At 40.8% G+C, this 271,328-nt stretch overlaps 7 protein-coding genes across 15 annotated transcripts; 4 read left to right on the forward strand and 3 right to left on the reverse strand.

Annotated features, from left to right (window-relative positions):
* Window positions 1-24,405: 24,405 nt before the first annotated feature.
* gphnb (gephyrin b) lies at window positions 24,406-178,264 on the forward strand. Of its 7 annotated transcripts, none has more exons than XM_061746632.1 (25): window positions 24,406-24,533; window positions 68,192-68,270; window positions 81,358-81,415; window positions 81,520-81,612; window positions 106,429-106,523; window positions 106,983-107,049; window positions 120,921-121,193; window positions 122,370-122,504; window positions 142,528-142,569; window positions 149,661-149,735; window positions 153,536-153,592; window positions 156,445-156,487; window positions 157,816-157,953; window positions 165,807-165,899; window positions 169,647-169,702; window positions 170,621-170,740; window positions 170,929-170,987; window positions 171,115-171,268; window positions 172,861-172,982; window positions 173,162-173,249; window positions 173,402-173,475; window positions 173,675-173,742; window positions 173,863-173,966; window positions 175,109-175,205; window positions 176,948-178,264. In XM_061746632.1, exons 1-25 carry the CDS (start codon window positions 24,470-24,472, stop codon window positions 177,079-177,081), a joined length of 2,388 nt encoding a protein of 795 aa, XP_061602616.1. In that variant the 5' UTR covers window positions 24,406-24,469; the 3' UTR covers window positions 177,082-178,264. The 7 variants fall into 7 exon arrangements, with proteins under 7 accessions (XP_061602616.1, XP_061602617.1, XP_061602619.1 ...); XM_061746633.1 differs by having other exon boundaries at window positions 173,675-173,739; XM_061746635.1 differs by lacking the exon at window positions 153,536-153,592.
* A 4,336-nt stretch (window positions 178,265-182,600) lies between these two features.
* On the forward strand, window positions 182,601-201,900 carry pals1b (protein associated with LIN7 1, MAGUK p55 family member b). 2 transcript variants are annotated; one of them, XM_061707343.1, is made up of 14 exons: window positions 182,603-182,857; window positions 186,653-187,132; window positions 189,885-190,093; window positions 191,925-192,002; window positions 194,002-194,121; window positions 196,110-196,271; window positions 196,421-196,498; window positions 196,594-196,777; window positions 198,745-198,813; window positions 198,904-198,975; window positions 199,595-199,756; window positions 199,966-200,168; window positions 200,452-200,562; window positions 200,796-201,900. In XM_061707343.1, the coding sequence occupies exons 2-14, from the start codon at window positions 186,808-186,810 to the stop codon at window positions 200,970-200,972; spliced, it is 1,950 nt and encodes a 649-aa protein (XP_061563327.1). In that variant the 5' UTR covers window positions 182,603-182,857; window positions 186,653-186,807; the 3' UTR covers window positions 200,973-201,900. The 2 variants fall into 2 exon arrangements, with proteins under 2 accessions (XP_061563328.1, XP_061563327.1); XM_061707344.1 differs by lacking the exon at window positions 191,925-192,002 and having other exon boundaries at window positions 182,601-182,857.
* A 78-nt stretch (window positions 201,901-201,978) lies between these two features.
* atp6v1d (ATPase H+ transporting V1 subunit D) lies at window positions 201,979-206,166 on the reverse strand. Its single transcript, XM_061707346.1, has 10 exons — window positions 206,114-206,166; window positions 205,935-206,025; window positions 204,443-204,560; window positions 204,050-204,129; window positions 203,602-203,669; window positions 203,477-203,521; window positions 203,268-203,371; window positions 203,069-203,135; window positions 202,910-202,988; window positions 201,979-202,682 (listed from the first exon to the last, which is right to left on the reverse strand). Exons 2-10 carry the CDS (start codon window positions 205,973-205,975, stop codon window positions 202,538-202,540), a joined length of 747 nt encoding a protein of 248 aa, XP_061563330.1. The 5' UTR covers window positions 205,976-206,025; window positions 206,114-206,166; the 3' UTR covers window positions 201,979-202,537.
* Window positions 206,167-206,203: 37 nt separating this feature from the next.
* On the forward strand, window positions 206,204-214,263 carry eif2s1b (eukaryotic translation initiation factor 2, subunit 1 alpha b). The gene is made up of 8 exons (XM_061707345.1): window positions 206,204-206,382; window positions 208,852-209,094; window positions 211,274-211,353; window positions 211,518-211,669; window positions 212,237-212,343; window positions 212,430-212,527; window positions 212,726-212,869; window positions 213,652-214,263. Exons 2-8 carry the CDS (start codon window positions 208,854-208,856, stop codon window positions 213,778-213,780), a joined length of 951 nt encoding a protein of 316 aa, XP_061563329.1. The 5' UTR covers window positions 206,204-206,382; window positions 208,852-208,853; the 3' UTR covers window positions 213,781-214,263.
* Window positions 214,264-214,542: 279 nt separating this feature from the next.
* On the reverse strand, window positions 214,543-228,317 carry rbm25b (RNA binding motif protein 25b). Of its 2 annotated transcripts, none has more exons than XM_061707476.1 (17): window positions 228,184-228,317; window positions 227,228-227,324; window positions 225,765-225,979; window positions 225,149-225,206; window positions 224,766-224,926; window positions 224,363-224,545; window positions 224,147-224,230; window positions 220,620-220,921; window positions 220,399-220,510; window positions 219,846-219,935; window positions 219,617-219,690; window positions 219,136-219,286; window positions 218,496-218,907; window positions 216,650-216,942; window positions 215,829-215,927; window positions 215,686-215,733; window positions 214,543-215,417 (listed from the first exon to the last, which is right to left on the reverse strand). In XM_061707476.1, exons 2-17 carry the CDS (start codon window positions 227,304-227,306, stop codon window positions 215,325-215,327), a joined length of 2,454 nt encoding a protein of 817 aa, XP_061563460.1. In that variant the 5' UTR covers window positions 227,307-227,324; window positions 228,184-228,317; the 3' UTR covers window positions 214,543-215,324. The 2 variants fall into 2 exon arrangements, with proteins under 2 accessions (XP_061563460.1, XP_061563462.1); XM_061707478.1 differs by having other exon boundaries at window positions 228,267-228,316.
* Window positions 228,318-230,876: 2,559 nt separating this feature from the next.
* On the forward strand, window positions 230,877-236,555 carry hsp90ab1 (heat shock protein 90, alpha (cytosolic), class B member 1). The gene is made up of 12 exons (XM_061707125.1): window positions 230,877-231,007; window positions 231,678-231,821; window positions 232,408-232,614; window positions 232,699-232,858; window positions 233,147-233,280; window positions 233,377-233,691; window positions 233,788-233,953; window positions 234,040-234,230; window positions 234,683-234,830; window positions 234,915-235,183; window positions 235,598-235,931; window positions 236,010-236,555. Exons 1-12 carry the CDS (start codon window positions 230,882-230,884, stop codon window positions 236,126-236,128), a joined length of 2,313 nt encoding a protein of 770 aa, XP_061563109.1. The 5' UTR covers window positions 230,877-230,881; the 3' UTR covers window positions 236,129-236,555.
* Window positions 236,556-251,877: 15,322 nt separating this feature from the next.
* On the reverse strand, window positions 251,878-263,770 carry slc35b2 (solute carrier family 35 member B2). Its single transcript, XM_061747120.1, has 4 exons — window positions 263,586-263,770; window positions 259,914-260,101; window positions 259,637-259,797; window positions 251,878-253,820 (listed from the first exon to the last, which is right to left on the reverse strand). The coding sequence occupies exons 1-4, from the start codon at window positions 263,603-263,605 to the stop codon at window positions 252,888-252,890; spliced, it is 1,302 nt and encodes a 433-aa protein (XP_061603104.1). The 5' UTR covers window positions 263,606-263,770; the 3' UTR covers window positions 251,878-252,887.
* Between the last annotated feature and the right edge of the window lie 7,558 nt (window positions 263,771-271,328).

Consider the following 271,328-nt stretch of genomic DNA (forward strand, 5'->3'; position numbering starts at 1 on the left):
GTTTGATGCAGTGCGGCCCTGGCTGGCCAGTCCACTGCAGGCCGCTCCCTTACACACTCCACTCAAGGTTCAATGTTGCTTTCAGGCAGCTGCAGCTTCGTTTGAGGACTACACTGACATCTGCTGGTTACCTCCACGCGAAGCATTCCCCATTAACTTGACAGCAAATATCCTCAGACTGGAGCAGAGCTGGCAGTTAGGTTTTTATTTTATTTATTTATTTATGGTACCTGATTGTAAGTGACTGTCGTGATGAGAAAGTGCAAGTGACAGTAGCTGAGTAAGGAGGAGTGTCACGATGGTGAGGGATTCAATCATAATGTCTACGTGCATACCATAATATTGACCGGTTTCTTTATGCCAGATTGACCTCACTTAAAGAGCTCCTTCTCTTTAAGAGAATCACATTTTTAACCATCTCATGGTGGTGTACACATCATAGTGAGGACTTGGCCAACTGTGGTGCTCCACCTGGACCAAAGATCTCACGGCTTATTTTATTTTATTTTATTTTCCATCCATCCATCCATCCATCCATCCATCCATTATCAATACCCACTTATTCCCATTCAGGGCCACATGGATCTGCTGGAGCCTATCCCAGGTACCTTCAGGCAAAAGGCAGACCGTGCAGAGGTCATCAGTCCATCACTGGGCCATATGCAGACAAAAAAAACACACAAAGATTAACCTGACGTGCATGGTTTGTCAGGAGAAAATCCATGTAAGCATGGCGACAAGATACAAACCCCACACAGGACTGGAACCAGGAACCTTAGGGTTCATCGTGCTGACCACCAAGACACCCCGCTAACCTTTTTATTATGTTTTACTCTATTTGTTCCAGTCTAGCAAGTAAAGTTTATTTATACAGCACCTTTCACAAACAAGGGAATGTCACAAAGTGCTTAAAAAAAAAATAAAACAACATCAATAATAACACGAATAAAACACTACAAAAAAAGTAGAAATACGATAAAAACAAGACATTACCGACGAAAAATCCTATAATAAATGTACATAAAATCAACATGGTGGTCATAAAACAACCTTCTCACTACTAATGTTTAAAAGCTTGGAAAAACAGATGGGTTTTAAGTTTGTTCTTAAAAGCATCGATGGAGTCCAGAGAACGTAGAGACGGAGGGAGATCGGTCCAGAGCCTCGGTGCGACGGCCTGGAAGGAGCGATCTCCTCGTGTCTTAAAGCCGGTACGAGGGACCATGAGTAGGCTCTGGTCACATGATCTCAGCCTCCGAGATGGAGTGTAGAGGCGTAGTATGTCCTTGATGCAGGAGGGGGCCTGACCATGCAGAGCTCTAAACGTCAGCACCAAGATTTTAAAGTTAAAACGAAAAGGGACGAGGAGCCAGTGAATACTTTTTAAAATTGGGGTGATGTGAGCCCTTCTATTAGAGCAGGTCAGCAGCCTTGCTGCAGAGTTTTGGACTTGCTGAAGACAAGACAGTTCTTTCTTGTTTAAGCAAGAAAACAAACTGTTGCAGTAGTCCAAACAAGATGACACAAAAGCATGAATAATTAGCTCAAGATCATTTTTTGAAACAACTGTTCTTAGTTTAGAGGTATTCCTTAAATGGTAAAAACAGTTCCCCATCAGCTGTTTGGAGTGGTGTTCTAATGACATGTCTTTGTCAAAGACAACACCAAGATTTCTTAGGCTTGACTTTAATGAGACACTCAAATCACCTAAAAAAAGGGCTGGAATGACATCATCAGGGCCAATCACCAGCACTTCAGTTTTATCTGAGTTCAACTCCAGAGAATTTACTCCGAGCCACTGTTTTATCTGTACAAGGCACTCCATCAAGGAATACCATTTCTGAATCTCAGAGGCCTTGAAAGAGCAGTACAGCCGGATATCGTCTGCAAATAAATGGTGTGAAACATCAGCAAGCTCCTGGATTTTCTTACCCAACGGGATAACATAATAAAAAGTGGACCCAAAACAGAAGGTACTCTACACAGCAAATCAGCAGAGTCAGACAGGAACTGGTTTGCTGAAACACTAAAGCTCCTACCTGACAAAGAAGAATTGAACCAGGATAGAACCGTTCCAGACATTCCAACCAAATCCCTCAGTCTTGTTAACAAGAGTGTCAACAGTGTCAAATGCCGAGGAAAGATCCAACAGGATCAGAAAGGTGCATTTCCCAGAGTCTGCAGACATCATAATGTCACTAGATACCTTGAGCAGGGCAGTTTCTGTAGAGTGATGCTTATGGAAAACAGACTGAAAAGGGTCGAAGATGTTACACTTCTCCAAAAAGGAAGTTAATTGTTCAGAAACCACTTTCTCTAAGACTTTAGACAGGAATGGGAGCTTTGACATGGGCCTAAAACTACTTGGACCGGTGGGATCCAGACTGTATTTTGAGAAGTGCTTCCACTAAGGCATGTTTAAAGGAGCTGGGGAAAACACCAGAAGACAGTGAGGTATTTACCAGCTTAGTAACCCAGGGGCCAATGGCATCAAACACTTTTAAAAAGAGTTTACAGGGAAGAGCATCAGATAGACAAAAAGAGGGCTTCATTCTGGTTACCAAAGCTGAGGTATCATTTATTTATTTAAAGGTTTAGTTATCAGGGACAATGCACATTAATAATACATTTAAACAAATGTAAAATATGCCAGAATTAGCCAAAAAGGCTATTTTGCAGCTGCTGTCCCTGGACTGGTGTAAAATAGTCAACCTAAAAGAAAAATTATTAAGACATAATCAACTAATAATCAGCTTGGGTTACTGGATTAAAAGAAGACCAAGTTTGGGGTGCAGGCTCAACAACAACAACAACAGGACTACAAGACGAGGGGAGAGGAAGTTTAGCCTTAATATCCCGGATTTTGCTGATAAAATACATTAAAAATGCATTGCTATCAGTTTTGCAAGAAACAGGTGAAGAATGAGCAACAGGACACACAAGAGAACTAATGGTGTCAAACACAACTTGGGTCTTATTTAAAACTATCAGCTGACAAAAGAAGTCAGATCTGGCATTTTTTATTATTTCATTTAAGGAAAACATCAATTCCCTCAGATAAAATCTATGTACCTCAAGCTTGGTAGACTTCCATAGACGCTCTGTTTTCCGACAGAGGCGCTTCATGTCCTGAATACAGACATTAATCCATGGACATGGGGTTTTTCTTTCTCATCAAGCCCAGCTACTAAGACAGAAACTGTATGTGTATGTGGCCTTGATCTCTATCCTATGAACAAACCATAATTAATGTATGGCGGGGGATGTCTGAGCCTTTAATAGTTTCTTAAAATTCCCAATAAAATTAGATAACACCCTTTCTCTTTTTTTTCAGAGAAAAATCAATGCCATGAATGAATAACCAAACGGAGGGAGCCTGTTTTGCTTTTTACGATGTCTTCTTCACACTTAGGCTTAAACACAAAGAATTAATGACTGTTTTCCTTTCTCTGCTCATATGAGCATGATAACGTCCCCGTCTTTCCATTTCTAAGACACCCCTACCATTCAATCCCAGCAGCAAGTAATTAATACTGATAATTGGCAGGCTTATCGTTTGTGTTTATGTTGTTGCGCATTTGTGGGGGGTATCTGCTGGATTCCCAAACTGCTAATGTAATTACCCAGGTAGTTCAGAGCTATTTCCCCCCTGGGGCCTGTTCATCACTAAAATATATTTTTATATTATTCTCTTACAGTGCTTATTTTCTCATTTTCTGTTTCTGAACACTCACTCTCACACAGGATTCCCCGCAGGTGAATTCAAGTTATTGGCTCTGAGACAAAGTGGTAATATCTACATGTCATCATGGGTGGTTTTAATAATATCAGCGGGATTATATTGACAGAGAGGATTAACTTCTTTTACATGAAAGGTTAGAAATCCATGGATGGTATCGGGTATTGTAAATTGCTTTTAACACTTAATGCAATCTCGTTTCTCGTTAGCACATTTCTCTTCCTCAGCAGGTGTTAAAATACTGTGATGTCATTGCAGAAGTCCTCCACTTCATACACTTCAAGTATTGATCCTTTGATTGGACTGTAATGTGAGTTTACATGCTAAAACAAGAGTGTGGATTGCTATTTGTTTTATTGTTTATATATTTCTACCCTGAGTTTCTGACAATATTGTTCACCTGATTTACAGAATATAGAACAGAAATTTTAACTATTGATTAATAGTTTTGATTCCTAAAAAGATACAACTTTAATAGATGCATCAGCAGATAAAATTACTTCAAGACAGATGTTTTGTTGTTTAACTTTTGTTGTTGTTGTTTTTTTTGTCCATAAAACATTTGTTTAGATGCCACTTTTAAGATTTGAGGTTTAATAAGATTATGACGGATTATACATTTCCATGCGATTATCAACAAGGTTCTCGAGTCTGTTTTCCTCAGCCATCTGTATGCTTATTTGTGACCAGAATGCAAGCCAAGGTTGAATCTGTTTCCTTGAGGAAATTAACACCAGGTGGTGCTCTTGTCCTCTGGAAAAGCTGCTGAGGGGCTGCTGGGACTGAATGATGGGAACCGATTTTCCCCTTCAGATCCAGATGCTGCGATGGACGGCCAGCTTGTCCAGGGGTACCCCTGCCTTTTGTCAAAAAAAAGCTAGCACACTAGCACACTTTTGTGATCCTAAATGGGAATAAACAGGAATATATTGTGAATGAATGGATTTTAAATTTAAGTAATTCGTCAAGATATAAAACTTTGGCAGGAATAACACAGATCAGCACCAAGAGGGTGTGGGAAAAGATTGCAATGTAAAAATCTGAAGAAATAACACAACAAAAACCAAAAATAATCAGTTGAGTCACAGGTTGTGTATCTTATCCTCCTACAATGAGAAACAAAGCAGAGGAATCAGTTTGACATACTTGTTAGAAAGGTGTTGCACACCGTGAGCTGTAGCCTTGGTCAGAATCCTTTTGGGCTGATTTTGCAGCTCGGTGTGACACAAAAAGAAACAAAAAAGGACAAACCTTCAGGTCAAGATGCAAGAAATCAGTCAGGACACAAGAAAACATCACATTTAAGGCCATTAATGACTAAATAAATCTATTTCTACTTTCAAGGCACTCATACTGTGTAACTTCTGATAAACAGCTGTAAAGTTCATAATGATAACATTTTTTAGCTACCCTGAATATTTGAGGTTCTTCTAGTAAACTTTTTTTTTTAAACAAAAAGGCATTTCACCCTTTATACTTGTCAAAAAACTGTGTAGACAATGAATGATTACAATATATAAGCAATACATTCTCAATCCCCCAACAAGAGAACTGCTGAGTACAAGAAAAACATTAACAAAACAAAGTTCTGCCAATATTGTGAGCAGAGAAATAAGGTGTTTGCTTTCTCTTTCATTAGGCGGGCAGGGCTCAGTATTTGGAAACAGTGCGTGGTCCGTCTCAGTCGGCAAAGCTCCTGTTAAATCATTTAGGAAATTGAACACGGCCATTATAATGTGATTAAGACACAAACTGAGCACACTGCCCACCTCGTCCTCATATCTCCTCAAGTATTCGGCCAATGCAATGTTAGATATATGCATCTGGAGAACAGACAGATGGGAGATGTAGGTGGTGGACAAAGTAAAACATCTGGTGCAAAGAATAGTGGCATTAGGTGTATATGGTTCAGAAAAGGCGTGTGAGAGCTGGTTCTGTCTGTGTGTGGCTGGATTTTGGATTTTTTTTTTTTTTTTTGGGAGGGAGTTGCATCCCATAGCTGTGACTGAATCAAAGACACAACCCCGCCTCTCTCCCCTTGCCTCTCCCTTCCCTTCTGCAGCACTCTGTGGTCTCCTGGCCGTTCCCAAGTCATTTCAATCTAAATGCAAATTTCATCAACCTCCCACTAAAAAGACTGATATTAGTATCAAAGCCAGTGCGTTGCCTGTGTCGTGCGGACTGGACGTGTCACTTTCAGTTGCATCTCCTGTACGGAAACATGACAATCTCTCTTGACTACTGAGAATGGATCTACAGTCTTGCTTTTCTTTTAATCTCTATTAATGTTTTTTTTTTTCTCCCTTGCCCTATCTTCTTTTTGACTCAATCTTGGTCAGTAGCTCTCTCACTGGCTAACTTCCTTCCTTTCTGTGTACTTTTACTACTCATATTGAGAAGCCCCCAAACAGAACCTTATTAGGCCTCCATGTGTTGTATTTTGACTCCCCAAGCCTTATTCTCCCTGCTCTGCACTAAGCAGCTCACTGGGACTTTGCACATACTTCCTGACTGGAGAGCACCTCTTCTCTCTTTATCTGAGAATATCCATCCTCCATTTTCCTCTCCTTTCGGCTGCCATTTTTGCCTTTGCAGTTGGATGAGGTGAAGTGTGGGTGCAGGATGGAGTGATGGGTAGAAAAGAGGTCTACAGAGTGAAGGTGAAGGTAGGTACATGTACACAGAGAAGGAGGGAAGTGGAGAGGCAGAGAGAGGAGGCAGAGCACCCCAGGGAGGCTGCACTCCAGGGGTTGTTAACATGCAGGTTGCATATTTCTGAATTGCATTGCAGACCATTCTAATCTTGCAGGGCTGGGTCACTGAAGCAGTTCCTGCTGCGTGTACTGCTCATATATATGTGTGTGTGTGTGTGTGTGTGTGTGTGTGTGTGTGTGTGTGTGTGTGTGTGTGTGTGTGTGTGTGTGTGTGTGTGTGTGTGTGTGTGTGTGTGTGTGTGTGTGTGTGTGTGTGTGCGTGTGTTTGTGCATGTGTTTGTGCGTGCGTGCGTGCGTGCGTGCGTGCGTGTTTGCCTGCAGGTTTGCATTTTTTTGGAGAGTGTTTCTGTGCATGTATCTGCTTGCGTGTGTGCAAGCGTGCTGGCATTCGTTGCAAATGTGAGGTTCTGATGTGAGGGGATTCGCTGCCTCTCCCTCTTTCTCGCACTGCAGCAAGAAACACTCATCAAACTGCAACACGCATCTCACAGAGCCCTCAGATACAGCAGCAGCAGCAGCAGCAGCAGCAGCAGAGCCTCTGCTTCCTGTTAACACACAGACATGACATAGCGACAGCCAATAGCTTAACACTCTGCTCCCTAGCTGGCTCCACTCTCAGGTGAGCCACTCAGGTCTGCCAGATAAAAGCTTGCGCTGTAGGGTATTAGGCGTTGTAGCCTGATGGGGGTGACTATCTGTGTTGCATTTGGCTGACAAGCATGCCCCCCTCCATGCTTGTCAGCCGTGTTTTAGTCAACGATTTTGGCCTGTGTGTTCTTGGGAGGTCGGTGGTCTGTGCTTAAGCCTGCGTTGCACCTACAACATGTACTGAGCACTAAATGAGCTTTTCCTCTTTAACATCCTTGTCACGAGTTCCTCCCTTTGTCCCAGTGTAGCAAGAACTCTGTTGTCATACACTTGTTGTTATCTGAAAACACAGCACTGAATGTAAAGAGTAGCGGTGAGGGAGTTCAGACTACGGGTTGCGTGTGCAAAGAAGGCCACGTAATGCTTTGGCTAAGATGCTATTACTTTTGCTGAAGGTCCTTTATTCATTTATACATACATACATACATATATACATATATACATACATATATATATATATATATATATATATATATATATATATATATATATATATATATATATATATATATATATATATATATATATTCATACACTATATGTGTGTGTTAGAAGATAGGATTCAAGAGTTATATAAGAACCGTATTAAAAATGTATATAAAAGCATGAATTAAACATATGTTTTAGAAAAATTATATCATCCAGGAGACACCATGGATGGGGCAGCATCTGGTTTTGAAGTCACTGCAGAGAAGTAAAAGTTGCATTTGATAAAATGACCACTAGGGTCATTTCATGACCACCAGTGCTGACTCCAAACAAAGTCCATTTTCATGTACCCCCACACAAATTTTAACTTTACTGTGTAATATATATATATATACATATATATATATATATATATATATATATATATATATATATATATATATATATATATATATACATATATATATATATATATATATATATATATGTATATATATATATATATATATATATATATATATATATACATATATATATATATATATATATGTATACATATATATATATATATATATACATATATATATATATATATATATATATATATATATATATATATATATATATATATATATATATATATATATATATATATATATATATATATATATATATATATATATACTGTATACTGTATATATATGGTTATATATAAAAAATAGTTTCCATAGCTAATTTTCACATCCATGGCAACTGTGGGGAGGTTTAATTGTCGTGTACTTGATCAGGTAAAATTATATCCATCCTACGTATTCCCATTCAGGGTCACTGGGGTCTGCTGGAGCATATCTCTGCTGTCTTCAGGTGAAAAGAGGGCAGGTCGCCAGTCCATCGAAGGGTCACAGACAGCCACAAACACTCACACTTGCTCTTATGGACAATTTAAAATGACCAATTAAACTGACATAGATCTTTTTTTACTAAGCAAGAATGCTGGAGTGGTTGTGTTTTTAGCAATAACTAAACTAAGCTGAAATAGTGGGTGAAGTAACAGAAGGGCTTGTTCACTCCACCTTGTACACTCATTTACCAGCTGCTAGAGACTATGTGGAAGATTGGTGAAAGAGCTTTTCCGTACCGCTGGCTTTGCTGGATGTCCCATAATCCTTTACACTGACTGAAAGCTGCACAGATGCTCTTAACTATAATCCCAAAGAGTTGCAACACTGTATAATATGTATGAAATATAGATACAAACTGATTGCATTGATTTGCAAATCTTATAACTCATTATTTTATTAACCATGACATAAGGTCATGGAAGTTTACACAATTTCTCAAAGTCTTAAAGCTCCCTTTACAACATGTAAAGGGTATTTAGTTCTGTTCATTGACTGAAACATTCAATTTCTCAGTTTGAAATACAGTATATCTAAAGAAGCTACATTAGCAGTTACTAGCATGACAAACGTAGATCTTGGAGAGTATTATTAGAAATCCAATGGCATTGTGGGACATGTAGGCAATGGGTTTTAATGCAGAAAAAAAGAAATCCTTTCCGGTGTTATATGGCTGTTTTTTATAAACTATTAGTCTGACAATGTTGTGAAATTCTACATCGGCAAATCCAATAAAAATTGGAATTCTGCAAATCTTATAACTCTCATGAACACTGATATTCAGTATTTTGTGACCATGACCTTGAGGCCCTCATAGAGGGCTGCATTAAAAACAGTTGTGACTCTGTATTGGAACTTCTAGTAATTGTTGTCTAGGACCACAGTTCATCGTGCCGTCCACAAATCAGGTTAAAGCTGGAGAAGCTGAAGAAGAAACCATTCGTGGCAAAGCAGAATACAGTCCTGTGGTCAGAGTGAATTTTAAATTATTTTTGAAAATCATGGCATCCCTGCAGGAGTGGGAATCACTTCACCAATACTGTATATGCTAACGGCTTGGTGCCATTGGCCTTAACAAGGGATGTCATCAAACAGGAAGGAAAGCTTTGCAGATTTTCTCACCAACATGTCAGCCAACATGCCAGCATAGTAATTATCATGGTGGCGGGGTTCTGGGTGGAGCTGGACTGGTGATCTGGATACTGGACATTTGCCTGGGAGGGGTTGATTCACTGTGGGGCTGGTAGGGGTTATTTTTTTAACAACCCCCTTCTGCACCCCCAGAGGACCAAGGACTGCTGCATGTTTTTGTGCAGCATTATCTACCCAAGGGAGTACATGCAAACTCCACACAGAAAGGCCCTTTCAGCGTCCGAGAATTGAACCCAGGACCTTCTAGCTGTGAGGCGGCTACACAACCAGCTGCCCCTTTCAGGTTTTATCTGTTGACATGGTCATCATAATCCTGAGCATGTTTACTCTATTAAAATCGATGGTTATTCAATCAAACTATATAGTAAGACATCATATCATGAAATTAACACAATGAAATCAGAAATAACCTTGATAAAGATATACAAAAATTGTAAAGTACTGTAGGTCACATATGTGTACCTGCTGTGCTAAAATGTATGCCTTCAACAGGTGGATGAAGTCCAAAAGAGTTCCTCAAGAGCCTGAATATTGTATTATTACCGTGATTTATATGGTTCTGCAATGTTGCATGACATAGCAGGCAGTACCTTGGTTTGGCAGACTGATCCAGTTACAGCCGAATCATACTCATTCGCTTCCCTGGTGAGGCCTGTGCAGGGCACTGGAGAAGAGAATCCAGTCGATAGTTGAACCTCAGGATCAACTATACAACTAGAGCATCGGGTCTGGCTGTGGATCATTCAATCAGTTGTATCTAACCTCACTAGGGTTCTAGAGGGGGCATGGAAGTTTGCTCAACCGGTCCACTTGTGCTTTGTGGATGTAGAGAAGGCATCTGCCCAAAAACTGACTATTCAAGGTACCAGAAGCTTTAATAGTGACTCTTGAGGGCTTCGAAATTATGCAACTGTTGTTTGAAAATCCAATATCCCAACAACACTGGTAGTCTCCATGCCTGCAAACAGATTGACAGTTCACCCAGGCCCATTTACAAAGACAATACTTCACTCTAAGATGTGAGCTTGCTCTGTGGTTTCACCAAATAGTGAAAACCCAAAAGACAGTTCCCTTCTGTCAAAATAATTCTCCTGGTGCAATCATGCATGCCTGTCACTGTGTATTTGTTTGACTGCATGTGTTTAGAGGGTGCTGCACAGTTTGATGTATCTGCCTGAGGAAACTAGTTCAGGAGGAAAGCTTCGGCCCATCCCTAGGGTATCTCTTCATGACTGAGTGGACTTGCATTTTTCAGATTCAAATTCAAAAATGCTGCTTATAATAGCCACACTTTAGGTCTAAACAACCGGTATTGCTTTTGCTTTTGATGCAGCTGAATGAATGTAGCATCTCTGTACTAAACCCTAAAATGTGCACCATGGGTCCTTAAGGAGCACTCTACTCGAGGCAAAGCTCTCTGCTTCTTCCTCATCCGACTCCATTGTTGATCTCTGGCCTCTGCAAATGTAAATGCATTACTGAAATAAATTCACCAGGCCATTGACTTTTTGAGAGGAGTCCTTTTCAGCTGCTGATATGGCTTAGCTTTAATCCTCTGGCCCTGTGACGACACACCAACGCAAGCAGGCCAAACAGAGAAGGGTTCAGGGTTTAGGAAACTGAATACAGGGATGCTGTTAAATATCTCCTACAATTATGGATATTTTATATTTTATTGAAAACATTGACACCATAGCATTTAAAAAAAAAACATTATTCATTCATTAAAATTCTATATAGTATCAGTGATTGTAACTTGTTTGTAAGAATAAAAATTTCAAAATAAATAAACTGTTCTACCAGCACTTAACCATCAGGACCAAAAAAATTGATTTTCATTACAAACTGATAAAAGTTTTCAAATACCAGTAAACTGCTTTGATTGCGGTAAATTTCATTGGTGCATTGGTAACACAGCACTGTCAGTCCCTCCCCATTTACTTCTTCCACTAAATATAAGTTGCTTTTTGTTTAAATAAAAGATTAATTTAAATACTATGCACTCCAGAGTTTTTCATGGTTTACATGAGAAGTCAAGGACAAGTCGAAATTGAGCAGGACTCAAAAACTGTCTAGAGGAAGAAAAAAACCCAGCAAGATAATGGTAAGACTGTTCATATTGAATAAACTGAACGCTCCTCTGACGCTACACTATCTAGATTTCTATTGACGCTAATAAGTGTTAATTAGAGTTGGTGAAAACATGGATAGTAGCTGGGATGTACCTGTGTGAACCATATTGACAAGATCATGTGTTAATTAATGTTTCTAAATAGTCTTTATGCCTTTGATGTACTGTAACGTGGCATATCGATGTGTAAGTTAGAGATATTTTTTATTCAGTGGAAAAAATCAATGTGTTTGGTGGTAGCATTTAAAATGAAAATAGCTTGGGCCAACATTTTTAGTTGTTCTATAATGCTCTAAATATGCCTCAGTGTGCAAGAGCTGTTGGGTAGTTCAGTTCATTTTTCAATTGTATATTTTAGATCTTCTCAGAGTCTTACTCCTACAGTGCCAAACACAGTGAGACCATTTTTCCCTTTCTTCCTGACATTAATTAGAAGTATCTGGCATTGATTTCATTTCACTGGGGGTCACATATGTCTGCGGTTTGATAACCAGTAATACTGTAATAATCTGTTTTAACGTTACACATTTGTCCTAGTACAGAACAAACTCCAGTTTTCCTCTGAGACCCTAGAGTCCATTAGTCCTTTCCAAGCATGTGACTTGTCTTGTGAGCTCTCAACTGAACGTACTAAGTTTATTTAATTGTTATTTCCATTTATGTCCTCCTGCCTAGTCTGCACCCATTGGCACAGATGTCTCCAACAAGTTCCAGCCATCAACATGGACCAAGAGGTTCTCAAGATGAGTGGTCTCCTGTCCGCTCTGACTCAGAAAGGACCAGAGAGGACCACTGCCTGTTATTGAAAACTTCAATTCACGAAGAATGCTGAGGGCAGATTCTTCCACTACCACAACACCTATATGCAGCTGGTAAATGGGGGAAAATTAAATTAAATATATATGGCTCAGTTATTGAAAAAATAAAAAGAATGCATGTCTATTGCTTCTGCTGGACATTGTTCTCTAGAAAGTCAAAAAAACTGGCAACAGAGGGACACCTTGAATGTTAACGTAGAAGCTTAAAGAACATGAGAAGAGCTGAGATCATTGTAATAATTTGGTGAAATGGAAGGACACTGCACTACGTCTTTCCAAAGGAAAAGACTGATGATGCACAACAATGGAGGCACAATAATATATATTGTTAGACATATACTTATTTAGTATTTGTTTTACAACAGTTTTTTTTTATGAAAGAAGATAGTCTTTATACTATTTGGTTGTATTTGGAAGGAGGAGACGCATGTTTTGTTCACGGAAGTACAAAGTTCGAAATTTTAAAAATGGGTAAAGAAACAAATAGATTGGCAGGCATGGGCAGCAGATTGTCAGTGCTACAGAGGTCATGTAATGATGACGAAGCAGATACCTATTGAATTGTGGTATGGTGCACTGCATACCATTGAACTCTTACAGGTTGCTCCAGAGGATTCCTTTTATTAGTGTGACGTTATCCCATTACTTGCTCTCTCATTAGGTGTGGCGACTACGGACATTTGGTATGCTAAAATATCCATTGGCAATTGGAGATGGCTCAGAGACATGTAGGGAATTGTCTTTGGGCTGTTCACACATAACAACTAAGTGCTGACAGGAAACTACTGACTACTCACTGATTTGCCACCAGCTAGTCTGCAAACTCAGCCAAAGTAGTCTGTCTTGGCAGTAATTTCAGCACAAGTGACATTCAAGTAGAATACGCCCTCATCCACTATATCTTTCCCCGCTGCATCTGAATATATGAAGGTAGACTGAACGCTTCAGTGATTTGAGATATATTACTTCTATATTACTTCTCTTCTACATTATACTTGCCAGAGCTCACCACTCTTCCTCAATGGTTAATTGTATATATATATATATATATATATATATATATATATATATATATATATATATATATATATATATATATATATATATGTCTTTTACCCTATATGTATAGATATGTATACATATATATGATAATGTAGTTATTGCATATAACAGCTTTAAATTCGAAACACATTTGTGCAAATGCTAATAATATTAAGAGCTATACTTTTATGACCTTATTCCTTCATCTTCATAATTTTTTTATTATTGCCACACGTTGCTCATCTACATATTTCCTTCTTCATCACTTACTTTAGTATAAATGCTTTTATAGGTTGCGTGTCTTCATTTTATCCATTTAATCTCTTCTGCATGGCTGGGCTAATTTTTCCGACTGGCCTGGATGTGAGTCAGGGCTCCTGCAGTGAAATGGGCAACTATGCAGGGGTCACCTGGGGTTGAGAGCCAAGGGTCCACATGCTTGCCAGACAGGAAATATGGTAAGTAAAGTACCCTGAATCCTTTTTATCAATATAGTTTGAGATGCAGAGGATTAAAAGATGAGTACCTGTAGCTAGAGGGGGTTAATTGCAAAGCTGCTCGCTAATTGTCAAATTTGGCTGATTAAATGTTTGATTGACAAGTTGTCAAAATGAGTATATGTGAATATACAGCTGCAAGGCAGTGCCAGTAGGCACAGATGATGCTTTCAGGTCCACCAATGGCCTGGATGAGTAATAAGTCATGTAGCACTAGCTGTCATGCAAGTCTCCTTTTCCCTGGAGCACCTTTACTTGGAAGTGGCTGAAACGCAAGGGAGGAGAGAGATAAGAAAAATAGAAGACATCTACATTATCTGAAAAGGAAAGGGCTTTATAATTACACTTCAACGATTGTGCATGCGTGTTCAGACAGGAGCATCCATGTTTGCATATGTAATGTTTGAGCTTCAGGAGAGTACTCTCTGCAGGAAGATGTCCTATCCAGTCAAGGTATACCACTGCAATATACCGTCCACTGCTTCTGCTCCCAGGGCCTGTCAGGTCCAGCTTCACTCTGTTTCACCCCTCCTCCGAGTTTCTTACCACCCTCATCCAGCCGCCCAAGTCTAACTCTGCCACAGAGCTGACAGCTTGGCCCCAACAGCTCGCTAACCACATTACCTGAACTCACCACAGTCATTATCCTGCACTGGACCCACTGGAGCTTGAAAGTCATTCCAACTTCTCTGCTGGTAGAGGTTAATAGGTGTGTGGATGTAAGATTACATCCCAAAGGCTGTGTGGTGTCCAGCAAATCCCAGAATTAAATTCTTTCCAGGGAGCAGCTTGGAAAGACAGATGCTAGAGGGTGTTTTGTTTTTTCTTTCTTTTCTTTTCTTTATAATTCAGTTCATGCTGCCTGACTTGCATGTACGAACTGATGATAAGAGACAGCCACAAGTGATTGGAATATTTCTTTGCAAAAATGGCTCAAAGATGCACTTTCAATCCTGGAGGATGTAGATCCCTTCCATAAAACATTACACATATTTTCTAAATACAAATTGTCATGTTTCCGGGTATGCACTTTTTTTTTTTTAAATGCATGGAAAATGTCACGTTAAAGGCAGAAAATGTTGCTGTAAAATCTCAATGTACCTTTCTGCATTCATCACAAGTGTAAATTACCTTTGCCAAGACCAGAGCCTCAGACGATCCTAGATCCTGCTGACAACAGTTTAGATGGTCCTTTGGACTACTGCTCTACTGCCGATAAATACATGTTTCCACTGTCACCATCCATCCCAGATGCCTCCAAACCCGGATATGTTCATGGCATCTTTGAATAAGGACTTCTTTTTTGCCTAGTTGAGCTTTGAGTGTTATTAGGGCCCAAGCACTGACAGTGCGAAGACCCTATGAAAAGGATTTTTTTTTCTTTTTTTTCTCATTTTTATTTTTCCAACAAAATGAGGGCCTATTTGCCCCCCTAAACGTGCCCCAAAAGTCACCAAATTTTGCACGCAAGCCAGGCCTGGCGAAAAATTTGATATTTAATGGTTTGCATTAATGGGTGTGGCCTAATGGCTCAATGGCACCCCTAGAAAAATTCGGGCCTCAAGCCCCACCATACGGTTTGACGTACATGCACGAAAATCGGTACACACCTGTATCATGCCGCAACTTAAAGAAAAGTCCCTTGGCGCCATGGCCGAAACCGAACAGGAAGTCGGCCATTTTTAATTAATTATGTAATTTTGGCGCAATTTATGCCATTTCTTCGGCTGTTTCTTCGCCCGAACCGTAACGTGCACCCAGGTGTGTTATACATCAAAATGTTCATCTCGATCCTGCAACAATGCGCATTACTTTTCTCAGTCAAAGGCGTTACCGTGGCAACGCTAGACGCCAAAAAGCGCGCCCCCCTTCACCTGATTGTTCCATATTTGATATGTAACCCACACACTAAAAGTGTATGGTCACTAAAGGGTTAACGCTGCGCGAGTCATTCTTTTTGATCCTCGGCAGCACCCGTTGGAACGGCAGACCCCGCCCCCCGCTGGTGTGTCTTGTAATTAACGGGCACGCGGGACAAAAAGAAAAAAGGAGAGTGTCCAATGCATGTAAACGGGAAGGTGAAATGAGTGCAGGTGAAATTATAAAGGAAAAAACGATAGAAGAGACGATAAAGAGTGCGGGAGGGAGTGCTGCATGGTGCAGTATTGTTGAAAGAATTGGTTAAATTGACAGAAGAACTCCGACTGGTTTTTTTGAGACCCCCTTCTATTGAATGAGAGAAGACTTCGGATGTGATGGCGAGTCAGACCCACGGACGATGCGTTGGAGGTTCCTGCCAGTAGACTGGCCAGCTGCTGCAGGGATTGACAAGATCAGCTTGAACTCAGGATTTCCCAGCTAAGGAAATACCATAACACCTACACTTATACCTACCCGGGTAGTGTACATACATACATACATACAAGACACGGAAAAGAACAAGAAACTCCTAAAGAACATTTACCAGTACAAAAAGAACTGGAAAACTCCAGAAGGGAATTCTTTATTTTATTTTTATTTTTTTAAGAAAAGAGCTGTAAGTGTGATCATATTTTGTTTTGTGTTGCTACAATAAAATTGTCAGTTGTTTACAATACATTATATTCTTTCTTGCTCCTCAGAACCTAGATCTTCATAGCCTATACTTTTTGTTTTGCAATCTTATAAGTACAAGTGCTACAGATAGTTCCTACTTTCTGCCATAACTTTGGAATGGTTTGATATAGAGAATCGTGGGTGGTGTCATCGGACTCGGTTTTGAGTACTTGACCTTCATTGGCATGAATAAGCCCAGCCCCTTCTTCTGATTGGTCAATATTTGATAGTCCCTTTTTTCTGGCATAGCTTTTGAATGGTATGACATAAAGACTTGTGGGTGGTGTCATCAGACTCGGTTTTGAGTCCTTGGCCATAATTGGTGCAAATTAGCCCCGCCCCTTCTTCTGTATGGTTTATTTGGTTTTCTTGCATTTTCTCATCCACCCAATTTTTTTTTCTAGTTCAGTCTCAAAGGTGTGAGTTAAATCAGTTAAAGTAAGTGATATGATGATTGAACTCCATTAGTAAACTGACAACTGCCATTCTGGCTTGAACTTGATGTTACACTTTGGTTCGGTGTAGGAGATTTCTCAGTTGTAGAAAATGTCTCCCTAAATGCTCCGTCCCCAGATAGTTCGTAAATCAACTAAGGTATTTAAAAAAAAAAAAAGCAAATTATCCTGCTGCACAGTCCACATGAAACTCGTGTTGTGGTTCTGCTTTAATTAAAAGTTAAAACTGAACAATGACAAATTCCTTGAGATTGCATGTAGATGTCAAGCAGAAGGGATTCAGGATGCAGCACAGACATGATATGCAAAGCCAGCTATGTCACCACAGAGAGAACGGTCGCTTACACAAACATTACATCAGACGTGTCACGATGGATAGACACACAGACAGCAGAGGACGAATGTGTTACCTTCCATTTGTGACAGTGTGGCTCAGACAAAAATGAAGGCCAGCCACTGCAGGGGAAAAGGAATATGATCATTTAGAGCCAGTGAAAGACCTCAGTTACCTTTAAACATCGCAATAAATAGATATTTATTTATTTATGTATATATATATATATGTATATATATATATATATATATATATATATATATATATATATATATATGTATATATATATATATATATGTATATATATATATATATATATATATATATATATATATATATATATATATATATATATATATATATATATATATATATATATATATATATATATATATACACATATAATTTATCATGTAGAAGCAGTCTTTTCCTAAACTTTTCCTAAACCAGGTATCCAGGCTGGCTGATAATGACCGGCAGGAATCTGGGAGCACTGAGCCCATTAACAAGAAGACTTTTTTTTCTTTAAGGGCAGAAAATCTCTAAGTTTATCTCCTCTGCATTAAGAGCCAATTACATGGCTGAAAAAAATGACCTGGGGTAGTTTGGTGTCCGAGGTTGTTTGTGCTGACATTCTGCTTTTCAAATGCCAGTCTGTTAATTATGCAAATGGACTACAGGGCCCCTGTGTAAACATGCAGAGGCCCTTCATGTGTGCCCATACATCCTGTGAGTTAATAGAGACAGCCAGCTCTCGTTTCAATACAATAAAAATTGAAATATGAAATGACCCCCTATAAGCCGCAGCAAACCTCAGTCTCCAGAATCTCTCTCAGACTCTCAGGCCCTCGCTCTTCCAACCCCATCTTCCTTTTTTAATTGTGATGCAGCTCTTCGCACGGTGATACCATGCGACACTGGCCGGCTTTAGAGAAGGCAAGTCCACATTGCATTAATTCTGAGCAGAGAGAAATCCCGTATCAGATGTAATGGGTTTGATTCCAAAGCCCCGGGGCGATGCTCTGCGCCGCTGTAATGGTGGCGTGTGTCGGCAGAGATCCTGCACTCATCAGACTGCTCCCGAACACACACATACGCTGACTCTTCCCTCTATTCTGCCTTTTCTCCATCTCTCCATTTTTCTGTTTCCGTGGATTATCAGAGGTGTTCTCAGACTCTTCCCAACTTTTTTTGGCCATGTTGTTGCCTAATTAGTCTTTAAACAAGGGGGTTCATCCTCAGCCGTCTTCTATTAAGTGTCTGCTGCTCATTCACAGATAGGTAATTGTTTCAACTTTTTGTTGTTGGTTTTTGTGTTTGTTTTATTTTCTAGCAACTTTGTCTCTTCAGCTGAGATCATGTTTAGTCAGGTTTTTTGGAGAAAGCATTAAGGGGTAATGTCAAATGTCAAATAATCCCCAAGGTAAGGTCCCATTTCTTGTTTGCCCCCTTTTTTTCTTTTCACTTGTTTTAATCAAAGAACAGACTGTCATCATGTTCACAGTCGGGCATGTTTCCAAGACAACACACGATTGGATAGAGGGGTAAAAACAATGTCCAAAACTTGCTGTTGTCCTGGAAGGGACAGAAATCCCTTGACTCCCTCTAAGAAATTGATATACTGCACGTGTTCAGTAAGATGTTTGAACATCCTAAAGTGATCATGTGCAGCACCAAAAAGGTAGTGTTTAAACTTTCTGGAACTCTAAAACTCACACCTTCATGCTTTATCATCCATCTGACAACCTTAGGCTGCATAGGAATAGGGACTGGCTTAGGATCATTGGTCATATGAGAAAAGCTTTACAGCTCTTTGGCAACATTTTTTGAATACGGCTGACTTCATAGAATTGGATGGATCTCCAGCTTTTCTTTTTCTTTTTCTATTCATTTCACAACTCCTGAGATTTTGTAGGAAATCCAAAAACATCTCTGCGTTTCAGTAAGTTATGCTGTGAGTTGTGTGTCTGTGTTGCAAAGATCAAAGCAGCCGGAAAATGGAACTTAATGTTGAATCATAATACAGAAAAACAGCCAAACTGCTGTCCTCTAGCTGCTCCTTTTTCTGCATCTGGGGGAATTGAAGGGGACTTCCCTGTACTCACCACAAAGATGGGGAAACTCACATTCACAGCTTCCTCTGCCTGCTGAGGCTTCCCTTATTATTGTGATGGATTGCGAGGGGGAAAAGGGAGAGCAATGGAACTCGCCTCCTCATCACCTATCCACGAGCAGCGAGCAGCTCAACTGATGGTGAGGCAATTATGCCGTCATTACAACACGCACTTGTGCACAAGCATACTTATTCCCACACTACATAAACATAGCCCTCTGCACACCAGATGGGGTCCCTGATGTCTGCAGCCTGATGGCTTCCTCGCTGCTCCTCCATACATCTCTCCTCTACTATCTTCCCTCCTCAGCTCTCCCTCTCCACACCACTTGGGGAGAGTCTAGCCTTTTAAGAAAGCTTGCCAGCTCTGAACCACAAAGTGGGCTTGCTTGTGTTTGTGTGGAGGAAGAGTGAGGGAAAGACAGAGTATAAAGTCAGTATGTTTACATGTGAACACAGACCCTCTGAGAATGCCTTTTTCCACTTTAATTGTTTTTTTAACACTGGTGTTTCACTAACATAGAAAGGTGAGAGAAAAAGGTGATAGGGATCTCTCCACAAATTGTAAATCATCAAATACACTGTTGTCATTTCTGCAAATGTGCTACTTGATGATATGGGTAATTGAAAACTCTAAATCTTTGAATCTCAATGGGAAATGAGAGATTATAAACCGAGACTTGCACATTCAGAATTTATCATCTATTCTCATAGCCAGAAATTCAACCTTCTTTGAAAGAGAGGTGTAACTAAATAAACTCCAAAAAAAGAAAAAAGCTTAGACTATTATGAAAGGGATGAATTCAGATAGACTTTCTCCTTAAAATAACCTTCTACCAACTGTAAAACATGGTGGTAGTGTCGTGGTTTCCATTGGTTTAATTTTGAATTATACCATTTAATTTTAAGAGAAATTGTTTGGACATCTGACCATGAACTCATATTAGATAGCGAGACATATCACAGTATATATTATATACTGAAAAGGATTGTATTTATTGAACCGTATTTAACTTTGCAAACTTTGTGTGCTCTCACTGAAAACTACTTGGAGAACAAGTTGCTGTAAATTGCAGCTACACGTTTCCAATAAATATATAAATTAACTGAACTGAGCAGAATTCAAAGACAGCAACCTAAAGCACACAAGAGAGATTATTAAAAAAGAAATACATTTTTTTTTTAAATCCAACTATAGACTTATTTTTTAAAGAGCTGTATCAGTACTGCTTTGAATCCAACAGTAATGTGTGAAGAGCAAAAGCGAGCATTTCATGTTCAACATACCAGCGCTGACGGCCTGCACATAGATGGAAGTAAGGTCCTTTAAAATTGCTGTGCAGGACTGAACACATCCACAAACACATAAAGTTGCAGTTATTGCTGCATGAAGGGACCACGAGAAATACTGAAGGTTAAGGATCAAACACTTCTATTACTAAGTTAATTAGTTTAGATGTGGAAGACTTGGATGACTCAAAGTGCAAAATAAATGTTGTTTAAGACTCTTTTGAGTGAATATAACTATAAAATGAGGAACAGTTCCTAAAGGGTTATCCAATTCAGGGTCTTTCTCCAACCCACTTGCATCAGTTGCTGTTTTAATACAACATGGCTGAGTGAAAATTGATTGTTTTTTGATAAATGTTTGGAATGTTTGGATATGAATAATGTAATATGAGAAATTTTTTTCCCAATAAATCTTTATTTAAAACAGGTTCCTTGAGTGCAGTTTTTTTTATTCTTTTCTTTTTTTTTATTTAGATAGTGTACACCGTACAAAATAAGGGCAACACAGGTCAACACCTAAGGTGAAGCATTTTAGAGAGCGAGGGCAAGTGCTTCAACAAGCTCCTGCAGGTTAAGCAGTGACCATCGATTTAGTTCTGGTCGTCAATGTGGGGCTAAAACTAACTTTTTGAATGGGAATTTGCAAACTTTCTGCAGTATACAACTGAAAACATCTGTGAGAAACACATTAAATGTAAAAACACGTCTTCCCTATTCATAATGCTAACATCACAGAATCAAAATAGAACCTCTTCTTTCTGGTTTATGATTTAGGTAAGTCTATGTCTATTTAAGAAAACCTCTAGTTGCAATTATACAATTGTGGAGGAAATTAGCTGGTACCTAAAGTGTGGAGACTGTCATCTCTCAAGATCAGATCAGTGAGCATGACCACTGAAGAGATCCAGTCCTGCTAGAAGAGTTGCCCCATCTTTTACCACTGTTACCATACTCACACGTGTGTTTATGAATTATGGATATTGATAGATTCCCAACAGATGATGGAGGATGGGCCTTTTTTTCCATGAGAATAAACAAGCAAAATTATACACTGTGCAGGCAGTCTATAAATAGCAGCTTGATGCTCGTTTTGCCCGGGGATGTATGGTTGCAGTTTTACAGGTCAGACTCCGCTTTTCCTTGAAGCCTCTGCACGGAGGAGCCAACACTCTGGGGTGTTGTCCTTGCTCTTGGAGGGTCCCTTTAATCTGATAAAGCAAGGAGCATCTAAGAATTTGTGGTTGGGGGAGGAGAACAAGGTGGGGTCGGAGGGGCTAAGATTAAACAAGTGATTTATGTTCACATCAATTATTGGGCAACTTGTCAGCAGGGATCTACATTTTTTCACAAATCATGTTCAAGGCCAAGACTGTTTTTTTGTTTGGTTTTTTTGTGCTGTTTCACACACACACACACACACACACACACACACACACACACACACACACACACACACACACACACACACACACACACACACACACACACACACACAAACAAACCATACACATAAAAATTCCTCATTGCCACTGCGTTTCACAAAATACTTTTTGCTCTAAAAAGACATTTTGTTTCACTTGGTTTCAAATGATGATTTAAAACTATAATGGCACAAGTTTTTTAATCCATGTTTAAATGACACACTTTTTATCGTTCACTCTCTTTATCAAGATTTCAAACGGAAAATGCTATATTAATATTAGAGGGAGACTGTTTTTAAAAATTGGCCATTTTTATCAGCCATAGAAAATCCACAACAGCCAACCTCTAGATGCAGAAAATGAAACCACATAATGTTCAGAACAAAAAGACTCCACAAACAGACTTGAGCATTTAGTCTCACCTCCCTCAGAACCAGGCAGAGATGTAACTCTTATTGAGGACACCCTCCCATACAGATGTTTGACATACAGGTATATGTTTATTACTATTTACACTCTTCTATTTGGATCTAAAACAGACTGGAAAATAAATAGACGTTCCCTCAAAACCTTTAATGAAACAGTCACACCAGGGGTGTCTTATGCCTCCACACCGTGCTCATCGTTCATTTGAGTTCATTAGCACGAATACAAAATGTTCTGTTTCATGCAGCTAACAAGCCTTGTGGGCTTTCCCTTGGCGAATGTGGGTTGACTAGTGACAGAAACCCACCCAAAATGACTCCACAGGCCTCATGAGGGTTAGTCTATACAGGGCCCACGACAGCAGATATTTTGGGCCATCTTGTTGGGATTTTTTGTGGACAACCCACGGGCTGGCCTTCAAACAGAAAACCTATTTTGGTTTCTGCAGGCATCCTACAAAAACAAACCCTTCTATCTTTGCCCGGCCCATTCAGGCTTGGGGTTTTAGTGCCTCGTGTGCAGTGGTGGACAGTAACGGAGTAAATTTACTTGAGTACTGTACTTAAGTACATATCCAGAGGATTTGTACTTTACTTGAGTATTAGATTTCTTTGGTACTTATTACTCTTACTTGAATACATTTCCAAGACAAATATTTTTACTTTTACTCGAGTAAATGTCTAGGAAGGCTGAAAAGTACTCGTTACTTTCAGGTCTGCTCTTTTTTCTTCTTCCCTAAAATCCTATTGGACACAAGCTGTTTTTGTCAAAGGAGGAGACCTATCACAGTGCACGCTCTCCACTGGGATGTACGTAAAGCGGAAATACGTCAAGCCTCCTCAAAACGATACCGCCAAAGTAGCCTGCGTTTGTCAGGTTCATTTGGTTTCAGTTCATGATTGTTAATAAACTCATCTGCTCTCCTCTTATGATCCCATTCATTTGATTTGTTTTTGGGTTTTCTGCAGGTTTTATATAACATTGTGGTTCTAAAAGCAGCACATCAGTGCAGCTGGTTTCAAACAGTTAATTCTCAGAAACAAGAGTTAAAAGATCCTTAAATTAGTTTAGAAAAAATATAGTAATTTACTGATGTGGAAAATAAGAAATGTACTCTTACTCTTACTCTTACTTTTACTTAAAGTAAATTTAAAAGCATTTACTTTTGGATACTTAAGTACCTTTAAAAGTAACTTTTCTACTCTTACTCGAGTAATATTTTGACTGAGCTACTTTTACTTGTAACGGAGTAAATTTTGACCAGTAGTATTTGTACTCTTACTCAAGTACTGGGGAAGAGTACTCTGTCCACCTCTGCTCGTGTGAAACCTTCAATTCCTTGGATGGCATCAGGAGGCGCACAAGCTCAACTTTCTTCCCACGTTGCCCCAGAAAAAGAAACAAAAGGGGAAACTTTGTTTGGGGAAATGGGCTGCGTGCACATGTAGGTCTACTGGAGTACTAAAAGCTTTTTCGGTCCATAAGGTCTTCTCTCGTAAAGATTTAATCAAGGCTCCACTCTACTACCGTGGCCGCCTGCCACGGGAGTAGTGCGTGTGCACCTTTTAAACGCATCTCTGTACATCTCCTGATGATCATTCGACTTTCTACTCGCCTCGTCTGGCTGATTCTTGCTGTATGCCATCCCTCCTCCGTCTCTTTCTCCTCCTCCTCCTCTTCCTCGTCCTCCCCTCCCTCCTCCCCTCTGGTTCGATGTGCTCGGCTCTGCCTGCGTGAGTTCTGGTGCGGGCGACAGCGCTGCTGAACATGGCGTCAGACGGGATGATTTTAACGAACCACGACCACCAAATCCGGGTCGGAGTCCTAACAGGTAAAACGCAGAAATGCCAATTGGCTCTTCAATATTTCGCCTTTATTGCCAAGGATTCCTTCCCGTCGGTAGTGTACTTGGATCTGTTTCCATGTCGACTGTCTTTTTTTTTTTCCTTCTCTTTTTTGCGCGGCGGCGGCGTCTCTCGGTCTCTCGTTGCTTTTACAGCCTCTTGGAGGCGACGGTGACTTACAAGCCTGGCTTTTTTTCTTTTCTTTTCTCCCGTCGTATACCGGTGCAACATTCATGTTTCTTATATATGACAGCCATGCGGTTGAAGCGGTTCATGTATATTCTGCATTGGTTTTTTGTCAGCTGTGTTTCCTTTGCTGAAGCAAAAGCGCCCAGTTTATGTGTGTTGAATAATTCATGTCCCTATTACAGCTGTGCTGTGCTGCTGCTAAAGATGCTCAGGATATAGATTGCATGTTTGACACCCCAGCTGACCACAGCGGTTTTTGAAGTGTTGCTCACGACACTTGCTGAAGGTGGACGTGGTGCTGGTGACGAGCGCATCCTTGGCCTTTTAAAGACCGAGATGATGTGGGGAATTTCATGAAAATGCGTGCAGATGTCAGATCTTTCTTGTTTTTTTTTTCATCTTCTTCTGTCTTTGAATGACAGTGCCGATTGAGAAGTTTACATGACATCTGGTGTGGAATCTGAGCTGATCTGAGCACACGGGTGAATCCTATTGACTAGTCTTTGAATCGCATCTGGAAGACGGCGCGTCTCGCGCTCAGTCAATGTTGGAAACGCTTTGCGTTTAGATGTGCGGCAAAGAGGCGGCGGGTGATTGTTGGAGCTGGTCGCCGCTGGCCTGCATTCCCCTCCTTATCTGTGTAGGTATCTTTGCTTTGTCATGGTGGAGATCGTCAATGAAGGCATGATCGGAAAGTAAACCAGAACAGATGCAGAATGAGGGAGGTTGCTGATGGTGGTGGCAGGGTGGATGCATGATAAACTGCTGTCCGAAGGAATACCCCACACCTCCCCTCCCCTTTTTTTTTTTTTCCTCACCACCTCCCCTCTCCTCTCTTGTCCATCCTGTGTGATGCTGGGTCGATCAATATTTCATGGAAGCGGTGATCTCACACGCATATACGCCATTTCTCCGTATGAAAATACTGGTAGAGAAGAGGTGGTAGGCGGTGTGCAGCGATGGAGGAATAACTGCGTGCTTCCTCTCCTAAAATGTGCCGGGGAAACCCCAGCACCAGCAGCAGCTCCAGCAGCTCCAGCACCACCATGCACGCTTGTCTGCTCCTTCATCGCTGTCTCCGGCAGGGGAGAGCTGTCCGTGGTGCTGAAATCCAGCGTCACTCACACTCAGTGCAGTATTGACCTCACCACTGCATGAGATACGTAGCCTACACTCACGGAGATAGAATTAGAATGAGCCCATCTACATTTTCAATTTTGGACTTCCAGAAGTGCATGATGGGGAGTCTGATGCTTAAAGGAGCCAAATATTATGGTTTTTTTCACATGTTCACACGATTTCCTGAAGTCTTAATGAAAAGTATGTGGCATTTTTTTCATCTTGGTGCTACAGAGATACAACACAATGGCACCCTTTTTTAATTATTTCCTTACACCAATCTTCATAGCATCAAGTTTAAGGGATGCAGAGCCAGTCAGCTCCTCTCCACCCTTCATTTTCTGCAATGTGTGCTTCTTTTGAGCTCAATCATGCAGGTTTGAGCTGCTATGCAAATATACATTCACACACAAATTTCACCCAATAAACCATGAATAATGTTACACCATATGATAAAGCATACAGGACCTAGCCTGAAAACTCACAATGGGAGAGACTGCAAACCAAGCTCACACTGCAACACACCAACCCGATTACTTGAATGACTCTCAAATACCTGCTTGTTCTTCATCTGCAGGATGGTTGGTATTGAATCCCCTTTTAGGAACAATCTTATTGCGAGTCATGCGTTCAACTGCTCCGGGTGCAAAAACACTGCATGCAGATTAGAGTACTAAAGTAACATGATGGAATTCCTCCATCTTTTATGGGCTCAGTAAACTCTTTATTTATAATCAATTCCTCTGAATTTTTAGAAGTTTTTACATGCTAAAATTAAGAACTAGGGTTACATAGACTCAACACTCTCAAGTTTGCTTTGTAATGACTGTTTTGGTGATATCTTTTGAGGGTCAATTCAATATAGATTTGGAAATTGGAATTTCCAACTACCACCTGGGACAAAGTTAAAGAACGACAACAGATTTTCTAGTTGTAGATCTTCTAGATATGAATCACTAAATAAAGTAATGACAGGAAATTGTTATCTTTGTTGGATAAAGAATTGTGTAACTGCTGATGAGAAATTGCAATCAAATGGAAAGCAGAGAAAAGCCCGAGAGTTTTGCCTAACTTCCAAGCTACAGCATATGCAGTATGAGCACTTTGAGCTACATCAGTGACATAATAAAACCGTGCACATCTGACCACCTCGCTAAGTTACATATTTTCATACAGACAGTATGACAGTATTTGATTTACACACCCAAATATAAGATCGGAATCACATGAAAATAGATTTGTTATCAAAATACTTCTATTTTAAAGAGTGAAGAGTGAGCAATATTTCCTGTACATTTCTGTTAATGTTGATGTTTTCTGTCTTTTCACAACAAAGTGGAAATATATCTCTCATTTAAACAGATGTGTTTAAGTTAATGACATATTAAAGAGGGTTCATTTCTCCATGTGTCATCAGTCATTTCAACTCGCAACTGAATTCCAAACATTTTGACAGATTACCAGTTTGATGTTGCTGTGCTGTGTTGTCAATTCCCGCATAGTACATATTTCGATGTTGAGAAACACAGAGACACAACCAACAGGCTTATTTATTTTTTTATATATAATTGTGTGTATTTATAGAGTATGTGGGTTTGTGCTATTAGGAAAACAAAACTTCGTAAGAATTCATAAACTGAGAAGAGACATTAATTAACATTAAGTTAATTAAATGTCCACATTTTACCTGACCCCTAAGGGTTATCAACATGAAGAACTATAAGCATAGCAATAACAATAACAGCAGCGTTGCTGAGGATGTACTGTGCACTGTAGCTATGCCAAGGCCATGAAATTGATTTTGACAGGAGTAGTTACCAGTCTGTTAAGAGTTTATATATATGTCCACAACTACGTTGGCTTAATCCCTCAAAGTGGAGGGGTCACCATAGCAGATCAGCACAGTCTGCACAACAATCCAGCACAGGTTTTACGCCAGACGCCCTTCCTGATGCAACCCTGCAAGCACGAGGAGTGGGGGGACTTAAACACCGTACCCACAAAGGCAAAGTCCGACGCTCTACCATCTGAGCCATTCGGGGTCCCATGAGTCCATATCATATCAGATCAGATCTTATATAGTACCATCAAAAATGTGTCATATATAATTTGCTAAAATCTATCAGGTTTTGCAAAGCCTGATGGATAAGAGAACAATTTTTACCTACACTATCAGTTAGCACATAAGATGAGGCTGACGGTTGACATAGATAGTATACAACATAAGTAAGGTACATCATTTAGTTTTCATCCATCTAAAGAATTTGAATCAGGGTAAAGTTAGAGGTGTGCATACCACAGAGAAAAAGACAGCATCCCGACTGTATTTTAATTGTCTGTCAACTCAGATATCGTTCAACAAGTGAAACCGTGAATATGCTGTGAAATTGATTCCAACTGTATTGTTTGCCACTTTCATTGTTATTAGATAGTTTTGAATAGTTACCCTCGTCTTTTTTATAGATATCTTTATAGTTATTGTTATTTGTTTGAATGGCCTGTTAGCCTTTTAAAAATTGGATTATGACCAAATGTTCTCATGGGCACAAAACATTTCATCAGAAATATTTGTAAAATGAATATTTGGGAATATCTGTAAGATGATGTGATTTTTTTGCAGTAGGCGACACGGACAAACAAAGTTCCAGATATTCAGGTGGATATGATTAGTCTTATATTTAAGAAGCATGGCATGTCCACTTCCACCCTGTTTATGTCTGATGCTAATGGCATCTTGAGCAGTGCTCAATCTCCCTTTCTGCCAGGGTCAGAGGCCAGCTGGCCACTCCCGCATGCAGTAACCAGGGAACAGATGAGACTTTGGCTCACCCTGCTCCATCACTTAGAGCTCCACATCCCTCTAGACAGGTGAAAGAGAGCAGGGGGCATCACATTTTAAACCCTGGACACTGCAAGGGAGGAAAATTTAACATGCCCAAGTGTGAGTGTGTCAGGTAATATATGTGTTTATGGGAGGTTTGTGGAGGAGTTGGGGCTTATTTGTCTGGAGGAGAGGGAAAAATGAAGTTGAACAATCGTGGGAGAACAGTTGTCATTTGCCAAAAATGTCAGTAACAGTGTGAGTTTTCCAAGGAGAGGATTGAGCCTTCTTGTGCTGTGATTTGCATGTTTGTTTTTTCTTTATCTGTGTGTAAACGCTTGCATGTTAGTGTTGTCCAATGCACAAATACTCAGTGTATCAGAGTGCACCATGTTCTGATCACTCAGTTACACATTCACTCACTTACACCTGCTAGTATTACTTGATGTTGATGCATTTTAGTGTTAATGCAGATAGTCATAAATAAAAAAACTAGGCAAATTATGTGGATTGAAAAGTATCATCAACCTATGAAATACATTATGTTCTTGTAAAGCTGCTTATTGATCTTATCCTGATATATATTTGAACATATACGTTTTATTCTAAAAAAGTGTCTCAGGAAACTTTGTTACTGTCATATTCTTGTATGGAAACTGGACAATCTTACTTTTTCCACATTTAGAAGCACTCCAAATGAGTATTTCCATGCACATGTGTGATCTGTATGAGCAAAACTGCCCATTGCGTGTTTAACATGTGCATGCAACTCGCTTTGATCTTTGTGTTTGTGCTCTAATACTGAGCTCTGGCCTGAAAATGCAGCTTAGCAAATCCCCCCCCCCCAGCCCCAAATATAGATACAGTATGCATACCTCCCATGATCACACGACGAAAGAGGGAAAGATCTGTGCAAAAGGCATTCAGTAGCTTTTAATCTGTATAAAGCTGGTGTGTACATGCGGGACCATACAGTATTATTACACGGTAGGGCTCCGTGCATGGGGCATGGATGCTTTCGGATATGTGGCTTGATTCACAGCCCATAGAAGGCTTTGTTGGTGCTGGCTGCTGAGAGCATGTGATATAACTCCAGTCTTTCCTCAAAGAGACTTGGACACACACTCGCACCAAGCTTCCGACGAGGGCAGGAAAGCTCTTTTTTGCGACAGACAGCACACATCTTTTCCTTTCCTTCTTCGCTAACTGTTTTCATCTCTCAGTCTATTTCTCTCTTCATTTCCTTTTTTCTATCCTCTTTGGTTGTAACAGCTGATAGAGAAACTCAGGAATATGTGGGCGGCTTTTCAAACATACATGTCTATCTGAAAGACGCAGATTGATAACAGACAAGCTTTTCCAAAACCACCACATTAAGATCACGCTCTCCATCTCGCTTGTAATACTGTGATTCCTTCCAACATGAGTGAAAGCTTTAATTTTGGCATCATTACAGCCCATTTCTTAATCATATGCAGTCTGAGTTTTCTTTTTGTGTAAAAGACATGACGGGCAGAAAGACTTGTGTTAATAAAGGCTCATATTGAAATAACGCATGTTGACTACAAATGGTGCAGCATCAAAAAAAAAAATTAAAACGGTATCTCTAAGATGTGTTTGCTTACAGATTTACAAACGTGTGTAGGTATACGGCATAACTTCTTGTGTGTGTACATGTTTAGCTGCAGATTGGATAATAACTATTTAATCTGCTTTTCCACATAATTTAATCTCCAGAGTTTTGGGTTCACCTTAACAGCTCAGGCACCAAAGAGGCTCACAAGAGAAACAGGAGTCAAGTCAGCGAGAAGCAGCCGAGCGTTTTGAAAAAACCAAGACTACGACTGCGACTGCTAAAACTAAGATACTCCGTTATCTGTTACTGTACCAGACTGACCAATTGGAAATTCTTCTCATGATCGACTTAAAACTGCTATCTTCAAAGCTATTCTGACATTTTATGACTACAGTCCTTATTGCTTATATTGCAGCCGTCATTGATCTACAGTGTTTCAGAAATAATCCAACAGACGTTTAACATGACCTTCATCTTACTGGTGATAAAATACAATAAGTTACAAAACTGCATCAGTGTTCTTTGACCTCCATGTGAAAATGTCCAACTTTGCAGCAGAAATCAAAATACACATAAAAAAATCAACAGTTCTGGTCTCCATAACTAGATTTCCCATCCATAACTAGGGCTGTTCGATTAATCGATTTTAAATCGTAATCGAGATTATGTAATTAGAACGATGTTAAAACGTTACATTTTCTGCACACATATTAATGATTGATACCATATTAATGATTGATGGAAATACCTGTCAATACCTGCGACAAGTGCCCCATCGGAGAGGCTCTTTAGTGTAGGAGGGGGCGTTGTAACATGCCACCGGGCATCCCTCAAGCCAGATGCGGTAGACCGGCTCGTGTTCCTTGCAAAAAACTTGCAAATGTGAATAGCAAATGTAATGACTGACATTACATACCTCTACCTCCTTCATGGGTTGCATTATTATTTAGCATGCAAAGACCCAGTTTAGTTTAATTTGAAAATGTCTTGTTTTATTTAATTGGAAATATAACTTACTGTATGTTTGCAAGTGCTGATTTGCAGATTTTTTTTTCAGAGATAAAACTTTATATTTTATTATATTTTTATAAACTTATTTTACAGAGTTTTGCACTTTATTCATTCATTGTTGGTTTAATAAGAGCAAAGTTTGCACTTAAAGCCCAGTGGGGCAAATGTTCAATAAAAAAACAGCATATTTGAAATAATTTCTTTGCCTTTTGTCAATTCACAAAATAATCGTAATCGTAATCGAAAATCGGATTTTGAGAGAAAAAAAATCGAAATTTTATTTTTGGGCAAAATCGAATGGCCCTATCCATAACCAATGTGTGGGGGTACATTTTATGTAGCATATGAAGTAGTAGGGGTGGGCGGTACACCGGTGTCATAGTCATCACCGGTGTGAAACTGCGCCACGACATGGATTTTGCAATACCGTCAATACCGTAATAAATCAATTATAAAATAATAAGCCTAAATAAGGCATTAAAAACTTCGGTGATATGCAAGGTTTGCTGCCGTGTTGTGACAGCAAGAGGTTGAAACACAAGCAACCTGTTTCATCACTTAAAAAACACGCACGCCCGTGAATATGAAGAGGCAACCCGGGCCAAAACGAGCGCAAGTGGGACCAGCAGCTGCTGCTGGGACCGCTGCTCCGCTGGTGCTGCTGAGCAGCACCAGCGGAGCACGTCCCAAGACTAAACAGCTTTCAATGCAGGCATCGTTTACTGCTGCTACACCTTACGACAAGAGTAGTAAGAAATGCAGGGCTTAAAGTATTCCGGCACCGTGCCGGATCTCCGGCGTACGGAGTTTTTTTTCTCGGCGTGCGAGTTTGACTGCTTTAAAAAAAAAAAAAAAAGGTTTGAGAGAGAAAAAAAAGTTTGAGTCAACCGAGTTCGTCTACCAATGGAATGAGAGGAAAGCAGCTTTGGCTCAACCAAACTAACACTAGCCAATCAGAAGTAGAGCGGGGCGGGTCTTTGACGGCAGCGGAGCGCAGAGCGCTGTTTCAACCTGCTGGAAGAATCACCGACTTCAAGATGGAGAAAAAATTAATGAATGTCGGTTTAAAAGAATCTTTTTGCCCAGAAGAAAAAAAGAGTGACAAAAAAATACCCATAACCATGTTCTTCTCTCGAAAAAACACACCTGTACCGCGGGCTTTAGAAGAAAAAGACGCTACAGCGGCATCAGAAGAGCAGTGAAATACATGCGAGGCGGTGCTGATCTCCGCAATTTGAAGCTTTGTATAATAATTGTAAATAAAAAAAAGGGTTGCTACTATGTGAATATCACTTATCACGGGTTCTTTTTGGAACGTAACCCTCTCGAAAAACAAGGGATTACTGTATATGAATACTCATGGCATAAACCTGTCAAGTTTTGGATTTAAAGGGAAATTTTCCACCACCCGCTGTCCAACCAGCCCAACCGAGGTCCAGTATTACATTTTAAGACAGGTTTACAAAATATTTAAAATATAATATAATAAAAATAAATATTTTATATATATATATATATATATATATATATATATATATATATATATATATATATATATATATATATATAAAAGATCTTTATGTTTTTTGCCAAATAAATATGTTGAGAATGCATAATACTCTCCCATGTCTCTTTTTGATAAGGATACTACCATTTACTTATTATATTATAAAAATATTAACCTTATTCACATAAAGGGACAGGACAGGCTACTCCTCCCAAAACGTACCAAAAAATACCGTGATATTATACCGTCACCGTTCAAAAGATGAAAAATACCGTGATATTAATTTTAGGTCATATCGCCCACCCCTATGAAGTAGCATTATATAAGGCAACATTTTTCTGTATAATTTGGTTTGGGTGCCTGGCGACACTGCTTAGCACTTAGCACACTGTCCTCACTTCTGAGCTGTGAATAAATAACAGTGCATAGTTTATTTTTCAAAGAACATAGATTGTACACCACCATAACTGGCTGGGGGTTTTCCTGGAAGGCTCAGCGGACAAAGCTTAGCTAAGCATCTGCCAGCTTGTGCTAATTGTGAATCGGCTAAACACAACAGTAATTTCTGACGACAACACCAAAATGAGAAATGAGAGGTCTTGCTGCAGACGTCCACCAGCAGGTCCACAGCTCCTCCATCATGGATTGGTCGCAGGAGTCTGGAGCCACAGTGAGTCATTCAGAAGCAAAAGTCTGCTGGGACCTGCAATCACTCAACTTGGGACTTGCAGGTCTAAGCCAGTAGGTTTGTCTGACCTCGTCCGTTCCGACTGCTTATGGCAAGTGGAGCTCTGTCAGTCCTTATTTTCAGCTATGGCAGCTCTTGTTTCAGACATTGTTTTGGTAGTGACGGCTAAAATGAGGATCTTTGGATCCTTTAAAACGAGGTACTGACACCAAAACCAGCCAGTTGAAAGGCCTGCCTGTGCTGCCCATTTGTAACATGGTGTCACACAGTACAAGAAAAAATAGACTTCAAAATCACTCTCCTGAAAACCTTTGGTTGATTCACAGGGGGTTTGTCCACTTGTTCTCATGTATTCCATGGTTGGAACCATCATCTCTGTGTCTATGTGGGATTTCCCCAGTAGTACTGACCTTCTCCCAACAAGTTACACTGTGACTACATTCTTGATTTGAGCATGAACTGGCATTGTTGCCTCTATTTTTGCCTCTGAGACGGTATAGTATTCAACACAATGATGAAACTAGTAGATGAATGTCTTTTGCTACCTGTGAGTGTGTTCTTTCTCTAACTTCCTCACACAGTCCAAAACATGCAGATTAAGATCATTGTTGGATTTAATCTGCCGTCTATACACTGTGAGGTTGAAGTTGAACCATGGTGCATATGTATTGGTCCTGTGACCGACTGGTGACCTGTGTACATCCTACCTGCTGTCCTGTACTTCTTTTAAAAAGTAAGTCGTGACTCATGCATGGATGGATGGAGTTTATAGTCATTTGAAACTGGAGGAACATTTTTATTAATCTTGTGATAATAATATGAAATATATATCCCAATCCTAGAGGGAAATATATGTCCTCTCAGTAAATCTCCTTCACTGTCAAGTGATAAGAGATGACAACACTGCATATATTGGAGTACAATTTTATCTGTACCATTCTTTTTTAGACATATTTAGCATTGGTAAGCATCTTATTCCAGGGTGTTCTACCCTTTATGTACATGTGTGGAGAAAACAATATCATGAAAGATATCCAGAAATTGTTGTGATCTCTAACTCGACTGCATCAACTGCAGTCTCTTATTGCCTTGATTCTCCTTGGAGGAATATAAAAAAAGTACCACCAAACTAAAAGGAAGTTAATAAATAAATAAATAAATAAATAAATAAAAAGTCATTGCTAATTCCCTCTTGGTCACTAGTCTTTCTCTGCTCCCATTGGCAAAATGTCATTATTATTCCTCCCCATTTTCCACTCCGCTGACGTCAAGACAGCCAAAAGTAGCATCTTGACAAAGCTGACATCAAAATTGGATGACAAAAACACAAAATAAATGTTAACCTTCGGCTCTCTGGGATATAAAGTACGTGGATGTTGGATGGCAGTCAGCGAGCCCTAGGCATGTGACTGCCTACTAGCATGATTTTACTCCGCGTTTTCTTCTTTGAATCAAGTGTCTGTGTCTGCATATGTCTGAATCATCTCTGAGCCGCTACTGTGGTTATGCTTTGTAAGGATATGTGGGCATCTGTTCAGCAATATGCTTCTTTAAGAGGGATGTGCTTTGAGCAGAGGACTAAACAGAGAAGGGACAGATCTACTTGGGTGTGCAATTGTCCCTACTTATCTTCTTTCTGACATGATTCAATTTTTTTTTTTTTTTTTTTTTACATCATGTTTGAGCCACATTTGAGTGATTTCCCAGTACAACCTCATAGTTTTTGCCTTTGTCAACACATTAATTCTTATGGGCTGGGAAACTGGAACTGGTAATAATATTGTAATTCTGAAAGGGCATTGATGGAGAATAAGCAAGCACATGGAGGCCAGTTTTTTAGCCTCTGGTCAGAGAAGGATGTATTTTAGATTTGGGTGGATTTTATATTGTAAAAGAAACACAGATTGACCCTTCCCTGGCTTGTTCTATCCTCCTTTCTGCATCAGTTACATGCACACACAAACACACATACACACACCTGTCACAGTGAACAGCAGAAAGGCAGACCAACCACATGACCAGAATAGACAATACACGATCAGCGACATGGACACAGAATGTGAATTAAGTCTTCACTGCAAAGGAATTGTTTTCAGTGTCGAGTAGTTGGAGAGCGTGTGTGTGTGTGTGTGTGTGTGTGTGTGTGTGTGTGTGTGTGTGTGTGTGTGTGTGTGTGTGTGTGTGTGTGTGTGTGTGTGCGTGTGCGCGTGTGCGTGTGCGTGTGTGTGATTGTGAGTGCGTGTGTGTGTGTTTGAGCTAGAAGAGTGACTATCCCCTTCTTTGCACAGTCCTCTCTTTCTTTCTGTATCTGCTTTCACAGAAACTATACCTCTTTGCTCTAAATGGGTTTTAGTTGTAGTTGCAAACTAGAACAAGACAGAGACCATATTTGATGGACAAGGAAGAGGTATCTCCTTCACTCCTGGAGGCTCTTATCGAGGCAAGCTCAGTCAGGGTTGCCTGGAATGCCATTCCCAGCCTTGATGTTTCATGAAGGGGTGTAAGGAGGACACAAATACAGGAGGCCATGGGGACGGGGGTAATAATAATGTCCTGTCTTAACCGAAAACCTGAAGAACAAATATCCAAAAAATCCTAAAAATATGAAGATGAGCAGGCAGGAGACAGTAGAGGACAACTGGGTAGCACAACAAACAGACTGGCAGGGGAAGGAGAAAAGACAGGAGGGGCGGACAGGTATGATGTAGAAGCAGCCAAGATAGACAGACAGACAGATAGACAGACAGACAGACAGACACTTTATTGTCATTGGTTGTCACCGTTCTCCGAACAGCAGCCTCATCGTTCTGTTGAGTATTTAGTGCCATTATTACTATGGGAAAGAAACTGTTCCTAAGTCTGTTTGTGTCAGCTTTAACAGCCCCAAGCCTCCTGCAGGAGGGCAAGAGCTACAACAGGGAGAGGCCTGGGTGAGTTGGGTCCTTGATGATGTTTTTTGCGTCAGACAGAGGGACGTTAAAAGTTTTCCCAAGGTGGGAATGGGGTGGCCAATAGTTCTTTGGGCAGAGGTTCTTTGGGTAACTCTCTGAAGGGTCTTTTTTCTACTTTAGTGAAGCTGCTGTACCACACACACGTACTAAAGGTGATTATGCTCTTGTTGCAGTAGCGATTGAAGGCCACAAGCAGCTTCGGGGAGATGCGATTCTGTTTGAGTAGCCTCAAGTAGAACAGATGCTGCTGTGCTTTCTTTATCAGCTCTGTAGTGTTAGCACTCTAGGTCAAGTCATCTTCAACCTGCGCCCCAGGAACCGGAAGGAGGAAACCTCTCCATGGGTTCCCCGCTGATGAGGAGTGGCTATATGCATGTCCTGATCTTCCTGAAATCCACTATCAACTCCTTGGTCTTGGAGATGTCCGTACACCACCTACACAGATGCTCCACTTGATCCCTGTAGGCTGACTCATCCGGGCCAAAGATGAAAAGAAGATTGGAAAGCAAAAAAAACATATAGAAACCATAAACCACGATGAGATGAATAGGCATGTGAGAGTTGGATGGGTCACCTACTTTTTGCAGTCTGTGCCAGACCCTTGGTTTAAAGGAAGATACCAAAAGCATGCAAAAAATGATAGTTGTTTTTATTAAGCATTAATTAAATGTATTATTTTTGTCATCTTCTAAATTTCAGAGCTACATATCTTGAATGTCCTTTGACACATGCTCTCAACAGAAATCACGTAAAAATAACAAAAACAGATTTAAAAATATTTTTTTTACACTCATTCATCCCGCTTGACAGCCTTTATTAGTTTTTAAAATGCCAGTACAGTGTTTACTATCAATTATTCAGTCCTCAAAATATGCACTAATCCTGTAGCTTGCTTCTATTTTCAATAATGTGACAATAAAGGAATTGCTGTGATATTATTACCTTAAAATGAACAATTTACATTTATAGCTGCTCTTGTGCACACCTATGTTACCACAATAATGTAAAAGGGCAAATATTCTAACACTGACATCTTTGTCTATTCAATGCCCTTACTTTGAGACTCCAAATATCGATCAATTGCCTCATGTTTGCTTTGATTGTTCAGTGGGTGTGTAAGTAAATATGTTGAAGTCTTCTAAAATGAGCTAACCGGAGGGTTCAGTCAGTTAAAGATACAAGCAAAAGTATAAAGCCATCTTCAAAGCTGTAATGGTTCCCTTTGTGGGTTCACTATAAGTGAATTTGCAAATTTCGAACAGTCATGACCACTGTTGGTCATAAAGCTATGCTGAATGTATGAGCAGACAGATCCTGCTCATAAAATAATGCTCACGCTAATCTGAAAGTATGCAAAAAGTCCTGAATATTTCTGAATCTACTGTAAATATGTTGATTAAAAAAATAGCAGAATTTATAGAAGCATTATCTAATGAATTGCTCTCTGACACAGATTTTTAAATTGCAATTTTGAAAGTAATAATAATAAAGACTGCACAAATGGTTCAATTAAGAGTGAATTCAGATTTCTTTTTTTTCCCTTTTTTGACTGCTTGGTTTTTGCCGGATTTGTGCTTGGAGCCTAACAAAGACGAGGAGGGGTTAATTTTCCTTTCATTCATAAAGCAACTACATTGAATGTTTAGAAACAAAAGATTTCCTTGGTAATCTTCCGAGTGAAGGATGACAATAAAACCATCTTCACCTAAGATGTTTTAAAGAACCTTTTCCTTTGAAGACAAAAGACACTTCCAGGTTGTCTGTTTACACTTCACTGGGAAGACGGTGATTCTCTTTATGTGAAGTGAGAAGCAGCTGGGTGATGGTGATAGAGATTGAGATAAAAGATACAGAAGTGTTTTAACTGCTGAGTCACCATTCAGGTCTGCTGCTGCCAGATACTGAGTCTTGACTTGAGATGTTAATTAGAGTGGAGTGACATCGGGAGCGAAGGATGCAGAGTAACAAAGACATGAAGGGAAGAAAAGAGACAAAGGGAAAAACATCATTCATTCATCAGCCTGCTGCTGTGACGTCTGAGGTCTTTATCAGTTTTAATCTGATAGGTATATGAAATATAAACCTATCGCATGTTTTACACCACAAATGAGGTCAGCTAGCTCTTGTCTAGGATCTGTCAAAGACTGACTGTGTGCTGAGATCACACAGAACAAGAGCTAAGATGCCAATCCAAACAATGTCAATCAGTACGATATCAAGAATGTCTAGTTGGGCTGTACATGTCAAAACAATATTGTCTCAAGCCTCATTCATTGCTTTTTTACTCTGCTCGTTAGAACTTTATGTCTCAAAGAGTATCTAGTCAAGTATGAGGACATGATTACTACTCTGAAAGCAGTTGTTACATATCTTGTCCTTGGCAGTGAATATGAACTTTGTCACCACTGAGAAATGCTGTCAGTGTTATTCTCAGGGTCATCATGATTAGGGCTTGAATATGGATATTTTTCATACGTGATCAGTGCGAGGTGCTGAGGACAAGGGAGTTGAGAGATTTCAATTCTCACCAGGTAGAGTTAGTTTCATGAAAGTCGTGCCTAAAATCTCTATCATAACAGATTTAACTTTTATCCTGACGTCTTTTTCGGAACCCAACATATTTCAATTTTTGTCAGCTCAAACGTCATTTTATTTTTGAAATGCATCCATTCCTGTGTTTCCTGTATATACTTTTTCTCAAGGAAATTTTTTCCACATGTTATTGTTTCAACATGGGAAAAATAAAAATAAAATTTTAACAATGATGGTGCCAAGCAATTACCCTGTTAAAGGGAAAGTTCGGTTTTTTACAACCTGGACCTTATTTCTGGCATTTTTTATGGTTGTATACTCACCCAGGCAAGTTTGGTGTCATTTGGAGTCCTTCGGAAGATATTAGGGTTTTTTTTTGCGAGCCGCTTCTCCATATAACGGTAGTGAATGGGGCACAGCGGGACATAGACGATGCAGCGTCTAAATAACACATGATTGCCGCGAAACTCGTCATTTCTTTTATGAATCACTAAATCTGCTTCCAGGACCTGTTGTCTACATCCGGGGCTGTGTGTGTAACAAATAAATCAGTTTGTAAACAAGACCTCTGAACTCATGACGTCATCTCTGTATGGGGATCACTGTCGTCTCCAATTTGAAAATTCTCCACACATGTTCTGCTGGGGACGGACCAGGGCCTCTTTCTTCCAGAGCTATGCCTTTGTAGTGTGTGCAGGATGTAGTTTTGGCATTCTCTTGCTGAAAATTAAAATACCCCCTCTTTCAATGCAGAGCTTTTCTGTGTCAGGACAAAAGTTAATCGCAATCTGGGCCTTATCTGATCTAAAAAGAATTGGGTAACTACAACCTCATATAAACAAGACATGAAGAAAATATTGTCCTGTTAATCAAACACACTTCACGAATTGACCATCAGAAGGTGTGACCATCATTATAGAAGTTCAAGTTTTGGCAGTTTGCTGATGAAGCGTATTCAGGTGTGTGTCAACATACTGTAATGCCAAGGACAGATATCAGCAATGACTTTAAAGAAGCAACTGTTCCTTCTTACAAAACTGGGAAAGGTCATAAATGAATTTCCAAACAATTAAGAATCCATTATTCTACAATTTCAAAGTGTATTTAGAAATGGAGATCACTGGCAGTTGACAGTTGCCAATATGCCCAGGAATGGATGTCCCAGCAAGTTCACCCCAAGGTCAGACCATGCAATGTTTGGAGAAACTGTGAAAAAAAGAAAGAGAAAAACAAATCCATGAGCTACATCTCATATGGACCTCAGTTGTTATGTTGAATGTTTAAGTTCATCACAGTGCAATTATGGTTTGCTTTTCAAAGCCAGAAAAACAAAATTCACGATTCTACAAAGAACATAACAGTACAGCTTAAACCAGCTGCGCACAACATAAAAGTCAGGGTCAGTTCAGTAACAGTTCTCCCATTTCGAGAATCTGAGGTCAAGTCCTGATAATCTTGATCATCCTGCAGATTATTTAATCAGACTTTCCCGAGATTTGAGATCTGTTAAGTATGACAGAATCTGGTAAGAAGAACGTTTGAGCCACAGAAACCTTTTTGTACGGAGAAACCTTTTTATCTGCACTGAAACTGCATTTAAGTACGAGAGATTTTGTGTGATTTTTAAGAGTTTGCAGTCGGGACTCTGTGACTGGACTCTGGACGCTGTTGGGGTCATACTGCGGTATACAACCACTGAACCATAGGAAAAAAGTTTCTAGGATGATCTTTCCTTTAACGTCATGTCCTCTCTCACTTTAAAACAAAATAAAAAGATTAATAAAGTAAGTAAAGTCAGCATTTGTGAATGTGGCTCAGTGTTGTGGGGCTCGGCAGGTTTAGTAAACCCATTTGCTCCTGTTATAATGTAGGCACCACAAAACTAAGCAAATTCTCCTCCTGCTCCTGGACTATCAACAATAACATCGCAGCAGCTATTCGTTGTGCTTCCCTGCAAGAAGAGCGAGGGAACTACATTTATGTCAGCAGCACTTAGTTTTCCAATATTTGAAAATACTGTTGTCGATTGCCAAATGCTAACACAGGCCGAAACAAAGCTGAGGTCTGCAACACAAGAAGACGAAGAACTGTAGCAAGTCGAAATTAAGTTATGAGAAAGAAATGAAAACATTAATAATTTATAGTTTCTCTTTAATTTTTTGTGTGATTGCCGAATATACAAAAGGTAAGTCAATGTTCTTTTAGACATTGAAATCATACTAAACAGAAACAGAACTGTTCTTATTCATGGGGGGGTAAGCACAAAAAGCTTTAAAGCACTGTTGTGGGACTTCTGGTTGTCGCCCTTGGCAACAGCCCCTCTACTCCTCCTTTACACAGTGCCAGGACATCCATTGACTTGTCAGTTGTTCAGACCCCCTCCTCCACCGCTCCGTCCTTCCTGAGGCCACAAGCCCAGCCATGTCGAGGTGCAACACGCTGATTGATGTGTGTGACACTTGCTTCTGGGAGCCTCTGTCATCTGATTTTCTTTCTATTTTTGAAACCACAAATAAAACAGCGACACACTGAGCGCGGGGGGGGGGGTTTGGGGGTGCTGAGGCTGTTTGGAAAAGTTGCCCACAATTAATGTAGTGCTCAGAGGTTAGAGTTGCAAAAGCATGAGCAAGTGACGAGCTGCGAGTGGACTGGTGATTAGCAATAATTATATCAGTCATGCTTGCTCACACATGTGCATTTACATCAGATGCAGTTAGGCGCTGCATGCCTGCAGTAACTCAAATCGAGTCTGACAAACGTGATGAGACCTGGGAATTAATTTCTGAAACCTTACCGTGTTTGTCTCGGACATATTATAACATTTTATCCCACGTCCATGCCTCTTCTTTTTGTTCTCTATTTTGGTCTCTATTTGTCTCTTCACCTCTCACTCTGCTGTTTTATTTATTTTTCACCTTCACTTTCTGTCTAAGTTAAGCCCGCTCCATCTCCGGTACAAGTGGCATTAGGGAAGCACATGTGCATGTGAGTAATGGAAGAGGCCAGCTTGTCCTTAACAAGGTGTGTCTGAGGGCTGAGGCTGGACCTCTGTGTGTGTGTGTGTGTGTGTGTGTGTGTGTGTGTGTGTGTGTGTGTCACCGTGTTCTTCTATTCTCTTTCTCCATTATTCAGTGTCATGTCTTTTTTCGTTTCTACCACAAAAGCCTTTCAGATCAAGGCACCTGGGAATCAAATGTTAATAGACACCCGCCCACGCACTTGCACACGTCACAGCTCATAAACACCACACACGCACCAAAGAACTAGTTTGGCTGGCATGCCTTGACAGGTTTGTTGCCCTTTTGCATCATTTATGACCTTACAGCATGCATGACAGGTGGTTTTTCAATCTCAGCGTATGGTTTTGAACGTTTCTCATTGAGTTTCCTCGGTTCTGCTCCATCACGTCTCTTGTTCTTCTTTTCTCTCCTCTGATTGTAGCAGCACACCCTGTAATTTGAACATGAAACCCTTATTAAGTGGAAATAATTTACGAGATGTCAAAATACATATTAAGGTACAAAATGCCACATTTTGTATTCATAGTGATTGTTTGATGACAGCAAAGGTTTGTTGCTTGTGATTACTTTGGTATTTGATGTCATACAGATTCTGAATGGGTCTGGAATCAGCTTGGGTCACTCCACAATGCCGTTATTTTCCCTCACCAATTTCCTTGTGCTTTTGGAAGTCTCAATGTTGCCCAAGGTCAGTTATTATCAGCTGACTCACACTTCATCAATGGTGCTACCCCACAAAGCTACAGTGGACTAAGAGGTGACTAAGAGACTCAAGTAATAATGGTGGACAATATGAGGGAGTGACTGAATGAAAGAGCAAAAAATGTATAGATGTTGGACTATCTTAAAAGTGAACTTACCCCTATGCCTACAAGTGGACTCTTTGAGCTAATCATTGCAGCGGTTGCTTCAAGCTGCTTTAACATTGATTTCATTGCAGAGTTTGATTTGACAAAGTTCTAAACACCATTCTTGTCCTTTCCCTGTGTCAAAATAGTGAATGAACATCGCATCGGACCACAGAAATGATGACCAAAACCTTTCATTTCTACACAAGTGTGCGTCTGGAAATCATTGGCCAGTTTTCCTGAGCTTATTTTTGAGAACTGAGTCGTACTCGGTCGGTGTCCGTGGAGACCAGGCTTATTCACCGTTGGCTGATGTCTGCTTTGAAATATTGGTTTGGAAATTTGCACATATTGATTGATGGCCGCATTGGTAATCTTTGGACCTGGGACCCTCTGTGTAAAAAGGTGCTGCATCAAGATTCTGGTGGAAAACAGTCTGTAGTACAAAACAAAACTTTACATGACTTTAAACAATCGTCACAAGCACACATTTGGACCATAGGATTATTCATTAAATGGTTAAAAATAAAATAAAAATAAAAAATGTATATCACTTTTCAGATGTCATTTTGAAGCAGAAAAAACATGAGGGTCAAATAAAAATGCACTCAACATAAAATATGTCTTTTTAAGAAACTAAAACAATGCAGTTAATAACAGAAGATTAATCCTCTCTTAAAGTGGCTGATGCTCAGATGTGTGGAATGTGATATTGGATGATTAACTTAATATTTTGAAGTGTATGAACATTATAGTGACAAAAAAAAACAAAAAAACAAAACATAGTGAGCATTTTGATTTCAGAAGTAAATAATCAATGTTGCAGCTGCCGGAATGGAAAATAAATAAAGCGAAAGATATGTGACGGTGAAAAAGGGTCACAGTGCAGACATGAACAAAGAATAATTGTGGTTCATGGTCAACACCTGAAACTGATGGCATGCTTAGGGTGACCAGATCTCAACAAACCAAATGTGGGACAAAGAGCATGTTTGTGTGGGACAATGTGGGACACCCGGACACATTACCAATACTGAGAGGTAGTCTAAAATTTTGACATAATGTTACTTAAAAAATGAACATTTCTATTACGTCCCTTAGCTCATAGTACAGCCAAAAAAGACAGGTACAGTATTTAGTTCAAGGAACTTTAATGGAGCACGTGTTCACTTTGTCCATCCATAAACACTTTTCACTCAGTAGTGGCTATAACCCAACTACTGCATTCCATTAACACAAAATAAAATAAAAAATGAAGTAAAACCAGATTAATAGAAATCAGAAACAGTCAGGAGGGAACAAAATACATTTAATTTCAAGTCTTTAAAACCATCCTCCTAAGCCATTTGCATTTCACTAGAAATTAGGCACAATGAAACATATCTGATAAAATCAAATCATATTATTAAGTCAAAACCAGCCAGGAGGGAACAACAAATACAATTCAAGTAAATATTTTGTTATGTCCATCACAGCAACAACTGCTGCCCACTGCACTTTAAGCACCACGGAGAGCAGCTGCATGGCTGAAACACAACAATAGCATCTTATTAAAATCTAGCTCCACATTGGAGGCCCACAATATTCTATTTCTCTGTCTGGTGGCAGTCGTCTTTGGCTTTCAGTGAGTGTCACATACACTGTGTCGCTTGACATCATATTCCCCGCCGTGTGAAACAGAAAAATAACTCTGGCAAAGTTCGCAGAAAACCCGCTGTGAATCGCCTTTCACCTGTTTCACCCAGTCATATTTAATTTCCCAGTCTTTGTTATAGCTGCATCTCCTCTTTTTTGTTGTCGTTTCCATCATTTTCAGCACCGCCACCGTTGCGCGTGTACGCGCAGCTACAGCAGCAACACACGTACAGGTTAAACTACTACACTTGACCACACGTGTGCACAGTTTTATTGATAGCATCATCATCAAATAAACAGCCCCGTAATGACAGCCTTCTCTGTTTTATTCATAGCCATTGGATAAAAGCTAGAGGTAAAAAAAAAAAAAAAAAAAATACAGATGTCAATCAAATTGCGGGACATCATCTCAATATGCGGGACGCGGAAAAAGTGATGAAAATGCTGTGCAGTCCCGCACAAAGCGGGACATCTGGTCACCCTAGGCAATGCTTTGACCCCAAAGCAGCAGTAACAGTGTTGGGTGTAACGCGTTACAAAGTAACTCGTTACTGTAACGAGATTACATTCGCCAGTAACGCAGAAATGTTCCGCGTTACAGTTGTAATTTGGGTAATCCCGTTATAGTTACTCTAAGACAAAAAAAAATATGTTACTTTAGTTACTTTAAGCTTTTCAGCTACATGTAGAACGTGAGAACAGAAAAGAAAATCAAACTTGCCTTTCATGCGTCTTCACGCGTTGCGCAACACTTGTCTGACTTAAGGCTGATTTATGGTTCCGCGTTAAATCGACGCAGAGCCTACGGCGTAGGTTACGCGGCGACGCACACCGTACGGTGCTCGTCGCCGCGTACCCTACGCTGTAAGTTCTGCGTTGGTGTAACGCAGAACCATAAATCAGCCTTTAACGTGATTTTACGGGATTTGACAGGATTTGACAGGATTTGACGTGATCTTGCGGGACTTCTGGTGCTGATCTGGGCACTGCAGTAATAAGGTTCCAACTACAGGACTGTCTCAGAAAATTAGAATATTGTGATAAAGTTCTTTATTTTCTGTTATGCAATTAAAAAAAACAAAAATGTCATACATTCTGGATTCATTACAAAACAACTTATTGCAAGCCTTTTATTATTTTAATATTGCTGATTATGGTTTACATTTTAAGTAGTGTAAGGGATTACTTTTTTTAAAAGTAACTAGTAATATGTAATGGATTACTTTTTTTGAGTAACTACCCCAACACTGAGCAGTAATAATAACCAAAGAAAAATGGCCTGCAGATTAAACCACAAGAAATAATTATGACTTGTAGAGCTAGGGGCTGGAGGATTGCCGTAAATCATTTACATATCAACTTGTGTGTTGGTTTATCTTTATCAGTATTTAATAAGGACTATAAAATTTCCTCATGGTAGAAATTACATGTTTCAATTCAAAGATGCACGGATCAGCAAAACAGGTCTTAGAAATATTCCTAGAATGCTCTGATCCTCCAGGGGTGTCCCTCTTGGATGGCCCTGTGCTGAAACGTATGTGTGTGAGTGTCTCAGTGGGATAATTGATGAGATGTGTGGAATATGGCAAGAAGAGTGCTGTCTTAAGCAGTCTCCTGCCTCGAGGCTTCCCCTCTGCTCCGGAAGGCAGGAGACCTCGCTGAGGTTTGTGCTGAGGAGTAGTTCGATCTGAGTTTGAGCTTTGAGTTTTCATCAGAATTCAGCCTGAGCCAAACACCCACCACTGGGGAAGGAGGAACTCCTCCCTGCATCAACCTGGACTGATAATACTGGAGTGGAGAGGGGTGTGTGTGTGTGTGTGTGTGTGTGTTGTTGTGTGCATGTGTGCGTGAGCTCTGACAGTGGGAAGCTGGAATGTAATTGCTGACTCTGTCCAGAGGATTGAATGTAATGAAGGTAGCTGCTTACAGGCTTCTTCATTAGTACATCTGGGCCGCGGGCACTCCCTCTCTATGTGTGTGTGTGTGTGTGTGTGTGTGTGTGTGTGTGTGTGTGTGTGTGTGTGTGTGTGTGTGTGTGTGTGTGTTTATACATGATCCCGGAATTACTTATCTTATGGGGACCCTAATCGCATTACAGATCCTCATGATGAGGACTTGTCTCTCTTATGGGTGCATGAGGTAACTCCCCATAACCCAAGTTAAGCATTTGGAGATTTTTAAGACTAGAAGTAGGAAACTGGTCCTCTGTAAGCCAACATAATATGTTGGAACGTCAGGGATTCATGTGTGTGTGGTGCTGGAGGGTAGGTAGGGGGAAATTTCAACGCTGCATCTTGGGAAATAAAATGAGTCAAATATTTTGCACACAGTATCATGGACACACACTGTATACACACATGTATTACCACCCACTCACACATTAACACAGACAGTTAACTACTTCAGGTATGTCATCCTCAACAATTTGATTTCTGAATACATTACTGAACAACAGGCAAAAAGGCTTTTTGTACCAGCTGTTTGCTTCATGTTTGAGGGGGTCATGGTGGATAGCGATTGATTTAATGAGATCAAAAGCTGCAACTAATGATCATTTTTATTATTCAGCTGACTATTGCATTGTCTGGTCTTTAAGATGTCACAGTATGACAGTCACACACAGTAGTTATGGAAACCCCATTACAATTTTCCACAGCCCAAGCTTACTTATCTGGATGCTTGTCTCGTATCTTAAAAGAATACACCAACATTAGGCGAAGTAGCTTGTCTGCAGCAGCGCTGTTGCCATGTGATGCAAAATCAGAGTTTGTGAAGTCTATCAGCTTGCCAGGGCATATTTTACAGTCACTTCCAAGACCGATAATTCTTCCTATGTGTATTCTTGCTTGAAAATATATGGCTCTTGATTATCTGATCCAAAGTAATCATCATCACCTGATGATGAGCTTACAAAGTCTGCCATCGCAAATTGCGAATATATGCATAGATAATTTTGTATAGCTGTTTGTAAGATTGTTGCAGCTCATTTTACATACTTATTTCTACATAAGGTAAATTCACAAATCAAGAAATGTGAATAATAATAATAATAATAATAATAATAATAATAATAATAATAATAATAATAATAATAATAATAATAATAATAATAATAATAATACATATTATTTTGCACCTTTCTACACCCAAGGTCACCTACCAAGGAATTGAATAAAAAACTTAAAACATTGCGTAAGCAGATAGATAGCAGGGTCAAAGTGAATAGGCCAGTTTGAACTGGGAAAGTTTTAAGTTAGGATTTAAATGATGAAAGAGAATCTATGTTTCGAATCTCAGATGGGAGTACGTTCCAGAGAAGCAGAGAGCATTTTGGAGTTTGGAAGCTTATTTTGTCATGGTGTAGCCATCCTCTTGCAGCGACTATGCTGAGCAAGGCTAGAAGAGGCTTTGTCAAACTAGGTTATTGGATGCATATAGAAGAGAGCAGTATTTATATTATATTTTACATTTAGGGCAGCTTGGTGGTTAGCACTGTTGCCTCTGATCTTCATGCTACACAGTGGAGTGCTGCATAATTTTGAGCTCCACTTTGCTTGGTTCCACTGATCTTACAAAGATTGTGGACACAGTTGCCAAAGCCGCAGCTGTGATGATCAGGCTTTTGTTTTGCTTTTTCATCAGCCTGGCTGGCATGAAATGGGATTTGTGGGCAGAGGGCTGAGGCTGGTCATGGGGAGGGCAGCCGGTGTACCAGATGATGATGAGGTTGCCATCATGGTCACATGGTGACCCATGGAGATGCCGTTTAGATTAACTTTCCACCTAATAAACAATGTGTCACTTACAATATGGTCATGTCTGCTGCTCTAAAAATCAGTTTGACAGCTAAACCTCCTGAGATGAATTTGTTTCCATCAGGTCTGGGTTGTGGGTGTGCGTTCGCTCTGCCCATCAAATTATTCTGCCCTACTCAGCATAAGTGTGACTCTCTACTTTGATTGTGAATGACGACCTGCCAGTCTAACCTTCACCTGCAAACCAAACTGCAGTAGCCCCATAAGCCAAGACCTGTATCCCCCCCTAATTCAGTTCTTTCATTTTTTTTATTTAAATTAAACAAACAGCAGAGAGAGGGGAAAAAAACTATGACCAATGATCAATACCTGCTCTGATTAGGCCCAACTACATGATTTACTCTTTGAAACTAATAGATAAAAAGCCCCATTGCTAATGTTAACCAATAGCTCTCCATTTCAGATCCCAACCACTTTCCACCCTTCTGCATATTCATTATGAGCAAAGCCTAATAGACAAACTTCTTGTTTTCTATGCAGATTTATTCAGCTTGTCCAAACTGGTATCTATAGCTGGTGCATCCCTGGGTTTTCCTGCATCAGCAGCTTGTGAGGATGAAGGAGTTGGAGAAGGAGGTGGGAGGAAGAGACTAGGGATGAAGGGATTTGGAGGCAGAATGGGGGAAGGAGGAATCAAATATGACCAGCTGTAATGGTGCAAATGTAAGCTACAGTATAGAAATGATTTAGGGCTAAGGTAAGGGAAAATATCTGGGGCCTCATTTATAAAAGAGTGCATAGGATTCATACTAAAAGTGTATGTGTGCTCAAAAGCCGAAAATGGCGTGCGCACAAAAAAATCCTGTTTTATAAAACCGTGTGCACGCACATCTGCACGCAATGTTCGCTTTATAAATCACAGTCCAGCTGGAAGGTTGCGCATGTGAATTCGCCTCATACCCCGCCCTCTACACGCCCACTTTTTTACCATGAATGGGCAATGCAAACTACTTCATGACTGTATTTGCATATAAATGAGCCTGCTGAGTATGCGCAGCGCCTGCACACACCGGGTCACAGTAGTAAAAAGTGATTGCCTGCCAGAATCTGATTTCTGGCCGCGAGAGTGCGCACAGCAGCCCGTTGAGCGATAGCGCTAAAACGTCAAATGTCCAGGGTTCCAGAGTCCAGAGGGTTCCAGATTTCCAGAGTTCGGCCAGAACAGGGGTTATGTGTGCTGACTTTTTGGTACCGGTGAGCAATCTTGCAGCGCTGTTCTGAACCAGTTGGAGGCAGTGGATGGATTTTGCAGGTAGACTGGAGAGAAGTGCATTGCCATAGTCAATACAGGAAAAGATGAAGGCGTTTACCAGTTTTTTTAAGTCATCTTTGGAGAGGGATGGCTTCAGTCGGGCTATATTTTTAAGGTGGAAGTAGGAGATCTTGCAGATGCGTTTTATGTGAGGTTGGAATGATAGGGAAGAGTCAAGCTTAACTCCAAGGTTGGTAACAACAGGGGAGAAGGAGATGGGCTGACCGTCGAGGGAGACTGCAGCAGTGCTAGCATTGGCAAGTTGGTGGGAGGTACCGATCATGATGGCCTCCGTCTTGCTGCTGTTGAGTTGGAGGTAATCTCTTTTTGGCACGACACCGGCACGGCGTGTCCTGCACCGCGGACCCGTGCCGGTAGGATGATTTGACAGATGAAAATACCCCGTCAGATCACGCTTCCACATAGACCACGCTTCCACATAGACATCAACATTTATCTATGTGGAAGCGTGATCTGACAGGGTATTTTCATCTGTCAAATCATCCTACCTGCCAATATCTATGTGGAAGCGTGATTTGACGTTTTTTTTCTTCTGCCAAAGCGTCGTACACATAGATCTATGTGAAGCACATTCTGACTTCCTCCTGTTAAATCGTCTATTTGCATTAAAAAGCCTTTGAAAAAAAAGAAACTGAGATAAAAGAAACGGGGATCGTACGGTAGTATTTTCTGCCGAGGTAGGACAACTCGGCAGAACACCGGCTTGGGTGTACATGGATCTATAAGTCTGATATGTGATGACATGAAAAGTATGACATGAACCTGGCTTCATTTCACCACCTCACCGCCTGCGTCGCCAGTTCCCCATATCTTCAAAATGTTCGTGCGCGAGGGTCAGGGTTGGCTTAAAGATACACACATTTTTCGGTTCGTTTTTTTTTTTTAAATCCCAACCTTTGCGTAGAAGGTGGCTTGCGCATCTTTCAAGCCCTGTTTTGTGCGCAAGCAAGCTTTATAAATGAGGCCCCTGGGGCCTCATGTACTAAGAGTGTGTGGATTTCAACGTGAAAACGTGCGTGGAATTTACACGAACGCAAAAATTCAGATGTACAAAACTGTGTTCGCCCAAATCCACGCAGGTTGCTCTGTACATCCCAATCAGCGTGGATTTGAGCGCACATGCGGGAGCACAATACTCCGCCCTGTCTCCTCCCTCAAATATAAGTATGAATATGATAATGAAGATAATTATCCATTAAATACCGCCCATCATAACAAGGAATGTGCAAAAAAAGGTAAAACAAATAAAAAAAAACATCGGCTCTGAGCTGGATTAAATAATTTATTTGGGGGCATTTCTTCCGATTTAGGCTGCATTGCATTATGGGTAATGCTGTTCTTTACTTGCGTTGCGTTCCGTGAAGAGTTTTGGTTTTATTATGATCGTACGGGTTTGTGAATGTTTATGGGCAGCGTTAGTGCATCATTACACTCTGCTTTTCTTGTTTGTATTTTAAGAACCAACACCAGAACTTAAATTGGTGGATGAAAAATTGTCGGATAAGGATTACGGATTAAGACCAATGTACACGTTTGTTGAGTTTTACACATTGTGGATGTCCGCGATCACCTCTCTCATAAGTATAACAATGTGAACAATATACATTTATATTTAAAACATGAAGCATCACGATTCCTCTGCTGCAGAAATACAGACAACTTGTGCCAACGGGATTATCGAGGTGCAAACGTGAGAAATTAAGAGCAAAGTTGCTTTAACTCGGAGTGTTGCATCCGCAGGATGAGAGACCGGTCTTAGTCCTGGCCTCCATCACCGGAGAAACACTTTCTGGATCCTGCAGCACCTGCAGTCGACTCGATATCAGACTCTGAAAGTTGCCTAAACATTCAATAAAAACTTTATTCATCATTGCTGAATCACATCAGTTCGTACCAACCAACCTTTCCGTGATATCTTAGTTTTATTTTAAAAGATAACTTTACAGAACCGGTTTTTCGCTGCAAAATGTATTTTAATGTTTTTCTGTTCAGACACAGTTATGGGATGTTTTAGGATCTGGCTTTAAACTCCAGTCCTCGTCCCATACGGTCGTCATGGTGACAGAGATGTCCGACCTGTCAGCAGCTCCAGCTGAAAGGTTCATGTTGGTCTGAACCGGAGCAGCTGGTCCAGTTCAGGGCAGAGATCCAGAAGGATCCTCTTGGTACCTGAACCAGCAGATGATCCAGTCTCCATCCTGGACCAGCAGGTCAGTCTGGTCAAAGCTGCCATCGGGATTTGCGGGTTCCATTGTTGAGCTCCTGCCTTTAGTTGTTTGTTCAGATCATGTGGTTGATTGTGAGGTTGTTGCAGTTCCACTCTTGTGTAACTTATCTGGTGATGTGGGGACTGTCGTGTCCTTCACGTGGTCGTGAACTTATTGTTGACGTCACGTTTCTTCATATTCTGCACTTCACTGCATCACCAGTGAGTGTCGCCAACGGACAAAACCTCAGAAAAGTGCGTACACCAGCCTTAAAGGAGCATGAGGCTCCTTTTAAGAAATGAGACTCTTTAGCGCCACCCTTCGCCACGACGGCCATTGGGGGTACTGCAGCCAACAGTGAAGCCGGCACGGGAGAACGGGGAGAACGCACATGCAGCGTCATGTGACGTCACATCCGCAGGACAGCGCGGGAAATTCCGGCCCAGAATTGCAGCACATTTTGCAGCACACAGCCTGTTCAAGGCAACGGAGAGATACGGTAGAGGGCTCATACGTTTTGGTTTGGAACGCTTCATCTGACATTATTACTAGAAAACTTAAAACATATACAAATTTTTTTCATAAATCCTGCCTCAATCCTGCCTCATGCTCCTTTAATGTGTGAGTGAAGGACCGCAACTTTCTACGTTCAAGTCATTCTTTGTACATCCGACCATGAGCGTAGAAAGTGGCGAACGCACATTTTTTGTGCGACGCACTTTTAGTACATGAGTCCCCTGGTCTTTTAATGATGAAGTCAACGTTAACACCCTCAGCTATGGGTCTTCTGTTGGAAGAGGAGGCTGCAGTATATTGTGTACTTTAAACCTCAGTTTACAAATCCTCTTTTGAACTTTGCAATGTTTCCAATTTGAAATATTTATTTTGTTTTTCTTGAGTAATAAAATGTTGAGCAGGAACTATTCTGTAGCTTTCTAGTTTCTCTGTCTCTTCAGTTTAGTAAATCATACAGATGGGCACTGGCACATGCCAACAATGTTATGAGTGAAATTAAAGTTTGGTCAAATTTTCTTTGTGAATGAATATGTACCATTTTTTCCTCCTAAAATTGTTTTTATTAACTTTCATTTTTTTCTTATTTCCTTTCCTTCTTGTTTTCTTTCAGTCATTTGCTGTCCAACAACAAAATCTACCTGGTAACTCCTTCTGAGCCTTATTTTTATACATTGAAGTCTCCTCAAATTTAAGCAAGTGGAAAGAAGCTAAATAATAATAATAATGATAATAATTAATAATTAATTTTATTTAGAGGCGCCTTTCAGGTCACCCAAGGTCACCTTACAGGAGATACAGTTAGAAACACACATTTTATAAGTTAATATACAATTAATACAAAAAAGCAGCAACAGACAGCATAGAAAAAATGCATAGAACAATAAATCAAACAAACTGGTGTAGTGTAGTGCACAGTGTCCGGTTAGAGTGAGTGAGCGAGTTTGAACAGGTGAGTTTTGAGTTGGGTTTTGAATGTTGTGATGGAGTCTGTCTGTTTTATGTGTGGGTGGAGGGAGTTCCAGAGTCTGGGTGCCGAGCAACTGAAGGCTCGGGCACTCATGGTGCTGAGGCGTGAAGTGGGAATGATGAGAAGTCCAGGTGAGGTTGAGCGGAGGGTGCGGGAGGAATTGTATTCATGTAGGAGGTCACAGAGGTAAGTGGGGGCTAGGTTGTGAAGGGCTTTGTAGGTTAGGAGGAGGTTTTTGTCGATGATGTGGTAGTGGACTGGGAGCCAGTAGAGTTGAAAAAGAAGGGCGGTTATGTAATCAGATGACTTGGTGCGGGTAATTATCCGGGCGGCCGAGTTCTGAATGAGTTGTAATCTGTCGGTGAGTTTGGTAGGGAGGCCAGTGAGGAGGGCGTTGCAGTAATCAATACGCGATGTGACGAAAGAGTGGACTAGGATTTCAGTGCTGGACTGGGACAGTGCTGGACGGAGTCTGGAGATGTTGTGGAGGTGGGAAAATACAGTCTGGGTGATGTTGTGAATATGAGTTGCAAATGAACGGGGGCTGTCCAGGATGATGCCAAGGTTCTTGAGGGGAGAAGGGTACCGGGAAGCCGTTGATGATGATGGGTGGAGCAGGAGAGAGTTGTGACTTGGTGAGTGTGGATTTGGATGAAGGTTATTATTTTCTCTTGTCAAATGAATGTAATCTTCAGTTCAAGCTTTTCATTCCATCAGGACGATGAGTGCACTAAGAGTGAGCACTAAAAGCTTCAGTTATACTGGAGTCTTGGCAAACAAAATAACAATGGGCTTTGGGTTTTTTGCCTCTAAGTTTTGAAATATTTTTGTGGTCCATGAACTAAGTTTTATCATTTTGTACAGTAAGTACCTGCCAGCTGGTGTACTAGAGTTAATCTAATATCTATTCTCTCTGTGCCCTTGTAGCTGACTTTCATCCATCGTGTATCCCAGTGTGTTGTAATTATAACTTGTGTACTACGCTATTTTTGAATATTTCTTATTTAATAGTCCTTAGCTAAATGTATTTTGCAGGCCGATAAATCACATCCAAGATACTACAGCATATTTAATTGTAAACTACCCCAGAAAATACATAATTTGTACTCATTTATTCAGTAAGCATGCAGTGCACTTTTAGTTTGTATAGATGTGAGTACAAACAGCTGTCTGAAATGCCATATCGAGCTGGCTTGCCTAGGGCCTTCTGACATCAAAATGTCATGGTACGGGAAGTAAAAACTGCAGTACCTCATCGCCTAACAGCCACTCTCTTGCCCTTGCTTCATACCACATCCACTCTTGTCCACGCACGCCTGCTTGGCTATAAGATAATGCAACTGCCCAACCACAGACACATTCATCATGCCCGTTGTCATTAGAAACAAGCCTTATTATACCCAGAGCCTGTGATTTATGATTAATATTCGCGAGGGGTCCTCTGGACCAATGACTGCTGGGACTGGATCCCGCCTCCTCACGGTCCCTTACAAGATGAAGAGGGTATAAGAAATGGATGGATGGATGGATTGATTTGAAAGGGGTGTGGAAGATCGCCATAACCCCTCAACCCAGTGATTTTTTTTTTTAAACAAGAAACCTATGGCTGGAAAGAAAAATGAAAGTTGTTCAGGGGGAAATGTGTGCTTGTGGACATGCTGATTGGGGTGGATGTAGAAGCTACAGGGGCATTTCTGTCGTGGCAAATTACATGAAGGACAAAGAAAGCAGAAAGAAGGGTAATCAAGGTCCCTGTGCTCCTTGGTGCTGTAAATTGTCTATGGAACTTTTCTACGTGGCTTCATTAGTAAGTGTCCTTTCAATATTTATGGCCATCTTAATAAAATATCAGCATGTGAGGACTTTGTGGAGAACTGCAGGCTGCAGGCTGCATGTTCCTGCAGTCCTGGGGCCTCATTTATAAAAGAGTGCGTAGAATTCATACTAAAAGTGCACCTGCACCCAAAAGCCAAAAATGGCGTGCGCACAAAAAAATCGGGATTTATAAAACCGTGTGCACGCACACTTGCACGCAATGTTCGCTTTATAAATCACAGTCCAGCTGGAAGGTTGCGCACGTGAATTCGGCTCATACCCCGCCCTCTACACGCCCACTTCATACCATGAATGGGCAATGCAAACTACATGATGATTGTATTTGCATATAAATGAGCCTGCTGAGCATGCGCAACGGCTTCCTGCAGCCTGTTTCTGCTGTGCGTCAGGATGAATGAGACGTGTCGAGCCAGGCAACCGTGCCACTAAATTTCGTGCGTGCGTGCGTGCGTGCGTGCGTGCGTGCGTGCGTGTGTTGAAAAACAGGCTTAAATTGATGTAGAAAAAAACATTGTGCTGCCTTACACCTGGAGTTAATGTGCAATCTGTAAGTTGCAAAACGGTTGTTTTAATATTTCTCTTTCAATAATTACATTCCATGCAGCAAAATCTTCATAATAGATACACATTTAATTATTATTATTTTGTGCTTCTTTTTTTTTCAACTTTTTAAAAATAGATAAGAAACAGGTGAAGACTAAAATCCTGTTAGAGGACCACAAATCTTTGAAACAGCTTCTGCTGTAACAAGTTCTGGGTTTAATTTGAGTCTTATTCGCGTTGTTTGAAAGTGAGTTTCTGCCGACTACATTATTTGATTCCCAGAATTACAATTCAATCAGAAAACATAAGGAGAGCTGAAATGAGCAGAACCCTTGGTAGAGGTTTCTATAAAGCACTGTGTGATCAGATCATTATCCAGTTTGAGATTATTATTCATACAAATAATTGAGATTAAAAATTGTTTCTTTTAAATTTTGATGCTTCTGTTATAATATAGATCTAACAATAATTCAAGAATGAAGAATAATAGCCATTTATTGGCAATACATACTTAATCATAAATAAAAGCAGGAAAATACATTGCTATTTAACATGTCTAGAAACCAGAAATATCATCAATGTGTATGCTTGAAAAGGAGCATGCTATATTTTTTTTAATCATGGGCACACTGTCTCTACACCCTTCTTTTCTTGCTAGTTGCGCTGGTATTTTATACTTTTCTTTACCCCGGACCAGGTGTGGTTTGTGTGTGTATATACATATATATATATATATATATATATATATATATATATATATATATATATATATATATATATATATATATATATATATAGAAAGAAGATAGAAAGAAATACACCGTGTGTATGCCTTAAAAAGACAAAGTACCCAGGTACTGGACACATAACTTGTAAGACACGTTAAATTGCATATTGGGTTTAAAAAGGTTATTTTTCTTTTTGCCCTATAAGTTTCTTAATACAGTTCTTTAGCTAAGACAGTTCCCACCCACATGCTTCAGTGTACTTGAGAAGGTATAGATCTGGTCCAATGTTCCACGACCGAGGTGCAAACTGTATTGGTCCTCTTGAATCCAGGGTTTAAATGTCAATTAAATGTTTCTCTCCAGCACGCCAGTATTGACTTTCTAAGGGATGTTGGGGAGTGTGACCCCCATTAAGTTGTAAACTGGGGAACACCACCCCCATCTGCCATTCCAGAAGATTCTCCCTAACCTCCATATGGTGTTGCACAGGTGTGTCCACTCCTAGAGCCCTGCTAGTCCTGAGTTGCTTTACTGCCTTAGTGATCACAATCCCAGTCATAGTTGAGTCCCCCATGAACTCCTAACCTTTGTTTCCATTACAGTGGGGATATCAGTGAGGTTGTGAATATCCTCAAAGCGTATCCCCAGTTAAGGTCAGCCTTACTCCTTCCCAGTTGATCTCCTCTGAAGGTGGTTGGCCAGGATCTTTTAGAACAGGAAATCTTATTCCATCACTTCACCAAATTCCCTCACCCAAGTTTGTCACCCTGTATCCAAGCCTGCTTAGCCCACTGGCACCTGTCAACTGCCACTGAGTACTCCATAAACTAACCAAGCCATGCAGGACTCATACTGTAGCCCAGTGACTCCCTTCACTTCAGAACTCCACTCCCTGGTTTGTAAGTTACTGCCCCAACAATCACCCACCAGCTTACAATGCAGCTCCAAAGCACTGCATCCGCAATGAAGGCCCAGAACTCTGCACATTTAGACTCGATATCCTCAGCCTCGCTCAAGAGGGGCCGCTTGAGCAAACCGCTACCAAACATTCCCACCACACCCTCACTCTATGTCTGACTGTACCATTAACAAATGGCACAGTGGTACGGTGGTGCATTTAGGAAGTAATGATCTTACTTATGATAGGTGCCAGCTAAAATCATGTCAGTTAGATGTGAGAAGTCAAATTCCCGAAATGAATCAGTGGGTAGAAGTAAATCTTGACCCGTATGCATCTGGAGAACAGCAGAGGACAGGGGTAGAATGAGATGGCATTAAAAACTAATGGTGATGTTTATGACAATTTCGAAATTATTGTATTAATATCTCGTAATCATAATCACAATAATGTAATATTTGTGTCAGACCCGATGCGATAATATGATGTTATCACCAGGTGTAAATGGGAATTCAGATAGCAATATTGTGCCTTCATAAACAGTTTTTGCTTATGGGTACACTGTTAACAGATGACAATAATCAGTTTTGATTGTAAAGAAAATACAGTATACTTGGATTCCCCTAAAACATGAAAAGGAGCTGGCTACAACCATGAATCTCCATTTCCTTTGTGAATTCTCCTCTCTGATGCTTCCTCTTTCCCTTTTACACTTTCCCACATCCTTCCTTTTGCTCATTCCATCTTCCCATTTAACTCACTGCTTTCTTTCCAATCGTAGCATTTTTCCCTAACCCCCCTCTTGCTTTCAGGGTATTCCTACCACTGTTCCCTTGTTTCTTCTCCACTACATTTCCCCTCCCTTCATTCAGTGAATTGCTCTCTTAATCCTGTCTGTGAGTTGGCCTTTCATTTAACTCCACATGCCCATCTACCCACCTCTCCTCGCTGTTACCCGAGCTGGGATGGAGCTGCCTGTCCTCTCCAGGGAGATGGGGCAATTGAAGAGAGTGGCATGCACCGGGGTCGGGAATGGGCCGTGCTCTAATGCCTTCCTGGGACACAGCTGTAAAAATCAGAGCTGTCTTTCCTTCTCTGCCCGTTTTTCTCCCCACATCTGGTGTGTGGCAGTCTTGGGCCACGTTGTGATGCGTTGCTGTGTCCTTGGCTCAACATGGCTGCTGGAATTTGGCCTTAGCTACACTGAAGTAGCTCTGAAATTTGGATGCAAGACTGTGCCACTGCCTTGCACTCTTGAATGGGTTGGGCTCCTTTGGAGCAGTAACAAAATTATTAAGCTGATAGGTTAATTATTAGCTGCCGTATTAGCATTAGTCCAGTGCATTTTCTTTATTTTTGTTCTGTTTCCCGCTACGGTGATCTTCAGTGACTGGCTTGGCAGGAGCAGGTGGAGTGTTGCACTCTTGCATTATATAACTCCACCCCAATTTAGATCCAACTTCAAATAAATGAAAATCAAGCTGCTGGTTGGCTTCTTTCCCCGTAGATATAAATAGCATTTTCTAATCTTATCTAGGAACAGTGTTGTAAATGGGAGAAGCTTTGAAATGCAGCCCGATGATTAGGATCCTATTGTTCCGCTCCACACCCCCCTCAATTCTCCTAGATGCTTACAGTAAGCCTGAGGATCTATGTATATGTACCTTAGCATATAGTCCTTCATACTGTATGTGTATGCACACATCTACATCAGTGTGACTGCGATAGTGGCTAATGGTAAGATAGCATGTGCATGTGCATTGTGTTGTGGATTTGAGAGTTAGTGAGTGAGTAATTAGTGTTTGTACGGTTTGTGTTGCTGCTGGGTGTGTCTTTGATGATGGATGCTGTGCCTCTGACGCTTACCCCACTAATCCTCTCAGAATTAACAAGGTTGCTAAGATACAGAGGTCTTATATTAGATTAGGTTATCTGCTGTTATTGCTGTTACTATATTTTACCCAGCACCGTGAAGCCTTTATTAATTTGGAAATTTACCCTGCCACGGAATGAAGATGCTGGTATTTGTGCACCATTGCTCCTCTCCCCTTCTGGCTAGGAGGTGGGCTGTAGTACCAAAGCCCCTTAGTCAGATGTCTACCCCACCCCATTACAATCTGGAGGCGGATCCAAACCTCTATTTATCATTAAACCCTTTTAATCCGAAGCCAGGGGCCCAGTGTTTTCATTTGACACAGGACAAGCAAGTAAATTAGAAGACAGGACTTAGTGATACGACTCTGGTTGAGGCTCATTGATGGGCAGAGGTGTCATCCCTCCCCATCAGTAGATGTGCCAGCCCAAACCAGTTTTTGACTTCCATATCAGCTCTGTGGGGCAGCCACTACTGTTAGTAGATAAAGAACAAGAGACAAGAAAATGCACGTTTCCACTAGCAGGAGTTCCAGGTAGATATTTCGGGGAGGGGTCGTTTGCGTGTGTTTCCATTGCCAGGAACGGCCCTGTAATATGGCCTTTAGGAACCTTTACGGAGCCAAAGAATTGTAGTAGGAGAGGGCCGTTTTTCGGCTTAGAGAGGCTATCAGGTGGGGGGTCTCTGCAGATTGTGTATTCTAAAAGCAGGAAATCATGTTCAGCCCTCTTACGTGAACTTTACTCATGTGACCACAAATCATTTAAGCATTTTGACCAGAGACATTTTGCTATGAGTACGTTTGATGAAGTTAGATGACATTAAAAAAAAGAAAAAAAATGGATATACCGACGACCCAGTTCAGGTTTTCCTGTCATATTACACCAACATAGAGATCCGGCATGGGGTTTCATTTAATCTCAATCCCAACAACCGCGGTGGATGTTTTAAAAAGCAAGCAGTATCTGTTGTTTACGTGTTTCTTCTTCTTTCATTTTTCTTCTGGCCGTTTGCAAAATGCAAAAAATGCGTATTACCGCCATCCGGCGGACGGTGGCGCAATTTTTTTTTTGTCAAAGGTTCTTGTGTGGCGCTAATGGAAACACACCGACTGAAGGGCCCTGTAGAAGTTCCCTGAACTCCTGCTAGTGGAAACGCGCCTAAAGGTACCAAGTAGTCAGATGCTGAGACATCACTGAGTTCATGTCCTGCTATTCTGTTATTGGTAGATTTTCTTATTTCCTTCTCATGTACAGATACATTGAGTAACTTTAAGACAGAAATCGAGTAAGGGTTTTGATAAGCTAAACCTTATGTACCAGTAGCAATGGGCAGTTCACAATTGTAGTTATTTAGACGTTTTTACTAGAACTAATACTCAAAGCAATGATGTTTGATGTTTTTCTTTGAGTGTCCATGTTATGGGGATATAGATGATACAGATGAGCTCTGTCATAATAGACTGCATTTTGTCAGCTATTGGTGTTTTGTCCTGTGCAATGATTTGTGGTTTAAGTCTTTTCCCATTGCTGATCCACAGCACGGTTCCTCCCAAGGCTGTGTGTGAGGCGGAGGACAGAGGTGTTCCTGCACCTGGAAAGAGTGCATAGAACTGCATTGTATTATTGTGTAACAGTTTTCTTCATAGCCGTGGAGTTGCCCAGGCGAGCCGTGTATGTTGGCTGTGTGTAAAAGTGTGTATGAGGGCTGGCTATAAGGGAAAACCCCATTAGTGTGGGATCCCAGGGAGATAATGAGTGCTGACTGCTTTATGTCCTGGAAATGATTGAGTGGAACATAGTAGCAATTTATGAATCCTCTCTGCCTGTGGCTGACAGACTGACAGCACACTGTCTGCTAGCCAGCCAAGCCACTGTATTACAGATGCCTTCTGGCTGTAACCTAAAGTATCTGTATCAGAAAAACACACCTAACCTGCAATTGTAGCATTTATCACAGAGAGACCTAGGATAATCTGATTGCTGACTTGGAGTCATTTCTGTGTTCCCTAGATCCTATCACCAGATTTATATGGCACATAATGGGAAAACCACAGTAACTCCTATGATCCCCACCTCCACAGTCGGTGCTCTCCCAGAATCTTGTGTTTTTCGCAGCTCCATACGGGGCACAGTGAAAACCTGGAAGACATGTCCCACAGCTCTTTTCGGAATGACATTGGCTATTTTGGGAAATTGCCAGGAAAAGGGGTCAGGGTCAGGATTACCTTTGCCCAAAATTAAATGAAAGAAAGCCCTGGTTTTCCATGTTTTTAAACAGCGCTCTTGCTTTCCTACTCCAGGGAATAAAAGGGTTAACAGGGCTGGGCGATATGGACCAAAAGTCATATCTCGATATTTTCTAGCTAAATGGCGATACTCGATATATATCTCGATATTTTTTCTGTGCCTTAATTGGGGTTTCCCCCAAAGCATTATAGCATAGCATCTCTGTTAGCTTCATTTTTTTCTGAGGAAAACCCTTAAAAAAACAGTCAGTTTTAATACAAAGCCTCGTGCCAAATGTCACACAGGTTCCTTTATTAACAGAGGTCTGCACAATATCAAAATGTATAAAACAAATGAAATAAAAATAAACTGCCTGCATATATAGAATAAAAATGCTTCTTGAATAAAATAAAACAAATATCCCTTTCCTGCATAACAATTAAATTAAAATACACTGTGCAATTAATACAATGTAGACAGTAACAGGCAGACTTTTCCACTGAGGTTGACAGTTGTGCAAATAACAAAACATTTGTGCAAATCTCAAATAAAACATTCAAGTCAATTTGTCACAAAATAAGCTATATCAAAATCATTAAAAAAAAAATGTAAAAAAAAAAATATATATATTTTTTTTTAAATCGATATAAACGATATTGTCTCGTACCATATCGTGTTTGAAAATATATTGAAATATATTAAAATCTCGATATATCGCCCAGCCCTAATTCAAAACATATTTGAACTTAAAATAATCAAGTTTGACTGAAACACAAAATGAGGATCAATGTGGCAGGGTGGAGGTGCAGCCACTCAGGTGATGGGTCACAGGTGTGTCCCATCAACCTCTCCACCCTGCCTGCCTTGATAAGGCAGGGCTGCACAGCAGCAAGGGGGCTGTGAAAGGGCTGAAGCACGTGTCTTGGGTGAATTGAAAATAAAAAGTGGTTGTGCACTGAAACTCCGTGTTCTCTCTGTCCTGTCGGTCGGGCCCCGTAGCACTCGCCCTGCTACAATCAATTTATATTGAACTTGTGAATTTAAACAATGGGATTGAGTTTTTTTCACTGACTTCACTGTCTGTAATGTAAGCTGTCTTTAGATAAAATACATTTATCTGCAGACTAGATTTGTCCCAACAAAGACTATTCATATTAATTAAAATCGCTTTTAAACTATGATAGATTAAACATTCATAACATAAAATATGCCGTTAAATCTAAAATGTGTCCGTCCATGAGGGAAAAGCAACTAAGCAGTTTTGATATGCGCTTATGTCTTCACTGTCGATGTGCTTTTATTATTATAATTTTTAAATTATAATAATATTTAGCCATACAGCCTTACAGTTTAGCCTTACATTTGCCTCTAGAATACTGAGGTATAAAGAGGAGTTCATGCTCAACAAAATGACTGCAAAGTGGCTGCAAATACTGCAAAACGTCAACGTTCAACAAACTCTTTAAGGCCTATACATAGCCCTTGTTTTATCTGTTTTTCTATTTTTATTTATTTGAACACTGCCTTGTCAGAAATAGTTTTATAACGCCTTCCAGGCTGACACCAAGCAACAGTTGGTTATCTAAGACCACTGTCTATGTCTTAGCCTCCAGGCTTTTTGTTTCCACTGGTGACTGCCTCTGACCAGAAATCTGTTCAAATGTCTGCTTTTCTAGAGGTCTGCACACCTCCCGATGATCACTTCATCAAGGGCTGATGATTAGCATGCAGCCAGCAAGTATCGGCTTGAAAAAAAGATACGTATTGTTTTTCATCAGAGGATAAATTTGCCTAATACTAAGACCCACTGAGATCCGGTGATTTTTGTTTTTACTCAGAATTAGAAGAAACTAACTTTATTAACTTCTTCAATCTGTAAAATCACTGTAATTGTTTTCCTCAGTGGTCAGAGTTCTTGTCCTTGGTCTCTAGTTTTGTTCCCCTCTGTCCGATCTGTCCTGCATGGACCCAGCTTAGCGATTAGCCCTCTAAGAGGGCGCATGAGTTGCGTTTGCATTGGGTGGTGTGCTCATCTGGATCCCATGTGTGAGCTGTGTTGCCCTGCGTAATGCTTCTGAAGCAGAGGCCTCCTGCTCTCCTCCCACTGCTGTAGCCTGGGGACATCCAGGCATCTGAACACACACACACACTCACAGGTGGAAGTAACTGTGCGGTGATGAAAGCCAGCACAGGCGTATGCCCTACAAAACGCATATCAAATTCAAAATGCATCACGATTACAAGGATAGCTGTATGAAAGCATCTTCAAACACCTCATGCATGATAGGTCAGCCCAAACAATGATGGCTATTAATTTTTCTTTTTACTCATAAGAGGTGCCACGTGACAATATTTTTGACTGCAGGAACTAGTTAGGTAAGAACATTTTTCTCTAATGCTCTATAATTTCAGCAAGGCAAAGAAAACAGAGTTATGCAAAAGCACAAAGGATTCTCCTCATGAAGAAAATGTAAGGATATTGAAGAAAGGGACCCCTGAGGGAAATCTTTGGATGCAGTTGTTATCATGAATATCCAATAAAGAAAATAAATGCACTGTCTTGACAATTCTTTCAGCATGGAGAAAGAATGTACTGATCGTATAGAATATGATCAAGTCTCAGCTCTGACAGAAGTTTGCCTGGGCCAAGCTGTCTGTCTCCTATCAGTCATCCAACCATGTAGAAATATTGACCTTTAGCTTGCAGTGTACCGTATGCGGCCCCCTCTGGGGCAGGGCAGTGCTTGACAGTCGCTCAGCGATCCGCCACGATTCTGCAACTCCCGTTAGGTCTGAGGTAAACCTGAGCAGACGTCTGCTCTGACAATTAGCTTAGCATTTTTTGGCAAACAGCGTTTTTCACCTACGTGCTGCAGTGCACATCGGTTTCAGCTGCAAATCCACCTGGAGAAAGGTTCATGGGCGGAGAAAGAAACGTAGGAGGGTGCAATGTCGTAAATTCTGATGCACCTTTCCCTCCTCGCTCCTCCTTCCTCTTCTCTTCCCCTGTCTTCAGCTCTTGCACAGGATCACATTAATATTCCTTTGAAGCCTGTTTCAACTGCAGCCAGATCTCCCTGTCCCCCTCTTCCACTCTCCCTCCTTCTTTACCTCTTTTTGTTCTTCTCTTTTCAACCCTCTTGTTTTCTTCTCGTTTTCCCCGGCTATTGTCTCCTGAAAGGGATTACTTTACAGCAGGGAGGGGCAGTTTTATTACCTTCAGTCAGGAGTTCCCCTTCCTGCACTCATGCATGCACACACGTTCAGACATTGAGGGGTGGTGGATACCGATGCCTTTGACAGACCGTGTTGATTGGTTCAGAATGGTTGCTGCCTCTTGTAGGAGAGTGGAATGGCTATTTTTAGATCAAGGGGTAGCTGGGAGAGAAAGACTGAGGAGGGCTGAGTGTGTGTGTTTGTAAGGAATACTGCAGTCTTGAGAGAAGTTTCCTCTTCACACACACACATACACACACACAAACACATACACGCACATGCACTTATGCAGCAGTGCCCCTCTAAAGCCAGGGTGTATTCCATGTGCTTGCTCTCCTTTTCCTCTCCTCCCTCGACCGTTATTCTTGCCTCACCCCCCAACCCCCACCCCTCTCAAGCAATCTTTCTGTCTCCCTTGTTTCTTCCTCTCTTTCCCTCTTTCTGAGTTGGCTCGCTGTGCAAATGTCAGCACTTTCCTATTTATTTGCTAGAGCCCAGAGCAGCGTCCTGCACCCTCTGTTTACCTCTGTCTCCAAAGTGCTGCCCCATCGGCTTTCATCACCCCCCCCCCCCCCTCCCTTTTCTTTCTCACTTCAAAGATCTTTTCCTCTGCTACATCTTGGTCCATCTTTACATTTTCTCTTCTCAATCCTTTCTTCCCTTGACTGACATCTGGCCATCCTTTAAATGATTATATCCTTTCTCCACCATCCCACGTCCATTTTTTTTTTTACACCACTCTTGCTTCACCCATCCCTCATCCCTCCTCCCCTCTTCTCGTTCATGGATCATGGCACTTCATTTGAGTAACATCATGACATTTTCAGTCTTGACTACTATTGGCACATTCTTTTTTTTTCTTTTTTGGGGGCTTTAATCCACTGCACCACCACCCCCCTCCACTGCCTGGTTTGCATCTTCATTTAGACGCGAGCATGTCCACTCATGCCTCACCCCATCAGATAGCAAAACACCTTGTTCCCATCTTCATCATTCCGTCCTGTGTCTTTTTGTCCCACCTGGCTCTTGAGATATTTTTTATCTTGCCATCTCTTCTTCCTCTGTCTCACTCTGTCCCTCTGCGTGTCTGTGATCACTATGATGACTCATGTGGCTCACACCTGCTCTGCAGCTGAGGGGCAGCTGTGGTTTTGTGAGGAGTGCTTAGAGACAATAGAGGTGTGCCTTTTACAAAGGCTCGGCGAGAACAAAAAAAAATGTGCAGACTGAAGATATGCTTTGTGTAAGGTCACAATATTTATCTCATTTAGATTGTGGGTTTATGGGCCATTCCAAAACTGTGGTTCTTTTCTGTTTCAGCCGCTCTGGATGGCTCCATCATGTGTCAAAGTGTCCTTGGGCACTACACTCCATCCCGTATTGCCACTAAAAGTGCTCATTGGGATATGAGTGTGGAAATCACAAGCCCTGCTGTAGTATGAGTGTGTTTGTGTGAATCGCTATGAGAACTATCAAACGAACATTGAGGTTCTTCTCTCCCCAAAAAATGACTTTCCCCACAAATGCCCAAGTCGAGGGCATGCTACATGAGTGCTATGATAGAAACCAGGATTTTATTCACCTTACTCCGGCTTCAAAATATTCTCCACTTGCAACATGCGTATTTGCCAAGATGATTAAAGAAAATTAGACACGGCTGTAAATACAAGATAAGAAGCCTAGATCCTTACGTCACTGTGCATAAAGGGATATAAAGAGGAAGGTTTTTGTGCATGTTAACAACATATCTCACATATGATCAAGACCTGGATGAGGCTCAAAAATGTTCCAGTAAAATGCAGACAACAGAAGTAATCAATATGCTCCTTATTAAAGGACATTTCCCTCTGTTTCCATGTGATGTCTTCCCTAAAACTGGCAGTGTGTAAAATGTAGGGATTTATTTTGGCAGAAATGCTTTCATTAGTCCACAAATATTGATATAATAGGAATTTTGTTTTGATTATTGAGGGGTGTTCACATCCAGACACCCCACTGGTTGCCCCCCCCCCTCAGTCAAGCTGCACTGCTGAGTTTCAGCATCAACCCAGACGGGACAAACCACACACAAACACCCAAACCCCACAGACCCTTGGGTGGACCTGGATATGATGCTGTTATGACAGACACAATTTAAATGCATAGACAAGCCAACCTTTCTGATGACACTGTGTCTTGCGTTTGTCAGAGGAAAATCTATTTTCTCTGAAAAGAATACGGCAGCATGATTTAGGTTTGGCAAGTTTCCTCTGAAAGAGCCACAAGATTTCTGGAGCAATGTTGTTGGTATAGTTTGTTGTTATTTTTCATCTTATTAAGCAGACGATTTGTGCCTCATGGCTCCAAAAAGGGGGGAAAGGTTGAGGGGAAATGGTCCTTTCTACTAAGCGGAAAAGAGAAATATCACGTGATTGACTAATGCATGTTAATTTATACTCAATGACCTCTTTTTTTTGTTTTCTTGTAATGTGAAAATGTTTTTTAATGAAAGAGGTAAAAAAAAGCAATGGTTTTTCAGAAATTTTGAAAAGGTTAACCAAAACTATGTGGTCAGTTCAGGTGTGACTTCCAAGTTAAATGGGAAGCATCAAACAGTGTTGCAAAGGTCCAGTCCAAATACAGACCTCAAACAGACTGAAATGCTGTGCAGGCACCTTAAAAGTGCTGCTCATGTGTCGCTGCTCTTCTCAGGTTGCAGTTAATTAATGTTAAAAAATGCCAAAGGATTTATCTTTTTCTTCATATTGTCTTATAATATGTAAAACCTTAGGAATGAAAGAGCTTATTTCTTTTTTTCCCATGACTGTATATAGGAGACTGAATGTAGATGTCTTTAAAACTTCAATAAAACCACAATACCAGAGGTTTGTGAGACTTTAGCATAGTATTGTATACAAGTAGGAGATAATAAAAAAATGATGTTTCAACTTCCCTGTCATTTATTATTAGATTAAGGTTCCAACATAGCATAAAAAACACATTTTGACTCTGCACCGTGTTACATGTGCTGCACAGACTGAAGAGAGGATAATAATCAATGGAACTGCAATTGCTCTTTTCTACATGTCACTATGTAATTATATAATTTCAAAATTTCCCCAGAGGTTTTTCTACATTAATGTGATAAGAAAAAATAAAAAGTTTTCATATCATCAAACCTACATGGAAATCTCTGTGATGGGCCATAATGATGAACACTGGCCGACCACTGTATTATTAAATCGATCGGATCCTTTTATCCTAAGTAATTTATGCCAGAAATAAAGTTTTCATCACGTTACAGTTGTGTTAAATGAATATACGTAAAAACAAAAAGCACAGAGTTGTTTAAAGATGCATGTGAGGAGGTTTCCCATGAAAGTCTCCTGAAAAAAGTGAGAAATAAGTTGAATAAAAACCTTTTTTTTCCCGTATGGAGACAAGTTCAGTATCCCACCATGTGTCTCATGCGACTAACTGTTATGATGTTTCAAAATTTAAATAATTATTGATTATAAATGAGAAAACAGTAATTCCTGAATTGTTGAATTCTTTTGTAAATGAAGTATTTACAAAAAATAAGTATTTACACCTGTACAGTGACTGCTTTAGAGCATTTGTGGAGCTGTGTACCTAAATATTCTCCTCTCTGTGTCTTTGGTGATCCAGTGAGTGACAGCTGTTTTCGGAACCTCGCCGAAGACCGCAGTGGTATCAACCTCAAAGATCTCGTCCATGATCCCTCTTTGTGAGTATACTGGCCTTTTCTGGACAATTCAGCCAACAGAAGTGATGAAACCGAACAAAAAAAAGCTGAGGGGAAAAAAGAAAGATCATGCACAGGCTCTCTGCATGTGTGCATCTACGTGTGTTGTTCTGGTGAAAGAATGCAACTAAGAAACTATAAATATCTCTTCAACACAACATATCATGGCTCAGTACCCTGTGAAAAGAAATTCCCAGCATTCACAGCAGCAACAAAAGAGACGCAGCACTCGTCTGTTTAAAGAGGACTTCTACACATCAAAAGATGTTTTCATCATTAGGGCAGGATTAAACACAATCCATTGATGTTCATTTGGCTTATTTGTGGTGTATATAATTAAGTTGGTAGTCACATAGTTTAAGTGATGCATTTTTCTGCTGTGAAATATCTTATTCCTAAACAGCAGGGATTATTAGGTTATCTAAGGACGAACAAAGGCTCTTTTGTACATTTTAGTTCAGAGGGTCCCTCTAAAGGCATTAATGTTAAATCACTTTTACAATACCGTCCAAGATGTACTCTTCTTCAGTTTCCGTCACATGAAGCTGATATCTTAATGTGATAATAGGAATTATGACTTTACGAAGGTTTTGAATCTCAACTTCGGGGATTTTCTTCAAACAAGACTCAGTGAGGTCAGATGCTGATGGCAGATTATAAAACTGTCTGTTTAACCTGGTATCAATTATTTAAGGTTACACCAAAGATATAACTTTATATGGTTAAAGAAACATACATTGAGAAAAGGTGAAAATCCTCCCTAAATTTTTCGCCACAGAAAAATTGAACCGTCTAAAGGGCGTTTTCTGTTAATTGCGGAAACAAATAAATGTGCCAGTGTCATGAGTGAGTTACCCGTCATTGTGCGACTGTCATCTCATCGTGTGTAACATTACGTGACTTTTAGCACAACACAAGTCTGAACTGCTACAGTCAGACTAACGTTGAAGATCAGTAGTGAGTTAGTTTCAAGTATTATCGGGCATTCAGAGGAATCCAGCAGGAGTAATAATAGTGGTAATAGCTGCAGCAAAAAAAATTTTGTCAGCGTTTGAACCAAATGAATGGGAGAAATGTTGTTTTAAAGTATTTAAGCTGCACCTGAAGCATCTGCTATCCCTGTGATCATGGATTAATATTTTCAACTGTTTTCATCTACTGTACCACCGTTTTTCTAAATTTCTTTATCTTTTTCAGTTTGATTTGAATTTTTATGAAAAGCAAAAATGCTTTTATGAGAAAAATGTAACTCTGAAAGGACGTTGATACCTACTCTAGTCCTGCAGTGCTGCTAATTCATCACAAATAAAATCCACTCATGAGTGGCATACTGCAACTGCACTACAAGTTTGACCTCAACATGGTGCCTTGGACACGCCTCTCTGTTCAACTAAACCATTATTCATGCTTTCTTTTATTTACTGATAGTTAGTGTCACTGGATCGTCACCAGTCCCCCCTCTTCCAGACCCTGGACTGGTACATGTTTGCTGGGTCCTTTATGTCATGTTAATGTTGAGACTGACGTGTAATTTGTGTCAAGTCTGTGCGTGACACAGGGAGGGAATTTGAGCGCCACGGTGGTATGTCATGTGCATTACGCTAGAAAGAACGCCAGTAGAGTGAACAAGGATTCATCACGCTTATTTGTACTGTATATTGTGCTACACTGGGGAGTTGACATTTTAAATGATTTGCAGTTGTTCTGTAAGGTTATATTTGTTCAAATGGTTAGCAGAGTATGCTTTGGTCCATGTACTGTATAAAGTATGTCTGTATTTAGTTTTAGTTTTTTCTCTTCTTCTTTGTTGATGGATAGCTTTGACTTTCAAATAGCTGTACTTTATAAAGAGTTTAAATTACTCAGCTTTATCTTTTATAACAGTTTGCTGAGTTGATCTCACAAATATGGGCTTTTACTGTAGATGTGCCACTTTTACTTTACTTTAGCTTGCAGAAGCATCATGATGACATTTGAGAATTGAACTTACTTTGTTAGGAAAAAACTTTGAATACCATTTAGTATACAGTAAATTGTGACACGGTATGTGTCTACGGGACACGGAATGTGTCCATTAAATGGTGTTTCGCGAATTTGCCAAATTTTTAGGAAATTGCTTCTTTGTACGAACTCTTCCAGATTCTCATCCTGCGAGACCTCTCTTCAAGACAAAAAGGAAGATCTCAACTTTGACGAAGATGGATGGAAACATATGGAGCTAGAACAGTCTCAATAGTCACAAATGCACACGCCAATTCACAAATGCACAGGACAAGATTCATAAATACATGGGATGTTTTACAAATGCACAGAACAATTAACACGTCGTAGGACAAGATACACAAATGTATTTCTGATGCACACACAAATATAACCTGATTTACTAATGGTTTTTGGTCTGTGGACTTCATTGCATTTGTGTGTTAATTTCAGAGGTGGACAGAGTACTCGACCCCAGTACTTGAGTAAGAGTACAAATACTACTGGTCAAAATTTACTCCATTACAAGTAAAAGTAGCTCAGTCAAAATATTACTCGAGTAAGAGTAGAAAAGTACTTGCTTTTAAAGGTACTTAAGTATCCAAAAGTAAATGCTTTTAAATTTACTTTAAGTAAAAGTAAGAGTAAGAGTAAAAGTACATTTCTTATTTTCCACATCAGTAAATTACTATATTTTTTCTAAATTAATTTAAGGATCTTTTAACTCTTGTTTCTGAGAATTCGATGTTGAGTTGTTGAAAGCAGAGGGGTAGTTCTGCTTCGGCAGACACAATAAACATTTGAAAATAAATGTCTGTGGTTTGTCTGTGCCCTCGTTTTTTACTCGGTCGAACTCAAACATTGAGTTAAGATACGGCCAAGGATTTTGTGAAAGTCCCTGCTCCGAGTCCGGCTCATTATCAGACTCAGACGACTCAGCGGATTGTCTTTCTTCTCCTGACGCAGGCGTAGCCATTGTTGCGGCTCTGTCTTGACTTGTTGCGGCTCTGTCTTGACAAACGCAGGCTACTTTGGCGGTATCGTTTTGAGGAGGCTTGACGTATTTCCGCTTTACGTACATCCCAGTGGAGAGCGTGCACTGATAGGTCTCCTCCTTTGACAAAAACAGCTTGTGTCCAATAGGATTTTAGGGAAGAAGAAAAAAGAGCAGACCTGAAAGTAACGAGTACTTTTCAGCCTTCCTAGAAATTTACTCAAGTAAAAGTACAAATATTTGTCTTGGAAATGTATTCAAGTAAGAGTAATAAGTACCAAAGAAATCTAATACTCAAGTAAAGTACAAATCCTCTGGATATGTACTTAAGTACAGTACTCAAGTAAATTTACTCCGTTACTGTCCACCACTGGTTAATTTTGAGACTCTCCTGACTTGCCTCAATCCACAAATGTCTTTTTTTTAAAACACAGAATGATCTGCAACCAATCAGATATCTTCCTTGTTTCAGCCAATCATAAGACCGCACCCCACGTGGGCAACAATTTACTCATAAGCCAATCCCATTAAGCCATTCAAACTGCAGTACATGCATGTGAATTTCAGTCAGTTCAACATGGCTTCCAACAAGGACAGCGGAGCGATAAGTAAAACATCATGGGTGAGATGAGTGTAGCAACTAATGATATCTCTCGGTATTGTTGTTTCTTGACTTGTAAATAAAATCTGACTTGCAGAGTTTAAATAAAGTTTAGAGTTGGAGTTGACATGCTGCCCCCATGTGGTCAGATATGGTATGGCTAAGCAGATCTGTTTTATGTATAAGGCTTGCTGTTTTTTCCCCCTTGGTATAAATTGTATGAAACGACTGGACGCTTAAAGGGATCTTGTACCAAAGAGCACCTAAGAATACAAATTTGTCTTGTCCCAGTTAACTGATAGGATGACCTTGTATCAAACTGGCACCTGTTAGACATTAAAATGAAACTGTGGTAACATACCCATCTCCTCTGCTGCATTGGGATGGTGGTTGACAGCAGCAAGTGGCTGCTCTGGACTGAGCTCTGCAATGCCTTATTAATCCAGACCACACCACAAGTCTGTGACTCCATCAGGTGTACTAGCTGGAATACCAGTCCCACAGAAGAGCCAGTACTGTGACAGAGATGCATAGGCGCAGAGAGAAAATGTTGGTGGAGGGAAGTGAGGCAGTAAGGGAGGAAGGGAAGGATTAAGGCGGAATGGTGCCACAGCAGGACACTAAACATAAACTATAATCACAGCATCTCTGAAACACACATTGACATGAGAAATCAATCAGTCTGCCCGCTTTGGCTTTCAGGAGTATCCAGAGGTAGTGGAAAAAATTATATGTCACAAAAATGAGACCTTGCAACAGTGGGGAATCAAACAAATTATACCCAGACTCAAGGACACACGGATGAGGTAAAGGTGGATGTGTGTCCAGGTTGGTGTTCTTGTATGTGTGTGTATTGGTTTTTAGTATACATATTTTCTAGGTGTGAGGAAATAGTTTCCCTTTCAAGCATGTAATAGGTTTGTGGGTCTATGGGTGTTTATGTTGAAGGTTGAGTGAGCCCCCCCTCCACAGATGTCGGGCCAACTCTGCGCATCTGCCCTCCACTTACTCGTGTTGTAACCATCTTGTTCAATCTTGAAAATCATCACTGCTATATATTGCGCTGTATTTTGGAAGAATCAGTATGCATGAGAAGTGTAATTAAGCCGATTTGAAAAAGCCTTTTATTTTATCCTGTTGTACCACATGTTCTGAAGGATTTATCGATTAATATGGGTGAACAACACGTTTACCATTTTATACTCCATTCCTTGGTCGAGATTGGCTGCCAGGTTTGCACTTTGATCCTTATGTGGACATTGCGTTGACCTCCACTTATTTTTTACAACTTAACCCAAACCCTCACATCTAAGCTTAAGTATCACCAGGGTGAACTTAAGCCTAACCTAACCTCATTTCACACTTTAGCTGTAACCCAAACCCCAAGCAGGATGTGACATTCTGTCTCATTAAGAGAGACAGATCCCCACCATAATGCTTCTGTTAATAAAATGAATGCTCATGGGAGGATTTGCAATCTATTTTATATGTATGTGTATTTCTGGGCTTGTGTGGATGTTGTATAGTGGAACACCTCGCTGGGCACTCAGAGCTCTCAACACAGCAGGGGTTTGAAGAAGTGGTCTAGTCCATTCTTTCTCTTCTGCTGTCTTTCCCTCTATCCGCTAAAATGTTTAGAGGTGACCCCCTTGAGAGCCTCCCTGTATATGGATGAACCAACATCTCAGCTCTAATGGCCTCAACTCCTTGCCACTACTGGGAGTGTGGAGACGACTGAGGCCCTTGTTTCCTTCCTGGACAGAACGTGTGTGCGAGAGAACAAGTGAAAGAAAGAGATAGTGAGATTGAGGGCTCTGTACAAAGGGCTTGTATTATTAATGAAATTGCCCTGGCAGATGGGCTTCATCTTGGACGTGTCCCACAACCACTGAGATTTGCAACTGGCTCAGATGCACAGGCGCACATGCACTTTCCCTCTCTTGTTAAATGTACCCCTGATATATCTCTCTTTTTATTCTCACACTTTTCACTCTGCGCTTTTTTTTTCTTGCTCTATCTTCCACTCTTTCCCCTCCTCTCTGTGCTCGTCTTTTATTCATAGAGAGATTTGGCCACGACGTCCAGGCTTTCAGGCCAAAACTGCTACGATGCTCTCACCCCCACACCACCCCGTTTCTCTCTGCTTGCCCCACTCCTCCTCCTGCCATTCCTTCTTCAACCTCATTAGAATTTGCCCACACTTTTAGCCAAAAAATACCCTCCATACCACATTGATTACCTTTTCATAGGTGTTTCAAAAAATATCTTTATATACTGTATGTCAAAACTCTCCACAGCAGAGAGAGACATAGATGGGTCGTTGATATTAAGATGTTGCAGGCCTTTTCCCCTCTAATAGGCTTCCTTCAATTCAGATCACATCCACCCAAAATAAGCATTATACAGTATCTGCAGAGCAGCCAGTCATGCAGAAACCCATTTTTTTGTAGATACACATATATACAGATGCCAGATCATTCGTTTATGATGGAACCACTGATATACTTCGATGTACACGTCAAAATGTAATCAGTCATTAATTTCTACAGTTTTACAAATCAGAACATAATAAATCTGGTCCACATTATGTCTTAAAATAAGGCAAATAGGACCTCAGATGAACCATAGCACATAACATTGTCATTGTTCATTTAGTAATTAAATCGCTTTCCAATATATTTTTATTCCAATGTATTCAATCAGAATTAGTTATTTAGTTAATTATTTTTTCTTTTTTTTTTAATATAAAATCAAGTTCAAAGCTACTACATGGTGACTATTTTGAGGCCTCTTTTGTGGAATGTTTTGAAAAAAATCAACCTTACAGGCAGGGGCGGATCTGGGGGGGGGGGCTGTAATCTGATAGGCCCCTGAAGTGCCCCTGTTCTGTCAATCAACGGGCAAGCTGAGAGTTTGATGATCACTGCTACAGTTCCACTCTCAAACTGTTGGTGGCGCCTATTGCGTCAATACAACTGAATAGAAACCGCTCGTTGCACTCTAGGTGGGACAAACAGTTAATGGTAGACGTTATCGGACAGTTTGATTTGGAGGGAGGGTTCACTTCCTTTTAAAATATTTGTGGTGGGCTGAACGTAACGTAATGATTGCGTTTTAATTCTGCTTCCAAAGAAAGAGGATGATGTTAAATTAAAAGTAGCCCCTCTCGCATAGGGGCAGTCTGCAAAGCGCAGACTGCCGCAGGCTTTACCATTCAATGTGTATGTGCTACCGCGGCGCAAGAGTGGGCCGCTCTGCCGGCAAGCTCGGCGGCGCGCAAGAGGGCACCTGCCGCGGGGTTTGTGCTGCGCCTGCCTGCCCGAATTGAAATTTTTTTAATTTCACTGCTTAAAGCTACTTTCACATAGAGCGTGGTTTGCGCCGCGCACACCGCCGGGTGGGCGCAGAGTCAGCGCAGAGTGAGCACAGAGTCGGTGCAGAACAAGGCGCGCATGCGCACATCGCGCACATATTTGTTGCTAGGCGACCGAAAAAAAAATTTCCGGTTTGGCGCCTTTTTCCCACTCGTTTGGACGTACAGTAGCCTACAGCTCTGTTTGAAACATGTATCTGTCCCTGCTTCAAAGAAAAGCCCTGGCTTTAGTTTTTCTTCTGAGGAGGAGAAGACGAGCAGCAGCAGCAAGGAGGGTCTGGGTCCATGACATCCTTATGGCAAGACAGAATTTGGGGGAATACAGGCTTGTTCGGGAGCTAAAGCTCCATGATGAGCTTCCAGGTACTTCAGGCTGTACAGGGAGCAGTTTGACAGCCTGTTGGGGAGAGTTGGTCCAAGCCTCAGCAGGATGACTCCACCACCTTCTCTCCTATTGGACGCGCCGAGATGTCGTCATAGCGCAGCACAGTGAAATTAAAACCGGTGCAACGCCGCGGCAGGCGCCCTCTCGCTGGATTATGAATCTCATAATTATCAAATGTCTCTTATTTAGCTCTCTCTTATTTATCCATGACGTTTAAATGATGTGCTAATCATAAACTAAAACTTACTGCCCGTTTTTTTTTCCCCATTTTATCACCCAGTGCTCCTACCTAACAGTCCTGGGCATTGTCATCCTCTACCAACCCCTGGAGGTTCCTGCACTGAGCTCAGGTCTCTTCCTTAACCTGAGGAGTGAGCAGGCCGCATCTTTTCACCAGACAGGGTGGGGTTTCTCCTCCCCACCCCATCTGGCGCCCCGGTTGGCCAGAGGGGGCATGTATAGCCCAGGACTGTGTGCATGTTTTTTTTTTTTTTGTGAGGGTAGCTCCCATTAGCTACCCAGGGGAACACGGGGAGAACACGCAAAGTCCACACAGAAAGATCCTTTCGCCAACCCCACCCAGGGTGTGGGCACTGAAGTCATGGGGGAACTAACACGCACTTCAGCGCCCACAGCGTCCCCGGCGGGAATCGAACCCAGGACCTTCTTGCTGTGAGACAGCTGCACTACCTGAATTCACCGTGTCCCTATGTATTTAATTACTATATGAACAATGACAGTGTTATGTGCTATTGTTAATTGTATATACTGTATGGACATTTGTATATATATGGTTGCATCGGCCTGCGCTACACTGTTTACCTGGTGCTGTACTCTAGTGCGGATGTGAAACGCTCAATAGAGATAGAAAGGAAAGGAATGCCTCACTCTGTTGAAAAACACGTGGTGACAATAACCATAGACATATATACATAGACGCCTCATTGACCGCTGGGGCACGCGAAATACGGCTGCCATCTTGGACCGGTCATCCTACCCATACGACAGCATAAAACAGAACAGTATTGAAGACGCCAGAGCATATGCCTGTACCAGAGCATATTCCTGAACAAATCAGCAAACAATTGCTTGGGGAACACATTGAGGAGACACAGTTTGGCATCGACAACCACTTTTCCAACTTGTTGTCATTGGTTGTGTCAGTGTTTCTAAAAATAAGCCTACACCACTTTGCCAAACTCACCTCTCTTGACCTGCAGAAAGGGAGCATGAGAAAGAAGCTCTGCAAAGCAGTCCTCTTTCAGGGCTTTTAGCATATGTGTAAATATGGTTTGTGATATATATACATAGATATACATAGATGTATACGTGTGTTATGGCGTGTATATATATATATATATATATATATATATATATATATATATATATATATATATATATATATATATATATATATATATATATATATATATATATATTGTGTCTTGCAAAATAGCCTACCCATGCCAGAAAATTATATTACTATTGTACTAGCCTACTATGAATATTGAAATACGCCGAATCATGTGTCCGGTATCATGCCTAGATGTATGACGTTTGCAGAACAAAACCCCAGTGAAAATCAGTTTTATATTCTGCGAGTTATGACTGATTAAATGCGCTAGCCAGACAGACGACACTGAGTGGAGCGGGTGACCGCTCCAAGATGTCGGCCCCACGGCTCGTCAGCGCCAATAGGCAGCAGGGGTCGATGAGGCGTCTATTGGCGCTTTTCCACTAGTACGTACTCAGCACGACTCGACTCGCCACGCCCCGGTTTTGCGCTTTCCAATAGGGGTCGAGCCGGGTGGAGGCGTGCGGAGGTTCTAAGAGTGCTGAGTCGGCCCTGTATCTGACGTCATCACAATACACGGCACCGTCGGGGGGCGGGGCCATCAGACGTTTGAATCAGGAGGCGGAAATCAGTGAAAGAGCGACTCGCGGCTTCTTCATTTTATCCGACAGGCAATGGCGGCGCAAAAGTCTGTTTCGTGATCCAACTCTGAGGTGCAGATGTTCATAAACCTGGTGGCTGAGGAGAGAATTAAAAAGGAATCTAGACGGGCGATAAGGAACGACCAGATCTACGAGGAGCTCTGTCTCTTCATAGCTGCTCGCAGCTCCCAGCTGACTTTTCAGCGGCGCCGGGACAAAATTTTTTTTTTTAAAGCGTCGCCGCTTAAAGCTTCTCTCACTCTCATTTTTTAACTTGATATTGAACACAAGTCACAGACCCAGCAGCACATTTATCATCTCCTCCAGGTTCTACATCTTTAGTGTTGTTGTCTTCTTCGTTTAGATCACACAATCAAATACATCACAGCAGCTTCGCTCCAACCCGCCTACTTCTCATCTGAGTGGCGTGGCGAGTCCAGTCGCGCTGAGTAGGTACTAGTTTAAAAGCGCCATATGTATATATGTCTATGACAATAAAGACTGAAGGCTGTTTTACACATGACATTCTCAACAGAGGTAAGAAGAAAGGAGACGGCTCACTCTGTTAAAAAAAAAAAGTTTTTTGACAATTGAATTCATCAGCGACTTCTGTTATTATTAATTTTTGTCCGCCACGTCAACTAATCGTTGGACCCCTAACTAGCATACGGTAAGCACGAACCCTCTCTCCGTCGGTGACCGGGTGGAGCGATGTCTGCCATGGTCTGATGTGGGGGGAGCACTGACTATTCAGCTGAGTTGACAAACTAGTCAACTGCTCCTAAAAATCTACGGCCCAGAACTATTCTGATATCTTCCTCACACGGCTGTTCAATTCCACATCTGACCAAACCACAGAGGATCTGGACCGTCAGAAGAAACGTTGCCAAAAGTATCTGCGTCAGTCATCCAAGACTGGGCATCAGCAGGAAAACACTCAGATATAAATACACATTTAGTGTTGTAGTCTAAACTTACAAGGGGTTCTCTGAAATCAGCACATGCTAAGAACTGTACACACAGAGGATCAGAAATATCCATACCTGCGTACATTATTAATTCAGTGTTCTGCCAGCTGCAGTCATTATAATAGACTGCAGCTGGCAGTGCCTCGGTGCCAACAGAGAAGGGGTTTATTTGATAGCTCTCAATGGGTTGACCAACACATAGTAGAATGGGAAAGCCTCCAGAGTTCAGTGCAGATATGACAAAGAGGATTATAGATTGACAAAAGACAGAAAGTCTCTGTAAGAACTGAAGATTCAGAGATCGTCAGTAAAATCAATTGTAGCATCGTACATTAGCCACAAGAGAAAAAGACTGTAGTGCTCAGTTGGAGGAGTTGGTCAGCTGGTAGAGCCACAAAAAAATTCAGTTCTTCAACTTGAGATTGTAGCGTAAACAATGCATTTTAAATTATGGACATTTGAATAGAAAAATAACCTTAAACGCTGATCAAAATTGTCTATAGAGTGGATAAAGAAGTTTTTTTTGAAGATTCATTTTACATTTCTGGGCTCAGTCATCACAAAGTGAAGTGGGCCATTCTTAAATGTCAGGTCCGTGTCAGAAAACCAAAAAAATTAAAATGAACTTGAGAAAATGCTTACCAAATGGTTTCCGTATTAATCAGAAGATTGGTACACCGGTCAGAAAGAGATGCCTACTACTCTGGTAGGTTGTTGCATATAAATGGTCATCCACTGGTACTAAGAGGCCGTTTGTGGAAAGCATCTCCTACTACACCATTATACACCATCAGCCTTATCACTGATACAAGGCATGACGTTTAGCCCATCTGCTTCGGGGTTTGACATGATGCACGTTCAGAAATGGTCTTCGTGATGCATTTCTATCATCTCAAACCAGCCTGGATACTGTTCTCTGACCCGTGGTATCAACAAGGCATTTCCACCCAGAGAACTTCCTGTTTCTGGATATTTTCTCTTTTTAAGTCCATTTTCTGTAAACCTAAGGGTGGATGTGGATGAAAATAACAGTAGATCAGTAGTGTCTATAAGTCAAACCAGTCTGTCTTGAACCAATGACCAAAGCACGTTCAAAGTCATCTGAAATCATCTTTCTTGCCCATTCTGATTCTTTTTTTAGATGTGTTGGCCACATCTAGATAACTAAATGCATTGAGGTGCTGCCATGTGATTGGCTGAATCAGCCGGTGTGTGACAAATGCACATTTGTCTAACGAGAATAACAAAATTTCAGCATCGCTAATAAATATTTCATGAATATGACACAACATGCACCTATGTTCGCTGGAGAATGAACAGTTTCTTTGCCTCAAAAGGAAAAAGAAAACGGATTGGCTTTCCTGATAGCTACAAAAAGAGAGAATAAAACAAACTCAAACACTGAGTGGCATGCACAAACTCTCACACATTATCTCACAATCTACAACACAGCAACTGGAGGTTTCAGACAGCAGGGGTTGCCTAGGAAACGGTGGGAAGGAACCCTAGTTATTTGTGTTGAGCATATTTTCATTTGGGCTGAAACCGAGAGGCATAAAAACCCCAGGAGCGTGCGAGAGGTGATTTGTCCTGACAGCTCCTTTACTCTCCCGAGGTGTTACACAGGCGCACAAACACATAAACGGACGAGTGCACATGCATGAATACATATAAACACAACGAACATATACAGGGATGCTAAGATGTCCCCCTCCCTTCTGAACACATACAGAGAAGTAAATCACTCATGCCATCACAGGGATGTCAGCAGGGAAAGTGTGTGTATGTGTGTGTCTTTAGTGGATACTGTGTTTATGCTTGCATGTGCAGTGTTTCATGAAAAAGTGCCTTTTGCAGTGAATGATTTTCTCTGACTTTTGTGCATCTTTTGTCAGAACCTCTCTGAGCTCCATGCTCTGCTTTCTTACATGCCTGCAGTAGTATGTACGTGTTGTTCTGCATCCTATGTCTCTTAGTTTGGATTTGATTAAACCAGATTCCCAGGTTGCAAAAATTGTAATGCATCCTCTGAGAATTAGTCCACATGAATGTAAAAGTATTGAGAAATCAAGTTCTGAGGATGGAAGAATATATCTTGGCATTTAAGTTACTTGGAGGGGAAACCATGATGGAGTAGACTCACAAAAATATTGTTCATTATATAGAACATAACAAGGAAAAAACAAGGAAGAAAGATAAAAGTGACTTACATAAGCAGCGTCTGTTTGAGCCATCACCTTGAGTCTGTTTTTTTAATGTACTCTCATACCCCAACTGGCCACAGGAGGTCGCCAGAGCTCAACGATCTTAAACATCAGCAGCAGCTTTGTCCTTGTCAGAGTCTCTCCTCACTGGGCCATCCTGTGGAAAATCCTTTCAGGAGGGCTGTTCAAGGGCACTCTGTTTCTTCTCATTTCTATGCCTCCCAATGCTTCATGCCTTAATTTTGATCATTCGAACATTTGTATTTCCACTTATTCTCCCACTCCTTTACTACATCCTCAAAGTCCATGCCATCTGTTTTATCATTCCTCCACCAGTATCATCACAGGTCTGATTTTTTTTTTATTAATATGTTAAACAGGTGTTTGCTTCCTTTAAAAAGCTTCAGGATGGATTAGTCAAATATTATCTGACATGTACAATTTTTAGGGTACATGAGTTGGGGCCTGTTTCATATTTCAGGTATGCATTCTACCACATTTCTCTAAAAAAGATATGAGATCCCAAAATGTCAAAATTATACAACTTAATCCATTGGTCTGCAAAGGCTATCCACTTCTGCGCGTGTCCACAGTCGCTATGATGTAACAACTATTTGTTCCTCTTGCAGATTGGGTGGTATGATTACGGCCTACAAGATAGTGCCAGATGAGATCGATGAAATTAAGGTGAGTGCCGTCTACATACTGTATTTACGCAGGCACATCTGTTCCATTTTAAATGCAGTGAGGAAGTTCACTACATGTGCAAATATGTGCATCTTTACCAACAGGAGACATTGGTGGACTGGTGTGATGAAAAGGAACTCAACCTCATTCTCACCACAGGAGGCACCGGCTTTGCCCCAAGAGACGTCACACCAGAGGTAAACGTGCTTGTTTTCATTTCAATATCTCATCTTGAGTCTATCCATAAACAACACTTTTTAAAATAAAAATAAGAAGGTGTATATGAATTGTTATAAGTCGCGTTTCCATTACACTTTTGTGCAAAAGAAAATCAAATCTCAGAATTTGCAAATAAGGTAGGGCTGCAGGGGGTCAGTATTTCCATTGAAAGGTGTTTTTTGAATAGCATAATTCTCGTAATTCTCCGTATCTCATCTTCCGAGACTTGAAATGACAAACTCAACGTTGAAGGAGATCTCCTTAGTTTTTGACAAATTATTGAGATTGACGCTACTGCAGTAGAGGCAATGTCAGGTCATGAAGGCAGCTGATGATCATTCAGAGACAAAGCCCTTATGGAAAGCATAATAATTAATTATTATTATAGCACAACTACATCGTATTACAAAAACAGCTGAAAAATAGATTTTGATGACTTTAGACTGACTCATCTCATCCAGCGCTGCCAGAGATTTGGAAATGCGTGAAATGTTTTCTTTCTCGATATTTGAGTTTTGCGCAAATCTAAAGGTAAGGGAAACGCAACTATAGGTAATGCTGTGTGCATTTACAAGCTCCACTCGCACGAATATTGTATCGCCTCTGTAGCACCTTTTTCAGCCCTGCTCTGCTGTGTGAATGGGACTCAAGGTGGAACAGTGCAAAATGTGTTTCCTGAGATATACAGTATCTCCTCGGGAGGAAGTAATAGAACAATAATGGGAGGTAAAACTAGTACTGTGTGAATTGGCGTTGTGGAAAGGTTTAACAGGGGCATGTGGATAACTCTGTGAATGCATAGCTGGCGAGCGGAGGCGGAATGAAGAGGGGCCCTCCGGTGTGTCTTTGTACCACTATCGCTGTGTGAAAGTGGCTACACTGAATAACGGTTGTAGGTGAATAGTATATCAATCAAACTGACCTACACTGACATCCTGCCCAGCAACTTGAGCGCACTACAAGTTGCAACAGATTACTTCAACACTGATTTGAGTGTGATATGTCATAAAAGTGAAGTTGCCTAGTACCATTGCAATCTACAACAGTAATATTTGCGAGAAAAGTGTTTTTGTTTTATTACAGACAATGGGTGTTGAAAGGCAGATGTCTCCTGCTGCTGCTTGTGCTTTATTAGCAGCCTGCTTTTGCTGATTACACATGTGTGTTGCAGCACTGATTAGTACTAATTAGCCCTCCAGTCAAATGGGAAATAAAGGGGCAGAAGTGTTTTCCTTATTGAATACCTTTCTTTCGTTATCTTTTTCATTTGAAAGCAGAAACTATCTTTTATGACTTCAAAGTTACAGAGTATTAAAGGAAGTTAAGGGAATTAAAAGAACCCCAGATCTGATATGGGGTAGTAAGGATGATAAACTTTTGTTAGGGAGCATGAACTCTCTACTTTTGAGTCTATCGATTAGTACTTTGTGTTACATTGGTAGTCAAACTGCAGACTTACGACAAACTAGCGGTAAATGAACAAAGCTGCCGACCCCAACAATGTTTTTTTCTCAACCCTTTTTGTTCACATACATGATTACGTTTAATTATATAATCGTTCAAGTTGTGGTATTAAAGGGGACCTATTATGAAAAACACGTTTTTTCTTGTTTTAACATATATAAAGTGGTCTCCCCTCACCCTGCCAGCACAGGGGAGACAAAATACCATGAAATTCTGCAGGGTCTCTGACCCCCGCCTTACAGAGTCCCCCATTGTCACGTGACCTTTTTTGAGCCATTCTGAATCTGCGCCTATGGTGACGTCACCATAGGCGCTCATTTCCATAGGTTCAGCCTCCGCTGCTGAAACCACGCCCACAACCAGCTCTCTCCGCTGCTGGAGCGGTGCTTCCCTGAGCCAGTCGGACGCGGCGCCGTGGCGCTGCGGATCCGGGTTAAATCATCCAGGTTCCCGGGTGGTTTGGGAGCTGGGTCCTTGGAGGTCCGTCCCAGGTCGGACCAGCTTCACCCTCCGAGATTTCCAGCGAAATGTGTCGGTTTGATCACCGGTAACGGGCGATGCGCCGCGGATGCGCTCCGGAGCCAATCTGTGCGCCCGCCGTGGGGTTGCGGCGCCCGTCGCGCAGCATCCGCCGGGCAGATCTGGCTGAAATTCCGCTGGTCGGTCCCCGGGAGTCCCTGCTATCAGTCCAGGCCGGTTCCTGCGGTCCCGGCCGGTCGGAACCGGTCAGATTCCCCGGTTAAAGCCGCGGTGATGCGCGCGGCTCCAGCCTACTTCCTGGTTCCCAAAGCGGGGTTTCCGACTAAATTGTCCAGGTTCCCAGCCGCTTTGGGAGCAGGGATTTCTGGGGTACGTCCCAGGCTGGACCAGCTTCACCCTCCGAGATTTTCATCGAAATCTGTCGGTTTGATCACCGGTAACGGGCGATGCGCCCCGGAGGGGCTGGGCAGATCCGGCTGCAATAGTGCATAAATGTTATTTATATACAACTCATATTTTATTTTTTTAACAATAAAGTTGCCATTTGTGAAAATTCAGTGTTGTGATTTATTTACAGGCTCGGGCTGCTCTGGCGGAGCGAGGTTTATGTTCCTCCCCTGCTACATGTCATTCAGGGAGCCAATCAGCACAGAGCCTCATTATCATACCCCCACCTTCCCTAAAAATGAAGCTCAGAAAAAGGGGTTAGAAGCGGTAAAACTAGTGACAGGGCCCACAGGCTGGATTTCTGATTTATGTAGAAAAAACAAGCTTTAGATTGTTTTTAAGACATTCAAGGCCTGTTTAAAATATACATTAAATGCCATAATAGGTCTCCTTTAAAGGTATTGTGACATCATTTTTAAAATGCTTTTGACACTATTAAAAGTCTTGGCCAACATCCCTCAAATGTGTCTAAAAGGTTTTAACAAGAAAAACTTCACTCTAGTACTCCATTCCTGGCTTTTTATTACAGTGGTTTTTTGCGCCGTGAAAAATGCTTCCTCTTCCCCCTTTCCTGTCAATCATTGCCCCGCTCCTCCTCCAAACCTCCTCCTCCAACCAACTGCTACACACTTCTGCCGGCGTCTCCACACCATGGGCTCCACACACACGCGCGCACACCACAAACACCCACACACACAGCCCAGACAGGGCGACTACAGCCCGGGGAAGAAGTCCGTGCGCACACCGAACCGGACTTCTAACAGCGGCGTCTGAGAGTTAAGCCGGGAGCGACAGGCGAAGCATGCACGGAAAAGCAGCAGTCCACCGCAAACAATCATAAAAATAAAGGCATGCAAGCAGCAGTGTCCCCTACTCCCCTTATCTTAAGTCCAGTCAGTGGCCGCGGGTCTTTTTAGCAGTTGTCCTCCGGTGATGACAACAGAAGAGGCTCTAAACAGCTCCGTGTTAAGCCTGATTTATGGTTCCGCGTTAAATCGACGCAGAGCCTACGCCGTAGGGTTCAGCGTACGGTGCGCGTCGCCGCGTAACCCTACGCCGTAGGCTCTGCGTCGGTGTAACGCGGAACCGTAAATCAGCCTTTATGGTGCGCTGGAGAGGAGAGGAGGCAGGGAGCTGGGTGGAGGGGGCGGTGATTTAGCGGATCCATACGTAACGATCCGCCAGCAAACCAGATGAGCCGTTTTTGCACAGTTATGCGGAAAATCCCAGAAAGCACACAGTACACTGAATGTTAAAAGTTCGTTGTTTTTTGGGTGTAATTGATGTCAAGACACCCAACAAAACACAAAAAATCAAGAAAAATGTGTTTTTCATGTCACAATCCCTTTAAAGGAAAAGTATTGAATTAAAAATATTGTGAATGTAAAAACAGTTATTGTCAGAGTAAACATTACATACCTTTTTTTATTATGTCTGTTGCACACTGAAAAGTCCATAATTAGGGCCCGAGGACTTACAGTGCGAAGGCCCTATTGTATCTGTAGGAATTTATTTTTTTTTTTTTTCTCTTTATTTTTTTTTTTTCGACGAAATGAAGGCCTTTTTGCCCCCCTAAACGTGCCCCAAAGTCACCAAATTTTGCACGCAAGCCAGGCCTGGCGAAGAATTTGATATTTAATGGTTTGCATTAATGGGCGTGGCCTAACGGCTCAACAGCGCCCCCTAGAAAACTTTGTGCCTCAAGCCCCACAATACGGGTTGACGTATATGCACGAAAATCGGTACACACCTGTATCATGTCGCAACTTAAAGAAAAGTCTCTTGGCGCCATGGCCGAAACCGAACAGGAAGTCGGCCATTTTGAATTAATCGTGTAATCATCGTCCGTTTCTTCGCCCGAACCGTAACGTGCACACAGGTGTGTTATACATCAAAATGTGCGTCTCAATCCTCCGACGATGCGCATTACTTTTCTCAGTCAAAAGCATTACCGTGGCGACGATAGACGCCAAAAAGCGCGCCCCCCCTTCATCTGATTGGTCCATATTTGATAGTCCCTACTTTCTGCCATAACTTTTGAATGGTTTGACATAAAGAGTCGTGGGTGGTGTCATCGGACCCGGTTTTGAGTCCTTGAACATAATTGGTGCAAATTAGCCCCGCCCCTTCATCTGATTTGTCGATATTTGATAGTCCCTATTTTCTGCCATAACTTTTTTTTTTTTTTTTTTCACCTTGTCTGCACACATATTAATGATTGATACCATGATGGTAGAAACCAAAGGTATATATATGTGCATTATTACTATATTTAATATATATACATATATATACGCATACATATGCGTACACATACATAAACATACACATACAAACCCAGTGATATTTTTTTTTTTTTTTTTTTGGGGGGGGTGGGGGGGGGCTGACGACATCCACTGCCAATCCAGGAAGCAGGAACACACGGAAACACACGTCAAGCACTGGAAATCTGCAACAAAAAACCACAAACAGAACACGAAACCGGCACGGAGCCAACCAAAACATGAACAGCAATCGACCCAAATCTTGAGATCTGATCGCGGTCTGGGCTAAGCTACCGCTACCGCTACCTCTTCTGCCATAACTTTTGAAGGGTTTGACAAAGAGAGTCGTGGGTGGTGTCATCTGACTCGGTTTTGAGTACTTGACCTTCATTGCCATGAATTAACCCCGCCCCTTCTTCTGATTGGTCGATATTTGATAGATCCTATTTTCTGCCATAACTTTTGAATGGTTTGACATACAGAGTCGTGGGTGGTGTCATCGGACTCGGTTTTGACTCTTCCACCTAGGGCTGGGCGATATATCGAGGATAGCCGATGTATCTCGGCTTCTACTCTGTGCGATGTACAAAATGACTCTATCGTGCATATTCGAATATAAATTTTCACGCATTTTGCTTTTAGCCGCAGGCATTAAATTACAGGCTTTTCTCACTCTCTCGTCTCGTCTCTCCTTCTCTGAGACATAAAACAAGCGCACCCTGTTACACATGTCAGTCACGTGCTGTCGTGTGTGCATTGTCATTGGTCCTGCTGGTGTCAGCGCTGCGGTCCGGGACCGCCGCTCACTTCCACCCTGCTTTAACTTTACTTTAACTTTCCCAAACTCGGCCTGTTTGCACCGTGAGCTCAACCGCGCGGTTGCTACGCGCGGCGGACTCTTTTCAAAGCTAACCGGTTTAGTAAAGACGGGAGGGGATGTTTTCTCCTCGCACGGCTCCGGAGAGCCGAGGAGCCGCTCAGCGCGACACGAGCAGCCGAGCCTTTAGACTGATTTATGGTTCCGCGTTACACCAACGCAGAGCCTACGGCGTAAGTGCGCATCGCCGCGTACCCTACGCCGTACCCTACGCCGTAGGTTCTGCGTCGATTTAACGCAGAACCATAATTCAGGCTTTTCTCTTCCATAGCTGAGAAACGTCACCTAGTGTTGCTTAAATGTGGCCACATGAAATCAATCACTATCATTGAAACAAAGTCAAACAACACTATATGACGTCATATTTCTAACAATAAGTGAAAGTGATGCAAAGTAAAGGAGGAGAGGATGAAACATTGCAGTCCCTACACCTACAATTAGTCTTAATATAAAGGTGCTCTAAAAGCCCTCCTGCTCAGAGCAGCTCATCCTGGTAAAACCAGGTAAAACCAGGTAAAACCAGGTCATCCTGGTAAAACCAGGACTTTCTATTTTGAAATTACACTTTTTATGTCTGTGCCACTCACTGCTTAGTAACTGTTTAATAAATACAGTTTTGGTAAATTTGACTTATTCCCCGTTTTTGCAGGAAAGTTTAAAATGAGCATATATTAATGCAGTATGAACAAGAATGTTTTAATGTAGATATAGAATCATCATACTGGTGTGAATGTAGGCATCAAAATGTTAATTCAAGGCTAAGGCAAAATATCGAGATATATATCGTGTATCGTGACATGGCCTAAAAATATCGAGATATTAATAAAAGGCCATATCGCCCAGCCCTACTTCCACCTTAATTGGTGCAAATTCGCCCCGCCCCTTCTTCTGATTGGTCAATATGTGATAGTCCCTATTTTCTGCTACATGCAAGTCATACAAGCGCTTCCACTACAGCATGCCTGAACGTGCACAAGGGTGCGAGGGCCTGTTCATTGCTGCTTGCAGCTTTAATTATTATTATTATTATTATTATTATTATTATTATTATTATTATTATTATTATTATTATTATTATTATTATTATTATCATTGTCGTTGTTGTTGTTGATAATTTAGAAAACATTTAAACCTGCAACTACTAATGGCCATTATTGATACATCTTTTTTCTTTTGTCAGTTAATCAATAAACTGGTTTGTAAAACATCTGAAAATGCCAAGAAGTAACTTCACGCTTGTTTTAAATGTCCATTAAATATTTTTGAGCGCAGATCGATCAGTTATCTTTTTAACATTCTGAGTGTCTGCTTGAAGTCTGTTTGGTTGGAATATTTCATAAATGTGGAATAGGTAATGAAAAAAACTCGTATTTTGAACAGTCATGTTACAAATCAATTGCTTGGATAAATCTTTATGATTAAAAATATTAATTAGAAAAATGCTGTATACATAGAGAATCTTATAAAACCTTGGATACACCCTCGGATGATAACGTTTATGTCAAAAGCATCCAAAATAATTCAGGCACATGCAAAAAATAATACCCACAATAATACCCACAAACATCCAGTTAACACTTATTAGTGTTAACTGGATGTTAACACTAATAAGAAAAATAGATAAGCCTACAAAAGATTTTGGAAAAGATTAGAGGGACACAGCTTCTTCTTGATTTTAGTGCTGCATTTGAGTTGATCGATCACAATATGCTCTTAATGAAACTGGCTGCTTATGGCTTTAATAAGGGGACTCTTAATTGGATGCAGAGCTATTTATCAAATAGAACACAAACCGTCTACTTTAATGGTAGTTGTTCTGCAGGGAAGGCAGTACCATGTGGAGTCCCACAGGGAAGTTGTTTGGGTCCGCTGCTCTACTCTATTTTTACTAATGATATGCCACTTGTCCTGAGTAAAGCTAGTATAGCCATGTTTGCCGATTATTCTACAGTCTATATGTCATCAAACAATATGGATGAGCTGAATGTGTTGCTGGAAAATGACCTGAAATCAATTTTGGAATGGGTAACCAAAAACAAATTGATTCTAAATATAGTAAAGACTAAATGCATTGTTTTTGGCTCAAACCATGCTTTAAAAAGTCAGAAACAACAGGTCACTGAAGCTAAACTTCTAGGAATACTTCTCGATTAACATCTGTCGTGGCAGAATCACATAGACAAGTTAACAGGCAAAATGGAGAAAGGGATATCTATGATTAGAAGATACTCCTCTTTATTAACACCAATTACACTCCAACAGGTTATTCAATCTTTGGTATTATCACACCTTGACTACTGCTCAGCTATCTGGTCAAGTGCAGCGAAAAAAGATATACCGGTAAACAAACTTCAGATAGTGCAGAATAGAGCAGCTCGACTTGCACTCGGGTGTTCTATGAGAAAGGGTGTTGACCAAATGCATTGGGATCTTGCCTGAATGAAACTAGAGGACAGATTAAGGCCTAGTCCCAATACACCCACTACCCCTACTTTTCAGCACTACCCCTAAATTTTGTTTGTTCCCATGAGGGTAGTGGTGTCCCAATTCCTCTTTTCATCTAGGGGGAGTGGGCATAACGAGAGCTAGTGAGTATGAATCTAGCCCTACAGAGCGAGGGTTTTCAGATGCACACTAGCTGACCTAGGGCCAGAAAGATTTCCCAGAATGCTTTACGTCATCATTTGCAGACTGAATCAAAAAAAAAAAACATGGCGGACATTTCTTATTTTTTAGTGAATAAAATCAATATTTTGAGTTAATTTCTGCATAAAAATGTGTTTGGATTACATTTCTAGCGAGAAATATATATTTTACTTTCATAATATTCACTCAGTGAATGTATATAATCACTCGCTTGCCCGTTGTTGCGAAGTCTTTTTCAAACCTCGCCAGAATAAAGGCTGATTTATGGTTCCGCGTTACACCAACGCAGAGCCTACGGCGTAGGTTACACGGTGACGCGCGCCGTATGCCGTACCCTACGCCGTAGGTTCTGCGTCTATTTAACGCGGAACCATAAATCAGCAGGAATATAACTGTGTCTAAACAACCAAACTGCCTCAAACTGTACTCAAAAATAACCTTTTCCCAAAACAGACATGAGCACAGGACAAGACAAGTTAGTTGGGGTCATATTTGTATTCCATTACCGAGATCAAATTCAATGAAAAGAACTTGTACAGGGCCATCTCACAGTGGAACAGGTTGCCATATACCATTACTAAAGCAACAAGCAGAAACAGTTTCAAAAAGCAACTAAAAAGGTTACTTTTGGGTACAGACATAAACAATGGTTAATATTTATGTTTGATATACATTTTGTGATTTATTGTTTGGAATACACAGCTCAATGTAGTTGCAGGTTGCGATGGTTACCACTACAGTGATGTTGCTGGTGTAATGATGTGGGTGGGGTTGTGGGGGGGTTAATGGAGTGATATAATTGTATTTACTTATGTATTTAGTTATGTATTCAGTACTATATGAAGTATATATATATAATTGTGCTTTTATATGAATGTACTTTTAATCTTCATGGACCCCAGGAAGACTAGCTGGCGTTTTGCATCCGCTAATGGGGATCCAAAATAAAAAAAAAAAACAAAAACAAAAACAGCTGCTTTGATAACATTATCTGGCTCGTTCCACCATCATGGAATCTCCAACTTGTATTTGGGAATGGCATTACCAGAAAACCAACATGAGAGTGCAGGGGTCACTGGGTATTATTGTGGGTATTATTTTTTGCATGTCCCTGAATTATTTTGGATGCTTTTGACATAAACATTATCATCCGAGGGTGTATCCAAGGTTTTATAAGATTCTCTATGTATACAGAGGAGGTGGAGTTGCCACTCTGTTCAAGGACAGCTTCCAATGCAAGAAAATGTCTTATGGTCAATTCGATTCCTTTGAATATGTTGCCATTCAGTTAAAATCCCCCCTGTCGAGCAATCTTAGTGACCATCTACAGACCCCCCAAATATGATGCAAGGTTTTTTGATGAGTTTGCCAAACTACTGTCAATTCTCTGCATGGATTTTGATTGTGTTGTTTTAGTGGGTGATTTTAACATTCATGTTGATAATTCCAAAGATGGGTGTGCTAAGGAACTTTTAAATATTCTGGATAATTTTGGGCTTTCCCAGCATGTCACAGATTCAACGCATAACAGAGGACACGTTTTAGATTTAATTATTTCCAAAGGTCTTAATATCTCAGAGGTTGTGGTGAACAATGTTGCTCTATCTGATCACTACTGTGTATTGGTTAAAATGACCACGGTTGCCAATCCTATGAAAGATGAAGCAGAGGTAATCAGAAAGCGTTATATAAATGATAACACTTGTGCATTATTCACCCAGGGTTTTACACCATCACCAACCCTTCCCTCAGTTCTAGTTGATGACCTTGTTAACAGTTTCAGTTCCAACAACCATCCATCCATCTATCCATCTATCCATCCATCCATCCATCCATCCATCCATCCATCCATCCATCCATCCATCCATCCATCCATCCATCCATCCATCCATCCATCCATCCATCCATCCATCCATCCATCCATCCATCCCTCCCTCCCTCCCTCCCTCCCTCCATCCATCCATCCATCCATTTTCTTCCGCTTATCCGGAACCAGGTCGCGGGGGCAGCAGCCTCAACAGGGATGCCCAGACTTCCTTCACCCCAGACACTTCCTGCAGCTCTTCCGAGGGGAGTCCCAGTCGTTCCCAGGCCAGCCGAGAGACATAGTCTCTCCAGCGTGTCCTGGGTCTTCCCCGGGATCTCCTCCCGGAGGAACATGCCTGGAACACGTCCCTAGGGAGGCGTCCAGGAGGCATCCGATACAGATGCCCAAGCCACCTCAGCTGACTCCTCTCAATGTGAAGGAGCAGCGGCTCGACTCTGAACTCCTCCCGAGTGACCGAACTCTTCACCCTATCTCTAAGGGAGCGTCCAGCCACTCTGCGGAAGAAACTCATCTCGGCCGCTTGTATCCGCAATTTTAACCAGGTCACTACCCAAAGTTCATGACCATAGGTGAGGGTAGGTGCATAGATTGACAGGTAAATCGAGAGCTTCGCCTTTCGACTCAGCTCCTTCTTCACCACAACGGTCCGGTACACGACCGCATAACTGCAGACGCTGCACCGATCCGTCTGTCAATCTCACGCTCCATCGTTCCCCCACTCGTGAACAAGACCCCGAGATACTTGAACTCCTCCACCTGAGGCAGGACTTCTCCACCCACCCGGAGAAGGCACGCCACCCTTTCCCGGTGGAGAACCATGGCCTCGGTTTTGGAGGTGCTGATTCACATCCCTTCTGCGTCGCACTCAGCCTCAAACCGCCCCAGCACATGCTGAAGGTCCCGGTCCGATGAAGCCAACAGGACAACATCATCCGCAAAAAGCAGAGATGAGATCCTGAGGTTCCCAAACCGGATCCCCTCCGGCCCCTGGCTACGCCTAGAAATCCTGTCCATAAAAATTATGAACAGGACTGGTGACAAAGGGCAGCCCTGCCGGAGTCCAACATGCACCGGGAACAAGTCTGACCTACTGCTGGCAATGCGAACCAGATTCCTGCTCTGATCATATAGAGACCGGACAGCCCTTAGCAGAGGGCCCCGGACCCCATACTCACTGAGCACCCCCCACAGAATATAGAGAGAGTGAGAGTTGAAGATGTCCCTGACAGAGGGCTCAGCCAGATTTTCCCAGCAGACCCTCACAATCCGTTTGGGTCTGCCCGGTCTGTCCAACTTCCTCCTCCGCCAGCGCATCCAACTCACCACCAGGTGGTGATCAGTTGACAGCTCAGCCCCTCTCTTCACCCGAGTGTCCAAGACATGCGGCCGAAGGTCAGATGAAACGACAACAAAGTCGATCATTGACCTCCGGCCTAGAGTGTCCTGGTGCTACGTGCACTGACGGGCACCCTTATGCTTGAATATGGTGTTCGTTATGGACAAACCGTGACTAGCACAGAAGTCCAACAACAAAGCACCGCTCAGGTTCAGATTGGAGAGGCCGTTCCTCCCAATCACGCCTCTCCAGGTATCACTGTTATTGCCCACGTGAGCGTTGAAGTCCCCCAGTAGAACAATGTAGTCCCCAGTTGGAGCACCATCAAGTACCCCTCCCAGGGACCCCAAGAAGGCCGGGTACGCCGCACTGCTGTTCGGGCCTGTAGGCACAAACAACAGTGAGAGACTGTTTCCCGACCTGAAGGCGCAGGGAAGCGACCCTCTCGTTCACCGGGGTGAACTCCAACACATTGCGACTGAGCTGAGGGGCTATAAACAAGCCCACACCAGCTCGCCGCCTCTTACCCTGGGCAACTCCAGAGTAGTGGAGGGTCCAGCCCCTTTCAAGGAGCTGGGTTCCAGAGCCCAAGCTATGTGTGGAGGTGAGCCCGACTATCTCTATTCGGTATCTCTCAACCTCACGCACAAGCTCTGGCTCCTCCCCCCCCCCCAGCGAGGTGACATTCCATGTCCCCACTGAGAGGGTTTTGGTCCAGGGATTGTGTCGTCGAGGCACCCCGCCATGACTGCTACCCAGCCCACATGGCACCAGCCTCTCATGGACCTTCCTGCGGGTGGTGAGCCTACGGGAAGGCAGGTCCACGTCGCCGTTTCGGGCTGAGCCCCAACCCCAGGCCTGGCTCCGGGGAGGGGCCCCGGTGACGCCGATCCGGGTGACGTAATGGTCCTTGTTCTCTTCCTCCTCATGATTAGCTTGTGAACCGCTCTTAGTCTGGCCCTTCACTTAGGACCTGTTTGCCATGGGAGATCCTACCAGGGGCGTAATGCCCCCGACAACATAGCTCCTAGGATACTCGAGCAACACAAACCCCTCCACCACAGTAAGGTGGCGGTTCAAGGAGGGTAGTTCCAACGTTATGACTGTTATTGATTCTATTGCCCCAATTAAGACCAAAGTTCTGTCAGGGAGGAAAAAGTCACCCTGGAGAAACGCCTCACTGGTTAAAGCACAGAGAAGGATATGTAGACAAGCAGAACGCAGGTGGCGCAAAAACAAACTTCAGGTATATTACAACATTTATAAAGAGAGTCTTCGCAACTATAACAAGAAACTGAAGAATGCAAGGCAATCATATTGTGGCAGGGTGGAGGAGGTGCAGCCACTCAGGCTGACGGGAGGTGTGGCCCGTCAGCCTCTCCACCCTGCCAGCCTTATAAGGGAGACTGAAGCTGAAGCTGCTGGGCTGTTGGAGAAGGTGCTTGTGCACGTGTGGCGGTGTGTTGGAAGTTTTGCCAATAAAGGGTTCTGCACTAAACTCCGTGTCCTCTCTATCCTGTCGGTCGGGCCCCGTGGCACTCGCCGTGCTACACATATTTTTCAGAGATTATCAATAGAAACAGTAATAATGCTCGCACACTGTTTTCTGTGGTAGACAGACTGACAAACCCCACAGCCTCAATCCCCCCTGAACTGCTGTTTGAAAAGGCATGCAATGACTTTGCTGCCTTTTTCACAAACAAAATATTACAGATAAGATAAGCAATGTGCAGCTCCAGCTCAGGAATGATAACACTTTTGCCTTCGCATCCTCTAGTCAATCTGGGACATTTCACCCTCTTAGATTATACAACCCTAACGGAAACGGTTTCAAAATTAAAGCCCACAACATGCTGTCTTGATATTCTGCCTTCAAACATTTTTAAAACAGTTTTTAACTGCATAGCTCCGGATGTATTGCAGATAATAAATATGTCTCTTCAAACAGGCCAGTTTCCCCAAACTGCAGTAATAAAACCTCTTCTAAAAGAATCAAATCTGAATGCTACAACACTTAGTAACTATAGGCCAATATCAAATCTCCCATTTTTGGGGAAAATCATTGAAAAGGTTGTTTTCCAGCAAATTCATGCTTTTATGATGCAAAACTATTTTTTTAACGCATTTCAGTCTGGATTTCGGCCACACCACAGCACTGAGACTGTACTCATCAAAGTCTTAAATGATATTCATCTGAATAATGATGCAGTCAAACCCTCTGTTCTGGTATTACTGGATCTTAGTGCTGCATTTGACACAGTTGATCATAACATGCTACTCAGCAGATTGGAAAAGTGGGTGGGACCAGCACTGTGCTTCAATGGTTCAAATCTTACTTGCAAGATAGGGCCTTTTTTGTGTCAATTGGAAACCATGAGTCTGAGAGAACCAAGATCAAATGTGGGGTTCCTCAAGGGACCGCTTCTATATGTTACCCCTAGCTCAGATTATGGAACATCATAACATTTCCTACCATACTTATGCCGATGACACACAACTCTATATTTCAGTGTCACCACGTGACCACAGTCCCCTACTCTCATTGAGTAACTGTATTCATCAAATCAATGTGTGGATGTGCCAGAATTTTCTCCAGCTAAATGCAGAAAAGACAGATGTAATCATTTTTGGCCCTAAAAATGAAAGGGAAAAGATCAGCGCTCACCTTGGCTCCATGTCATTAACAGCTACAAATCAAGCCAGAAATCTTGGTGTAATTATTGACTCAAAAGTTTATTAGTCTAAACAAGACATGGAAAAACTTATTCATGCATTCATTTTCAGTAGGTTGGATTATTGCAATGGCATCTTTACAGGCCTTAACAAGAAATCTATCAGGCAGTTGCAGCTGATCCAGAACGCTGCCGCCAGAGTCCTTACAAACACCAGGAAACTGGACCACATTACACCGGTCATGAAATCCCTCCACTGGCTTCCAGTGAGTCAAAGGATAGAGTTTAAAACCTTACTGCTGGTCTAAAAAGCACTGAATGGTCTTGGACCAAAATACATGCTTGATCTGTTAGTTCCCTATGAAGCTCCCAGACCCCTGAGGTTCATCTGGATCTGGTTTGTTGTGTGTCCCAAGAACAAGAACCAAGCAAGGTGAGGCAGCGTTCAGTTATTCTGCTCCTCACCGGTGGAACAAACTTCCTGTAGACCTGAGGTCTGCTCCAACTGTCAGCCCCTTTAAATCAGGGCTAAACACATTACTGTTTACTGAAGCGTACTCTTAAATTAAATACTTACCTAGTGTACTCTACTGCCTTTACTTTTTAACAACTTGTGCTTTTTATTATTTTACCCCTTTTCATATAATTTTATTTCATTTTATTTGTTTTTTAAGACTTTCTGAAAACCGCAAATGAGATGTGTACGTGCAGTACTTAGCTACCCTTAGTTTTCAGCAACTTGTGCTTTTTATTATTTTTCCTTTCTTTTCTCATAATTTTATTTCATTTTATTTGTTATTTACTGTCTAATTATGTCTTGCCGCTTTTAATGTTGATGTAAAGCACTTTGAATTACCTTGTGTTGAATTGTGATATATAAATAAACCTAACTTGCCTTGCCTAGAGGGCTTTGGCTGAAGATGGTGTTCTTTCATCCCTGTTGATTTAACAGAGAGATGACCTAAGATTTGTAGTGAAACATCGGGGTCATCTCACAAGAATGATAGGTAGAGATTGAAAGTATGCCCAATGGAAACACATTAGCCTCACAAAAACTCCAATAAGAGAACAATTCGAAAAAATTATATTTCACATGACGTACCAAAAATAGTTCCTTTCACTTCCCTATAGCAACTGGGCATGAAGTACCAGACATAACAAGAGGAGTTGTTGTTTTTGAAGTCTGCTCTATGTATGAGGTCCATGCCTTGCAACAGCCCATTGCAGATGTTAACATATTTTACAAATAAAAGTAATGATGGTGAGAGTGGATACAGAAAAATAGAATTCAACCTGCCAAGATGAAGTAGGTTCTTGGCATCCATCTTCAGGATTCGTGGGGGAAGTTTATCGCAAGAGGAGAAAACTGAACTTAAATGCATGACAAACATGTTCATGAAACACAATAATTTCATAATTGAGTTTTATTGACACTTTGAAACATTGCTCAAGTCTTGTGTCACAACTATAAAGGCTTATGATATGAGAACCCAAGGAGGGTGGTTTATATTGCAAAGAAAAGGGGTCCCAGTACCATGCCTTGGGACTTCCTGGTAGAACTACAGTGGGAAACATGTTTTTTCTCGGCTTGAAACCTTCACAGATTCAGTGACTCAGACCAAGAGTCACTATTGCTGTGTTTAAATGTGTCAAAAGTTTCAGAGTTGCCTAGCTATCTTTGGTGACTTTCCCGCCATTATTGTACAGTGTACATTATTTCCCCCCCTGAAGACCACTTTTCAGTAAAACAACAGTATAAAGAATGTAGCCTGTATGCTGCTGTCGATACATCCAAGACTACATTGCATTTACAGCCAAGTATATACACACACATATACAGTCACATGGCAGCAAGAAGCCAGAAAATGAGCTGTGGTCCTCAGTAGTATCACGGGTCCTCATCAATTACGGCCGACAACAGCAACCTTCCTGGAAGGTGAAAGACACGTACAAACTGTACTCACTGATAATACTTGCTATCTGATCCAGCGCTGGATGCTGGAGACAAAGATATCTCTCTTCCTTTTCTGAGTTTTTAAATGGCGTACAAGACATGTGACTCGGTTATAGCTGAAAACAGCATGGGAGTAACAATATGCACTTCATGTCAATACTGAAAAGATCTTATTTTTATTTAAATTCAGCAAACAGGAATATAGATCTGTCTACAAAACTGTGGTGGGGTGTGTATATGTATTTGTAAATATATATATATAAGTCTTGTCTGAGTGGATTGTTTTTGTAGCATTTTGCAACAAGCAAATATTCACTCATTGGAAAGGTAGTTAAGGGGTTGTATCCAAACTATGCACCTTAGCAACATGCATTTCTACGATCAACAGTGGGGAAGATGTTGTCCCACAGTCTCATTTGTTTGCCATGCTTACTTGAACCCCTTCCACTTATCAGTTTCCTGATTAAAAAAAACTGAAATGTAGCCTACTTGTTTATATACATGATCTGCAATTATGCTTTTACTACAAGTTTTTTCTTCATGTGCACATTAGTTTATGTAGTCTAGCAGTGCAAGACCTTAAGGGCAGGTTCGAAATACATATGCTAAAGACAAAACAGATGCTACCAACTTCCACGTCTTTCATGTATCACCAGCTCCCAAAATAACTGTATAATGATCGTTTTTGTTACATCTCAATATGTGCAGCCTGTTACTCTGCTATCTAGCAATAACAACCAATAATGCCAAGCAGTATATAACTTTCACTCATACCATACAGCTTTTTAAACTAAGCTGAAACAATATCAATTAAAGCTGCAAGCAGCGATGAACGGGCCCTCACACCCTTGTGCACGTTCATGCGTGCTGCAGTGGAAGCGCTTGTAAGACTTGCATGTAGATTCTTCAGGCCTGGACATTTAGCGGCTGACACCACCCACGACTCTCTATATCAAACCATTCAAAAGTTATGGCAGAAAGTAGGAACTATCAAATATTGACCAATCAGAAGAAGGGGCGGGGGTAATTTGCACCAATTAAGGTGAAGGATTCAAAACCAAGTCCGATGACACCACCCACGACTCTGTATGTCAAACCATTGAAAAGTTATGGCAGAAAGTAGGAACTATCAAATATGGACCAATCAGATGAACGGGGGGCGCGCTTTTTGGCGTCTATCATAGCCACGGTAACGCTTTTCACTGAGAAAAGTAATGTGCATCGTCGCAGGATGGAGATGCACATTTTGATTTATAACACACCTGGGTGCACGTTACGGTTCGGGCCAAGAAGCGGCCGAAGAAATGGCATAAATTGCGCCAAAATTACACGATTAATTCAAAATGGCCGAGTTCCTGTTTGGTTTCGGCCATGGCGCCAAGAGACTTTTCTTTAAGTTGCAACATGATTAAGGTGTGTACCCATTTCCGTGCATGTACGTCAAGCCATATCGTGGGGCTTGAGGCACGAAGTTTTATAGGGGGCGCTGTTGAGCCATTAGGCCACGCTCATTAATGCAAACTATTAAATATCAAATTTTTCGCCAGGCCTGGCTTGCGTGCAAAATTTGGTGACTTTTGGGGCATGTTTAGGGGGCAAAAAGGCCTTCATTTCGTCGGAAAAATAAAAACGAGAAAAATAAAAACGAGAAAAAAAAAATTAAAAATCCTACAGATACAATAGAACCTTCGCACTGTAAGTGCTCTGGCCCTAATTACCATATCCATACATCTATATACATGTGCACATCTGTAGTAGCTGTCCGTTTGCAAATGTTTCATATACATTTTTACCCACTTTAATTTTCATATTGCTAAGAGGTTATTCTTTTATGTTTAGAACACCCAGTACACTGATTTCCAGTGAGTTGTGAGAAAGAAAATTCACCCATTTGAGTGTTTCATTTCAAGATTTATGTATATGTCCAAAAAAGAAAAAAAACAGGCCTTAAAATTGGGTTAATCCCACCCCAGATTAACAGCAACTCATGACATATCACAACGTATCGTCGTTAATTTTACAAAACCCACGTTAAAATGCAGAAACAGTGCGTGGAAACTAAGCACAGCCAATGATTGAATAGTCTGTAGAACCACCTTTGGCAGCAATAACTTGAAGTAATTGTTTTCCAAATGGCGCTATCACTCTCTCACATCGTGGTGGAGGAACTTTAGCCCGCTCTTCTCCTTCGCAGTGTCACTTCAATTAATTGAGGTGTGTGGACATTTATTTTTGGCAAGCTATTTTAAAATGCCTACACAGCACAGCATTTCAGTAAGTTCTTGACTTTGGGCTGTTGCAACATCTCTGTGCAACAAAGATTTTTCACCCATTATGTTGTAGATTTGCTGGTGTACTTGAGAAAATTCTCTTGTTACAGGGTCCTGTTTTAGCCAAGCTTTAACTGTAAAACAAATGGCCTCACGTTTGACTCTAAAATGTTCTTCAACCCTGATCCTCAGGTCCCAGTGAACTGCATGTTTTAGTTTCTTGCTCTGCTCCAACACACCTGGCACAAAGTAGTGGACCATTGACAGACCTTGATGACAAGCTGATGGTGATCCAGTCATTCAGTACGTACACATGCAGCGATTCAACATGGTTGGAGATCTGAACAGATAATGACATGCAGAAGATTGGATCAACTTATCTGATCACACATGCTGTTCTGAGATCAGACTGAATCAGATTGAATAAACCACTGTAACCAGAGCATGGCTGACTCCGTGACGCTAGGTGGCGCTGTACCCGAGGTAACCATGGTAACCATTTCAACAAAGAGCCACTTCCGGTTGACCTCTTAACAACAAGCTTAACAACAAGGAAAGGAAAAAGTGCATTCTAACTGCTTTCCTATTAATAATCTGTCTAAAACAGCCTTTCTCAACCTTTTTTCAGTCATGACACCTTTCAAAAGTGAATAAAATCTCACGACACCCCAGAGTAAAATATAATTAAAAACCGCACTGCGTCGCTCTCACTGTAAATGCATAAGTCCTGTTTATATGGTATCAATAACTTGAACACGTTAACTGCCCCAGAGTAGAAGTCATCGTTCACTATTGTGCTTGGTTGCCACGCTGATGGACAGAAACTATGGTGACTTTTAAAAGAAAAGACTGCCTAAAGAGACTTTTCCAGCCGGCTTCACGCCGGCTGGAAAAGTGAAGCCTGATTTATGGTTCCGCGTTAAATCGACGCAGAGCTTACGCCGTAACGTACGCGGCGAAGCGCGCCGTACGTGCGCGTCGCCGCATAACCTACGGCGTAATCTCTGCGTTGGTTAACGCAGAACCATCAATCAGACTTAAGGCTGCACCGGCGTGTGAGCGACGGATGAATGAGAGGGAGAACAGTTTCTCCAGGAGTGGAAGGCAGCGGACTGGCACAGCTGATTTAGCGGAGCTCTTTAATGCAGAAACAGAGGATGAGACTTAATGGGTTTGATTAATGTAAAAACTGAAATAAAGTAGCCTACAATCAAACAAAGTTTTGCTCCCGCTGTATTTTTAAATACGCACACTTGTGTGCGTGTGCGTGTGTGTGTTCTTGTGTGTGTGCCGTTTCGGTCGGTGCGCCGTGTGTTTTAAATACAGAAATGACACAAGACTGAGGGTATGCCTTTCCACACGGCGCCCGTATGGTCGCGAAAATACAGTATTTATATATGAAATGTCAGAATAGGAAATATTTTGACGACACCCCTGAAGCAGTCAGACGACACGGTGCTACTACTGAGCAGCGTCGCGTCGTCTCCTTTCACTTCCGGGTGAATCCCCTCCCCCGGGGGAAAACCCCACCCGGGGGAAATTCTCGAGCATGCGCAGACTGTAATATCCATGTCCCCGTACACATGGCATTAACAAGGCGGTTGCGACTGGCTTGCGACTGGTTTATCTAGGTGCTGCAAGCGGGTTGATGAATCCGGTCTGATCAGATTGACTTGACTGACTTAAGGTGTTCACATGCAGTTTAAAAGTCAGTACGATGTGTGCAAATGATCTCCAACCAGCTTGAATCGCTGCATGTGCACGTACTGGTGATGGACCCTGAGAACCAGGGTTGAAGAACATTGATCTAGAATATTTTAGCATGAAGAACAATTCATAGTCAGTTCAGTGACTTCAAGGTGAGAAAGTTGTGATTCTAAATGCGAAACAAGCCCAAATAATTGCCTTCGACCACCGTGCTTGACTGAGGTGGTTGAGCTGGTTTGGTTTTGCCAGACATGATGTTGTACATCATTACCGGAGTCAAATTCCTTGTTGGACAATGTTCGAACCTGGCCAATAAAGCTGATTCTGATTCTGATTCTGATTCTGATTCTGATTGTACATCATGAAAAAACATCTTTGGCCTTGGTAAGATCTTCTTCTGCTTTCAGCTGTTCTCTTCAGGAGTCGCCACAGCGAATCATCCGCCTCCACATAACCCAGTCCTCTACATCGTCTTTTCTCCCACCAACCAACTTTATGTCCTCTTTCATTACATCTATAAATCTCTTCTTTGGTCTTGATAAAGATCAAAGATGATTTACAACACTGCACTGCAAGCGTTTTTCTTCCTAACCAAGACCTTTAAATTATGCGATGTAACTTAGAACATGCTGTATAACCCTTCCCAGATTGATGGGCAGCTTACTTCTCTAAAAGCGTTGCTGATTTATTTCCTTCATGGAATTTGTTTTAACATGTAACCAAATTCTCCAAACCAGCAAATTCCCAGAATTTATGCTTAAATAAGATGGCCACATTTATTTGACATTTAAATAGTCACCCATATTTGATTAGCACCACCTGGCAGCTACGTACGCATTCCTGTTGAAGTGAGAAGGGTGTATTTTTCAAACTCTGCTTCTGCACTTATGCTGAGTTTTTGTAACATAAATAATTATATGGTGCAGCGGCTCACATGTTGTTGTTCATATGAGGTTTATTGCAATTCATGACCTTTTTCTTTACTATCATTATGTCCTGATATATAAAACATTAAAAATATTAACTGTTTTAACACACAATGCAGAGAAGCATCTGATGTCGGGAATATCTGGCATAGTTATTTACTTGACCAAAGGTTTTACCCTTTAAAAGGGAACTGTTCAACCCTTAAAGTCAGAGTGTCAATCGTTTTGATCGTCATTATTGTAATAAATATCTTTTTTGTGACTTTTCCTAAGAAAAAGTGAAATAAAACTATACCCCTCTGGCATCTATGAATTTACAAAACTGTTTTTTTGTTGTTGTTTTGTTTTGTTCTTTACAAAGAAACACAGTCAGTCTGCGTTTGAGGGGTATCATTCCTTCAAGATTTAATTTTGCAACACCAACATGCTCTTGGTCTGACTCCTTATCCTGCCCTTGCTAATACACAACTTCACCTTCATCATACATACATGTGATTAAGAAAAATCTGATTTTCTCTTTAAGTAGAGAAACAAATTGCTTCAATCATACACCTTGTAATCTTAATGTGAGCGCCTGCTGCCCCAAATAACTAGAATCAAACAAACCCATGTGAGACTGTTTCCAATCAGTGACTGTATAATTTAGTCTGCATCAATGATTAAGCATAAATCCAATCCCTTCCTTCCCTCCATCTCACTTGTCTCCTTTTCAACCCTCCACACTTTACTCCTACACACTTCCCCTCATCAGTCCTCCTTCCCTACTTCCCTCTCATCTCCTGAGTCCAAGCCACTGATGCTCATCAGTGGCTCTCCTCCTTTGAAGTATTTTTGCTCTGTTGCTAATGGTGCATTTGAAGTTTCACTAAAGTCAAGGACATCCAATAAACACAGCTTGAGGAGTAGGCATGGTCTTCTTTACCGTCTGTCAAGAATACAGTACATTAGATGTTATATTTCCAGGTAAAAGGTGGTCCCATATTCTTTTCATGTAGCTCCCACGACTTGCATGTAAGGTGGTATTGTTACTCTAATGCGGTGTTCCACCAGCCCCCCAACATCTTATGTTTTGAATCCAAGTGATGCCTGATCCAGTTGTATCTTGTTCATATAGAAATTGAAGTGGCTACTGTAGATGGAGGTTTTCTCTAACCACGATGTATGCCAGGAGCCCTATGACGGTGTCGACCAGCTACATATACACAAAGTTCAGCAAACACAGGACTTTTCAGTCGTAATCTCTTCCATGGAAGAGAATATCTGGCTTTATTGTGTATCCGGGAACTTTTAAATGCCAGAGAACATACTGAAGGTAAGGGAATCCCAATGACAACCGCTTTTCATTCATCTAAAAAGCCATCACCTAGACAAAGAATAAAAACACCTGCACAGGGAGGGGAAGGCAATTTTATTTGCGTACTGTAGCAATTTTCATCCACAAAGGTTACTCAAAGTGCTTTACAAAGACATTGGCATGAAATAAACAGGAAAAAAGAACAAAAGAATGCAAATAACATGCATAATAAATTCACAAAAAATACACTTGGACAGATGTGTGAAGTGTATTGCGATTGCGTCCTCCATTGACACCCTAAATGGGTATCACAGCAAATGGACGATTGTCATTGAGTGATCTCGCTGTTTTTTCTTGCAGTTCAGGGTAAAAGTTGAAGTTTGAGCACATATGCTGCTGGTGTGGTTGTCAAAGTATGAAAAGAGCTGGCTCAGCGTATCAGGTGGAATACCATCGGCCAACATGGGCTCAAGAGGTTGAGCAGACTCCTGCTAACTGGAAAGTTGGTCATCTTGTAGTCCACATCTTGGACTGGTGTGTGATTGTGTATATCTAGAAAAAGCACTGCATAGGCTAATTTTATTAAAATGGACAGATATCTACAGTCTACAAGAGGGCGACATGTATGTGTGAATGGGCGAATGTAATTTGTATCCTAAAAGTGGTTTGACTGATTAAAAAAAAAAAAAAAAAAATCCCTATGAATTTAGTCCAGTTAGTTTTGGGGTTTTTTCTTTTTTTCGAAGTGGCAGTTACAGGTATGTATGTTTGGGTTGATTTGGGGCTACTTTGACGGTCTTGTCAATGGAGAAGTCTATGTAGTGTGCAAACAACTCCCACTCCTTGTTTTCAAGACATTCCTTCGGCAAAGTGGCATTGCAGTCTTTAAACTCACATGATTAAAGTCTCCTGCATTAATCCCACATCTTTCTGGATGAACATTCCGCTGTTAATGATGTCATGCCGCTCATCTTGCATTGACTCAGCATTAGCCGTTGGAGGACTGTAAACAGCTGAGATTAAGATGGAAGTAAACCTTCTCGCCATGTTCCAAGGTCAGCATTCAAAGCTAGATGTTAAATGTTAGGGAAGAAATGTGTCTGAAAGATGTTCATATACCTAAATAACTGCACATTCCTCACCCTGTGATCTTCTACCAGAGTGGGCAGGCTTGTTCGCTGTTTAGTGTCCCACTAGCTCGATAGCAGTATTAGGGGTTGTGTGATTACAGCTGTCCATACAGCGAGGAGTAATCCTCGGTTGTGTTCGTACACAAGGTCAGTACAAAAATGCTGCAACATTTGATGGACAGTGCACTGTTTTAGTGTTGCCTCTGCTGAATATGACAAAGGCAAGTCTGGAGAACAATATAACTTTTTTTCTAGACATTTCTGTTCTTCTAAAATATATCCATGATCGAAGAATATTCAACTTTTTCTACACTATATCTCCTGGCCTTGAGACACATTTCATAGTATATTTGCTTTATATTCTTTGTAGTGTTTGATTTTGCAAGGTTAAATGAAACAGCTGAAGTGAATTAGACCTCATGCATTATTTTTGTAAATAGATAAAATCTTATGAAATAAATGAAAAATATATTCAGTTGCTGAGTCAGATATTAAATTGTATTTAATTAGGGCCCGAGCACTGACAGTGCAAAGGCCCTATTGTACTGTATCTGTAGGAATTTCCTTTTTTTTTCCTCGTTTTTTCTTGTTTTTATTTTTATTTTTCCAACGAAATGAGGGCCTTTTTGCCCCCTAAACGTGCCCCAAAAGTCACCAAATTTTGCATGCAAGCCAGGCCTGGCGAAAAATTTGATATTTAATGGTTTGCATTAATGGGCGTGGCAAAATGGCTCAACAGCGCCTCCTAGAAAACTTTGTGCCTCAAGCCCCACAATACGGTTTGATGTACATGCACGGAAATCGGTACACACCTGTATCATGTCACAACTTAAAGAAAAGTCTCTTGGCGCCATGGCCGAAACCGAACAGGAAGTCGGCCATTTTGAATTAATCGTGTAATTTTGGCTTAATCTGATTGGTCCATATTTGATAGTCCCTACTTTCTGCCATAGTCGTGAGGCGGCGTCGTGGGTGGCGTCATCAGACTCGGTTTTGAGTCCTTGAACGTAATTGGTGCAAATTAGCCCCGCCCCTTCTTCTGATTGGTCGATATTTGATAGTCCCTTTTTTCTGACATAACTTTTGAATGGTATGACATGAAGACTCGTGGGTGGTGTCATCTGACTCGGTATTGAGTACTTGACCTTCATTGGCCTGAATTAGCCCCGCCCCTTCTTCTGATTGGTCAATATTTGATATAGAGTTTGGTATAGAGTCGTGGCTGGTGTCATCCGCTAAATGTCCAGGCCTGTAGAATCTACATGCAAGTCATACAAGCGCTTCCAGTGCAGCCTGAACATGCACAAGGGTGCGAGGGCCCGTTCATCGCTGCTTTCAGCTTTAATTTTGATTATATTTCCGCATGTTCCAATGAATATTACAGTTTGTCACCATGTTCTTTTTTTGTATTTGTTTTTTTCAGGTCGTGGCACGGCTGCTGTATGTGGTTAGATTATGATCCCACCAACAACTCTCCTCTCCATTTCTTTCCTCTACAGGCCACTAAGGAGGTGATAGAGCGTGAGGCTCCAGGGATGTCTCTGGCAATGCTGATGGGATCCCTCAACGTCACACCGTTAGGCATGCTATCCAGGTCGGAGAAACATTACCACCTGCCAAAATCCCATTCATAAGCACAATTCTTATTGTTCATTTTTGATTAAAAAAAGAAATTTACAGCAGCAGCAAATGTAACATTTCTTATATTTCAACTCTTACGTGAAGTTAAAGCGCCCTGTTTTCTAATTTTATTATATTTTTATTTACATCTAAGCAGTTTGTTTCTCAATAAAGCCTTAAATATAGAAAAAGTACACTGCAGGTTGCTTTTGTTGCATTTAGTGGACCATACCATCTGCACATTACAGATGAAAGATAGCTCTACAATTGTATAAAGTTTGTGCACAGAGCACACGTGGTACATGAGGTGCAGCCAAGTGCAAAACCAGAGTTGTTCTTTTGGAAATGGACAATTAGGAGGACATGAGTACCGTTTGCTGGATGATCATAACCATAATCGTGCATGCTTCTCTCAATAACTGTGCGTTTTCAGACCTGTGTGTGGTATCCGAGGGAAGACGCTCATCATTAACTTGCCAGGAAGCAAGAAAGGCTCGCAGGTAAGAAACGCTGCCAGAGCATGTAACAGTGTCAGTTTTTCTGTTGTGGAACGGACTGTTTGGTGCACAGCAGGTGGGCCTGCAGTGCAAACAAACAGAATCACCAGACACGGAGGGTTAACTCAGACTTGCTGGACAGATTACTTGCAGCACTTGCTGTCAGGAGAATATAAATAAAAAAGGTTTGCTTTGGTAAGTAGGCAGATCTTCCTTGCTTTTATGAGTTTGGGGTTAGATCTACTGCTTTTGACCCCGTGCCAAAGAGTCCATGAGTGAGACATTAAACACCACTAATGGTTGGGATGGAGTCGAATTGTGCATGTTTTTAAAGCTAAAAATGAATCCTAAGAATGAGTTTGAACCTGCTTTCAAGTCAAATATTGAAAAACTTTGACGGGGGGTTTTCTGATCACGCACACATTTAGTAGAAAAACAAACCTGAAGGATATTTACTTAACATTGTGCCTGTTGCAGAATGTATCTGTATATACTGTACATGGTTAGTATGTGTACATGTCTACATGTATAGACCAAAAAGGTTTGAACTTCTGTATTTTGTGAGTTAGTTGTTTCATGGAACATTGATATTTTGTATATTTAGATGTAAAGTAAACACTTAATGTTGGGATTTGTTTATGCATTTGATCATATAGAGCACGTTCCCTCTTGCTGTGTCTCCATTTCCTCCTATCTTCCTCCTCTCCCCTGCTGACCTGTGCATTTGTCACTGTCTTGTTACACACCCGCTTCCCCTGATCGATTTTAGTATTTTATTCAATCAATTACACTACCTCTCCCCCATCTGCTGCCGTATTAGTGTCTCCCTCATCAACCCTGAGGTAAAGGTAATAGCACAGATGGCCCATTGGAGGCTTTTTATTACAATGATATCCTGTCATGGGAGATGACAGTGAGGTCCAGCTGAGCCAACCAGACAAAGCTGCTTACAATATGTCAAATTGTCGGTTAAGCACCTTTCAGCTGCTCATTTTTTCCTCATTGACTTAATCTAAACTGCACATATAAGGTAGAGTGTATGGGCATCTTGTCTTTTGATAGTAAAGGTAAGATCTTTTATATGTTATTCAAATTTAAAATGGGTAAGCAACATAATGCCAACACGGAAAAGATATCAGCAACAGTTTTAGAGAAGCAGCTTGGCTATCATTCTGGGAATGTTTATGAGGCCATTTCCAACATATATGGAGTTCATCACTCTAGAGCGAGAGAGACTATTCACAAGTACAAAACATTCACAGATATTGCCAGTTTTGTCAAGAGCGGACATCCCAGTAAGTTCACCCCGAGGTCGGGTTGTGTAAATCACATAGGAACTACAATACGCCATAGAACTACATGTCAAGCTCTACGAGCCTCAGTCAGCATGTTAAATGTTAGAGTTCATGACAATGCAGTTAGAGAGATGACTTGTTTGAGAGGGTTGTCAGGAGAAGTCATGCTCTTTCTAAAAGAAATATGGCAGCGTGGCTAAGGTTTGCAAAGTTGCATATCAGCAAACCCCAAGACTTCTGGAACCATGCCCTACAGATAAAGGAGACCAAAGTGGCGATTTTGTCCATAATTGCATGCTGCCACGTTAGGCAAAAATTCAATTCAATTCAATTTTATTTATATAGCATCTATTACAATACAAGTTGTCTCTAGGGGCTTCCCCCCAAGCAATTATTACAGACAATGGCAGATAAAATCTCCTTGTGGGAGAAGCACCTTAATCCAAACAGTGGCAAGGAAAAACTCTGAAGAAACGAAAGTGAAGAAGAGGAGAGAAGGGGTGATGTGCACCGTGGATCATGTTGGTGTCCCCCTGCAGCGTAGGTCTATAGCAGCATATCTACAAAGTAGCTGTGTTTAAGACCAGCTGCCCTAGTCTTGTCCTGTAGCTGTAACACACTTTACACGAACTACAGGCTTTAGTAAACAGAAACGTTTTAGGTTTGGTTTTAAAGGTGGATGTGGTGTCAGTCAAAAATCAATACATCTTCCGGTTATGAGGAGAGGGTGATCGGACGCGTGGCGTTTGCTCTTGAATACTAAGCCGTTTTTCAAGTTATACACCTAAATTTTGTGAATTAAGAACTTGCACTGAGATTTTTCTGGAGCAAAAATGAGTAAGTCTCACACAACTCGCAACAAAAATCAATCACAACTGACCGAACATTTCAATCCGCTGGATAAGGAAATCAGCTGTGCATCAGCTGTTACCTGTCAACCACTAACTCTCGACATGCTTGTCGGAGAACTGGAGAAACTACGCAAAAGTGTTACAGACGAATTAACCACCACTTTAAATACTGCTCTGGCACCAATTCAAGTTTCTCTCCAAAAAATCACTGATGTTGTGGCTTCACACACCGCCACCATATCTGGAATGGAAAAGGCACTTACTGCTCATTCAGACGGAATCACGACGCTGGAGAACGAGGTAGCCACCTTGAAGCTGAAGCTGGAGACAACCACCCAGATGAATGAGAAACTGCACTTGGCAGTTGAGGATCTGATCTCACGCTCCAAACGACAGAACCTCCGAGTGATCGGCATCCCAGAAGGAATGGAGGGGAACGATCCTCGACTCTTTATGACAACTTTGCTGCAGGAGGTAGCCGGAGAGGCTCTGCTGGACGCAGACTTGGAACTGGATCGGGCGCATCGCAGTTTGGGTCCGAAACCGACGCAGGGCTCCCGTCCCTTCATTGTCCGCTTTCATAGATATATCCAGAAGGAACGTGTGCTGCTGTGGGCTAAGAAGAACCGAGATGTCTCGTATCGTGGGCATCCTATCAGGATCTTTGAGGATTTCAGCGCCACAATTGCCAGGAAGAGGGCCACCTTCAATAAAGTGAAGGCTCTGCTCTACAAAGACGGAATACGCTTTGGACTGATATATCCCGCCCGTCTGCGAGTTACATTCAACGGTCAGACCCGTATATTTGACACCGCTGAGGACGCCGAGGGTTTCTACCGAGATAGCAGAAACAAGTGAAGAGACTGGACTTCTGTCTCCAAGAGCCTTTTTTTTTTTTTCTCTCTCTTTCCCCTTAGCTACTTTTTTTTTTTTCTTTCCCTCCTCTATGAGGTGACATGATTAACAGTTATTTTGCTGGGTTAAACACTTATTTGAAACTTCTTAATTAAGAGCAGTCCTAACTTTTGTAGAAGTGATCTTGTTCCGATTTACTTATTTATTTTTTTATTTTTTTATTATTAATTTTGATAACTGGTGCAGCTTGCAATCGGACCTGATCCTTATATTGAGTATAATAAATGGACAGATCATTTTATGGACGGACCCGCTTAGATTCCGCGGAGCAAACCATCATTGGACTTGAGTAATATGAATGATTTGTAACGTTACTCCGCCTGTTTGCGCCTTTTGAAGTGAACCCGCCGTGTTTGATAACTGAGTTGACATTAAAAACCTAAGGGACAAACATTTATTTTCAATGTGATCTTTTGGAGAAAATACTATTGTCCTCCGTTTATGAGACGTTCAATATTGTGGGTGTGGTGTTCTGATGTGTGCAAATGTAAGACTGTTTAAATAACATAAGCTATTTACAGAACGCAATTGCAGTCTTGTTTTTTTTTTTTTTTTTTTCTCTCCTTTTTCCTTTTCCCTTTTGAAAGATGGCGAACTTATTCCATAAATCAGTGTAGTTTAGCATTTTTATATGGGGATTAAGATATTACAAAAGGTGTATTAATAGTTTTATGTTATAAAAGCAAACTAAACCACAGATAACCGGTGGTATATTATATTTCCTGCTTGCTCATCTATTTTTTAGGATGGGTTTAGGACAAGTATATAAGTATTTTTTAAGTTTAAAGATGTCAACTGGGACATTTGTTTCAGTTGAACTATGTGTGTGTGGGGTGGGGATTATTTTCTGTTTGTTTGTTTTCTTTTTTCTTTTTAAGAGGAACCCTTTTTTCCTATTCATTAACGCCATTGCATTTGGTTTGTTGGTGTCATCTAACTTTAATTATTTACTAAATCTGGTTAATACACAGGTGCATCATATTATTCCAAAGGCTGTTATTCTGATTTACAACTTACAATTAATATGGTTCAGGTAGGTGGGCTAGGAGCCATCAGGTTTGTAAGCTGGAATGTCAAGGGTTTGGGTGGGCCCATCAAAAGAGCTAGAGTATTTTCACATCTTAAGAATATGAAAACAGACATCGCCTTTCTGCAGGAAACCCATATGCGTGAATGTGATTATACCAGGCTGAAAAAACCCTGGGTTGGACAAATTTTTCACTCTAATTTTAATAATCGTTCAAGAGGTACCGCCATAATACTACATAAACGATTACAATTCTCCGTGGAACAAATTATATCAGACCCAAACGGGCGTTACATTATAGTGGTAGGTGTATTATTCCAAACTCCTGTTATTCTGGTTTGTGCATACGCCCCTAACTTTGACTGTCCTAATTTTATGACTTCCTTATTCTCATCAATCCCATGCCTGAACTCGCATCATCTTATCTTTGGGGGAGACCTTAATTTAACTGTTAATCCTATTCTTGATAAATCAAACCCAAAAAACCTAACCCCTTCCAATATGGCTAGGACGCTTATTACACTTATGGATCAAATTGGTAGTGTGGATGTGTGGCGTTTTCATCACCCTACAACAAAAGAGTTTTCATTTTATTCGCATGTTTATCAGACATATTCCCGCATTGATTATTTTTTTTTAGACAAAACAATAATATCCTCAGTCAAATCATGTGAATACTCAGCAATAGTTATCTCAGACCACGCCCCTCTTCTTTTAGATCTGCAGTTGTCTCCAAAAAGTGAAAAGCGCTTAAATTGGAGATTTAATACTGGTTTATTATCATCTGACAAATTTTGTAGATTTATTTCTGAAAAGATTTCATTTTTCATACAAGATAATAGATCTGATTCAATCTCTCCTTCGCTTCTATGGGAAACTTTAAAAGCAGTAATAAGAGGAGAGATTATATCTTACAGTGCCAGAGCAGGTAAGCAGAGGAAACAGAGACAACAAGAATTGATGGAAGCAATTTTGCATATTGATAGACAACATTCATCACCTCTTAATCCCACTCTTCAGATGGAAAGACTTAAACTTCAAACTGAATTTGATTTAATTTCTACAAACAAGGCAGAACTACTTTTAAGGAGAACAAAAGGAACCTATTATGAGTATGGCGACAAGGCTAGCCGACTGTTAGCAAGGCAATTGAAGCATCAGTCTGCCTCCAGATCAATCGCACAAATTCGGAAAGACCCTCAAACCTTAATTACAGATCCAAACGAGATAAATAATGTTTTTGTCTCATATTATTCCAATCTGTATAAATCGGAAGCTCCACCTGAGAACACTGTAATGGATACATTTTTAGATGATTTAGGTTTTCCTGTAATTAACGAAACAACTAAAAACAACTTGGATGCTTCACTTCGTTTAGAAGAGGTTACAGCCAGTCTTAAATTAATGCAAAATGGTAAGGCACCAGGCCCAGACGGCTTCCCAGCTGACTTCTTGAAGAAATTTTCTGACCAGTTAGCCCCCTTGATGCTGGACATGTTTAATGACTCTCTAGGGTGTGGCATTCTCCCAATGTCTTTAAATCAAGCTTTAATTTCTCTCATCCCAAAGAAAAATAAAGACCCGGAAGTATGCAGCAGTTGGAGGCCTGTCAGCTTGCTTAATGCCGATATAAAGCTGTTAGCGAAGATCCTTGCTGGCCGGCTGGATCCCTGCCTACCAAATATTATTTCCACTGACCAAACTGGTTTTATAAAGGGTCGGCAGTTATCTTGTAATATTCGTCGTTTACTTAACATAATAATGTCAAAATCTGTTACAGAATATCCTGAATTGGTGGTTTCTATGGATGCAGAGAAGGCCTTTGACCGTGTAGAGTGGGGTTATTTATTTTCAGTTCTTACAAGATTCGGATTTGGTCAAAAATATATTTCATGGATTAAATTGCTTTATAGTGCCCCTACTGCAAGTGTAATTACCAACTCTACTCGGTCTGAGTTCTTCCCTTTAACACGCGGTTGCCGCCAGGGCTGCCCCTTGTCGCCCATGCTTTTCGCCGTTGCAATCGAACCGCTTTCCATTGCTTTGAAGAGCTCACCGCTCTTCTCGGGTATCAATAGGAATGGGATAGAACACAGAGTCTCACTATACGCGGATGACCTGTTGCTTTATATCTCTAATCCTACTGTCTGTATTAATAAGATTCTTGATATTTTACAAACTTTTGGTTCCTTCTCGGGATATAAGTTGAATATTGATAAGAGCGAGTGTTTTCCTCTCAATAATGTGGCTAAACAGATTCCGGCTCAAGCGTTGCCTTTTCAACTAAACACTTCCAAATTTAGGTATTTGGGTATTAATATTTCTCATAGTCTTCCTTTAATTTACAAATATAATATTATGAAGTTGGTCAAAGAGATAAAATCTGATCTTAAGCATTGGAATACGCTCCCCCTTTCTCTTTTAGGAAGAATCAACTCCATTAAGATGAATGTCTTACCCAGATTTCTGTTTTTTTTTCAGTCTTTACCAATATTCCTCCCCAAATCTTTTTTTAAGGAACTCGATCAGGCTATTTCATCATTTATTTGGGCAGGAAAGACCTCAAGAATAAAATATTCTACTCTACAACGAAGCAAAGAAAAAGGTGGCCTTGCACTACCTAATCTGATGATGTACTACTGGGCGGCCAATATTCAAAAAATCCATACTTGGTACAACTTTCCAACTACAGACTGGTGTCAGATGGAAGCTCACTCTTGTAACTCAGTCTCTTTATCAACCTTAATCTGTGCTCCTCTAAATTCATATTCTGCTAAACACATTTCCAATCCAATTGTTGCATCTACTTTAAATATCTGGAAGCAGTTTAGACGTAACCTTAAAATCACCTCTCTTTCGCCACTGATACCTATCTGTGACAATCATTTATTTCTTCCTTCGGTTCTCGACCCTGTTTTCTCTGCGTGGAAAGAGAAAGGTCTGGTTTATTTTAGTCAATTTTACATTGATAAAGTTTTTGCTCCTTTCGACACCGTTAAAAAAAAGTTTGACCTTCCACAATCTCATTTATTTAGATACTTTCAAATTCGAAATTTTGCTCAACATAACTTTTTTAACTTCCCTCATCAATTGCCCGAGTCGCTTGTCGATACAATTTTATCTTTACCTGTAGCTCGCAGAAACATTTCAAATGCAATCAAATTAATCTCATCATCATTATCATTTCCTTTAACAGTTAAAAATATTTGGGAAAAAGAGCTTGGTACTATTTTTTCATCTGAATGGTGGCAGAGAGCCCTAGACAGAATTAATTATACCTCATCTTGTGCCAAGCTAACATTGATTCAGTTTAAGGTTGTACACAGAATTCACATGTCCAAAGTCAAGCTTCATAGACTGTTTGATACAGGTGATAAATGTGACAGATGCTCTTTATCACCTGCTAACCATACACATATGTTCTTTTCCTGCCCAAAGCTATGTTCATTTTGGTCATCTTTCTATAATACTCTCTCAAAAGCCCTTAATAAACCGGTGGATTCTAGCCCTTTAATTTCTATTTTTGGTGTACCTGAAGATTTTAATAGTTTTACTAAGAAGGAGATCAATATAATTGCTTTTTCCTCTCTTGTAGCTCGAAGACGTATTCTACTTCAATGGAAGGACCAAAAACCTCCATCTCCCAATTCTTGGTTGAAAGACCTGATGTCATTTTTATATTTAGAGAAAATTAAATACGGTATTAGGGGTTGCTCTGATAAGTTCTCTTATATTTGGGAACCTATTCTTTCTTTTGTTAATTCTTTGGCATCCTTGGAAGATTAATTTAATCTGATTTAACTTAATTACAGAGAAGTATGATATTGCTAACCATGTCTCTTTTTTTTTTTTTAGGGTTCCTCTTACGTCAGTTTATTTTAATTTTTATTTATTTATCTTATTTTGTTTTTTTAATTTATTTTTATTTTTTAATTTTTTTTGTTGCTGCTGTTTTGCGTGTCCTGTATTTTAGTTTATTACTTTATTTTTCCTATTATTATTGTCTTCAGTCAGAGTCTGATTGGTAATCGGTACTTACTTTGGGACCTGTTTATAATTACGTATTTTGCAGTGTGTGTGTTTTGGGGTGTTTGTTATGTTAAGTCTTGTGTCCTTATTTATTTATTTATTTATTTTTTATTCTATTTAGTTATTTAGTTATTTATTTATTTTTTTGAGTGTGTATGGTAAAATATAAAAAACGGGGTATTCTGTCGAACCCTTTAAAAGAAATGTTTACTGTGTAATATAATTTACATGGATTACCCAATAAAGAAACATGTTAAAAAAAAAAAAATCAATACATCATACCAGCACACACCAGGCATAGTGATGGAGGGGTGATGATTTGTCCTTGTTTCTCAGTCACAGCATCTGGGTACCTTGCAGTTATTCAGGTGATCATGAACATCTCAGTGTAACAATGTCTTCTGGAGTCAGACATGAGGCCATCTGTCAGACAGACAGTGCTTGACTATAATTAGGTCTTCCAGGAGGACAGTCATCTCAAACACACCAACAGCAGAATGACTGGAAAAGAAAAGAATCAGTGTGATACGATGTGCCAGTCAATGTCCCGGTCAAAGTTCAGACCTAAATAGATAGTATTGCAATCTGCGGAAAAACAAGTTGTCTTTACGTCTTCAGCAGTGGATAGATTTTGTATTTAGCCATCCGCTGTGTTGATGATGAGGGACAAGGGGCAAAAGTGCACCTGCCGGTTTCTAGATTAAAAGAATATATTTACAAGATAAACATCATGCAGTTTTCGTCTGGTGACGCGACAGCTTGACGGGAGAAACTCCAGCTGTCACACTAATCCACATATCTGTGACTCTGTCAGCTACCAATGTAAGTTCGGAGCTTAGTGGGACCTGACAAATGCAGAAGCTGATATCTCCTGCAACGGGATCCAACAGTTTATTAAAGGATTTTTTTTCTTTTTCCTGACTTTTTTTTGGAGAGGTGAACTAAAGGACACCCTCCTTCTGCTGCAGAGATGTTCAGGCATCACACAAACATGAGTCCTGTGGCTTCTCTGCCAACATTCATTGTCTTTTCTTCCATTTGATTTACCTCATCATCATTTTTATCCATTTTTAGTAAATGCAGGTGTCCGTTAAAGACATCATCTTTTTATTATTATTATTATAGTTTTAAAATGTAAAATACAAGTACGTTAGAAGACTGTATTTCAGTGGCAGGCAGACTTAATCGAACCAGGCTGAGAAAGTGATGCGATGTTGCAATGTTGTGGTGTTGTGAACAAATATCCTTATTTCTCTAACATGACAGCAGGTTGAAAAGTTTGGAAACTCTTTTTCAAAATGATGAACTAATTTGCTAAGTATGACAAGTTAAAGGGGACACATTTCCCAGATTTTCATAAATATTTCACAACCCTAAGAACTTAAGAAAGACAGAAACTGTACATTCTTGTTTGGGGGTTTTCTGTTCATCCTCCTGCAAGAGCCTCCACTTGTGGGGTTTATTAGCATGTGCTGCATATCCGTGGTCCGTCTCTTATCCATTATGTCAACTATCAGGGGACCGTGAGGGTAAAACCTTCAGGTTTCACACCTTTCGGTGCGTTTAAAAGCCAATCTAACTCTTCTTAATGTGCATTTTTATTGTTTTTTGGGGGGTATTCAGACCTCAGTTTAACCTTCACCATCCCAGGCTTAATTTCATTACAAATTGAGAAAATAGCTATCTGAAAACGCTTTGTGGCCATCACTTATTTGAACTTTTAGAGGAACTAGGATTATGATTCTCAGGAAAAGGTCAACAATGACTGTGAACAAGACATACGTTATAAGCTTATCTGTGGGTTTGAGGGCTTTTGGTGGCCAAAGATTTTCAAGGTGCCCGTTTCCGATGTCTTCCTTCCTTTTGTCAGCATCAGTATCTTTTGGTAGCAGTTTCATTTGACCTCTCAGTGACTCCATCTTCCTCCTATTTTGTCTCTCTTCAGCTCTTAAGCTCGATCTCCGCTGCAGCCCTCTTTCTTAAAGGCGCTGCGTTCCCTTTCCCCCTCCACTCACTCCCTCCCTTGCCCGTCTCCATTGGAAGTATATCCTGGGATTGTGCTCTGTAGTGTTCTTGACAGGTACTGTTACCCTGCTCAAGGAAAAACCAAAGAATAGGATCAGAAGGAAAAAAGAAAAGAATCAACACTCCTGATGTACTTCAAAATTTCCCTGGCATATAATAAAAGCGTGAAGTGGGAAAGGAGGAATGTCTGCAGGCTCTCAACACGATCCTTGCTCCTTCTTTTTCCTTGTCAACCGCTGCGTCTCAAATGTTCAGATGTGAGCTTCAAACACCTCAGGAAGGTATCCTCTGTGTGCCAAGGAGGGGTTGAGGTTGTATGTGCATGAGGAGAGGTGAGGATAAAGGGTGCAGAGGATAGCTTACAGCTTCACGGTCGACTGAGATTAACCCATTCACTCTCTTTCATCTACCGGGCTGAGGATTCCCCCTGTTCTCCTGTTTGTCTGCTTTGTGCACGGAGATGGAAGATGCTACTTCAGCCATGCGTGAAATGCGCTGCGGATTTATGGAGTTCAGTCAAATCAAGGTTAACACTGTCAGATTCAATCCAGCCTGTGTGACATGCACACATGAAAACAGAACGTGGAGGGGAACGCTTGCTCGGAAAGCCCATTCGCAGCCAGTGTAAAGTGTGTGGGTGTCATTAATAATGCATCCCCTCAATGCTTAAAATACACAGGAAGATAAATAATTTCACAGATTATCTCTTGTCTTGGGAGTGAGGAGAATGGAGCGTTTAGCATAGCCGAGAAGCCCACAGGCACACTGACACAGAGAGGGAAACGCAGATGGAGGGAAGTGGGAAGGAGTAAAATATAATCGATATTTGGCCACTAGGAGGCACTGTGAGATGATGAGCCTTCAGAGAAAACCAGAAGCCACACATATTTATGGTTGTAGTTTTGTACAGCAAATATTAAGCCAGTATACTGGAGTTTCTCTTCCTGGATGTTTTTAAAAAGTGACATGTTTTCCTTGTGATTCATTTGGGCACTTCCTTCTTTCCTGTTTGTGTAAATAGACCTCTTCCTCTGTCTTTCCCTCAGTTAAGGAAGCTCTAGCTCAGTTTTCAGCAGCACTTGTGCTATCTTCCTGTATAAGGGTCTCTCCTCTTTTGGCTTTTTTGTTCATTTTAAATCCACAATCAAATCAAAAATTGGTGGTTATTTACTAATTGTTTCAGATCTAGTCTGTCATTTCTGTACACATTTATATTTGAAATGAAAAAGCATTCAGTTAATTTTATGGGTTAATGCTCTCATCTCTGTCTGGCTCTAAATGTTACTTGTAAGAGTCATCCGGAGCAGATGTTAGTCACTCTGCTGCTATGCAACTCACTCACATGTGTGTGTTTATTCACTCTGCCTGGGTAAAATAATAAGTTGTGGTTTCTACAAGACCCCAGCATCCCCAGCAGGCACCTGTTTTTAATCTCAGAATACTTATTCCGTAATGTATTATTACAATGTAAGAATGATTATAATTATAACCAGAAATACTTCATGCAATGATCACCGGCTCTACTTTGACACTTTCAGATAGTCTGAAGAGAAGTTCAAGTATAATCCCAATATACATCATCAAAATGATGGTTTTACCAAAAAGAAATTATCTGTTTTCAATTATACCCTTCAAACCCCCTTCCTCTTGGTTTAAGTCACTGGATACATATGTGTTTCTGTGGAAAATAAAACAAAATAAAACACCACGTATTAGCCTAAAGACATTACAAAAATCCAGAGACTGTGGAGGTTTAGACTTACCCAACTTCCAGTATTATTTCTTAGTTAATAAGTTACAGTATATCTTGAAATGGGGCAAAAATCCCTCACTAGATAGTCAATGGCAGGATTCAGAACAAGTGTTTTGCAATGATTTGGAAATCTTAGATTGACCATTTATCAGTCAAAATATAAAACAATCATAAATGCTTTAAAAGCATTAATATTAGCTCTACTCTGACAGCCTGGTGGGACTTCCTTAAAATAGCCAAAGTCTCACTTTTTCCATGTGATCACACACACATCTGGAACAACCAAGACATTCTTAAAAATGATAAAAAGATGGTGAACTTCATTCAATGGAGAGACCAAGGAATAAAGTATCTACAACATATAATCATAAGTGTACATTTTGTACCTTTTAACACACTCACTGTTCAATATGGAATTAGCAGTAACACATTTTTGGAATACAAACAACTTAAGTCCATAATAAGTAAAAAATATAAACTCAACCAACTGGATCTGCAACTTCCTGCTAAGATAATAGTAAAAAGATACATCCTAGGATGCACTGGGACACATCCTCAGTGATATGCCTGAGATCATTGGGAGTTTCGGGTCTTTCAACAATCACACCCCCTCCTTCAGGTGACATCGACCGCATAACTGTGGACGCTGCACCGATCCGTCTGTTAATCTCCCCCTCCATCGTTCCCTCACTCGTGAACAAGACCCAGAGATACTTGAACTCCTCCACCTGAGGCAGGACTTCTCCACCCACCCGGAGAAGGCACGCCACCCTTTCCCGGTGGAGAACCATGGCCTCGGTTTTGGAGGTGCTGATTCTCATCCCTGCCGCGTCGCACTCGGCTTCAAACCGCCCCAGCACATGCTGAAGGTCCCGGTCCGATGAAACCAACAGGACAACGTCATCCACAAAAAGCAGAGATGAAATCCTGTGGTTCCCAAACCGGATCCCCTCCGGCCCCTGGCTGCGCCTAGAAATCCTGTCCATAAAAATTATGAACAGGACCTGTGACAAAGTGCAGCCCTGCCGGAGTCCAACATGCACCGGGAACAAGTCTGATTTACTGCCGGCAATGCGAACCAAACTCCACATACAGAGACCGTACAGCCCTTAATAGAGGGCCCCGGACTCCATACTCACCGAGCGCCCCCCACAGAATGGCACGAGGGACACGGTCAAATGCCGGCCACCAGGCGCTCGCCTTCGAGCCCCAACCCCAGGCCTGGCTCCAGGGCGGGGCCCCGGTGACGCCAATCCGGGCGAAGTTACGGTCCTCACTGTCTTCCTCTTCATAACAAGCTTGTGAACCGCTCTTACTCTGGCCCGTCACCTAGGACCTGTTTGCCAAGGGAGACCCTACCAGGGGCGTAATGCCCCCGACAACATAGCTCCTAGGATCACTCGGGCACACAAACCCCTCCACCACAGTAAGGTGGCGGTTCAAGGAGGGATAATGCAAACCATTAAATATCAGATTTTTCGCCAGACCTGGCTTGCGTGCAAAATTAGGTGACTTTTGGGGCACGTTTAGGGGGGCAAAAAGGCCCTCATTTTGTCGGAAAAATAAAAATAACGAGAGAAAAAAAACGAGGAAAAAAAAAATCTTACAGATACAATAGGGCCTTCGCACTGTCAGTGCTCGGGCCCTAAAAATAAATAAAAAATAATAAATATATATGATATATATTATATATTAAAAATGCATATATATATATATATATATATATATATATATATATATATATATATATATATATATATATATATATATATATATATATATATATATGCCTTAGGTTTTTAGCAACATGGTATTAACCATTAATATATATGCAGACAAAGTAAAAAAAATTAAATAAATAAATAAGTAAATCAATATCAATATATGACTATGATGTATGTCAGAGTTCCCTGTTTTGTCAACTGAAGTTGTGATTGTTTGAAAACTGGCTAAAGACAGTTGTACTTACTCTCCTGCAGGAATGCTTTCAGTTCATCCTTCCAGCACTGCCGCACGCCATCGACCTCCTCCGGGATGCAGTGGTAAAGGTAAAGGAGGCGGCAGACGAGCTGGAGGACCTGCCTTCACCACCGCCGCCCCTCTCGCCGCCTCTTAACAGCTCGCCGCGTCGCCAGACAGAGGACAAAGGTGTGCAGTGCGAGGAGGAGGATGAGGACAAGAAGGACAGTGGTGTGGCGTCCACCGAGGACAGTGCCTCCTCCCATATCACCGCTGCATCTATTGCTGCTAAGGTACCTGGACAGAGGGGATGGGGGAGGGGCTCCAGTAAAGTAGCTGTCCTCAGATCGGATTTCATTCATTTCAAATGTTCATCTTTGCATGCTCTCACATTCATATGCATTCATAAAAGCATATGTTAAAGGTTCTTTATGGAGTGTTTTAAACATCACTTCATAACAGCAACTTATTCTTATATTATTATTTTGCATATCTGCACTTTTTACTTACTTGTTGTTTTTACTTTAATTGTTTTGCACTGAGCACAGGAGACGTTCTACAATTTCGTTGTATATTGTATAATGACAATAAAAGGCTTTTAATTCAATTCAGTTAAATTCAAAAATACTGCGGTGATCTAGGTCATGTTAAGCATGAACTTTGGAGTCATAAGTAATTTCTAAAGATCCAGTTTGAATTAGGTTTCAGTGAAGTGAATATAGTCATCCTTTCTTCTTGGTCTGAAGAAGAGTAAACTCGTCCTTTAACATAACTTTGTTGCATGACGACTGTTCCACTTTCCATACATTTGTGTCTGTACGTAGTTTGTGCATTCATGTGCAACACCAAGTGTGGTATAGCTCCATTGTCCTCACTGATCCTGAGTTATGTCATTCATACTCAGACCATGACACCTCTGGATGTTGTTGGATTAGAGCATGCCGGTATCCTGACTGTTTTCACCTTTAAAACGGTGCATATGATAGATTACGTTTTTGAGTTGTGCACTACCACTTTTTATGATAGTTTGTCTCCATGCACCTCGTCCTGTCCTGTCCTGTCTGCAGCCTGGACCCTTCTTTAAGGCTCTGTTGTCAGGGTAGCATCCCACCTCATTGTCCAGTCACAGATAAATATTGGTAAGAGTCCACCCCCCCAAAACCTCAACCATCCTTTACATCATTTGACATCAACTTGACTGTTTTTGAGGTAATGTGCATTTCATCTTCATCCGCACGGTTGTATAAGTTTGATGCATTTGAAAAATGGTTTGTCTTTATGGCTGGTTTGCGTGCCTGTAAAGAGATTTGGAGTGTGTGGATTATGTATGTATACATATATATGTGTCTGTGTGTATGTCCCCCTGAATCTTTAATATCAGTATGTGTGTTATGGGTTTATGGTGTGTGTATGTGTGTGGGGTGTTTATATGGATGTGTGTCTGCATATGTTTGTGTGTGTGATATCAGATTCCAGACTCCATTATCTCGCGGGGTGTGCAGGTGTTGCCCAGGGATGCGGCGTCTCTCAGCACCACGCCCTCCGAGTCACCCCGCGCCCAGGCCACGTCTCGCCTCTCTACTGCTTCCTGTCCCACACCAAAAGTGAGTGCACGCACGGACACACTCACACACCGACACGTACCTACACGAATGCGGAACTGACATTGTTGTACTGATGTCCTTGTGAAGAATTAGAAAATAACCTTTGTTAACCTCTAATCAATTATCCAATTCAGTGGTATTATATAATATAATATAACTCTAATGTAACTGTTGTATTAGAAAACAATCTTTTTCGATCTTTCGTTGAATTTACAAATTACAAACTGCCAAACAGTTCCAGAAAAAACAACATTTACCTTCTATTAATATGAAAAAAAAAAAAAAAATTTATTAAAAAAAACTCAGATTCAGATGTGGCAAATGAAATCAAATGCCACAAAGACATGACATACAAGCTTTAAGGAGTTCATGGCCTTGAAATTTGTACTTTTGCAATACAAAGTAAATGGTTTAAATCCTTTGAAAACTAAAATCTGCAAAAAACAAGTTGTTTATTGACATGCAGAGACTAAATGCTCACTGAGAGCAGAACATCTTGTAATGATGACAAAGTTGCCAAGCAACCTAAGCCCACCATGCAAGTAGGAACTTGTTCACCAGCTTGCGTTTACCTACACAACCAAGTTAAGTCTTATTCCCAACATACTAAGCATTGGCATTGTTACATACTTTAGCATTGTTTATCTATGTGCAACATTATTATTGTGAAAAACTGGATTCAAAGAAATCTCTTCCTTCTCTGAACCCAGCTTTTTTTAGGCTTAACCTCACCAAATATCAGGCATAAACCTCACTATTAGGGCAAAGTTGTAATTAGTGATCTTTCTGAGGCTGGATCTGCAGTCTTCAAGCTGAGAGTGTGAAACAACACTGGCACAAAACTTGTCCAACAAATTGGTTTTAATATAGTACTGCAACCTCTCGACATAGCATGCTAATGCATGTTGCTGCCACTTAGGACAGTCTCAGAAATACGTTGTTAGGTCCACCCTTAGTTGTGATGATGATTTTGCTTGAAATGCCCAACACTGTGTTGGACAAAGATCTGCTTCATGACAGAGTTAAACTAAAAAATCTAGTTACATTACAGTCATTTCACTCATTCTTTATCATATTTGACTCCTTGTGTTTAGGATTAATTTGGCTTGTATCTGTTCAAGTCAAATCTTATTTATATAGCACATTTAAAACCACAAAAGTTGTGGTGTACAAATAAACAAAGCAATATCAATATAAATAAAAAGCTATAAACAATAAAACATAATGAATAAAAGATTCTAAGGAGTCAGTTCAACTGGGCCTAAATGTTAACATGACTATCGCCTTTTGTAGATCTGAAGATCATCTACAAAACAATGAAATTAGATATTCATCCATCTAACCATCCATCTATCTTCTGTCCGTTTATATGGAACTGGGTTGTGGGGGCAGCGGTCTGAGCAGAGATGCCCAGACTTCCCTCACCCCAGACACTTCCTCCAGCTCTTCCAGGGGGGCTCCGAGGAGTTCCCTGGCCAGCTGAGAGACATATGGCGCTTTTAAACTAGTACCTACTCGTCACGCCTCGTCTCGCCTCGTCTCGCCTTGTCCTCGTTTGTTTTTAAACACCCAGATGAGAAGTAGGCAGGTTGGAGCGAAACTGCTGTGACGTATTTGATTGTGTGATTTAAACGGAGAAGACAACAACACGAAAGATGTAGAACATGGAGGAGATGATATATGTGCTGCTGGGTCTGTGACTTGTGTTCGATATCAAGTTAAAAAATGAGAGTGAAAGAAGCTTCAAGCGGCAACGCTTTTTTTTTTATTTTGTTTGTGTCGGCGCTGCTGAGAAATCAGCTGGGAGCCGCGAGTGACAGAGCGCCTGGTAGATCTGGTCGTTCCTTATAGCCCGTCTGGATCCCTTTTTAATTCTCTCCTCAGCCACCAGGTTTATTAACATGCACCTCAGAGTTGGATCACCAAACAGACTTTAGCGCTGCCATTCACTGTTGAATAAAATCGCCGCGAGTCGCTCTCGCGCTGATTCCCGCTTCCTGATTCAAACGTCTGACGGCCCCGCCCCCCGATCAATCGGTGGCGTGTATTGTGATGACGCCAGATCCAGGGCCTACTCAGCACTTTTAGAACCTCGGCAGAATAGGTACAGAAAAGTATCTACTCGGCACGCCTCCACCCGCCTCGGCCCGTAGTGTAAAAGCGCAAAACGGGGGCGTGGCGAGTCGAGTCACGCTGAGTAGGTACTAGTGGAAAAGCGCCAATATTCTCTCCAACATGTCCTGGGTCCTCCCCCGGGGTCTCCTCCTAGCGGGACATGCTATGTTGTTGGGGGCCTTACGCCCCTGGTAGGGTCTCCCATGGAAAGCCGATCCAAGGTGACTGGCCAGACCAAGAACGGTTCGTAAGCCAACCATGGATGAAGTAAAAACAAGGACAGTTACGTTTGGCGTCACCGGGGCCCCACCCTGGAGCCAGGCCCGGGGTAAGGGTTCAAAGGTGAGCACCTGGTGGCCGGGTTTTTGCCCATGGGACTCGGCTGGACTCAGTCCGAAACTGCAACGTGGGCCTACCTTCCAGTAGGCTCACCACCCGCAGGAAGGGCCACGAGAAGCTGGTGCAATGTGGTTTGGGTAGCAGTCGTGGCAGGGTGGCTCTGCGACCCAATCCCTGGACCATGAGATATTTCGCTTTTTAAAAATAGACCTTAAAGGAAGAATATAAAAAGAGAAGACAACAGGGCCTAATATGGAGCCCTGGGGAACCCCGTAACTAAGTGTGGATGCAGTTGCAGAATACTACCCTAACTTAGCAGAAAAACTCCTGTCAGATAAGATGGAAACAGACACAAGCTGTAATCAATCAACACGCGAAGAACGTACACACCGTTAGCTCTTTGTAAGGCTGCACACCAGCTCGTTTTTTAACCCCCCTAAATCCACCACTCTTCTGAGGATAACACTGACACAGACAGGTATTTACTTGCTGCCATTGATAATCTCTTATTCCACCAGTTTTGGTTGATAAATACCTCCAGCTTTCTCATCATAGAAATGGTTTGGTGTAATTTTAAAAGCTCGGGAGCTGTTATCAAATCCGTCAGTCCTGGTTTAAGTTATTATGAAAATTTGCCTGGTTTTTTAAATGCCGCTGTCATTGCAAAGGAATCAAAACCGATTATTGAATTCAGCTTAATGGTACTTGATTTATTCCAAATAAAATCATAATGACACAAAGAGAGATCTCATTTTTTTCAATCTAAATGAAGAAAAAAAATAAGAGATCAAAATAAAAACAAATAAATTAAATATCTATTGCAATATTTGATAAAGGGAGCAAAGATTGTTTGTTAAAGATTTTATCTACCTATTATCTATACTCACTCCTGTTCAGAGTTACAGGGGTCTGTTGGAGTTTATCTTAGCTCACTTTGCATGAAAGGCAGGTATACCCTGGAAATATCACCAGTTCATCACAGTATTAACAACTTAATTATGAGTATTTGAGGTCTACGGACAAGTCCAACGCCTAAAATTGAGATGTTGCTGCAGTTTGAAGCTTTACATTTGCACTAAGTTGTAATTTATATCTAAATCCGCATTCTGTCAGTAAAATCCCAAATCAGAACCCACTTTAAATTGGCCGCACTAAAACTTGATGAGTTTCTCACCAGGATGGGAGTACAAAGATGTGCATTACTCAACTCTTCTTATATCCCCTTTTTTTTAAGCATCATTATCTTATTGTTTGCAGAATCAGAAAGTCTTTTCTTCATTTTCAGTCACATTTTACTGTTTGTTCACAATACCTAAAACCAGGCTAGCTTCTTGGTTGCACATCAGAACGTGCTCACAAACACCCACACTGACTGCTTTTTAGGTCTCAGCATCGCAGAGTATTTATGTTTAATGTTCATTTCCATGTTGAACCCCTGTTGTTTGTCAGCAAGTGTATTTTTGTCTGTTTACTGAGGCAGGAGATTGTGGTTCTTGTGCTTGGACGCCTTCAATACCATTGACAAAATTATTTACACAGGTTTTTTTTAGCTACACTATACTTGGTATGTTCTTACTTTAATGGGAAACTCAAACATATTATCAGTATGTAACTCTAATTCATTACTTGTGATGTCCTGTTGCAACTCTGTATCTGAAAATGCAGATGATTCTTGATGAAAACACCAAATCTTCTGTAGAAGTATCCTTCTGTGCTTTAACCAATTTCTCCTGCAGGTTTTTACATTACCAAATGGCATCAGGTCGCTCCCTTTGTCTCCTTTTTCTTCTCTTTTTTCACATCATCTGTCAGTGCCATGTCTCCGTGTGTCTCCCGGACAGCAGGCAGGTGCCATGGGAAAAGATGAGGGGGTTGCCATGGGAACAGGGAGATGGGATGTTAAAGTCGGAGGGAGGGAGGGCAAGTGCATAGACGGGTCATGCATCAGAGGGATCAGCCAACAAGAGCACTCTCTCTTTTTCACTTTCTGCTGAATCGGATTCCGGTGCTAGTGGAGCTGAGGGGGAGTCTGGTTGGAAATATACTGTCGATGTGCAATGGTTCATCCAGAGAAATGATCAGACGCAGTTTGAAGCACAGGCCGCGCTTATAATCCCAGTTGAAGCTGTAAATTGACCTCAGCATAAATGGTTTATCTTATTGTACTTCAAAATGCCTGGAAATTGCAGTTAAATATTCAACCCGTCACAAGTAATTTTACGGTCAGCGAGGTCGATAAGGCAGTAAAAGTCAATTGCTGTAATTTTCAAGAATAAAACTTTATTTTCTCAAGCAGCATTTGTCCAAGCATTGCTGTTATGAGTAATGCAGTTGCTGTTGTGGTTGAATGGGAAAATATGATGGAATTAAGTAGAACATTATTCCTTATGTCGCTCTCACAATGGAGATGTGTTATGCACTTATTTAAAAATTTCACTCAATCTTGACATCATAATGACATTTCTGTGAAAGTACAACAATAATATAGTTTAAAAGGCCCCATTGATGTCTTTACAGCTCTGTTCATTGCAGCAGTTTTTAAGGGGCAGCAGAGACTTGCTGAGTGCATTGACGGCAGTGCATGATTTGAAGTTGGGTGGAGATAACAACCAGAAAACATCTGTGTTCTTTTTTTTTATGTCACAATAACATCACTACATATCTAAGTGGGTCATTGAATTACATATTTTTGGACTGAGCTGACTCCTAACAGAGAAATTTGGTCATGTCATATTGGTCTTTTGGAGCAATATTAATATTAATTTTGAAAACATAGTAATATGCTGGTAGATGCTGCTAACATTCACAGAAACTGCAGTTATCCCAGTGTTATGTACTAGACTATAGTTAATAATACTACCTCAGAATATAAAAATAGCCACAGCAACTGTACTTGCACACTACAGAATGATGGTGCTGCCAGGATTTTACAGTAATTTCACCATTAAATGTCTTTACAATATCTCAGGAAACACAAATTCAGCCTGGAAACCACTCTGCATTTGGAAGCTGAATAGATGGCAGTGGACTATGACCTCTGACTAGAAGACCCTTATGCCACACTTGCCACCTTATGAGCTGTGAGATGTTTGCTTTACTGTTTGATTGTCCGACTCTTTGTCACTCACTAAATCAATTTGGTCAGGGAAATAAAACCCAGTTTGACATACATACACCTTTCCAAAGGGTTCTGGGCAAAAACATCTCCATGGGCAATTTTGGAAGTGACACTAGAGCGGTCTCACAAAAAATTCTAAGCGTCTATGGTCCTGGACATCTTGAAACATTTGTGACTTTGGCTTTATAAAATAAAAACAAAACAAGAACACATCTCAGCAACAACAATGGTTCGGACTCTCTTCCTGGCCTCCATGCAGATCAGTTTGGGACTTTGCTTAACTCCAAGTATTTGTTGATTTATTTGAAGGATAAAAAGGAAGTTGATCTGAAAGATCTTCTGCTTTTTAGTTGTTTTACAGAGAGACCAAACACAGCAAGAGCTTTAAAGTGGCATGGTGGATTTTTCTTTTTCCTTATTGATTTAAGTAAGCACCCACTGAAGTGTCAGCTTAAAAACAACCATCAGATGGGATAGTTAGGGTTTCCCACTGCTGCGCCTTGAATGTCTGCTTCCTTATCGTGATCTTTTCTGCAGATTTCAAACTGAACTGAAACAAACCGACATCTTTTGCTCCACTTCACTCCATTTTCTACACTCCCCTGTAGTTTTAAGCTCTGCCCTGCTCCCCAGCTTCTCACTGACCATAGTTAGAGAGCCTTAGACTCTTTTTGACCTCAGCTGATATACAGTGTGGGTCTGTAAATAATTGGGCAGTGAGGAGCTTTAATGGTGCTGTCGGCTTCAGTGATGCGGCAAAGTAGCCCCTGCCCACCTTTCCTTCCTAAAGAAAGCAAGTTGAGAAGAGTCTGGCCTTATGCATTGGAGAGGTAGAGCCCCACTTCTGGCCCGAAACATGTGACCTCTGCTCTGCAGAGCACCTTGAGCTGATATGTCACTCTAGCGTAACCCTAACCACATGTTTCCGATCAACAGTGGAGCTTCACTTTCTCTGCAGTCTGCAGATCCTCCTGTGCTGGTCTGCCTCATTCGTTTGGGTGATTCAGCTTGTCACAGTCATGTGCAAACCAAGTTATTGAGCATTTCTGGTGTCTGGTCATACGTGTCTTTGTGCGTAAGCAGACAACCAATAGTTACTTGGTTTTCTAGATGCAGCTGTTCACTTCTTTAGTTTCTGACACAGGCTGTTTCCCAGCGACAGGCTGCCATATGTTCTTTGAAATTCCCACGTTGCTACCGGCTGCAGACACTGTGTACAGAATATCCCCGGAGCCAAAGCCCGAGCCACAAAGCTTCTGCTCACTGATGCATTTCATGTGCCATCGTGGGCTGCGCTACTTTATTAGCTGCGTCTTGTTGCCGGCGTTGCGTGGTGGCTTTGAGAGGAGAAAGTATGGAGCAGGTCTTAATCTTTTCACCTCCAGAGTTGCTGGATTTCTCACGCAGCAGGTCCAACACTGCAGCTCACGGAGCAAAGCACAAGCAGGATAATGCTCTTCTGCGAAATAGAAACATGCAACAACAATCACACAGGTCATGTAACAGCACCACCAGCTGAGGTTACATTTGTCAAGCTGTGGGGATATGCGTGGATCTTTCTCCGGTGGACGGGGCGGGTGTTAGCGAAAGTGAAGGCAGATACGAACAAAATCACGGTTTACATAAGTGTTTATTCTGTACAAATAATCTGGGTTTTATGTGCTCATGTAGGTGTGTATGTATCAAAGGATCTCTAAAGTTCACTTATTCAAGTTTAAGTGTGTGTGAATGTGTCTGTGTGTGCCTGTAGAACAAAGAAGAGCACAGACTAACAACGAATGTCCAAACCTGCATGCGTGCAAAGCAATAACTGGGAACACACACACACCTGCACACAGCAAATTTAGACTCGTAAAATCATCCTTCAGGGAGAAAGAGTGTCTCATTTTGACATGCCCCACACACACACACATCCAACAAATGCAGGTTGATACAAAAGGATTACAGACTGAGCAGCTTCGGGAGCATTCATGTAACCAGATTTTATTTCTTTGTCACACTGTCTCTTACTTGTGCACACAAAGGCAGATGCATGCAGGCATGCACACGCATCCAGGACAGAAGGAGGGTTGTTGTACCCTTCCACTCTTGTGAGCATTTAGTGCAGTTATGTAAGGGTGAGTTTGGATTAATGAAGCGTATGGGAGATGAGGCTCTGACTCAGAGGATGGTTGACAGTGTGTGTACATGTGTGTTTTCAGTGATGCCTCCTGTTCCTGCTCTCACCAAAGTCATTTTGCTCAGGACTTGTATGTGCCTTGATGTTCTGAGACAAAAGCTCAAAAATTACTTCTGCCTGTTTTGAAAGTGGTTTAGTATTTAAAACAGTGTTTCATGATTATTATTTTTTTTAATTATTTTATTTTGCATTCATGGAGCTATTGCTCCAGATAAATGTACCTGGAAGCATTATATTGTGCAGCTCCGTATCCAGCGTTCGGACAGGGCGATCTTCAGCATTGTGTAGCATCCCCTCTTCTTTTATCAACCGTCTGTAAAGTTTTAGGCAGGGGAATATTGTCCCATTCTTGTCTGATGCGGGATTCTAGTTGCTCAACGATCCTAGGCCTTCGTTGCCGAATTGTTCTTGTCATGATGTGCCAAATGTTTTCTGTCTGTGCAAGGTCTGGACTGCAGGCAGGCCAGTTCAGCACCTGGAGTCTTCTCCTGCAAAGCCATGCTGTTGTGGATGCAGTATGTGGTTTAGCAGTGTGTTGCTGAAATATGCAAGGCCTTCCCTGAAAGAGATGTTGTCTGGATGAGAGCATATGTATGCCCACACCATAGGCACTAATGCAACCCCATGCTTGAAGTTGATGGTCCCTCTTCATTGTAGCTCACTGGACAGGATTTTCAAATAGAATTTCAAATGTTGATTCATCTGACCACAGAACAGTTTTCCAATTTACCTCAGACCATTTTCCATAAACTTTGGCCCGGAGAAGACGGCGGCGTTTAAAAAATAGTAGTTCAAAAAACAGTTGGGAAACAACTGTTTTCACATTTTATCGGACAAGCTTTTTTTTCTGTTAAGAGACCTAAAGCAGACTTTTAATGTAGAAAAAACAACACATTATGATATATCTTCACTTGGTATGTGGCTTGAAAGGGAGAAGCACACAAACATCACTCCCAGTCCAAGACAAAAATACACCTTTCTGTAGACTTCATTGTGTCTGTTAAAAACGTAACTTCTGGGGTTTTTTGGGTGAACCTTCACCGCTGGAAAAGATGCAAATATGCTGCAGACACAAAAAAGACCTCATAAACCTTCCTTAAATGTCGAGTGTCATCAGGAATAAACATTTCATCCATTTGCAACATTAAAATCATTTTTGTTTTATGCGTATTATGCAGTTTACAATGACCCTTGAGCGCACAAATAGTTGTTTTGCCGTTTTGTTATTTGGAAATAAATCAGTATCTGACTTTTCAATAAAAAAATAACCTAATTCTGAATGTGAATGTGAGGCAGGAAATAACAACTCTTCCAGTCCAATTCCTATCAGAAATCTAACCTTGATCAGTTTGCCTTTGCAAATGCGAACATTGTTTGTCCTCTGTGTTCCAAACATCGCATCTGCTTGACAGATACTGGCATATATTTTGATTAAAATATTCAGTTCCCTCACTCTTTCATGGTGTCTTTGCGGAAAGTTACAGGTCCACCTTCTGCAGAGGACACTGCTTCATTTTGCTCTGGTCTTACTGCATTTTCTTTGATTAATGGTTTGATGTATAGCTTTGGAGGCAAGGCCAGGGCTTATGGAAATCGTCTCCTCCCTCTCCACCTAAATGTTAGAAAAGAGTCCGTCGCAGCCAGGTTATGAGATTCAGACCATGCCTCTTGCATCGTCCTCCTTTGTGCATGTCTTGCACGTTTAAGGTTAAAGTTGATTATGTATACTAAAAGGACCACGTTAGCATGAACACACGTGTCCAAACAGACATGCTCATGCATAATTTAGGTTTGGTTAATGGGAAAAGACATTAGGAGCATGCTGATTTTACTGCACTACCAATTCAGACACAGTTACGATATGGAATGATGATATGGAAAATTCATTTCATTTATATCTATCTATTTTTTAATTTCAGGCCTTTAGTGATTTCCAATAAAAGTTGGACATTGAAGCTTTTACCACTTTGTAAAGTTGCTTAAAAGAGATGTTGGTATTATGTCCCATTCTTCATACAAATATATCTGGAAGTGTGTAGGCTGGTGTAGTACCAGTCTTCTCTTCTTCCTCAGTCATTCATGTGTGCACATGTGATCTAGCATCATCTTGCCAAAGAAAATCATACATGTCCTTTCTTCAGAATATAGAAACTTATTTAGGCTTATTTCACTGACGCAGGAACTTTCTTGCGTCAGTGCCAGACTTGGACTTGTGTATGACTTGTGTTGCACTTGTTGCTGGTAAGAATTTGGATCACCTTTTTTTAACTTTTGTCCAGAACACATGGCACCAATTTTTCTCAAAAAATCCTGAAACACATGTAATTGTGTGAAGGACCAGGGAAACATATGGTTTCTTTTTCTTTCTGCAGTTTTAAGTGCAGCATCATATTTCAGTGTTTGCACATATTTTCAAAGCTAATCCCTTGTTCATTTGGTTGTATCATCGAATGATGAATGACGGTTCCTGCTGCAGTACCGTCTGAGCTTGAGCTTGCACTGAAATTATTTGGTTAATGATGTTATGCCCTGTTCAATAGGAAATATGCAGATTCCTTCCAGTCTTTATATGATGCCAATTGTTTATGAATATTTGAATGATTTTCTCACATTTGTTCATAGAGTGCAGATCCTCCGCACATCTTTGCACCACAAGCACTCAAACAGCCTTTTTATGGATGCAAATCATCATCACCTGTTTAAAAATGCATCATCACTCTCCTTTTAACTCCTTTCTTTTGCTAAATCGCCCATTTCACAGCCATTCTTGGAAGAGTTGCAGGCCTGAAATGCTAAACTTGTTGTATATCGAAAAAATATAAATGAAGCTAATGAGAAAAAGCATGAAATAAGCATTTTCCACAGTCGCGACTTTTTCGTTATAGTTAGTACAGTACATTTTGATTTTATGTAACTAATAGATAAATAATTAGCTAATTGATCAATCATTTTAGTGCTCATCTCATGCCAAAGTTTCAAGGTGCAACCCTGGTTGTTGAGATGCAAAGTGATCTGCCTCTCGCAAGAGTTTGACAACAGTGATGATAAATGTGAGAGAGAGTTATCCGAGACAAGACATGAAAAATAGCTGCACATGCGGTTTGGCTCAGGCCTGGTCTGTCCACAGATCACAGAATCATCACTTCCAAATCAGCGGTGACAAAGAATCATTGACAGAGTGAGCTGATCTGACAGCGGGAGATTCATGATTTATGCGCAGTTACAACGTCAGCACAGTCAGCTGTAGCGTGACTGATTGATGATCTGTGAGGTTTCATGGGAGACATCTGCCCTTGTAAAGTAAAACGGCAAAGCAGGCATTACTCTGTATTGCCCGTAACTCTCAGTATTTATAGAATAAGTGTGTGTATACAAGAGCATTTGGTCACTCCCTGTCTTCTTGATGCTCTTTAGATGAGGGAGGATGTTTTCTGGTTTGTGGGACTTTTATATATATATTTATATGTATATGTATGTCCTTTTTGAGCCTTGTGGCCCATAGAGCTAGTGTTTATCTCCGGTTTCTGTAGCGCAAACCAACAGGTGGTAACCACCCCCAGGATAGGACGCTAGTCTATTGCTAGATACTTCCCATAGCAAAGCTACCGTAGGTACCCATTCATATACACCTGGGTGAAGTGAGGAAAGCAGAGAGTAAAGCATCTTTCCCACGGATGCACAAAGTGACGCCAGTGCCAGGGTTCGAACCCACGACCTTTGGTCCTAACCACTAGGCCACTTGTGTTTATTTGTTGTGTAAGTCATTTGGAGGGACTCCAGTCACACCCCTTATCAGATATGCATTGATAATTATATGTGTGAACACTGTAGATATTTCAGTCTTTAGAGAGACATATAACCTGTCCAAAATATTCAAAATGCAAACATAAAGAACAATCGTTATGAACAAAAAGGACCTGACATTATGGCCTTCACCAAAATCCCAACATCACTCTTGCATTCGATTGTCAAACCACTCAAATGCAAGACAGAGCACTGACCTGAAGTACTATTGCCTTTTTTGTTTTTTACTGTTCAAAGCAAAGCACAAGTACTTTTTGAGACTGTGTTCAAGTGTACTTTTGCAGAACTGTTGCTTTTGCAGAAGCAAAGAGTTGTTGTCCCTTTTACTTTTACACAATATGATAGCAGACCGAATTGCTTGTTTGTCATGTTTGTCTTTTTTCTTTTATTCTTTTATATTTTGCTTACCGTGTTTACAAACTTCAAGTCAGGTGGTGGTCTGGTGGGTGCCAAAGACTAGAATACAAGTTTACCATATATGGTCTGTGGAGATGATGGAAGTGGCACCTAGATCAGTCAACAATATGTTCTGACTGACAGGCTCAAGCAAACATTAACATATCCATTGTTAAAATTAAATCTAAATAATGGGGGGGGGGGGCAGATTTTAATATTCTTTAGTCAATCCAGGAAGTGCTTTTCTAAACCTTTATCCAAATGATCATGAGGATGTGTGATAGTTTGTTTTTTTGTCTTCTTTGACAATAAAATTCAGATAAAGCAGTCGGGTCACATTTAAGTTGCTTTCTTTAAAAAGAATTAGTGGAGATTCACGTACACTAGAAAAGGTTTGAAACCATAGACATCATAAGATAAAGGGCCTGATTTACTAAAGGTTTGCGTGTGTAAAAACGTGTGCAAACTTGACAGCACCCGCAAACCAATGTGCCAGCTGATCTACTAACAGCGTGCAAAGAGGACTGCGCCTCTCAAATGCGCAAAATAGCACACGCTATTCATTTAGTACTTTTGCCCTGATGAATAATCAATATGGGGCGTACCCGCCAGAAATCGCTAAATACTGGGAGGGGAAGATGCAAATTGGTCCATTTACCACGCGCAATGAGATTTACCAAGCCTGAAAGTTATTGCGGGGATTGTGATTGCGTCTGTATTTAATACGTTCGAAAGGAAGGTGCTAATCTCCACATGCAAAAGGAGAAATATTTTATGTGAATGTTAAATCGAGTATTATTCAGCAAAAGGTTGCTTGTTCTGCAGTTGTCATACCCCGGTGTTGTGCCGTATTCAGCACCCCTGCCGTGAAAAGCACCCCCTCGTCTGACAAAAATGATATTCTCATTTCCGTGTCATGTTCTGTTTAGCGTCCAGTTTTGTGTTAATGATTCATGTTTAAATGCGCTCATGGATTCCACAATAGTCATACTTTCCCACAATCACAGTCACAGATAACAAAAATCGGGTAAATGGTTATTGATGTCATTAATTAATAGCCTGCTTACTGTGTTGTCTTCCATAATATTTGTAAATATATATAATATAAACTCCTAAGTATGTGTTTGTGTGAGTGTGTATATATAAATATATTGAAGTGTCAGTGTGTTGTTTTTTTTCTTGGTCTACTTATCATTGAATATACGAGGGGGTGCTTTTCACGGCAGGGGTGCTGAATACGGCACAACAATTTGCCTCTTCCACTAATATCTCTAACTCCAACTCGTCAAATTTCATTTTGCGCTTGCGACTATCCTGCTTTCCATCCAGACTCTCCATGGCGCAAAGTTTGCGCCGCAAACCGTAAGACGCGCAACACCTCATTTAAATACTGCTGTTTGCACCTGTTATCAATTGCGCACGCAATCTTAGTTGATCACCCGCAAAACACACAACAACAGCACGCGCAAACTTTTTCAGTGCACACGCAATTTAGTACTCTTTATTTAGGATCTTAGTAAATCGGGCCCAAAGTGAACAAACCACTTGTGCTATCAATGGTAAGATTTCTGAAAAATAAAATGGTTTTAAACCTTTTTCCCCGTCTATTTTGCATCTTCAAGTTGCAGATGGGCAGAATGAGCAGGTCTTGAACCACCTGGTGTGAACCGGGCTGTAAAGCTAAACTTTTTAACATGTAAGTCAAGGGAGATCGACTTGCTTTTGGAACCAGTCCCTAGTGGTCATTGAATGAGCTGCAGTTAATATTGCTTCCTTGTAAAATTCGACCCAGAAGACAAGATGTAGCCCCTTAAAACGCCAACCTACATCCACCTACAGCCCAGTCACCAGAGCAAAGTGTTGCCCTTTCATTTCTAAAAGCACAGGATATGTATTAGTTGGTGTTTCTCAGCCAAAAGAGGGAAACCTTGCCAGATGCTGTTCCTTTTGTTAGTTCGGTGGTCAGATGTCAACTTAATAGTGAGGAAAATAAAAAAAATGAAAATGTATTGTCAATCTATATCTCTTTTGAATAGACATCTATTACATATATCGAAGACTTCATATTGACATCTTGAATTCGTTAATGTGACCTGTGAAACTGTTATGAAAGTCTGCTGTGCTCTTGGAATAGTATGTCCCTGTGATCGGCCTGTTTCCAGGTTAGGCAGTCGTACACGGTTCTCTCAAAAAGGTTATTTCAACATAGTCCTTCCTTTAATGTCATGACAGTATAGCCTTTGCACCGTGTACTGCAGTGGGTGTTATTTCCCCACACTTTTCATCTTACGGTTTATTCCCCTGCAGAAACAACAGATAAGACTTGTTATATGCCTTTGTGTTCTGCTGAAATGATTCATGTTTGGTTTAACTTGACAGCATTGGCCGTGTATGCACGTATGTGTGCGTGTGTATGTCCTCAGCAAGGCAGCTTCTTGATATGTGTTATTGTCCTCCTCCAGCGCAATAAGGCTTGTAAAAGTGACTTCTCCTCTCCCAGCCTGCTATAGGTGTTGAGGATTTATGATGAAATGTGTGAGGGAAAAGAGATCAGAAGCTAAAGGAGGAAAGAAAAGAGTGGGAGGAAGTGAAAGGGAGAGAAAGTGACAAGAGAGCTCAGACAAGGGATGGAAATAGAGTACAAGGTGAGGAAGGGGAGATGAAGTGAAGGACTGTTCGTTTTGCTATGCCTGTGATGCAGAAGCTGCCGTCTCTCTGTATCCAGATGTACAACTCAGGAGCTAATGCAAGCCCCTCCCCCTCCCCCTGCCATGGCTCAATTGCTTCATTTCACTATGAAAGCAATAAAAGTAGAGCCAGGATGTGAGAAATGTTGACTTGTGTGGAGGGAAAAGGACTCAAGTGTCCCTGGACAGAAATGCTTCCAGGAAATGCACAAACCAATCCCAACACAGAGGCGCGTGCACGTACGCAGACCTCAGTCAGTCATGCGTGTGCAATTCAGTGCACATCATCATATGTGCAGCCCTGTGCCCTCCTCCTCTTCCACATTGTGGTTTCGGCTGTTTTGTTCCCTCGCCGCTCCAAACAGTCTTTCGCGTGTCCTTCTGGCTCCAGCCTCTCTCACTCTCTCGCTCGCTCTCTTACACTTAGTGTGAGAAAGAGTGCGTGCGCGCGTGTGCACGCACGCACAAGTGTGCTTGTATGTGCATGTGGCGAGGAGCTCATTCTGTTTCCACTCCAGGCAGAAGATGGTAAGTAATGTCTTTCCTCCTGCATATCAGAGAGAAATGTTTACAGGTTTGAGTGTAGAGGGTTGTGTTCGTGTGTGTGTTTGTGTGTGTATGTGTGTGTGTGTGTTTAATAAGGGAAAGATTTTACATTATTAGCTGAGTGTGTTTAGGGGTGATTATGTTGCATGTGAAGTGTGTGTGTTTTTAAATGTAATTTGTGCTCTTGGACACATACGTGTGCCTGCTGCTGTTAGTGCTGATGAGCAGCATGATGCCTGGAGAAGGTATGATGTCAGGCCGTGGATGGGTTTGGGATGAGCAATAGGTCTGTTGACCAGTTTAAAGACCCAGTGGACTGCAGAATTTAAAGGAGTAAGTGGGGGCTCATGTGCTGAAAGTTGTTGTGTTCCTGCAGTGTTAAAAGGTGGCAGACATGGTTACATAAAAACACAGGAAGACGAGTGTGAGCGAGCGCACCAGTGTAGCAATCTCACAGGACTTCACAAGAGATCAGTGTTTAAGTCAAGCAATCAGTCATGTCCCCTCCACGTTTAGCTGCAGCTCTCAACCAGAGCACCTTACAAGCAGAAGCAAGGAACCCTTTGATCCCTGCAATGTTTCTCGGTCCCAGGAGTTGCCACGCGTTGCCTTCCAGGCATTAATGCAGCACCTTGGCTGCAGCACTACACTGTAAAAGGAAACGAGGGCAATATGGATGAAGAACTGTGGGAGCAGCACCTTCAAAGTCCACGATGGCTCCAAACAGCAGACATTGTCAGGGCGGAAGAGGGATATCAGTGTAACAGTGGAGAATCGCTCTAAAAGTCAAATACAGTGATAACATAGTGCATCTTTAGTGATACTTTCACATACAGTAAGCGTGAATAACGGATCCAAACAGAAATGGTTAATATCCTTTCTGTGCCTGTCTGGACTGCAGCGTTGATGACTAAAAACTACTCCACAAAGTTTTTCTGTGTTTGACGATCACAGGAGAAAATCTCAGGGATTTTTTTATTTTGACTTTTATAACATTGTATTTCCCCAAACGATGAAGCTTGGATGTCAACGTTGACCCCGCACACTGTGTATTATCCTTTTTTTTTTATAAGGCCAACAAGTCATAACAATGCATGCTGATCTCTCATTGCTCAATGCACTTCCATGTGCTGCACCATCAAATATTGGTAAATATTAACAATTTTTCAAAGTTGAAGTAAAAATTCAAATGCTTTAGAGTTCTCAAATGCAAATGCTCAGCATTACATTTATTTAGCTGACACTTACAAATATACTTGAAGTTGTTGGGGATCAAACCAACAATGTTCCAATTAAACAATGACTCTTCCACCTCTTGAACTACAGATCCCCACCCTCGACCCCCGCATGAAAACCTTCAACAAGAACCATAAGAAGTGTGAAGGAGCCCCTTTAAAACATATTTATTATGTTTTAATACAACCAGGGCAAGATGTGCTTGACAAGAGAGGAGTTTTTAACCTGTAAACGTGCCATTATTCAAGATAATACAAATGATGCAAAGGAGCATATTTATCAATATATTTAAGTATTCATTTAACTTTAACCTACTTAAAATATTCTCGCTCCCATATGAGATTAGCCTTTTTCGTGTCTGTGTTCTGAAACTAGAGACAATTGTGCTGACCGCTGCATACAAATTAAGTATGATCATTAAAGGAACAACAAAATTCTCGGTGTAATGATTTTTCTACAATTGTCTTCTGATAAAGTTAAAGCATAACGACTCAACATCATGTGATTTCCTTCACTCTTTCCGGCTTTTGAAAATCTGCTTTGTCCGATATTTCCATGGCCTGAGGGATGCTGCTGTGTCTCCTGGTAACAAGAGACACAAGAGTAGATGGATAGAGAGAAAATGCAGAGATTAATACCTCTGTCTTTTCAGTGTCAGGTGCAAAACAGGCTGAGTCACCTGAAACTGGATATATTATAATATGTGTGATATATTAATGCCGAGATCAAGTGAAAGTAGCTATCTGTTTAATGTACAGGCATCCAACTCTCCTTTTGTGTGTTGCACGTTACCCAATTTGACCATCTGGGTCAGATTGCTTCAGGCTTTAAGTCAGAAAGATTTAAGTGCAGTGTGCTTGTTCATGTGTGCAGAGAACATTCAATTTTTATTTTAATATTAAAGAATATTTAGAACTATAGGCACATAGCATCATTAATTGTTTAAATTTAGGTTGTCATATATTTGTGCGCAGTATTTACATGTATCTGCATGTGTTTAGTCTGCATGCAGCATACAGGAAATTGCATTTGTCTCGAGTTGCTCACGCCTGCTGACTCTGAGTTTGCCTTGAGCACAATGCAGAGGATGGAAAGAGCACAAGAGAGCTTTGAACAGCAAGAAAAAAAGAGAGAGATGAACAGTACAACACAGAAGAGGAGAAGAAGAAGACTAACAGGAAATAAAGGGAATGGATGAGACTGTCTGACCAGCTGAACTGAGCGTGCTCATCCACCATGTGGGCTGCGGAGAAGCGGGGGAGACTGCTGAGCAGCATAACATGTGCCTGTCAAATCAGCTGTGTTAGCGCTCGCTCTTCAGCGCGCTGGAAATTCACTCGATAGCTCATTAATTTCTCATATATGTAGCTACGGAGGCAGCATAAGGAGGCTGTGATGAATGGCTGAGGCTAGACGAGGAGGCACTCAGCACATGCTCCTGGTGAGCTGGGGTTTGCTGGTCACTTGGTTTTTCCAGCAGGGAATCATGCTCAACATGTTTATTTATTCACAAAGGAGAAAATTGAAATCCTATTTTTTTTATCTCTTCCAATAAACTTACAGTTGAAATGAGTTAGAGTACAAGTTTAATTTGATGAGTAAAGAAATCAAGTTATCACTTGCAGTATCATCATCCTCCTGTTGAACTTGATTACATGAACTAAACTGAATCGATAATTCATTGTTGGTGTCTGTTGTGTTACATTTAGTGATTTTTGAAAAGCTAAACACATTTTTATAAAACATTTTTAATATGAGTTAACGTTTTCTCAGATCATGTTTTAAAATATATTTCCATGTAGCAATGATAATCCAAAATATGACCGTTTCGGTGCCTATAGCGTTTACAGAACGAAGGTTTGACATTAAACCAATGTTGATGCACACAAGGTTGGATATGCAGGGATGGTTTCAGGCCACAGGATGCTCTTCCATGATCGGTTGTTAGTGTAAAGGCAGCTTAGGTCTCTGTATAACAGCGAGACTGGCCTGGGTCAGTCCATTAACTGCGCTTCCACTGATGTGTCAAATTGTAACTAAAGAAAAATGTAGCATTCATGGGTGATAAAATAATAATAGTGAAATTTTCTGTGTCCTTTACTTTGATCTGGAATGTTTATGCTTCTGATTTTGCTTCATGCAGATAGACTCTCATTACTGAGCACAAAGCACGCTGCTTTCTTAGAAAGCTGATGCGAATCTCCTCCATCACTTCCCCTTCAAGAATCAAGTATTGAGAAAGTCACTGAGGTACCCTGCATTAGCACATGCAATATATATTCTTTACAGTTTGAATTTTTGAAAGGGGTTGTGCACTTCATGGCTTCTGTGATCTATTTTTTTCCCCGATAAAATGAACAAAGATGAGCTTTTTCTTGCTGTGTTTCTCCTACAGTATTTTCGGGGAGAACCTCATAGCTCACGCTTTGGCTCTAATTTGTAACCACTCATGCTTTCCTGCCAGAATCCATTATCTGAGCAGTGAGTTTGATGAGGGCAACTGCTGTGAATGCAGAGCATGTCAGTTATGAGAGATGGGATGCTCATCTCCTTGACATCCCTGACTGCATAATAATCTAAAACGTTACTGATTCACGAGGAAAGGTCAAGAATCATCTAATGACTTTACTAAAAATTCATGGTGAGCTTGGCATTCGTGCCCACCGTTATTTTGGGAAGAGATGTAATATTTCTGCATGGATTTCCCTGTGATATCTCCTGGCTCGGGAGGCTTTTAGACAAGCAAGAGCTTCTGCCAGCGCAGATGGCAGCATTTCTGTCATGTTTTTGTTTTTGACATTTTGACAAACTAACACATGAATGAAGGGCTGAACAGCATCTGTCAAAGACATAGTAGGCGTTGATTTACAAAAAAATCAAAAAGAACGTGATGTGCTATAAAATCTGATCAAATGGTGACACGTCTTGGATAATCTAAGGTACCTAACTTGACTTAATTTACAGCTTTGGTTATTCATGTTGGTTGTATAAAGACAGTACCACGTAAATGCTTTTGATGGCTGTTTGAGTTCTTTAGTTGAGTTTACTGAAGGCTGGATTAGAAAAATGCAGACGTTAGAACGTTGACTGGCATCTTAACCAGTCACTGCTTGGCAGCAGGATGCATGGTCCTCTAGGCTGCAGATGAGATGTGATGTCCAGGTATAAACAGGTGAAATGTAGATTCTCTTTGGTCAAATTTTTTTACCCTAAACCCTCACACTCTGCCAGACACAATGAGAATCAAATTCAAGCCAGCTCAATTTGATTTAATGTTGAAAATTCTAATTGTTGTGGTTGGGAAATGAATCCCCATGTAATACCTACCTGCTGTCCTGACCTTCACTTCTCCTGTCCTGTCCTGTCCTGTCCTGTCCTGCCCTGTCCTGTCCTGTCCTGTCCTGTCCCGTCTGTCATGCCCTTGGCTGCCTTGGCCCATCTGAGACAGTCACACAGAGACCTGTCATGCAGATGTCGTCCCGAGAGACAGAGTTGGCTGTCCGTCCCCCCGTCAGTCTCTGTGTGCCTCTGTCCCCCTGCTCAACCTAGCTTTGGCCTTGTTAAACCTCTTCTCTTCTCCCCTCCTCTCTCTCGCGGCACCAGGCGCGGCTCCCCTCCTGTTCATCCACCCTAAGCATTGCTGAGGTACTCCTGCATGTGTTCTAATGCATCGTTACAGCCGTTGTCATGGCATCGGTTGCTGCTCCTTCCTTCTCCAACAGATTTCCTGCCTGGCATGACGACTTCCTCCCTTTCTACCTTTTCCCTCACGTGTGTGGATGTGTGTCCTCCTCGTTGCACTCCGCTCACTCTGCGTTATCAAGCCAATTCCCAGCAGCCTTTTCGTTCTCCCTCTCTGTTTTTGTGTGGATGTTGTCTCGTTGTTGTTTCACTCAGATTTTGTCTTGTAATGAAATGTTGTCTCATTCAGGATCACGTACCGTGTCTAACCCTTGCCTTGTCTCCATACTCTCATGCCCCGCCAAAGTAAACAGGCCATCACTTGACATTTCCTCAGCTGCATTTCAACCTCAGAAGTGAAGTTGAAAGATGCTTGAATTATGTATATGAATGAAGTTATATTGCTTGCGTAAACATTTCTCTCCCTCTGTGTACACACCTCAGTTCCTTCTAAAGGGCCTTGCTCACACACACATACATCAACACACAGCGTTTACAGTTCTCCCGTTACCCTGATCATGACTCGGATCCGAGCCTGTGATTGATACAGACATGATCTCAGAGGAAAGGCGTGTTGGCGCTGACACGTATCCGCTGCGATACTAAAATCCGTTAATCTGATATACTGGCAGTTTCTAAAGGAGTTTGATGTGAAGCTTAGTGGACATTTTATATTTTAAGGGAGCCAATTCTCTTGCCAGCATTTATGTTTATCAGTAACTTAGTTGCACCCAGTGATTTTAAAGTACAAAATAGAAATAAAGTAGTACAAATAAAAATGGAAAATCCACTAAATCAGACACATTTTGAGGCAGAATTTGAGAATATGAAAATACCGATTCTTGAACCAGTTATCCTTAGAAGCCAATTATATCTAATCACTCATCTTGAAACAGGCATATAAAAATGAATGCTATATAATGGATCAAATTTGATTTTCAGTCGTGAATTAAGCTTCCAGTTATTATCAGGATAAAATAATTAAAATAAAATGGTTAATGCGCCATTTCACATTTGTCCTGCTGGTTTGTCCTTACCGCTCCTGTCCTTCATTTCTCTGCCCTTCCTTAAACGTTTCCATTTGCATTGGATTTAAGATTGAAAGTGTACATTTGTAGAGACATTTTGTTTCTACTTCAGGAAATGCATGATGTTTCATAAGTCAAGCACAAATACTGTAGCCATTAGGTTATTATTATGTTATGTGGATGTAATTAAACATAACTATAGATAGAGCTTTCAAACAATAATAATAAAAAGATCTTTGGGGAATATCGGGGGAATATAGGGGAAGATCTGTCTCAAATGGGATCCATATGCTTCCCTAAGGGAATTAGGCTTTTATTGCCTTTCAATGAACGTTAACATAGTCACCATAAACAGTCACCATAAATAATACAAATATTGTTCAAAGGGGAAGGATGAAGATGAAAGTAAAGGTTTGTTTGTTGAGGATGTTTTCTGAGAAGTTTTGCGAAATGGAAGATCATATTATGTAATGCACGAACAATGGAGCACAAATGGACCTTTTCCAAGACGCTAACACATTAAAGGGCAAAGTAGTTTTGGGATAAGTGAGGGCAAAAAGCAGGGTTAACACAGGTATAGTTTAGCCCCTTTTACATTGCCAGATACCCCACGTTTATGACCCCAATTTAGCGTTGAGCTGGCCCCCTCAATAACCCGTCTCTGAGGGAACATTTTAACACTTAAAGGGGACCTATTATGAAAAACACGTTTTCTCTTGCTTTAACATATACAAAGTGGTCTCCCCTCAGCCTGCAAACTCAGAGAAGGAGGAAAGCAACCAAATTCTGCAGTGTCTGTACAGCCCGCCCAGATGAGCATACCAGTGTGATGTGGCTTCTACGAGCCATTCAGATTCTGCTCCCTTTCGTTACGTAACGAAAATGTGATTTACATAGGTTGGCCTCCGATTGGTGACACCACGCCCACAACTAACTCCGCCGGCCGGAGCTTCCGCCATTTTTCCGTGGCGGTGTATCGCGTCATTCAGGCAGCCAATCAGCACAGTGCCTCATTATCATAGCCCCGCCCACTCAGTATCCTGCATAAAGAATGAGGTTAGAGACTGGGAAGCTGCAGACATGGCTCAGAGGCTGAATTTCTAATTTATTTAGCAAAAACAATCAAAAGCTTGTTTTTAAGACATTCAAGGCCTGTTTAAAATACAGTAGGTATTAGATGCCATAATAGGTCCCGCTCTGATGGAAATGGGTGTACATGGGACGGCAGAACTTGGCCCGGGATATATCGATAACAGGGCAAGGAGCTCCGCAAGCTCCTCATCCTCAGAGCTGCGGACACCATAAATCAGCATATTACAGGAATCTTAAAATGCAACCGGCCACTAAAATGACAGGCCGCAGCTTTGCAAGAAATGAAACAGATCATTAACAAATGGATGAGCCTCATAAAAAAGTTCAATGCAGTCAACGACCATAACAAGTGGTAGGTAATAACACCCCTTGCATTTACACCGTCCAGCGTGCATTAAATACGAGTTCTTGGTCCAGGGGAAGTATTGTTAGAAATTTTGTTGCTAGATAGTTGTTGGACACCTTCTGATATTTTTGTTATCTCCATAATATAACTTTTACACTCTGTTCCTTTACTACGAAACATCTCTGTCCATCCATCCATCCATTTTCCGCCGCTTATCTGGAACCGGATCGCGGGGGCAGCAGTCTCAACAGGGATGCCCAGACTTCCTTCACCCCAGACACTTCCTCCAGCTCTTCCAAGGGGAGTCCGAGACGTTCCCAGGCCAGCCGAGAGACATAGTCTCTCCAGCGTGTCCTGGGTCTTCCCCGGGGTCTCCTCCCGGAGGGACATGCCTGGAACACCTCCCTAGGGAGGCGTCCAGGAGGCATCCGATACAGATGCCCAAGCCACCTCAGCTGACTCCTCTCAATGTGAAGGAGCAGCGGCTCGACTCCGAGCTCCTCCCCCTATCTCTAAGGGAGCGTCCAGCCACGCTGCGGAGTAAACTCATCTTGGCCGCTTGTATCTGCGATCTTATCCTTTCGATCACTACCCAAAGTTCATGAGGGTGGTGAGGTTGGGTGCGTAGATTGACCGGTAAATCGAGAGCTTCGCCTTTCGACTCAGCTCCTTCTTCACCACGACGGTCCAGTACATCGACCGCATAACTGCGGACACTGCACCGATCCATCCGTCAATCTCACACTCCATCTTTCCCTCACTCGTGAACAAGACCCTGAGATACTTGAACTCCTCCACCTCTCCTGGTGGAGAACCATGGCCTCGGATTTGGAGGTGCTGATTCTCATCCCTGCCATGTTGCACTCGGCCTCAAACCGCCCCAGCATATGCTGAAGGTCCTGGTCCCAATGAAGCCAAAAGGCCAACATCATCCACAAAAAGCAGAGATGAGATCCCGTGGTTCCCAAACCGGATCCCCTCCGGCCCCTGGCTATGCCTAGAAATCCTGTCCATAAAAATTATAAACAGGACCGGTGAGAAAGGGCAGCCCTGCCGGAGTCCAACATGCACTGGGAACAAGTCTGACCTACTGCCGGCAATGCGAACCAGACTCCTGCTCCAATAATATAGAGACCGGACAGCTCTTAATAGAGCAGGGGGGGGTACTCACCGAGCACCCCACAGAATGGCACGAGGGATACAGTCAAATGCCTTCTCCAGATCCACAAAGCACATGTAGACTGGTTGGGCATATTCCCATGAACCCTCAAGCACCCTGCGGAGGTTATAGAGCTGGTCCAGTGTCCCACGGCCGGGACGAAAACCGCACTGTTCCTCCTGAATCCAAGGTTCAACTATCGGCCGTATTCTCCTCTCCAGTACCCTGGCGTAGACTTTCCCGGGGAGGCTGAGAAGTGTGATCCCCCTATAGTTGGAACACACTCTCCGGTCCCCCCTTTTTAAAAAGAGGGACCACCACCCCGGTTTGCCACTCCAGCGGCACTGTCCCCTTCCTCTATGCAATGTCGCAGAGGCGTGTCAACCAAGACAGCTCTACGACATCCAGAGACTTGAGGTACTCAGGGTGAATCTCATCCACCCCCGGTGCCCTGCCACTGAGGAGCTTATGAACTACCTCAGTGACCTCGGCTTGGGTAATGGATGAGTACATCCCCGAGTCCACACTCTCTGCTTCCTCAATGGAAGGCATGTCAGTCGGATTGAAGAGATCCTCGAAGTATTCCTTCCACCATCCGACGAGTACTGCTTCCCCCTTCTGAGGCGCCAAACGGTCCGCCAGAATTTCCTTGAGGCCAACCGAAAGTCTTCTACCATGGCCTCACCGAACTCCTCCCAGACCCGAGTTTTTGCCTCCAGGACCGCCCGAGCCACGGCTCGCTTGGCCTGCCGGTACCTATCTACTGCGTCAGGAGTCCCACAGGCCAACATAGCCCTGTAGGAATCCTTCTTAAGCCTGACGGCATCCTTTACTTCCGGTGTCCACCACCGGGTTCTAGGATTGCCGCCACGACAGGCACCGGAGACCTTGCGTCCACAACTTCGAGCCGCGGCGTCGACAATGGAGGCAGAGAACATGGTCCACTCGGACTCAATGTCCGCCGCCTCCCCCGGGATCTGAGCGAAGCTCTCTCGGAGGTGAGAGTTGAAGATGTCCCTGACAGAGGGCTCAGCCAGACGTTCCCAACAGACCCTCACAATCCGTTTGGGTCTGTCCAACCTCTTCCTCCGCCAGCGCACCCAACTCACCACCAGGTGGTGATCAGTTGACAGCTCAGCCCCTCTCTTCACCCGAGTGTCCAAGACATGCGGCCGAAGGTCAGATGAAACGACAACAAAGTCGATCATTGACTTCCGGCCTAGGGTGTCCTGGTGCCACGTGTACTGATGGACACTCTTATGCTTGAACATGGTGTTCGTTATGGACAAACCATGACTAGCACACAAGTCCAACAACAAAGCACCGCACGGGTTCAGATCGGGGAGGCCGTTCCTCCCAATCACGCCTCTCCAGGTATCACTGTCATTGCCCACTTGAGCATTGAAGTCCCCCAGTAGAACAATGGAGTCCCCTGTTGGAGCACTATCCAGTACCCCTCCCAGGGACTCCAAGAAGGCCGGGTACTCTGCACTGCTGTTCGGCCTGTAGGCACAAACAACAGTGAGAGACCTTTTCCCGACCCGAAGGCGCAGGGAAGCGACCCTCTCGTTCACCGGGGTAAACTCCAACACATTGCGACTGAGCTAGGGGGCTATAAACAAGCCCACACCAGCCCGCCGCCTCTCACCCTGGGCAACTCCAGAGTAGTGGAGGGTCCAGCCCCCTTCAAGGAGCTGGGTTCCAGAGCCCAAGCAATGTGTGGAGGTGAGCCCAACTATCTCTGGCCGGTACCTCTCAACCTCCCGCACAAGCTCCGGCTCCTTCCCCCCCAGCAAGGTGACATTCCATGTCCCTAATGCGAGGGTTTTGGTCCAGGGATTGGGTCGTCGAGGCACCCCGCCACGACTGCTACCCAGTCCACATTGCACCAGCATATCATGGACCTTCCTGCGGGTGGTGGGCCTACGGGAAGGCGGGCCTACGTCGCCGTTTCGGGCTGAGCCCGGCCAGGTCCCACGGGCAAAGATCCGGCCACCAGGCGCTCGCCTTCGAGCCCCAACCCCAGGCCTGGCTCCAGGGAGGGGCCCCGGTGACGCCGATCCGGACGACGTGGCGGTCCTCGATTTATTCCTCTTCATATCTCTGTCATTATTCTAATATGATCTTCTGTTTAAAAATGAAACTTAAAGAATAAAATGTATTATTTGTCCCCCAACAACTTTTTACAAAAACAATAACTAATTCAATTTACAGAGCAAGTCCTAAAAAATATGACATATCTTTTAAATATCGGGGGGGGGGCTGATACTTAGGGGAATTATGCAAAGTTTTTATCAACTTCAAATAAAGATTTATAAAATGGGGGAGGGGTGTTCAGTTGGTTGCAATGTTCAGTTTTACCACTAAATGTCAATAAACTGAACTTTTATCTATTATTTGCATTTCCAGCAGTGTGAGCTACTTTTAATATGGGTAGTTATGATATTGGGCGTCTGCAGATATTTGACCTAAACTAAGAGTATCATTACAGAAACTGACAGAAGAAATAAAACAGGCTGCTATCCAAATGTACATATTCAGCAGGAAATGTTAGAAGACTACTTCACTTTAAATGTAAAGCATGTATTTTTATTTATATTATGTAACACTATTTCATTATCTTCATTATCTTCATGTCATTATCTTAAACAGATATTTCTTCTTTTTAATTCCTTTGTGGAGGGTTGTAGCATTTATGAGAAATGAATGCCTTACCTGCAGAAGAGAGCAATCACAGCGATCTCAGTTTGGAAAATCAGGGAGGATTTCTGATGGAGAGCTAGACTAACATCTACTCACAACAAGGGCAAGAGAAAAAGCAAAATTTAGACCAAAGTACACTTAAAACGTGGATTTTCTGAAGCTGATAAAAATATTGTGTCAAATAACTGTCTTATCTGGTGATGCATTACAACAAAAACAATATTATAGAAATATCTATATTAAATGTTTTAAGTTTGAGCTGTTTAGATGATAAGAATTTGCTTTTTTGAAGTCCCTGTCCTGAGTTGCTATGTACAGTATATATCTCTTTAACTCAGACACACCAACACAAACACACTGATTCAGATGTGACTACACCGGCAGACCTCTAATGGAACTGTTGTCAAATCCACCAAACTGCTTCAGTTCTTCATCCATTTTCAGTTACGTTGTGCTGGTGGTTGGTAGTATTTTCCAGTGACATGTCTGCCACAATCTTTTACTCTGAAATTTCCTTAAATCCTGTTGCAGAATGCGTGTCAGTCGAGAAATGGCTTGGTTCTTGTGTGTTTGAGTGTATGCAAAGTGTGAGAGCATTTGTTTCTTTTAAAGCTCAACTAACTGATATTTTCCCGAGTTGGTGTGTATGTCCTTTGCCGGTATGTGTGAACGTGCGTGTGTGTGTGTGTGGTATTAAGGTGAGTGACTATCCTGTGGCTTCCCCCAGGCCTCACGGAGAGAATTCAGGGCTCACCTGGATGAGGTCATCACGCTCAAGTCAAGGTACTCTACCTTGGACCAGGTAAATCCGCTATCCTTCTCGCCACTTCTTATCTACCGGCATGCAGGTAGTTCCCACAGAGCACTGAGCCACACTAGAGACATGCATCAGCACTCATGCACACAGGCAGAGAGGCAGCAAGACGGAACGGCTGAACATTTTAGATCGTGCTGCACCGGAGCATTTTAGCAAATGTTTTCTGTGCTGATACCCCACGACCAATGATCACCGTGTGAACAGACGACTGAAGCTTTTTTTTAAAGCTGGAGATAATGGAAAACTAAGAAAATCCCTCTCCTTGATTCGTCTGACTCCTCTTAACTAACTGTGCATATTAAAATTTTATCAAATTAAGACAACTAGAATGCTTCTTGATATCAGCCCCAAATGCAAAACCCAATCATTTGATTTTATAAATGCATACATTTTGTAGACACGGATCAGAAGTTGATAGCAGATGTGAAAGGGTTCTTGTTTTATGAGGACAAACACACATTAGTCACTTCCCCGCATGTCTGATTTCAGCAGAGGAGGTGTCTGATACAGTAAGGCTCAGAGGTGCTGTGGTGATGCACATGGCCACTGTGGAATCATAGGAGTGCCTTCAATTTTATTTTATTCCTTTAGTTTTATTGTTTTGTTTTTTGACATCTTTGGGACTCAAGGCTTAAATTAAACGTTCAGACTTGTGTAAGATAAAAATAAATATCTGTCCGGGTCAAAGAATTTGGGTCTTCATGGAAGTGTAGTTTAGCATGTATTTCCTGTGCAAGAACAAACTTTCATTTAGGTCTTGTAAATGTAGTAATGCTTGATTCCATTTAAGTCGGAAGTGCCTGCATTCTAGCTGCAAAGTTGAAAAATAACCCTTTCCAATCTCTGGAAAATGCGTTGCTGCTGTTAGAAATGCTAATTTATTAAAAAACACATGGCATTTAGCACATATAAAAACCACAGCAGCAATTTCACTGATAAAAATCCAACAGTACTATGTGTATATCTGACTTAATGTGAATAAATTAAATATAAAAGGAATCAAAATAAAACAAATAAGACATTATTTTGTTGATGGGAGTAGAAACCATGTTGGATTCTTAGATTAGATTTCTCTGTCTTCATGGGACAAATCCTGAAAAGTTAAGGCAGAAGTGATCAGTTTCATAAAAGGGAAGCGATCAGCGAGATTGACTGCCTCCAGTTAAAGGTATGAGGGAAAAGTGGTTTCTAAATTGGAATTAACAAGAGGGAAAAAAGCCCAGCTTGCCCACATTGCCCCAGCCACAAGCATCCAACTTAAAAACCTGTTTCAAATCAACATCCAGAACTCTACTTCTACTTCTACGAAAGGAAAAGGCAGCGAGAAGATGATATATGCATCAACGTATACATCAAAAAAATTAATGAATAAACATGAAAAGAAGCAAAGATACTATGTTTTATAATTACCGGTAGTTTTTATTCTTTATTTGTTTTTATGTTTTCACATGTTTTAAGATATATACAGTATGTGTGTATTTCCACATTTACTTTCATATTCTTTAATACATTAGTTCCTTTTTCTGGCACTCCTATCTTTCCATAAGGGACAAGGCAGTCAAAGGTCAAAAGGACATTTTTTTACCACCAAAGTTGGTGCAGGAGTCGACCTGTGTGTCACCAGTTTTAGTTATTAGCACCATCGCTCCTCTTCATTGCCTCTATCTCTGCACCAGCGCTCATTCTCTCTCATTCATCACCAATCTGCTCATTTGTCGGGTGTGATTTCTGCTTGGTACGTGTTTTGTTTCTGCACTAATATTTCGCTTATTTGTGTTTATGTGTGTGATATAAGATGTAGAAATACCGGAGAGGAATTAGCAGGAAAACAGTGACACCTCATGTGGTAGTTATGAGGAAGCTACAGTCAGCATCCACCTCGGCTCTCTGGGGTGGAACCTCGGCCCTGGATTTGCCACAGCAGCATTTTGTCCTGTGTGGGTAGAGGTGGTTGAAGCCGGCTGAATCAAGAGCCTCCCCGCTCTGTCACAGCCTTCTCTTCATTACAGAGCATGTATATATCCTCGTCTTTTCGCATAATTTGTCTGACAGCTTCTTTGTTTTGTGCTGAGCTCAGCACTGTAGCAGTTGCATCCCTTCATTTTCTGGAGCATTTCTTCAGCCAGCCGCTTATTAGCCCCATTGATTTTGCCCCCCTCCCCACCCCCAGTTTCTCGGCCACGTGTCTTCCTGGCCCCTGCCACACTCGCTCTTCTGTATCTTTATTCACCGCTGCCACCAGCTCCCCAGCGCACTGATCTTCCTGGCAGATCTCCATGACAACCCGTCGTCAGACTGTTTCCGCGGTGACAGCAGGCTTGCCATTTAGAGTGATTAGAGTTTCTGGCACAAAAGCTGGTGTTTTGTTCCTTGTTTTTCTGAGTGCATGTGTGTGAGACTGCACTGCACTCTCAGCTTACTGCTGTTATTCAAGGGGCTTGAACTTTGTCAGACTCAAATCCTTCCATACACACATCCATGATCATGACACTTTCTTATTTTAATTCATTTATATTGCTTTCTAAGGAAGCTTCCGAGCTTTCTCAATGTGCTTGTGTCAAAACTAAGTGCCTGTTTTACATCCCTCATACGAGCCCTTTTTCATTTGTCAGCCTCTCACTGGTAAGGGGGGATTGCAGCTAAGGATAGACTAGAAATGATCATGAAAATGTTTAACAGCCTGCTTTTTTTGGTTTTCCCTCACTTAATGTCTAAAACAACCCCATCTGCTTCTGCACTCTTTCTCCACATGCTCTCCTCACTTCCAAACACATCCCTCTCTAGCTCCTTCACTGTTTTCATCCCCATATGAAAACTGTCTTTCCCCATGCCTCAGTTGCATAAAAGGTTTTCGGTCGTGATGGTGGCTGTACATTTGCTTTAAGTCTAGCTGCAGAAAAAGAGGAAGATCCATGATAACCACAAGGTGTATGGGAAACTTGATAAGGAAGTAGAAAACGTCTGATTATCGTGGTGTGTGTGTGTGTTTACAGAAACCAAAGAGCTAGACTGTCCATGTTCATGTCATTTCTTTGAATTTTAGATGTCCACTGTTTTCAAGCATGGCACGTCTTGTACAAAATGTCCCAGCTGTCAATTGTCAGTTTTCATTGCTTTTCAGTATGTACAAGTTTGATCTTTGGCAACAAATATACTTGGGTGGTACTCCTACGGCCGACAAAGGCCTAAAACATTGTGTCATCGTTTAAAAAGTAACATATTAGTTGAGGAATACAAAGTCATGCTGATGATTATAAACTAGGATGGCCAAGTCCCCTCCAACCGTTCCCTGTAGACAATAGTTTTGAATAATACAACAGCAAGACATCACAATATTTGTGTCAGAAATTTGTGTTTTTTTTACTCACTATACGTTTATAAAGTTACGATATAAAGTCAAAAGTTAACGCAATAATGTCTGACGAGTGACAGATTTAGATTGAACCACTTTGTAAATGTGCGTAAGACACAAGGGGATATACAAACTAGTGCAAAGTTAACCAGTGCGTTTTAAGGAAGCTATAGAAATGATAACATGAGTTTCTGTAAAGGCCCTGCAATCTGCCACCTGGAAGCTCCGCTTTTTTTCTTTTTAGCTCTATTCTTCTCTCTCTGTATTTGTCTGAAAGCTCTCACTGCTAGTCCCGTTAGGTTTGCTCGTCGTAGTGGATGCCTGTGTGTCTGTCTGTTCCTCCGTCCGTCAGTTCTGTCATGTCTGTCTGTGGTGTTGTGGTTGCTGGGACAGATGCACTGATGCCTGTGATTCGATGCTTTATCTCCACTAGCTCCAGTGTAGGTTGGAGGGGCTTAAAGATGATCGCAGGAGGACCTTCAGCTCTCGAGTAACTATCCCGCCCCCCTCCTTCCCCTCCCTCTCCCTCTCCCTCCCCTTCACCCTCCTCTGAGGAGCGAGCGAAGCAAAAGCCCCGCTCTGTCCCCTACCCCCCCCTGCCCCCCTTCCCTCCTCCTCGCCTGCCTCGCTGTATCTCTCTGGCTCTCGCTCACCTGTCTCGCTCTCTTTCTCTGTCTTTCTCTGTCTCTCTGTCGTTTGTCTCCTGCTCTCAGTCTTGCCTCTCGGTCACCCGCGCCACCCCTCGTCACCCTGTGTCTCACTGTTTTCTCCATGTGGACCGCCAGGGTTCTTACTCTCGCCATCTCCCACGCCTTCCTCCTCCCTTTTTCTCTGTCTCCTGTTGTTCACGTGCTCTCTCCATCTCTTTCTTTTCATCCACCGGCCTGTCTGTCTCTCCGGTTAACATGCGCTGCTTTCAGTAGCTCTGTCTGGTGTGTTGGATGTCTGTTAAGTAGATGGCATTCAGGCCGCTCTGATGGTCTTTCTTGTTTTTTCGTCTTTTCCTCCTGTTTTCCCTCCTTTCTGCTATGTCTAAGCTCCTTAGTTTAGTGAAGTCTGTCTAGTTCGTGCTTCCTGTTTTGTTTTTTTTTTTGTTGTTTGTTTTGTTTGTTTTTTTTCTCGATGGGCTGTGGGACCATGCTGATCCTCATCCTCTCCACTACCCCCACCCTCCCCTTCCCCTTTCTTTTTCTCCATCCCTCCTCCTCCACCATCCCATCCAGCCAACCCCACCACCCCATCATCCACCCGCTCACCTTGGCTGTTTGGTGCCCAGTGGTGTCGCAGTGTTAGCTCGGCCATGAGGGAGGGGAGGAGAGAGAAAGGGGTGGGTGGGTTGAGAGACCTTCACCTTCACCACGGGTGTTTTGGTTCTCCATACGCCACACACCACCCACACCCAACGTTTGTAATACCGTAACTACAGGTCGTAGAGGCTACTGAGACAGAAGGAAGGATTTTCAGAGCCCACAGGGAGTGAAGGACATGCCAGAGCAGACGAGCAATCACGTATTTCAATTGAAACATCTGGATATGACAGTACATATCAAACCCGAAGGCCTGTTTTTGTCAAAAACTACGTTTTTTTCGTAAAACAGGCCTGTATTTGTTAAAGGATGTAAAATATTCTGTGCCAAACTTGCAGCTTAATGAACTGTATCCTGTGATTGTCCTTTCCCTATTAAATATTCTCAGAGGCTGAGCTTCCCAAAAGCACGACAAAACCTCTTTGTTACTTACATTTGCATTAAACAAGTAATGTGTTATTTGTTTAATGTAAATATGATGCTGCAGGATGACGGAGCGCTGATGCATCCATGAATGGGTGGACTGTCTTGCCGTGAAGCCCTTTTTGTACTTGCTTTCATTTTGTTGTTAATCTTTTTACATTGCACTAAAAATTACATGAAATGTTGAAATAGGTTGGATGTGGGCATAGTTTGATTTCATTGGAAAGCTGCCGCTGTAAAACCAAATTTGATGAAGAATGCATGTGCTCTTCCTCCAATACAATCCCAGATCTATCTCCTATTTATAAGGTTCATTGCTGCTGTAACTTCTATTAACTTCTGTCTGAAATGCTTTATTTCTGTTCCTGCCGTTGTTAACGCCGTCCCTGTGGTGTGAGCTTTGGCCTTTGCAGACTTTTATATGTATTGAAGACTAGTTTATATAACTCACAGAAGAAAAGAGCGAAAACGCATAAAATACATAATGTGACCTTTTTCAGGCAAACCAGCAGCAGAGAGGCAATCTAGTATTTATACATATTGTATCAATCAGAAATAATCAAAACACAGGTTGCTTTTTAGAATTTGCCTTGTATAACTAAAGCATGGGAGCTGTGCCATCTTCTCAGAGTACTGGCTTTTGGTTGAACATTTTGTGTTTTAAAACTGCCATCCCTTGGGAGGGCGAGGCCGAGGCGTTCGATTGGTTACAATCTGCAACTTTGCCTTTAGGTGTCACTAAATCTTACACGCTGCCACTTAAACAGCAAGAAACTCAGCAGAAGTAGTCACAGGGTTGGGCAGCATCCACAAGCCTCTTTTGGCGACAAATGTGCCCTTTTATGTAATAGTCGTAACATCAAACTTTGTGATCCACATTGTATGTTGTCGTGTGGAACTGGAAGACAGCATTTATGGCAGAAGTCCTTATGGCGAGTAGCAATATCCAGGGATTCCCACCGGGAACTACAGTCATTAGAAATGTGGTCATATTTATTTAGCTGTGTTTTCATTAAATCTACAACCTGTTCCTGTCTCAAGTTGTTTTTTGGGAAACTCAGCCCACTTTTAACCCACTCTGCTCTCCTCCCCACCTTGTTGTAGTTTACGAGAAGCTACCGCACAGCATCAGCAATTTCCAGAGAAATCTCGCCATCCTGCGCCACATCTGAACAGCCGCTATCTTTACTCGACACTACTTTCCACTGCATTTGATGTTACACCGCAGCACAGTTGATACATCTGTTTTGATCTTGTGATGATAATATTGTCACTCTGTATGCCGTTGCCTTTGTCCGTGTAGTCTTTGAAGCACTTTATTTTGACAATAGTGTCAGATGTCAGCACATTCATCACCTGTGATGTAGTGATGTACCAGAGTTAGTGACCATAATGTGAAGCGGGAGATGTAACCATCTCCCAGCAGCGGGACAAAGTGCACAGTGTAGTGTGACACTGATCTTGTCATTACTTTTGACTGTTGTATGAACAGTTTCTCATCTAAGCCATGTCAAAAGAGCAGCTTGGCTTATCTCAAATTACCACTGCCTCTGCTCTCTTTCTCTCCTTTTGCCCTTTGTCTGTCTCTCCCAATCACTCTCTCAATCTCAAGGTGCAGTCACGATGCAGCAGCAAAGAAAATATCCTAAGATCAAGTAAGTATTAACTTCCTCCTTTTCTCCGTGTGCCATGTCTGCACGTCGCCAAGCGCGCTCCCAGCCACGTAAATAGATTTAAAATGTGTGTATGATGTAACAATGCGAGCCTGATGTATGTGCTTTGCCCATGTGTGTGGCTCCTGTGTCATGTTTGCATGCCCATGTGTGTATGTGATGTTTTGCCAGAGGTTGTTAAGCCTCGTGTTGAGCATCAGAAAATGCTGTGGAAGCGTACGTGTATGTTTAAAGAAGGAAATTTGGGTCGAGGGAAATCAAAGCATGCCGTCTATTCTTTGCTGTGAGGCAGGGAGGCAGAAGGAGAAGGAGGTAGAAAGAGATAAAGACACAGGGAAAGAAAACAGATTACACATTAGTTACACCTTCCTTTGTTCCTTTTTACCTTTGGAATTATTAGAGGAGTATTATTAGACCCACATGGCTGCTCTCGCACACCTCATCATCCAGCTGTGCTTCACAGCTTCTAAAACACCTTCTAAAAAGAAATATATATATATATATATATATACACCTGCATGGAGTTGCACCAGTATATGCTGATCAGTGTGAGCTTCTCTGCAGATTTCCACATTTCTGCATTTAGAGCCACATTGATTTCTCCTGTCATGGGACTGAATCCCAACAGAGCTCTGTCTCCACTCCCTATTCCTCTTTTAGTCCCTCTCTCAGCCTTCAATGTGTTTAAATAGAGAATTCAATACTTAAAAGGAGTGAGTGGGATGTCTAAGAAGAAAAGCACTGTTTTTTTTTATATTGGGAATTAGATACTTTATTGCTGCACCCCCTCTGATCCACGTGTTCAGGTACAATCAGACTCACATTTCGAAGCCCAGTTTGGACCGGTGTTTAATATCACCTTCTTTTACATATGCATCCATTTGCCTCAATTTTAGGTGAGAGACACCAACATAACACCAACATTTACTCTGTCTACAAATCTAGTAGCATAGAGGGCCTTTCATATAAAAAAGACCTCTGTGAAATGTCACAAAAAACAAATATGTTCAGTCCGCTGCTGGTCTGGAAAAACATAACTGTACTGAGTTATGGTCGGCCAACTCTCGCTCACAAACAAAAACACATTTCTTTGAAAACATTTTGAAAAACAACAGCGAAATGCTTCGTAAGAAATAGTAGCGGATCCACTGGAATGGGAAAGCATACTCAGTTTCTACTGAACGGATGTAAACTTGATAAAAATGTGGAAAAAGGTTAATATTGTATACATTTTGTTTATCCTTGGAAGATAGTTTGGGTTTGTGGCAGCCAGTTAATGCCAGTGTTTGTGGTGGCACTCATTTTCATAGGTCACAGTGCAGTGGACATCACCAAGGTGGCCCGGAGGCACCGCATGTCTCCTTTCCCTCTCACCTCTATGGACAAGGCCTTCATCACTGTGCTGGAGATGACCGCCGTCCTGGGCACTGAGATCATTAACTACAGAGGTGAGCATGATCGCTTTAAAAGATTTTTAAAAAGATCACACCAACCTCCCTCGCTCCCACCCCGGTTTCTCCACGTGCCCAGCTTGCCTGCCAGTTGCGTCTGCTGACATGGGTGTGGCTACGTGCGTCGTCCACAACTGGACACCTGACTGAATCAGCAGTCTCTGGGCGGAAGTCAATCACGCAGACACAAATCCTTGGCTGCAAGGGCACAAACATAACAAACAAACCTTCCCTAAATATAGCAGCAAGCAGCAAAAAGGGGAGCCGAGCAGTTCAGCAGGACACAGTCGCCATGGCAACTTGATTTGTTCGTTTTAAAAGACGTGGCTTTAAACTGTTGTAGGAAGAACACATCTTGGCATAATGAATTTACCTTCTGTGGTCAAATATCAGTTTTTTTAAGGGGGGCGGGAGGGGTTCCTAATGCCTCTAATCCACAAATTATGAATTATTGCTTGTTTCTTTTTTTCCTGTAACACCCAAATATCTATTGTTTAATCTTATTTTAACAGCAGAATTACCAAAAAATTACCAAAATCACCAAAATACCAAAATTACCAAATGCTGATAATTGACTTAGGGCCTGATTTACTAAAGGTTTGCGTGCGTAAAAAACGTGTGCAAACTTGACATCACCCGCAAACCAATGTGCAAGCTGATGAATAATCAATATGGGGCGTACCCGCCAGAAATCGCTAAATACTGGGAGGGGAAAATGCAAATATCTCCATTTACCACACGCAATGAGATTTACCAAGCCTGAAAGTTTTTGCGGGGATTGTGATTGCGTCTGTATTTAATACGTTCGAAAGGAAGGTGCTAATCTGCCCAGCATTACGCAGGGATGCTTGTTGGTGCCTGATTTGAGGACTGGGGTGGGGATGGCTCAACTTGTGGTGAGGATTCTCCACATGCAAAAGGAGAAATATTTTATTTGAATGTTAAATCGAGTATTATTCAGCAAAATGTTGCCACAGGAGGCACATTCATTTTTTTATTTGTGATAATAAATAAATCACGTGTTTTCATGGAGAAAAAAGTGTTTCTTATTGTGCGCCTATACTTGTTCTGCAGTTGTCATATCCCGGTGTTGTGCCGTATTCAGCACCCCTGCCGTGAAAAGCACCCCCTCGTCTGACAAAAATGATATTCTCATTCCGTGTCACGTTCTGTTTAGCGTCCAGTTTTGTGTTAATGATTCATGTTTAAATGCGCTCATGGATTCCACAATAGTCATACTTTCCCACAATCACAGTCACAGATAACAAAAATCGGGTAAATGGTTATTGATGTCATTAATTAATAGCCTGCTTACTGTGTTGTCTTCCATAATATTTGTAAATATATATAATATAAACTCCTAAGTATGTGTTTGTGTGAGTGTGTATATATAAATATATTGAAGTGTCAGTGTGTTGTTTTTTTTCTTGGTCTACTTATCATTGAATATACGAGGGGGTGCTTTTCACGGCAGGGGTGCTGAATACGGCACAACAATTTGCCTCTTCCACTAATATCCCTAACTCCAACTCGTCAAATTTCATTTTGCGCTTGCAAACCGTAAGACACGCAACACCTCATTTAAATACTGCGGTTTGCACCTGTTATCAATTGCGCACGCAATCTTAGTTGATCACCCGCAAAACACACAACAACAGCACGTGCAAACTTTTTCAGTGCACACGCAATTTAGTACTCTTTATTTAGGATCTTAGTAAATCGGGCCCTTAGTCTTCTGTTTTTGCTTTACAACAGGTTGACGAGTCTCAGTTAAACAAATTTGACCTTTTACAACCATATGCACTGATAAAATCCTGGTTTTGGAACCAGAATTTAATAAGTACCATGCTAATAAGGCAAAAATATCAGCTTTTTTTTGTTTGTTTGTTGTTTGGAAACGTTTAAAAAAAAATCTGTCAGGGATCAACTTTTCTCTGTGCCTTATTGGGTATTATTATCAAAAAGTACTGAAAAATTAGTACTTTATTTAAACGGGTGTGAATATGACTTAATGATTTGTGTTTCATCAAAAAGGATTTCAAGAAGTTCACATAGGGATTAAATATAATCCATCTTCCCATGGAAGAACCTCCAGAGGCCAATTTTATAGTTAAGAGAGTAAGTTACCATCAAGTGTAGTACATATGAAGGAAATATCCATCCCCACTGCTACTCTATATGGGTCTGAATCCCCATACAGTGTTGACATCAAGTTGTATGCAAAGACTGAGTGAAATATCAACTCACTGATCCAACGTGCTAGGATGTACACTCCACCTGTAGTCCTCTAAAGTGGCTGCATTTGGAGTGAGGTGAGTAATGTTTAACAATGACTAACAGGGGACGAGTCCCGGCCAGTATTGGAATGGCCAATATTTTTTGTCACATTCCAGTCCTGGCCACAACTGAGCGCCTACAAAGATGAACAAACATCATCAAGAACACGCTGCATGAAAAGTACAAAGTCTGAGTCATCAATGCATATTCCTTGTCAGTAATCTATGACAGGTAGGATTAACCTCCTGCGACCCGAGCTCTTGTCTGGGCATGCATTTTTATTTCCTGTTGCTTCGGTGCCCCAGCAAACACAATTATCAAATCAAATCAAATCAAACTTTATTTATAGAGCACCTTTCATGCATAGAATGCAGCACAAAGTGCTTTACATAAAAACAATACACAAACATAAAATGTATTAATGCCCTGGTGCAGAGCTCCACAACCATCCAGGCCAGAACGACCCCCAGGACGACAGCATGGAGGGCTCCCCAGGAGTAAACACTGGAGCTAATAGCTAAAAGAAAGCAGGATAAGATAGGCTATGAGGTTAAAATACACGCTAAAAGAATTTAAAAGTATAACATAAAATCCTAAAAATAAGTCTAGAAAGCAAGAAATTAGAAACTAAGAGAATAAAACAATAGAATGTATAAAATAGACCATAAATAACGACTAAAACATTTAAATATAACATTGAGATAAAACAATGAGATAATAAAACAGGATAAACTAAACTAAAGATTAATATAAAAGAGTAGTAAGATCCAATAAAAATAGGGGTGAGCATAGAAAATTATAAAGAGTTAAATGAGTCAGTTAAAAGCCTGATTAAAGAGATGGGTCTTGAGCCTCTTTTTAAAAATTTCAACAGTCTCTGCAGCCCTGAGGTTCTCCGGGAGGCTGTTCCACAATCGGGGACCATAATAACTGAATGCCGCCTCCCCGTGTGTTCTGGTTAATTTTTTTTTTTTTTACCTTGTCTGTACACATATTAAAGGAGACCTATTATGGCATTTAATGTATATTTTAAACAGGCCTTGAATGTCTTAAAAACAATCTAAAGCTTGTTTTTTCTACATAAATCATAAATCCAGCCTGTGGGCCCTGTCACTAGTTTTACCGCTTCTAACCTCTTTTTCTGCGCCTCATTTTTAGGGAAGGGGGGGGGTATGATAATGAGGCTCAGTGCTGATTGGCTCCCTGAATGACGTGTAGCAGGGGAGGAGAATAAACCCTCGTTCCGCCAGAGCAGCCCGAGCCTGTAAATTATCAAACACTGAATTTTCACAAATGGAAACTTTATTGTTAAAAAAATAAAATATGAGTTGTATATAAATAACATTTATGCACTATTTAAGCCGGATCTGCCCGGCGGAGTCTGAACGCTGGCCGCGGAGCAGAGCCAGGCGCCCGGGAGCAGCGCTGCTGGATCAGCGCGCATCACCGCGGCTTTAACCGGGAAATATGACCGGTTCCCACCGGCCGGGACCGCAGGAACCGGCCTGGACTGGTAGCAGGGACTCCCGGGGACCGACCAGCGGAATTTCAGCCGGATCTGCCCGGCGGATGCTGCGCGACGGGCGCCGCAACTCCACGGCGGGCGCACAGATCCGCTCCGGAGCGCATCCGCGGCGCATCCGCGGCGCATCGCCCGTTACCGGGGATCAAACCGACAGATTTGCCTGAAAATCTCGAAGGGTGAAGCTGGTGCAGCCTGGGACAGATCCCCGAGGACCCAGCTCCCAAATCACCCGGGAACCTGCATGATTTACCTGCCATCCCTGGATCCGCGGCGCTGCGGCGTCGCGTCCGACTGGCTCAATGAAAGGACCGCTCCAGCCAGAGCCAGAGAGCTGGTTGTGGGCGTGGTTTCAGCAGCGGAGGCTGAACCTATGGAAATGAGCGCCTATGGTGACGTCACCCTAGGCGCAGATTCAGAATGGCTCAAAAAAAGGCCACGTGACACTGGGGACTCAGTCCGGCGGGGGTCAGAGAGCTTGCAGAAATTCATGGTATTTTGTCTCCCCTGTGCTGGCAGGGTGAGGGGAGACCACTTTATATATGTTAAAACAAGAAAAAACGTGTTTTTCATAATAGGTCACCTTTAAAGGTATTGTGACATCATTTTTAACATGCTTTTAACACTATTAAAAGTCTTGGCCAACATCCCTCAAATGTGTCTAAAAGAGTGTAACAAGAAAAACTTCACTCTAGTACTCCATTCCTGGCTTTTTATGACAGTGTTTTTTTGCGCCGTGAAAAACGCTTCCTTTTCCCCCTTTCCTGTCAATCATTGCTCTGCTCCTCCTCCAAACCTCCTCCAACCCAACCATACGCTCACAGCGGCGTCGGAGAGTTAAGCCGGGAGCGACAGGCGAAGCATGCACGGAAAAGCAGCAGGGCGAACCACAGCAAACAATCATAAAAATAAAGGCATGCAAGCAGCAGTGTCCCCTTATCTCAAGTCCAGTCAGTGGCCGCGGGTCTTCTTAGCAGTTTTCCTCCGGTGATGAGAACAAAAGAGGCTCTAAACAGCTCCGTGTTAAGCCTGATTTATGGTTCCGCGTTAAATCGACGCAGGGCCTACGCCGTAGGGTTCAGCGTACGGTGCGCGTCGCCGCGACCTCAGGGTCGATAGGGTAAAAGTAGTGCAGACAAATAAGAAGGCCCAAGACCATTAAAACACCTAAAAACTAGTAGAAGAACCTTAAAATCGATCCTGAAGCGAAGGGGGAGCCAAGTGGCCCAGTGTCATCAGGAGACACGGCGATGTACAGTTGCGTATCGTCAGCGTAACTATGGAAGCTGATGCCGTGTCTCCTGATGACGTCCCCAAGGGGCAGCATGTACAGATTAAAAAGAGTTGGACCTAAAATTGACCCTTGGGGAACCTCACACTTTATCTTATAGGTTCCTGAGGAACATGTATCCATATTTACAAAGAAACTTTGATCAGTGAGGTAGGATGTGAACCAGTTAAGAGCAGTACCAGAAAGGCCGACCAGGTTCCTCAGTCTATTTAATAAAATGTGATGGTCTACTGTATCGAAGGCGGCGGTTAGATCCAGTAGAACCAAGACTGTGAGTTTGTGGTTATCTAAATTAAACCTGATGTCATTTAAAATCTTTAAAAGTGCTGTCTCTGTACTGTGGTTCATCTTAAAACCGGACTGATGAGCCTCTAAAATGTGTTTTGAGTTTAAAATTTTTTAAAATTTTACTTAAAAAAGGTAAGTTGGATATGGGCCGGTAGTTATTTAAAACATTAGGGTCCAAGCCACTCAAATCAGAAGGGGCTTCACCACCGCCGTTTTAAAGGAGGCGGGGAAGACACCCGTCTGAAGAGAACAGTTGACCAAATACAGCAGCTGTTCCTCAAAGAATCCATAGTGTTTTAAAAAATTGTGTGGGAATGGGGTCTAAACGGCAGGTTGTGGGCTTTACCTTGGAGAAAACTCAACCAAGTGTCCCCGCATCAACCAAGGCAAAACTCTCCAGCGTTTCCTCAGATAAAAGCAATGATCCAGGTGTGTTTAAAGTTAAAATCTGTTGAGATAAAAGACTGGATCTAATATCATCAATTTTACCTCTGAAGTCTGTTGTTGTCTTGTGGGATCTGTTGGGATTTCCATTTGTTAAAAAATCTTTTGTGGAGAATAGGAATTTGGGATTGTTTTTGTTATTTGAGATGAGGTTTTTGAAATGGGAAGTTCTTGCTTTTTTGATAGAGTTATTGTAGTTTTTAAGGTGTTGGCATAAAATTTCATAATGGACGGTTAATTTTGATTTCCTCCATCTTCTTTCAGCACTCCTGCAGTTTCTTTTTAGTTTCTTTATTTCCTCAGTTATCTATGGGGGTGTAGGTTTTATCCTAATTGTTTTAGTTAAAAGAGGAGCCACTGAGTCCAGTGTTGCTTTAAGAATATTGTAAAATGTTGTAAAATCACAGGGTGCTGGTAAAATCTCTGCAAGAGTGTTCTGTAAAATCTGAATAAAATTTTCAGCCACTTCAGAGGTTAAGTAACGTTTCCTCACCGTTCTCAACCGGGGCCTCCCGCTGGTTAAAATTAGTGCATGTGGTCCATGTACTTAGAGCATCGGGACCCCTGCTCTCTTAAGGCAGCCATAATTTTCACTTTGAGTGGTCAGGGTACTGCAGTATCACAGTACCAGCCTTTTTTATATGTAGTGTCCCCTAGTGGCTGATAAGATCATTGCATGCAATGATAATAAATACAAAACGCTTCTCCTTCATACTCATTATTAGCATCTCAAATGTCATGTGAGCATAGAGACTGATTTATTTCTGGTTTTCTGTTTGATTTTGTTATTTCTTTTTATTAAAAAGTTTGTTCCAGAATGTTTTGATTGTTATATATTTGGATTTGTGTGCCGGACCGACTACACCGACATACACAGACAGATGCACAGATGAACAGAGAAGTAGCTGTAGCACCTGAGGGTCTTGTCATCTTTGCAGTATAACCAGCAAGATGACACATGACCAAGACTGGGCCCAGAGCATGAAACACACACGCATCCCTAAAAAGCAGTTTAACATGGAGGTGCCGTAGGGAGTGATGGCCTCCAGCAAATGTGACTTCTCGATCGGTGATGGTAGAGCAAACATTTTTCTTTATCCAGGTGTAAAGTGAAGTTTCATGTTCTGGAGGAGGACACCGAGTTGTAGGATTTTCATGAGCGCAGCTGAGAGCAGGGCAGTCCGGGAAGGTAAAGGGAAATCAGAGGTGTTGGAGAAATTAAATATTCAGACAGACAACAGCTGTAGCATCTCCACTGATGGAATTACAGCTCTGTGTGTGTGCGTGCGTGCGTGCGTGCGTGCGTGCGTGCGTGCGTGCGTGCGTGCGTGCGTGCGTGCGTGCGTGCGTGCGTGCGTGCGTGCGTGCGTGCGTGCGTGCGTGCGTGCGTGCGTGCGTGCGTGTTCAAGTCATAGTTTTTGTCAAAATGATTACAAAGTGTTTCTCTCTGCTTTAAAGTGACCCTATACCAAAGCAATATGAATGTCATCTAATATCTGCACATGTGTGGGTGTCTGTGCGTGTAATTGCAAATTTCCCTCCCCCCTCGATATCAAAGCTTGGATCTTCATATTAACACCCACATTATCACAGCATTAAAGCTTAGAGAAATGCTATATTTAGCCACACCGCAGCTTAAGGTATTTTAGTGCTGGGATTTTATTTTCTTCCACCCACACTTACTCTGAGTTTTTCTGTATTTCTGTATTTTTTTTCTTTCCCTCACCTCTTCTCTGCCATTGTCTGTTGAAAAGTCTGTGGTCTTCCTCCACAGAGCTTTATAAGTCTGAATGAAGATCAGTAGAAAATGAGTGTGTGTGTGTGTCCATGTGTGCTGGTCAGCTCATGAGGGGAAAGTGAGGAGAGAGACTTTGATGTGTGGTGTCACTCTTTAAAACACAGACACACACAGACACCTCTGGCGCACACGTCTCCCTGCATCAAAAGCACCGTCTCTCTGCATCTGCCGCTCTTTTCCTCCATCACTACACATCTCCTCTCACCTGTGTTCTTCCTCTTCTCCCAAAGATGGGATGGGTCGAGTCCTGGCTCAGGACGTTTATGCCAAAGACAACCTGCCCCCCTTCCCTGCTTCAGTCAAGGACGGATATGCTGTGAGAGGTACGTTTCCTACGTTCATCATATTTAAAGATGTTTCAAATGTCAATCTTATATTTAAGGCAAGAAGATATTTTAATAATCAATAAAGTATCTATCGTATTTATCTAATTTAAAAAAATATTACTTTCAAGATGAGAGAACCTCAAGAGGCCAATTTGGGTTAAAAATATCCAGAAAGGTCCAGTTTTCAACTGGGGATTATTTGCATTGTAGAAGTAGCCCTTTAATGTGCACATGATACATTTGTTAGTGCCAAAACACAACAATACGAAACCCAATAGATGCATCAAAACCTTTCTTCGATACCACCTCCCGTCCTGAGCAAGCACCAGGTGACGGTGGAAAGGAAAAACTCCCCTTTAACAGGAAGAAACCTCTGGCAGAACCAAACTTAGTAAGCGTGGCCATCTGCCTCGACCATTTGGGGGTTGAGAGGACAGGAAAGAGGAGAGAACAGCAACAACAGATCAGGGCCCCCTGCTGGGAAGCAGGAACACAGGTTAATATCAACAATTATGATGTGGGTAATAGAGTTGGAGTAGAAGGGAACAGTGACGAGAGGTCCCCCAGCAGTCTGGACCTATAGCAGCATAGCTAAAGGATGTGGTAGGGCACCTGAGCCATACCTCACTATAAGCTTTCTCAAAAAGGAAGGTTGTCTGCTTGCTGAACACAAACTGCCAGCTGGTTTCAGGAGAGATGGGCCTGATTAGTCAAGGATCTACCTCCCTTTCTATTTTTAGAAACTTTTAGGAACCACAGGTAAACCTGCTGTCTGAGAACAAAGTGCTCTTCCTTGATGCAATGCACCTTTAGGAGAGAAGTGGCTTTGTCCTTGAAGACAAGCACTCCACTGTCATTACTACTACTACTACTGCTACTGTCATTTAGCAGACGCTTTTATCGACTTACTTACTTTTAAGCAACTTACATCTGAGAGAACAACACAAGCACAAAATCACATAGGAGGGTCCAGCTGGATCAGTGCTGGTCAGACTGCTGAGAGTCCATTTGGACACAGGTGCTGTCACGCCAGTGCTACAAATATATATATATATATCTTTTCTTTCTTTTTTTTTCTTTAAATAAGAAAGCTACGTCTAAGAAGACACCATCTTGTCATAAATGCATGCATATTACTAGATGCCGAAGTGCGAAAGTAGTACTGAGTCTTTAGCTTGCTCTTAAAAGTAGTTACAGACCCTGCAGATTGGACAGAGTTTGGTAGGTCGTTCCACCATCGGGGAACAATGGAGGAGAAGAGTCTGGCTACTGATTTCACGCCACGTGGTGGTGGAAGCAGATACAATGCACCTTTAGGAGAGAAGTGGCTTTGTCCTTGAAGACAAGCAAAAGCATTGTTGACTTTCGCCTTAACTCCTTTCCTTTTGGGAGCAACCGCTAATCAACACGAGCCAGTTACTTCTGAAGGCACTCAATATGAACGTTCAAGCAAGTTGGAACTTATGAAAAGCTGATGCAACCAGCTGCAAAGCTCTTAATGACCAAGCTCCATCATATCTTAAGGTAGGATAATGAAAAGAGTGTTGGAAAACCATCATGCAATAAAAAGACTAAAATAAGAATAAATGGTTTAGATAAGAAACATTATGTTTAGGATTAGGAAAACATAGCAGTGGCAGCATGGGGGTGTGGCATTTAGCACTTACAGCATTTTTCCTCCGTGGAGTTTGCATGTTTGCACCGCAGGCTCTGTGTGGGCACACTAGCTTCTTCCTACAGTGCAAAGTCGGTTTCTACACCAATTCAGTGGATTAAATAAAAGCACTGTATTCCACCAGGAAAGCTTTGTCCCATCTAGTAAATGTGGTGATATCATGACTTGCTGCATGTTTTTGCAGGATTTATGTAGAAACAGAATACTATTAATGGTTCAAAAAGCACTGCAGGACTTGTCATCAAAACTCAACTCAGAATGCCCCATTACCCTTTTCCTGATGTACAGGACATGTGACGCCAGCGTGAACCTTACCATGGAGTCGTTGCTGTTCTTTTAATGACATCTGGCCCAGTTAGTGAAGAACAGGACACAAGAGTAATGAAGGGCTGCCTCGGGAACAATGTACTAAGTATTTCTCCTGCCAAAGTGAACTATTGGGAGATATAAGCTGCCCATTGTTAGACTTTATCGGACCTGTCATCCACATCTGCAAGGTGGACACGTGTGGGAAGAGGTAGTTCTCACGCTCATAAGAGTTTAGCTTTGTTTGGAGATTTTCATTTTTATGACTACGACAAGCCCCTGGAGGGCTTTTTTTAGGTGAGATCCTGGGGAAGGTGGTTGAGTTCTCCTGTCAGCAAATGTATGGCTGGGAGTCTTGGAAGGCACCACGGGTCCTGTTAACCTGGAGATCAAGGCGACAGCTTGCTGGCTTGAGGCAGCTCAACAACTCCTACATAACATCTGCTGATGGCTCCTGGTAGTGGAGCAGGACCAGGAGAACGCCACAGGTTTCATTTTGTGCATCTGTCCTGAGGGCCTCGTCCCTGTTACGGCACACATGTGCAGTTTTTAGAAATGTTAGTGTAACTTCTGTGGGTGTGGATGGTGCCAGTCACCTATAATTCTGTCCAGAGTCATTTGCTTGTTGCTGCTATTTTTTGCTGTTACCAGAGTGCAGCATCTGTCATTTGCTGTTAGCTCACAAAACACTCCCAGAAGCCTCAGCTAAGAAGTTAAATGGGGTCAGGAAAGTCTGCTTGGTGCGCCTGAATGGTACATTGGTCACAAGTTCCAAGATATGTGGGAATGTTTTAATGCCGAAAGTTGCACAAATTTCCAGGCTGAAACTGAAGGTTAAAAAGTATGAAAACAGATGTTTCTATGGTTTCGGCTTTGATTGTTCTTATCAGCAACGTGTGCTCATTTAACGCTTAAGCATGGATGGGAATACGTTTTTCCTCACAACTAAAACATTTTGTAATTGTAAGTCAAATGTAAGTTTGAGGGACTAAAACCCCAAACAAGAAGAGATAAAAAGGGTTTGCACTATATTTAAGTATACAATCTCTTGAAAATAATGTGACAACAGCACATCAAACATTAAAATGAAAAGATGTGCACATTTACATTTATATATATATATATATATATATATATATATATATATATATATATATATATATATATATATATATATATATATATATATATATATATATATTTAGTAGAGAGTTCAAGCTTCTTTATTTTTTTTTAGGGTTTTGTTTTTTTTTAGCTTTAACCAACTTTTCCAGAGTTTCATTGTTCATGTCACAATTTTTTTGAAACGTGTGTCTGCCGTCAAAACCAAAAGGCATTAAAAAAAGGTTCTATTTATATTTAGACTTCACAAAGCATTTCATCTTTTTTCAGAGACAGCATTTTATCATTTTATCATATCAGTTTCTGATTCTGTCTGTGTATTTCTTTTTTTTCCTTATAAGTTTCCTTGAACAGATATTTGGCTGCATTGGCTGCAGTCCCAGATATGCTTGCAGGTGGAATACATGCTGAAAAAGCTTCCGTGCAAAGTGTTACTATATTATTTGCAATTAAATGTGCCAGATCTGGTTTGAAGATGCCACGTGTCATTTTTTTAGATGTTTTGCTTCTCGTAGTCTTTCTCTCTGTACTTTTCAACCTTTTCCAAACGTGAATCAAGTACAGCCGATGGCACACTCCAACGACCTTACTTATTCACTACTGCTCAAATGTTTGATCCTGATAAATCTGTTTTATTTTAGCGGCTGACGGCCCAGGTGACCGTTTCATCATTGGAGAGTCCCAAGCTGGAGAGCAGGTTTGTTTCCACGCCACGTGCAGACATGCACTCACACACACACACACACACACACACACACACACACACACACACACACACACACACACACACACACACACACACACACACACACATTCGCATCCTGGCTATGAAAGTACTTCGCGTTTCTCCTTCATTCAACCTCTTGCCTTGATCAGCGGTAATTGTGCATCAGTGTGTCCACTGGCAGGTGATAAAGAACCCTTCATAACAAAGTAGAACGAGATATAAGTGCAGGAGACCTCTGAGGCAAAACCAAACAAACACAAACACAAATGCAAACAGGCATTTCATGCATACCTGTGCACAAAGTCCTTAAAAGTTTCCCTTGACATGTTTGATTAATTGGCTCAAAGTTGTCTGCAGATTTCCGAGATGCTTTGAAAGAAAATTTGAGAACGAATCTGTTGTTGATGCCCCGGAATAAGAGAAAGAAAAGTCGTACCCATGATGTCCAACATCCAACTTGTCAGTTAATAGTAAATAAAAGTACACGGGTTCTGTCACTGTGTCTATCCACTGACGTCCAGAGGCGGTTTCTTCTCTGGCCACTGGTGCGCCCCAGGAAATCACAGTTGAATCCAGAGGACCCAGATACATTCTTTATATCAAAGAGGAAAAGAAAAGGTTACCTGTACAGGCTTACTTAATGTGGCAAATTTCTACCCAAACTAGCTAAAATTCACACACCTAAAAATGAACAAAGCTGAAAACCGTTACTAAGCGGGAGGTGTCTTCACTACTTTGCTCTATTCTATTATTTCCACTGTAAATAAGATGAGAATTTGTCGCTATCTTGCAATATATTGGCATTTTTGGGGGGGAAAACTTGTCCTGATGTATCCATGTTTTTATCTACAATTCTTGTTTATAATTGTTCTGTCTGTGCGCGTGAAGCCTACCCACACAGTGATGCCAGGCCAGGTGATGAGGGTGACGACAGGTGCGCCTATACCATGCGGGGCAGACGCTGTGGTCCAGGTGGAAGATACCGAGCTCCTCCGTGAGTCTGAAGATGTAAGCACAACATTTCACTCCAAACTAATACCCATGACGATGATGGTTAAAGATGGTTAAAAATAGTATGGCTCAAAATTCCACCCTGAATGGGTCAAGTCTGGAAATGGGCAGATCTCAGTAGCGACTTCGGTCAAAATTTTACTTACTCAAGGTCAAGAATCTGTCGGCTGCTCTGCTTTTTTTAGGGCACAGAGGAGCTGGAGGTACGAATCCTAGTACAGGCTCGTCCCGGACAGGACATCAGGTAGGTCTATTTTTGTGTCAAAGTCCAAATGCTTTTCATAAGATACTGTAAAGCAGATAGTCATAGCGCAACAATGTAATTTAATGTTTCCTCAGATTTCAGATTCATATTGTTTGTCTCCCCGCAGGCCCATCGGTCATGACATCAAGCGAGGGGAGTGCGTACTGGCGAAGGGCACCCATATGGGCCCCTCTGAAATTGGTCTCTTGGCCACTGTAGGAGTCACAGAGGTGGAAGTCCAAAAATTTCCTGTGGTGGCTGTCATGTCTACAGGAAATGAGGTAAAACAATGCAATGTATGCCTTTGCTTATCAAACAGGTTCAGTTTCTGCTGCCAAAGCGACAACAGCATCCCGTTTTCCTTCTTGACGCCTTGGTCATATTTATGAGCAGTAGGACAACTGTTTCACACGAGTACATTTCCTATATGACTGTTTCATTTTCTTCAGACGTACGTCTTGAGCACTCACAAAATTATATTGTTACGTTTACTGGACTTGAGAAAGTTCCTGGTTTGAATCACAGCTGCTGCCTCTCCTTGAGTTGTTGCATGTTCCTCCAGTGCCCGCATGGGATTTTTGTTTTTTGAAGATACTGGATTCCATCGTTGGAAACTTATCTCATCTATGAGACATGGCGGTGGAAATATCATGACTTGGGGGCTTTCTGTTGCATTCAGGTCAATGCTATGAACCCAGATCGCGCCCAGATGGGGAATCTCTGCAGATACATCATGTACCCGAATGCAAAACACTGATCTTGTGTAATAAGACTTTATCACATGTAACCGCAATGAAAACACAATTAAAATGTCTTACCAGTAATATCAAAGGTAGCATTTAGTATATTTTATGACAAATTCGTTGTTGTAATTGACCCCATGCACCCCCAATCCAGAAGCGTGCATCTTATATTGATAAGTGATTGTAGGTCTGTGCTTGGCCCCGCGGTCGGTGGCCGGTTCAGGTTGTGCCCCACCCTTCACCCTGTAACAGCTAGGAATAGCCTCCAGCCAACGCATGACACCAACAGTGTAAACGCCATTTTGTGTACATTTGGGGACATTAATAAAACCTTTTTTTTTTCTTGAGTTTTCAAAAACAGAATAAAATTGAGCAGAGCTGTGATTAATAATTCAACTCTACTTCCTCCATCTAACTTGGTATGAACATGTAGGAGGCTTTCTTTTTTTACCTTAGCGAATGCTGTGCTTGCCATTTTTAAAGGAAGTGATAAATATCCAAACCCAAGTATTTTTTTTTCCTTTACTCATGCCCCATCTCTTCAATCAAGTTCAATCAAATTCAGCCGTGTAGCTGTTGTGTAATCTTGCTGACAAAGAAATGAATGACACAGAAAGCCTTCGTCAAGTTTGGTCTTGAGGGACAGATTCGCCATGTGCTGATTTGTTTTTTTTTGTTTTTTTATTTGTTGATGTTGTGGGATGGTTTTTGTAATTTGAAAATGATAACATACTTTGCGTTATACTACAGTTATTCACACATGATGGAAAATAACTGATCTTTAAAAGTGTCAATCGTTCTGTCCGACAGTTAAAGTGATGACGATCATAAAATGTGACTTATTTTTTTATTTAAGACTGTCGTCATCACTGAGATTTGTGTCTATTTTTTTAAGAACCAAAACATTTAGTGGAAACAGTTCAAAAACAGTAGCCTACCCATGTGATTATGAATAAAGGAACTTTGCCCAGGTGGACTTTTCACTTCCCCAGCTTTGCTGATGAATTAATATGTCTGTGTTCTCCAAACTTTCATCGCTCACACTCAAGGAGGCAACGCTTTAAAAGGGCTGTTGCTCATTAATTTATAATTGCCTTATCAGACATTTTATTTCTCCTGTGTCATGACAGCTGCTGAACCCTGAGGACGACCTCCATCCTGGGAAGATCAGGGACAGCAATCGCTCCACCCTCCTGGCCACAATCCAGGAACATGGCTACCCTACTATTAATCTGGGCATCGTGGGTGACAAGTATGCATCCAGATCTGCTCTTCGCAGAACTTCCCCATAGATACTATTCACATTCTTGTAATATATTTCATAATTATAGCTGCTCTAATCCAAGGCTGGATGTTTATTTACCTTTGCCTTCCATCATGTCCTCTCCAGTGAGTTGGTATTAAACACGTGCATTTTTCTGTGCCTTGCAGCCCCGATGACCTTCTCAATGCTCTGAATGAAGGCATCAGCCGTGCTGATGTCATCATCACCTCAGGAGGAGTGTCCATGGGAGAGAAGGTAAGGTGGTAGGGAGGGAAAAGAGAGCGATGTTTCACTGACACCTGGTGTTGGATGGGAGAACTACAATGCAAATCTAATTCATTACCTTATGTTTAATTTCAGGGCCAAATCATTTATTTGTATTGTTTTCTCTTTCTACAAACTCTTAGGACTATCTTAAGCAGGTGCTGGATATCGATCTTCATGCTCAGATCCATTTTGGGCGTGTTTTCATGAAACCAGGGTAAGAAAAGGAATATGCTCCATTCTTTCATTTTTACACAGCACAGTTATGTTTTTCAGAGAGAATATGTCAAAAATGATTTATATCTGTGAAAAAAATGTACTTAAAAACTTGAAAAATAATTTTGTACAGTTATTTATCATTTAACTGTAAAAATGTATAAAGATTGTTCTCTTTTTTTGTCCTTTTTTTTGTTTAGTCTCCCAACAACATTTGCCACTTTGGACATGGACGGTGCTCGCAAGTTAATCTTTGCCCTCCCAGGTAGTGTGTGAAGTTGAGAGAAAGAGAAATGATTCCACGTACCGCTTTCTCAGAGACGTTACTCAGATATTTTTCTGCTTTCTCCCTCTGGCGCGTCTCTCTCTGTCCGTCCGTCTGTCCTAGGAAACCCCGTGTCCGCTGTTGTCACCTGTAATCTTTTTGTCATCCCTGCTTTGAGGAAGATGCAGGGCATTTTGGATCCCAGGCCCACCATCATCAAAGCGAGGGTAGGACGCATGGGGCAGACGGGGCATCGTGACATTTGAAGCAAGAATCTCTTATTTTTCTGAGCGTTCTTTGAGTGTAGATGCAACAAACTGCATCAGAGAGAAAATATGAAACGTGACAATATTTACACTCATGTATATGGAAAACTTCCAGGCTGTTTCATTGCACTGCGTTGCATCTTAACCCGTGGTTTCATACCATTTTCATCATCTGCTTGATACATATTTATGACCACAGTATTTTGCTGCGACTTGGCAGAGGCATTACTGCCCACACTGACCCGAAGGCCTGCTCATCAGTCATGCATATTTATAACTGTGGAGTGGGGGAAAAAAATGATAAGAGTATCACACACACTGAGCAGACCCGCGTTATGTCCCCAACTAGCATTATCAAGTAAAGGATCTGGTCCCCTGCCATTATGGGTGCCATCCAGAGTGCTGTGCTCCATCATTGGCTGTTATAAAGCAGTTAGAAATTGACTTGAATGTATTAGTGCCACTTAGTGGCGGGACTTATGGCCAGAAAACACAAAGGCAGCCAAACTACCTCCCTGAGAAGATTTTATCAAATCCAGAACAAATAGGGCTTCTTTCGGAAGCAAACTTAAAATAGCTTTTTTATTTATTGGAAAATAGATCAAATGACTATTAAAAACTGTTTGATAGTCAAAGACGTTTATGATTCACTTCCTGAGTTTTACCATTAATAAATCCTTGAGGATTCATGTTAAATAAATATGAAATTTCGTAGAGTACATGTGCTAATGTCTAGCACAATCTCAGACATTCTCAAGGCGCATGGAGGTGTAAAAAAGAAATGGAAGCTTATTATGAGCAGTACATGTTTTTGTCTGTGGCTATCTTTGGGAATTTTACCTGTTAGTGATCAAAGTTTTTGAAGGTCTTGACCCGAGTAAGGATCCTCTATTTACTTTAACAGTCCCAGAACAGCAGAACTGGAACGCTGAATAATGAAATAAGTGCCAGAGGGATTCTAGGAAATTATCTGAAGGTCACTTAAAAGTAGGAAAAAATGGCTTAAATCACTTTTACTGCAAGTTACTCCCTGAAAACTACTGCGAAATATATCAATTGATTGGAAAAGACAGTGCTAACTTCATTTGTATGTTTGTTCCTAGTTGTCTTGTGATGTGAAGTTGGACCCTCGCCCTGAATACCACCGCTGCATTTTGACGTGGCATCACCAGGAGCCTCTACCGTGGGCACAGAGCACAGGTGCAAAACTCACAACCGGCAGAAACTATTATCCTCAACAATGTTGTACAACAGCTGTATTTATGAATGTGCAAAAGATGTTTGAATCCATTCTATCTGTCAAGCACAAGCGTCAGATTTAATCACCAGAGCCACATTACCCTGATACATTTCTCAGATATGAACGTAAATTCTCAAACATCAGTCGTTCGTCACTTGTGCTTAAAAGCAACCTTTTTCTTTTAATAAAACTGAAAATTATCACGTTAATGGTATTCAACACTTGTAAGCCATTTCCTATATTCTCTGTTCAATTTGACCTTCAAAATGTCCAGACATTGGCTAATTGCATGATTCATCACATGCAAAGCGATTGGACAGGTTCTCCTGATATGTCATACATATTCTCTGTAGATTAAGGGTAGACTTTTTTCAGAAATGACTTGATGAATTAAGAATCATGTCTTTTAGCAACAGAGAGAAACACGTGAGCCATTACCTGTGACGACCAGAGCACAGCACAGCACAGGCTTTCTCTTGAAAGAATGACGTGAAATCAGATGAGATCGATCACTAGGAAGGGTTACAATGAGAACAAAATTAATAAATACATTCACGCGGGAGGCAGAAAGGTGAGAAAACTAAAACCAGGTTTAATTACATTTAAAGGTCGAGAAAAAGAAGATGACTCAACAGTGGTTGGAGTGTTCAAGAACACTCCATGAACAAAGCGATGGTTAGAGAAACAAAAAGGAAGAGCACACAAAGAGAAAACTTAAATAAGATTTATAAGATAACTTATTATAGTAACCTTATATGGGGAAATGCAAAGCCAGAGACACCAAATTATAACATAAATAAGACTTGGAAACACAATGAAAAATGAAAACTCCAAGAAGGGCAGGAAGTGTGATGAAACTAGATAAAAGCATGCACCTTAGATAAAAAGCCAAAATCCGTGAGAGTAAGACGAAAAGCATTAAAGCTAGTGGAAAGATAGGGAACACGGGAAATAAAACGAAACTGAGTCAGTGGTACATTTAAAGGAGGTAGACTGTAGACACACTTCACATGAAACGGTGCAGATTCAGAACCGTTATGGACCTTTTTTTTTCAATCATGGATTTAAAAATGAAGGTGCAGCCAAGTATCAGGGGAGTGAGCGTTTCCCCAATTATTCAAAATAATCAGTTGACACTTGGCGGTAGATAAACAGCAAAAGAAAAAAGAAAAGGAAAGAAAATAAGTTGTATTTCAAAACATTTAGTGATAGTGACTTCATTTAACAAAAGAGATTAGATAATCATTGCAATTTAGTATTTTGAGTAAGATATGCAACTGTACTTTGGGCAATGCTGTTGTTGTTGTTATTTGGGAAAATGTATTCAATGTTTACGTGGTGTAACTGTGATGATTCTACCTTTTTTTTTCACTGACACTTTACCAATATTTGGCAACAAGACTGTATGTAAGATATTACTATTGACCCAGTAGAGAGGGAGGCGTCATGCCAAATGGCTGACTCCAGCCCCTAAACCAACCAGAGGGAGCTTTTCTTCTTTACGGTGGTATTTTGACCAAAGCAAGTCACACACATTTCATTGAAACTTCAACAAACTGTGGCCATAAAATAGTAATATTCCCTGGTCTTATAGGGCAAAATATTTACCAGATGGGATGAAACTCAAGTCAATTGAATAAACATAAACACGTGGGGTGTAATCCTTGCTGTTTCCTGGTTCTCCCCCTCCTCTCTCCTGCAGGGAACCAGGTGAGCAGCAGACTGATGAGTATGCGCAGTGCTAACGGGCTCCTGATGCTACCTCCAAAAACAGAGCAATACGTGGAGCTGCACAAGGGAGAGGTGGTTGATGTCATGGTCATCGGCCGGCTATGATGTCATCACGGAGGGATGGCGAGATGGCGTCATATAGCAAGGGTTGGAATAGGTGGTTCACGGTGCATGTCCACATATCATTAACTATTCTGTAATATGCAACGGCACAGCTAGTTTTTATTAATTTGGATAACGTTGAGGTATAGTCAACATCTTGATCACAACCTAGATACATATGAAAAAGTTAATTTAAAAAGATTATAGTATTTCAAACAAAGAAAATATAACTTTTAATGAAAAAATCTAATTATAAAAAGAGATTTATTCTGTAATATATTATTATGATTATTCTTATTATTATTATCACTATTCTTCTTATTATCATTATTATATTAAGGCAACTTTGTTCCTTTCATTGCAATTGCTTTGTGTGTTCAATGCTAGACCTTATCTATAGCAGTAGCATTTTAATAGACAGCTGTAGGTGCCTGCCAGGACAAAAAAGAAAAAAGAAAAAAAGGAAATATTATTTTCTCATCCGTAGTGGAAAAAAAAAAAAGAATCTGTTTTTAAAAATGAAGAAAACGTTAAAGAAGGCTCCAGATTTTCCACGGTGCTCAGGTAAGAGGAAGAGGGTGCACATCAAGGCCGCCTCCTCTTCCGAGCGCCCATCAAGGTGACACTTCTGTTTTTTCTCTCATTAGTATGCATCATAATGGCTTCACAAAGAGCTTTGCTTGTTGTTTATCTTGTGAGTCTTGTTTATGTGCGCAGTGCCAAATGCCTGGGCAGGGAAGAGGGGGAGGTGGGGGAGGGGAGGGAAGGGGGGTGGGGGGGTGCAACCCAGTCGGCCCAGAACCCTGAAGCTTCCTTCAATTCACGGTGACCAGGCGCAAACTCAGCCCCGAGCCCCACCGGGGGCCGAGCCCAGCCTGGGAGAAATAACCTTTTATTTGATCAACTATTTAAAGAGGAGAACCAAGAAAAGAAAAAAACAGCTTCTTTAAGTGCTGACAGCCTTTTTAACCGACTTCACGAAAAATGTACAGAAAAAAAATAAGAACCATATTGTACAGAGATATGTGACCAGCACTCCTATGGAAATTATTAAGCAATGAGGAGACATTGATCAAAGCTGTACTATAACATTTTCTGTAATGATATGAAACTGATGAAAGAGACTAAGATAATAAAAATCCTTGATCATTATGTAAAAAAAGAAGCTCTTGTTGGGTTTCCTTTTTTTTTTTTTAATAAAATGTTTAATGAAAAAGCATTGATTTTTCTTCATTGGTACTAACAGTTTTTAGGAGGAAACTTGATTGCCCGCATCAAAATCAGAATTTGATTTACTGCCAAGTCGTTTAACACACACAAGGAATTTGTTGTGGTGATTGGTGCAATACAAAGGAACAAATAACATTAAAAAACAAAAAATTATCACTTCCAAGCTTCTGTGACTGTATAAGGTATATTTTTTAGCTTTTAAGCTAAAATCCAATTTCTAACACTTTGTAAGATGTTAATAAAACCCCATTTAACTGAAAAGAGTACAATAATAAGACACTCCATTAAAAAAGATTTTTTTTAGATTTCTGAATGGCATTGTAAGAATCCTTCCAAAATCCTTGTTCACCAGTTTACTAGGAAATTGTATTTATTATGAGCTGGATAAGTTCCTAAAAAGAGGTCACAATTTCTATGATTTACAAAAACAATCTCAACTTTTGATCTTTTCAGTCATACGAACATTTTTCTCATCAGTCTTGAATGAGTTAAGATGCAAATAAGAATTTTAGACAGTATTTTTCTGGATTTGTTATTTGATTTTATTTATTTATTGAGCTGTAGCAATGGGCCGTGTTAAAGGACAATGTTTTTTAGAGGTGTTCCTGAGCTAATGATGATGTCACAGTTGTGAGATGTCTTACTTGTTTTTTTTTTTTGTTTTTTTTTTTGTTTTTTTTTTTGTTTTTGGCATCATATATAATTATTATGTTTATATTTATACCTAATTTTATTAAAATCATTGATTTCTGTTTTTAATTGCATTTAACATAACAGCCCAATTTTATGTAAAACATAGCTGTACTTTATATTTTTAAATTTCAGTGGCAGAAGATGTATTTCTTTTAACCACATAAAATTTATCTGAGAGCCTCACTTACCTATTACTTTTTATGTTGAGATTTCAGATATGAAGTCATTAAAAATTGGCTCCTTTTTTAATTTACTTCTAACTACTTTGGGCTCTAGCGACTCTGCTCCATGGATGAACAACAAAAATCATTACATTGCAATGAATCATTGCAAGCCATATGGTATTTTACTCCCTCTTTACTCTCTCCCTCCCTTTCCCTCCCTCTCTCCCAGATAGTAAGTATTTAGGATTTGGAAACTGGCAGAAGAGAGTCTAACGAGGAAAAGAGGTTAATCACAGAGGTGTCAGAAAGGATTAACCCAATAGAAATTCCAGCAGGAAAAAAGCAGCTCTGAGCTTTGGTGAAGGCTTTTTTGGAGGCATCATAGGATTAGACAGTTTCTGTTCTTCTCTGCAAGGTAGTATGACAGCAGATCCCATTAGCTGGAGATGATTAATACTGCCATGACAAGAACGTAGACATTCATCTATGTAGATGTGTGTAAACTGTGTTAAATGTAAGGGGATCAGTGCAATGACGATTGTAGGCAAAATTTTCATCCCCTCAAGTGCACCAAGTGTGTTTATTTATTAGAGGATACCATGAGTGTTTAATGTTCCTTAATATACTGAGCTAATTGAGGCCATTGGGATAAAAAGGTAAATGGGATGATTAGTGAGCAGTTTCAGCCTGCCTGGAGAAACAAATGTAGTGACTGTAATTTGCATTTATGTACTGCATGCGAGCCAAGGTTAACATAAGAGAGAAAAGGGCAGGACATGGGTGTAAAAATTGCTGTCAGCTGTGAAAAATTTCCTCTGCCTTTTTCCTCCTCAGTTTATTGTAAGTAATCCAGAATGTGGTGTTCAGCGTCTGTAGCCTGGCCCACAACAACTTTCTGCAGCGGAAGGTTAAAACTACTTACCCACTTCAGCTGTCAGGATATTTGTTAGTCCAGCAGATGTGCTCAATTTGAAGTTTATTTTTTCATAGAAGCATGAAAGCTGGGGTCATTTTGAAGAATGCAGCCTTTGCGAAAATGCCATATGGCAACCATTTGAGCTTTCCACCGAAGCTGAATTGTTTATTATGAATATATCTCTTGTGCATATCTCCTAAAGCAAAAAAGGACGAAGATTAAAAACTACCATTATTCTGATGGTTAAAATGTGATATGCTCATATAAAAATACAATTTAATTCTTTGACAATGTGAAAGGAAAAATGATTATATGTGAGAAGCCTGTAATGGTTTCTCAGGTTTCAGTACACAGATGCAGGTACGTAAGACGGTTTGAAGCCCAAAGTTCAAAGCTTTTTGGCAGGCAGAGTTGCATACTGAACAAGTTAAAGAAATGTGAAAGGTAAAGGCCAAACATCCCAAGAGAAGGCTTCTGCAGAAACACACAAAAAAAAGGTTAAACCCCCCCAAGAAACGTCTTCATATCATTAATCAGTATAGCAGTGGAAAAAAGAAAATTGAGGAGTAAAGACAATGTGAATAATGAATAATTGAGTACAGTGGTGGAATTATCTAAGATTTCAAGAAAAGTGTGGAGCATAAAGGAATGTCACGTACTAAAATTGACACAATGGCACAAAATAAAACTGGATGTTGCAAACGAAAAATTTAAATGAATGAAGTGTGAAACAAATTGTTGCATTTCGATGGAAAAACCAGGATTTATTTCATTCCTCGACCTTCAACTTAGTCATTTTATATATTGTTTTTAGATTTGATAGACCAAAAAGATTATGATACTTTGTAATCACTTTTGCAGCTACACTAATTACACTACACTACACTGTTATAATCGTATATATGTGTGTGTATATATATATATATATATATATATATATATATATATATATATATATATATATATATATATATATATATATATATATATATATATATATATATATATATATATATATATATATATACATACATACATAATATATATATAAGGAGGATCAGAAGCAAAAGTTTCCCCCATTCTAACTGTCTGACCGCCCCTTAGATGTTGTTAAGAGAGTACGGTATTTGGGTAACATCATAAATGAGGATATTTGTGATGATGATGACATCCAGCGTCAGTGCTGTAAGCTCCATGCTCAGGCCAATATGCTGGCCCGTTGATTCCATATGTGCACAGCTGATGTTAAAGTAAATCTATTCAGAGCCTATACACCTCTTTACACAGCTCACCTTTGGTGTAATTATACCACCAAAGCCAAGCTAAAGAAGTTGCAGGTAGCATATAATGATGCGTTCAGGATCCTCCTTAAGCTTCCAAGATGGACAAGTGCAAGCACTTTATTTGTTAATTGTTATGTCCCCACCTTCCATGCTCTGCTGAGGAATTTTATGTTTAAATGTATCTGTCAACAACATGAGTCAGAAAATTGTCTAATAACTGCACTCACTAACATCAAACGGAGTGATACAAGGTATACACATCTGGACTATGGAAACATTGGAACAGATGTTTGCATGTATTTTAATGTGTGACCTGTAATTCTTATGTATTTTATATGGAACCTTTTGAGTCTGTAATAAAGTATTCATCATATATATATATATATATATATATATATATATATATATATATATATATATATATATATATATATATGAGTCCTTATATATATATACGAGTCAAAGGATAGAGTTTAAAATCTTACTGCTGGTCTACAAAGACCTGAATGGTCTTGGACCAAAATACATGCTGGATCTGTTAGTTCCTATGAAGCTCCCAGACCCCTGAGGTTCATCTGGATCTGGTTTGTTGTGGTTCCCAAGAACCAGAACCAAGCAAGGCGAGGCAGCGTTCAGTTATTCTGCTCCTCACCGGTGGAACAAACTTCCTGTAGACCTGAGGTCTGCTGCAACTGTCAGCTCCTTTAAATCAGGCCTAAAAACATTACTGTTTACTGAAGCTTACTCTTAAATTAAATACTTACCTGCTGTACTCTACTGCCCTTATTTTTAACAGCTTGTGCTTTTTATTATTTTACTTCTTTTCTTATCATTTTATTCATTTTATTTGTTATTTACTGTCTAACTATGTCTTGCCGCTTTTAATGTCGATGTAAAGAACTTTGAATTACCTTGTGTTGAATTATTAAACTTGCCTTGCCTTGCCTATATATGTCAATATATATATATATATATATATATATATATATATATATATATATATATATATATATATATATATATATATATATATGTATACCGGTATGTGTATATGTGTGTTTATGTACCCTACACACACACACACACACACACACACACACACACACACACACACACACACACACACACACACACACACACACACACACACACACTTCTGGCACTGAGATTGTTAAAGGAGTAAAAGATCGGTATGTTTATGTCCAGCGCTGGCTACAGTTTGAGCAGCATTGTCGCGTGTGGCCGACAGGGGGCGCTGCGGAGCCGCAGTGTTGCCAGGGAGACGGCTGAAAACAACTGCAGTTCCACCAGCACAAATGGCTACAAGTGACTGAACTACAGCGGCTGAGAGCGCTCCTGTAAACACTTGGAAAGAAGCCGTGCCTTCCCCTGTGCGTCTCCGAGTGACCAGCATACTTGTTCTCTGGACGTTGGATCGTAAAACAGTAATTTTCAGGTAGCAGGACCCAATCTGCGGGTTATTTTTGGAAGCGGTAAGTAGACTTGAGTCTGCTGGGACAGCTACGTAGTTAGCTGCTGCTAAGCTAAGTCCCTCTCTGTTGTCACGCCAGCGCTGAATAGCAGAGATAAAAACTTTTACGCATTTAGAAACGTGTTTATTCGAAGGTTATGCTGTACCGCTCTTATTGCTGCTCTTCATGAGTGTGCTGCATCTTTTGTAAAGTTGCTCAAAACATGTGTAAACTGGAAGAGACTGGGCTGCTGTAATTCCTCTGGAAGTTATTTTGTTACCTATATTACCTAATTAAATTATTATATTACATTTATAATCATATTGTACATGTAACTAAGGCTACTCTTTGGATAATTAGGGAGGAAATCACTTGTAGGGTCAAATATGATTGTGGAAAGAGATAAATACAACTGATGGGCAAAACTAATATGCGGATTAGAATAAACAAAGACTTTTTCACCATTCTCTTGTAATATTGTCCATGTTTTTTTTTTAATCTATGTTGGGGTGAGGTATGTGGAAAAACCTGTGAGAATAAACGGTGTTGTTTATATCTGAAATGTTATTTTTAAGGTTTAAGTCCTTATTATCTGCATCAGTTAGAATTGACCTTTATGTATTTTGCATGTTTGGGCCTCTACAGTTATCTCAGTGCAGTTGATATTGTCAGGCTAATTTCATATCATGCGACAGGATTATCTTTTCTTTTTTTTTTTCATTTCATAAAGTATCACATTTTCCGTGACCCTGCAGAGGTCTGAAACTTGGTCCTGCTCAAGGTTTCTTCCCTCCTAAAGGGGAGTTTTTCCTTGCCACTGTTGTAATTATTGCTCGGGGGTCATGTTCTGGGTCTCTGGAAAGCGCCTAGAGACAACTTTTGTTGTATTAGACGCTATACAAATAAAATTGAATTGAATTGAATTGCCAGACAGAGTCTAGGCAAGTGGAGCCAAACCTCTTGGCATGGTCTTGTTTGTTTCTGTCTAGATGCGTGTGTGCCATTTATTCTCACTCTTCTACCTACAGTAGGTGCATGTCTCTCTTCCCAGCATCCCTCTAAAGTGCTGCCCTGGTCACTGAGCTACAGTACTGCATGAGATCCCAAGCTTAATTAAGCCCACAGGAACAGATGGTCCTCTAGCAGTTTCTGCTGTTTATCAGCAGTGGGCCGCCGGTCTAAATGCAGCTAAATGCTTCTGTAGGGAGGAGCTTGAGAGGTGTTGGGATAGACTTGCCAGACATAATTAGCTGTGGAGAGTTAAAAGAGGGGGAGGGCTGCCATTTGTGTGGTGAGGATATGACTGACTGCATTACATGACTGCCAACCTGGCTTTTAGGGCAATATTATGATTTTTACCCTTTTTTTTTTCTAAAGAATGGAAAACAGTGGAAATGAAATCATTGTCATCTGCAAACTTTTATCTGTTGGGCTTCCAATGTATTCATAATACATTGTTGAAAGTGGGCCATACCTTAAACACTATTAGATATTAAAACACAGAACTCGTACAGATAGTGTGAAAGTTTAAAACATGTTCTTAGTTTTTTTTTTTTTAAGATTTCCATACCTCTTTTTACCTGCACATGTCTCCATCACAATTATACATTTATATTATTTATATTATTGTGCATATCATCCCAAAAATATTAGATCTAACTTTAACACTCTACATTTTTGCTGGCAGTTATCAATAGCAGTGTGTCGCATATTACATATACTAGAATATTCTGGACGTATTTAACGTCCTTTTCAAGTACAGGAATCCTTTTCCAGAAGCCAGGATCTTTAGGGAGTTCTTTCCTCTATCCCCTTTATTTGCAAAACAGAAACCAGGAACTTAACACAGTCTCAAGGGAGACATTTTTCCCAAACAAAACCCTGGTTGAGAGGGTTTGATATTACATGGAGCCTACAGGTTGAGGCTTGCAGAGCTGAACATTTCTGGTTGGTGTAGTATTCACATCCCTTTATTTGACCTTTTTGTCTCAGTCATCACGGAATAAACATCTACAATAGTAAGTACAACCCACAGCTTGGCTAAAGGAATAGTTGTTTTGAACTCAGACATTCATGAAGCTTCAGTCAGCTGAAAAGACACAGCACACCCCATGAGCTGCAGAGGTCCATTGAGCTCCAGAAAGAATGAGGGGATTGATCTTTGACCCTGACATGGAAAGTGGTGAAGTCACAAGGAAGTGGTGAAGTCACGGGAATATAGTCTAAAGCAAAATTAAAAACACCAAAAACTATGTTTCTTCATGGTGTGTAGCATTTACACATTTTGCATGAATACACTTGAAGCACACTTTCTATTTAACCGTCTGCACAGGTTACTCTGTATTGACCCTACAATGGACTGTCAGGGAAGAGCAAGATGCTTCAACAGACTTAATTTGCTTAATATACCCTGTGCTGTAGGCCTCAGTGGAAATACGAAAGACCCAGAACTGTAATCATTTTTGTAACTCATTGAAAAAAAGCCTGCAGTTATTTTAATTGTGGGTTCAGTCGGTCATTATATGCAGCCAACTACAGATAGATATTCTAAATAAGTTGTTTTTGTGGATAGTTGGGGACAGGTGTGCTCAAGCAAATGGGTGGATGGAGCTGAACTGAGGGGATTCGAAGTGAGGCAAGAGAGCTCTCCAAGATAGGAGTGGTGTGATGTGAAGTGGTGTGATAGACGGTATAAGTAAATACTGGTTTTGATCAACATTTATCTGGCTGGAAGGAGGACAAAATGATAACAACTATTTGAAGATATATATGCTGTCTGTGTTATAGCATATCTGTGTTTTCAAAGCACCCCATCTTTCTAGATTATAAATAACAATTAAAGTTGCGGGTCTAGAAAAACCAAGTAGTTAGCGTGCTCAAACTTGTTACTTAGGGAGAGGCTTATAAAAAAATGCTCATAACAGCAAGGGGTGTACAGTAATGCAGAAAGCAATTTTTTGTACACTTATGGTTTAGTTTGCATGGACAAAGATTTGGCTCATTTTAAATATAAGATGATTTTTTTTTTTTCCCTTTAGCTTGTATTATTTCTGTCAGTGGATGCCCATTAGATGGTTTTTAGCAGTTGAGAGGTAAACCAACGTGCACATTCAGGTGGATGGATAAAACGTTAATAACTTAAACCGGTGTTTCCCAACTTCAGCCCTCGAGTAACCCTGGCCTGCATGTTTCAGATGTTTCCCTGCTTCAACACATCCTGACTGACATGGCTGGGTCATTAACAGACTTTTCCGGACCTTGTTGACATGCTTATGATAACCCTTACCGTAATTAGAATCAAGTGTGTTGAAACAGGGCAGGGCAGTGGTACTCGAGGGCCGAGGTTTGGAAACAGTGACTTAAACAACCATAGTTGCCGCAAAGCCAAAATACAGAGCACTGAGGAAGAAAATACAAATTTGACAAATTCTAGATGGATACATAATAATTTCAAAATGGCCATAAAGTTATTAATTTAGTTGATCGAACAGTTATGGTGAATATTTACAGTATTTTGAGTCAGCGTAAGGCATTTTATTATGTGTTTTTTGTCTATACAAACACATAACAATTTCATAATTTACAGTCTTGAATATAACAAAAATATAAATGTTGCTGTAACAAATGTTTCGTCTGTAGCTTTAGTGTTGTTCAAGCTACTAATAACTTTGTCTATTCAGCTGTCAAACTGTCGGAAGGTAAACCTGTGGTTTCTTACGAATACAGTATGATTAAAATAACTGTCACAGAGAGAAAATATTTTCCTGAAATTTTGTTTGTAATTTTAAAATAAATTGGTGATAACTTTTTTTCCAGGATGAGAGATCACAGAAGCAGCACAAAAAACAGCACCCCACACTGGCATGCTATGACCCCTGCATTGAAAACGGCTCTGCTATACTTCCTCGTTCCGCTCCAGCAGACCTCAGCAAACACTGGGGTGGTTTGAGCCGTATGCTGCTGCAACAGGGATGATTACATCCCATATGAACGGTTATGTTCAAGAGGCCTCCGGTCAGGCCGTGAGCCACAGAGAGAGGGCCGTGGACTGTCCAGGGGAGGAAGGTACCCTTGTCAAATCTTCACACTGCACTGACCACATGGAGAGGATTCAGTATTACCAAGAGGAGCTGAGGAACAGGAAAGAGGGGGACAGCAAGGGGAAGCATGACATCGACCCCAATGCTTCTCTCAGGCTAAAGAAGCTGTCGCAGAACCCGAAGGTCGGCATTGACAACCCCACCTTTGAGGGGAAGGAAAAGGCTACTATAGACACAAGCATGGATCCTGTCATCGGTGAGTTCAGCGGAGGAGGGCAATGAGGGCAAAAGTCTTTTCAAGGGTCAAAGAGGTTGGAGGGAGGAAGGGGTGTGCAAAGGAGGAGGAGGAATACCAACCTTGGAGAAGAATAGAAAATTGGGAGGTCTCACAAAATAATTGTGAAAACAAAGCAATCAAAACAATGGGTATTGAAGGGGGCGAGCAGAGGGCAGTGAAGGAGGAGAATAGTATTTTTAATGGCTTGTTTTATTGTTCAGCGAACCAGTTTTCTCTGGTTAGTTAAACTAAACACAAACACTGTTCTGGTAGGGGGGGAAACCACTTGGGTGCAGGACCAGGAAGATTTGTTTTGTGGAAAAACACATTCAAGACAAATATATTGTGGTCTGACTATAAAGTTTTTATTCTTTATTTACTAAAGGTTTTTTTTACAGATGATGATAAGGCAATCAAACTTCTGGCCCACACCGTTACTAAATCTATAAAACTTCAGTGAAATACGTTTTCATCATTATTGAATAGCTTTCTACAGATAAAATCTATGTTAGAAAAATGTTTTGCTCTGTGTACCATAAAAGGTCACAATCTTAACTTAATCTTAACATAAGGAAAGCTACGTTTTAAATAATGGTCTTACAGTCATTCTGGTGACTGAAACAAAAATGTTCAACTGCAGAAAATGTACACAAGAAATATTTTCTTTCACCGCAGTTCTTGAAGATATTAATGTCATGTTTAACGTTTCTTTGTGTATTTGGACATAATCAAATATCCTCTGCCCTTTACCAGGTCTTAAAATTAGGTAAAGGCAGCCTCAGAGCAACAACACAAGACATATTACAAAAACCAACCCCCAATACAAAAGAAGCCTGTGAGCCTACAAAAAGTGTGAAAACATAAATACAACTGAGATTTCTCATAATTAGAAAACTTTCAAGAGTTTCTAGTCTTCCCAGGAGTTGTAAGACTGTGTGCAGATAATTGAATTGAACTGAATTCATTCAGTTCAGTTTAAGTGGAAAAATTGCAAACAACCAAAGTTTATTCTTTTAAGCCACAGGTCTGAGTTAGCAAGTTAGATATGCATCAACAGACAATTAGACAAAATATTATAAAGAGAATTGTATATCAGACTTGTCAGTAGAAAGCTGTTTTTTGTTTTTTCCTCCTGGAAAAAAACAAAACGACAACATTCTAGCAAATTTTCCGGGTTGCAAAGTTGCATCTGAGTAAGCCACAAGAATATTTGAACAATATCTTCTGGACAGGATATGTTGTATTGATATAATGCACTGCACCACTTTAAGTGATGTAAAGTGTATATTGTAGACGCAAACTACATACGCATCTGTCAAGCACGTTGGCAGAGGGCTGATGTTTGGGGCTTTTGCAGCTACAAGAATTGGACACACTGCAGTCATTGAGTTATGCATTAACTTCTATGAATACTAAAGTATTTTAGAGTCAAATCTGAGGTTGTGTCTGACAGCTAAAGCCTGGACAAAATAAGGCCCTATCCACACGTAGACAAGCTGAGGCCTAAATGCAAAAGTATTTTATAAAACCAGCATACGAAGCCGGGGTTATGGGGGATCTGTAAACAATCATTTTTAAGATCATGCACCGGAACAGTGGGGCACCAGTAAATCCACATCCAAATGGCTGAACTAAAAATAACAATCTCTTTAACTGATGGCTGGTAATGTTGGTTCTAAACACTGATAAATCTGTTTAAAATAAATTTGTTACATACAACCTCTGAAAGTTCATTTTTCATGGAATTCATAGACAGGTATGAAACGTGGCGAAGTTTATACTATATCAAAATTTGGTAAAATGAAATGCTGGAAACATATTTCACTGCTTCAAGGGCTTGTACTGATTTTTATTTAAAGGGATTGTGACATGAAAAACACATTTTTCTTGATTTTTTGTGTTTTGTTGGGTGTCTTGACATCAATTACACCCAAAAAACAAGGAACTTTTAACATTCAGTGTATTGTGTGCTTTCTGGGATTTTCCGCATAACTGTGCAAAAACGGCGCATGTGGTTTGGTGGCGGGCCGTGACGTCAGGGCCCGCTAAATCACCGCCCCCTCCACCCAGCTCCCTGTCTCCTCTCCTCTCCAGTGCACCATAAAGGCTGATTTATGGTTCCGCGTTACACCGACGCAGAGCCTACGGCATAGGGTTACGCGGCGACGCGCACCGTACGCTGAACCCTACGGCGTAGGCTCTGCGTCGATTTAACGCGGAACCATAAATGAGGCTTAACAAGGAGCTGTTTAGAGCGTCTTTTGTTCTAATCACCGGAGGAAAACTGCTAAGAAGACCCGCGGCCACTGACTGGACTTAAGATAAGGGTACACTGCTGCTTGCATGCCTTTATTTTTATGATTGTTTGCTGTGGTTCGCCGTGCTGCTTTTCCGTGCATGCTTCGCCTGTCGCTCCCGGCTCCGACGCCGCTGTGAGCGTATGGCTGGAGGAGGAGGAGGTTTGGAGGAGGAGCGGAGCAATGATTGACAGGAAAGGGAGAAAAGGAAGCATTTTTCACGGCGCAAAAAAACACTGTAATAAAAAGCCAGGAAAAGAGTACTAGAGTTAAGTTTTTCTTGTTACACTCTTTTAGACACATTTGAGGGACGTTGGCCAAGACTTTTAATAGTGTTAAAAGCATGTTAAAAATGATGTCACAATACCTTTAATATATGCCTTTGTTGCTGAGCATTGCCAGTGTTCTTTTCACAATCTGTGTCTCTTTGTCAGGCCTGGAGGACTTACTGCAGGCTCTGAAGTGGGCGCAACACTGCTTGAATGATGCTCAGAGCCAGCAGGATGTGGATGTGATAATGCAGCTCCTTACCAATGAAGAATTCAGGACTGCCTACACCATCTACACCGCTGTGTCCCAACAGATGCACAGAGTTAGTCCCACCTCACCCCTCACAGCACAAGCACAGGACCTCTGCCAGGAGGTATGTGTAATGATCATTCCCCAGCAATTTCTTCATTGCTCCACGTGAAAATGTAGTTTATAATGTTGGGTTTAATTGAGATTAAGTTATTTAAGATTTGTAGATAAACATAGCCACTGCTTCAAGAATCTGACAAGAAAACCAGGCTGACTGGAGCCAAAATAATTACTCTTTCATTATTTTATTATTTCTTGTAAACACATAAATATACTTCAGAACCAACTCAGTACCCCATGAATCTAGTAGTGGTCACCAGAGATGAGGCAGGTTTTGAATAAAGGTGCTTTCGTTTTACTGGTCAATTAACAGCTTTGGTTCTCTTTATAATATATTATATTCTAAAGAAATATATAAAGAATAACGTTGCAAGCAAAGAGAACTGAACAGACCCAGAGATGATGATTGATTACATGTATTTTTCAGAAATTTAGCATTTTCTTTCTTTTTTGTTTATTTCTTAATTTTTTTTATCTCAAAATTTATATTGCTGCTGTGTCATTTCACTTTAAGGCGTGAATGAGGGATTTTCTAACTCAGCTTGATTTTAACTAATAAAGGCAGAGAAATAAATTCAGATAGAATAAAGATGTGAGAAGGTAGTTGGGACGAGGAAGAAAAATAGAGCTCATGCGAATCAGATTATTGACTTTATTGGTTCACTTGTTATTTGATTATTATTATAATAGAAACACTCGCACACATGCATGAGTGAATTTTCTTTGTCTCCCCCATCTACCAGTTTCCTATTTTGAATAAGGGTTTAGAGTGGTACCTGCAGAGATCCAGCACAGAAAGTGACAAAGAACAAGAAACCGTTTCAGGGAATCTGCCACATGTGACCTCCTTGTTGACAAAACATCAGCTAGCTTATTTTTGCAACAGTAACAGTAATTGATTTAACTAGTGAAGCAAGCCTCCGCATGTCGAGGGTTCAGATACAGCCCGTCACAGAGCACAGACTCTGCAGAAAGAGAAACTGTGTAGTAGTTTGCCATGAGAAATGTGGAAGCTCTATACATCAATGATGTAAACCAGTTATGTTTCTGGTGAAATAGTGTATGTCTGAGGTACAGCGTGTAGAGTTCATTCAGAGGACAGTCAGCAGCAGTGCGAAACAACTACTACACCAGTCATGACCATGACAGGTTTGAAGGTAGAGAGGCTACATGTCATCATCTGTTCTACCTTACACGCACCACACATTATCTTCCCGTGCACAGTAGATCAGTATATGGTCTCACACACCAGGCACAAAGAGTTTAAGCTGCAGCGTGTCTACACTAAGTGGCTGTGCTGTGCGGAGGCTATTGTGTAAACTAATCTCCCAGCAGCCCTCTGTGCTGGCTGAGCAGTGCAGCACACCACAGGACGAAGGCCAGGATCTGGGCAGCCAGAAAAAGAAACTCCAGCAGCTTATAGGAGCGTGGGCGGAGGTGCAGCGCTGCTGGGGGAGGGGCGGGGAAAGTGCGTCACCTTGTTAGTGGGAGCTTTGATTAGTGTAATGGATGAACTAAGCTCTGAACAAGAGATGAAGAGGCACAAGGGCAGAAGAAAATGAATGCCAATATTTCATTACTGCATACAATTTAGATTTTTGTATATCTGATTAAAATTAGGCCAAAAAACAAGTGATAACCATTCATTAATTCATCTTCAATTTGCATTAAAAGAAGGACAAAGTGGTGAAATAACAGATTATGTGGCGGGGTTGTAGTTTTTATTCAGTTAATCTAATTCAAAGTTGTAAAATGGTACCCAACTACTTCATCTGACTCTCAGGTTTAGAAGATTTACTCCCAGATTTATCGCACCATAACGTGTCTCTGTTTAGGTTCAGAGGATTCTCCAGTCAAGCCAGCAAAAGGAGGGTTTGGAGCTCAGAGCCCTGCTCACCAATCCTCATCTCCAGGTCAGAGATCGGATTTCCTGTCGCGACCTCTTCTTGACCCACAGGTTTATTATAAGAACAACAGTGTGGTTCAAAAAGACTACAGATTTAGAAAAAAATAATAATAATAATTTACAGTTTGTTTCGTTTATGATCCAGTGATTGGACTACTGTAAATATAAATAATGTTCTTCAGGACTATTTCTAAAAGTGAAACGGTTTCTCTTGCACCCCCGCGATGGGAGGTTAGAGGTCAGGTTATGAGGCTTAATGGGTTGATAGTTAGTTTTAGTTTTTTTTTTCAGTTTTATTTATTCGCACATATCAAAGGAATACAAAGAAATAATGACAATACAATAATTACTGCAGTGCAGGTGAGAAAAAAAGAAACCCAAGGTGGGCTTATGAAGGATTCTCACCAGAGATAAATACAAATAAGTAAACAAGGTAATCAAACTTTACAAAAGCAGCACATAGTTCAAAGACAGTTGAACAGTTTCACATCTCTACTGTCATCATATTTATTTGCTGAGGACAATAATAAGGTCAAGTCATGTATCATAATTTTAGGGGATGTTATTGCTTTGCTCAAGGACATTGAGGAATGGAAGAGGGTTACTTTGCAGATTAAATCCTTAAAGAAAAATGTAATGTATTTATTATGATGGGGACCGTTTTAAATGTGTGTTGGATGTCTGGTCCTCGCTTTAATGAATGACTGATGTAGGTGGCCTAAATGGGATTGTCTGGTCAATCACTTTTCTTTGCAATGAAAAAGCATGATTGGTTTGTTTCTTGCAACAATGTTCATCCATCTAGTTTAAAATCATTTTGAAAAAGCTGTTTTCATGGGGTCCAAATGTGGCTGTTTAGATGAAAAGACTGCTTTTGGCACAAGTGGGCAAATGAGATCGTCCTCCCTGGCGTACTACATGCTCCATCTTTATTTGAGGGACTCTTCACTACCTTTGTTGATGGAGACGCCCTGAGATTCTCCTTAAGGAAAAAAATGAGTCACATGGTCAAACTGCCATTTTCCATTAGTGAAGCACCAGGTTGTGAAAAGTCCTCAGGTTTATGACTCAGCTGTGGTTGAGGGTCCTGGCCGTGGAACGCCGGGGGTCTGTTGTTTGACCCATGTGACTGTGTGAACTACCGATTCCCCCCGATGGCCCTTTAACCCCCCCACTGAGTCAGAACCACAACGTAGCCAGCGGAGATGGTGTGATGAGATGTGAGCCTGCCTTGTGGCACAGAAGTGGGAACAGATTATGTCAGTTTCTCTGCAGGGAACCGGGGATCACATGATTCACCCCGCTGTACAGGTAACCAACTTCATAGCCAAAACTAATGGAGGCATGCAAGGGAGGACGACAGCTCCCTCAAGTCCACTTGTCTCTGTTTCATTGTTTTCTAGGACACCATTTCCTCTGGAGTGTAGAAGCTAAAGGAGTTTTGATGATTGATGGTGGTGGATTCTGACTCCTACATGCAGAGGGAGATTAAGACGGATTGTACCTACACCAAAGCTTAGCCCGGCCTTCACTCTCCCAGGTCCCCTTATCTGCTGGACAGAGAAACTAATTTGGACTGATGGTTATTAATTGAGGAGCATAGGCACTTGTCACATTTAATGAAGTGAGGGAGCAATCTCCGTCTTATTTTTGGCTTGGATCTGGGTTTGCTGACTGCTCTTGTTAAAAAAGATGAGGAGCGGAAAGGCTTTTAGTAGCAGGTGCATGTCTAAAGACACTTGTTTCACTCTTCTTTAACTTTCTGTTAGCTTTTCAGACACTTTGTTTTCACGCCAACCGGTAGTGTTGGCAGTAAAGGACGCTGTAAAAGACAACAGCCTCATTCATTCTCCTTGACTCTTGCGGCCTCTTCCTGTCTTCTTGTCTAGTTTTATTTGTACTTTATTTTTGAGTTAATAAGCTTTTTGGCTGTATATGTGTATGTACTGTATACTGCTTGATGTCTGTTTGTTCCTGTGTTCATTATTCATTTGTTCGTGTGGCAGGCACTGATGCAGGCTCATGACAGTGTGGCAGTGCAAGAAATGACTGAGGAAAATGTGACCCAGTACCTTGGAGAGACGGTTAAATTAGTGCGGCTGGAAAAGGCCAGAGACACGCCACTGGTGAGACGTCCTCTCCTTCTGAGTCACTGATGTCATAACTATTTGTAATCCTACATTTTCAAATTCTCTCCAAGCTATTTAGACTGCTTTATGATTTGTATGTGTCCTCTGAATGTATTGTAGCAGCATTTGAAAGCATTGTTATGCTTATATTCAAAAACTTTAGTTGGCACTGATTATAATTAATATTACAATAAGAATTTGAGTTATTCAAATAAGGACGGGAGTAAATGAGTCACTGGAGGCTCTTTTTGATCAAAGCGGCTCCAGAGCTGGTTGAGAGCCAGTATCTAACTGAGAAACTGCCAAGCGCTGGCCCTGGGTCAGGGAAACTGGTGCAACAATAGATGAGTTTCTGGATAGTGCCATCACAGAGGTTTCTGCACATTTAGGGGGTAGAAAGCTCATCCAGGATTGTTTGGCAGAACCAAAGGTCCAAAGCAGATGTGACAAGGCATTTAACTGCGCTGACTGCCAAAAGAAGATGGATGGAAATTGCCCAGTAATCTGAGGGAATCACAGCCCTCTGCCAAAAGCAGAGGATGATTGTGGATCCAGGCCAGTAAAAGGGCAGCCTGGGGCCCAGTGAGTCCAGAAAACCGCTAATCTGCGCAGAGACTTTTATGTATCATAATGGAAAAATCTGATCCTGTGTCATAAGACTTTACGTATTGTAACTACACAAATAACATAATTGTATTTACTTTAACATTTTGAGTGATGTCCGCACATCCACTACTATTTATGGACGAGAAACCTATTTATAGGTTTCCTAAGTGGACTAGGACATAACCCTGCCTGGTCCGGCTGTACGAGGACGGTAGCATCCGCACTGGGAAACCCAGTCAACCGGGCGAGCCGTCTGGTGCCGCCCTCGGGGAGCGGGACTTAGGAAACCAACCAGCCCAATTCAAATGGTCTGACTGTCATTAAAACAAACAACAAAAAAATACAGTGCAGTTTTTAGTGTTCTTCATCCAACAGAGACTAATAAGAAGCTGTGCATCAACAACGCGAAAACAAAAATAGTTGTTCCTCTTTATTTTTTCTTCTTTTTAATGTTTTAATATCACTGTGTTGTTTGTGATTAGTGACCTTTCATTTGGCAGCACCTGCCCATCTACTGGAAAGAGTGTATAAATGCCGTTTGTAGACGGGTTCATCAATACTGGCCAGATTTTGGAAATGCTTCTTGGCCTTGAAAAGAGAATCCGCAAACTACGATTTGCAACAGCTTGTATGAACACAGACTGGTGATTTTAAGGCAAAACGTTTGCAGAAAAGGGAAACAAATGTGATGTGGGCAAACTGTCTTCCTGCACTGTGGTCTTTTACAGAAATGCAGATATACAGGCATAAAAACATTTTAAGTGTTGTTATGAAGTGGCTGTGTGACAGCTCTTTAGTTGTGGAAAAAATAAAAGAAGGTTCTCAGTTTGAACTGGCTCTGAAATTGTTCTAGTACCAGCACCTGCTCAAAAAGAGACATAAGACTTACAGTTGTGTGAAAAAGTGTTTCCTGATTTCTTATTTTTTTGCATGTTTGTCACACTTAAATGTTTCAGATCACCAAACAAATTTAAATATTAGACAAAGATAACACAAGTAAACACAAAATGCAGTTTTTAAATGAAGGTCTTTATTATTAAGGGGGAAAAAATCCTATATACCTATATAGCCCTCTGTGGGAAAAAAAAACACTTTTTCACACAACTGCATTATTTAGCCTCGTAAATATTTACTATTATTGACACTTTCGTTTTAAAGTCCAGAGCAAAGACCTCTGTTGTCAGTTTTCTTCAAAACCTACTTTTAACATTTAGTACCTGGTTTTCAAGGGTACCCACAAGCCAACAGGAAGCTAAACGCCTCTGACTCTGCTAGTCATCCAACTGCATCTGACATGTTGCCTCTCTAGATTTTATATCTGCATAAAATGTGTTTAGTGTCATTTTTGAATTTTCCATGCCTGTATATGTGGACATCAGGGTGCAACGGTACGAAACGACATGGACGGCGTGGTGGTGAGTCGCGTGGTTAAAGGTGGAGCCGCGGAGAGGAGTGGCCTCCTCAGCGAAGGAGACGAGATCCTGGAGATCAATGGGATTACTATTCGAGGGAAACACATCAATGAAGTGCATGACCTGCTGGTGAGGCTCATTGTCAAAGTGGTGTCCGGGAACCTCGCTTCATTGTAGAGCACCTTAAAACACGTAGAATGCAGTTTCCAAAGACAAAGAATCTCTAGGGATGTTTAAAAAATCAAAATCAAAAGTGAGTTCTGTCTTTCTTTTGATAGCAACAAATGCAGGGCACTCTGACGTTCCTCCTCATCCCAAGCGCTCAGGTTAGGCCAGCCCCTCATAGACAGACTGTGGTAAGTCTCAACTGGTGTACCTGTGTGTCACTGAGAACTTCGGTCGATTCGGCATCTATATTGAAAATAACTTTGTCCATGTGAAATGTCCTCAGATGCACGTACGGGCTTACTTTGACTATGACCCCTCTGACGACGGCTTCGTGCCGTGTCGAGAGCTCGGCCTGTCCTTCCAGAAGGGGGACATCCTTCACGTCATTAGCCAGGATGACCCCAACTGGTGGCAGGCGTACAGGGATGGAGACGAGGACAACCAGCCCCTGGCTGGACTCATTCCAGGTAGGAATCGCACCCGCGCTGAGTACCAGGAAGTGGTCACTAAGTAACATTTTAACATCTTTGTTTTTTCCCTTCTTTTTATGCGGTTGTGTCATCATTATTGGCACTTACAGTATCGAAAACACACTTTACAACTGAGGAAAAGCTGGGGTTTTTGTCAGTCCATTTAAAATCAGTTCCGTTGCCAACTGGTTGATGTACATCCAGTTCTGAGCAGCATTCGTTGAATAATTCAACACCTTGTTTATCCATGGATATAATATGTTAAGTCAGACAGGTATATGTTATGCAATTGTGGACTGACGTAGTGGGAAGATTAACATCGTAAAGGACTTATAGCGGTATCTGTCATGGCTCCGGAAGGGTTGTCCTACTTCACGCTGTGATGATCTCAGATGGCAGTTGTAACGGTATTGCAACTGAACACGGGTCAAAATTCTGGATGATCAACTTTGAGTGCAACTATTGTCAAGATCTGCAGGGACTAAACGTAGAACTAAAAGGTTAGGAGACCAGCTAAGAACAAGCCTTAATCAGCTGCTGTCATAACCCACCTACACACAGATGTAAGATGGGGGGGGGGCAGTTTAGCCATAGAGTATAATGTATAAGATTTAATTATTTTACAAATACCACAATAGTGCAGTGGGTCTGTGTCAAGAAAACCAAAGCACTTAGAAACTATTTATTCCCTCATGTCCATATGTGTGTTATATTCGGTGGAGTAACAAAGGGCAGAGATTTGTTCATTTGTATTTTTCTGCTTTAAGCTGTTTTGATGGCTTCATTACAATCTTCTGTTTTTTTTTTGATTCAACAGAACAAAAAATCCACACAAATTAATGACAAAGAAATGAAAATTATTCTAAGTAATATTTAAGTATCAAAGCTGCACAGTATAAATTAAAAAAATATATGAATAAAAAGGGGGAGAGATAAAAAAACAAAGAAAAACGAACCCCAAAAACAAAGGAAAAGTAAATAAATAGATAAAAAGGAGGAATGAAAGAAGAGAGGGAGGGGGGATCCGTCAATCAGGAGGCAGGGACTGGAGAGAGTGGAAGAATGTAAGAAAGGGAAGACAATCTTCTGTTTTGACTGGGACTCTGTCTCGGTCCGTATAAATGATACTGTCTATCACCTTTTGCTTCACTGTCAAGCTGCGTCAGTGCGAGAACGCGCCATCATGAGGTGTAAACGCGCAAAACGACAAGTTCTGTTTTTCCAGTCTCACTTTTTCAGCTTTCCTGGGAATGTGCTCCTAATTTCCACGACAGCTGGCAGTGAACTTAATAGGATCGCTGCAATCTCACTGTGTGCAGGGGATTTAAGAAGAGAAGCAGCACGGTTTACTGTGGGGACATTTAGCAACAAAACTTATGTTCTGTAAATTGATAAAGAGATGGTCTTTGGTGTTGTGTGTTGGGGAAGTGAGACGAAAATGAGACGAATCGGTTGTGTTGAATGTTAAAGATACACATCTGTGTGATGACAGCTCTTGCACAAATTATACCTTTACCAAAAACCTGTCCTACTAACAGTGAAATCCATCATATACCAGGGGATGATTCATGTATGAGCCCCACATGACAGCTTCTCATAATTTCATAAGAAACCAATAAATTACTTTGCCCATCTTGTAGTGACTGGACACTAAGTCCAGGAAGAGAAGTTGAAAGCGACAAATAACAAGCTTTGGCACTACTATCCTAAGACTTAGCCCCATCTGGCACCTCCAGCAGATTAAAACAGCCTGCTGGAGGTGGAGGAAAACAAGGTTAAGCACTGGAAATGGAAAGTTGGCTGTCTTTTTGCCTTTTTTTTTATTATTATGTTGAGGAGGAGATAAAAGAGCAATAGTTGCCCTGCATAACCTTTGAACTTGGCATTAGTGTTTGTTTACTGACGAAAACAACAAGTTTAGAGTTAAGTAAAACGGAATTCTTTATTTATTTGTTTGTTTTCAGGTAAAAGTTTCCAACAACAGAGGGAGACCCTGAAGAAAACTGTTACAGACAACAGTCGGGACCAGCAGGGTAAGAAGTCCGATTCAACGTACGATCTGAAAACTGCCGTGGGTGGGATGATTGTTCGTCTTTTAAAACTGGTTTATTTAACTTGTTCAGGGAAGCTGTGGTCTTCAAAGAAGAGCAAAAAACAGAAGAAGAAGAACATATCAAACTTCAACCGAAATGCCGGTAGGACTTCTTTCTCGCGTCTCTCTAGGGGCGTGAGATCTGAGCTGGTTTAAAAGACATCTGCATACTTAACTCGTTGTCACTCCTAATTTACCACCTGTGAAAAGGCCGTTGCAGTGAGCGCTGTCGGACTGCCAAATGTCCTCCCCATTCAGTATCACGCCCACACCTAAGCTGGAGTTGACACACCTTGTGACTCTCACAGGAGCTTGTCCAGACTTGTTGTGTCACAAGTCAGATTAGACTTGTCTTTAGTGACGGGATCAGCAGGTACTTAAATGGCTTGGAGGTACCAGGGGTTTTAGGGTTCACACGTAGAGACACATCCTGAGGACAAACGCTGACACGCACATCACTCCAGTCGAGCTGCTCAGCGGCCGGCAGCGACTGCAGATAAACTGAGAAGGTCCCATGTGAAGACGAGTTGGTTCTGCACAAAACTTTCATACAAACAGGATTAATGTGGTATTTTATCAATCTCTTAAATCCCTTCTGTGTTTTCTGACCCCTCAGACTCAAAAAGTCAGAGGTTTGTGTAGATCAGCTGCTCAAGAGCTCAATGTGATTTGAGATGTAGGTCAGGGTTGCTTCTCTAACACTCCCCAAACTGTCCGTGCAGACTACGATGACATCCTGACCTATGAGGAGATGTCCCTCTACCACCAGCCCGCTAATCGCAAACGCCCCATCGCTCTGATTGGTCCAGCAAACTGCGGTCACGACGAGCTGCGGCGGAGGCTCCTGTCGGCAGAACCAGACAAGTTCGCCGTTGCCGTTCCACGTGAGTTCAGCAGGGCGTGGAAATATTGAATATTTATCAGAAAACAAAAACCCATCTGACTATTAATAAAGAATGAAATCATCCTTTTTTTCTCACCCGCAACACATTTTAAAGTTTCTGATGTCCCAGAAACAGGACATCAAAACAATCCACCTACAAGTGTATACGTTGCATTAATTCTAATCGATTTGTTGTTTTTCGTGGCCCAGACACGACCAGGAATCCCAGAATACATGAACGCAACGGACGCGACTACCACTTTGTGGGTCGCTCTGCCTTTGAAACAGACTTGTCGGCAGGGAAGTTCATCGAATCGGGAGAGTATGAGAAGAACCTGTACGGCACCAGCACGGACTCTGTCCGGCACATCATCAACTCTGGACGCATTTGTTTGCTCTGCTTACACACAAGGGTAAGAAACTGAACACCGGACCCTGTTTTTGTCCAACGTGTTAATTACAAAGCTCATTTCACCACCCATCTTCAGCCTTGATCTTAACCTCTGTGGTCCCGCCAGAACATAATGAGAAGTTTTCAAAAATTTAAAGAGATGTGACAATATTGTGTTTTAATGTACATTAATACAGTCCAGCAAAGAAAATACCTCTAACGTGTTTACTTTAGGATAACATTATTTATTCTAAACTTGGTCTATGCTTCTTATTTGTTTGTATGTGTTGTCTTCTGTCTGTAAGTCACTCCGGCTGTTAAGGTCCTCCAACCTCAAACCATATGTCATCTTCATCGCTCCTCCTTCTCAAGAACGACTACGCACCCTGCTGGTCGCAGAAGGGAAGACACCAAAGGTAAGCGCTCAAGGACAGAAAACCTTGTAACAGAAGTTACATTTTCAAACGGCTAAATTATTCATAAGATTTGTGCAACCTCAATAAGAAAAAGTAAAAAAATCTAAATAGAGCGAGAAAGATTATGGCTTTAATACAGCTATACAATCACTTAATTTATATATTGAGCACAGACCGGGCACTTTGGAGGAGTCTGCCTCTTCTTACACTTATTTCCCGTTTCCCACACGCAGCCAGAAGAACTGAAGGAGGTGATTGAAAAGGCCCGCGAAATGGAGCACAATTTCGGCCACTTCTTCGATGCAACCATCCTGAACACAGATCCGAACCAGGCTTTCCAGGAGCTTCGCCGGTTGATAGATAAACTGGACACTGAGCCACAGTGGGTGCCCACGTCCTGGCTGTGCTAGAGGGCTGTCGCATCTCAGCGCAAGACATCTCAGGGTAGAAGAGAGGAAACCGAGGAGCAGAACTGAAGACAGCTGCGTGGACAGTGCTTAAATGTCACTGAATTTCCACTTGCACATTTTCCTCATTTGTAGAGGAGGTGATTGTTGCCGCACGCTGCAGGGATGGACTCAGTCTTTTCTTTTCTCTATTTTTTCGGTATGTGTCTTTAATGCATTTTTTTTTTTTTTTCATGAAGGTACATTGATCGCAGTTTTATGCAAAATCATTTATTTGACATATAGAAATATTTCTATCGTATTCTTAATAGATATTTATAATTGTAAATATGTATTTACTAGAAAGATTGGTAAAATATTTTATTGTTACATTCGGGTGTATCGCGTGGAAATGGTACGTTCAGCTGGGAGAGTGTTAGCCTGGCCAGACTTATTTTGTTAAATGGGTCAAAGTCAAATCCAGAGGAGTCCAACTTTATTTTATTTTTTTTGTATTGATGTAGAGAAGGATTTGAATGACTGGCCAGGCTAGGAAAGAGCGTTACGGGTGGGTTTCCTGATAAAGCAGCAAACCAAAAATCCTCTTCAGGTAACAAACTGAAGTCTAGCTTTAGTGCTTTAAGTGCAACGTCTTCCATTCAGAGGTACAAGTGAGAAATCTGCTGTGAACTGCACAGATTTGAGCTAAATTCAACACCAGTGTCAGTATTATGTTGTGTTTATGCTGCGATTGCAGCCACCTCTGATTATCTGGGGGAGGGGGGATGTTGTGACTGTTGTTGTGCAAAGAATTGTTTTCTACCAGTGTTACTATGAAAAAGACATATCATTTAGTCTTAAATCCAACAAATGCTGTATTGCTTCTTTTGTTGCAAGGAACTTAGTAAATTATGAACACAATTTTCCAAAAGCACTAATAAAAATAAACGTGAACGGGTTGTGTTTTTTGTTTGGCTTTTTTAACTATTGCTGAGCAAGAACTCGGGGCAACATTTGGACGTTGAGAAGATTTTTATTCCTTTGAAGTAGTGGACTTAGTAGACTTAAACATCAAATTTTACAGCAGGGTCACATTTAGGAGGTTCTGTTGTAATGGCAAACAGTCCACTGAGGTAACCCCCGGGATATGATGTCAGTAGCGGGACGAACTTCCACGAAACAGACTCACACCGTCTGACATCTACAACCACCTTAAGCTTTACAGCATGCAATGGAGAAAACTAAAATATCTACACGTAGTTCAGTCACACGGAATGCTTATTTAATTTCACTTGTGAACCATGTGTAAACATTCTTTGTGATATTTGCTTTTTCCTTTTTATTTTAACTGTTGTTGGTAACACCAAAGAGGAGCGACACTTTAGTTCCTGTACAGTGACACGTATGGAAACACTCGCAACTTCCAGCACTGGAACAACAGAACAAATCAGCACAGATGTGGATACACACACACACACACACATGCGCACGAAAAAATACTTTTCTCACTTGATTAAGAAGACTGACTTGGCCAGAGAGGCACAAAATAAATAGGAGTGAAGTGATTGAGGTTGGAAATGCAGAGCGCTTCACTCAAACAACAGGTCCTCATCTGTCTCCTCTGTCAGCATGTTGGCGGGCTCCGCGATGGGACCCAGCTTAGCCAGGCGCGCCGCGATCTCCAGCTCCGTCCTTTCCCTGAGCTGCTTCTTCTTCTCCTGGATCTTCTTCAGCCTGGCAGAGAAGAAAAATGAAATCAAAATCAGATATTAAAAGATTATACAAGGGGGGAGTAATAAAAAAAAAAAAAGACCTGTGAGGAGGAAGCCTAATGTAGTAAAAAAAAAAAAAAAAGACCCAGACCAGAACATGACCCTGATGTACAACAAACCTTTCAAATGTTTAAATTAAGAATTGAAAAAAAAATTGAAATTCAAGACGTGGTTCAGAAAGGAGATCACCTGTAAAACTCCTCTCGCTCTCTCTCATCCAGCTCTGTGATGATGTAGGTGAGAGTTCGATCGATCCTGGGAATAATCACTACAAAGTTCAACAGAGATCATTTAGATTATAATCATCGTTACAGGGAAACTACAGTCAAGCGTCCAGTGGCGGTTTACCATGCTCAATGGCATTCACACGGCGGTTGGTGATCTTTATGGCCTCATCCAGAGTGACAAAAGATGTCTGTAGACAAACATTAAGCAGCACATCAGTAGTTGTTTTTACTCAAAAGGATACATTTCTAAAATATGGCATATGTTGAAAAGAAGACGACAACAAAAAATCATTCTATTTATAAGAGACAACCCTTTTGACCTGCAAGGAGGCCAACTCCACGAGCAGCTCAACAGCTCGGGCGTAGTTCCTCTTCAACCTGGAGAGCTGCTCTCCTCCTCTAGCCAGACCAGTGAGCTCATAACCTGAAAGACACACGCAGTAAAGCTGAGGGCTCCTTGTGCTTCACTCAGCACTAAATCTAACCTGCACACATGAAACATGAACGGAGAAAAGCAGACTCCACTTACTGTCTCCACCTTCTTGGTAATGCTCAAAAACCGGAAGAGTGACACCTGAGAAAATAAATCCAGCACGTGTGAAGAACTGATCACTCATGATAAAAGTTTAAGGATTTTTTTTTGTTTATGCTTACCTGCAACATTGTCCTTCTTGGCTCGGACCTTGACCTGGGCTTTGTTGACGTTCTGGATTATAGTCGTACTGTGGACACAGTTGGGTTAATGACTTGATGCTTGTTTCTTGTCGTTTTCCTTAATACTTTATATTCTCACGGCTTTTGCAGGGGTAAAACAACTCAAAAATAGAAGTAAAGTTATTTAGTGCATTAATCATTGGGGGAACGAGCTTAAAATCCAGATATGCAGATATGTCATATTTAACCATCAAAACTATACCAACTAATACAAGTTGCTTTACAAAGGTTTGAAAAAATATACCGGTATCCTGATACCTGCTTCAAAAACCAAAAGACGATTGCTTTCCTCATCTTATTTGTCACTGACCCAACAACAGATCAAGACTACAGATGCAAATGTATCAAACTCATCTCAGTGTCACTGGAGTGTCGTTGCCCGTCTTACCTGAAGTCTCCAGCTGCAAATTTGGCTTCAGCCAAAGAAAACGCTGCTTCTCTCATGACCTCTCCCATTTTGGTTTTAGTCTAAAAGACACAGAGAAGAGAACTAAAGAAAACATCTTACTGATGAGGATTAATAAACTCCTGTCAGTTTATTCATACAGCATCTACAAACAAGGAATTCTATTCAGGGGGAATGATTCCTTTTGGAAGTTGTACCAGTAGTTAGTTATTCCTGTTTCTAACCCTGTATTTACCCCCTGAGCTTTAACAAGAACTGAAGATTACTGCAATTTGTGATGGTTATTTAACTCTATTGCATCAGTTACGTTTTAGATAAATGTGCCAAAGTGACAGATAAATGTCAGTTATCATTCTTTCTTTTGTTTTAACTGACTTCAATAATTTTGCGAAGGATCTGACGAAAGCGCATGGAGAGAGCGTCAGATTTCTTCCTCAGCAGGTTGCGGCCAGTCTGCGCTCCTTTCAGCCGAGCCTTCATGATGGTCTGAGCCCTACAAAAACACAGGAAGCACAAACTTTTAATCATGTACTGGATTCTGCATCACTAAATCACACTTGGCTGTGTAATCAAGATTACACAGCCAAGTATATGTTTTTTATCTCATCAGTTGTTTATTTGACCAATTCTAACCCTCTATGAAGCAATGCTGCACTTGGAAAGAAAACCCTTTTTTGCAGGTTCTTTTTGTTGTTTTTTTTGGTCCAAAAATTGTCATTGAGCATGGGCATGTTGCAATGACAATCATTTTTTTGATATGTTGTGCAGCCCTGGTGACTGCTTTATTTGATCACATTAATGAGTGAAAGAGATCTGGTGAAACAAGGATGCCGTGATCCAGACTGAAAATAGCATAGAAGATGGTTACTAATACGACCATGACACCGTGTGAATGATCATCTATCCAAAAGAGCGTTACTGCCTAAGATGACCTTTGTGACATTTGTTTCATTTTCACCCATTTAAAAATAATTGTCTAAGGACAAAATCACTGTTAATATTTATTGCAAAAGCATTACTGGGTAAACTACCTCTATACATATCCAATTTATTAAAATATTACTCTAGTAGCTATAACACTAGATCATCAGAGAAAATTCTCCTCATGGTCCCAAACACTGGAACAGAGTTGGGTAAATCGGCCTTTTCCTTTTATGCACCGCAAGCTTGGATTGAGCTACAACACATACTCAACTTGAAATATTTACCCTCTCTTAACATGTTCAAACATATGTTAAAATCATTTTTCACAGAACAATGTCATTGTTTTTAATCAAGTGTCATTCTTTGTCATTAACTCTTTTTAGCTTTCTGATCCTTGTATGTTTTATGTTTGTTTGTTTCTTGTTTTGATATGTTTTTATTTGTTTTGTAAAGTTACTTGTCCTTGTATGTATTTTCTTTTATATGAAACTGAATTTATTTTTCTGCTGCCATCTTGACCAGGACTCCCTGGTAGAAGAGATATTGTATCTCAATGGGACTTTCCTGGATAAATAAAGGATAAATAAAATAATAAATAAATTGGAGAGTGTGATCTTGTTCAAAATAGTAATCTGAGGTACCACATTCTGCACTGGACGTGTTTAAAATCAGCAGAGCTTGCACACTCTTTCCACCAAGTCCCCCCCAGTGTAAATCACTGACAAGGTGTGATGGAAACATCACATGACACAAGAACTCTTCCTCTTTTTAACAGCTCAGTGCAAAACGAGAATGTGACACCTTCACGGGAGATATATATATATATATATATACACAGGGAAACATATTTCTTAATAAATAAATACTTAACAAAACAGCGTTAAGTGGTTTGATTAGGAAGCTACACTGGGTTAGCAACTTAGCAATCAAACAGGCTGCTTACATTCTGGAGGGGAAGATGTCGATCCTCTCTTTTCCAGACATCTTCTCGTCTTTTTGATCGACACTTGCTGTCCTCTGCTCCTGATCACGCTCTAGGTGCAATACGTAAACGTTACTTTAAATGCCAAGTAACCGTTCTGTAGATATTATGGTATGATGTGTATCTTCGTGGAGGATTACGGGCTAAGGTTTCGGGATCTTCGTCCGTGACAATCAGCTGACCTCTAGTCACGTGACCGCGGCGGGCTCGCTCTAGACTGCGCATGTGCGGGATCTAAAGCTACCGACGATCTTCTTCCGGGTCGAAACATTAGCACACCGGTGAGCAAAGTGAGCTAACGGGCCCCAGTTCCTCGTCTAAAAGAACCCACAAGACACCGCTGTCGGATTCCTCAACACGCCCAACACGAAATATTTGTACTATAAGGTCCCGTAAGCCCATGACACAGGTGAGTTTTGAGTGTTGGCAGAGAATGAGCAGACGGCTAACCTGCTAGCAGGCTAACAGCATGTACATGTGGCGTGAGAGGCACAAACCCGAGCTGAGAAACATCAGCTTAGCTCGTTTATTCTGCTCTAATCAACGCTTCGTTTACATTCGTTTGTCTGGACATCTATAATTACATCCAGTCTCTTATAAAATAAAACAATAATTGAATGAATTCAGTGTTTTTGTCGTTGATCTTCAACAGTGAAGCTGTCGCTTGTTCCCGTTGCATCATCCCGTTCACTGACGAAAATGTACAAATTATCTCCAGAACACACTTATTTAACTCCTGCTTTTATTTTAGACACTTAAATAAAAAAATAAGTCGTTTTATTCCCCTTGCAAATGTTAAGACACGCCCAAAACTCATTCAGGTCCATTGAAACAGATTTGTGTTTGACTGTTTCATGGTTGTTTCCGTCCTGGTTTTCTGCTGACACTGATATGTCCGGAAAAATGGAAGAAAACATGTTCATGTAATTATCAGAAAGAGCCCTCGGTTATGGCACATCACAGATTAACAGTGCAACATGTACTGTAACGCTTCCATTGATATCCGTTCATATGAATTAAAACCAATATGTCATTGACTAATAATGGCTCAGAAGTATAAAATGTGTATTTTTTTTACATAAACAAATCTGTGAAACGCGGACTAAACTAAACAGACATTGGACATCCCTAGGGGTGGGTATTGGGAAGGACCTCACGATACAATACACATCACGATACTTGAGCCACGATACGATACAAATTGCGATATCCCGATTATGCGATATATCCCGATATTCTACATAGTTCACCGAAAAATTTAAAAATGCATTATACATCTTAAAATCCAAGTTGTATATATGTACATCAGATGATAGTGATAATGCATTGGACAGACTGAGTCAAAACAATGTAATTCAAACTTTCCATTTTAATATGCAACATATTTGCATGAAAAAACACACTGAAACACAATAAAAAGTGCAGTGTGCATTATTCTTAGATACAAAATACTCAAAATAAAATGCAGTGTCTCACCCACACTGAAATTGAAATCACAAAAATAAAGTGCAGCTAGGGTTGGGCAAAAATATTGATATGGCAATATATCGCGATACATACATTGAATATCGATATCGTATCGGGAGACTAGGTATCGCGATATATTGCTGTATCAATATTTTTGCCCACCCCTAGACATCCCTCTGTGTGTGTCATTGTGGAGCAGAAGCTGCAGCATTCAGTTTCCCATGTCCTGTGTTCTTCAGTTTCTCGTCAATGTTGTGTTTAGATAAGAGTAAGTGGCACTTTTTGCTTCTATTTTGCTTCCCCTCTGATAAAATGCCTCCTCCAAGGTGTTCTTTTCAGATTTGCTTGAAATTCAAATGTGCCCTCTGAAATGTTGAGACATTTGCAACTGAATGAATTGCATGAATGTTATGTTAAGAAACTTGAGATGGATTGTTAGTGGAATAAAACCAGAGCAGAAGAAGTGGATGGAAACTGGTGTAGACTCATTCCAGTCATGGTAACTCTCAAAAACTTGAAACTTTAACTTTTTTTTGTTTTGTGTGTGTTGTATTTTTTTGTGCACAGGTGATTGGTAATGTTTATCATAGTCATGTAGAATAATTGCAATTGGCTCAATTGATTGTAATCAAGATATTTTATTACTGTAACAGGTCTTAGCCCAACATTTGTGTATTTACTTAAACATTTACTTCATGCCTCAAGTACAGATGTGAGTTGAAAGAAAATTAGATGATGTAAAATATGTTTTAATTGGACTTATTTACTAAGCAAAAATCTTCTGTTATTTTAATTTAAAAAAGTCTACAATTTCTTAGTCATTTGATCTAGATTTTCAGGATATCATTTGCAAATGGTGATTAAAATGTTATAGATAGAAAAGATAAACATCATGTAAAAAAGTTGAAAATTTAAGACCTCAGTTTTATATCCAAAACCAGACATTTTAATCTCTAAAGTTTGAGATTCAAAGTGAGAATTTTGACTTAAGGTGTTTTTCCCCTCATCATCACAGGTGTGGATGTGGCCTTCCAGGCAAATCTCCAGAAACGCTTGTGTATGCACAAATTAATATCAACCATTGTAGATGTTTTGATTATAACAAAGTTGTTTCCAAGTTGGTTTCTTTTAGGACTTGAGCTTAAAAAGGTTTCAGGTCTCTGTTTAAATCACACAATTTCTTCTTGCTAAGTAACGTTCACCACTGTTCCCCAGACGATGTTATATAACTGCATCTTTTTGTCAGATTTTCCATAAGTTCCTATTTTCTTCATGTCACGCTTGAGGACACCGCAGCATTATTTATTTTATTTTTTTTTTTTACAGGTGACAGTTAAACCTGTTTTTGTTTTGTTTTTTATTACAAAAAAACAACAATATTTACACTCTCCTGCTGCTTCTGTGCACACAGCAATGCCGGGGCTCAGCTGTCGATTTTACCAGCACCGGTTCCCAGAGGTGGAGGATGTCGTCATGGTGAACGTGAGGTCCATCGCCGAAATGGGCGCCTACGTTAGCCTTTTGGAATACAACAACATCGAGGGCATGATTCTCCTGAGCGAGCTGTCGCGCCGACGTATCCGCTCCATCAACAAGCTCATCCGCATAGGTCGCAACGAGTGTGTGGTCGTCATCCGAGTAGACAAAGAGAAGGGTGAGTGCGGGTGTTGACCAGTAGACACAGAGGCCAGTAAATATCATACCTGGAGGTGCAGATAGACTGTTGCTCTCTTTTGGCTGCTTTATCAAAGTGCTGCTGGAACAGACGAAAGCAAACAACAATCTGAAGAGTCTGAAAATTCATGGCTAATAACAAGATACATTAAAGAAGGTTTTGGATCTTTTTGTTTTTCTATACTTCATTAGTAGTTTTCCTCCCTATTGAGGTCTGACCGAGGTTTCTGGCTTCAGTTCATTACACACATACATACACAAAACTATAAATCAGTCCGCTCGGCTTTGGCTTGACAGCGAGAAAAGCAGCTGTTGTGAACATCCACTTGATTATTTTAGCAGCTACCTTGTTGTGTGATTAGTTTTGTCATGTTTTTTGTTCTGAGCACCGTTATCAGTTCTCACACACAATAATCCAGTTTACAGTTATGTTATGTCAAGAACAGTTACTTGGCAGCTGGAACGTTTGACACTTAATGAAAAGTTAACAAAGGAAATGTAAACAGCTTGTGGAAGTTTGACCAGCAAGATTTTAAGTCGGTTGATTGAATCTCTTGACTGCTGGACCACTAAAAACTGGAAGGGGGTCACCTAAATGGTCTGTATATACAGGGCCTCTTTTTTTTGGCCCTGATACGTTCAACAAAGTGCTTTACACGTAGTTTTTCATTTAAGTCGTTAAAGCAGCACAACGTAACTTTCAGCATTTCTGGGTTTGGCAGCATCTTTTGGACAAAAGCGGTATTGTTTTACCAGAAAGAACACTACGTTTCCCATGAGCACCAGCGCGTACTGCCGGAAAACTCCTGTCCCGTCGCTGCATTTGTTTTGATGAGAGAAGACGGGACGCTTTTCTGTTTCACCAAGTGAACAGACGGAACGCAAAAAAAAAGATGTTAAACTGCTGGAAAGGAACTGGAATTTACCGGGATACCTTAAACAAGGAAGCCAGGGAGCGGTATATGGAGAAAATAATGACTATTAACGGTCTGGTCCATATGAAATCCCTACTGAAGAATGGAGCTCCTCGTCGGAGCGCCACTCTTTAGAAAGGATTTACTGCCGCAGTTCTGCAGAACTTGTTTAGGAGTGTTTGGCAGCTGCTTTGGTAAATGTTTGACTCGCCATGTGTTTCAATGAATTAGTATAATAGTACAACATACAGTACATGTTTTGTATCCCTCTTACTTTTCTTTTCGTTTTTTTGACTGCTATATTATGCTGAAGAGGCTCTGAGGCGTGAGCAATATTTTTGTTTTCCTCCTGAGATTATTTTTTTCCTCTGCAGCTACAAATAAGAGTTAATATTTTTTCCTCAACAAACTAGTTTTATCTGAAGATTGGGGTTTATTGCACCGCAGAGAGCTGGCCAGCAACTGCGTTTAGCTGGAGAAGTGGGGAATAAAACCCGTGTTTTGATCCGACCCGGTCTGTGTGAGTGTTTGTGGTACTGTGCTGAAGGTTTGGTCGTTACAGCCGCGATCCAAGCGAGCCGACCACTCTTTCACTCTTTTACTCTGTTATATCAGATACTTGGCCTGCGTGGTTCTGCCTCCGAGCAGGAAAGTGGTGAAAAGTTAAACCATTAGCGATCTTTTCCCCATGTCTGTTATGTGGAGCTGCTGCAGCAACGGGTTACCAGCTTCTCCTGAGCTCTCGCTCCACGCCCCGCCCATTTTCGTCTCGACCGCGAATCGGGAAGGAGGGGGAAGTGACGTATGCCGTGAAGCTGTCAAAGCCGTAAAGATTTGTAGTTTTTAGTGTGGCAGGGTTCCTACCATGCTCCTCGAAGTTACATAGTTCCAGTGAAGGCGATAGAGACCCCTCAGACCATGACAGAGGTGTCATTAAACCTGTTGGAAGTTGATGTACCATCACAATGACTCTGGAAATATGATATTAAGGTGGAAAAGTTACGTAGTGTCGCTTTAAAAAACACTTTTCACTGTACATATGCAGTAAGCGACACTATAAGTGGTGCAGATTAAATGTGGAATTGATTTTTGCATACTGCGACTGCAAACTGTTGATCTGATATTTAGCCTTTTTGTTTCTTTTTAAGTCTTTTGGCTCTTTTTATTCTCTTTTTTGTCTTTTCTGTGATTCATACAGTAAAATCACCTCTCGTCATAAGTCGGTGTCACTCTTTTATCCTCCAGGTTACATTGATTTATCAAAAAGAAGAGTTTCACCAGAGGAGGCCATCAAATGTGAAGATAAATTCACCAAATCTAAAACTGTAAGTACATTTTTTATTATTTATTTATTTTCATCCCCTTCACGTGAATCCAAACACCAGCCTGTGATAATTCTCACCAGCAGTCTTGACCATTACGCTTTAATTTATTTAAATTTTTGAGATTACTGGTTGCAGTTTGCTGATGTGAAGCTTCGTGTTTTCAGGTGTACAGCATCCTGCGACATGTAGCAGAAGTGCTGGAATACACTAAGGACGAGCAGCTCGAGAGCTTGTACCAGCGCACCGCCTGGGTATTCGATGAGAAATACAAGCGACCAGGATACGGCGCTTATGATGTTTTCAAACAGGCTGTATCGTAAGTCCCACAGATAAAAAAAGAATGAATATTGATCCCTTAACCCTTTTGAGTAGGGATGGTATCGGTATCGGGCCCAATACTGCTCTCATGTACTCGCAAAAATTCTCCGATACCACGCACCGATACTTCATTGTTGTTGTAGTTACTGGTTAGCGCCTCTAGGGGGACATGTCCCCAGGTGAGTGTGCAGCCTGGCTGAGCAGCAGCCGCCGAGCCGCTGCTGCTCAGCCAGCTGTTCCGTGTTTCAGTTTGTTCTATCTTCCTTAATTATACAAACTGGACGGTTGAGTATTACCCTTACTCACAGGGAACTTTATTAAACACTCCGCGTAACTCACAGTAGAACATAAAATTTAATTTCTGTTGCAAATAAAACCTGTCTTTCAATTCATTGCATTTTTCATTGCATTTTTAGCCTAGTTATTTTTGTGGTAGAAGTATCGGATCGGTACTCGGTATCGGCGAGTACACAAATTAAAATACTCGTACTCGGTGTGAAAAAAAATGGTATCGGGGCATCCCTACTTTTGAGGCAGTTTTTTATCAACATTTTTCCATTTGCAGAGATCCCAGTATTCTGGATTGCCTGGAGTTAAACGAGGAGGAGAGGAACGTGCTGATCGACAACATCAACAGGCGACTCACTCCGCAGGCTGTCAAAATCAGAGCAGGTGTGTTGTTTTGTTCTGTTTCTCAAGAGGATGTCAGAATAAAATGATTGTGCTTTGATGGTTTTGCATTCATCTTCGTCCCACAGACATTGAAGTGGCGTGTTATGGTTATGAAGGCATTGATGCAGTGAAGGAAGCTCTGCGGGCCGGACTTGGCTGCTCCACAGAGGTTATGCCCATCAAGGTAATCTAGGTGCCTCCTCCGCTCTCTGCTTAGCTCTCTTTGCACCATTCGTGAACTGGAGAATTCTTTTTCAAGCAAAACATGAACTGTTAAATGAAAATCAAAACTACAGTCTTTGGCTTTAGTTGGATTTTTTTTTTTTTTTTTTTTTGCTTGTCCGTGTCTGCTCTGAAACTGTTACGATTTTGTTCTCGGCAGATCAACTTAATCGCTCCTCCTCGTTATGTGATGACAACCACCACCCTGGAGCGCACAGAGGGTCTGTCTGTCCTCAACCAGGCCATGGCTGCTATCAAAGAGAAGATAGAGGAAAAGAGAGGCGTCTTTAACATCCAAATGGAGGTGAGTGATTTCAGGGGGGTTTTTTTAACAGCCATGAAAGCCACTCATTTTATTTGCTTCCTTTTGGAGCTGCACTAAAGTGAAAAGCAAATAAGAGACAGACCAATATAAACAAGTTTCAATGAAATATGAACAGTTTCAACACAGCAAATTGCAGTGGTACTATCATCACTACTCGTCCAATCAGGAGAGAGGCTTTTGTTCGACCAAGACTCATCTTTGTAGAAGCAGCCTGAAGGAAATGCAAAGCTTTGTCTCTTTTGCAGCGATCGATGCTGATCTTTGTGTGGTGCTGAAAGCTGTGCACAGAATGATGGTGAAGTGTTGGTCTTTTCCCAGACAGACTAACGATTAGTAACTGGGAGCAAGGTCAATGATTTAAAGCTCTTTTCATGCAGCAGTCCAAAAAACAGGAGGCTCTGGGCTTCCTCTTATTCATAAAACCAATTTTCAGTGTTTTTTTTTTTGTTTTTTTTTACTTGTTCCTGGCTCATTTCGCTGCTTTCAGAATATGTAACACAGACCCCTTTTTTTTTCTTCTTAGTATTTTTAAGTACACCGACCAATAAAATAAAAAAAAATCAACTGGATTTTGCTTCTAAAGGCTTTTAGCTTGAGCTTTAGTTGATGTTCCCTACTTGACACCACATGAGCCGCATCAGGACTGTTGTGCCATTTGTTTTCATAAATGTGAATGAAAGTCATAATTCAGCTAATATCAAACATTCACAAAGGCTACTGATGTCTCACACACAAACTGTGATTCCTCCTGTGTCCCACAGCCCAAGGTGGTGACAGACACGGATGAGACTGAGCTCGCGAGGCAGCTGGAGAGGTTAGAGCGCGAGAATGCCGAAGTGGACGGAGACGACGACGCCGAGGAGGGGATGGAGGCCAAAACGGAAGACTAGTCGTTCCTCGGGGGAAAGGCTGACGGGATCAAAGGATGAAATGTGGACAAACCTGGCCACTCAGTTTCACATTGCAAACATTAACTGGCGTTTTACTAGTTGATTGGCAAATCTCTCGGTTCGTTCATTAGCAAGTTTAGTCCCAGAAGAAGTCAGTACAAGTTGTCTTCTCAAGCAAACATGGACACAACTATGATCAGAAACATCAGTATAGTTTCTATTTTTAAGTACACCGATTTGAATAACTAACTCCAACAAGAAAAGCTGCTTTAACCAGTGGCCTTCACTTGCGTCTTGCTCCAGAGCCTTGTGACTTCGGCATCCACAGCGCTTCATCCTTGGCTGCTCACTGGATGTGACCGTCAGAGGGAGAAATGCAAAGGTCTGTCTCTGTACAGCAGTGATTTGTGTGCTGATGCTCTTAGTTACACCAGCAAGACCTGCTCTTGTTCACATCACATCAATAAAGTTCTGGAAGTTTCATCTCAAGGTGTCGTCACTTGAATTAAATGGTATGAGATTTATTAAAGATGAAGAAGCTGCGGTTTGTTTTTCTATATATACTTAGTGGCTAAACTCAGTCCAAATAGTTTATACAAAATGTTGTGGATTACTGAACTACCAACTAAAAGCAAGTTTGGGTATATATATATTGATTTGCATACTTTTTCAGGTGTTTCAGGGATGTGTGAACGGTAATAACTGTTCAAAGTTGATGGCAGTGATTTGGTGTTTAAAAAAAAAACAAATTGAAACAAGTAGTTATAAAAATCCATTTTAATCAAATGTTCACAATACAAAAACAAATGGAGAGTGCCTTCACAACTTCATGATTACGGTATTCCAGGTCTGAGCTTTTCCTATAGTGGTTATCGACTGTTACAGCTTCATTATCGTCACCATCTGGGACTTTAAGGTTTTGTCTGAAGAAAAGTTGAAGCACTTTTCATTGTGGTTTGTAGAGAAAAACATGCCAACCCCTTAAACAGGAATGTTGTGCGAGGAAAGAAAAGTTTAGTCAACACATAAGCTTGAGGTGTGTCAAAAACCTTGAATAAATAATTTTTCCACTACAAAGTTTTAAAAAGAAAAATAAACATCCTTGTACTTTAAATTCCACCTTCAACAATGAGAATCCTTTACAGAAATTCAAAAATATGTTGGAAACCGTTTACCAATTAACTGTGACAATACCGCAGAGTTCCCACTAACAGTTGACGCACACAAATGAAGAAAGTATCGGATCAAAAGACCTGTACTCCAATTCAACTATAGCCTGCCTCTCTGACGGCAGCTCTCCACATTCTTTCATTTTTGCCAAATAAAACTATTTATACAAAACCAACATGGACACAGTTAGCACCTGTAAAGAGAATGAAAGCTGATGGAGCCTGAGTGTGTTGGAGGAAAAAATGATGACATGACCTGGACAACTGGTGCTTGAGAAAATGAGCAGAATCTGCAGTTACAGTCCATTTGAAATGACGTTATTCTGCTAGACTATCTTACACGGTTGGAGGGGCATATTGATCTGGTACTTATGTTCACTTCACCAGCCCAATCTTCTTGGCTTCTGTTTCGTAAATGAGCAACCGCCACATCTTCACTATGAAGACTTCAGCTTCTTCATCAAGTACCTGAGCAGAAGCAACAGCAACATTTAATATCATGCATTTGAATAGTAATAAACTTTGACTGTGTGTAGAGTGTAGAGGACTGGTGGTTTTACAAATATGACAAGGTGGATGTTGATGACCATGAAAGTGCCCAAATAATTACCATATATACCTATTTAACAAAAAAATGCAAGATCTATAGGCTTAGTTTTTTTTTAAATAGTTATTATATTATAATTAATCAGACTAGGCTGCTGGCATTAAATTAAACATCTGTTACATGACTCACCATAGCAACATCATCCAAGATACTCTGCGGCATACTGTGAGCCATCACCTGAAATCAGGAAAACATGAGGAAGATTTAATTATTTTTGTTCCCCCTTCAAGTCAGACTGATATCAAAAGTAATTCATATTTTTTGATCCATACCTTTGAGCACACAAAGTCTACTAGCGTTGCTTCTTCCTCGCCAATGTACTCAATGATCTTTTTATTGATCCAGGGTCGGACACGTCGGTCCATTAACGTCTAAGTAACAAGAAATAACAACATAGCAATAGTTTAAGATTCAATATCCAGTACCAATTCCTTGAGAACAAATGAAAAAATCTTTTATGAGCAAATAACAAAAATAGAAAGCTGTGCAAAAGTTGGGGCTAAAGACTTGTCTATGGCAGGACCAAAAATAAAATATAAGTCACACTACTGGGCCTTCTATCAATGTCGTCACATAGTGCACTGCAGCTGCATCCAGACCCCAAAACGGACTTTGAAAAGGAGTTATGGGCCGATTAGCTCCCCAGTAAATTGTGTTAGGTTTGTGAATTCCCACTGATCCATTAGACCTACTACTCAAAGCCTTTGCACACAGCACTTTCAAGGACTGATATCTACTCACATAGTGCACGAACAACCCTGAGGCGGAATGTCAGGGTGTTTTTGTTGCTGTCCGCTTTGGAAAGTAGTATGAACAAAAAAACAAAGGGGAATGAGTGGAGCGATGGAACACGCTACTCTTACCAACAATGCTCCCATCACTCCGATGAGTCCACAAAGCCAGCAAGCTGAGTGTCACACATTGCCAAACCGCCTCTGTTCAGTCTGGGAATTTTACTTACGATTTTAATGCTAATACGACGCAACCACGGCATGAAATAGGCCTAATCTTCTTATTTAACACTTAGAGTGTGATTAAAGACAGATAAAATTGCAATAAGAAAAAAAAAAAGAAACACTTGTTTTCTCCTCACCGTGTCGACCATGGACCAGTCCAGTGGGTAGGAGAACAGCTCAGGTTTTGCTGTGGGAATCTTTTCAATAAGACTCTTGATGTGTTTGCGTTTTTCCTCAGTGTTGGCTCCTTTTACACTGGAGAGCCCGGCACCGTCCACTCCAAGGCTTTTGTCGTCGTCATAATCCAGCGGCACCAGCTTCCTCTTTCGTGGCTGTTCGTCAGCTTCCTCATCATCAAACTTGTCAAAGACACTGTCCACTGGAAGCTTCTTTCTTTTGGCAGCATTAGTTTGACTAGGACTTGTGTTACCTGATGAAGAAAAAACGCAGAATGTGACAATTATTTTTCTTGGTTCATACAACTGGTGTGATCTCTGACTGGATCAGAGTTAGGTAAATTCATTTTCAAAGTTAATGAGGATAAACTTTTGCCCAATGTTGCTCAACTAATCCATTTAACCTCAGCAAACATCTGTATCTGCATCTGTAAAGATGGGAGCAAGACTGTTTCAGTCTTAAAATAACAATCATTTAATCTATTAAAATAGTTACTTATTTTTTACTTGAACCTCAAAAGTTTTTGACTTCTTTTTAAATAAGATGAGCATAAGTTCAAACTGTGCTAGAGTGTTCATCTTCAGATTTATAGATCTGTGGTAAAATCCCCAGCCTCACCATAACTGCAAGGCAATAAAATATTTTCTATCTCTTAAAGTAATCAGCTATTCTCTTTAGCCTTTACTCAATTTTACTTTTATTTATAAACTTCATTGGTGATTTTATTTTATTAGTCAACATATGAGTACTGAATGCAACATGTTCATACACCTTTCAAAACCTAGGTTTTTTGTTGTTTTTTCTTTATTTACACCAAAACCCTTCAGTTTTAACTCTAATGGCAGAATTTGAAATAACACATTGAAAATATTTTTGTTTTTCTTACTTGAAGTGCAATTTTGTTTATAACAGTTTTCTAATTAATATTGTTTTGTATACATTATTACATTAGGTAATCTCATTCAGTTTTTTTAAGAATTTGTTGTGGAAAAACCTGATAAACCTCTTTAACACGTTCTTTCCAACTACATGAATCTCCGGACTTAAAACTGAGTATCCAAGTTACCAAGAATAAGACTTGAGAGATGATTCAGATTTTGGTAAATATAATTAAACAGTTGCATGCAAAAGGGCTAGAACATACACCAGGCGTCTCGATGCAGAATGACAATGAAACAGAGGAGTATACTGATATTAAAGCGTAGAGGATGATATATTTTAGTAGAGAAAACATTGGTGTTCCCACCGCTAATCTTCGTTTGATAGTGCCAAAACAATCACGCGAAGCCAAAACAATCACGTTGATATTCTACAGAAAGTATTTCATACCCTAACTCTTGTGTTACGCCTGAGATATACTTGCAGTTGAGACTGCGTACACATTTTACTCCACGTGTCATTTTCTGTTACAAAAAAATGACACGTCTGCACCTGTAGTCGGCCAAGGCTATATATATTCTGAGGTTCTCAGCAGTTTTCTTTTCCTCAAGCATGGGAAGCACTTTTTCGCCCCCATCACAGAATTTCTTTATTGTATAAAACGATGCAATTGTTTTAATTGAGCTGGCGACGCAGAGGTTTCAGAAATGTATGCGTCAAATATGATATATCGTGCATTAAGAGGTTAAAAAGCTATGAATATCATCTGTGTGACTTTGGACATAAACTACACACGAGGCATTTGTTTGATAATTAATAGAAACGGCCGTTGCTTTTTTTCCTTCTTGCGTGCTAATCAACTGGAGTGGTTTGGGTTCTGCCTCAGGCCGCTCCACGTTTGTCTAGGAAACGGTGTTACGAACTCACCCAGTTTGAGGCTGAGGCCGATCTTTGGCCGGTGTTCCTCCTGCGGCAGAGCGTCAGGGGGGGAGTTCTCATGAGGGATGATGATGCCACAGGGAGACTCCTCTCCGGGTGTGTTGGGAGACGCGTCGCCACTGGCTGACGACACTGATGGAGCCGCTGTGATGGGCCGCATTGTGGGCTTCAAGCACGGTTTCACATCAGTGTTTTCTTCATCGTTTTCATAATCCTCCTCCTCTCCCTCCTCTACTTCGTTTTCAGAGTGATTAGGCCGTGAGCGGGGTTCTGGTTTCTCCGGCTCCTGCCTGCGTTCCCGGTGCTCTCGAGAGCTCCTGTGGCGTTCGCGTTGTTCCACGGGTTCGGGTTCTGGGATGATAGGAGGTTGTCTCAGACGCTCCTCCTCTTCCTCCTCCATCTGGACCAATAACAAGGAAATAGGCAGAAAATGTCACCCAATCAGCATCTTTCAGAAAAGAAGGCCATCAGACAATGAGAGCTAGGACACTCTTGATGAGCAGACATGCAGATGATAAACTGACCTTCACAGAAAAGGGGGGAAAAAATGAAAAAAATACAGCTTACTCCCTCACTCCAGCCACATGCAAGCAAATACAGACATCATCATTATAAGAGACAAGCATACCCTGCGTAGCTCTGCGTCTGGGTCTGGATGTCCCTCGTCTAACAGCCTCTGTCTGATCTCCTCCAGCTCCTCCTTCTCTCTCTTCCTGTCACGCTCGTCCGCCTCCATCTCCTTCTCTCTGTCTCTGAGCCGCTTCTGCAACGCGCTCCCCCTGGTGGGCACAGTGAACACAACAGCCTTCAGAACAAAGGACATTGCTGCAGTATCACATGAACCGCCACGTTAGATTTGGGTCAAAGAATCTATGCAACATTTAACCAGGTTCATTATATTTTTTTTATGTTATTTTATGTGCCACTAAACTCACATCTATCAGAATAGTGTTTTCTTGGAATAATAATATTTGTAGCATTGAATACATCACACATCCCAAAGACAATTGAAGTTACCAGAAGCAAATTAATTTGTACCATGAGAATTTTATTTTGGATAATTTGCTTTTGGAAAAGGGAACATTTTAGCTATTTTCATGTCTTCTCACCTGTAATACTTTGGGTCATCTCTTTCATCTTCATAGTCTTCAAGAAATTCTTTTAACCGTTTTCCTTCTTTGACCTAAAGGAACACGAGGGCAATGAACCAAACCGAGTTGACTGAGCATAACAAATCCATTTCCTCCATTTTACTCTTATTGATGATGACAGTGTGAATTTGGACATTTGAATAAAAAGCAGGATGACTCTGGATTTGTTCATTTAACGTTCTCTGACCGTTTCTCGTCGTCGCTCCTCCTCTCTTTCTGCCTCTTTGGCATAATCCCGCGCCTTCTTCCTCTCCCTGAGCTCCCAGTTTTTCAGCCGCTGCAATGAGAGTGTGACATTTTAAAAACAATAAATCATTTTGATAAAGACTTGCACAATGTATGACAAAGGAAAATGTTTCAAAATTTAAAAAAAGTAAATAATTTGTTTGCTTTTTCATTTAATATAGCTTTCTATAGTTTTTTTTAATAGCTATATATATATATATATATATATATATATATATATATATATATATATATATATATATATATAAATAGAGAGAGCTTTTCTATAGTTGAAAACAACCTCCTCCCACTCACATCACATTATAAACAGTAAATGGGATTGCATTCAGTTTGTAGAATACATTATTTGTTTATTCTTTCGACAGAAACTAGTGTACAGGTGTCTTTAATGATGATGCAATGTCAGCAGTGCAACAGGACAGAAAGGTTCCAGCCTGTACTACATCAGGTCTGAATGAGTTTACTATTCCAGCATTTCTTTCTGTCTTTCTTACCTCCTGATAAGCTGCTTCTTTGTCTCTTAATTTTCTCTCCAGCTTCCTGCGTTCATAAGCGTCCTCTTCATCCTCCTTGTCCCGCTTATTCTCTCTGTCTCGGCTCAACTCCCTAAAAAATAAAAAGTTATGGGAAAAAAAAAGGTAACAGTTTTATATACCATGAAAACTTTGACTTCACCATAATATTTGTAATTTTTTAAAGATGTTTTTAACCTCACCTTGATCTGCTGCGGACTGGGGTCCTCTCACGGGTTCTATCTTTCTCCCAGTCTCTCTCTCGCTCCCTCTCTCTGGTCCTGCGGTCACGGTCACGGTCTTTGTCTCGGTCTCGATCTCGGTCTCTGTCTCTGTCCCGTTCTCGCTCTCTCTCCCTTTCCCTCTCCTTCTCCCGCTCTCGTTCCTTCTCTCTCTCACGGTCCCGTCGTTCTCTTTCCCGCTCTCTCTCTTTTTCCCGGTCTCTTCGATCACGTTCCAACTCCACCCTCTCCTTCTCCCGCTTGTCCTTCTCCTCCTCTAGTTTCTGTGGAGCAAAACACAGACAGGGTCAGCTAATGCCGTAAATGATCTGTGGAGCGTTTCCAGAAAGCTTACAATTGTGCACAGATCAAGTGATTTCCAGATTTTAGGAGGTTTCACTGAGGAACATGCCCTATTCTAATCAGTGCAAACCTGCAATTCTAAATGGATAAATCGAAAAACTCCCCTCACAGAAAGAGGGCTTTGACATTCACGTAAAGCAACCTGTTGCTTCAAACTTGCAATACAATCTAAAGTTAAAATGTAACTGGAAACCACTTTGAGGAACACAAAGATCTGTGGAACATGGTCAATTTGGAGCATTCATAATAAGGAAAACGCAGCAAAAAGCAAGCCTTTTTTCTCCTTATGAGCCCTTCTTTGAGCACAGGAAAAACAATGACAGAAAACAGGCATCAGTCTTTTGTTGAACTAGTTGTTTGTGACTTACAGGTGTTGAACTATGGACTCAGCCCTTCGCTGCCCCTACAAGCCTTTTAAGTTAGGCCTGGGAGGAAAGCAGGTCACACGGTATACAAGGGAAAAAAGTTATGGGATTCTGTCTTGCTTTAGCATCATAATAATCATCAACAAAAGCCTTTATTTCAATGAATAACATGACATTTGGTGTAGCTCTAAGTCAAGAAATAAACATTCAGAACATCAGTTACATTTCTGCAGAGATAAATGAAATTATAGAAGCATTCTTACCCGTGCAGGCCTCTTCAGTTTCTCTTCTTGCCTCATTATTTAAACACACATACACACACACACAGACACACACACACACTAAACTATGCCTGTATTTGCATTACACACAAGGCTTCATGTACATTTTTATGTTAAAATATTATATACATGCTAGAATATAATGATACATAATGAAACATGATATTCATGTCTCACAGACCTCTTACGTTTGTGTTGATACACAAGTAACCTCAATTTTAATGTTACTAAATCCGCTCATGAGCCACACGCCACAATCCACACAGACTAAAATGAAAGCCTTAGGCGTAACAGTAATTCAGAAAAGGAAACTTATAAGACAACAAATAATGGCACATGTTAGCAATGACCTGAAGACATTGGGAATTCTAGTTAAATATTATTAATTCAGTTTGGGATACAGTCCCAGCTCAAATCTGTTTTATTGACTTCCGGTCAGTTGAGCTACTCTGGTTCTGGCTGGGTGACTTTTGAAACATAGACTGTACATGAAAGATAGACCACATCACTTCAGTCTCACCCAATTTTCCTTAGAATTACTTTGAACTGTGACTTCGGCCACCATCATACCTTTTTTGAAAGACACGTGTTGACAATTTGGAGGGAAGAAAGGTGTGCTAGGACAAAATGAACATTAACTAAAATACTAACCAAGATGCTAATTGTGAGAAGAAAAATAAAACTTTAATTAATTGTTACATACATACTTTACACCAGTAATTAAAGTCACGTTAAAACTGGAAACTATTTCCGAAATAAACTTCCTTTTATGCCAAGACAACAAACTTATTATAAAAACATGCATCAATAACAATATTAAGATATACATTTATTCTAAGCTTCTCCACTAGCGTGGTTTAGACACTATACTCCCTTTTAACAAGCGCCATACCTAGAATACCGTGTCCTCTCTTGTGATTTACATGTTTTTCTAAACAATTAAATGAGACCCTTTTTATTTATTTTACTTCTCTCTATTTGGTATACTTCGTATGCTTACATATTTATTTCTGTGAGAAAAGTTTGGATTTGGTTAAGGGGTTGTTCCAACAAACTGTGAAACATACAATAAAGCTGTATTCTTCTGCAGATTATGACGGCAACAAACTCATTCAGTTCCTTGTTCTCCCTCATTAAAACCTGAAACAGAAGTACAAACCAATTCGCTCAATGTCCTATAATTTCATAAATGTATTCAATAACACCATCAGTGCAAGCAGAAAAAATACAAATAGAGTATTGATCTGTGTGTTTAACTATGTCCTTAATGACAAAGTGGCAAGGCACGGAGGCTCTATGACTATGGTCATCTTTCATACACACTCTATGATGATTATTACTTACCGGTACCTCTTTGGAGACTAGAAGGACTTGTTAAAACAACTTCACCTGAATGGAGCAATGTTCTTACTGTGGTTTCACTCTCAGCATTTTTTTTTTTTCTTAAGCTGAACCCTGTCCTGAACGCTTTCTTTTTTAATAACCCATTCTCTTGTTACAGAATTACCTCTTCCTTAAAAACGTTTTTTTTAATAAAGTAAAAAAAAAACATGAACTGTATGCTCAAGTTTCATAATGTGCACTTTAAATTGTTGAATAAACTTAGTGACCTATCTTACAAAAAAAAATGGACAAGATAGTAAGTGAAAGAGATGGAGGTGATAGATCCTACAACACACACACAGAACGTACCTTGTCAGCCTTCAGATCATCAGACTGCTGTGGAGAGGGCGCCCCCACTCCCCACTAGCATTATAAAAGTTACAACAGTCCCTGCGCTTCAACATGAACACCATTAAGACAGCATAATTCACAGAGGACTTGCACAGGTTCACTGACTCTCTAGGAAACTCCTTCCAGGGGAACTGTTGATGCTGTCATAAATTCAGCATTAGGAAAAATAGCAGTTTAATTAAATATCTAGATGAAAAAATAATCCTGTGAGCCCTGGTCACAAAAGAGCAGTGCAGTTGCCCCAATGCAATTCCTCAAGAGGGGGACGCCCAGTATATGTATATAGTAAAAGAAGGATGATACTTACATCCTATCCTGGCAACTTTTTCCAAAGCTCTGAGATTCATCTTGCTTTAGTCACCATATGATCACTATCATATTGGTGGGGTTTAATGAATAGATTAGCTTTAAAGTAACTTTACATCGTCTCCATGCATTTCTGTGTGAATGAAGAAATGGATCTAATGATCACACCTAAGTAGTTTCACTACGGTGGTCACAGGTTTCTAATTAGGCCTTAGATGCGACAAGAATGCTAGCCTTCTATTGTAGTTTTTGAATGTAAAATGTTTAATATAGTATAAGGGCGCATTAATCTTTGCTTGCATACTCTTTAGAGGCAGCCAATCTGTGACGCAGTATGCATATTACTGAGATCAAGTGTTACATTCTTCATCTAAATGTGCAAGCTCTAGGAGTGAACTACGTGAGCAGCTGCTGTCCAAAACCTGTTATGTCAACTGCAAAATTAAAGAGGCCACTTTACCTTGTGAGTGTCACGAAATTTACTAATCTCTCTGGAGATCAGGTCTCTCTTGTCCTCCTCCATGTCAATAGTGTTAATGTCATCCTGAGTGAGCCAAAAAAAAGAAAGGAAAGTGGGAAAAGTAAGTTCTCAGGTTGATAAGATGATCCCTGTTACACAAATTTCACATTTAGGTTCAACAAAATAAATTTCATAAATAAACAATCGAAGCTATACCTCTTCTTTCTTTTCCTTTTTTCTCTTTCTTCGCTGCGACTCTTCATCCTGAGAAGGGGCATTAAGTTCTGCAGCATATTCCCGCATTAATCCATCAATGGCACCTTTGACCATCTCATCTTTCTTCTTTGTCTCCTCGTCAAGAACTTCTTCCTCATCATCTCCATCTTCTGCCTTCTTTGTCTGCCAGTTTAAAAATGTTCTTATTATTCTACCTCAGTTATAATTTGATTATTTAGTTAAGATGCTGTTACCACTAAGCAGTCATGTAAATAAAATAACAAATCTTAAATATGTGCGGCAAAATATTAAGGTCTGAAATGAGACCAAGAACATTAAATATTCCTTATGCACAGTGATCAAATGTAGTCTTCAAGAGCAAGTCCCTAAAACGAATCCATACCCCATTTGCAATCTTCTTCTTGGCCTTCCACTCATCCAGCTGAGATTTTGTCTTTGCATCCACCTTCACAAGCAGGTTTTTTTCTCCAATCTGCAGGTCATGAAGAAGTCGCAGGGCTCGCAATGTGGATTCTGGCTCCTTGTATTCACAGAAACCAAAGGCTGCAACACAAAAGTTAACAGGAGAGGATGTAATTGATTTATTAGTTTCCCTTCAGGGATTAATTAAGTATTTTTTAATTTAAATGTAATGTAATGGACAGGCTTTATATACAGTATTGTTATTTATATAATAATAATAATAACTTACATACATACATCTTTTAAGTAAAGTTATATGAAAATAATTCCAGACCTAAAGATCCTCTGATTGTGTTGAATTACCTTGAAGCTTGCCAGAGGCTCCTTGGACTCTCTTCCAACTCAAAACAATTCCACATTTCTGTAAAATTAGCAAAAAAAGAATAAAAATTCACTACTTAAATAAAACGGGAACAGAAAAGAAAAAAATCTACATAACTGGTAATCAAATGGCATGACCATTACAACATGGTACTAGGATATTTATTATTGCCACAGAAAATATTTGCACCTGCCACAATAATCACTATATGAACTACTCAGTCAATATACAGAAAATTAATAAGTTTTCTTTTCTGTACTCAACATCTTGACATGAAATTACCCCTTCATTTTACAATCTACTGTCAGTAGCATATCTGACATTTGGTATTTGAAAGTTAAGATAGTGGCAAAACAAATGAAAGGTCGTTATTGTACAGAGAGTCGCTGTTTTCAATAAATGTAATATGATAAATGTATATCCACTTAATGGCCCGGTTTCCCAGATCAGTTAAGTAGTTCTTAACAGCGAAAGACTTCTTTCAAACCATCTTAAGGAGCCTGTGAAAGAAGTCTTTCGCTGTTAAGAACTACTTAACTGATCTGGGAAACCGGGCCAATATCATTAAATATTTGTAAATGTGTTTCTATCCTTTACCGCCAGCAGTTGTCTGATGAGCATGTCTGAAGCTTTCTCTGATATATTCCCAACAAAAACTGTGGTGGTGGGCCCGCTGTTCTCATCATCCTTGGCTCGCAACGCAGAAATATCCCTTTTTGGGACCGCAGGCTTACTGACAATGGGCATAGATGAAACCATAACTGCAGAGGTGGGTGTCATAATACCCATATGGACTGGAATCATTGGAGCCCCTGCATCACACAAAGACAATACATAAGGAACAAATAAAGACAGTACAGAAAAAAGAAGAATTACACTAAAGAAACTAAATTTAAAGACGGACACTTCAAAAATACTGTGTTTTTCCAATATTGTGAATTACTGTGAGAGGCTCTTAGTGTGCCTTAAAATATTGCCATAGGCATCAACATTAAAAGCGGCAAGACACAATTAAACAGTAAATAACAAATAAAATGATAAGAAAAGAGGTAAAATGATAAAAACCACAGGTTGTTAAAAAGTAAGGGCAGTCGAGTACAGCAGGTAAGTACGGTATTTAATTTAAGAGTACTCTTCAGTAAACAGTAATGTTTTAGGCCTGATTTAAAGGAGCTGACAGTTGGAGCAGAACTCGGGTCTACAGGAAGTTTGTTCCACCGGTGAGGAGCAGAATAACTGAACGCTGCTTGGTTCTGGTTCTTGGGACACACAACAAACCAGATCCTACTTTTAGGAGTAGTTTTGAATCACTTTACTTTTTACTTTTACTTGAGTAGATTTGTGAAGGAGAAACTGTTACTCTTACTCCGCTACATTAGGCTACGTTGAACTTGTTCCTTTTCTTTTATCCCTTTTATCCGCGTACGCGTCAATCTCATGACATCACTGAGCGATTCTTTGGGAAAAATTTTTGTTTTTGCATGTTTTGTCACAAATACACAGACTCAAACACACACAGAGTTTATCTGAGTTCATGGGCTTGATCTAGTTCTGCCTGGTTAAAAAAGAAATGTACCCGAAAGGCTTGAAATTTTGTGCTACTTGTGCTTAATTTCTTAAGTTATTATTTTATTTATTTTATTATTTATTAAAGTACTTGAATTTACTTTAAGATTATTTTAATTTAAGCTATTTTTTATTAATTTTAATTTATTTTATTGATTTAATTTGCCTGAAGATGATTATTTTGTACTTTTGTCTGTTTGAATGGTTGTGTTAAAAACATAAATCAGACGTTACTCAACAGTTACTCAGTACTTGAGTAGTTTTTTTCCCCAAGTACTTTTTTACTTTTACTCAAGTAATTATTTGGATGACTACTTTTTACTTCTACTTGAGTCATATTATTCTGAAGTAACAGTACTTTTACTTGAGTACAATCTTTGGCTACTCTATCCACCTCTGATAAGGACCTTGGCCATAGTCACACTATTTTCAAAATATCAAAGATTTTAGGTATAATCAAAGACATTTAGAAGTCACAGCAGGTGTGTGTTTACCTGTGGGAAAGCCAGCATACTGAGGGGGCATCCCAGGTGGTGGCAACAGCGGCCGGTTCAAGTGAGGAGGGAAGGACATCCTGGGTGTGAATGTGACCTGATGAGGACAAAACACAATAATATTAATATTAACACAACCAATTAGCAGTCTATGTATACTGTAAACGCATAGACAATTAAGCCATACAAACTAACAACTCAGGAATATACAGGACTGTCTCAGAAAATTAGAATATTGTGATTTTCTGTAATGCAATTAGTAAAACAAAAATGTCATACATTCTGGATTCATTACAAATCAACTGAAATATTGCAATCCTTTTATTATTTTAATATTGCTGATCATGGGTTACAGCTTATGAAAACTCAAATATATCTCAAAAAATTAGAATATTCTGGGAATCTTAATCTTAAACTGTAAGCCATAATCAGCAATATTAAAATAATAAAAGGCTTGAAATATTTCAGTTGATTTGTAATGAATCCAGAATGGATGACATTTTTGTTTTTTTTTGTTTTTTTTTTTTTAAATTGCATTACAGAAAATAAAGAACTTTATCACAATATTCTAATTTTCTGAGACAGTCCTGTAAGTAGATTCAAACTTAGACCAGAATTAGTTGGGGGTTATTTAGTTTAGTTGTTTTAATAACAAAGCCATGCTGTCCCAGCTATTGGCAAACAGGTCCATTAGGATGGTTCTTGTTGTAGTTACACTGCTTGGAATTGGCTTAATCTGGCGGACAAGCATGCGCCAATTTAGCACCGCGAGGTCCAAACCTTTAAGTTTTCATAAGTCACTTTAAATGTCACAGGTGAATGTAAACCTGAACTAGCTCCTCATTAGCCCCGGCTAACAGCACGCTGCTGGCACCAGCGCTGCTGTACCGACTAACTAAGTTAAGAGACTTCAAATTAGTTTACACGAAATGCCAAAATGTCTCAAACATACGTACCCCAACTCAAGTGACGTACAAATGGGTAAAATACAAAATAAAATGATGAATATCTGTTAAAAAAAAAGAAAAACCTCACTAACGTTCTGAATGTTGAATTAGCTGACGAGCTAGTTGCGGGCCTTCAAAACATTGGCGCATGCGCATTACGCAAAAGAGTATAGCTCTGCTTGTTTTGTTCAGCGGGGCAAGGCCGCTGGGCGGGGTCTAGTTGTATAGTCCAGATATATGTTATTTATTTATAAATGGATCAACCTAACGTACCCTGTTCTCGGTTCCACAATAGAACATACATTTAGGGATTAATTCAGTTAACTTCAATTCAATAGGAAAACATGTTTTATCAATCAGTTAACTTGTTTGGATTACATATTACTACATTTTCCAATTAAGTAAATTTGGCAAAATACTTATATGTATTTAAAGTGGCCCAATTAAAATATTTTGAATAGATTAGGAATGCTATTCATTTCTTTATTTCTACATCAGTTTTGAAGATAGGGTTGATATTTGCATTTCTGGCTGCTATGAATGCATTCACAGGAACTGTTGATGCATATGAATCAGGAATTGGCTACAAATACAGGACAATGCATAGAACACTGTTTTATTTGGTATGTTTTGTATCAAAAACAGCTGTTAAACACCAAATGACTTGTTAAACACTACTAGTTTGTTGAATAGTTGCATCAAATATTAGGCAAGGCAAGTTTATTATAGCATAATTCAACACAAGGTAATTCAAAGTGCTTTACATCGACATTAAAAGCAGAAAGACATAATTAGACAGTAAATAACAAATAAAATGAAATAAAATTATGAGAAAAGAAGGTAAAATAATAAAAAGCACAAGTTGCTGAAAACTAAAGGCAGTAGAGTACCGGAGGTACACGTCTCATTCGCGGTTTTCAGAAAGTATTTAATTTAAGAGTACGCTTAAATAACAAATAAATGAAATAAAATGATAAGAAAAGAGGTAAAATAATAAAAAGCACAAGTTGTTAAAAATAAGGGCAGTAGTGTACAGCAGGCAAGTATTTAATTTAGGAGTACGCTTGAGTAACAGTAATGTTTTTAGTCCTGATTTAAAGGAGCTGACAGTTGAATGAATGGTTTATTTCGGACAGAATACATTGAAACATGTACATGTTCGTTTCACAAATAAAATAAAAGGTAAATAGAAATGTCCGAAAAAGGAGTAGGCTGAAGCCAAGGGCTTATTATAGCCTATCCTGTGCAGTGTATATCATTTGGTGGATGATAATACACAAATAAGAAAAGAAATATATAAAAAGAAAACAAAGAGAAACTGTCATTGCATTATATTATATAAAAATAGTAAAACCAATAATGCAAAAAGGGGTATATAGTGGTGCTATTTTCATGTTAATCTATAATAGGCTATCCCAACATAATTAACAAATTTTTCAAAAGGTCCAGCATGTATTTTGGTCCAAGACCATTCAGGTCTTTGTAGACCAGCAGTAAGATTTTAAACTCTATCCTTTGACTCACTGGAAGCCAGTGTAGTGATTTCATGACCGGTGTAATGTGGTCCAGTTTCCTGGTGTTTGTAAGGACTCTATTAATTGGATTAATAATTATATTGTGAAAAATAAGGCTCTAGCTGTATCTGTTTGACTTGATATTTACATATCTTTAATCAGGGTAATTTGAAAACACCAACTCTTGCCAGCTTTCATAAGTGATGCAAAACCCAACTCTTGATACACAATGTACCCTGAGCTTTCCTCATGATGTCATTACAGTGTAATGAGAACCTTACGAGTTTGTATTTTTTCCATTGCTGGGGTATCTATAAACATAAATCATTTTGTTTCACAGAATTAAGAGCGGTTGGTTGTTATGGTGTTTGTTTTATTTTTTATTTCTCTTTACAGTACAGCATATCCAAGTCTGGATATCATCTGACAAGTTAGTGACGTCACTTTAGGCGGGTTTTTAATGGAAGGTGCTAGAAGAAACGAAGCACCCCCGCCCGGTTCTCTAGTATTCCTCCACGAAGTTAAAAAGACCTACAGTTTTGATTGTTTTTTCTTGGAAATTAGTGATTTACCTCTATTCTTTTACTTCACATGCCTATTAGTTTGACGCAGACAATTTTGTTTCGATAGCATATATCGGCTTGTATTCTACAAAGTAAAATAGAACGCTCTCCATAAATCTTGGGCCATGGTGAAAATTGACACAAGATGGCAGCAACGATGAGCTGACATCAAATTCCAAGATATAAATTCATTATTATAACGTGTTTTTGGGATTAGATTTACAAGCAAATGTGCAGTGTGAATAAATATCTGGTTAATAAAATTGTAACCCAATTGATACTGGAGCAACTCATTTAATTTCCAGTAGCTTTTTCCGGATCATTATACTGATAATCTTCACTTCTCACCACTTAAAAAAAATGTACACCAATAATTCATTAACGGCAAGCAAATGTGGCATTTCTTGTTCTTCAACGGTCTCATTCTACTAGACTCCAGTAAAGCCTGAATGATGGTTCCACGTTAAATCGACGCAGAGCCCACGCCGTAGGGTACGCGGAGACCTGCACGTACGGTGCGCGTCGCCGCGGTACCCTACGCCATAGACTTTGCGTCGGTGTAACGCGGAACCATGAATCAGCCTTAATAGATGGTGCGCGGCGGAAGGATACGGCTCCACGCTGAAGCCCATGTGTATAAAGATTCACTGTGCAGCCGAAGGAAGTTCCTTTCCTTTCTCCTGCGTCAGAGAGAAGGCTACAGGGGACGCCACTTTTGTTGCATTTTATTCAAGAGAACTCAACGGAATTAACAAGGTACCTACTACAACGTGGAGCTTAATCGCTTACGTATATTAATCTCTTGATATATTACCGTTTCTAATTCTCGTTACGTGTTTTTGGGTTGTTTTTAGTGAATGAGTGGTTGTGATGCAGCGTAAATGCGGCACATTGCCGCACTGTCAGGTGTGGCAATGCAGCAATGGACGAGCTCCTAAACACCTTTTTCAGCTCCAAGCGTTTACATTTAACCCCCAATACGACATAAACTGCCTTATTTTTTAGCTGAATGTCACCTAGTGGAGGTTAATGCTGGTTACGTAATGAACAGCGTGGTTTCTGCTCGTCATGCTCACAAATGTCCGTCCTCCTGGCGGCCGGGCCGCTTCACCGCGTCCCTTTTGTATAAATATACAATATACGGGTGTATATTTTTATCGAAATGCAGGGTTATCGTGTTTTTCGGCTTTTTTAACCGTCCGCAAGCACGTGTTTGCTGCGTCCATTGTCCATACACCAGACGCCATGTTGGTGAACGGGGACTTCCGCCTCCAACATGATGGCAGAGATCCAGCTCCTTCGATCAGATCACTTTCACATTGGTTTTGGTGTCAATATGAGTTGTAATCTTGGATTTCTAGACTTCATTTTTTAATCTGATGCTTATTTTGTAACACTTGTAATCACTAAATGTTCCCGTCTGCAGATGCCTGAAGAAATGCACCAAGAGGAGGAGGCTGAGACCTTCGCCTTCCAGGCGGAGATCGCTCAGCTGATGTCCCTGATCATCAACACCTTCTATTCCAACAAGGAGATCTTCCTCAGGGAGTTGATCTCAAACGCCTCTGATGTAAGTATGCAGCAGCTTGGACCTTAAAAATCAACTTTTTTTTTTTAAATCAAATTTTAAAGGACAACACCCACCCCGGTTTCCACCTTTTCGACCTGTTGCCCTCTGGGAGGCGCTTCAGGTCCTTACAAAAAGATTCAGGGACAGCTTCTTCAGGGACAGCTTTCTTCTGTGCAATATTTTTCTACCTTCTATCCACAATGTCCCAATATTATACTATCTATGTGCAATACTCCCATCCCTTCAAGGGCAATATTATTCTTCCATTCATTTAAATGCAATATCCCCCCCACCCATCCATGTACACTTTTATCCTCCCACTCACTCTTGTTTATAGTATGTATGTATGTATGTACGTGTACATACATACATACATACATACATACATACATACATACATACATACATACATACATACATACATACATACATTTATGCTTCCTTGCTTACATAGTCTTTGCATGTGTGCACTTGGACGGAGCTGCTGCCTAATTCCACTGTACATGTACATTGATAATAAAGGCTTTCTTTTTCTATTTCTAATTTGTGAATTAACTTTTTGTTTTGTTTTTTCCACTGTTCTTAGGCTTTGGACAAGATCCGCTACGAAAGCTTGACTGAACCCACCAAGATGGACAGTGGCAAGGAGTTGAAAATTGAGATCATCCCCAACAAAGATGATCGCACCCTTACCCTCATTGATACTGGAATTGGCATGACTAAAGCCGACCTGATCAACAACCTGGGTACCATCGCCAAGTCGGGAACAAAGGCCTTTATGGAAGCTCTGCAGGTATTAAGGAGAGCACGATCTCTAGTGCAACACAAGGACCTGCAGCACAGTACAAGGTTGTAACAGTGTTTTGTTTGTGTCTAGGCTGGTGCTGATATCTCCATGATTGGTCAGTTCGGTGTGGGTTTCTACTCCGCCTACCTCGTCGCTGAGAAAGTGGTTGTCATCACCAAGCACAACGATGATGAGCAGTATGCCTGGGAATCATCTGCTGGTGGCTCCTTCACTGTTAAAGTAGACAGTGGTAAGCTTCTGGAAGTGATTTCAATGTTATAGCTTGACTTGGCCGGGTTCACGACCAGTTGTAACCAGAATAACAGGCTTGAGTAGGAGTGTACATGTTTGACTCAGCTGTTGACTGTTATTTTGGTTAGTTATAGATCTGATTTCCTTGTTCCAAATGCAATGGTTGACGGAATTGAATAATAGATGAGTAGTTTGAACAGATGTTTGAGGTCGTCATGGATGCACAAATCGTGGTGTTTTTGGGTGGCATTTATGATATTTAACAGTGATATAACTCTATTCACAGGTGAGCCCATTGGCCGTGGAACAAAGATCATTCTGCACCTGAAAGAAGACCAGACAGAGTACGTTGAGGAGAAGCGGGTCAAGGAGATCGTCAAGAAGCACTCTCAGTTCATTGGCTACCCCATCACCCTGTTTGTAAGGAACTGAATTGCATTAAACAATTGTGCTTATTTAAACTTGCTAAAACATTGCTTGGAAGTGGCAAAATAATCATCCAACTGTAATTTGTAGGTGGAAAAGGAGCGTGACAAGGAGATCAGTGATGATGAAGCAGAGGAGGAAAAAGCAGAGAAGGAGGAAAAGGAGGAGAAAGAGGAAGGTGAGGACAAGCCAAAGATTGAGGATGTAGGCTCGGATGATGAGGAGGACTCAAAAGACAAGGACAAGAAGAAGAAAAAGAAGATCAAGGAGAAGTACATTGACCAGGAAGAGCTGAATAAGACCAAGCCCATCTGGACCAGGAACCCCGATGACATCACAAATGAGGAATATGGCGAGTTCTACAAGAGTCTGACCAACGACTGGGAGGATCACCTGGCTGTTAAGGTACCCATGGATTTTAAGACTATTTTGTATGTATTGTTAGCTGGCTCTTGGTACAGTAGTTCTAAAGAAAAGATGCACTTTATTTTTCCTTTGCAGCACTTTTCAGTGGAGGGACAGCTGGAGTTCAGGGCTCTGCTCTTTATTCCCCGCCGTGCACCTTTTGACCTCTTTGAAAACAAGAAAAAGAAGAATAACATCAAGCTGTACGTCAGGAGAGTCTTCATCATGGACAACTGTGAAGAGCTCATCCCAGAATACCTCAGTAAGTTGATCTTTCTTCTACTTTGGTGTGACATGTCAAATGTTTTCCTAGTGGAGTTTTTGATATAAAGTTATTTTTCACTACAGACTTTGTTCGTGGTGTTGTGGACTCTGAGGATCTGCCACTCAACATCTCAAGAGAAATGCTGCAGCAGAGCAAGATCCTGAAAGTCATTCGTAAAAACATCGTCAAGAAGTGTCTGGAGCTGTTTGGAGAACTGTCGGAGGACAAGGACAACTACAAAAAGTTCTATGAAGGTTTCTCTAAGAACATTAAGGTATTTTGGCTTTATTTCTGTAGTTATGTCTTAAAAATCATACTTGAATTCCTTAACCAAGGCTCCTCTTGCACTCCCTGTGTCTGCAGTATGGCTCCATGGATTAATAAGGTGGTTGCACCCTCTGGGTTCACATGGCAGTGTAGTAGTTGTTGACTAAACTTTAACCATTACCCCACCCGGCTCCAAGCAAATTATTTGTATATATTAACCATGTAGATGACTGCACTCGCATAATGTTCAACTGGCAGTCTGTGCTGTCACTTGCTGTAGTTTAGACGCTTAAGTAGTCTTGGTGGCAGCTTAAAACCTCCCGCAGTGCATCTACATGAACGTTTTGAACGCAGTTATTTTAAATCACAACATGACTAGTTCTGTTTTGAAGCCGTTTCACTCCAGCTGCACAATTTGTGTGTTTTAATTCCGACTAACATGCATTGGTTTTTATGTAGCTGGGAATCCATGAGGACTCTCAGAACCGCAAGAAGCTGTCTGAGCTGCTGCGCTACCACAGCTCCCAGTCTGGGGATGAGATGACCTCCCTCACAGAGTACCTGACCCGCATGAAGGAAAACCAGAAGTCCATCTACTATATTACTGGTACATTTATTGAAAATGAATTCACGAGGACAACGTATCAAAATAAGATCTTGCAGCGTCACTAAAGGTGGTTTGTTTTTGTAGGTGAGAGCAAAGATCAGGTGGCTAACTCTGCCTTTGTCGAGAGAGTCCGCAAGCGAGGCTTTGAGGTCCTGTACATGACGGAGCCCATCGACGAGTACTGTGTCCAGCAGTTGAAAGAGTTTGATGGGAAGAGCCTGGTCTCTGTCACCAAAGAGGGTCTGGAGCTGCCAGAAGATGAGGAGGAGAAGAAAAAGATGGAGGAAGACAAAGCAAAGTTTGAGAACCTCTGCAAGCTTATGAAGGAAATCCTTGACAAGAAAGTAGAGAAGGTTGGTGGCACACAAGTGAATCGATTTGTTAAAATTCCCCTTCACAATGCAGGATTTAAAGTTGTTCCACATATTGAAAGCGTTTTGTGGTAACAGGTCCCTTAATGGTCCCAAGTTCACTGTGGTGAGTCCATGCAGATTTGAAGTGGCCCATTGGCTTTGAAATGTGACCTGAATGACTCTTGCCCCGCCTTTTTTTTGATTTATTGTCAAACTTCAAAGACTCTTAATGTTCTGCATTGTTCTAACAAATGCACGTTTCAGTTTGTGCATCTGGATTTACGAAGTTGCAATTTAACATTTGAATGTCAATTGGTGTGCATTAACTCCTGTGTGTAGGTTTCTCCCAGCATGCTTTTTGTGCATGCTTCAACTTTGCTCGGGTTTTGATGTAATGTCCTGCATCTTCTCCAGGTGACTGTGTCCAACAGACTGGTATCATCTCCCTGCTGCATTGTGACAAGCACCTACGGCTGGACTGCAAACATGGAGAGGATCATGAAGGCCCAGGCACTCAGGGACAACTCCACCATGGGTTACATGATGGCCAAGAAGCACCTTGAGATCAATCCTGACCACCCAATCATGGAGACTCTCAGGCAGAAGGCTGAGGCTGACAAGAACGACAAAGCTGTGAAAGACCTCGTCATCCTGCTCTTCGAAACCGCCCTGCTGTCCTCGGGCTTCTCATTGGATGACCCACAGACCCACTCCAACCGCATCTACAGAATGATTAAACTAGGCTTGGGTAAGGCACACTTTAGATGAGCTGTTGGTTTTGTTTTTTCTTTCTTGTTCAATAAGTAACAAGTTTCTTTTTCTCCAGGTATTGATGACGACGAGGTTCCTACAGAGGAAGCCACTACCACATCTGCCCCAGAAGAGATGCCTCCCCTAGAAGGAGAAGCTGATGATGATGCTTCACGCATGGAAGAAGTCGATTAAAACACCTTTCCTCAAAATTCAAACACTTAAGCGTCACTTCCCCAAAATCCATCTAAATAAATGCAGTAACTGCAAAACTTAACATCATTCCTTTTGTGTGGTTGACCAGTGTTGCTCTTCTTTGTAGAGCGTTAACGCTGCAAACCTTTTTAAGAAAAGCAATTTTGTTTTTTGCTGTAAAAGTTATGGTGACCACACATTTGTTTTACAAGTTCCCTGTTGCACTGAATTTTAAATGTTGGTGTGGTAGATGTGTGATTAACAGAAGCGTTGGATTCCATATCGGGTCGGTTCCGGAGGGTTTGGCGGTCTGTTCATGTGCAACACTGCATGGAGAAAGGACTGTACCATTCATTTGCCTGAGCTCAGGCTTAACTGTATTCAGTCTTGTTTTTGCAAAAAAATAAAATAAAGATGTAATACCTTATTTGTCCTTAATTTTTTTTTTTTTAATTTGATCTGCTCAGAAGCATTCTTTTTTGCTTTTAGGTTAAGATTTTCGTAATTGCTCACTTCACCTAGCTGACCACCAGGTGGCGCTATACAACAATGTAAATGAAGCTTGAACTGTCGCCGCTGTAACTGGTACTATGCATGGACGAGGTTCACTGGCATCGTGCTGTGGTCAAATTTGTAGTAAACCACATTACATCCTCCCGTATGTAAATTTCCCTTTCCTCTAACCAGAAAACCCTCAGCATTTATATGTAAACTGAAAGATTTTTTTTATGTGAGCTGAATTATGGTACTGGGGCGTTTTAAGATTTTAATCTTCAAAAAAGCAGTTATAAACAAAAAGTGGCTGCTTTATAGTGAGACACGAGGGAACGTCCTCAACTCGGTGTTTAAAAAGCACATGGACCAAGTTACAAACTACTAAAGGCCCAGGTTTCATGAAACGTGCTAATTTCGGGGAAATGAGGTTTCCTGGAAGTCATGTGCTTTCAGGTACGAGGGAGTAGCAGCAGTTTTACTGCTCTTGAGTAAAACTGACGTGGGTGTCTCTCCCTGCTGGGTCATTTGCTCCAGTCAGCGTGATTGTGGGGAACTGCTGTGTCATTCAGAAACAAGCTCTTAAAAAAAAAAAACTCTCCCTTGTGCCTTTGACTTAAGATGATCACTTCTGTAAGGGTTTTACTGTGTGCATAGACTTATGTTAATGAACATTTCTGATGGAAAATGCTATCTGCAGAATAATCTATATCGAAATCAAATTTTTAAGTGCAAAATAAACAAGTTTGTGGATACTATAGTGAAAATATGCAGATGAGACTGAACTCTGAGGGAACATTCACTCATAATCTGGCAAAGAAATATTTAAACATTCTCAGGGTTTTTTTTTAGTGTTAAACTTTTACAGAACCCTCTGGGACCCCCACCCCCCAAACATTGAGTCCGAAACATTTTTTAACTCTTAAGACAGATGTCAAACTCGAGGCCTATGGGCCAAATCCGGCCCACCACCTCATTTTAACTGGCCATGAAGAAAATGTTAAGATAATTATGGACTTGAGATATAATTCAATGTTGATTTTATTACCTGGGAAATGTTTTCTCAAATTCAGCAGAAGAGCAAAGGAGGTTTCCAGATAGGAAGCAAAAACATCTTTCAGTGAAGTGTTTTCCACTCTACTATATGAATAAATGTATATCCATTAATAATAGTTTAATCCAGATGCAATCATATGAGATGATTACAAAAATGAAGTAACACTAATAATGCTGACGTGGCCTAGGATGAAACATGATCTGACATTCATTCCTTAAAGGAACGTTCTCCAAGAGTTATCTGATAAGGACTTTTTGAGAGTCCCAAGGGAAATTTCAAGAAAATTTCCACGGGGGCCCTTTGACTTCAGATTTCCTCCAGTCTGTAATGGTATTCACAAACTAACAAATGGAGCCTTTCTGGAACATTCCCTGAAGATTTTTCACCATTCGTACAATAATCTTCAGAAGAATGCTCTTACAAAGTTTCCTTAATAACTTTTATAACTAACTAATAACATTTAACCTGCAGAGATCGTCCAGGGAACATTTTGCAAAGTTTATTTTCTTCTTTGAAATATTTTCAGTCATTTTTCACTTTGAAAGAGGATTTCAGATTGAGTGAATATTACTAGCACGTTCCCCAAAAGCCCCGTAGTGAGTGTCATTATTATCATTCAGGTGCTTTTCAGAGAACGACAAAAAATAATCATAAAAGTCCTCAGAGGGTTCACTGAAGATCCTCCAGTCACCATCAGATAATATACAGGGACATTTCCCAAAAGCCTTCCCCGATTGTCCCAGAGGTTTCATAAAATCAAATTCCAGGAACCTTTATGACAGAGTCCCTGAGACTTCTCTAAACATTCCACATAATTTTTTAAAACAAGATCTCGAGAATGTTATTAAAGTTGGAAAAAATCATAACATCCATGAAACATCTAAAGCTCCCTGAAGGTTTAAGGGGATTCAGGTTGGAGGCAGCCTGCAGATGAAAAACTAGCATGTAGGCCTGAACCCACCGTGCAGGGCCACTGCGGTTTTTCTGTCGTGAGAAAATACTTTAACAAACACCCGGATAACACCTTAAATTGAAATGCCTCTTTTGTCTTCACAGACAATACAATTTCCGTTTAGGTTGCGGAAAGAATTAAATCTGGCATTCACAACAATCGGGCTAACTCATCTGTAAAAGGTCAGCAATGCTCGTGTACAGCATAAAATCTGAGTCACAGTCATTGTCTGCAAAGGTTTCTCCGTACACTTTTCACTATATAATTCAATTTAACTGGACCCAGTGTTGCAGAAACGTATTTTCGTATTCATGTTAACGCTGTTGTGTGATAACAGTTTTCTTCCCAGTTTTTTCTCATTTTATTTTGGACAAAGAGGAAGGATTAGTGTCTGTTTAAAAAAAAAAAATACTGAGTCTGGATTAAATGCAGATTACACAACCAGAAAACATTATGTCAGGTGGCATCAAAGGGGATTTCAGTTTCCTGGTGAGAATCATCAAAAGTCAGTGCACATTTCCATCACTGATGGAAGTGCATGTAGTCTTATTTTTTATTTTAGATTTTGATACAAAAGACTTCTTGTGGAAACGTTTCACTCCCCCGTCTGGGTCTCTTCTTAAGCCACAAATGCTGACTGAATTAATTCAGGGGGTTCCTGATGCATCAGGGGGCTGTGGTGTGTAACATTTACTTACAATGTCACTGTTGTGAATGTATCTTGTGACCTTTGCAGCCTGTTTGTTCTTGTTCTTGTGCATGTGATCAGTGCAAAAAAATGTCATGGAACTGTCTTAAACTGTGTAGTCGAGTAGACTGGAAGCCCGGGTTCTTATAACGCCTTACAAGCCCAAACGGTTTGCTTGAGATTATTCTAGGGCATCCTGACATATTTCATACATGTGCTTGTCTCTGTGTCCCTGTAACTGTCATCCTGACCTCACTGAACAGACACCCTGACATGTCCCTGCCTCAATGATAACAGACCATCACACAGAAGTAGAAATACATCATCAAGATCAGGTGAACTTCAGCCACACTACACACTACTCTGTGTCCACTACAAAAATAAATTACATTTTTAGTGTTGAGACTAAGAAAGTACGCTCTTAATTAATTCAAAGGTTTTACAGTAAATAAAAGCACGTAAAAATCATCTGGTTGTCACCAGGTCTTAAAATTAGCCTCTTATGAACACCGACATAAGCCATGATGTACAAAGTAGTATTCTTGTTCACTACAAAAATGTTGTCAAATCGAATGAATGCTTAAAAAGTGAAGTTCACCCCCAAAAGATCTGTGCCTGGTCTGTTTCCTGGAAGTGAAGATGAATGCTGTTCCGTGACCGACCACTAGTGGCTGTCTCCAAAAGCGAGTCATCTCCATCCACTCCCATGTTAAAATGTTCAACTTTTCCACAGAAATATTTACTATTTACAGCCTGGTTCACAGAAACTGGTCCATGAGACACATTTCTATCTATCTTATCAGGTAAAATTATATAAAGCCACAACTGTATGCATAATTAAGGCTGTGGTCTTTTCATTGAGGATCTACTTTCTGTGGTCTTAAAAGGATGGAGGTCACTTTAGCTACTTAACGTGACAAGTGAACTTGACTTCTGACCCTAACTCCTGAGTTGAGCAGGAAGGACTTGGGGACAAAGCTTATCGGCAGCACTCGTTTTGCATTTGTTTTGGTAGCGACGTCTGACCTGAGGACACTTGGACATATCTGATCAGAATGAATGTAAGGTAACATAAGTTAGCATCATAGGTAAGCATAAGGTAAACCAGCTATGCTAAAGTAGCCTCCTTGTGGTAACTGAGGTCGTGGGTGTGTAAAGTTTGCTTCCATGGCTCCTCTTTTCACCCATTTGTGAAATACCCTGGGTTGTGCCGAGTCAAGTCCTTCCTTCAAACACTGCATTATGCAACACAAGGAAAAATGTCTTCAAAAGAACTATTCAGGACACCTGTGGATGATATCACGGGAGTTTGTCCAGTAAATTTTACACAGTCTATGGCTCCACTTAAGCACCTCCATAGAGGCACGTGTTTCTGCAGTTTGCTGTGTGGTCTTAAAGCAATGCCAAGGAGGAGAGACATCAGCTAGGATCTTTGGGAAGACAAACAACTAAAAACGAAGTCAATTTTCTCCAGTAAGAAAGGGTTAGGGTTAGGTCCAGTGAGACAGTTGTTAATATTCCTGGGAGGTTCACCCCAACATCAGACCATGAAATGCTCAGAGAAATGATAAGAAAACCCAAACACTACATCTTACACGCCCCAGACCTCAGTTAGCATTCTATTAGCATATTAAAATTAATTCCAGTACAATTCTAAGAAAAAATCCAAAGTATGGGTTGTTTGGCAATGTTACCAGAAGATTTTTTTTCCCAAAAAACAAACAAACAAACAAAAAAAACATGTAGGGTCTAAACAAATCACAAGATTTTGGAGCAGATAAGATCAAAATGGGTTTGTGTGGTCTTAATGGACCGCACCACCTTTGGTAAAAACAAAACACAACATATCAGTACCAACTGCTAAGCACAGTGGCATAGTGGTCATGATTTGGGCTTTAACGTGAATCGAGTTCACTACAGTCATATATATATATATATATATATATATATATATATATATATATATATATATATATATATATATATATATAGGAAACAACACAGTAGGATATCTCGCATCGTGCAGGTTGTATTTTTTATTATGGCATGACACTTATGATGTTTTAAGTGAAAAAATGTGTACTTTTTTTTCCCCATGATGGTAAACTGCCAGTAAAGATTACTACTGCAAACCTGAAACAATACACACACATAACACATGGTTGTGCTTCTCATATAGAACAACACATGGTAGACAGGAACAGGATCAACACCCACGCTGAGTAGGACGGAAGCAAGATGAGCAGATAAAAGGCCTACATACGAGAAATAAAACCTTCGGTCATGAAGTATGTAATACACCAACCCACAATAACCTTTCTACTTGGTTTAAGAAGTGGGAGGATTACATGTGTTTTTTCTAGCTCTGTTATTATCCAGCTTCTGCTGTGAAGTAGTAGTGACAGTCTTAGAAATGTTGTGGTCCAGGGATGGTTTAGCTGACACCAAGTGTGGTTAAGAGGAAATGTTCAACATTTTAAATTGATGCCAAGCCCATTTATTGTATTGAGGGAATGATTAGAAATGTGGAAGTGAGGACTTCAGTTTGCAATGAAAGAGAAAGTTAAAGGCTGGGTTGATGACAGCTGCCAGGACTATTTTGAGACACAAAAAAAATGCTCAGATTGAAAAGAATATGGTTGATGTAGTGGTTTGAATGGGAGAGTTTCCAAACTCTTGACTGGTAATGTTAAGGGGCGAGGAATGTATTTGAGCCATTGACTATATAAGAAGAACTGCAAAAAACCTCCCTGATGCCACAAAGTGGTTTTAAAATGTACTTTCCTCACACTGATTGGAATCATGTTGCAAATGGGTGAAACAAACAAACCTGGAAAGCCAGCAGAACCACATCCACATTGTGCTAAATACAGTTACCATCTTAGCTTTGCAGACCTTGCTTATGCTACAATATTAAAAAAAAAAATTTGTTTTATCGGAATTTAGAAGCAAAATATTTGCAGACATCCAGTCCTTGATGTCCCCAAGACATGCCTGAAGTTTAGCTAACGCTTCTGTTTCATCCGGCTTCATAGACAAACAGAGCTGTGTATCATCAGTATAGCAATTAAAGTGTATGCCGTGATTCTGGATTATACTTCCTAATGGCTGCATGTATAAACTGAAGAAGATTGGCCCTAGCACTGAACCCTGTGGAACACCATAGCAGACCCTCATCTGTACTGAAGAAACCTCATGTACATGAACAAACTGGAATCTGTCAGATAGATATGATTTAAACCAACCTAGAGCTGTCCCTTTAATCCCAACAATATGCTCTATCTGTGCAGTAAAATACCATGATCTACAGTATCAAAAGCAGCACTGAGGTCCAGATATGAATACTTTATATTAATTCTTATCAGATCTGTCCAAACCTCTTAATTTCAATTGTTGCTACTGAAATCACATCCAAAATGAGTGCTGCCAGAGCTGAAACGAGGTTCTAGCAGAGCTCTGCTGGAACCCGCTGTATGCAAATGTCACTTTGGAGGTGAAATCAGAAAATTAACCGCTTCATTTGGTCAGCAGAAGTGGCTCCTTTTAGTTAAGCTTCTTTCGCTGACCCGTCCAGGTTGACCCACCGCCAGTCTGTTAGTAAAATAAACAGCACAAGAAAATATGGATGATTATGCTCTGTCTTGGTCTTTAATCACAGAAAGATGTTAGCTGTAATGGCAGCCAATATAAGGTTCACAACAATAATCGTACACAAGTTTGTTTCATGTAATTTTACCTGATATGACACAAAAAAATAGTGGTATTTAGCTGGAAAGAGATACAGAGTAATTTCAAAGTGTTGAGGTATCTCACTGTGCAATTAGACAAATCCTTTGAAAGATAGTTTTGTCTAGTTTGATACCGTTGTCTGTTGGCAGTTTTCCTAGAAGTGGGTGGACAACTATAAGCGGTTCGTCGTGGTGTGTTTTCATTCTTTCTTTCTTTTTTTTTTTAACCTCAGAAAGTTAAAGAAGAAAACCTCACGGGAACTGGTAAACATCTGTGTTCATTAGTCTACCATTCCCTCCTGAGACCCAGCAACGTATTTCTGTCCACTGTGGGGGACATGAGTTTAAGACCTCTCACTTGACTAGGACACCCTAGGCTCTGCTTTTGATTCCCCACTTGTGGGGGTGGGGCTTTCACAACTGCTGCATTCCTGCAGATATCATGTTTGTGTTGCTACAAATCAGTTGTTTTTTTTCTTTAATATAAAGGTCTTGACTTCAATTTAGAAAGATTTTTAGCACAGTTCCTTGAACCCTTTGAAAACACAACTATAATTCAATGTCCTTTGTAGTGGACATCAGGACTTACTAACACCCCCATCTTAAAATCTTAGTGCAGGGGGCTTAATGAAGCAGAAAGGGTTTTTCCAAGAGTTGTGGAAGAAGAATCTGATTTAGATGTGTCTGAGGATAGGTAGAGGAGGGCCGGAGAGAAGCGGAAGTTAAAAGCTCAGAGGAGGAAACTGCAGCTGTTGAGGAGCCAGAGCCAGAAAAAGTGATGGCACCCAGCGTTTATTATGGATCGGGAGCAACGTGTAAGAGTTTAAAAAAGTTAAGAAAGAAAAATGAGAGCAGATTTAGTTTACACTGTTGACAGTGTAAACTTCTCGACAACCGTAGTTTCCACCCTGTTGTTGAACATGAGTGAGTTTTTAAAAATATGGGGCTCTCTGTTTGCCAAAGATGGTGGATGCAGCGAATGCATCACGGTGCAGAAGGGAGAGTTCGCAAAAGGAGGACATATGTCAAGTGCATCAATTGCAATATGTTTCCAAAAGCCAAAACTGTTTCCAGTCAGGCTGTGAATTCACTTTTTTGAACTGTACATAGTTTATTTACTGTAAATCTGTTACTGTGAAACATTCTTGAGTGTTTTGCTAAATGCATTTAAGTTTTCTGCCAAGTGAGCTCCAATGTGGGCAGGTTGGGGTGAAGCTGCTGTGACGTACTCGATTGCGCAACCGCTTTGTTCATGTCGGCGCTGATCAGAAATTAGCTGGAGCCGCGAGCGGCTGAGAGTAAAACAGCCCGTCTACATCGCTTTTTTAATTCTCTCCTCAGCCACCAGGTTTATGAACATCTGCACCTCAGAGTTGGATCACCAAACAGACGTTTTGTGCTTTATAATAAAATCGCTGCGAGCCGCGGGTCGCTCTCGCGCTGACTCCCGCTTCCTGATTCAAACGTCTGACGGCCCCGCCCCCCGACCAATCAGAGGCGTGGAGGGTGATGACGTCGGAAATAGTCTCTGCTCAGCCCTGTATAGAACCTGGCCAGAATGGTTACAGAAATAGTATCGGCCACGAGCGGCTCTACCCGTCTCAGCCCGAATGCAAAAGCGCAAAACAGGGCCGTGGCGGGTAGAACCGAGGAGAAGCGAGACTAGTGCAAAAGGGCCATAATAGAGCTCTGGTGTTACCTAGCACTTAGCCCATGCAAAGATCATACTTGTAGACAAATATAAATAACATAAAAAAAATAATGTAACTTACCGCTGACTCGTGTGCAGTTGCCGGGTCCGTACTGTGGGCACTGATCCTTTTATGAGGGTAAGTGTCGATGCAAAACCTAATTTTTACCGTCCCCTATCTGTTCAAACAGCCACCGCTTCTGAACAATGGCGGACGCTCCGACCGGAGAGAGTTGTGGGCGTGGTTTCAGCAGCGGAGGCCGACCTATGGAAATCAGCGCACCAATCACACCAATAAAAACATTTTGGGGATGTACCATGGCAGGAGATTTTATATCAAGCAATACATGTATTTCTTATATGACTAATTGACAGTCAGCTCAGCCAATCACTACACTTTCTCACTTTTCACCAGTTATATGAGAATACAGGACATTGAAAAGACAGGATGGCGAAGGATGGAGGATTGTATGATGAGTATTCAGCATCAGATGCGAGACCTTCAACTGACTGTAACTGAGACCTGTGAGCTTAATAGATATGTACAGCAATGAGAACAGATAAAACATCTTGCGCATCAGGATATTGACAGCAACCTTGGGCAGGTACAAAGGACCTCAGCACCTCTTACCCTGCTCTCCTTAGCCATCCATAATGCCCATTAGGGACAGACCAAGGTCTGCGCCAAAGATGACTTCATCACATCCAGATTATCCTTTGAGACCAGTGCTTCCTGAAAACACTGTTCTCCCCCCTGTACATGGCATTGTTGCTCCACCAGCCGCCCAGCCGGTTATGTGTCTCACCAGCCTGCAGCTTCTCAGCCAGTCTGCTGCAACCTCCTACCGTGCAAGCTGCCTCTGTTTATGGGTTTCAGCCATGGATTCACATTCGCATCACCTCAGGCTGTGTTACCTCCGTCTGTGCCAGTGTAATCTTTCCCACCTCAGTTTGTGTCACCTATCGAACATCATCAGCTGCATGTAAGCTAGGTGATTCCCAAGCTTTCGAACGCTTATCCATGTCCGTTGCAAGTCTAGTGGGTATTCTCACCTCTATGGAAGGAGTGAGAGTGAGCGTCACTGTGGATCACAAATGGTCAGGCTTCCCACTAAACCTCCCCCAAACTACAGAGACAGAGTTTTGCCTCAGTTGACCACTCAGTTGTCAGCCTTCCGATTGGTCCCTGACTGACCAATCCGAAAAATAATTCTCCGTGGCTACATCCGGACACAATATCCGGTTGGGCAAAACAGCCGTCTCTCTCTCGTTCACATTAATGGGAAAAGTGTTGTTTTTACTTTCTTTATATCGAAATTTAAATCACTGGATTATTAAAAAAAAAATACACACTCTTTGACCTGGCCAATTGGCTAGAGCGCAAGTCTCAAGCCATACAGGTGTCCAGGCGGGCCATTATGCTGTACCTCCCAGAGAAGCCTTAGTTGTAAATCTACCTCCATTTATTAAGGATATAATCCAGCCACAGTGAAACAGCCAGCTGGGGGCCAAATTAGCTTCCAGATCTGCTGTAACATCCAAGGAGAGGGAGCCATTTAAACCCCACTGCTCTATCTGTGGAACTACAGAGCATTACCTGGGTGGCTGTACTAAGTTTGTCAAGTGAGATATCACTGCTGTTATCGGGTGCATCTGAGATAATAACAGATGCTGGCAATGTGGACAGAGCCACTGTACTGACACATGTACCTTGAAGAAGCTCTGCAGTACTGGCGGTGAACAACTTCTTCAGACAATCTGCACCTTATCACTCCTCTTGGGAGACTGGTAAGGGGGCTAGTGGACATTTTTACTGAGCTTGGATGGGCATTATAGCGACCTGCTAGCAGTGTACCACAGCAGAAAGCTCGAAAGCACTGGCTGGCACAGCCTAGCTGCAGCTCTGAGTCAGTAGGAGGGGTTGCGCCAAGGAATGTTTTGTGGCCATGTCACAGCAGGAAAGCCTGTCACTCCAGACCCTAGTACGTTCATGTCATGGGAGGAGCTGGTTAAAGCTGCATGGCAGATTCTCCATGGCGCTGCCTCCCCTCCGATGACGGCTGCCGAATGTGCAGAATCCGAGATAGCCATCCTCAAGATTGCACCGTTTGATAGTAACACCAACGAGTTTGAGACCTTGGCAAAGGGACAAGCTGTACACACAAGCAGTCATATCAGTGAGCTCTCATCTGAATATGACTCCGTCACGGGGCTGATAAGAGTCGGGGACGACAATAACGAGCTGAACGTTTGGATTCTGAAACATTGCTCTGAAACATCCTTCTGTTGGCAGCTCCTGAACACACTGTCACCAGACTCCATGTTCAGTATTATGATACCCTACTCTTGCATCTAGAGCGAGTCTTTGTGGAGATAGGTTGCTACTATCGGATCACCGGAGGCCAACAGGTGAAACAGACATCAAAGGCAGTGTGTAGAATACCAGAAATGGCGTGGCATATCTATCGTCACCAAAATGGCTGACTTACCAACAGCCAAACCCTCCATCAGGTCGAACGGCAGTAGACCGTTTTGGTCCCTTTACTGCAAAGATAGGTTGGAGGCAGGAGAAACGCTGGGGCATCCTCTTCAAATGCCTAACCACTAGAGGTGTTTTGCTTCAGTCTCAAAGAAACTTGTTGGGGTGCATGGCATCGTGAAATAAGAGGAACATGTTTATTGTAAAGTGTAGCTTTAGGTCAGCACTGCGACTTCCAACAAGAAATCCAGGTAAAAATCCACCAAAAAATCTATCTAAATTTATCCAAAATGTTTTTAAGGTCACCAAAGAGATTGTTGCAATTTGTAAGTCACAAATGCTGATATATTATTTATTGTTGGGCTCCAGCAGACACATTCTCTTTTTAAACACATCAATAAAATATCTTAATTTATCTTAATGGAGATTTGTCTTTGTACCGTGGGAACCAAATTAACCATAAACAGATTTGTTTATGGTACTTTCTAGAGAAAGGTTTACTGTTTAGTTTGGTAACATAAAGGATCTAATCATTTTTTACTGTAACTGTAAGACATTCCCTTTCAGAAATAAAAACTTAATCGGACTAAAGACAAAATAGAAGATTTTAAACTTCTTTAATCATAAAGATGTCCGGATTCAGATGTGGCTTTCATTACCATTATTAAAACAAACTTAACGACAGTTTAAGGCTCATAAGCCAAGGTGAAGCCCCATCTTTATCTGAGAATTTTCCAAAAGTTATGCCACTACTTTACCTCATCGTGAAATATTAGCATTCTTTGTGTAGATAATATTTTCCTCACCTGCAGCTGGTACCGCATGCAGCTGTTTCTGAACAGTGTTGGCCTCTCTTTTTTGGCTTTTCTGTGATTTAAAGCTGATTGTGTTGATTTTTAATAGTCAGATTCCATTTAAAGCACCGACACAAGACACAAACCTCAAGAAGAGGTAGTCGTGCATTTGCACCTAATTATTGGAACTTCTCACTGATTCACACAAGACCTGCACCATTTTCATACTTTAAAGACGAGTTTTTGGCATTTACTCAAGTAGAGATCGTAAAGGTGCTTCAGATCTACTTTCATTTTTTAAAAAGTACTCAATATTTAAAATTGACATTGATAATGGCAAATATTTAGGCAAAGCTAAGTTGGAGCTATTTAGCTGTCTCTGGAGTCTTGGTTTTATCATATACATATCCCGTAAATAAATGGTTCCTCTAGTTTGGCTGCTCGGAAAGACGAAGGGAAACGTTATGTCAAGAAACCTCGGAGTAAAGAAAAACAGTCAAATCTTGCTGGCCAGTAAAAGTATAAAGGCACCATCATCTCCGCAGTCAAAGCGAGACCACTAAGTGACTGTTCCATTGCGGGAAACCAGAGGGCTTCATCTCTGGAGCTTCACTCCACTGCACTTGTTTTGTTGTTCTTTTGTTTTCATATGAATTATCGAAGAAAAAAAAAAAAAGACTGGAGAGTTTGACACAATGACGCACTACTATGAACCAAATGGTGGAATGGACAAAACGAGAGGATCGCGGGAATTCCCCCCGCCAAGTGACTTTGAGATTAATAAACTGGGGGGGAAATGTTTTCTTGTTGTACAGTCAAACCTGGCGCTCAATTTGATGCTCGGTGAATCATTGTAGTGAAAGGCTTAATGATTCAGGGAACAGTGCAAAGAGCAATTTAAACGTTTTACAAAAATAACTTTGATGGCTGTCACATAAATGAGTCTGGAGAGGGTGGAGTAAAGATCACGGTACAGAAAGAGAATTAAATGACTGATCCGATGTCTTTTGACCCCTGCCAGAAATGCATAAATGTAACCTGCAGAGGGGTAGTGAAAACACTAGCTAAGTGGTTTTTGCGAGATGTTTGGCCACCATGTGCACCCAGAAGAGCTGTGCTATTGCAAGGGATTCATTCATCAAGTCTGTTGAACTCTGTTCAAACTGATCTGTTTCCCTGCATGCAGATAATTAAATACAAATGCATATGTATACTACTCACTCCAGAGAGAGCTGCTCTAATGTTTTATGCTGTTATTCCTTCAAACCACAGCACCGGACAGAAATAACAATGCAGCCGCCAAAAACATGACATGTTCAACAACAAGCCACAAAAATAGAAAACACAACATTTTCAAAAGAAACACAACCAGATTGTGCTCTGGCATGGCCAGCCATAACTATTCACTCTGTGAAATATGTGTCTTGTAAAATGGGTCTGATGCCCCTCCCAGTTGCACCGGTACAGAAAGTTCAGAGCCAATCACAACAAAGGTTGGGCTTTATGTGAGGACTCGTCCAGGAGGGACCGCTCAAATAAGGGAGGTGCCTGCAGAAATGGCTAATATCTTAGATCAACAAGTTTTTATTTTTCTGCTAAACTGGCTTCAGACTCACCAGCGTTCCTATTCCTCATCGTGCAATGCCAGTCTGCTCGTAGCTCTGCCTGTCTCTCTGATTGGTTGCACACCTATCCAATGGCATCCAGAGGCAGTTTCTTTAAAGGCTGCTGGTACTGACCTCTGGAAGTCGAAGTCCAATCCAGTCTTAAATCTTAAACTCGTCAAAATTTGAAGGTTTCCAAGAAATGTGTTCTTGTTTTTGGTAATCTTATTGTATAGAAACTTTTATTTATTTTACTGTAGTTGTTGCTCAGGACCTCCAAACATACAATACCACACTAATGAACAAGCATCATGGTCATCCAATCCATGCTGTCAATCACTCAGTACTTTGACATGCACTAAGAGAACGTCGAGACTGATATCGACATTTTAAAAGCCATGTATACACCTTAGTCTGGTCTGTAGTCGAACCGAACTGGAGTTCTTGAAATCGAGCTATCAGAGCCAGATAATGAGGTTCTAAATCGAGCTATTCCGGCATGTAAACGCAAACCACGGTTAGCCGAGCTATTGACTGCCCTGGGACTCGCCCTTCAAGAAGTAACGAGACTGGGGAAGCGGAATAGTCACAGCATGACAACAACACAGTAGCAGAAGAAGAAGAGGAAGTCACGATCAGGCTTAGTGTGTATGAAATGTACAGAACTGCTGCATCGTGAGTGTCCATATCTTCAGGAGTTGCTCAACAGGAGTCCCAGCTTTTAAGAAGTGAACCTCCGACATTTAAAAATGGCCCAAAATTTCCTCCAAATTAATCAGAACAAAATTTGGTATTGAATTTATAAGCACACTTATAAGATATGAGAAATTAAATTGGCTTTTCTCTGAATTTAGACCACTGTGAAAAAGGAATAAATGGGTATAGCTATATATATATATAGATGGATGGATATCACCAGGTTTGGACCTGCAAAAAAGCTTATGAGTTTTTCAGCATTTGGTTTGACTTAAAGCAGCACAACGTAACTTTCAGCTTTTGTTGAGTTTGGCGGCTCCTTTGGACAAAAGCGGTAGTGCTTTACCAGTAGCGTGGAAGGGTTCCTACCATGCACCTCAAAGTTACATAGTGCCAGTGAAGGTGATACAGACCCCTCAGACCATGACAGAGGTTCATTAAACCTGTTGGAAGTTGATGTACCATCACAATGACTCTGGAAATATTTGATTAAGGTGGAAAAGTTACATAGTGCTGCTTTAAGTAAAGTAACCAATGCCAAATCTCCCCATAAAAAGTAAAAAAAAAAAAAAAAAAATCAAACAATTCATAGAGAATATAGCACCTATCTGTCATAAATGTTCCCATTATTTCTATGACAAAGATTTGAAAGACCTTGTTACATAAAGATAAATGTAAATATCCTGACCCCAGCAGCGCAGATGTGCTTAAGGTGGAGCCCTTAATCAAATAAAATTTGCATAAAGACATATAGGAGCTAAATTAACACCAAAATTGATGGTTTTATCAAAGATTTGGTCAACTTTGAAAAATACTACTGATGTGAAACAACAACAGGAGATCATGGAGCAAGGCTTTGTTCATTTATCAAACACACTTGAAGCATTGAATGCTCAAAGAAGCTGCACCTTACTGAGAATATTGCCCTTTTTTGAAGCCAATACAACCTTTTTTAATGGAAGATGAATTAAATGAATTGATCTCCAATAGATTTCACTTTGTATGCCACGTAAAAAGACAAAAGGAAAGGCAAACTTTAAGAAGAAAAAAATGTCAGACCATGGAGAGGGATGACTTTGGACTCCACTTGAACAGGAACATCAGAACCAAGAGGGAGACTCTCCATCCCACAACCTACTCCCTCCCCAGTGGGGAGTTGGTCCACATGGACACAGTAAGAACTGGTCTCTGGTCGGAGCTCTTTCCATAATCTCTCTCTGTAACACCTCTCATCAACACTCACTGCTGACTTTATGTTCTTGGAAGGTTTCTACACATTTATCTCTCTTGTGACAGAATCTGCATCTTTTTTTGTCTCTCAGTCCCAATAAAACCACAGTACATGACTGTAAGCAAAGCTACCGATATCAGTGGCCCCCAAGCTACAAGGAAAAGTATATTTATGACTATTCTGGTGGCAAACCAGGATCCATGATGCTCCCATAACTTCTAACAAAGGAGGGTGTGGTTTAATCAAACATTTCGTCAGGCACAACTTCCTCCTGCAAAGCAAGTGGATGAAATCAAGCAAAACAATGAAAAGTGTAAAGAGTAAATCAAATTTTACCTGATGTTGTTCAGTTAATTCAACAGGTTTTTTTTTTTTTTTTTTTATTAATTCTGTTAGCAGAGATAGAATGATAAAAACAAGGTACCAGTGACATTGCATTTCCCTTGTATGCACTCTGCTCTGCAAACTGTCCCAGAGATTCATAGCGTCTTCACATCCCGGTGACAACAACGAGGCAGGATCTCGACTCAGTGTTGTTCTGAACATTCACATGAAAAACACACACGAAGCAGTCCTTATACAAAAGAACACGACAGACACGTCGGTCGGAAACAATCTGGAAATGACAGATATATTTACATGTTTTTATGTTGACTAAACTTTTAAAAGTAACATAAAATTGTTGGAGAAAAAAATATATATAACGGTGCAAAATTCATTCACAGCAGCATTTGGTGCCGTGTTGTAGGTTTAAATTGTATACAATGTTTATAGTGCACACTTTATTTTCACAATTTTTCTTTCATGGTAGTGTGGACAGAACATTTGAAGATATTTTGAATCAAACATCAATGGAGGTTTTGCACATTCAGGCCACGTTAACACCTTTAAAAGGTAAACAATAAAGTCCTTGTTTCCCCAACAAAGAGACTGAGATGTATCCAGTCAGCTTTTACCCCATCATCAAACACACCTTTGTTTTAAAGCAACCGAAAATTAATATTTAGCCATAAAATAACCTAAAATTGGCTGCAAAGCCACATATGGTTTAAAAAAAAAAATAGTTGAATCGTGAAAGAACTGCGGAAGCAGTTTGTAGTTTAAAACCGAACATAGTTTTACAGGCACTCAAAACCCCGTTGACCTGACATTATTACATGGACCCCTTGGGGGGCCTTTTGGTGTAAAAGTCAAAACCCCAACTATCCCTTTCTGTACCAATGCTAACAAAGATAAAAACAAATATAAGAGAACAGTTAAAAAAAAGAAGAATAAAATAAAAACAAAAACACAAATCGTACCACAGAAAATGTGGTCTTAGTTCCCAGTTTGGTGCAACTTTCGTGTGTTACACCTTCTGTGTCACCAGCAGCGTTGGCCGCCGGCTCGACTTCATGCGGGTTCGTGCGTACACCCGCAGGAAAAGTGCCAGGAAAACTACGAAGATGCCGAAGCCACCCATTAAGGTGACGGCGTGACCATAAAGGAAACAGGAGAGAAGGATGGCAATGGCCTGCCGGAGTGTCATGATAATGGTGAAGATGGCAGCGCCGAACTGGTTGATGGTGTAGAAGATGAAGAGCTGGCCGAACGCCGAGCACACGGAGAGTAGCACGGCATGGAGTGCAAACTCGGAGTGGCGCGTCATGAAGGATAACGAGTCAAAGAAGGCACCCTGCTCGAGCAGCGAACCGACGGTGAAGAGGCAGGAGAACAGGTTCACGCCGAACATCATCTGCACCGATGACATCTTGTACTTGAACAGGTTGTCCTGCCAGTTGGAGGTGAAGCTGTCGAAGACGATGTACCCGAAGAGGATGATGATCCCGCTGAAGGTGGTGACGGTGGATGGATGCTTGCTTGTTGTGCTGGTGAGCAAAAACATGCCGACACCGAAGGAGATCAGCACAGCCGTGAAGTACTCCCAGTATTCATAACTCTTATGGGACACGATCTTGCCCATGAGCATGACGGGAATAACTTTGGAGGCCTTGGCCAGGACTTGTGTGGGGAAGCTGATGAACTTGAGCGCCTCGTACTGGCACCAGCTGCTCATGATGTTGGAGAGAGAGGCGAAGGAATATTTGTACATGGGTGCACCGTGGCGAGGTTGCTTAAACAGGAGGCACCAAAGACCCGCCACTGTTAGAGCAAGAATGCGGTTCATGAAAACCAAGAACTGAGAGTCCTTGAATCTCTCGCCCTCCTGCTCTGGAGAGGTGGCTCCGTAAGAGCGAGTCATTACTCTCTCCTGGAGGACGCCCCAGGTCAGGTACGATGCCTGAAAAAAAGAAAAAACAGCTTTAGCTTCTCTTGGCTCGGTCAACTGGTTATCAAGTTTTGTCTTTACTAGTGATGCACTGAAATGAAAATTTGTGGCCGATACCGAATAATATGGAAGCATATGAGGAACTATATTCAAATTAAAATGCATTTGCGGAAATGCTTTTTCATTTTAAGAATGTGCCCGCATTATTTGAGTCAAAAATGAAATTGATAATATATAATCCGATTTGCATTTTAATTTTCGTATTCAACACTGCTTATTCTTGTACTTAATTCAAATTAAAAAGAAAAAGACGTTTGAGATTTAATTTTCAAATCATGCCTCAGCAAATAGTTACCAATATTCAATTTTAAATCTAAAATTTGAAAATTAAAATGCATTTGCAGAAATGCTTTTTCATTTTAAGAATGTAGCTGCATTATTTGAGTCAAAACTAAAATTGATAATATATAATACGAATTGCATTTTAATTTTCGTATTAAACACTGCTCATTCTTGTACTTAATTCAAATTAAAAATAAAAAGACGTTTGAGATTTAATTTTCAAATCATGCCCCAGCAAATAGTTCCCAATATTCAATTTTAAATCTCTCTAACAGAGTTCTAGATGTCAACATGAGACACAGACAGTAGCGGCGTTTCTCTACACGGAGCGTTGGTGCCGGGCTGACTCCTCCTATTCAGACACGTGTGTTTGTTTACAACCTATGGAGACCGAAATGCAAAGAGGAGCAATGTCGACCGACAAGGTACAGTAATATTACCGGATTTTGCCACAAAAATGACTTTACTAGCATTCTCGCTTGTTTTTAGCATAATGTTTGCATGTTGAGCATGTTATTTTATTTATTCCAGCTTTGTACATGGACGAGTTGCATCAAGTCCAGGCAAGGGACATGCAGAAATTCTACCCCTGTCGTTGTCCAGCGTGACAGTCTGACCGTCAAAGGTATTTTTTCATACAGTAAAGTTGTCACTTCTCAAAAGTACACTTCATTGCATGGTCAGATGTGATTATTATTGTTTCTGAATTTTGAGAGCAGAGTTTGGCATACAGGGTGTGCAGCCACTGACTGAGGAGCCAGAAAATGTTTTAGAGTCCAGGTAAATTTTTATGGCTAAATATTTGCTCTAATCTAAATTGTATGTTTTGGTCCTGGTTATAGCATGCATTTCCTGAAAATGACTGCTGAGGAGCAGCATGAGTCTCCAGATGAGGAGGAGATCAATTATTTGAGAAAAACAATGTAAGTGAATGTTTGAGTCTTTTTGTCTTATTTTGTTTTACTCGTGTGTAATTGGCAAAGTATTCAAAGCACTTGCAGGTACGCTTAATTTTGTGGTTGATTCAAAATTAAATGTACCTGCGAATGCCTTGAATTGTTTGCCAGAAACACACTGAAGAAGGGGGATACGAAAACGTGTGACGATAAATATATTTTTACACTTGGAATTGCTGTTCCTTTTATCCTTTTGAACTATACTTTATTGGGAATTCAGCACACAGTTGAGTGCATTGTCTCCTATTTATTTTACTGGTGTGTAATTCCATTCTTATGTGTTTATGTATGCTCACATGCAGCAGGAAAAGGAGACGGGTCTGATGAGGAATATATTCCTCACCTTTGTTTATGGTATGCTTTACTTATTGGTTGTATATCAAGTATTTAGAAAATGTATAAAAGTACATATGTATGATGATATATACATATAATATGTATAGTACAGACTTTATTTGAAATGATAAAGTACTATTAACACTATATGATATAAAAGTGAGTAATGTGAGCTGTTGTTTTTTTCTCAACTAACAGGACAACTTCAGACTTCGAGAACTTCCAAAATCACATCCTGATGTATGCAGGAAAGCATTTTGGCTTTAGCCCACCTGTATACACAGCTCAGACGTTGCTTGCAGGGTAAAATAATTCACCGACATAATTTCTTGTTCATGTCTTGTCACAATCCCTAAATAAATGTTGCTGTAATTGCAAATGATCTGATTATCACAACCTGTTTTCTCATAACTTCTCACTTGAATCAAAATCTCTGGGAAATTCTCTGCATTTGGTGTTTTTCACAATGAATATAAATCGGAATCGGAAAGATATATATTTTTTTTATTCTGTAAACAAGGACAGAACTCAACATTTCTGACTTGTACATGATAAAATGTATAAAAATAAAAACTATTTACATTGAAAGTAAACACTGTTATTCACACCAGCCAGTGCAAAAGAAATCCTGTGTACTGGTTGTTTGGAAGATTACAGATAGGTTTCCTGACCCAAACTACACAGCTTGGGATGACGATCTGATTTCCTTCCGCATGCCGCAACTCTCAGCTCCACTCCAGGCTTCTGGTGGTCATCGTGGCGAAGATGTCGTACCAGGCAGTCCGGGCCGGCCACAAAACCCCCTCTTCTAATATAAAATACTGTATGTGTGCCATATGATTACTTATGCAGAGCTTCTCCAGGTCTGTGGGCATGTCCCTGCACCAGTGCAGCTGGGGTTCATCTGGACCACCTGGACTTGGACGCTCAAGTAACGCCATCACATCAAACACCCGGCCTGGCAGTCTGGTCACGACCTGCCCCAGAAAGGTTTTCATCTGTGGTGGAGTCAGGGCCTTCAGTTTATCCTACAATATAAAGCATTTATTTGATATTTTATGTTATTGTACGAGATTGCATTACGAGATTTCCTGGATGACATGAGTTATCTAACCCAGCTAACAAATAAATAAATGTTACGCCAGAGAGTTGCCTTTGTAATTGTCTTTCCACAGCCAAACCTTAATTTTTTACCCTTAGAAACACGTCTACCTGCAAGTAATAAATTACCCTCTCGATTGTAAATGCAGTGATGTAAGTTAGATGTGATCTGCACACATCAAGCCAACATTTCTTTATAAAATAACATGCTCAACATGCAAACATTATGCTAAAAACAAGCGAAAATGCTAGTAAAGTCATTTTTGTGGCAAAATCCGGTAATATTACTGTACCTTGTCGGTCGACATTGCTCCTCTTTGCATTTCGGTCTCCATAGGTTGTAAACAAACACACGTGTCTGAATAGGAGGAGTCAGCCCGGCACCAACGCTCCGTGTAGAGAAACGCCGCTACTGTCTGTGTCTCATGTTGACATCTAGAACTCTGTTGTGAGTTGTAGGACATCAGACCTTTTCTAACAGACTTTGGGAAATCGGCAAAATACGATGTCACCTTAAAAAACGTGAGCGGTTTCCAGGGTTGCTGGGCTGCAGCTGAGAACAGGAGAAGCCGTGACGTCACTCTCCTGCGCCGCTGGGATTGCGAATTCATTTTGAATTTTGTCCACTTTTTGCGGGCAGAGCATGAAAAAGAAAAAGCAATGTCTTCTTTGTTTTCTTTTTGATTATGACATAAAATGTGCAGTGTAAAGAATAAAATGAAAATGCAATTCGGATTATATATTATCAATTTTATTTTTGACTCAAATAATGCAGCTACATTCTTAAAATGAAAAAGCATTTCTGCAAATGCATTTTCATTTTCAAATTTTAGATTTAAAATTGAATATTGGGAACTATTTGCTGGGGCATGATTTGAAAATTAAATCTCAAACGTCTTTTTATTTTTAATTTGAATTAAGTACAAGAATGAGCAGTGTTTAATACGAAAATTAAAATGCAATTCGTATTATATATTATCAATTTTAGTTTTGACTCAAATAATGCAGCTACATTCTTAAAATGAAAAAGCATTTCTGCAAATGCATTTTAATTTTCAAATTTTAGATTTAAAATTGAATATTGGGAACTATTTGCTGAGGCATGATTTGAAAATTAAATCTCAAACGTCTTTTTCTTTTTAATTTGAATTAAGTACAAGAATAAGCAGTGTTGAATACGAAAATTAAAATGCAATTCGGATTATATATTATCAATTTCATTTTTGACTCAAATAATGCGGGCACATTCTTAAAATGAAAAAGCATTTCCGCAAATGCATTTTAATTTGAATATAGTTCCTCATATGCTTCCATAGAATAATACCAAACAATGGTTCTTCGCAGTTTTTCATTTATTTTGCCAATTTTTTCACCATTGCATAAATCAAATAAATGTGCAGTGAAATTATCGCCAGTCACAATTTGTCCTACTGTACTTATTGTATTTTTTCTCATAATCCTTTTTCATTTTCTCCCATTCAAATCCAATTAATCGGGTCGCGGTGGGGCTGATCTCCGCAATTTGAAGCCTTGTATAATGATTGTAAAAATCTGGGTTATTTTCTTGGAGGATCTCGTCATATCAGACAGTGAGGGATCTCCACCGCATCGGTAGTACGGGCCCTTTTCTCTGTGCTCTCTCCCCGATCTCCTGCGCTGTGCGTCCCGTGACCGTCTCCATCACCAAGCGGCTTTCCCAAATCCAACTCAGCCTGGATCATTTCTCGTGTCCTCTGCTTTTTCCCCACATCCAAGTAATGATCTGAAATGCTGCCATTTAACACCACTCGTCTCATCATCACTCATCACTAGTCTTACCCTTGAGCTCCCGTCAGGGCCGCCAAATGAAGAGGAGACCTGTTGGGCAGGTTTGTCAGGAACCTGCCCAACAAACTAAACTAACTATACTACTCTGTACTAAAACATACAGAGTCCTGTAGAGTCTGGGATGCAACTCTTAGGTTGAAAGTAGCTTCTGAGCATTACACGCTCTTACTGTAAGATAAAGCTGATGATCTATGATCTTGAATGTAATTCACATGTGAAGTATCTTCCTTCCTCTATCAGGTTGAACTTCAAATAGTTTGAAATGGTTTTCCAAGCCAGAATGATGATCAACTTTCTCTAAAACGGTTGTAGATTTCTTTCCTTGTTAGCATTATATTAGCAAATAACTAGAAACTGACAAAATATTTGCACTTTGGTATATATTTTTTTTTTTAATAATTGCATGGTGTAATAAGTCAGATGTTCCTTTAGCGGAGTCTGTAACTAATATGCAGTCCTGGTAAGAACCAAATGTGACTTCTTTCTTCACATAACACACTAAATGTCAGATTCATAACTGAAAGTTGAAATATGTATTGCATTACTTTCACATAACAATTTACTATGTATTTAAAGGAAACACAAACTCACCTAAAATTGCATAATTTGAGAAATGCAGAAATAGAAAACACGATACTTTAAGTCAAAAGTTTTGCCTCTCATTAAATTATGCACAGTATTCACACACCCAGACGGAATTTCAGCCCCTGAAGATTAAAATATTCTTGCTGTAGTTGGGTTTTATGCCTCACTGAGGCGAGCAGCATCCCATCCTTACTATAAACAGTGATGGTTTTATTTTCTACAAAATCTTCCATGTTCCAGCCTCAAATACAACTCCACCTTGTAATAGTGCCATGAATTAAAGCCAGTGTCTTCAGTCTCGGAGCATGTTTCAAGCATCTTGGCCGAACATAAATAACATCTTTCCATACAAATCTCAGAGCTGCTTCTCTCTGGTTTGATATAAAAGTGGATATTTTCACACTTAAGAGTCTGATGTTGGTTTATCACGAGTGTATGTTGAACTTGAAGATAAATCCACACATGGAACAAGAATTGTTGATTTTGTGATTCGTTCAAATAGACACCAGCAACTCTCCCTAAAAACAAACAGCGTTCATTCATTCATTTTTCCATCATACAGTGACACTAAAAATCTTTATTACACATCCAACACATGTGAAAAACCAAACGCACAATACGTGATACTACTGGAGTTTTGTTATGTATTCAGTGACTGTTGGTTCTGGGAGGATTCCTTACCTGAAGTCCGGCTGCACATAAGATTAACTTGAGAGCCTGTTTGACTGAGGAGCCTGAATCACCTTCGATCCTGCTTGAAGCGGACACATCATCCACGGCACCGGTCTTGTCCTCGGTGCCAAACACACAACTCTTTATGACAGGAAAACAAAGTCCACTGCCTGAATGAGGGGAAGCAAAAATAAATTAAAGAAATGTGTCAAACAGACACTGGAGCAAAAAAGGCTCAATTTAATAACATTTGAAAATCAGATAGCAGAATAAAACAAAACCAAACCTGTTTCTAAGTAATTGGACCGCTTGAAGTAGTTAATGAGGAGATAGCCGGGGACAATGATGGTGGAGTACCCCAGGATGTTGAGGAGGAAGCGGAAGAGCCAGACATCTTGCCAGCCGTCTAGTAGTGAGGACGCGTCTGCAGCCACGGTGGAAGGGAACCAAAGAAACACGAGTGCAGGCCAAACCCTACACGGAGAAACAATTAGATGTCAAGAGTTCGCTGCAAAGAACATCAGAGGTCAGCCACAGCAAGAGGGCTAGCTAATATTTCAAGAAAAACATTTGAATTTAACAAAAATACTTTCGAGATCATAAACTTGTCAAAGGGTCAAACTTGAATTTCATCCAACAAGAAATATGATGTGCAGATACGCATGGAGCATAGCTGAACTATAATCACATGGTCCTCTCAGTGCTTTTCAAAAAAATTATGCTAAAAAAAAAAAAGACTGATAATGTTGCATCACAGTAGGGCTGTTCGATTTTGCCCAAAAATAAAATCTCGATTTTTTTCTCTCAAAATCCGATTTTCGATTACGATTATTTTGTGAATTGACAAAAGGCAAAGAAATGATTTCAAATATGCTTTTTTTTTATTGAACATTTGCCCCATTGGGCTTTAAGTGCAAACTTTGCTCTTATTAAACCAAAAATGAATGAATAAAGTGCAAAACTCTGTAAAATAAGAAAAAAAGTCTGATGGGGCACTTGTCGCAGGTATTGAGAGGTATTTCCATCAATCATTAATATGTGTGCAGACAAGGTTAAAAAAAAAGTGAAAAATCGATTTTACGATTTTCACGTTTTAACATCGTTCTAATTACATAATCGCGATTACGATTTAAAATCGATTAATCGAACAGCCCTACATCACAGATGAAAGTGCCATCACTTACTCATTGTTACTCATTGTTAAGATAAAGGGGGGACGCGTTTCACAATTTCAAAAGTTGTCATCATTTCCTGAAGTATTTTGACATATCCGTTACTTCTGCTACTCTCTTCTGAGGCACAGCAAATGCATCATAATCTGAACAACACGAGGAGGTCGGATAAGTCTTCTCTGGTGTCACAGTAACCTGCAAATCTGAATTACATTTATTTTTAAATAAGGGAAAGCCCCCAAAAAGTGACAGGTTTGTATTATATTGTTTTTTTAATTGGTGGGCTATTCAAAACACTCAAATAAATCCTCTAGAGCACAAAAAAAGTGTTTTTCTCCATAGTATAACCTCTTTGGATACCAAAGTACAGTTCAGTCCCTTCAGAGATGGTATTGATTTGGTGGAATGAAGTGATACGTACTGTTCCTTCCAGTCTTGCAGGAAAAACGCAAAGGTCCGATGTGTTATTATCAGAGATTATATCAAACTCTTTGTTGCTTTTAAAAGTGGCTGTAAGAGTTATGAGACATACCCCGGCCTGGTCCTGTTACAATTAGGGTTAGATATATTCTGTACCAGTTTCTGAATAAATTAGAATTTCTTTTTCTTTAAAACAGACTAAAAGATTCATGCCTGAGCAGAAGATATGCTGTGAAATAAATACTGACAGCTGGGGTGGGCTCCAACTCCCCAACAACTGGCTGGATGAATAAATAAATTCAGATAATTTAATCTTTTATTGTTGGAGATGTTTAACAGGTATATTTATAAATAGTTATCTTTTAATTGTAGGTTGAGTAGGTTTTTGTACTTCCAAAAAGGCAGCGATCAAGCATGACAAGTTTAACATCCATGACCTGTTAAACTGCTCATTAGAAAATGACAAGTAGCTTAAGGAGGACATCATGTGCGACAACACCCAAGCATGTTATGAAAAGGTGTGCCTCTTGCTGTCGTGGCAGTGAGTGTGAATCCTCTTCAGAGTGAGGCAGGGGCTCCTCCCAAGGGGCCCGAGAGCCCAAACTAACACAGGGCCTCTTTGTGTGCTGTAACCCTGGTCGGCCAGCAGCCCACTGCAGCGAGACCTTGGCTCTGAACAAGAAGCTTATTACAGAGAGGAATGCACTGCCCTGACTGGCGGAGCCGCCAGCCAAAAAGGCTGCAACACCTCAGACGCAGGAGAGACAACACCGCCAGATTTCACCAGATAAGAAAATGTCTGGCCTAAGAATGTCTTGTAAGACATAACAGGAGATGGTGTGCAATGAAATATGGAAAAAAAAAAAAAAAGAAAAACAACCATTGAGCACAGTGAAGGAACTGTGACTGCTGAAGTTCCTGGTGGTACAAGTTTGAATGGATTAAAGCAGTGTCTCCCAACCTGGGGTCCGGGCCCCCCCTGGGGGGGCGCGAAACTTTGTCTGCTTTGAAATTATGCAGTTGTAAAAATTATATTTGCAAATGAGTCATTCATAAGACATTGTTAGGAATAATTTATGAATGGCTTGAATATCTTTTGTGTTTTTTATACACTGGTGACAAACACAGGAAGAAGATTCCATTCCTTATTATTATATAATTACTCAACATTTAATTTACTCCGACAGGTTGTTAAAGGAAAAATGATAAAAAATGTTGGTCTCATATTAAGAGACATTTTTCAGAAATATTTTTATGTCCTTTTATGTCCTTTTGTGCGTGTTCTATACATTGGTGACATTGGAGAAAAACAAAGTCATATGTATTCAGAGTAAACCAAAGAGAAATGTATCAAAAAACCATAATTAATGTTCATTTTTTCAATTAAAGACTATTTTGGTGCTAGTACGTACTGAAAATACCAGGCCTGGCTGGTCTTAGACACAAGTAGGGGGGGAACAAGGAAAAAGGGTTGGGAACCACTGGATTAAAGTATCTAAAATATATATATATATATATATATATATATATATATATATATATATATTATGGATGGGCGGTATGGACAAAAAAATGTATCACGATAATTTCTGGCATTTAACCCAATAACGATCAAAAGAATACCAATACAAAAAGTGTCATCAACGGGAATATTTCTCTTTCTTTCTTTCAGGCTCATTTCTTTCTTTCTTTCTTTCTTTCTTTCTTTCTTTCTTTCTTTCTTTCTTTCTTTCAGGCTCATTTCTTTCTTCTTTCTTTCTTTCAGGCTCATTTCTTTCTTTCTTTCTTTCTTTCTTTCTTTCTTTCTTTCAGGCTCATTTCTTTCTTTCTTTCTTTCTATCTTTCTTTCTTTCAGGCTCATTTCCTCAATTTATCGTTTTTACCATGAGATGACATTCTTACCGTGGGGAATTTTTTACCGTGAATGGTAAAATATCGCCCATTCCTAATATATATATATATATATATATATATATATATATATATATATATATATATATATATATATATATATATATATATATATTTTAAGGATTAACTTTATCAAATACAGTATTTTGATGTGTGTTACATTGAAAGCACACACATTTATGACAACTAGGATGATAAAGCAGCCACCTCTTTGCCTGCCATGTCAGTGTTTTATGGGGTTATACGACAGCTATGACAGTGTGTGAACACCTGCCACATAATAAAGGTGTGTGTCATAAAACAACACTTGTGGCTGCTCCAGGGAGCTGCACCAGGTTCATCAGGTTCATTTAAAACACACTGACTGTAACTTTGAGCAGCTCAGCGTGTACATCCCTAAACACTGGTCCTGATTGGGACTTATTCCCCATTAGCTGTCCGTGTTGTGTTGTTACCTCCAGTGGTAGGAAGGCATTTTCCAGCCGTGTGTGGCCGAGCTGGCGCAGCTTCTCCCGCCGACACTCTCACGCCTCCCCGCGCTGATCCAGCATGAAGCCGCGGCTCCGACCGGCAGGATGTCTCCGTGAGTCGGACTTGGACACGTTGTTGTGGCCCGGGTGTCGGTGTCGGTGTCGGCCACCTCTCCTCTCCGGCGATGCGTTCACTTCAGTACGGACGGCTCCCCTACAGCCTTCTTCATCTTCACCCCTATGATTCCGGAGGTAGAACACGACGGCGGCGGCCGCGCCCCCTGCCGGCGCGGAGGAGGTACTGCAAGCTGGAGACACCTCTCGAGAACAGGGAGGGCAGAAGTTATAGTCCATGGGCCAGAGCCCAACATTTCACTTGTCAGTACATCTCAAGGTGACAAAACTTACATATAACCAGTACTCTAGTTGAGGGAGGATGAGGGGGGTGGCATCCCCCCTGAAATAAAATCGGTCAAAATCATCCTCCCTGTAAAACTCCGCTTTCCATGCCTTATGTCATTTCATCAATGAATGTGGTTTTACTGCTATTTCAACATTTAGAGTCATCACCAGAAAAATAACACCAGAAAAATAACTTATTTTACAATTTTCACCTGTTTCAAGTAAATTTTCACTTGAAATAAGTAGGAAAATCTGCCAGTGGGACACAATTTATCTTCTCATTACAAGCAAAGAAATCTTGTTCCACTGGCAGATTTTTCTACTTATTTTAATTGAAAATCTACTTGAAACATTTATGTTGTTTTTCCAGTGATGAGTCTTGTTTTAAGTGTAATGAGATTTTTTTTACTAAAATGAGACCTTTTAACTAGAAATAAGACAAATATTCTTGTTAAGATTTTGAGTTTTTGCAGTGATCCATTTTACTTATCCTTTAAAGGACAGAGTCATATTGATAAGTTCAGAAAACTGTTTTTTATTGTTGTGTTTTGATGTATTTGATGTAAGCCCAGTGGATATTTAAAGCTTACAGAAGGCTGCATTTAACTGCTACTATGTCATTCCTGCAGGTGTTTTGGTCAGTGCTATTATTTTTATTATATTATTTGTAATCAGCACAAATTATCTGTCCCCATATGATAAAATCCACCATCCCCCCGGATTTTTTTTTACAACTTGAGTGCATATAACTATCCTTGGTGTCAGGGAATAAATGCTATTTTTAATTAAATTGATCTACAACATATTTTTATAATTGGTCAGCGGTGTAATATTCAGTATGTTAAGCGTATGTTATTCTTTGAGTATAAAGAAAAATGGGCCAATGACATCTGCCATAAACTGAAACTTAGACTTACCGGTTGATGAAGAGTATTCATTGTCCTGAACCTTATGCGACTTTACCCCATGGATAGATCAAAAAGATCATTATGTGCTCAGTTGCGAACTGGGATTCTCCCTCTGGCTATAGAAACAGGTAGGTATAACTGTGTTCCTGAAGAGGAAAGATTATGTAGTGTTTGTGATTTAAATGTTGGTGTGGATGAACTTAATTTTTTGTTTTATTGTCCATTATATGATGAAGCCAGGCAGCTTCTATTTCAGAAAATGCAAGATTTGAAACCTGAGTTGTTTTGGACTGAGGATGATGCTAGGTTGGAATGGTTTTTCAGAGGAGGTTTTCTCTATAGCTAACTTTATAAAGAGAGCCTGGAAACAGAGAAAGAACAAATTATATGGAAACTGAGAAAGGATCTGTAATTTGATCTGTAATGTATAAGTGGAATTTATAGTTTTGTGTTTGTGTTTTTGTTTGTACGCAGCTGATGTTTGTTTGCTGGCGTAGTGTGTCTGTGTCTTGTAAGCCCTTATAGGCTGGGCACCTTAGAGGTGTATGACACATTAATAAACAACAATTCATTCATTCACTTACTTATAATTTTTGAAAAGATCCATGTCTGTAGATGATATTTTGGTATGATAACCCTTCCTGAGTGGCAGCTGTATCACAGTTATCAGCTCATGAAGTTACCCACCCCCTTCAGAAAATTACATTTTAGATGCTGGTGCATATCCTGGTTTAGACTCATGTACAGGATATCTGTCAATGTTTCACAATATTGTCTTTGGTATCATTTTAAGCATTCATTCAAGCTAAGATGTGAATCTTTCTGACCAACATAGAGGTCACTGCAGCTCTTTAAACTATAAACAACACACATTTTTACACAATTTTTCGCCTAAATGATATACTATCTTTTATCCCTGTGTCATCTAGGAACAACAGAGACACACAATACAAAAGCTGGAATACTCACAGGACCATAAGGACCAAAATCAGAATCAGAATCAGAAAGAAGTTTATTGCCAAGTAGTTTAACACACAAAATGAATTTGTTGTGGTGATTGGTGCAAATACAAAAGAACAAATAATATTAAAAGAAAAAATGTACAACATGTTGGTTTTAATGTGCCGGAGTAATGAGTCTGTACAAAGGTGACCTAGGATCTGCGTTAATGTGACGCATAAGGTCAGTGGGGTTTTTACGTTAATGTAACGTAGAGTGGGGTGGGGGGACAGTCTGTGGTAGACGGGGGAAAGATTTTAAACTCTTTCCTTTGACTCACTGGAAGCTACTGTAGTGATTTCATGACGGGTGTAATATGGTCCAGTTTCCTGGTGTTTGTAAGGACTCTGGTGGCAGCGTTCTGGATCAGCTGCAGCTGCCTGATTTCTTGTTAAGGCCTGTAAAGATGCCATTGCAATAATCCAACCTACTGAAAATGGATGCATGAATACAATAAGTTACCCACCGCCTTCAGAAAATTACATTTTAGATGCTGGTGAATATCCTGGTTTAGACTCATTTACAGGATATCTGTCAATGTTTCACAATATTGTCTTTGGTATCATTTTAAAGGGGACCTTTTAAGCATCCATTCAAGCTAAGATGTGAATCTTTCTGACCAACATAGAGTTCACTGCAGCTCTTTAAACTATAAACAACACACATTTTTACACAATGATATACTATCTTTTAACCCTGTGTCATCTAGGAACAACAGAGACACAAAATACAAAAGCTGGAATACTCACAGGACCATAAGGATTCAGGAAATGTATAATATACCCACACATCTTAGCTTGAATGAATGGTATCATTTTAAAGGGGACCTTTTAAGCAAAGACAATATTGTGAAACATTGACAGATATCCTGTCGTGAGTCTAAACCAGGATATGCACCAACATCTAAAATGTAATTTTCTGCAGGGGGTAGGTAACTTCATGAGCTGATAACTGTGATACAGCTGCCACTCAGGAAGGGTTATCATACCAAAATATCATCTACAGACATGGATATTTTCAAAGATTATAAGCAAGTTTTGTCACCTTGAGTGGTACTGATATCTGGTCTGGTTTTTTTTAGATCTAGATTTGGTATGTTCAGGCCACACACAACTGCTTCCAAATAAATTTAATTCATAAAAATAATAATATCTACCCACATGTAATGAATTGGGTTATGTGAAAAATGTACACAAATAAAAAAGGGTGAAAGTGTGAAAGAGCCAGGTTAAAAAAATCTGCTACAGTCTGAGCACTCAATTCAGATTATGTGAATAAGCCTAATTGTATTTTTTTTATTCATTCATCTTATGAATGGGGGGGGGGGCTGTGGTGGATGGTGGTGGATGGACAGTTTGCCCAGGGCGCAAAAGTAGCCAGGACCGCCTCTGCTGTTCAGTATATATGGAATAATCAAAATCAGAATCAAAATCAGAAAGAAGATTATTGCCAAGTAGTTAAACACACACACAATGAATTTGTTGTACAATGAAATGTACAACATATTGGTTTTAAAGTGCCGGAGTAATGAGTCTGTACAAAGGTGACCTAGGATGTGCGTTAATGTGACGCATAAGGTCAGTGGGGTCTTTACGTTAATGTAACGTAGAGTGGGGTGGGGGACAGTCTGTGGTAGACGGGGTAGAGGGGGGTCCGGGGCCTTGTTGACGAGGCCAGCTGCAGTCGGGAAGAAACTGCTTTTATGGCGTGAGGATTTGGTCCTGGGGCTGCGTTCCTCCTGTAGTCCACAATCATCTGGGAGTTCTCATAAGAGAAGTGAAACACGCACACACACGCATGCACGCACGCACAAATTATATATTCGTTTGAATATACCCTCACCGGCCACTTCACTAGGCAAGGCAAGTTTATTTGTATAACACAATTCAACATAAGGTAATTCAAAGTGCTTTACATCAACATTAAAAGCAGCAAGACACAATTAAACAGTAACAAGTCAATTACAAATACAATGAAATAAAATAGAATAATTAACAAATAAAATTAAATTAAAAATAGGTAAAATAATAAAAAGCACAAGTTGTTAAAAAGTAAGGGCAGTAGAGTACAGCAGCTAAGTATTTAATTTAAGAGTACGCTTCAGTAAACAGTAATGTTTTTATGGAAGCCAGTGGTGCGATTTCATGACCGTGTAATATGGTTCAGTTTCCTGGTGTTTGTAAGGACTCTGGCGGCGTTCTGGATTGATTCCTTGTTAAGGCCTGTAAAGATGCCATTGCAATAATCCAACCTACTGAAAATGGATGCATGAATACAATAAGTTTGTATTGATGTGTTGTTTAGACAGAAACCCGTTAATTCCAGCAATGTTTTTCAGGTGGTAATAGACAGATTTAGTGATAAACTTTAGATGGCTGTTGAAGTTCAGGTCTAAGTCAATAATTACACCAATATTTCTGGCACTAAGAACACGTGTTCAATTGCTTGTTGACTCGAATAGCTGATCAGCCAATCACTCAGGAGCAACTCATGGCATTTAGGCATACATACATTATCAGGAATAAGTTCAAACTGAGCCCCAGAAAGGGGAAAAAAAGGGATTTAAGTGACTTTGAATGCGACAGGATTAATGGTCTGATCACGACCTGTTATCCTAAAGGCATCGTTCTATTTTTGAAAAAGAGAAATACCTGCATGTATCTTATTTTTATTTGAATGAGTACTAGTAAACTTTAAAACCATGGCACAGAGGCATGAGAACCTAAAGCTGTTTTTCTTACGTTTACATACCTGACCTGGGGAGTTTTCCAGGAGGGAATGATTGCTGGCTTATATGGAGCTCCATAAGAATGAGTGATGATATGTTTTTATGGAGCTTCATCTCCAGAGGAGGAGGACATTCAAGGACTTTTGGGGTTTACACAGAATGATCAGAAAAAAGAGAGAAAATATCTGTGAGCAGCAGTTGTCTGGACAATATTGATCTTGATATCAGAAGTCAATGGAGGATCGTCAGACTGGTTCGAAGGTCAACCTCAAATAACCACTTGTTGCAACCAAGGTATGCACAGTAGCATCTCTGAACACGCAGCATGCCAAACCTTGATGCAGATGTCCTACTGTCAGCCAACAACAGGAAACGGAGGCTGCCATTGGCAAAGGTTCACCAAAATTGGACAATTGAAGAGTAGAAAACCATACCTAGTCTGATGACTCAGTCTCAGCAGCAACATTCAGATGGATCATCTCAACAGATGTACTTATTTCTCTGCAGTTTTTACTGTTTCTGCTGTTTACAAACTCCCAGATATCATCATGTATGAATCCACGGCGAGGAAAGCTTTTTCACTCTGACCCCAGGGAGTAGAGGCACCATAGACTTGTTACTTTTTATATTTCTGCATTATTCATGCTTTTTATTTTATTTTGACAATCATCTTTATATCTAAAAAGCTGCCTTTTACAGGTTTTCTTTATTTTCCTAATTATTGCATTAAAACTTTCAGTTATAAAGCAACGGGCACCCACCCACAAAGCCATATTTCGCAGTTCTTTTGCATATTCTTTCAGTTAACCGTTTTAAATACTGACAGAATCATGGAGATGTTGTAATAACGAATAAAGCAGATAAATGTCATCGTGACACTGCAACACATTTATGTTACGTTTTTTATCCACATTACTGCACTGCAGAAAAAACGATGCATGCATTCCTATTTATCTTAGTATCTGTGACACATTTCAATCATGAGCCGTATTTCGCTTCTAATCTTGTCATTTTCTGTTATTTTCTTTGTGTGCACTGAAGCTGAGAAAATACAAAGAAAGAAAACGAAAACCAAAATATGATATGAAGGATCCAACAGAGATTATAAATGATGTAGAGGCGAGAGTTGCTTTAGCTTTTAGTTCAATCATAACAAGAAAAACGTTCACAAGGGGGTACACTGCACAATAAAAAAAAGTAGTTAATCACTAAAAAAGTCTACATTTCTATAAACAATATATTTTGTACAACATGCACACATTAATTAGTGACCACATCTCGTGGTGCTTTTCTGCAAACTGTGGAAATCCATCAAAATTGTGTTGTTTCCAGCAGATAAACGAAAGCGGAAGCGCTATTAAAAATTGACATGTCAATAAGAACTTTTCATCATTATTTATTTCATTTCTGGAGGCCTTTCTTCAACAGCGGCATCATATTTTAATTCAGCTCCAGTTAATGTGTTCAGTTTAAAAAAACAACAAAAACCAGACAAAAAAATGGGTTGTTGATTGGTCCTTTCATGGATTATAAAAATATTTCAGAAAACATTAATGTCACTCAAGTGTAACATATGTACATTCATAACGGTGCTTTTTTCCTAATTTTTTTCATAAATATTTTCACTTTCTACAACAGAAAAAAAGATTAATTGGGATAACTTAGACTCCAGAGAGAAAATGGTTCTTTTGTCTTCAATAAGTCATAACTTTGATGCTATTCTGAGAACAGACCCTTTTTTATACTCCACAAAATCAGTAACTTTTTCAGGTAATCTATAGGGCAGAATAGTTCAGACTCCTCCCAACTGCATTATGCCAGCAGCACCAGCAGCATGACCTATACCACACAAAACACAAATAGCTGCAGTTTCCCAGCTCACACATGAAGTTTCCCAGCTCACATGAATGGGGAAGTAGCTTCAGTTTCATAACTCTGTTCTAGCTCTTCACACCACAGGTTTGGCTGCTCTGCACCATTACCAGTATAAGTTCAGTTTCTGCACACAAACCTGCTATTATCATGTTTACAGCATTCTTCACCTGAGTAGTTATTCTCTCATCGCGTATAGGCTGTTTTCACTAATCGTCCCACATGAACAAGTCACACTGGTACTGGTACGTTGACTGAAGAGATCCATGATCTGGTGCTGCATTTTCAGCCACCACGCGGTCGCTGTAGCGCAGGAGCTATAAGGAAGACACTTACAGGAAAGCAAGAGAGACACCTCACAGGAGCAGCTGACAGGAAACAAATAAAAGGACTTTGTCATGGTGTTATCTTTATGATTGGTTGTGGAAACCCAAACTAATAGAAGTTGTTTACTGCACGCTTGAAATGATAAAGGGATGAATGTGGAAGATTTCACGATTTTTTGCTTGAACTCGGCGACACCGAGGACAAGTGAGAAATTTGGACGATAGTTAAACCAAACACACATTTCATGGACCCGGAAGAAAACACAAGTGATCATTTGTTACATTTTATTACAAAATAAATGGATTACTTATTTTCACTAGAAATGCCAGTGTAATTACACACAAAAGAACAGTAACAGAATATAATGAAATGAAAAAAAAACTTCCAAAGTGTGAAGCAGCAAACCCAGAAAAAAAAAGGCTGATTAGATGAAGCTGCATTTGAGACTTTGCCTCTGACAGCATTCTTCAAGGCTAAAAAACAAAAACAAAA

This window comes from Cololabis saira, chromosome 18, assembly GCF_033807715.1.
Source record: "Cololabis saira isolate AMF1-May2022 chromosome 18, fColSai1.1, whole genome shotgun sequence".
Lineage (NCBI taxonomy): Eukaryota > Metazoa > Chordata > Actinopteri > Beloniformes > Belonidae > Cololabis > Cololabis saira.

Coding starts and splice junctions, on each gene's coding strand:
- slc35b2 (XM_061747120.1), bottom strand. CDS start 263,605: ATGCCTTCCTACCACTGGAG. Junction 260,102..263,585: donor ATGCCTTCCTACCACTGGAG/GTAACAACACAA, acceptor TTCTCCGTGTAG/GGTTTGGCCTGCACTCGTGT. Junction 253,821..259,636: donor TATGTGCAGCCGGACTTCAG/GTAAGGAATCCT, acceptor TCTTTTTTTCAG/GCATCGTACCTGACCTGGGG.
- rbm25b (XM_061707476.1), bottom strand. CDS start 227,306: ATGTCCTTCCCTCCTCACTTGAACCGGCCGCTGTTGCCACCACCTGGG. Junction 224,546..224,765: donor AGAAGAAGATTGCAAATGGG/GTATGGATTCGT, acceptor TTAAACTGGCAG/ACAAAGAAGGCAGAAGATGG. Junction 219,936..220,398: donor AAGAAGCAGCTTATCAGGAG/GTAAGAAAGACA, acceptor CTCTCATTGCAG/CGGCTGAAAAACTGGGAGCT.
- pals1b (XM_061707343.1), top strand. CDS start 186,808: ATGATTACATCCCATATGAACGGTTATGTTCAAGAGGCCTCCGGTCAG. Junction 196,499..196,593: donor CCCCTCATAGACAGACTGTG/GTAAGTCTCAAC, acceptor AAATGTCCTCAG/ATGCACGTACGGGCTTACTT. Junction 199,757..199,965: donor GTTCGCCGTTGCCGTTCCAC/GTGAGTTCAGCA, acceptor TTCGTGGCCCAG/ACACGACCAGGAATCCCAGA.
- atp6v1d (XM_061707346.1), bottom strand. CDS start 205,975: ATGTCTGGAAAAGAGAGGATCGACATCTTCCCCTCCAGAAT. Junction 204,561..205,934: donor GACATCTTCCCCTCCAGAAT/GTAAGCAGCCTG, acceptor GTGTTTTTGTAG/GGCTCAGACCATCATGAAGG. Junction 204,130..204,442: donor TCCTTCGCAAAATTATTGAA/GTCAGTTAAAAC, acceptor TGTGTCTTTTAG/ACTAAAACCAAAATGGGAGA.
- gphnb (XM_061746632.1), top strand. CDS start 24,470: ATGGCGTCAGACGGGATGATTTTAACGAACCACGACCACCAAATCCGG. Junction 153,593..156,444: donor GGAGGACCTTCAGCTCTCGA/GTAACTATCCCG, acceptor CTCAATCTCAAG/GTGCAGTCACGATGCAGCAG. Junction 170,988..171,114: donor CGTCCCGGACAGGACATCAG/GTAGGTCTATTT, acceptor GTCTCCCCGCAG/GCCCATCGGTCATGACATCA.
- eif2s1b (XM_061707345.1), top strand. CDS start 208,854: ATGCCGGGGCTCAGCTGTCGATTTTACCAGCACCGGTTCCCAGAGGTG. Junction 209,095..211,273: donor CCGAGTAGACAAAGAGAAGG/GTGAGTGCGGGT, acceptor TTTATCCTCCAG/GTTACATTGATTTATCAAAA. Junction 212,528..212,725: donor CAGAGGTTATGCCCATCAAG/GTAATCTAGGTG, acceptor TGTTCTCGGCAG/ATCAACTTAATCGCTCCTCC.
- hsp90ab1 (XM_061707125.1), top strand. CDS start 230,882: ATGTGTATAAAGATTCACTGTGCAGCCGAAGGAAGTTCCTTTCCTTTC. Junction 231,008..231,677: donor AACTCAACGGAATTAACAAG/GTACCTACTACA, acceptor TCCCGTCTGCAG/ATGCCTGAAGAAATGCACCA. Junction 233,954..234,039: donor GCTCATCCCAGAATACCTCA/GTAAGTTGATCT, acceptor TTTTCACTACAG/ACTTTGTTCGTGGTGTTGTG.